General features: G+C 43.4%; 2 protein-coding genes across 2 annotated transcripts; one reads left to right on the top strand and one right to left on the bottom strand.

Annotated features, from left to right (window-relative positions):
- The first annotated feature begins 55,716 nt into the window (after nt 1-55,716).
- PMAIP1 (phorbol-12-myristate-13-acetate-induced protein 1) lies at nt 55,717-59,275 on the top strand. Its single transcript, XM_056513654.1, has 2 exons — nt 55,717-56,131; nt 56,408-59,275. The coding sequence occupies exons 1-2, from the start codon at nt 56,080-56,082 to the stop codon at nt 56,614-56,616; spliced, it is 261 nt and encodes an 86-aa protein (XP_056369629.1). The 5' UTR covers nt 55,717-56,079; the 3' UTR covers nt 56,617-59,275.
- A 5,405-nt stretch (nt 59,276-64,680) lies between these two features.
- PDZD2 (PDZ domain containing 2) lies at nt 64,681-259,356 on the bottom strand. Its single transcript, XM_056513789.1, has 27 exons — nt 259,180-259,356; nt 259,001-259,092; nt 250,926-250,999; nt 201,681-202,488; nt 132,945-133,347; nt 119,506-119,648; nt 118,787-118,919; nt 116,530-116,694; nt 104,011-104,122; nt 101,939-102,087; nt 101,174-101,293; nt 98,589-98,703; nt 96,782-96,855; nt 96,406-96,628; nt 94,810-94,927; nt 92,280-92,412; nt 89,563-89,644; nt 88,510-88,613; nt 87,587-87,755; nt 85,641-86,431; nt 84,333-84,477; nt 78,703-82,285; nt 77,983-78,100; nt 74,851-74,952; nt 72,335-72,602; nt 70,288-70,422; nt 64,681-68,881 (listed from the first exon to the last, which is right to left on the bottom strand). Exons 4-27 carry the CDS (start codon nt 202,157-202,159, stop codon nt 68,715-68,717), a joined length of 8,031 nt encoding a protein of 2,676 aa, XP_056369764.1. The 5' UTR covers nt 202,160-202,488; nt 250,926-250,999; nt 259,001-259,092; nt 259,180-259,356; the 3' UTR covers nt 64,681-68,714.
- Between the last annotated feature and the right edge of the window lie 6,790 nt (nt 259,357-266,146).

Raw genomic sequence — 266,146 nt, 5'->3', positions numbered from 1 at the left:
CAGCGGCTCTCGGTGCACCACCACTGATGCTTTCCAGATTCGGCTTTATCTCAAATCTCTTCCCCAAAGGAGCGTAGCAGTTCAAAGCATCTCTGCTGCGTCGGCTGTTTATCCTTGTGTACAGCTGCCATTTCCCCACCATTCATAAAGACGGAGATTAATGACAGCAGACTCTGATAAAGCAGCGCATCAGGTCTGGCCCGTTGTACCATATCCTGTGTTCACGATTAAACTGCTTGGGACCAGGGGAGAGAACCTGCAGAACGACCGTGCCTCTGCAGAGCGTTGGGCAGATGCTTTGGCTTTGATCACCACATAACTTCCTACAAGTACCAAAAGCTTATGGAGCACAATGTGGAAACGGAGGGGGGGGCTAATCAGCCTTTCCAGCACTTTCACCTGCAGTATAAAACCCCATTTTGCAGTCAGAAAAATCAGGGAAATGTGAGCAACAGATTGTACTCCTATATCATTACAGCTAGAAAAGTCAGGGTTATGCAAAGAACTCCAATTCCTCTGTTAAACCAGGACAGGAATGATAGAGAGATGTAAGATTTGAGCAACACACTTCTACTTTTTCCTGCCACAAGCAACATTTTAACAAGTAATTTCACCGTTCTGTGCCTCATTTTCTGTGCCCGTGTTTCTAAGAGGAAGTTCCTGATAAAAAAATAAATAAATAAACAAGATCCACATATATGAATCAGCTATGATTAAGATGTTAATCCCTTTGGTATGTTGTCCAGTACCCAGGAAAAAAGATAGATAAACTGGGAAATTGTGGGATTTTTCAGAAGTTTTTCCTGAATTGTACACCATCCACTGTCACCATGGTCTGTGAACTGCCAGCTTCAAGGTATTTCTCTCCACTGCACATTGTCTCTACTTCTGTGCTCAGTTAAGCAAAGGAGTGCTGCATAGCAGATTTTTTTCCCCCATTGTTTTGGCTTTTGCTCTCAAGAGAATGTTTTAGATGTTTATTCTGCCATAATTACTCCTTTTTCCTTTATAGAAGTAATAAGTAAGCAAAGACAGGACTTGTTGTCTTGAAGCCAGAGAAGGCTGTGGGTCTCTCTCACAGGGCTAAGCCCTCACCTCTCCCAGGTAGCCTCTCCTGATGTGAAGATAACAGGAACAAAGGCAGGACCTGGGTGCTTGGACCCCAGAGCTCAGGAGACACCTGTCCCCACATCGTGTTCCTGACCCTCCCGCTCCAAGCAGAGAGTATCCAGTGACAAGGTCTGTAATGAGGAGAGGTTTGCACTGCTGTAACCCCTGTGATGTCTGTATATAGATTACAAAGGATTTAATTTAACACATTCCAGAAGTGGTCACTGACCCTCCCAAAACGCTCCTTTTTTTTTAAATTGAATTGATTCCCAGAGCACAGAGCTGAAATCCTCTGGATGATTTTCAGCCCAGACCCAAGTGTCATGAATGCAGAAGGACTTTGATTTTAAAAGGCCTGTATATAGGCCTGAAATAACTATGCTTCCAAAAAGGTGAGGTTTTTTCCCCAGAATTTTGCCTCTCAGTGCAGATCTGATTCACTACCGGAGCTACCTCGCTTGTCTCCCTGCCTTTTCTTTAATCCTTGCCACCCACATAGCACTGTATCAACACACTGCTATCTCTTTAATTAAAAAATGTTATATTAACTTACATATGTATTCATTTAACCCATGCTAACAGACTTTCTAATTTAAAAATGATAACCTGCAGGTGAAGCTATTCTGGCGCTTAACTCTTTGCCAAAGCAATGTCCTAAATTTAATATTCAAAAGAATTTCAGTGTGATCAATAATTGACAGAAAAGAGAGGTTAAACAGCACCATTCTTTGCAGTTGGCAACTATACTGCAGATGAATACATTAAAGCTGAAGGTTTGGTAATTTTGCTTCATCAGTTCCGTCTCAGCTTTAATAACCACGCAGCCAGGGTCATCCTGAGAACAAGACTTTCGTCCTGAAAAGTGTTGAAGGGTGGCGGTGGTTAAGGAAACATGGAAAAGTTCCTGTTGCCTCAGGGAAGGAATGGTTGGGGCTGTTTTCATATGTAGTAAATAAGCAGAATGGGATTTCTCGTGTGAGGGACGCTTTTCCTCGTGCGGGGTCATGTTAGTTTTGACTTGCCCAACTCAAGCACGTATGAAGTTGATTAAGCTGCACACTAAACTTTGGAACGCTCTCAAAGAAAAGAATGAGGAATTCAATGCAGTAAAGTGCTTATCAGAAGTTTTATTTACACTGTTTACATAGGAAGAAGATGCATTGTTTCCTGCAGTTCATTCATAATGATGTTGTTGAATTAATAATTCAAATTCAAGTTTCTTTTCTGGATATTGCTGGTAACTGGAATAGCCTAGAAGCAAACCTCGATCACTGCCTCCAAAGAGGCTTTTCTTAGTGGAAAGGCACAGCCTGTGAACATGAGGAGAAGGGTGTTTAGAGTGCCTTTGACTCCTTAGAAGTAGAGAGGTTGTTTGCATGCATGAAGATCTTGAGCAGTTATTAATCATCTACTACTCACTGATCTCCACCAGGACAGTTGCATTAGGTTCAGTACAAATGCATACAAGAGATTCAAAACCTTGATATTGACCCTAAAAATAGATTATTTTTACCCCCTTTCTATTCCCACCTTTAAAAGAGCTATGACCATGATGTTTGGGGAGGAAGTGTGGGGGTAGGGGGAGGACAGGGTTTTTTTGGTGGGTTGGTTGGGTTTTTTTAGATGTTTCATTGCAGTCTTCAGAAGTATGCACTGTGATTACTCTTGATCCGTTTACAAACTACATTTTCATTGGTGTATTTTCCATCTGCTTCAAACATAAAGCAAGTAACCACTTATTGTAAATAGTCTTAATCCCACTACAGCATTGTGTTTGCATCGAGTGCCAGGTCTCCAGCTGTCACTACTGACATGTTCAGGGACATCAGAGCAAGGCTGAAGGTGTAAACAGACAGAAAACAGAGATTTTCAACCACATCTTGGGTGGACACTTTGGTACTTTGGTCTCACGTTGCTCATTCATGGATTAGGCTCCCTTCCAGGTGAAAGCCCAAACTGAACCTGGAAGTCCAGATCCAGACTTCTACTTTCAAGGAATATTGCACAATCCAAGCTCAGCTGCTACGCACCCACCCAGGCTTGGGCAGCGTAGAGATTTCCCACGCCATTGGAACTCCAGGAGGCACCTAGAGCAGTGTTACATCTCAGAAAAAAAGCCAGAAGCAGATAACAGGGAAGGATTATATCTCTCTCTCCCTCTAGATGGAGGTGAAATTTCTTCCTAACATCTACATGATCAACAGAGTTACCCAGTCTGTAAAACGCTGTGTGAAGCAAAGAAATAACAGGCTGAGCAAAGGCTAGGAGTGAATGCAAAAGCTCTCAGAAATGATCCCCCAGAAGCAGGTCTGGGACAGGAGAGAGAAAGTGCAGAAAAAAAGAGAGAAGGAAGAAGTAGAGGAAAACCAGGGAAGAAAAAGGCTGAAGAAATGTCAGGGAACCATAAGGTCTGCCCAGGGTAAACAGGCATCACATCCTGAAAGACAATGGTAGAACACCCAGTAAAGCATCTGTCAGAACAGGGAAGAGGTAGAAAGATGTGAGGAAATAGTTACAGAGCCACAGCAGCTCCAAGTTATGTTTGGGTGGCAAAGAACAGAGGACAAGGTGAAGAAGGGCTAGAAACTCAAGAAAGGCTGTTATTCTTCTTACCTCTTTGTTCCAGCCTTCCTTTTTCCACTTGAAAAGGTGTAAAAGTGTGAAAGTTAGAATATTTTATTTATTTTGCCCAGTAAGTTCAAGGGGCTGTCATACTCTAGGCTACAGCCCAACATGTAAAAAACCCAACAAAACTTGCATTAAATAAAAATATTGAGGCAGAGAAAGATACTACTCATCACAAACACTAGAATGGCACTTAATCCATCTAGGAGACAAAAAGTCTTTGCTTTTTGTTGGAGGCATTTTTGGTAAAACATGTTGATGAAGAACAAAGGCAGTTGAAATGTGATGCAACTGTTTTGAAAATAGCCATGGAAAAAGGCACGTCAGAAAACATGAAATGGTGATCATCAGGCATTGTGTCCAGAGAGCATCACAGCTACAGAAAGGAATTGCTTCTATTTCACAGATAATTACAGGGCTCATCTTAGATTAGCAGCAAAAATAAACACCTTTTGAAAGTATCAGCTAAAACAATAACACTGCTGACCAAGAAGAAAACACGTAAATGAGAGCACTAATCCACCAAAAACAAATCCTGATGGATACATGGGACATAGCATCACACTAACCAGACCTGACTTATTTTTTCAGGGGTTAGGTTGAATTCCATTTTGTTATAAGAGATTAGAGCTGAAGAATGTGAAATCTTCCATGGCATCCCAGCTATCAAGCACCATCGACCTCTGCAGCTTCTATGTGCTCCTTTTTGGTCTGGGCTCCTTTGAAAGACCTGGGACACTGCTCCAAGTGCACAGACAGCAAGATAAACACACCCTTTCTATCCAGTCTTTGTAAGAGTCAGAATGAAGGCACTATGCTTCTGAAGTTTACAAGGTTATCCACCTAAATTGTTCCTTTGATGAGCATCCCATGGCAGTGTTGTGTTCTAGGAGCCCTGGAGGTTGAGGAGGAAGGTCACTGACCCAGAAATAACTTTTTAACAACAGGCAGTTCCCACATGTATGTAGAAGAATCTGAATTGATGGGGAATGAAATATGATGATACAAATTGAACCTAAAATTTGAGCACTTGTTCTTTTACTTGTAGAATAGAAATATATTCCTATGTTCTGCACATTGTGTTGGCAGCACAGAGGAAGATGGTCCTGGGAAGTACTCCTTCTTTTCTGCAAGCCAAAGGTGTCCTTTGACTAAAAAAAGCTGTGGGAGCCCTGTCTAGCAATGAAGCTGTTGGCAAAGGAAGTGCAACCCTCAAGACTGCTGTGTGTGCTGTAAATGGCCAGACTGACACCACCAACCCATTTAAGATTATGATGGATTCCCAGCAAGGTGTTGGGATTTGTTTTGCAAATTCTGTGTCAAATAGTGCAAAGACTAGACTCAGAGGCTTGAGCAAGAGAAGACATTAGTGAAAAATCCATGCTAACTCAAAATTTACAAATAAAGGTGAGAGTATTTTGGTTTTCTGTTTTTAATTATATATGGTTAATTGACAAACCTTTACTTTGTAGCATAGAATACTATCCACAGAAGAAAATAACTTCTTGCAATGATTTGCAATGTTATGAAAAATATTGCAGTGACTAAGGCATCAAGCCACCCCTGTGGCTTATGTAGTCTCAAGTATTTATTTGTTCTAATGACAGTATCAAGTGAATAAAATAGACACCTTTAAAAGTGAAAAAAGAAATACTGGATATTTATAGAAATTATGTTTCATACAACATAATATTAGAATATGTAACAATAGTTTCCTACTTGTTCCCAGTGTAGATTTCCTCAAGGAGTGCTGCACACTGTCCTTCCTAGCTGCTAAAACAAAATTTTTCCATTATGAAACCAGGAACAGCAAGTTGCAGACAGCTCAGGTGTCTGCCATGGTCCTGTGGATGGAGCTTCCCACAGATTTGCCATCCCACCTGCAGAGCAGGAAACATTATCTCAGGGACTGTGCAGCTGCTTGGCAGCTATGGCCTGACACAGCTCGGGTGGCTGTGGCTACACCTGTGAGAAAGCTGCTCGTCCATGGCTCCCCACGGCATTCCTGTACCTGGAGCTGTGCAGGGCAGCTGGGGAGGGCAAGCAGAGCAGCCCTCATGCTGCTCTGCTCATGGCAATCCTCGGAGCCTGTGCCAAAGCAAATGCAGCCTGGAGACTCTGCACACGTGTCCCTGCTGTGGCATCTCCCCCCAGATGTGTTTTCTTTGGCTCAAGCTCCTGTGGAGCCGTGGGCACTCTCCAGTGCTGGATGCATTAGCACAGATGCAACTGGATAAAAATCCCAGCGTTTCTGAGTGCTCTTGGGGAGCAGAGATTCCTTGTTCATGTGGCTGTGGATTCATAGTTCTTTTAGCTACGGGCAAAGCCAGGTGCAGGAAGGCTTGAGAGATGATTGGTATGCCACAGATTGAAATCTGTCTCTCCTGGGGTGCTGACTGCACCTGCCCTCCTTGGAAAAGCTGTGTCACACACTCATAGCAGCACAGCCCCTCGACCTTACCTTTTAAATCTACCAGGGAAGGAATGTTTTAACTTGCATGTAATTCATAGGAGGGCAAATGAACTTTTCACAAATGTAACCCCTCCACACTCACAGACTCGGGCAGGTTATTTAAACTAAAAATCAACGTGGCATGAAGTGGAAGCAGCAGTCTTGCAGTGACATTGCAGCTTTCCCTGACGTGGAAATGGTTGTATGTTTCATGCTTTTAATCTCCTGCATGCTGGTTTTGTTGCCTTATTAGTTCTAATACATTTTTTTCCATCTGATTTCCTTCTAAATAAGGCAGCTTCTACCGAGGAGTTTCACTCTGCCCTATGGAGCAACACATGTAACTCATCACAGAAATGGGCTCGATTCAGGCCAGTCACCCATCTCATTGAAGTTAATCTGGCAAAACACAAGCAGAACAAAAAAAAAAAAAAAAAAAAGTAGAAGAATACGACCTTCACTCCACAGCTTGTGACAGCTCACTCACTGCTTATTTATTCTGCACTCCTTGCAAAAACACTCCACACATTCAATCACATCTCAAAGAAAGGGGTCAAAAGGCAAGTGTTTTTAAACTGTCTCGGTTAAAGAGTCCCTTCCCATTAAAGCTGTGCTGGTTGTGTCAGAGATAAAGGACTGTTTTCTATGAGGACTGATCACTCTAACAAATCAACAATAAATTACTCAAAAATAGGCTTTGGCACATTTATTTCAGGAAAATGAATATCCAGGCACCCTCCATGATTAAAAGAGAATACCTCTTAATTCTGTGGATGGCTGTGTGAAATGTACATGAAATGATCTAAATTTTTCAGTGTTTATTTCATGATTAATGGTACTGCTTCTGGCCTGATCCCTTCAGTGAATGGCCAAAGATTAAGAAGTTTAAGGCAGTGGTATGGGACACTTGCAGGGAAGAAAATTAATGATGAAAAAGAATTGTAAAAATCTCTAATTTTGATCTTGTAAAGTGCTGATTTTCTGTTTTCGTTGATGGATGTGAGAGATTTCAGAGTCTGTCAAGAACAGGCAGGAAGCAAACTGAGCACACTGGGGAAGATAATTTTCCTGCCAGAAAAGGGGAAAATCCACATTCAGATGTCCATTTTTCGAGGTGTTAACTGTTAGGATAAATACTGAATTTTGCCTTGAGAAGGACCTTTCTCTCCAAAACAAGCAATTTACATCTGGTTTGACTTCAGGCTAAAAGAGTCCTAATCCTTGTCTTTCACTGGAAGGCTGATTTGCCACAAGGAGAAATTGTGCATGCTTTACACCAATGAATCTGAGATACATTCTTTCCACATTTACCCCTTTGCAGGTCCTTTAATACTACAGGCAGGCTTGATCTTCTATGTCTTGCAAGAAGGTCACTCAAAATGCCTGGCAGTGCCCAGTGATTCATGGTGTGCATGTTCCAGGTGTCCTCAAGGAAATACACAGTGAGGTCTCCGAGGCCCCAGGGCACTGTGATAACAGGGATCCAAGTTCTTGCGAAAGAAAAAATAAATCAATCAGCTCTATTAAAGTGCTTTACAATGTTCAGCATCTCTTGGCAGCGGTCTGGAAGGACCAAAACACTGGAGAATTAAGTTACACTGTTCTTGTAATTCCACAAGGTCTTTTGCAGCCAGAACATTGTATTTCAAAATTGTTTCTCTCTCTTTTTTTTTTTTTTTTTCTTTTTTTTTTTTTTTTTGCTATGTATCAAGCAATAGCTTTTCCAGGTCTATATTTCAGTCCAAAAAACCTCAAAAACCAAACAACAAAACCCAAAACCCAAAAAATGCAGACATACGGAGAAAAAAAGTATCTGCAGAATGATATTTAGTTTATATTTAGTTTGATTTCTTTAAGAGTTTAGGGGGGTTGCAATACTCCAGAAAATGACATTTCTGTATTATACCTCTGCAGCTTTTATTTATCAAAGTTAGGTCATCTATTTTTCTGTCTAAAAAATAATGACCAGAAAAAAAGAGCAAGCAAAGGAGTAATCATGATAGTAACTCACTTCCACTGAACACCAGGGGAAATTAGCAATGCATACCTTGGCACTTAGCTGAACCAAGCTGCTTTTCCTAATTGACTCTTCTTTCAGGCATCCTGTCAAAATATTTCCTTGAAATACGCTCCTAGTGTGTGCAGGAGCTATTTATAATCTACAACACTTATTTTTGGATTAAATACATGTAGGTGGCTAGTTGCCATGAGTGCAAAGGGGGGTTCAATGGATTACAAGAATGTGTATGAAATATTACCCTGGGGATGATGCCTTTCCAAGCTGAGCAGCCCGTGCAAGCAATCAGACTGCCAGACGTGGTGTCAGAGCAGGCACGGCACAGAAACTGGCCGAGGGATGCGTTGGTGTGGCCTCACCCCACTGCTGCTTTCTGCCTCTCTTTCTGAGGCAGCCCTCCAGATCCTGTCCTGGGTTTCAGGCCAGCACTAAGGAGCAGCCAAGGAGCAGCTCAGGAGGGCTCCTGTTTGTCCAGTACCTGCCCTGATTTCAGATTGTGTCCATCGGCTGAGGTCAGCCCCACCGCCAGCCTCAGCGGAGGAGAAGAAATGTTTGAGGAGGTCCTGTCTGAAAACTCCCACGTGTGGCCTGGACAACAACCCTGGCCTCTATGCCATTCATTGCTGGCTTGCTGCCTTCTCCTCCAAGCATTATTCTTCTCTGTCTTTCCACACACCCATCCATCCCAGGATTCCCACTCCCTCCCTGTGATGGCACAGGCGACTCCTTGTCCCCAGCAGCTCTGGTTTGGAGATGGGGTGACAATTCCCCAGAGGTGTCAGGCTCCCACTCCAGGGACTGATGGCATCAGCCACTCCACAGTGGATATGATTAATGTGTAACCCTAGCAGCACCTTCCCCCCTTAGCAGTTCAGTCAGAACAGAAGGGAAAACATCCGTTGGCTAATGGTTAGATACACCAGCTGTGCTACTTGTGCTCTAACGAAGGGTGGGTAATCATTAATAGCACAACACACTGGCAGACTGGTTCATATGTGGTTACTCTTCAGTCACTCCTGATTTACTGCAGCATTTACCAATTTCAGCAAAATAATTTGGTATTCAACCTGTGTCAGGCAATCCTAGCTTGTGCTGAGAGAGCCCCTGGTATATTTGACACTCAGATGCTGCCAAAGCCCTGGTGAGCCCTTCACAACTGAAATGCAGGGCAGCAAGCATACCTTTCCTGCTGTGAAAGAAATGTGACACTGGTGATGAATTATCTATCTATCTATCTATCTATCTATCTATCTATCTATCTATCATCTATCTATCTATCTATCTATCTATCTATCTATCTATCTATCTATCTGTCTATCTATCTATCTATTGCTATCTATTCTCCTGCCCCAGTCACAATCACTACACCAAAAGTTCCAGATTGTCCCATACTGGAGTTTTCATGAGAATTGGGTCTCTCTTTGCTCTACAGTTACCTGCTAGCTGATGTTCAGTAAAAGGTTTGGGCTTACCTTCAGACCAAAAGGTTGTGTGGGTGTCACAGATGTACTTCATATCTCATACAAACAGCCATCAGTAGTGCAGCATGGCAGCAAATATTCCTAAAGATCAAAAAACTAGACTTGATTCAATGCTACTTTTCTCCCTCTGTATTTCTGTCTTCAAAGAAAAGCATTAAGGCTGAATAAGGTCAAAATAAGGCAAAAAGAACCATTAACTGAAAACGCCCAGCTGAATTTCAAGGATTTTGCTGCTTTGAAAAATTAGATCTAAGCTGTAAGTGAGTAGGGGAAGGGAAAAGCACAAGATGATGATTTTCAGTAGTATCAGCTGCCTGCTGGATGCTCTGGGAAGCTGCTTGCTCCCATGGATGTGGCTTGGGGGCACAGGACACCAGTGAGAGCCTAAACCCCTGGCTGGTCACAGCCAAGCCAAGAAGGCTGAAGAGAGGGGTAATATAAATATAAAAAGAAGACTTCCAAGATACCTGTTCAGCTATGCAATAATATGAAGTATAAAAACCTGCCCTGTGTGAGGACAGCTTTGTAAGAACAGCTAGACTGACATTGCAGCAGAGTTTCCTAAGTATTAATTTGCAAGCAAATTTCAAGGACATGTAACCCAAAGCTTTGTTATTCAAAATATTTTGGATCCGTGCAAATGTCTGGGATGCACATATCTGTTTGAGCTGCAGAGAGCAAAACCAGAGCATAGGAGAGAAAGGGAAAAACAAGAAACCTGTGCATGACGAAATTTCTGCAAGAGGATGAAACATGCAGACTTAACTGGGCACAACGGCAGTGGAAAACTGTGACTGTATTCCAATGTTTCTGAGGACAACAAGCCATGTAAATTAAGGGAAATATGTCTTCAAAGTGTCTCCTCTCACCCCAGCAAACAAAAATGGGAATAAGAGACAAAAGCAATAAATTAGGACTGAATACAACAAGGATATTTTCCGCTTCTACAGATCTATAAAAATATCAGTTTAAAAACTGTGAATTCTTAAGCTACATTCTTGCAGCTTTCTGCCCACTTCTGGACATACTGTAAGTATGAAAAGCTCTATTGCAATGCTGCCCCACCTTTTGCCCCTTCAGCCACTGGGAGTTGCCAATGAGCTGCTGGTGGCATCTGGCCTCATGTACAGGTGTAGCCCCAAGGGAAAGGAGCATCTGCAGCCCCATGGTGAAGAAAACACCACATGGAAAACCATCTCCTCTAGAGGATCTCCTCCCCTACTTCAAAGCATTTGCTTGTGACTAGAGAGCAGAGATGGAAATGGCCTCCTATCCCCCCCACTGGTCTCATACCAGTGTATCCCAGTAGCTCAGCTTTCCACCCAAACCCCTTTTCACTCCGCACCCATCCCCATAAACACTTCAATCCTCCAATGCAGTGGTGGGAAGGAGAGCTCAGTGTTCACAGCCCGTCAGCTTCAGACAAAGACCAAAACAGAACCAGAATCTTTGCCAACTTTCTGACCCAGCTTGCTTTCTGGCTGTGAGATGTGGCTGGCTCTGCTTCAGAAAGGCTCCAATAACAAAAACCACAAGGTCTTTCTCACGGGGCCTTTCTTACACCCAGAGGCATCCCAGGTTTTGCAGAGTTCTCCTCATCCTTTCCTCACACTCAATGTTTTTACTGACCTGCCCTATTGGTGCAATACTGAGGAGGACCAGCTGCCAGAAACAAACAGCTGAGAGAAAGACAATGACTTAATTTCATCACATGTGGATTTTAACAGCATTCCAGCCTCTAAATTCAATGGGAAGGGAGAGCATAGAAAAGAAAGATGAAGACCCTATTGCAGGCACTCAAGCCCCAAAGATAAGAGTAGCTGAGATAATGTGAAAAACATGATCAAGGTAAGATCAGCCTAAGAAGATGAACACATTTCTTTCCAAAAGGGACACAGAGGTTAAACTGATGTGAGCTTAGCTTTATCCTAGCTGCCTGAGCAAGGACACCCTCCACATCAAGAATAGCCAAGGGCTGTACTTGGGACACCAACCTAGTAAAACAATTACTAATAATTTGTTAATCAATTCAGGACATCAGTACTGTAAGATTTAGCAAGTGCCCATATCTTTGCTGACACTTCTGCAGTGTGTGGGCGAGAACCAAGCACACAGGATGTGGTAAGAGTCAGCAGCTGTGTATGAATCCAGAAGAGGCTGTTGAGAACTGAGCCTTTTGGGTTGTAAGCAGAAGTTTTGATTACTTTTGCTGAATGGAGATTTTACTGCTGTCTGCAGTGACTCTTACACATTACACATCTGTTGAGTGAGAAAATGAATTTATGCAGATGGCAGCAGTAAGCCTGGTTGTGGGAGAGACTTTAGTGTTGCTCAAGAAAGGCAAAATTGGGCAGGACGAGCAAGGAAAATACACCAAGGGAGTAACAGCATTCACAGATAGGAAAATTTTGAGTTCCCAACTCCATTGCAGTAAATTAGGCTTGGGTTCAAATACATCAATCCAAAGCTGGGTAAAAATGAACTGCTAAACTGTGAAAAGGGGCAAGCAGGTAGGTAACATCACATTTTATTTAGTTGAGATGGAGAATTCCAAAATAATTCCTGTTGCCTTATCTCTGCAATGTATACAGAAAAGCTATTTCTCCTATCTTTCACTGTTCCTTTTTAACTGGAAAAATCCTCTTGCTCTTCCTCCTGAACTGACTGCTATTGTGAGGTACAAGTCCTTTAGGATACACTTTAAAAGCCTAATTACTAAAACAGTTACTGCATTTGAACAGCAACACTGTTCTGCTGGAATCAGCTCAGAGGAAGACCAACCTAAAAGCAATTTAAGATCCTGTCCTAAAGTTCATCTTGGGCCAAATGCATTAAACCCTAACTGATAGCTTCCTTTACAAACAATCAGTTTAAATTGCTTCCTCTGACCTCCTGTTGGCAACTGACATTTCATTCAAAATGATCAAAGTTACGTGAGATTTAACAGAACTTCATCCCTAGTGGAATTTCAGTGCTCAAGTGAAAAATTGAATTTCCCAGTTGTGTGTGCACCATCAACAGAGTGCTCATTTGGGTGTAGGAGGATAAATCACTTCTAAAACAACACTGTGACCATTGGCCTAAGCCAAAGTGACCTTGGGTGCAAATCAATTCGGACCAGGGGTGATCCTTGGCCAGGATTACCCAACGGCAAGCTTGAGGAAGCTGGAAAGAAACATGTATGTGCAATATTGCCAGAAGCCTGCTGCCCTAGGGTTCAGCCTAGGGTTCAGGCAAGTAGGCTGGTAGGAAGAGGTTGAGCCTGAATTGTTCACCCCACTGGAAACCTTGCACACACTGACAAACTCCAGTCTGCACTTTTTGCTCACTGATCCTCTTACTGTAGAGACAAAAATCCTCCCTTTTGACCCATAACCCTTTTCTAATGCTTTGCCCAGGGCAGAGAACAGTTTTCTTTACTATATATAACTTCCCTGTGCATATTTCCAGAGTGACTTTTTACTGCCAGCAGTTATTTCTTTGAAGGCTGTTCCCTGGAGGAGCAAGTCCATAGCACTGATCAGTCCTGAGTCTGCAGCATTAGCAGGGATGCAGTCTATTGAACACTGACAGAATGATCTTCAAATACTTCAAGAGTTTCTCTCAATTCATTGGAATATTTTGCACTCACAGAGGCTATCCTCTGCATTGTTAACTTTCACATAATTTTGTCTGTTTTCTTTAAAGATCAGGATTTGAATAAATATGTGAACTGCTTATGTCAAAGAGTTTGAATGTGAGTTTAACTTTTCAAATCTTGAGGGAATTAAGCAAGTTATCTCATAGCTATTAGACGTGTACCCAGTTGGGCCATTTCAAACATGCCTATTTGTGTAACTATTGCATTTTTATGCAGTCATACCCTTCCCAGACCCCTTTACTTCAGCCTGAGATGTGAACCCTGGTAGGTGAGACACACAGATTTTAAAGACAATCTTCAATTTATGCTTTCTGAATATCAGACATGCACATGGAGCTGCCACTGATTAGATGCAGCAGGAAAGAAAAGTTACTATTCTCTACTTCTCCTGAGGTCATCAAGGGGAAGGCAAGAGGATTAAGAAGCTGCAAACTGTCTGGACAGTAGGACAGGATGCCATGCACTTCGTGCTCCACAGGGCTGCTGAGTGATGCCCCAAGGAGAGAGGTTAGCAAATGATCATCACTTTAAATTGGTCAAGGAGCAGCACAAAAAGTGTGGCCATTTCCTGGGTGCTGCAGAGTCGATGGAAAAGCCCCTATGGGACCATTTCAGCTGCAGGGCTTCCACCAAGGTCTCCCTCTGTGCATGGCCAGCCAGCACAAACAGCCCCTGTGCCCGTGCCTGCTCCTGGGATGGAGGGCACCAAGAGGCATCCAGAGCAGGGCTTGAGCCTGGGACAACAGGGAGAAAGAGTCAGGGGAACTGAGTGCAGGTCTGAAGGGGGAACAGGGTGTGCACGTGCGCTCAGGGCAGCTCCACAGAGTGCTGGATGGTGCAGAAGCCAGAGCTGGGGCTGCAGAGACAAGGGCAGACACTTCTCACTGTTAACTATTTACCATTTCTTTTGATCAGTTTAGGAGGAACAACCATTTTTTTGTAGAAAGCTCAGGCAGAACCATGACTCTGTGGGATTTCCCAGGGAGGATCCTTGAGACTACCTTGAACACCAGCTGTTTGCTGACTCCAGCCAGCAGCTTGTGGCTCTTGAGGTTCAGAATTCAACATGGCTAAATAATTGACAGCAAAAAGAAAACTCTTAGCTCAGTAGGAATATTTGAAGTCTTGCTGGGAGCACGTATTTTTTCTGCAAAGAAGAAATCCTGGCAAAGTGCATCAGGAAGGGTGTTTAGGAGGGGGTTCTCAGCAGAGGAGGTGGGAGATCGTGCTGACAAACTCCTTTTTTTCAGAGTGCCACAGGCTGCATTTATTTATTCTCTTTCACCATTAAGAGAGGTCAAACTACAGCCAAAGGAAGACCTCTTTGAAACTGGAATGCAAAATTGTTGAACTTCTGTTTTAAGAAGCACCATTAAGTTTAATGACACAGACTCAAGAATGTTTCAAGTTCTATGCCAGTAAAATACAAATGTATCCCTTTTTTAACTTACTGACTCCTGTAGCAGACCAGAGCAGGGATATGAAACACTGCAGCATCTCAAATAGTCAAAAATAGCCAAATCCGCACACATTCTCTTCAGCAATGTAATTTAAATACACTTTTCCACATGGTAACTGAAAACCTTTTACCTTCTCTCTGAATGTAATAGGAGCCAAGCTTACTCTTGAATTTCCTTTACTGTCAGCAAAGCCATTAGATGGCAGTACATCCCAAATTATTCTTAGCCATGCCACAGTATTTTGGTGGTGCTACAATACATTTACCATCTGTTGATGGTGTCATTATGAACATCAGAAACATTTAGCATGATTCAGAGAAACCGTTTGTCCAGATAACAGCAAATAGAATGTGAATGTTTAAAAATCGACAAATAAAAACAACCAACAAAACAAACACAGAAAGGAAAGAGCGAAAAGAATTTGATCAGAGAAGCAGGTTTATGATAGGAGCTGTACCCTTCAGTCTGCAAATGGAATGTGGAAAACATCCAAGCTTTAAAAAACCCCAACAAACAAAAAACCCTCAGTCAAGCCAAACTAACACAGGATAGCCCAGTTGTCAGAGATATTTACTAGAGTTGCCACGGAGTCTTTGAGAACCCATCTCATATCAGGACACCTATTGCGTGGAGGAGTTTTCTAGCACAGGATGAGGGGTCCTGCCCCACAGCTAGAGCCAGTGTGTGCAGACAGCATCCCAGCCCTGCTCCCACGGGAACCCCCAGGACCCGCTCACATCTGCACCGCAGGCACATTTCATCACCAGCTACTTCAATGTACATTACAAGAATGTTTATTGCATTGCAGGGAGGAAACATTTGACCAGCAGATTTATACCACAGTGCTATCGTAATTCTGTGGGAGGTCACCACAAGTTAAACAGTCTGCCTTCTTAACCTATCCTTACAAAATGTGCCATGGAGTACATCACATTTTATGTCCATAAAAATCCCCTAAGGAGTTACTAATCATGATAAAATTGTTCTCATCCTGCCAGGCTATGAAGAGTCACTGCTAAATGTAGATTGGGTTTAGGGTACCCAGAATCCAGAAGAAAGAGTCCCTTGGTCTGTTCCTGGTGCCACTGACTCTGGGGTCAATTGCAAAACTATTAATGTCAGAGAGGGAAAGGACATGGGAGAGAGGACAGGGTCTTTCTCTAACTTTCCAACAGGATACACACAGACATTTCCTTGATGAGCCATTTTGCCCCTGAAAACTGTAGTTTGAATTCTTCTGAAATGATTCCTGGGTTTAAGCTGAATTTTACACTTCACAGTTGAGCCAGAAAATTTATCTGTACAGAAAAAAAAAAAGAAAAGAAAGAAAAGAAAGAAAAGAAAGAAAAGAAAGAAAAGAAAGAAAAGAAAGAAAGGAAGAAAGGAAGAAGGAAAGAAGGAGAGAAAGGAAGAAAGGAAGAAGGAAAGAAGGAGAGAAAGGAAGGAAGGAAGGAAGGAAGGAAGGAAGGAAGGAAGGAAGGAAGGAAGGAAGGAAGGAAGGAAAGAAAGAAAGAAAGAAAGAAAGAAAGAAAGAAAGAAAGAAAGAAAGAAAGAAAGAAAGAAAGAAAGAAAGAAAGAAAGAAAGAAAGAAAGAAAGAAAGAAAGAAAGAAAAAGAAATAAAGAAAGAAAGAAAGAAGGCAATATTTTGGGCATCAATATAAAAAAGGCAAGCTACTGAAATTCACTGAGCTAGAGAAAGAATCCCACTTCTCAGTGGGGGATTGGAGTCCTAGTTCTTGAAAACCTCATCCCTGCTTTTATTAAAAATGCCTTCCTTCTCCCATATCCTAGATTCAGTCTGAGCAGCTAGTCACTTTTAAATCCTGTTATAAACTACCTATTGTTTATGATATCTCTACTTATATTAATCTGAAGGGGGACTGAAAAACCTCCTTAAGGCAGCTGACAGAGTGGTGTCTTATCAGCACAACCAGCCACCAGCAACAGGACTTGACCCGAGGTCTTTACTGCTGCTACGTGCAGGCAAAACTTTGGTTCAAGCTGTCCCTTTTGGTTCTTCCCCAGGTGCACAGCAGACAGGTGTGCTTTCACACACAGCACAAAAGAATCAATATTTCATTGATATGCTAAATCACAAGGTCCATGTAGTTTATTATTGCATTACTTGCTGTAAGAATGCAGGGAGTCTTTGCATTTGAGACTGTATCTAAAAATGCATTAGCAAACAATGTTGTATGTATTAGGATCTCTATTGTTGTAAAGGTATCATCCCTATAATATACAGGAGGCATTTAATAATGTACTCCCTTGCTATAATTTTAGTAAGCCTTTGGAAAACCCATCTACTTGGTGCCAAAATTATGGAGCTACATTCATCCATGTAAGTTGGGACTTCATTGCCATATCCTTTTATTTAGCATTTCCTTGAAATTTTAAAATCACAAATCTCTGAGCAAAAGCTGTGTGACCAGCATCTTGAAATGCAATTCAGAGGTCAGGAAAGTCTCCATCTTTAGCTGGCTTCTAGGGGTAGATGCACTGAAAGTCAGATTTCACAGAGACAAGGCAAAGTGTCTGCTTATACTTTGATCATTTCATACTTGGAATTGTGCCTTATTTTAAACTTAACCTCATTAATTAACCTTGGAAAGGGTGAAAACTCTCAGGGGCTAAGCAAGAAGGCAGGGATTTGAGCAGAGACTGTGCCAGAGATGCTGAGCAAGATCTATGCAAGAAACAGAATTTATAAAAAGATAAATAGGTTTTTAAAAAATTTAAAAGGCTGATATTTGGAAAGAGCATCGGATGAAAGGGGGTTTCTGAATCCTGTGAAACCTTTGAAATGCAATGCAGTTTTTGTGACAGTTGCTGCAGTGAGCTGAGAGCTCTCCTTTGAGCGAGGAGAGCTGCAGTGCCTGGTGCCAGACAAGGAGGGGAACAGAGCCCACTGCAAGAGGCCTCCAAAAGCTGCTGACAGCACCCACCCAGCAGTTCCATGCTGAGCTCCATCCTGCAGAAGGATTGGCTCCAAAGGAAGTTGAGGGGAATCATCCCAGCACTTGACCTTATGTTACACACCCAGCATGGCCAGGACAGAGGAGAGTTTTATGTCGTTTGCCCTGGTGCTGCTGAATCACAGGGGTGAAACCCAGTCTCATCTGCTGCCCCACGGGTGCTGTGTGCAGGCAGGATACACAGGACCTGCACAGCACCAGAGCAGCATCTAAAAAATTCAGTAAAGCAAACACTGACAGATCAGACTTATTTTTACATCTTAAGCCATCTCCAAACAAACAGCAATAGCAGGAAGCTGGGGGGATTTACATTTCTCATGCTAGATTCCCTCCTTTCCTTCCAGCACAGTATTTTACATGTGGGGATGACAAACCTTAAACCCTGTGCCAGCCCTGGAAACAAGAGCACACATTTCCATAGCAGTCATGAAAAATCCAAATCAGCTGAAATGTCACTGGCCAGAAAGCTGGAAGGCCCATGCACAGAAACTAAGAACTACCATTTCTTTTTCACCCAAACAGGAAAACATTTAATTCTGAGATTGCCCAGATTGGCAAGGCAGTTTGTCACTCCTCTGCCTGCAGCCCATATAACCTTAAACCATTATTATATCAACAATGAACTCACCCTACCACCACAGTCTCCTTTCAAGATCACTACTAAGAGCCATGCTCATGTCTGGGCTTGTGACAACAGCTGTTCAAAAGGACAAGTAGCAAACCTTCTTGTGGGTGAAATAATCGTTTTTCCTTCACTGGGCACCATAGCAGATAGATTCTTCTTGTCCTGCTCCTGCTTGTTACCCTACACCCCAGTGCACACAGTTTGTAGCTGACAGGAGCTGGCTGCCACTGAGCAGCAGGAGAGCTATGACACATCATGGAAACGTGGTGGGATGGCTCTCGTGGCTGGGGAGCTGCAGTAGGTGGCTACTAGCTCTTCAGAAGGCACAGGGGAGCAAGGACAGGCAGTGGTTGGCTCTGTATTTCAGGGAGTATTTTGGCTGTAAGCACTCGAGGAGCGATGATGGGTGGGAATCAAAGGAAGGGCTGGCAGGGCAGATGTGGCAGTGGGAGTTATGCACAGAGTGAAGAGAAAGATGAACTATTCTGTGAGTGCCTGGCTGGTGTTTCACATCACTGACAGCCCTTCTTCTTGTGGGAGACTTGGACTTGCCAGATATCTGCTGGAAACTTCCAGGGGCTAGGAGGGGTTCTAGGAGATTCCTGGAGTGTGGAAGAGAACTTCCTGACACAGCTGGTAAGCGAGCCTGCCTGGGGTGGTCACCCACTAGTCCTTCAAGCTGGACATCCAGAAGGATTTCTTCACAGGAATTGGCTGCCCAGGGAGGTGGTGGAGTCACCATTCCTGAGGGTGTTTGAGAAACCACCGGATGGGGCACTCAGTGCCATGGTCTACTTGACACAGTGATGTTCAGCCAAAGGTTGGATTCAATCATTTCAGAGGTCTCTTCTAAATGATTCTGTGATTCTGAAAACTGCTCCTTGTCACTCCTGCCCTCCAGGAACTACACATGCCCTGTAAAACCCCAGGATGTTGTTCCCATTTCCCACCTCTGTGCATGAGTTGTAGCCAGTGGCTTGCTTTCTGAGCTCCTGATGGCAGCAGCAGAGAGGAGGGAAGGCAGAGCCAATGCTGCAAAAGCAAGTGCATGTTTCATACACTGCCCAGCCACAGCTTTGCCCCATGGCTCATGTCCAGCCACTCACCAAGGTCCAGCTCTCTTCCAGAGAAAAGGCAGTGCTGAGACCCTCTGCAGAGCCTTCACATCTTGAAAATGTTGGTACAGGGACAGAGGCCAAGGGATGCTTGGATTTGGCACATCCCCTGATCAAGTACTGCCAAGAATGCTTCTAGGTCTTCCTGCTGGCAATTAAAGCTGTTAATTCACACAAAGGAACTACCTTTGGAAATATGGCATAAAGCCCATCTTTTCTTGAAAGCAAATCTCCTGCCCAGCTAGGGTCTCCTTGGCAAAAGCAGATATTGTTGGCATACAGGAAACTAAGCCAGGCTTGGAATTAAGTGCTTTTTATTTCCTTTTTTATAAATACTACTACTACTACTACTACTGCTACTAATGATGATGATGATGATGATGATGATAATAATAATAATAATAATAATAATAATAATAATAATAATAATATATTAAGGGTATGCATTCATTTGGAAAGTTTTAAGCTTAACACACACTGAGACGTCTGTGTCTGGATATTCAGGACTGAGTTAAGCCTTATGTACAGTGTTGACATGGATCCCTGCAATATAATGTACCAGGTGACTGCTTAGACTGCTAAGAAGACACAGGAATGCTTTGCTTTAGTTGCTAGTGAGCTTGTTCCTGGGCTTGCCTAACCTTTTTGAAACAAGATGAATCTTGCAGACCCGCTTGCATTGAAGGCAACAGTGATTATGTGTTCCCTCATTTATTGCCAGGAAGCATCTGAATAACAAACACGTAGAAAGTATGCGTAAAAAAGCAAATACAGCATAAAAAGCTATCAGCTTATTACTTGAGAATGGACAATAGGATATCCAGTCTCAATACCTTCCAATAATAACATAAAGCTGAGGTCAAGATTTTTGGATCTCGGATATATTGGCATTTGTTCCTGCAAAGAAGAAGGGGGAAAAAAATGTTAAGTGAGGTTCCCACAGACCTTAAAAAGCAGAAACATCTGTTGCTGTTATGAGCAGCTCAGATGCTGAGTTCAGCAGGAGAAAGTCCAGCAGCTAGGCCAGGTCTCTGCTTACCACCACATGCCTCTGTGCTCAATGGGGAATGATCAGAGACAGTTTCAAGGGACATATCAATAATTCAAAACAGCCCAAACTAGCATAAACAAATAAGAATTAGTGCTCTCTTCTTTCTTCCCCCAGCAAGACTGGAAGATGTTACTGCTGCCTTAAATGTGCAGTCTCAAGCAGTGTTGTCAGAGCTGTCCCCAGCTGATGAGTTGCTTCACATTGTGCATTTATTTCATTTCTTTAACAAAGAAGTTTGAGCTGAAACACTGAGTAGAAGTTCTGGAGAAGTGCTTCTTGTTCTCAGGAATACAATCTTCTGTGGGGCTGGTGGAAATGGCAAGTTCTCATGGACTCAGTTTTTCTGTTGGATAAATTAACACCCATTTCATTGATCCTTTATTTGTTCCTTCTAAACAGATTCTCATATCTTGGGTTTATTATTTTCAGCTTACATAATAAACATATTTTCTAACTTTAGGTGACGTGCAAATGTCAGAGATTCTGTTTTGATAGTGTACTGATGTAAATTGTGCTTGACGAAAATCCTTAATCAGAGCCTCTTTTCTAAGCAAAACCTTTTGGCAAACTGCTCTCAGCATTTGCCCAGCAAGTAGCATGGGTAAATATTCACAAAGACAACACTGCTTCTACTTGGAAAACATCAAACTGCATCAAGACTGTAGAGACCATGAGTCCAGAAGGAAAATGCTGATGACTTGGCATTTTGTACTGCCTAGTCTCTTAAATATTGCATGTGGAAGCCTCACAGAAGTAAAGTCTTGTCAAAGAAAAGAACTTCTGTATGCCAGATTTCTTTGTAAAAACAGATTCCCAAACACAGTGTGTTATTTTGCTTCACATTCTTATATAAAAAACCTTCCAGTGCTGTGCACAGCTCAAAAGCAAAGGGAAATGAAGTCAAGACCTCTGGACTTGAAGGAGTGAATCTTGGCCCTGCTTTCTTCTCACTCATGTGCTGGCATTGACCTGGAGATCTGCCTCCTTGTAAGTGCCAGCACAAAGAAACCCTTGCCCAATTTCCAGGGAGAAGGGACTTATGAGACAGGAAGAAGGGGGGTTTAAAGGAGTACAGCCTTTGGAGCCCAGATTAATTCCTTAATTTAGTTATTGATGTTATGAAAAAGATACTGGGCTGTAAGCAGACAGATTTTTTGTTTTATTAACACATTGAAGGAATGGACCTTAAGATAAGAATATGATGACCTGCAATTTAGATTTGTGCCATAACATCTGTGGGGACATAGGGTTAAAGACAAATATGCCAAGAAATAGAGCTACCAGACATGTAGTTTGACAATTAGACACATATTTCTTTTGGCAACAATGACATTCTAAGAAAAAACCCTTTTCCCTCCTTCCTTGCCCAATTGTTCCCCACCCCTCCACTTTGTTGTTGTTGTTGTTAAGAGCTCCTTGCATGAACACCAGGTCAAACACATCACTGCATGAAGCACCTGGTGTGGTAAAACACAGTACCAACGTGTCTAAGGACATCAGAGGCCAGAACTGTGGAGGCAACAGAAGGCAAGGGCTGGCTCAGGCATTGCTGTAGAAAATCCAAGATCATAAAAATTGATTTGGGCTTCACTTTTAGGTCTTTTCCAGAAAGTGACTGCCACATTATACTGAGTCTGAGACAATTCAAGGCATGCATGTCCTATGCCTGCCTACAGACCTGACCTGCTGACAGCATTATCTCTTGCAGTACCTTCTATCTTCACCTGGTCCAAGGCTGAAGAAAGAGATTTGTTAATTTTTGCAGAATAGCTGCAAAGAGGGCAACTCCAAGAGAGCAGCCCACCTACACTCCCGTGCTCAGCACTGTATGACAGCTCTGTCTTTGCACAGCTTTGAAAGCAAGTGAAGAATCTCAGGCTCTGCCAAGTGGTCTGGAGGCACTTATGTTCACACAGCTTGGGACTAGCCCTCTCTGGAGCAGATTGACATGTTGATTTCTGAGCAGTTGCTCTCCTTTGGGAAACTTACGATATTCTCCTTGCTCTAAACCAACCGGTTGGGGTAGCTTGGAGTGGGAAGAGGGATAAAAAGGAGAGTCATTTAAGCATCTGAGTTACATCAGGGCTGTGTTATAGCCCACCAGTGTGCTGTTTTTACTGCAAGTTAGGGTAACACATTGCCTAGAAGTACTGAGTCAGCAGAGTCCTGGGAAGGTATCATCAGCCCAAGGAGGGCACAGGGAGGGGATTGTCCTGCTCTGCTCTGCACTGGGACAGCCTCACCTCCAGCGCTGGGGGCAGCTCTGGGTGCCACAGTGTATGAAAGGCATTAAACCATCAGAGTGTCCAAAGGATGGTGAAGGGTCTGGAGAAGAAGCCGTGTGAGGAGCAGCTGAGGTCATTTGGTCTGTTCAGTCTGGAGGAGACTGAGGGGAGACCTCACTGTGGCCTTCAACACCTTCAGAAGTGGAAGCAAAGGGCCAGATACTGATCTCTTCTCTGTAGTGACCAGTGACAGGACCCAAGGGAATGGCCAGAAGTTGTGTCAGGGGAGATTTAAGTTTGATAGCAGCAAAAGGTTTTTCACCCAGGGGGTGGCTGGGCACTGGAATAGCTCCCCAGGGAATTGGTCAAAGCACCAGCCTGACAGAGTTCAAGAAGTGTTTGGACGTTCTCAGGCACATGGTGTGACTCCTGGGGTGCTCTGGGCACAGCCAGGACAGCCCCAAGATAAACAACCTAAACATCCTCTGACACAGCTTCATGTTGTAAATGTGATTTTTCCTTTGCACATGTGTGTCAATCCTGGAACAGAATTGGCTAAGAAATGGGAAGCCACTGCCTAGAGATCTCAGCCCAATATCAACACCAGTTCTCAGGAAACAACTTATTCTAGGAAAAAAACTTCAATCAGAGACCAGAGTGGAAAGCAAAATTCTCCCGCCCTTTCCCCAGCTCCCACTGCATTGCCTTGTCCAAAATTAGCAACACACAGAGTCAGAAGTCCTGGATAAGTTAGGAGTCTTTACTTGATGTGATACAGATACACTACCAGTGGAATGGCCTCTTCTGCAATCTGATTTATACAGTATCTTCTGTCCCTTCCCTTTCCACGGGGAATGGAGACACAAGGAGTAGGGCACTTCCACCTTGTTCTTCATTACACGGACAACAGAGACACTCACCAGCTACTGCAGCCTCCCTACAGATGCAAGTGAAAAGGGAGAATTTTGCCAAATAAGAAGGAAAAAACAACAAAACCCAAACAAATAATAAAACAAAAACACAAAACCCCAAAACCAACCAACCAAATGCCAAACAAACAAACAAACGCAAACCAAAAACCCTAAACAACTAAGAAGAAAGAAACAAAAAAGGACAATAAAAGTGACAGAGTTGATCATACCAGGAATCATTGCAGCCAAACTGTTAAACTGAAGGCTGCAGATTAACCAGCTAAAGATCTGAGATATGAAACTTTAGGAACTTCCCAAGACAGTCTCCCACAGTGCTCCCTGCTTCTTTCTTGGCTTACCAGATTCACTGATTCTCAGAGTCCCACCTCCTGAAGGCAAAGGATTTGAAATGAGAGGAGCAGGATGAAATGCTCTAAGATATTCCATCTGTTTTAATTTCAGAGAGACACAAGATATTGAGATCTGAGCACTACCAGATGGGAACTCTCACCAAAAAAAGTGTTTTTTCCCATTAGGAAATGCTGAATTGTTCATATTTAAACCCATCACAAAACTAACAGTTTTGACATAAGTTCTCTGATCCAGATTAGAATCATTGGTCATCAGATAAAAGGGATTCCAGAAGCAAGTAATTTGGAAAAATTGCTTTGAGGCACGCATCTTTGGGTATGTGTTCACACAACCAGTAAGACCAAGATTCACCAGCATGTCATTTACTTGAGTTCTTCAAAAAAGGCAAAGGAAGAACTCTAGCCTGTTCATCTTTCTGGGCTGGGGCTACTTTTCCATGTTAGGCTTTGGGGAAGTCAGAGGGTAGCACATAATGTTTATTTTTGAGCAGAACCTAACACACTGAGGCTGTGACTGGAACTCAACAGGAGAACAATAAAGTTATTGTGGGTACTTTTGCATAACTAGTTTAACTTTAAAAAACCCTCACTTCTTTCATTTCCCTCCCTGACTTCCTCTAAAGCTCACTCGCTGCCAAAATTTCTTAATTCTGGCAAGTGTCAAAGTGTTTTCCAGGCAAACTTGTTGACATATCAGTTGTATTACATTTTGAATTCCTCTGGTTGTTTCAATATAGATGTCTCCCACTTGATCTAGGCCTTTCTTTAACTAATTTTTGCCCCTATGAAAATGCATATCCTGGTTTTCTCTGTCAGAACAAAGGTCACTCAAAATGAGAGGGAGAAATTATAAAAGAAAAAAAAAACCAGCACTTCACAGAAATTAGTCACCTTCCAAAATTTAGCACCTACAGCCTTGCCAAGCCAGAAAATGAACAAAAATTAGAATATGGATCAGAAGACAAAAAAGGGATAATCCTTCCTCCTTTTGTGCTATATTTTCTAACACAATTATGATTCAGAGGTGTAATATTTGCTGGATTTCAGAATCACTCAGAGCAATAGTCTTGCAAGAATGTGTTGAAAAGTCATTCTTAGAAGTCTTATAATATGCCAGATACAGGGAAGAGACATGTTTCTGTAGTAGAAAGAAGTGTCAAGAACAGACAGTAATTGTTGTTTGTGAGGCAGGTGTTATCTCAGAAGTGGAAGTAGTCATTTTGGTGAAAAAAATTCCCTTTTAAGTCCTGGGTTGTCAAAGAAATTCTCAACCAAAATCAGCACTGCATAGGAACACCACTGGGAGCACACACACTCCAACACTGATGCCATCAGCAGCAGTCAGCATTTTTGTAACTCTGGTGTCCCAACCAGACACACAGACACAGACAACCAGACAACAGGACACAGGAGGTCTGGCATCAATTTAAATGGCACCAGCTCTATTCTCCCATCAAGCATTGATTAAAAAACCTGTATAAAAAGTATGATGCAATGAGCAAGACACAGACTGAAATTTGAAATTTTGGCAAGTAGTCAAAGTGGTATGTACAGTCTGAAAGGATCAGGACAAAAAAAGGTGGTTCTCAGGAGTTCATCACCTCGTAGTGTAGAGTTATGCCTTTTTGGCCAGCTGAAATAAATTTTATAATGCCATAATTTTGTAGAATAACCTCAGAGAATAGAAAGAGTTGGTACAAAAGAATTGGCCAGATATGGCTAGGAATACCTGGCTGTAGAAAGTCTTAGGAATCTTTGTGGAAATGGAAAGAAAAAAACCAAAATTAAAATAGACATGCAGTCATAGTTTTATGAAATCAGTACAGAAAATTCTCTTCTCCCACTGCCCCAAAAACTTTTTAGGTAGTGGCATACAGATCTCCAGAAGATCTTTATTCACTGAACAGACTTGAAGCACACAACACACATATAGCTGCAGCCCCACAGTCATACCAGTCCTTTAAATCCACAGCACCTAGTATAAACCAGGCTACTTAAAAATAAGCCACTGCACCCTCGAGACATGGTCAAAGTCACACAGCTGCCATGGGAGTGCTCTTGCAAGCAAGCAAGGGTGATTTCATTCTCATGAATTTGATTTTTACATGAAAATAGCTTTTGCACATACGCATTCAGAACTCTGAACAGTTTGATATTGATTTCTTGTTTTAAACAAATTTATTCTGTGCTCATAGAGTAGAACAGCTACTGTGCTTTTTCAAGTTATTATAAAATCTTTCAGCATCAGCTATGTTAATCTGTAACATACGCTATGCAGCTTGTCACTGATAAATCAGACATTAGAATCAAACATTTTGCTCACATAAATGTGGCAATTACTGCCATGAAAATGGCAGATATTGTGAAGGAGACAGATGTCACTCATTATACACACTTCCTTTCACAGAACTGCATTATTGTTTTGCATGCTGCAGACAAGTTTGGCGACATTTCCTAGTCAGTGTGGTTTGCCCATGCTCAAAAACTTGGAAAATTTGTTATGGCAGATTATCTCATTATGTAGATCTTTACCATCAGAACAAAAATAACTCCTAGACTAGAACTGCTATTCTGTATGGGAAAGAGTTCTCAATACAAATCCACTACAATTTTCTCTTCTCACTGCCCTGGCTTTGTTCTTATTTGAGGCACTAAGCTTGATCCATACCCAAGCTATGGAGCAGTCTCAAATGATGGAATCAAAACTAACTCTGTCCAACTGAATTTAAGAAATGTGCAGAGACAATTTAAGAAGTTGTACTATGAACAACTACCCTAACCTTGATGTAGCTGGGTCAAATCACTCCAGGAACTCTCCACCTACAATTGGTTGTGCTTGTAATGACCCTCAAATCAGCATCAAAGTGCTCATCAGTGACTGCAAGTCAATCTTTTACTCTTATATCCCAACAGAAATTAATAGCAATGACATGAAAAAGCCCAACAATTTTTGGAGGAGGGAACAGCAAAATCTGGCTTTTGGCAGTGTAGAAGTTAATCACTTCCCTCTTACAGCTGCTTGTATATAGTTTACCACCACAAAAACATGATAAAGAAATGATTTATTGGTATTTCTCTTCAGTGGTGTAAATTAGAAAAAAGGATGAAATGACCCAACCAGTGCCATACAACGACTCTTTGGCAGATCCAGGTATTGAATATCTTTTCAGCCCTTATGCAGGACAATAAAATCATTTCTGAAGAAGAAGCAAGATGGTAAAGACTCGAAACATCTCACTGAGTTTTTGAGAACCTTTTCATACCAGAAAATTTCTTAAGAATCTATATTATTCTATGTAAGAGAGTTGTTTTTTATTTGATACTCCTAAGATCTAAGATACAATTTGTAGAACAGGGGTTCAAGAGCAGAGATATTTGACACAAAGGGAGTTATTTATAGCCAGGGAACAGAAAAAAGTTAGACCTTTTCACAGAAAAGCCACATTGCAGAGGGCTGAAAATGTTATATTGCATAACGAAAAGAAACCTCACTGCCCCATCAGGTTTTGTGGTTTCTTTTCTTTTCCTGTATGCTTTTCAGGGCAATTCAGGCTTAAATCAGACACTAGCCTTTTTGTTTACTTCTTAATTGGAAAACAAAATTATCAGAGTGATATAGTCATGGTTTTTTAATTATAAAGTGGTGAAAGGCCTTTGAAAGACAAAGTGGGAACTTTATGTCTCCAGCAGCTCCTTCTCCCACACAGGGCACTCATATCTTAAGTTCAGATTCCCCACTGTGAGCAAGAGTACAGGACAGGGCATGGTCAAGAAGTACCCACGATATCTTCAAGGCAAAGGTTCACTTTCAGTCACTCCTATCTACAAAAGAGCAAAAATTCATTTGCATGTGTGGTGGTTTGTAAGAACCAAATCCACCACAGTATGTTCTGCCAAATAAGCCATCAGTGTCTGCAGATGTGTGTCTGTGACACACCCCCCTAAGACAACATCCATTAGCCTAACTCAGATGGGTATTTAGAATGTCCATCAGGTGGATGAGAAAACTCCCAGTGTCTGTCTCTTAGTGAGAAGGTTCAAACTGTTGGCAGGGAAAGGCTCCCTGTCTATCTGCAGCCTGGGTGATTTGTCGCCACGTCCTGACACACAGGCAGCAGCTCCCATGACAGCTCCCAAAGCTCTCTTTCACTCTCGAACAGACACATCTGTGAGCTGCTGTTAGCTAAGAGGTCAGTGCCTCTGCACTCCAGATGTGCATTTAGAAGCACAGCCCGACCTGCCAGCCCAGGCTCCCTGAGTATCTGATACAGAGCTTTGGAAGCTGCTCACTGTGGAAGCATGAGAAGACAGTGTGGGAACTACTCAGAAACTCAGATTTATTACAACTTGATATCCCCCAGTCAGAGAGTATCCTCTAGAAAGCACACATGTTTCTCTCTTGCCTTCACCAAGGCCTCACACATGAGCAGAAATTAGAGCAGGGCATCCCAATCTGCTTTCTAATGAAGCCACAATATTTTTGCTTTACCGCAAATGTATCCTGGGATTGAATTCCCTGTTGTGACTTCTTAAAAAGATTATAGTAACAACAATAAAAAAGCATGGGTAATTAAATTCCACACATTTATGCACAAACCACAAGAACATCTCTCTCTCTTTCTGGGACACAAGCTCTGATGTAGGCTAAGACTATCCTCTAGAAATGACATTCTTTTTTGTCCTCACCAGCAACCTTCTACAGAAGCAGAAAAAGGAATATACAAAAATGAAGAACACATGTTAAAAAAAAAACAATAAATAAAAATAAAGAAAAAGAGACCATAACAGTCACTCCTATCATCCATCTACTAGTTCAGTGAATGACCCAAGATCAACCTCCTGAAATAGCCACACTACAGCACACAAAATGTTCCCCCCACAAAAATGTGCTTGAAATGAAAACATGTGGTGGAAGAGTCATTAAACCTGAATAAACTGACCCAGAGTTCAATAAACAAGCTTTAAGACATTGATGATAAGAAATGAAAACATCCAGTACAAACATGAATATCACTGCACAGTAAAACCCCTGAGCTGCATGTACACAGCTCCCCAGCACACAGAAACACAGCAACTGTTCTTCCAAATATTGGCTGTTTATTCCCACTTATCTTGTGTTCAGGTACAACACACCATTATGTCATAGGAATGTCTGACACATACATTTAGTGTTTGGCATACTTCTGATTATACGAAGATTTTGATTACAGATCTACACTGCTGCACTCCAGTCAAGCCTCTCATTAACTCCTCTTGGTATTAATCAGTGCTGAAGATCCTCAAGGAGAGACCAAATACATTTCCAGTTTTTATCTCCTGGGGGATATAAAAGTTTTTTTAGCAACTGCTTTCTAGTAGGCCTAACAGTTGAGATCATAGAGTGTGTCTGGAGTTCAGGTTCTGAGTGAACACAGCCCCAAGAGAGGCACCAGGACACAGGGACACCAAATTAGAGATTAATGACAGAGCTAAGACAATTTCCAGGGAGACCTGGGTGCTGGATGTCCCCATTAAGTCTTCTGGTCCTACATTTTTAACCCCCTTCTGTTTTTCATTTGTCATCCAGTGGTCCTTACAGAGTTGTTTTCCTTTATTTTTGGATGGGAAAGATGTCCTGAAGGATGAGCCACACAAGGCTGCAAGAATAAGGGACCTTTCTGCTCCAAAGCACAAGCATGAGTTGAACACAGTAGCCACTTACACGCGCTGCCACTAATCTGAAATCACAAAAGTTAGGCGTGGGTGGTGTCTTGCACAGCTCAGCCCATTTCCAAGCAGTGTTTCCAATTCATTTACCAAATTGAAGTCATTCAGTAAGGCTAATAGTCACAGGGAGAGAGGAGAAGCAGCAGTTCAGAGTCCCCTTTGAAGGTTTTCACAGTGGGGCTGTGCCTGTGGCCTAAAGCAGCAAGGGGTGGAGGATGCAGAATGCCATGCCCTACACCTCAGATGGTCGCTGCTGCATGTTATGGCAGAGAATAATAGCTGTACAGTTTGGCTGTCTTGATGCTTCCTCAAGTGACTGGATCCCAACAGCCAAGGCTGTACAATTGAACCTCATCCTGCTGTCCAAAGGGAACCCTGAGGGACCCTCCAGGGCTGAATTTGAAATCTCTCGTTTATGTAAATCCCAATCTCCCCACAGCGACTGGGGACAATTTCTGCCCCAAAGGACAGAATCCAGCACATATCAAGTGTCTCTTAGGGTGCACCACAACATGAAGACATTTTGAGAAGTTGGACATGGAGCTCTTCAGTGACATGATGTGATGATTGTCATGGGAAGAAAAGGAGATGTCAGGGACAGCACTTTTTCCTGCAGGACCACGAGCTCCCTATTCCACCTGCACAGCACCTAGATATTATACCTGTGTTAGTCTAATTGAGATTTGTCAGTATTTGACCAGCTCAGTGTCCCATTTGACATACACCTTTGCAGACACCAAGACAGAGGCAGACACCACCTTAGGAGGGTTTCTGTTACATCCATTACACAGCTCCCACACTCAGGCTCTCCACACTCTCCCACTGCTTTTCCCTTTCCTTCTGAGGACCTTTCATGCTTCCATTTTATGCTGAGCTCAAACAGCTGCTGGCAGCTCCTGGCAGGGCACATGCTGGGCTGTGTGCCTGCAGAGCCCAGCCCAGCATCAGCTGCCACCCCTCTCCATCTCGATTTCTGTCTGATGCCTCACAAGGTGAAGTCTTGTGACTTACTTTAGGTTTTTTTTTTCCTTCTCCTCCCTCCAGGTGTATATTTCTGAGTGGTGTTTTTTTGCTTTCCTGGGTTCTACCCACCAGCACCAGTTGTTCTACACACTGAGAAAGCCCAGAAATATTGCATTTCCTGCAAAAAAAACAGGAGAGCCCTTAGCTCTCCCCCTGCTCCCTAGCTGCTCAACAACAGAAGAGATGGGGATGCACTTTTTCCTCCTCTTTCTTGCAGTAACAGCACCACCTTTTGGTTCCTGGCTCAGTGATTTCACTTCAGCAGCTCAGCGATGCCTCTGCAGAACGCTGCCGTATTCCCCCCAAAAAACCCTTGGGCCTTAACTGTGCTCATATTTCACCTGCAGCAACCATTGCCTGGGGAAGAGAGGATCCCACAAACCACTGGAGTGAGGAGCCATCCCCTCATCCAACCACACACTACCTGAGCACTTCTTCTACCTCAGTGGCTTTCAGATAAGATAACTGGCAAGGAACTGCAAGGAATTCCATCTCCACCCAGCTCTGAGCTCAACAAAGCAGGTAGCAGCACGGCTCACAGCACACAGACATTTTCAGCTCTGAATGAGGATAAACAGAGCAATCCTTTGACCCTTCCCTAACTGGCCTCCAAAGATGAAGTAATCAAATGCAAAGGAACAGTGCTTATAAACCCAACTCTTGGAAACAGCCAAGACACAATTGTCTGTCTGGTGATGCACCTTGGGGAAAAAGAAACACTGGGGGGTTTTGGAGGGCAAGGCAGTAAGGATCAGACATGCTAGAAGGGAAAAGTTAACGCACAAAAGGCTCAAATTCAATGTTCAGTTGTGCTTAAAGAAGGGCTGAAACCCTGGTTGTTCCCCTCCTTTATTGGTGGCATCAGTCCTAAAGCTACTACACAAATACTGATATGGTTTGAAGTAACTGCTCAAACAGAGACTTCAGTCACCCTGAATTCCCCTTCCAGCTCTGATAAATCAATCTGTCTTTATTGATTCCCACCAGCTGGGCTCTGATCCTGCTGCTTGCCTTCAGGGCTAGCAACAGCAGCGGAGGTGAGGCTCTCCTGATCAGAGATAAAACAGAACAGATGCGCCTCTTTAATGGTGTAAATTCAAACCACTTCCAGAAAGGAAAGTGTTTTGCTCAGAATTCAGCAGAATCTGCTTTATTTCAGTGATTAACCTTTCCTTTACACTCTCTTGTAAATCCTGTTTGGGAATGCCTGTGGCACCAGAACTAAACCACTTCTTAAAGATCAATAAATAAATGCACCTGCAGATCTCTGAAGATGCAGAGCAGGTTACTACTGCCCCTGAACTCTGAGACCAAAAACAATTATTTGTTGACTCATGTTTCCTTGGACTATGACTGTGTGTCTTGATCTCTGCAGTGGTAGAAAGGGAAGTAGTCAGGCATATTTAAAGATATACTCACAAATACCTACATTCTGATTTATAATGTGTTCCACTATCTTTGAATTACATTTACTATTTTAAATCAAATTAATAATCATTTGCAAGACCTTTCAAAACCAAAGAATAACTATCCAGTTGTTTTCCTTAACTACTTCTCATTTACCTATTAATAATTCTAATATGCATTATTTTGTGTTACTTTTCTCTCATTAAGCTGAGAACCCTGATTCCACAGGAGTAACACTAAAGATAAAACACCAGGGAAGGCAGACACCATCATAAACTTGATATCTCCATGGCCTGGGGTCAGATGCTGTCAGTCTCAATAAAACAGGTATAAAAGTAGATAAAATGTCTTGTACACTTTTATCTTTCCCAATCCAATCCTTTTATGAGCCTGTTCCAATGTATCTCTTAGTGTTTTTTCAGGGTCATAGTTTGCCTAATCAACAGCCATCTCTGGAATGAAAACTTGGCTGAAATGAGCATATTAGCCTTCCTGTGAGTGCATGTAATCTAAATCCAAATGAAAAACAAATATTCAAAGGCTGGAACAAAGTTTGTCTGTTAAAACAATCTAGATGACCACAACGTAGGAAGGAAATAGCCAAGAGTTCAGGTATACACGATAAAGTTGGCACAGCTTTTTTCATGGTCTCTCCCACCAACATAGCTGTACCTGGACAGGAAATTTCTAAATATCCTGCACTGCTCAACAGCAGCTCCCAAATTAAAAAACAGAGCTTTTGCAAATACCATTGCTAATTCTTCTCAAAAGTTTCTTTTTGCTTAACGTACAGCCTGATCCCAAACTCCTTTAGCTTATAGAAAGAGTCCTATTAACTACTTCAAGCTTTCATATGGATGCAAGTCCTAGTTTTCTAATGGGGTTGCTATTAAAAAAAAAAAAAAGGGGGGGGGGCAAATAAATTCGTCCTTTATTTAGGCACTTAATGAAGGATTTATGTCCTGATCATAGAATCACAAAATGGTTGAAAGGGACCTCAAGGATCAACCCCACTGTCATGGAAAAGGATAACTTTCAGCAGACCAGGTTGCTCAGAGGCCCATCCAACTTGGTCCCTGGGATGGGGCATCCACAGCTTCTCTGACAAACATAATCTATGTTGGACTTCAGACCAGCTGCTCTTGTTCTGGGGCAGGGGAAGCTCTTAGTAAGTCTTGATCTTGTTAACAGTACAACCTGAAAGTACCTGGGAGCATATTATGCACACAAACCCAACAGCATCTGAAGATTCTTCTGCTGACAGCTTGTTTTTGCCAGCAGCCAGCAGCCTGACAACCTCTTGTGCTGACTGACCTCCTGGTTGCTCCAGCTCGAGCTGGCAGAGACCTTCCAGTCCCAAAGCATTTAATGCATTTTGTCCTCTTAACTCAGTGAACAGAGGTCACTTAAAGCAGCTCTGAAATACTGATTGTTCTGATTCATCCACAGTAGAACTGAAGCTAGTGAAACAACTCACTTCAAATGCCCTGGAGATACCTTTGATAAGATACCTGCTGGCACACAGTCACCAGCAGCTGTTTGCAGCCTGCAGTGGGAAGTACAATGTGATCATGAGCAGGGAGAGCCATCCCTGAATGAAAACAGAAAACCAGCACGGCTAATGAGGAAACCAGCAAGAAAATGTTAATGTGTAGACTAACTATCCATTAGGAGCAAACAACTCCCCTAGCAATATGAAGTGCAAATTTACATTGCTCTTTAATTTTATATCACACTGCTGTTTAAGTCTCCAATAAGCAAACTGATTTATTATGAATGTTGGCAGTGGTCTTTCTGATCCCTGCCCTGCACCATCAGTGCTGGTGAAACTGCTGGGGGATTGGACTCCACCAGCAGAAATACAGTGAATAAATAAAAGCCTGGCACTTCCTGATACTGGATTTCCTGGTTTGTTTTTTTTTTTTTTTTACTTAGAGTCCCCTTTGATTTCCCTTAAAAGCTCATCAAAATCTTCCTGTCTCAGACCAGCTCACACACACAGCAGAGGGAGCCAAGCCACTAGAAAATATCTCATGGCTGAGAAATGAGATATACCATGGTCCATTCACAGGCCTAAATCTCCAGTTATTCACTATAGAAGCTCCATTGTGGTGAAGTCCTCTCTTCCAACCCAAACACCTCCTGAATACACAGCTGATGCATATGTGGTGCTTCTGACTGAATCTCTCTAATTCTTCCATTTCTTCAGGGATTTTTTTTTTTTTTTAGGATTTTTTAATTTTCAGATTTTCTTTTAAAGGATCTTTTCCTTTCACCAGCATGTTTTGACTATGTGTTGCATATAAATCCCAGTGTATATATATATATATATGTATGGCATTGCAGCAACATTCAAACCTTTTCCTTTCTGTTGCTACTTTAATACAACTCCAGATTCCCTTTATCTGGCAGCAAGCCATGGAACTCTCATGTGGTGCTGACCTTGACCCTATTCTAGCCTTGGTCACATCTCTCAGAGATGGGAATTTCGTATCACTGGTACTCACAAGGCAGGATGATTTGTGGAACAACCTTATTACCACCACACTGTGCTGCAAGAAACTGCTGGATAATCTTGCAGCACTGAGAAGCAATGACATGGCAGATTTAATTAAAAGACAGGCAACTATGAAGGAGTAGACATGGGGTGGGGGGGAGGGGGGTGGTGTAGAATTGCCTCAGGAAAAATTCAGCATCTATCTCATATGGCCAAACCAGCTCCCCAGACAATCATCTTCTCTTTGACCCTACACAGTACTTTCTAGAAAAGCCAAGTTCCCCTAAATGGTGAATATGGCTTCAGTTTCAGCCCAAGAGCCCCATGAGAACTATGAGAACACAGAAGATATAACCCTCTTCTGTCAGCACCCTCTCCAACACCAGCAAACCCACTGCTCTTCAGGAGGTGAGCACAGCCATTCCTGTCTGAGCCTGGCTGAATGTCCCCACCAGGAGCCAGCTGTGAAAACCAAAAAGAGGCCTTAAATTCAACAACTCAACCTGAAGAGCCACGTGCTTTATTGAAGGCAGCGGCATCTTGCACACCCTGCATTGCCCAAGTGGAGTTGGCCCTGAAGCACCTGTATAAGGATCTCCAGCCCAAAGGCCATGTACCCATGTACAGCAGCACCTTTGGGCCTTGTCAGTTTTGGGCCCAGAACCAACATCTGGAAGGATAAAGAATTAATTTATGTACCCTATGTCAGATCAAGTTGGTTTTGTATCAGAATAATTTGGGATGATGAACTTTCACCAGTATAAGAATACACATCCTGCCTTTTCCTCCCCCACCTCTTAAACTTTAATCCACAAAGGATTACAGAATCACAGAATCTTACAAAAGTTTGGATTGAAAGGAAACTTTAAAGGTTATGAGCAGGACCATCTTCAATTCCATGAGGTGGGACAGAGCCCCATCCAGCCTGGCCTGGAGTGTTTCCAGGGGTGGGGCATCTACATCAACTCTCTGAGCAACCATTTAGTGTTTCACTATCCTACATTGTAAAACTTTTCTTCCTTTTAGCAATCTGAATCTACTCTTTTAGTTTAAAACAATTACCCCTATCCTATTACAACAGGTCCTAATAAAAAAAAAAAATTGTTCCTGTCTTTTTTATTAAATATTAATAATTGAAAGGCCACAATAAGTTCTTGCCAGAGCCTTCTCTTTTCCAGGCTGAAAAATCTCAGCTCTCTCAGTCTGTCCTCATAGAAGATGTGCTCCATCCCTCTGATCATCTTTGTGTCTCCTCTGTGCTGGCTCCAGCAGGTCCCTGTCCCTCCAGTGCAGGGACCCCAGCTCTGGCTGCAGTGCTCCAGGTGGGTCTCACAGAGCAGAGCAGAGGGGCAGAATCCCCTCCCTGCCCTGCTGCCCACGGGGCTCTGGATGCAGCCCAGGACACGTTTGGCTCCCTGGGCTGTGAGTGCCATGGCTGGGGCATGTCCAGCCTCTCACCCACAGCACCCCCAAGTCCTTCTGGGCAGGGCTGGGCTGGGGCTGTTCATGCCCAGCCTGTGCTGATACTGGGGTTGTCCTGACCCAGGTGCAGAACCAGCACTTGATCTTGAACTTTATGGTTTTTCCCATGGACGTCTCCTCAAGCTTGTCCAGGTCCCTCTGGATGGCATCCTGTCCATCAGGTGTGTCAAACACACCACTCAGCTCAGTGTCATCTGCAGGCTTGGTGAGGATGCAGTTGATCCCACTGGCTGTGTCATTGGAGAATAGTCCTGGTCCCACTGCAAACCCCTCGAGGGACCCCTCGTCACTGACCCCCATCTGGACATTAATACATTGACCAAAACACTCTGGATGCAATCATCCAGCCAATTTCTTATCCAGCAAATAGTCCATCCATCAAATCCATGTCTCCAATACAAAGACCAGAATGTTGTCAGGCATCATGTCAAAGGCTTTACAGAAATCCAGACAAATGAAATCTGTAGCCCTTCCCTCATCAGCTGATGTGGTCACTCTGTCACAGAAGGCCACTGAGTTAAACTTAAAGTCAAACTTGCCCTTGGTGAAGCCTTGCTGGTTGTCTCAAATCTCCTCTTTGTCCTTCATGTGCCTTAGCAGAGCTTCTAGGAGGATCTGTTCTCTGATATCCCCAGGCACAGAGGGGAGGCTGACAGGTGGTAGTTACCAAGTTGCTCCTTTTTACCCTCTTTAAAATGTTTGCCATAAAGGTGTAATAAGGAGTTTTAAACAATAAGGAGTTTTAATTATTCTTCAGCTCTAAAATACAATCCAAGGATTAAACAATGTGGTCTAGATGCAGCAGGGAAGAAACCACAGGACTTCCACAATTTATGGGCAAGGGAACTGAATCACAGAAACAGTGCAATATTTTCCTGAGAAATGCTAGTCTTGCCCTTAGGTGTCCTGAGTTTGAACTCACTTTGCTATAGTACAACAACAATGTCCCACAATCCTATTACAGAGCAGAAGTACTTAGGCTCTCAAGCCCCCAAAACTGCACAATCACTGCAGTCACTTGCTTTAAAAGACCAGTGTTTTCAGATTTGTACATCATCTGTAGAAGGTACCCAGCTGTGTCCAGTAGGTGTAATTTCTGTCCACCCTTGCTTGCTTTACTAAAGGCTAATGGCACTCAGAGGTATCATTCCTCTTCAGGAGAGGAAACTATGTCATGTGCAGAAATTATGCATTTGACCACCAGGCTGAACAAGAATGCTGAGAATCAGTTTGACAGTCAATTATTTCTGGATTGAACTAAAGACCAGTTCTGCAAGGTATGGCATTCTGAAATCACTATGACTCTGTCCTTTCTATTTCTACACATCCTCAGCCATGGTAAGCCACAGCAAACCCCCTTGGTACCTTCCCCTGTACTGCTGGGATATGAGATACACAGACCATCCATAGGCACTTCTGGTGAAAAATTTCTTACCTCTTTCCCTTGCTACAAAGAAAACCATAAAGCACTGAAAGATAAACTTCTGCACAGGGAAGTTAGGCCGTGGCTGCCAGGATTGGAGTGAAACCAGCCAGAGATGGTTTCCTGTCTGTCAGATTTGCCATTTCTGTATTGCACATCTGGAGCAGGACTACAAGCACCAGTCTCTACCATCACCCAGCACCAGGTCAACAGCCCTGACATGCAAAGTCTGGCATGACTCACTGAAGGCAAACCTAAGACATTTTATTAATTTCATAATTTTTTTGGCAACTTCCATTAATTGTTCTCTTTGTCCCCATACAAGAGGAGTGAGTTAAGGAAACACATGCTTCCCTAAGGACACTTTAGAGCCAAGTCTGCACTGGCTTCCATGGAAACCTTCCAGACTGGGAGTCTCAGCCCTGCCTGGAGAGGCTGGAGCTCCAGCCAGAGGTGAGCCTACCTTTGCTCTTTTGGCTGCACCCTCTGCCAGAGGGACCCAGCAGCTGCTGGTGCTCCCTGATGCCGAGGAGAGCACACACAGACACGGGGAATCAACACCCACGAGCAGCAGAGACCCTGGTGCTCCACGGGGCTGGCAGATGCCCAGACACGAGTCTGAATCAGCAGCAGCAGAGCTGCAGCTGCCTGGGCCAGGGGAGCTGAGCCCATCCAACCTGCTCCTCGTGGGCAGCTGGGGCCAGGCTGGGGCTGGGGACTGTGCCAGGCACAGTGCCAGGCATGTCCCTCCTCCCAGAGCCTGCCCTGCTTGGAGCACCCTGGCTGTGAAACTTCACCCTGTGCTGTGAACTACTCAAGGGAGGGCAAATGACCCCCCCAGAAAGGCCATTTTGAATCTACTGTCTTTTCTGGTGAAGTCAGAAAATTCATCCCTAACTGACTGAGCTGCAAACTACCACCATACATCTGAAATTTCCACTCAGGCACCTTCGTGATGTTGAAGCAGAACTTGCAGCAGCTTTCATGCAAAACAAAACCAGCTGTCTCCAGCTCCCCACAGCTGTCCCCAGCTTCTCTACAAAGATATAGCATCAAAAACAAATATTTCATTTGTTATTCCCCAATAATTGAAATAATTTCTCTTACTAAAGAATATTTGACTAAAATTATTGCCCTCTTCCATGAACCCATAATAGCCATGAGCCATAATTTTAGGCTAGACAACAGGGAAACAGCCAGAAAATGGAGTTCTGATAGACTTAACCAGTTTCTTGGGTCAAGAAGTATCCCTAAACACAACATTCTTCTCTAAAATCAGTTTTTCAAATTCAAACAATTAGAGGCTGCTGTTGCTCCTTTCTTCTCTTGCAGAGATAACATGCAGCTGTTTGCAAACTGCTGACTGGAATTTTTGTTTGCCTGTCTAATAACAGGGTGCTGTGCCTGCCTCTGAAGGAATTTGTGCTACAGTGTGAGTTTCAAAAATATAATATCAAATTATCAACCAGGAAATACTTCTGTGAAGGGGTGAGCTGAATCTGAAGACCTCACACAGTCACACTGGAACTCAGTTTTCCAAGGTGGGATCCAGCCCCTCAGGTCATTCCAAGAAATGTGCTAAGCTGCTGAAGTAACCTGCTGCTTTCTCATAACTGGCTTGGAGCCCCTTTTTTCAGAGCACTTTTTTTTAGTAGCTGCCATTAAGTCAAAGCCTGGGTCCTGAGGCAGGCAAGACTCACCTATCATTGCTTTTTCAACTCTCCAGCAATGCTAAAGCTGATATGATAAAAATAAAAGACTCTTGGAGTGGTCCAGGCAAAGGACAGTGCTTCTTTTCAGCAGCTCATTCAGTCAGATAAACTCCTGGCAGCCAAGGTCTTCCTAATCAGACTACAGTGATCTTTGATTACAGCACACAATAACCATGGAAAGGAACTGCTCAGCCCCCTGTACCCAAAGGGATCTGTTACTGTAGCTGGCCAGAGAAAACAGATAAATCACCAGTCAGACAGGGCTGAACTGCAAGGAGAAGAAAACCTCAGACATCAGCAACCATGTTTAATTAAAAAAGATACCGACTATGGGAAGGCTTCAAGGTGAGGGCTGAGGTTTTTCAGAGTTATAAATAGAAAAGATTAATGTACTGGGCTTTGGGGACCTTTCAATATATGTATTTACAGAAGCATGACAGAACCAGGGTGACCCATTTCACTGTGCTTTAAACAAGAGACTTTTTCAGGATTAAGCCTTTCAACCAGCTAGGAAAGTCTGGAAGGCTCATGGCACAGTCCAAGAATTTCAACATTTATTTTCACCCAGACTTGAAAGAGTGTGCTCTTTTTTTGTTGGTTTTGCATCAGTAACTTAAGGTTTGGTTTGTAAAATGAGGGCAACTGGATACACACAGCTCAAGCAAAGCTGGAAAATGGACATGAATTTTATTGGGCTGAGGGTTGCTCCAGGGGATGACTCACAGCTCTGCTGGGTGACTTCTGGCTAGCAGTGATGTGCCCACTCATGCAGAATAATAAATCAACCCCCCTGCAGAAATGATGCAATACCTGTTTTCTACGTTTTGCAGCCTCCCTCTGAATTATCTCCTGCAAAGCTTCATTTTCACAGGATTTTCTTGTTGCTTGGGTTTTTGTTTCCAGTATTTTTCCCCTCTGGAGGTCTGTGTTTCCACTCCAAGACACAGAACAGCCTTTTCCTAGGAGCTAGCCTGGGAAAACCTCTGGTAACAGCTTCCTGCTGTTGCACTGAGCTCTGTTCATCTCCTTCAGGTTTTGCTTTACCAACTGTAGGAGGGCAAGACACCACTGAGGTTTCCATGTTTCTGTTACTACTTCCATGGGCATTGACCCCAACATGTAAACACTTTTATCCTTTACCTCTTTATCCCACCCTTTTATCCTTTATCATCTCTTGTACTTTTCCTGTCACTCACTGTTTTTTCCTCCTTCATCCCAAAGCAGCTTGGAAGGCTCTGGAAACTTCTGAAATTCCACCACCCTACCCTACCTGCTCCCTTCTTCATGGCATCTTTCACACCTCAGTGCCCAGGAAACCTATGCAGGCATCCTAACACAGGATCCTACATGGCATAATCATTTCTTAGGATTGAACTGAAAAGCATCCTCAGTAAGCACCCATTCTCCATTGCTCTTGAGAGGTGGAAAGGCATTTTGGGGAACTGTGCTCAAGTTAATAGAGACCACTTGTCTCCTTCCATCTGGAAACTATATAAAGGTGTCTAAACAAAGGCTGGGCTTGGAAACTTGTACCAGCATCACTGCATCAGCATTTGTCTATGCAAAGTCTGCTCATGTTCCTCTGAAAATCAATCTGTTTTCTGCCTCTTGTTCATTTCCTTTTTTAAAAATAAATTGTTCTGTGTAAGCATGACTGATCATTATTATGGTCTGGCTAGTACAAGGAAGGAAATTAATTGACAGATTATTAAATGAGTTGTATCATGCAGAGGCAAAACCACAGAATTTTAAAGCCTTTTTCAAAGTGCTCCTTACTCTGGAAGTGCCTTTGCTGCCCTGGTGAATAGGTTGTTCATAGTCATGAGGGAATCTTCCTCAAACATGGGGTCAAATATGGACCATGAGTCATTTCAGGTCCTCTTTGAGTAAACCTGAATATCAGGCTTTTCAGGCCTCCTCAGTGGGTAAATAGATGAAATTTTGCCAAAAGCTATCATCTGCAGCTCCCCCATCCTGGGGCACAGTACAAACAAGTTTTTTGCAGTTACCTGAGTAGTCCTACAATGCAAAATGATGAGGTTTTAAAAGGTAGTATACAAATATGTTGTCTCCCAAGAGAAGGAAAAAAAGAGAAAAGGAAAAAAATAAAGAAAAATGTAAGGAAGGGAGAAAGAAGTAGGAAAAAAAGAAGAACAGAAGAAATCAAAACTGGCTGTGTAGTGAAGTCTATTGGTTGGAAACTCATGAAACTGCAACACAGAGAGTGAGACACCACTGAGATTTCATGTGATTATTTCACTTTCCTGTGGCAGGTGGCAGAAGCCACTGCAGAGGAGAATCCACAAGCAAGAATGTTTATCCCCCCCCACACACACAGAGGTGTGGGACCTCCCAGGGCATCTTCACCCCAATGCCTGCTACCCCAGAAATTCGGGTGGGGATTCCAGGGATCTGCAAGGAGGAGGAGGAGAGGGTGCAGGAGGGCCAAACTCTGTGGTCAGCAGGTGACCCACTGGAGCAGCTCTGTGAGGATACACAGCAGGGTTTTACTGGCAGGGGCCAGTACTGGGGGAAAGGATAGCAATCAGTAGATGCCAGTGTTAAACTGGGTGAGTGGGTTGGTTATACTGAGGCAATAAAGGAGAAGAGGATACTTCCCATCCCCATGCTTGTCACAATGCCATGAGCCTGGCTCAGTTCCCAGCTCTGTGGGCCAGACACAAGAACCTAGGGAAGGGGTACAATTATTTAGCTGATGATTATGTCCTTCCCTGGGGTGGCCTCTCCTTCAATTTTTGTCTTCTGCACCAATGGCTTGAGAAAAAAAATAAACAGCTCCCATATATGTTCTGTAAAACAAATGCCAAAGGAATAAAGGAAAGAGAAAATATTACCTGTTGGGGATTTCCACTGGAAGGCTGTGGTTAGGCTAAAGCTCCATGACACAATGGAGAGCAGAAAGTAACAACATTAACAAAGACTGACCTTCCAGCACACTATCTACAATTTAGCAATGAGCAGAGCTTCTAACCCCACACAAGAGGTGGCTACTCCTCTGGTCTCTGTAGGAGGGAGAGAGGCAAATAAATGATTCCAATAAGGAGTCCTTCAGGCCTTTTCTTCTTTTCCTTTTTCCCCCCTCAGGTTTCACATTTTAAGACTCTCTGAGAATATAATTTAATGGTCTTAATTGAGAGCAGCTTTCCCCACAGTCCTGTTTATGTGTATACTTCATCAATTGTAAATATGTAAAGATTGTCATCCCCTTAAAACTTCTAAATTTTCTTGTTTAAAAGGATCCCTTTTCCCCATCACTAACATTGTCTTCTACACATAGAAGTAAGAATTCCTGATAATTCAGTGCTAAACAATCAGAGAAACACTATAAAAAGGGGTTGTGGAGAGGCCTCTTACCCTTTTCTCTCTGCCAGAGATTACTGAACTGTGGAAATATTAATTAAGGCCAAAGCAAAGAGAAATGAAGATAGATTTTAATTGTGTTGTGTATTGGCTGAAGAGTATTTTAAACATATACTTTAAAGTTGTTCCATTTCCTCTGTTTCAGTAAATATAAGATCTGTATAGTCCATAATTGCATAGACAAGTTTTGATGACTGTTTTCCTCCTTTGAAAAAAAGTTTTTCTCAGTTTTGTTCTTAAAGAGGCCCTCCCATCAGCTGATTTTCCATGCCAATGGACAGAAATTAGACAGACTAAGCAAACATCCTCAGAGTCAGGGCAGGCTTGGCCTAGGTTTATTTTTGTGAACATGTCTCATCATTCCTGGATCTCTGAAAGTTTACTACAGTTACCCAGCTCACGTGTCTTGCAAATTATGCAAATTAGAAATGAGTAATACTGGCAGAGCTAAAGAAAAACAATCAGGTGATAAATCAGAGCTAGGGTAACCAGGTAACTCCTGTGCAGAACTTAGCCAAACAGTAGTGTCCAAGTCAAAAGTGAAAATGGGTTCAGAAGAAAACTTCCCCATGTAGGATTCAATATAATTATATTTATTTAACAGGTAGCTCTTAAATGTATTGTTTGAATGAAGGAGTCCTTATTTTTCTAGATTGCCAGAACTTGGTAGAACAAAAAAAGAGAAATATTCCTTCATGCCCATTTTGTTTTCTGGGGTCCAAACATCCTTCTCAGATGTCACATAGCCACCACTACAGGTCTGTGTTTGAGCTGCCCCTGCCTGGCAATGCTAAATGTGCTGTCCTGATTCTCCATCAAGCCCACAGCATGTGCCTCAACACTTTGGAGCCACAGGAAAATGCACTGACCCAACTACCCCAGAGAACACAGTGGCTTTGACCTTCCATTCCAGTACCAGTATTGTCAAATACTCTTTGAATTACATTGAGAATTTTCTTCTGTCGCATTTTACAGCATCACAGAATGGGTCAGGTTGGAAAGGAGCACAGGGGCCCACGTGGTCCAGCTTCCCTGCTCAAGCAGGGCCATTCTAGAGCACACTGCCAAGGGTTCATCCAGAGGGTTCTTAAGAATCTCCAGTGAGGGAGACTCCACAGCCTCTCTGGGGAATTTGTTCCAATGTGCAGTAACCCCCACAGGGGTTCAGGAGGAGCTTTCTGTGCATCTGTCCCTGCCCATTGTCTCTTGTCCCATTGCTCAGCACCTTGGAGCAGAGTCTGGTCCCTCCTCTGACCCCTCCTGCAGACACTGGCACTGATGGGGTCCCCTCTCAGTCACCTCCTCTGGGGCTGAACAGGATTGATTCTCTCAGCTTTTCTTCAGAACTGAGGTGCTCCCCTCCCTCCATCACCTTTGTCACCCTGGACCCGCTCCAGGAGCTCCATGTTTTTGCTTTCCTGAGGAGCCCAGAACTGGGCACAGAGCTCCAGATGTGCCTCACCAGGGCTGGGCAGAGGGGCAGGATCCCCTCCCTTGACCTGCTGCCAATGCTCTTCCTCTTGCAGCCCAGGACACCGTCGGCCCTCCCGGCCACAGGGGCACTGCTGCTCATGGACAGCTCCTTGTCCAGCAGGACCCCCAGCTCCTTGTCCTTCTGCTTTCCAGCAGGTCAGCCCCAGCCTGTACCAGTGCCAGGGCTTGTTCCTCCCCAGCTGCAGGGCACTGCTCTTGCCTTTGCTGAGCTTCAGACAATCTCTGCCCCTCTCTCCAGCCTGTCCATGTCCCTCTGAAGGGCTGCAGAGCCCTCTGGGTACCAGCCACCCCTCCCAGCTTTGTGTCATTGGTGAGCATCCTGAAGAGGCCTCTGCCCCTTTCTCCAAGTTGCTGAGGGGTAAGGTAAACAATCCTTACTCACTACTGAACCTTGGGTGACAGCACTAGTGACAGACCTACAACTAGATCCTGTGGGATCTGCCACTCAGCAATCCTCTATCTGTCACTGTCCAGTCATCCAGTCCAAGCAGCTGAAGTTTGCCTCTAGGGATGTTGTGAAGGTTCTGTGCTGAAAGCCTTGCCACTGTGTGTGGCCATACACTGGCTGTTGGTGGGGATGGAAGAACAGCCAATGCATCCTGCTGGAATGACCTTAGCTATTAAGAGAAGGGCATGAGAAAGTCTCTCTCTTCATGGCTGAGCCCACAGCACTTCAGCAGCACTGCCTTGGTGCAGAAGTGGCTGCCTTGAGCACTCCCTCCAAAAAACTCTGCTCTGAAACATGCCTCAGCACCAAACCCCTGGGACTGGAGGAGAGCTAGGTAGAGGAAAAGAAAACAGCAGCTAGAAAATACCTTTCTGTACCACAACTGCAGTGCCTAGATGTTCTGCTTTTATGAAACCTGCCCTTTTTCTTGCTCTATAGACAGAGCACCATATTCTGCTCCTGGGAAAAGTCTGCAGCCACCAAGGTCTTGGTGTCATGGGAGGTCACTGAACAGGCTCAATTTTCTGGCTGCTAATGGCTCCATTCCTCAGACTGCATTTTCCCCATGCACTAGGTTTACAACCTGTTGAATTTAGAGGGTCCTATCCTGTTGAGAGGATATTAAAAAAAATGATAATTGAAGTCATAGAATCACAGCATGGTTTGGGTTGGAAGGGACTTTAGAGACAGTCTTATTCCAAAGCCCTGCCATTGGTAGGGATACATTTCATCAGGCTGTTCAGAGTCCCATCCAACCTGGCACTGCCAGGGATGGGGCACCCACAGCTTCTCTGGGCAAGCTCTGCCAGGGCCTCACCAGGCTCACAGAAAGAATAAAATGTCTAAGAAATTAGATATCTACTCTAATCTATTTTCTTACAGTCTAAAGGCATCATCCTTTGTCTTATCACTACTTGCCCTTGTAGAAAGGCCCAGTCCAGCTCTATTGTAGCCTCTCCATGTACTGGAAGGTGCTACAAGATCTCCCCAGAGACTTCCCCAGGGGCATCTTCCTGAACTCCTCCAGACTTGTTCCAACAGGTCCATGTGCTTATTACAGTGAGAGTCCCAAAACTGGATGCAGTACTCCAGTTAGGGTCACATTATAATGAATATAAGAAATCACAGTTAAGGATGTTTGCAGTCTGTCTCTAGTAATGAACCCTGTACTAAGGAAAGAGAAGTAATATTGTTGCTGTGGTTTCAGGGGGGAAGCTGTGCCTTAGAGATTTTCAGCTTGCAGGTCACATTGCTTATGCAACTGTGAAAATTGGGATCTTCCTTTAAGCTCTCACAAGTATCAGGTGACATGTATAATTTTGGTGATTGCTCCACTACATGTATACCTCACATTTCCAACCATTATGTTATAAATTATCTATAAATTAGTAGTGCAATTTTTCACACATTAATGATGATGATAATGATGATGATGATGATGATGATAATAATAATAATAATAACAATAATAATAATAATAATAATAATAATAATAATAATAATAATAATAATAATAATAATAATAATAATTTGGTGTCATTTGGAATCAACAACCCTTAACTTAAATAACTTAAAATAAATATACAACCTAGGATAGCTAGAGCAAAAATAACAACAAAAAAAATTGAATATCAGTATGGTTACTGTTTACCAGATGTGCTTAAATTAATTTTTTCCTTTAATTTTTGGATATGGTTTGTTATTAGGACACCATTCAGAAGGAAGAGACGAACTGCTGTTCAAAAACCAGAACTGCTGCTCAAAACAAATTACAATTTAAAAAAATAGTTAGAAAAAGAAAAGAAAAAACTGAAGGAAGAAAAAAGTGGAGACAGGAAGAAAATCAGAAATAGGCAGTTTTCTTTCTGTGAAGAATGCCATAGAGAGATGCAATGATTATCAGAGATGTCAATACTAGATTCAGTGAATTGCTTATTTTACATGTTTCATCATTTGGGGGATAAATTCACAAAGGGGGGTTCTAGAGATTCTCTGTGCTACCAGACCTGCAATGGGTCATTGACTGATGGCTCTTGTGAGTCTGTTTTCACATGTACAATATAAAAACAGTTTTAACTGAGGCTTTTAAATGCCTGACAAGGTATTTTACTTGTTGTTTTGATGGATGATGTCATTTGCCAACTTTTGACAATCACTGAGATACCACAAAAAATGTGGTTTTCATAGTGATCCAGCCCTGAGCCAAAACTGAAAGTTCAGGTTATATAATTTGCCTGAGCATCCAAACTTCTGTGGGTATTTTTCATCTGAGCCTTCTGGGTTTTCAGATGCCACCATTGCTGGATATTCTGTGATTTCTGTTCATGTGGCCTCTGCTGGGCAGCAGGAATGTGCAATGATTACATTGATAGTCCTGAGGCCAACTGGTCTCACCCCTGGTTTCTCCAGGTGGGTTCAGACAGGTTTCTCCACCTCTCACCCCTTCCCCAAAGTCCTCTGTCTCCTCCTCTGCACAGAATTCCCCCACCTCTCCCTCTCCACCACCATGCTCTGCCATGACCACAGGTACAGCCTGGTCACAGCAGCCTCTCCCCTGCTGGACACCTGAAAACACCTGACAATTAAACTCCCTTATGTTAAGACCAAACAGCACACAGAACAAAGAAACAATAAAAAAAAAAAAAAAAAAAAAAAAAAAAAACCACCAAACAACCAAAAAGAAAAAAAAAACCACCAAGCAAAAAAGAAACAACAAAACAAACCCTTCCTGCAAGACTTCCTGTGTCTTTGCAGATCAAAAGCTCCTTCCAGATTCGCAGGCTGTGTGCTCTTTTCCCCAGCTGCACACCATAGCCCACCACAGGATGATGAAACAGGCAGGGAGGATGGCATCATAACCACAGAACATGATGCAACCCAAGATGCTGTCATGTGAATTCAGCTCCCACACCTGTTCCTGTGGAACACAACCCCCACTCTTGGTCTTTTCTCCTTCTGGGCACCCACCCTCCTCCACTGCAGTCCTGCACACGTGGAACAGGAGGGATGGTGACAGCCCTGCTGAGGGGCACAGGGCACACACAGCACACACCCATGAGGGAGGCATGGAGCAGCTGGCAGGTCTTTCCCACAGCACATGGGGGTCCAGAGAATAGAAACAGGTTGTGAAGTACAGAAAATATTCCGTTGTTAAGTGCAGCTCTCTTTTTTCTGTTTCCCCTATTTACTTCTCCTTTATTCTCTTTGGAGTCAGCCGGTGCATCTGCAGAGAGGTTTCTGGTGAGGAAGAACACGGTGTCCTTACCCTTGAGGGAGACTTGCTATTTCTCACTTTTTTGTTTGCATTCTTAATGCCAAAGGTCACCCCCACAGCCTTCCCTGTCACAGCAGCACCCAGCAGCAGAACCACAGCCAGAAGTGTGCAGGCTGTGGGGAGGTTATGGATGCACAGCTTGGAAAACAAAAATCAGCTCTGTGCTGGTTTTGCATTCCCTGATGTCACCTGGGGGAAAAAAAAAATAAACAAAAAAGAAGCAGAATCTCCAATGTGGGGCTCCCTTAGCAAAAGGGGCATTATGATCTGCAGCTGATGCTACATGGAGCAGCTCCCCATGACAGGGCTCTCCTGAAGCCAAGATGTGGATGGATCCAATGGCTAGGTCAGCATGGTAACACAAACTCAGGGGACTGCACTCCTCTCTGCAGCTGACCAGCCTGTCCAGCAATTTCCAGCATCTCCCTCTCTCCTCTGAGGGCTGCTCTCACTCACAGAGAAAGCACTGGGAGCCCAAAGGGAACTCTTTTTTAACAGGAAGGGACAAGCTTCCTTCCATTTCTGTGCAAGGTCATGGTCACCAACACACTTTTCCTTGCAGCCCTTTCTGCCTAAGGCTCCTGGGACTGGTCAGCAGAGCTTCTACGGGGGACTTCCCATCTCCTGGAAGGTTTTTGTCTCCTGTTCAGAAAAGGCAGCAAAAGTCAGCCTCTTCTTCTCCTCTGTGTGTGTCTGAAAATGAAAAATAAAAAAGGAAATGAGCTCACTTCAGCGCTATCGGTTTTAAAGTGAAACTACTTCACAACATGAGATGTTGTCAGCACTCTCATAACTAAATCTGTTGTCAGACTAGTGATGAGTCAAGTGGTCCCTCTGCCTTCACAGTTGGTTGCCACCCTGACAGCTTTCACCAAGACAGTTTCAGCCTGTGCTGCTTCTCTGCCAGCACAGCCACAAAGGGACCTCTCGTGTAGAGGTTCCACAGGGCCACCATGCAGCATGCAGATCCTGGAATGGAAACGGCCCAGCCTCCCCCAGCAATGCTCTGGTGGCTGGAGGCTGATAGATTTCACCATAACCCACTACAATGGATAATAATGTCTGTGTGTGTGTGTGTGTGTGTGTGTGTGTGTGTGTGTGTGTGCATGTTTGGGGTAGAGGAACAAGCTGCTCCTACAGCTCTGCCAGCTTCTGAGGTCTGGACTGTGATGATCTACTCATAATAAAGTCTCACACTTGCACTTTTTTTTTTCCTAAACAGACTTTTTGAAGTGAAACCTAAATAATATTATCTTTTTTATTTTTCTTTGCTGTAGCAAAGTCAGGGCCCCAGGATCCACCAAACACACCTAATGGCTTGTTCACATAAACCACTGGCAATTAGAATGGTAGAGGAGATCTTGTACTTATTACATTGAACATACCATCTATCTTTTTTCAAATGTATAATTCTAATCTTTAGAGTGAATGAAACACCTTTTAAAGCCCTAATAATTTCAAGGGAGAATGTTTCATAAAAGATACTATATTCCATCTCGCTTCAGTCCCTGCATTAAATCTAATTAAATCTTTTTATCTTTTGCTCTAAGTTCAGAGAATCACAGAATCATAGAAAGGCTTTGGTTGGAAGGGACCTTAATGATCTTGTTCCAAGCCCTCTGCCATGGACAGGAGCACCTCCCACCAGACCTTTGTGACCCCCATTCAACCTGGTCTTGAACACTTCCAGAGATGGGGCATCCACAGCTTCTCTGGGCAGCCTGTTCCAGTGCCTCACCACCCTCAGTAAAGAATTTCCTCCTGATATCTAAACCCACTCTCTTCCACTCTGAAGCCATTCCCCCTCGTCCTGTCACTACATGCCCTTATAAAAAGTCCCTCCCTGTTGTTCTTGTCAGCTCCCTTCTGCTACTGAGAGGTCAAAGTTAGGTCACAGCTAAGCCTTCTCTGCTCTAGACTGCTCTAGACAATCCCACCTCTCTCAGCCTTTCCTCAAGGGAAAGGTTCTCCATTTAAAACCTTTTCCACTTTATGTCTATTTTGTGGGATTTAGGGACACTAAGGAATTCTTTATCCAGACAGAGATTGTTCAAAAGAGGCACTTCCAAAACCCAGCTCAAAGAAATCCTTGCTCACAGTAGTCTGAAAATCCCCTACCCGTGCAAAATAGCACCTGTGCCATCTGGAGAGCACTGGAAAGGTGAAGGGAGGACACTGCAGCACTGAGACACTGGCTCTGTGCTACACTGGGAATCCCAGATCACCATGGTGGTGCCCAGAAAAACTTGCTGGGATGCTCTGACCCTCCTGTTAGACTTCACTGATCCACAGCAAGTCACCAGTAATAAGCCCTGTGGGGGTGACCAGGTTGCTGCCTCAGCTGCAAGGCAGTGGCATGCCAGCAAAGCAGCAACTGTCTCAAATGGGATTTCCCTTTTTTCTTCAGCCTCACGCCTGCTGCATTGACTATACACAAAAATTATGACAAAATGCGGGGGAGGCACAGGAAACAAGGAGACCAGAAAAACAAGGGAGCCAGAACCTGAAAAAGATCTGGCAGAGCAGCAAGCAAAGAAGAATTTCAGAAATGGAGCACATTCACATTCTCAGCAAAGATAGCAAGACGGAAAACAGCCGCAGTGACTGTCCAAGGGAGGACCTCTGCAAAAACCCAGCAGTAATGATGCAGCTGTGCTAACACTATGCCTGGCGTTTGCACAGACACCTACACACATGGAAGAGAGCTCTTCAGCAAATACCAGCCTCATAAACAGTGATCAACGCCAATATTTACTTTACTAACTCCTACCTCTGGATAGCAGTCGCAAAGACTGGCTCTTATGAGGGTGTTGTCAACTTCACAGGTGCTAAAAGCCACTTAACAAAGCACAGAGTGAATCTTCCCATCTCTTACAACCTTTTTAGAAAGCTAGAAACCTTTTTGGTGACTACCAAGGGGTTGAATTGGGAATGACCTTACAAGGAGCCACCTGCAGGGGCTCTGCTTTCTCCTTTCACAGAAAATTCAGCTCACCAGATAATTTGCCCCACCTAATATAAAACTGATCTTAGCTAAGACCAGAACAATTATGTCAACAAAGGTTCCTTACAGATGCTCGTTGATTAAAGAGCATGCAGTCAATAGAAACTCTCTTACATTCCAGATATATGGAGGACTGCCTCTGCTATTCAACCCCATCCTCCCAGCAGGAAAACTGGCTGGCCCATTCTGGCTTGGGTGGGCACCAGATCAGACACACGTGAGTCATCTTCCATTAGCATTTTGCAAGTGATGAATTAGTGCTGCCTGCTTTGCACGGGGGTGGTCACAGAGGAAAAGGTGTGTGTTTATCCCTCTGCCAGTGACAGAGCACTGTAATACATGAGCAACCATGCAGTTCACCTTTTCTAAGGAAATTATGCGTTTAAGCTTTCAAGGGAAGCAGGCAGGAGAAACAGCATAGGAGGAGAGTCTAAGAATTAATTGTAGGGCATTAAGTAACATTTAAACAGCACATGATATCTGTGTGAGTGTGGTTATATCCCAGCAGTGGACGTGCAGTTCTCCTCAGTTTCTTTTCCTGAGTGGTGTGGGATCACATTGTCAAATCAAAGTCAAATTAGTGGGAGTATTTCACTTAACTACCAAAAGCTACATTAATCTTTTCCCTCACCACAGTGGAGGTGACAGCAGCACAGCAGCAGCTGCTGGAGGCCAAAGCTTTTCTGCAGTTGCCACCAGAACAGTATTAACACAGAACAAGGCCATTTCCCTGAAAAGTGAGGTTGAGATTAATGCTTAAGGCTGTAGGATTTAGGAAGCTTTACTTGTAACAGTGAGATAAATCCCTGGAGGGAAGGTGTCTGAGAAGATCAAACCAGAGAATTAAAGTGATTTAAGAAAAAAAACCCCAGTCAAAGAAAAAAAAAAAATCCAACCACAAAAAACCCAAAACAAACCCAAAAAACCAACAACAAAAACACAACAACAACCAACCCAAAATACCACAAAAAAAAGCAAACAAAAACTTATCCATGGCTCTCATCACCCTCTCTCTGCCTGGCTCATGGCCACATGCCACGGCACTTTCCTGAAATGACCTTGGTTTGTACTCCTGACAATAGAGCCAAGTTTCCTGGTCGGGTGCAGAGACACAGAGGGATCAACAGGAACTGTCGACTCTGCAGTCTGCAGAAACAGGAAAAGGGAGACAGAAAAACAAACAGTTTCTCAGTTAACACAAGAGCTGTCAACACCAGTCTTGGGAAGATGAGAAGATAAACTCCAGTGATGAAACAGTACCAGAGATTTATTTAAGATCTTAGAGGGAGGCACAGAAACAGCTTGAAAATGATTCAGCATAAATAACTGAGTTCAGAGAAAAAACACCTAGTTTCCTTTCTCTCCCACTCTTGATTTCGTTTCGGCAACATTCGGTTTCCTTCCAGCAAGCTGCTCACTGTTGTTATGTGTGGTGAGAATATGTCACATGCTGTCTTTTAATGACACATTCCTGATAAAACCACATCACCACACACCAGTGAAGCTTGGGGCACATTATCTAAAGAGGATTTTTCTCTTCTCAGCTGTGTTAATTGTGATAACTTTAAATGGTACTAAGCAGAAATAAACTGGACAGCTGCTCCAGGTGGGCAGTGCTGCTTGGGCTGTCACTTTGCTCCCTCTATGGCTGTGCCCACCTGGGGAACTGTGGTCCTGCTCACAGAAAGAAAAACCTTTTGTGGCTGGTCAGGTAGAGCAGATTCCTAGGGGTCTGTGCTTCCCACAGATACACTTCTTTATTTAGAGGAATTGAAACAAGAAAACGTCAGAGCTCACTGGTGGCTTTGGAAACCACAATCAACTTTTTTTCGCTCAGACCTGTTGCACAATCCTATAATTAGCAGTGGCCCCACCATATGCTGTTCCCGCCAAAATGGGCTGTGATTTACACATCAGTAACTCCCTCACACACCAGTGAAACCCCACGAGGATGTGGGCCAGATCTGGAACTGGAGGCAATTCCCCTGTAAACAGCAGTGCATTACACCGCTGCACTCAGATACATGAGATGAGCACTTCAGGTACTCGGGCTCACAGGCTGGTCTATTAACCCATTTTGCACACTAAAGTGTCCCCCTTTTACCCTTCTGTATTATCTTGTACCTTTTATTGCCTATTACTCCATTTTTATTGCCTTTATCACTGTTTTAAAATAAAGCAAGGAAAAAAAATCAATGCTTTCAATTCGACTATCCCTCTGGTTTGTGCCCAGCTGCCCCTAGAGGAAAGAATCTCTCCCACATTTGCCCAAAGGAAGGGCTGGTCTCTTTGTGTGGCTCCAGAGGTATAGAGACAAGCTGCCCTTTAAACTTATCTGCCTCCAGGGTGAGGAAGTGCTGCTGAGCAGGACAGGATTGAGGTTAATTTGGTTTTGGCCTCACTAGAGGAAGAGCAATTTAAATCATTTGCTCAAGTATTTGATCTGTCTCCAGATTCACAAAGAACAAGCTGCAGGTCATACCTGGCCCTGTCTAAACATGAAAAATAAAAGTGCAAAGTCACACACACATGCATGCCAGCAGCACAAGACACCAGTATGACCTCAGTGCTGAGGTTTGTGGGCACTCTGCCTGCTCTGGGCACTGCCAAGCACTGAGTGGGGCAGGAGGAGCACGTGGGGGTCTCAGAAAGTCCCCAGCCCCTGTGCTGACATTCTGGAGAGGCTTCCATGATCCATGAAGAGCTGCCAGACTGTGCTGTGAGATGCAGCCCCAGGCATCACATGCTGCAGACCACCACGCCTCCTCCACGAGGGGTGAGGACCATCCTCCTGACCTGCTTGCCTGTCTTGCTGCCTCCTAAAACCCAAAACATTGCTTTGAAGAAACAGTTCCTTATGTAACAGGAACAATTTTCAAAGGCCAGCTCTACCTGAACAGGGCTGAGTTACCAGAGGTGTGTTCATTCAGCTGAAGAGACCCTTTGGTTGAATTCAGCTCAAACACATTGGGCCAAGGAAATAAGCCCACGTGCCACAGAGGTTATTTGCCAGCTGAGAGATGAAGGCAATATATCCCCAGTCAGAAACTTTTCTGTGGCTAACCTGAGCTGCTCTGACACAATCTGGCAGGGTGCACTGTGTGGTGCTGACAGTGCTGGTTTGCTCTTTGGGGAAGGGCCTTACAAAAGTCTCATCCAGCTATAACTTTCATTTAGACATCTCACTCTGAGAAATGCCCTGTCCATGAGCTGGCACCACTGCCCCTCCCACGTGCCAGCCTGCAGCCCCTCTGTGCCAGCTGCCTCCTGTGGGGCACCACGGGGGCTGGGCTTTACTACACAGGGAGAGAAATCAGCCATGTTTCAAGCCTGCCACCATTCTGGGAAATAGCAGGAAAAAGGCTATCTGCACCGAGCTGGTGAGTGATTCATCTCCTAATGGAACCTCAAAGTCACCACATTTCTAGACACCTGGCTTCAGAGGCTCCTATGCCATAGAATGGAGCCTCTCACATCCTGTTGAGGGTCTGTATTACACTATGACATCTTAAGTTGTGTTTTGATGGGAGAGGTAGTAATTTGCTGGCTTTCAGCCACAAATCATATCTTTCTTATATCTGACCCATCTGTGCTTTCTTTTCATCAAGCAGTTTTCATTTTCCCCTAAAAGCAAAAGTCCATGCCATGTGTCACAACATGAAATATCAACTCTCTTGGGGACAGGAGGCAGATGAGTGATCTACATATCACTGGCATCTCTCCCAATATTGTGCAACAATCACAAATACACGAGGGTGACTTTGTTCCAGCTCTTGCTTCTTGCAAAAAGCACCATCTAAAATTATGGCAGGCACAGGTAAGTGTGCCCTGGTGTCAGCCAGAGCCACAGGGAAGATCCAGCAGTGGGAGGGTAGTTCCAAGTGTCTGCAAGTGGTACCTGAGTATGGGCTAGATGGTTTGAGGGCAAGGTCACCACCACTTTGAATAGAAAGAAGGTTTAGAGAACTGGGGTTTCTCAGCCTGGTGAAAAGGAGGCTCTGGGGATTCTTTATTGCAGCTTTGCAGTACCTGAAGGAGGCCTATAAGAAAGACTGGGACAGACATTTTAGAAGGGCCTTTTGCTATAGGACAAAGAGTAATGATTTAAACTAGAGCCACAGTGATTAGATTAACTATAAGGAAGAACTTTCCAAGGTCAGGTTGGATGGGGCTTAGAGCAACCTGATCCAGTTGAAGATCTTTCTGTCTCTGTGGCTACAAGAGGCAAAATACAGGGGGGGCTGGTCTAAATAACCTTTAAGAAGTCCCTTCCAAATCAAACTATTCTATGCTTCTGCAACATTAACACACCCTTATCAATTTATTCTGCTTATCCAAGCACTCTCCATCCCTCCACCTCTTCTTCCTCAGCATCATCATTGCAACCCTTTCCACCTTTCCTGGACCACCACGATAAGCACAGCCCACCCTCCATCTCTCTTCGCCGAGAGCAAGCTCACCTCGCCGCTCTGCCTCTTCTTGCCCAGATGACGCAAACCCCCCCGTCCACCCCCACACAAGCCCACCCTACACCTCCATCCCCTTTTCCCCCAGCCCCTCCAGCTCGCCTGCCCCGCGCACAGCCCGTCCTGTCTCTCTCATCCCCGCACACCGCATCCCCGCACACCGCATCCCTGCAGCGCTTTCCGGCCCAGAAGCGCGGGCGGTGTCGCTGTCCGGCCCGCTCTGCCCGGGCACGCCGCCGCCTGCCCGCCGGGCTCGGGGGGCGGGATCCCCGCTCCTTTTCGCTACGTCAGACCCGGGGAAATCCCCGCTGGACTCGCAGCCGCGCTTTTAGCGCCGCGCTCCGCTCCGGTGCCGGCAGAACGCCGCTGCCGCCGACCCGAGAGCATCGTGTGCGCCCCGAACCGAGCCTGGGCTCTCCGTGCCCCGAACGGAGCCTGGGCTCTCCGTGCCCCGCCGAACCCAGCCTGAGCTCTCTGTGTTCCATCGAACCGAGTCTGGGGTCTCTATCTCCCACCGAACCCAGCCCGAGCTCTCTGTGTTCAATCGAACCGAGCCTGGGCTCTCTGTGCCCCGTCGAACCCAGCCTGAGCTCTCCGTGCCCCGCCGATCCGGGGCTCTCTGTGTCTCGTCGAACCGAGCCTGGGCTCTCCGTGTCCCATCGAACCGAGCCCGGACGCCTGCGCCCCTCCGAGCCTCGCCACGATGATGCCCGGCCGGACCCTGCGCAAAGCAGCGCCTCCAGCCGCTCCTGCAGGTACCGGAGGGTGAAGGGAAAGGGGGGCCGGCGGTTCGGTTCGGACGGGACAGGGATGCACGGCTCCGCCCGGCTCCAGCACCGTGCGGGCGGCCAGCGCCCGGCGCGGCTGCGGGCGTGCGCAGGGGGAAGGGATACAGCTGCTGCTCCCGGCGAGCGGGGAAGAAAGGCAGCGGGGTGGGGTGTGCCTCACGATGAGGAAAAAGTTAAAAAAAGGGGCAAAAAGTAGGGTGCTGTGGGGATCTCGTCAGAGCTGTAACCCCGCGCTTTCCGCAGGGCGGGAGGCGGCGGCGGCCGAGTGCGCCCTGGAGCTGACCCGCATCGGCGACAGATGGAACCTGCGGCAGCGCCTCCTCAACCTGCTGGCCAAGCTGTTCCTGCCGAGCCCCGGAGCGCGGGCTGCCCGCGGGCACGGCGAGAGGAGCAGAGGAGCACCTTGGCTTTGCGGGTTTGGCAGAAAAGGCTCCACAGACAGTGGGAGATGAAGAGACCTCAAATCTCGCTGCGTTGTGTTTAGCTGCCCGTAGGCGCTGCAGGATGGCTACCACATGATTTCTCTGAAGAATGTTACGGCAATACTGGCGTATGAATGCCAGGTGCGAAAAAAAGATAAGGATGGGCAGAGCCTCTCAACTGTGCAGTAGTGACTCGGGACAAGCTGGTGACCTGGGGAAGTTTGGGGCAAGACTGAACTTGCCCTTCACCGTGGTCTGAGAACATTTCAGGAACCCGGGCTCCCCAGTTACCCTCTGGTCCTCATGTCCCATAGCCACGTTTCACCGAGGAGTTCAGCTCTCCTCCAGGATGAAGCCAAAAAAAGTGTCATTGTTTTGGAACTTGCGATCACATACCACAAAGGAAACTCCTGGATTTTTGACTGCTGGATTTTCGACTGTTCTTCTTTTCTGAAGTACAGATCCTGCTGGACAGGGATCTGGTGGTGGGAATTAAAATTTGTTAAAGGCAACCACTATCTCTATTGAAAGGTTATTTGTTACAGGATGTTTTTTTGCAGACTAAATGTTGTTATTCTATAAATTAACACAGTGTTCCATAGTTCTAATCTATATTATAAATATATAGTATAGGTTTATATATATAGTATGTATACATAAAATACAAATGTGTGCACGGCTAGTGCATTTCATGAGAATTTAGCAGAATTATTAATCGAAAGCTGTTTGTTTAATCTCAAAACACAGTATGAAAAAATGTTCAAAATATGACAAAATATAAAAAGGTATTATATAAACCAAAAAAGGGCACAATATTTTCTGATGATAAAGGAAATAAATCGTGCTTCAGAGAGGGAATAATACTTTGGCATTATATAAGATATATATATGAATATATATTACACAAACACAGATATTGAGGTAATTGTGGAAGGATTCCTTCAACATTACAAAGAATTTCTTGATAACAGTACAATTCTGCTGTGTCTTTATAAGTAACAAAATAACTTCAATAGAAGTAGATTCTAAAGTTGAATCTCAAGTTTTGCTGAGAATGTTATTTATTCAAAGAAAGCATCTACCTCTCTTTGAAAAAATAATATCAATAGAACTGAGGGTTACAGCGGTACAAGAAAGTAGCCTTAGATTTTTGAATGTTTAATTATACTTATGGGCAAAGGTTGTTCCCTTGTATACTTTATTTCCATTTCATTTCATGGCCTGTTCATTTCAGTTCCAGCACGGTGGAGCTGCTGCAGCATGTCCAGGGGATGGTGATGCACCCTTGCCACTGAGGGTTACAGGGAATAACCCATCTCACTGAGGGGATATTGCCTTTGGCTGGCTTCAGAGGAGCTGATTAAACATGTTGATTGCTGTCAAGGCAAACAGTAAGTTTGCTAGTCAATTCATGTCAGGCTCCATCCTAAACAGTATTTTTCATGGGTCCAAGATAGCAAGAAAAAGGCTGAAGCTGTTTCATAGCTACCTCTAGGGTCATTGGTCAGAGTTCCTTCTCTTAACTAACCTTGTATATAAGTAGACTTCCATTTTATAAGGCTGTGCAGTTACACTTCAGTATCTGTGTCTATTCAAATTATGTCTTCTCCTGTCTTGTAGTGAATTCTTGTTTGTATTTATAATATATTTTTCTGTTTTCTCTTCTTAATCTGCCTTTGCAAAATTGTAATTATATAACTCTGGTTACTCTCACAACCAGGGGCTGACATTGGCTTCTGTCACTGAGCAGAAGCTGACTGACTTTGCCTCCATTCCACATGGAAGACACAACCCATCATCCCTGTGGTGTTACAGGGAGCTTTGCTGTTGTCTTGAGCCCCATGCACCATTCCCTTCCCCTCTAAGCTTGCCAGTACCTTTTCAGGGAGAACATAATGTTCCAAGAATAGTTGTTATTATTTATCTTACTACTGCAAAGCAGTGCATTTTGCTGACATGTGCATAGGTCAGTCTTTCAGGTACTAAAAAGTAAATGCAAAGACTTTCAGACCAGCAGAACACCAGCTCCCAGGTTAGCATCCAGCTGGGCAAATCTTCATCAGAGTCAGCTCCAGCCTCAAAAGAAAGGTTGCTGTTGTATATCCTGCGCTTGGTGGAGTCTTGGAATTTTCATCAAGGACACTGAACAATGACCACGCCTGTCTGGAACTCTCAGAAGAATTCAGCATTAGCATTCACATTAGCAGAAAAGCATGTGAATAAAACTGTTCTGTTCAATGAACGCTGCTTGCAAAGTCAACAGGAAACGAGGCGTGAATTTGCAGAGCCCACCCAGTTCTTCAGGCTGTAGCACATATGAATATTACGAAAAAAAGTAATGAAATGCATTTTCATGGGGATATCCAAGTTCAGTGTTAGCACAGTATTTGCCTAGTTATGCAAAGACTACTTGCTTTTTTTGGGAATATTTTAGGTGTTTCTGTGCATTGTTAGGAATGGTAGTGTTCAACAGGAACTCAGGAAAAAGGCATGGACACAAGAGGTCAGTGCCAATATATGACCAAGTGCTTGCTGATGTCCACCCTAGATTTCTTTTGTTACTTCTGCAAAGGATCTGCTTTATGACTTTATCAACATGAGTTTGTTTTCCTTATGGCCTGTTCTGGATGTGTGCCAGATGTATTGCTGTATGCCTCATGCATGTATGTCTTGAATTCGTGCTAAGATAATAAACACGAAGTGTTTACAAGAAAAATGAGTCACTAAGGTTGCTTTTACTCAGGCTTTCTTTTATGGATTGTGAAAGCATGACTATATTATGCAAATTCCTTCCATGCTTCCATGTCAGCACGGCAAAAGCACCAGGGCAAGAGCAGAGTGGCTTTGGGAGATTAGGCTTTGCCTCCTGCCTTTAAGAGGAACAAAACATAAACATGACCTTGAACTTCAAAATGAGACACCTATTCTAGTATTTTTTATTAACTACTGGCTGCAGAATATTTGGTTGGTATTGGGGGCCCATTACTTCTACCAAGTAGCTGTAACTTTGTAAAGGAGCATTCCTTGTAAAGGATACACATCCAAGTTAAGGGTTTTGTCTAAGATGCAGCAGAAAGGGATACAGTGCTTTGTCAGGCAAAGTTTACTTTCTCCAAAGTTCGAAGCTGGAGTCTGAGAAGAGTGGAAAATGATGCTGCTTATCACAAGGGAATAGCGGAGAGATAGTGCAGAGCACATTCTTCTTCCTTAAAGCTGGGACCCAAAGATGTGTCCATGTAGGGGAGACCCTGAGGTCCCCCCCTGCTATGCCAAGCACAGCAGCAGGCTCCCTGCTCACTCACTGTGCTGCTTTTTCCCAGCTTCACAGGCAAGGAGCGCCATTCCCATAGCTCATATTCCCAGTGCAAGGAGGACTAAGAATTTCTGAGCTAAAGGCTCTTGTTTCTAATAACCAGAAAAAAAACCCCAAAGAGAGGTAACTCCCTGTTCTTTCCCACTTAGTCACCAACAGAAGCCTGGAAGATTTTTACTTTGGAGGGCATCAGTGAAGTGGTCCTGAGAAGGCCCATCAGCCTGGTGAAAAGTGCTACCACAGGTGCTGCACAGGGGTCTGCAAAGCTTCACCAGCAAATCATACTTGTGTGATTGATTCAGACTTGTGAAAACATTCAGACACTCTCACCTGCTTCCCACTGGAGCCTGGTGCCTCTCCAGGCCTCCAGAGCAGTGTCCAGTCACCTACATAGCATGATGCTTGCCCAGCTCCTCCCTGGAAAAAAAAGTCCTGTCACTGGGGCATGGCATTGCAATCTGAATGCACTTGACTCAGCCACAACATCTGATAACAAAAAACCAAAACAAACCCACCTGGTGAAGCAAATTGACAGAGTTGCCACCCTAGAACGCTCTCCATCTACCAAAACAGCTGGCTGCAGTCCTGGGTCGTGTTTGCACCGTGGTCTCCTAGATGAAAACCAGCCTGGCCCCCTTGGCTAGCTCATGCCTTCATATCTGAGACTGGATGCACAAGTGGTATTTCCCAAACAAAGCGACAGACAGGGAGATACTTCCTCTTACCCTCATGGGATGTTTTCATAAATCAGCTGAAAAACAATGTCTCATATGCTGCTCATTATTTTTAGCACATGCTGCTGGATGGGACTAAGTTTTATCACTTTCCTCCCATTAACACAAGAGGGTGTGAGGGCATGGTGTGCATCCATGGAGGCGTAAGGAGGCCGGACAGGAAGGGCTGGGGATGTGATGCGTTGCCTTTCAGTCTGGCAGAATTTCCCCTGAAGCAGGTGACTGTCTGATGGTGGGGCTGCCAGTGAGCAATAGTCCCAAAAGCTGTTGCAGCTGTAAACAAGGGTCCTCACCCAAGTGCGTCAGGACACTGTCTGCCCGCGTAATGAACGGGCCACACCAAGGCTGCCCTGCCTTCTCACGCATGGGCTCTTTGCAATGCGATTCTCCCCAGCCTTCTGAAAGCATGGAGGTGGCTGTCACTCCTTCAGCAACAGGAGATATCCCATGAAATGGCAGTGACCACAAATAAAAGAGTTTCGGCCATTTAATCTTCAGCCATTTCATCTTTGGTGGCTTTGGTGTCATTCCCTCATCCCCATGAAAGGATGGTGGGAGCACCATGAGGTTCAGAGGCTCAGCTCCTCCACGGCATGGTCATCCCATGAAGGGGCAAGGAACCTCTTTGTAGTAGACAGGCCAACTTGCAAATCTCAGAAAAAAAAAATTGCTTGCAGCAGCACCCCTGAATAAGGCCAATAATAGGATGCTGGCTCAGCATAATAGGATTCCTCCCTCAGCTCCTAGGTCCCAGCTGGGATCACAGTCCCCTACTGTGGCATGGCAGAAATTAAGGGCAGCATTTTGCTTCCACCTTCCTCTTTGTGCTCCTGACAAGGATGTGACAAAGCCACAACAAAGGCAGGAGGCCACAGTCATGTTTGCCCTGCTTGGGATTAGGAATTAGGGAGGCAATTTTTCACAAGAGCAGCTAGATACTGGACATTCCCCAGCACCACCACAGCACGTTAAGGAAATGGCTTTAGTATGTAGGGAAAAATCCAAGGAATTTCAGCACCAGGTAACTTGTTTGTTTAGTGCAATGGTATCAGACTGATTCAGTCACACAGAGGGGTGAGGCAAGCACATGTGGAACTATCAGTGGAAAGGAAGGAAATTCTGCATTAATATTGACTAACTTCAGAAAATACCCTGACTGACACAAAATATTCTCATAGTAACAATAGCTCAATAGAGCTTTTACACTCTACGAGATGGAAAGGCAACTCCTTGCTTTAGGGAATAATTTTTACTTGCATCAAATATTCTTTTATATGATAATTAAAATTGAGGGGTTTTTTAATGGCAAACAACTTAATTATTGCTGGGTCAAGTGCTTTAATAAACACAACTACATGAAAGAGGAAGTCATGACTGGTTTTCCCTATAAACAGAGTCCATAATGGGCTTTACTAAAGGCTGACGGTTTCAGCCATGCTCCTGAAAAGAAGAAATACCTCATTTACCAGAAGTAAGGAGGAATCAGTCCTAGATAATGCATATCATTTGTTACCCAGGCATCTATTGGTATGAGGCTGCTGGACACAGGAAGAAGGTGCTGTGAAAGCAGTTATGCAACCCAGTATTGCATAAAAAGGAAAACCCAAATGCTGGACCAAAAATCTCCCAGCACTAGGCAAGAAGGCATGGGCCAGGGACTGGCAGCACAGAGGCAGCAGCATGGACATGCCACCTGTGCAGCCACAGCTGGCTCTGTGGCTGGCCCTGCACTGCCAGGGACATCAGGAAGTGCAGCCCAGGGCCCTGGTCTGGGAAGGTTTTTCTTCCTCTTGTCATTGGGGTGCCGTGCTGCTCTATGACACCACTTCCCTGTGCTCATGGGTGTCCCACCCAGCCACCACCTGCCCTGCTCCTGGCCAGCCACTGACTACAGGGTGGCTTGTGGGAACCTTCTCCCCAAGGGCTCTCCTTCATAGCATCCCTGCCTGGGGACAGTGATTAGCCTCTGGTCAAACGTGGTAAAGTGGCACTTTTGATACATTCCTGGAAATAGACACACCACAATCACAGACCCAATTCAGATAGCATTCCATGATGCCCACAGAGAACAGGAGAGCAGCAAAGCTGAAGAAAAATGAGAAATTAAATGGAACTTTTTAGGTAGAATCATGTTTCAAGTTCCTCATTTGCCCTGCCCTAAGGCTTTCACAACTGAGAGAAGTGAAAATTTTCTAGTACTTCACATGTCTTGGTGGATAAACTAAGTCACATGTACTAATCCATTTACAGGTAAGTTCATTGTGTCTTCAAGCTTTTGTACTCCTCTTTACTTAGGTACTGACTGTGGCAATTAAGATTTCAATTAAAGATATTCAAGACTAGTCTTACAAGAGCCAGGCTGCTTGGAGGTTTGAGCCCTGCCAATGCCAGCTCAGGCCATGTGTTGGAGAAATCAGGACAGACAGGGAGATGGATACGGGGGAGTCAGTGAAAGAGAAGAGAGGAGCCAGGAGAGCAGAAAGGCAAAGGAAATCATGACTGAAAAGATCTTTTTTCCTTTTCCCTGTGCGGCCCTAGGGGAGAAGCCAGGCTCCATTTGGGGACAGATGTGCTGAACCAAGCTTGATGGGACTGCATACACCATCCCACAGCTTCCCATCTGTCTCCTTCCCAATCTGCTGGGTTTATGCCTTGCACAGTCTCACTGCACAACAGCAGAGACTCTGCAGTATCCTGCATCATCATGGCTCTGTGCAAGTGAGAGGGATGGGGAAAAAACCATCCCAGGGCAGATGGAAAACTGGTGCACCACAAAACTCCTCCTCTTCCTCTCCAGCCCAGGAAAGAATCCATGTGCCCAGAGGGCAGGCTGGGAGCCAGCCACACTGGCCTTTCCCACAGGATGAGTCAGCAGAGCTGTGGGCTTATCCCTCCTCACGAGGTACTGAGGTTCTTGCTCACTTGCACCTTGCAGCGTGGCACCCAAAGAAGGAAACCGAAAGCAAACACAGCAGCTTCTGGGACACAAACCTGGGGATGAGGGAAATGCCCTCTGCACCACTGGCACAGGAGAGCAAATGCCTTCCTTCCCCTTGCACAAAACCCCACCAGGCGCTTTTGGGCACAGGAGGAAATAGCAATGCTTGCCAGGCCTGGTACAAGACCCGGGCAGTGCCACGGGCACGCCGAGGAAAGGTCAGCACTGCCCTGCACCGTGTGGGAGTGCTGCTGCAAGTGCCCAGCCCAGCAGCAAACACAGAGCAATGCCCAGGAGCCTGTGCTGTGGATGTAAACATTCAAAACTGGCCAGGCCCTCCCTCCAGCTCAGCCTTCCCCGCAGTGACAGCTGATGTGTCCGTGTGCTGCCAAGCAGCGTAGGACCTTGGGCACCTCTGGCATTCCACACATTAGAGTGGCTGACAAGAGACCTTTCAGGGCTGGCTCATCTTTCCATGGGGAAGGCTTGCTTTGGCCTGCTGTGACTGTGAAGTGACTTGTGTCTAAAAGAGTGGCCCATTTGATGCAAACCTCCCCAGTGGTCCCCATCTCCCACCATGAGCTCCACTTCGGCTCCACTCCATCCACAGAGTCTCCAGCCCAGCCTGTTCCACCAGCTCAGTGTGGCTTTGAAGGGAAAATTTTATCGTCAGAGCAGGTGGGAAACTAGAACACCATTACATAGGTATTTAAACCACATACAGCAGGTTAGGCCTAGCTGTATAAAATCATTCTCTACACAAACAATCCATTCCCTCACAGCCCAGGGTCTGGGCAGGAGGTACAGTTTATGGGCAGCACGTCCAGGGACTGCTGCTTTTATGAAAACTCCACATTCTCCTAGAACAGGGACAGGAAAAAACAAGGTAGCAAAGCAGGTTATATAAAACACCATGCACCACTTCTCAAATGCCTGAGTCCTCTTCACATTGAATGGTAGTTTTCAAGAGGGCACTATTTTAGTTCTAACTTAGATGCACACCTGGACAGGATTTACACAAAGTCTTTGACTGCTTTCCCTGACATCCTTGTCCCTGTGATGCCAGTTCTAACTGTGGAACAGACTCTGGCATGACAGAATTAAATATCTAGAGGAGTACTAAGGATACCATTTATTTTCAAAATCACTAAAAAACCCAAGCAAAACAGTTTATGGCAATACAGATTGACATAGAAGAGACAGAAATCAAAAAAATGTACAATCTATTTCATGTTATTGCACTGACTTTTTTATAATATACAAGGCGTATTAAACAGTTTTCATTAAAAGAAGTTTTATTTATATAAATAAAAGTGTAAATATACAATATCATACAATAAGTGTATCAGACTAACACACAAAATCTACCTAGAGTGGGATCCCCATTTTTCTCATGAGCTAGTCTACTCTTCATCAATATTTTCACTTGTACATTTACATAACCTAAACATAGAAACAGGTAAACATTCCCATCTGGGAACACTTCCTTCAGAATTTGACAAGAACCACTGCAGAACATTTACCAGGGTTAATTTTAAGTGAGAATCATTAGGAAATATGAATCACTTAACAGTTTCTTAATACTTACCTGTTCATTATTTTTTTATAGTGAGAAAATGATCAAATGTTTTTCCCTCCCTAATCTCAGAGTTTTCAATACAGATGCAGTCCCTACAGAAGCTGGAAAGAACTTCCAGGTACAAAAGGTTGCAGAATATGCAATGGCAGCATCTCACTGCTATCATATCCATGATGTGCACCTTCAGCTGCCCCAGGCCTGGATGCACCAAACCTTCTCCACCTAGGAGCACTCCCCTTGTCTGGAATGCCTTCAGATCCCCAGTGAAGAAGTGCATAATTTGATCTTGATTTTTTTTGGTCTTCTAGGATGCAGCTGCCAAGTCTCTGCTCTCCTAGAATTTGGCCAACACTCCAGCAGGGTGAAGAATCACCATGGGGATTGATATGCAACAGCAAGGCCAAAAATAGTTGTGATCCCACTGAATACTGATGAACTAATGCAACGTCCTCCAACATTTTAGTGTGACCAGGCTCTCAGAAAAATAACATTTACTCTTCCAGGTGTGTAACCAAAAGTTTACTACATCTGCTTGGTCCACCTATCTTGTCTGTAATAAAGCAGACACCCCTACTGCAGATCCTGGAGCTTTTTCAGGGAATGTCACCCCAAGAGAGATGTCTGGAAATACTATTGTAATCATACCAACATCAGTGAAGATGGTGATCTTTCACAAGGAAAAAAAAAGGTATTTTCAGGAACAGAAACAATCAGGGTTAAATACAATTCTTTTGCTTGCTCTAATGCTAGTAGAGAAGTGTTATCTTTCTACCCATAGTAACTATTATCAGATTTAAAACATTAAACCTATCTTTTAAATTATAGCCACTACTGAATCACACACACAAATCCCCATTTCTGTTTGCTGTTACTCAGCCAACACTTATCTACGTGCATGTAAAATAAAATACTGAACAGTATCTGATTACTGAAAAAAAAGCCTTCTAAGTCACTCACAATGAACAGTACCTGCAAATAAGCATCTGAAAATATCCACCACGTATCATCTTAAGACACCTCAAATTAACTTTAATTTACAAAATGAAGACTTTACCTTTGAGCTTACACTGGTTTAGGAGTGAGGGAGACATATGCCCCTCTGCGATGGAACCTCCAGAATTCTAGACTGTGGACTGAAAAAAATGCCATTTCCTAAAACACAACTGTGATTTACCACATTAAAGTAGCAAAAAGTCAGTACTGCACTTGCACGTATTATACGTATACAGGTATGCATTCACTACGCTGCATTAAATTCCACATGCATTTTATGTATCTATTATACACTCTATTACAGTCGGATTTTGGTCATTCCTGAACAAGGCCTCACCATTCAGCTGTCACCGCCGAATTACCTCCTCCCTGTTTTCAGCAAATATACAGGGGTAACCTCTTCTATCCCATCACAGGCCTGGAATCTGTATGGTCCTCCAGCCCTAAGAGCTGCATCCTCCTGAAGCCTCTCCCACCACAGAGGTGACCGGAGGCACGGACCAGTCCCGACAGAGTGGCTGAGCTTTGGGTTCACAGGGGACCCAACTCCACAGTCATCTCACAGCACTGAACCTGAATTAGTTTCAGCAGAAATCCTGCAGGCAAAGGAGCTGTAGGACTGCGTACAGTATTGCCTTTCCTGTAACAAAAAGCTGCATCTCTCCCTGGATTCACGTGCTAATACGTCACTGAAAAAGAATGAAACCTATCTATTCATTTTTAGGCAAACATTGCACAGCTTTTCTATTCATCTGGTCTCAGGTTGCCTTGCAGAACTGAATTTTCTTCTGCTCATCATGAGCTGCAGTCTAATGAAGCTGTCACAGAGATGAACCCAAGCGAGTGCTCCACTAACCTGGAAGCAATTGCTTCAAGCACTGCTAAATGAATGTAAATAAACTGAACTACAGTATGATCTTGGGGAAGGGCCAAGTGACAAGCCCAGACATTTTTGTAACAGCTACGCAGTGTCTTGGCTCACTGAAAACAGAGGCAGCACTTCAGAGTTGGACTGGTTCCAGGCCGAGAGCTCTTCACCCTGGGCATGTTGGCTGCAAGCAGCCTCCAGCCTAATGTGATGAACAACCTGAGCACTGTGGAACAAACAACTTGTTCTCAGCTGATAAGGACACTGGCCCATTTCCTACTGTATGTATTTTATGTTGTTTAGCTATCCCAGATGTAGGAAGAGAAATAACAGAGTCTAATCTCTTGCACCCATACACTCTCCTCCCAGCACAGCAGATTAAGCAGCATGGCCCACCACTGATACCTCTTCTGTGAGTAGAGGTGAGAAATCCAAACTAAGCTCCTGTGGCATTGCAACCCTTTCTCTTTTGCTGTACCTAACACCATGATTTTTCCCATCTACACGAACAGCTTTCAGTTTCACCACCCAGACCCCTCAGTATCAGCCCAATCCTGCTGCAGTTGGGTGTACTTGCATTATCCACACACACCTTCAACCCACTCTCACACAAGCAAAAAATAAATACTGGACAGGAGAAAACAAAGAAGACCAGTTAAAAGCCACCACAAATATGGCCAGCTCAGATTTAATCTGTTAAAATCCCCATTTTTAGATCACCACTTTTCAGCTTGAGTCTTTTCAAGTTGGGCAGCCTTAAACCTCTTGAAGACAAATAAAAGCAGCCCAACTTGCAGATGTTCTTAGCGGTCACTGAAGTCTGTGGGATCTGTAAGTGCTCAGCACTTGAAATTATCCCCCTTTTAAAAATATATATTTTTTAAAGGTGCCTAACATTAGAAGCCTAAATTTGAAAATTCAGACCCCAATTTTTTATCGCCCCCATTTTAATCATAATTAACAACTCAGTATACACCTTGGTGGACAATCACCTATTATTTGGACATGATTTTCTTACAGATTTCTACTGCATTAACATCAAGTGCTTTCACATACAAGTTGCACCTCGAAGTAGATTCAATTGTAGTGGATGCTGAGTTAGTTCATTAGTTTTAAGAGGATTTTTCAGCTTTGCAATAAAATGCTTGTATTTTACGCATACAAGTTGTGCAAAATTATACTCTTTTGTCATGCACTTTTAGCAAAACTGGTTTTAGAAGAATAAAGTGAGATTGTTCCAGACATTCTCTTATTACAACAAAAAAAGGAACAGACCCTAAGGAAGTGTCCTTAAGTCTTATAACAGCTAAGTGATATAGTACAATCTAAAACCCACCCTTGTCAACAGGATGGCAACCAACAACTTCTACTACCAACACTCTGCAGATACTAAAAATATGAGGGACAGGCACAGTGTTATTTATCTCAGTCAAAATACTTTAAATCAAACCCAGGAGAGGTCTTGAAGTTCCAATAGAACTGCCACATAATACAAAAATTGTCTCTAACTTTTGGCTTCCTTCATCCCCAATCATTAGGTGAGATTTTTGAAGCTCATCATACGCTTGCTCAGTGGTTCTCCAAGGCTCTTAGCACCTCTCTGTAAAGCATTAAGACACTTCTGTGTGGCTATATAAACAAAGACAGCTTTTAGACAGTTTCAAATGGTTTGTCTTAGCAAGTGTGATTAGACGTAGCTTCCATCATACTGCAGTTCTGTGTTTTCTGATTAGCAATTGAACAGGCCCCTCTGGCACAGATTTAATGATGTTCCAGGCATCATAATGCATGAGCCCAATTAATGACTTCCCACTAACAGCAAGAATTTCATCTCCAGTTTCTATGTTTCCAGATTGCTCCGCAGCACCACCTAGAAGCAAAAAGGGGGAAAATCAGCATTAAAAGAAATAAAAAAGTGAGCCCACAGAAGTCTGCTTCCCACTGAGATGAAATAAACCATTTTTTCCAACTGTAACAATTTCAATACAAGTCACTTATGTTCACCTCAGCTCTAGCAAGCTACTCTATGCTGCATCTCACAGAAAAGAATATTTTTGATGAAGATAAAGCCTTTTTTCTCAGAAAGGAAGTCTGGCTTTGAAGGAAACAACATAACTGTATGGAATATGCTGAATGTTATCTCTGTAGCTGTAAGAAAACCTGGTTGATAAAATAACCATGAAGCTTGTATGTTGCATGGATTTACTTTCTCAGTTTTAATAGGGTAATAAGAAGATAATGCAGTAGACTGTAAAACCTGGTATGAACAAATTAAACACTGATAGCAAACCTTGGACCAACACCATTCACAGAAAGCTTCTAGAGAGAGGCATACCCTTCACTGCTGATGAAGGTATGTTTTCTGTAATGATAGTTAAACTGACACAAGCTATCACAGGGAGGGGAAAAGGACTGTATGTAAGGATGTAAATGAATGAGCTCAAAAATTAAGCATGCCCTTTATTCTAAAAAGCATTTTCTAAAGAGGGGAAACACACATACACACACACACACATACACACACATACACATATACACACACACACAAACTGATAAGCAATTCAGTAAATACCTGTTTGATTTTTTTTATCTTGATGAGAGAATAAATCACTGAAAAGTAATTCTGTAGAAGTGCTGTGCACATGTAATTTCATCAAGAGCCTCAGCTGCCTTCAGAAAGGGCCTTATTTTTCACTAAACTGACTTATGAAAGTCACAGCATAGTTCTGGGACTTGTTTTCTTTCTATGTATGGTTCATATAAGTTTAACTACCAGCTGACAAACAAAGCACCCACGACTGGCAATTTTTGAATACAAATATCCCACATTCTTAGCAAAAGCTATTATTAACATTTAAAAACAAAACAAAAGACAAAAATATTGCAAAATTCGTAACTGGGCATAATGCAGGGTGGTGCTTCAGTACCACACTGATTATATGCACTATGCATTTCTTAGAAAAGAGAACTGGATGAGGCATGAATGTCTCAGACCACTATATAGATGATTGCTGCTGTAGTCTAATGTCTAGACTAGTGGACAGACCCACACTTAGTAAAGCAGATTACTCCACATTTACTAGCAGATGCAGTCCCTAGCCATTCCCAGGAGCATTTTTTCTTTTAATGACCACTTTGGCCTAGTAAGTGGTAATAAATGAGAGCCACAAAACCCACCCTTGCTCCAAAAAACCGCTGAGTACAGTAACTGAAATGTCTGTAAAATGCACAGACAAAAGGAAAACTGGGATAACACCCACTGCATGCATGTAGTACCTTTAAATATCCTTTTTACAAGCAAGGGCTTATCTCCAGCAATTGAAGCTTTTCCACCATCGAGACTGAATCCCAAACCAGCAGAGGTTTTCAATAATTCAACGCAGATTACATCATTCATGTCCAGGTTTGGATCTGCGATTGAACATACACAGCATCTTGTTATACACATAAAAGTAAACTGCAAGTTGTGTTTGGTTGGTTTTTGCTTTTGCTGCAGTGATAGGACAATTCAGAGTTCAGTTACTCAGACTAGGACATGCCACCAAGTTTGTCAGAAGTGAATGTATTCTATTGCAGCTGTAAATGGGAGACAGTACAAAATACACTTATGCACAGGGACATTTTCATTTCACATGTTCAACAAAAACCTTTTTTTGGGCAAAATTATAGCTATTTAGCAAATACTCTAAATATCAACAAAAATTTTTTTGTAATAAAAATTATAAAAATATCGAGTGGAGAGAATTTCTTTCTCTTTCATTTGCTCCCTTTGCTTATACAGTGACCCATATCTTTTTAAGTAACAGGAATGAATGAAATGTTTCATTAAGCAAACATGTTCTATTCACTTAAGCAAAAATCTGTAATCACTTACTAGGTGAAAAATAGTGTCTGGTCTCCTATCTATGTATTTAACTATAATTAACTGTAGTTGTACCATGCCTCCTACATAGCAGATATTTCTGAAGTATAATATTTCTGTAGCTGGCTTAAAACATGATTTTGCTTAGGAGAAAATAAATCTGCAGTTTTGCAAAACAGGATCCTCTTTGCCTTGTGTGAATGTAATAATTATGCCGTCTGTATTATCACAAATTACTGCTACTGTTATCTTAGGCAATTTTAAACATAATCTACAACATCTGGAGATGTCCTTTGCCTGGAAGGGTGGAAAGATGTTTGGAAAAACCCAACATTATTTTGTTTATGAGATAATATTGCCCCCTAGTGCCTGGACTCAGCAGATATTCTGCATTTGTCAGGGTGCAGGATGTAGGGAGTTTAGGGCAAAGAGGGATTCTGAAGTAATTACACAGATTATATCCATGGGAGCAATTCCTGAAGGGCTGATCCATTAATTAACAGAGTGCCTTTTTTTTTTTTTTTTTTTTTAAGAGCTGTGCTACAAAGTCATATCATAAAACCCAGTGTAAACATAAAACAAAAGAAATTGCTACAGAAAAAAAATCTCTGTAAGAACAGTAATGATTACAGCCAAAAGATTAAAAATAACTGAGTGGCAGCTCCATGTCCTGGTTTCAGAGTGGACAGAGCTGAGTGCCTGGTGCTGCCCTGGAGGGCAGGGGAAACCTCTGGTCATCCCCTGCTCCCAAGCAACACCATCTAGATAGATGCTGAAGGGTTTTGGGTCTTAAACCTGCAAAAAAAACTTTTGAGGTCTCTTCCTAACACCCCAGGTGCAGTCCTTACACAAAAATGCTGTCTTGCTCCTGAACAGAAACCTAATATTCCACTAATACATTTCCACTTAAACCATTTGTCCCTACTTTCCTATGGGATGGCCGACTTCAATAGGCTTACTTCCATTTACTGCAATATAAATATGATTTTTTCTATGTTTCTAGTAGAAACTGTATGAAATCTGCTTTTAAAAAGAATAAGATCAGTCTCTATGCTTAAAAAGTTGCAGGGCATGGGGTTTTGCTCGAGCTTTTAAAATTTTTTAAAAATTATTTCTGTTTGTTTTCTTTCTTGCATTGACTACTGTTATTACTTAAAAGCAGTTTATTCTGGATTGGAAGAATATGAGGAACCACTCACCTAAGTAGAAATTTGACTTGGCCCTAAATTAGGTCTTCTAAGTTTGCACCTAGTTACAATAATTAAAAAAAACAAAACAAACAACCAAACCCCAAACTGTATTTAGGTTCCAAAGAGAACAAATAAAATTTAAAGGTAATTTCATTTTCTCCCCTCAGTCACATAAGGCACAGACACTTTTAATCTAAAGCACATGGACATTTTTCCCTTCAGTCTGCTCTGCAAAGGAATCCTTCCAACTGTTCTTGGACAAAGATCATACCTGCTATTTCCATGGAAACATCCTTTCCAGACCCCACACATTTTCTGCCAGTAGCTGGTATCTCGAGTCTGGAGGAATTGTTTGTTTTGTCTTTTTCCTTCTGGATGACAATGACTGCATATTTGTACAGCCTTGCATGATGAAGAGTATTCAGGACATCCCCATGGACTGAGCTTGCCAGAGATTTGCCATTGATTGACAGAACAAGATCTCCTCGCTGGATAGTCCCTTCTTGAGATGCCACTCCCTTTGAAAACACTCTGTGGACCTGCAAGAACGGTTTTAACAAGGATGTTTTAACCTCATGACCACACACAGCATTCTACAGGCTAAGCTGAACAGAGACATTCTACCAAAATTTGCAGCCAGTGTCCACTGCCTGGATATTAAGCACACAGCATTTGCTCCAGTGAGCACACAGAGCTCCATTTGGGGATGGGGGAATTCAGAGGAAAAGATGCTGTTATTGCACCGTCATTTCTAAGCCAAAGATAACCAAGACCATCTAGGGAATGTAATATCACAAATCACCTATGTGTTCACTTGACTCCTCAAAGGCTTTCAATTAATGCATTTCAAGTGACACAAAGGTCAAATCCATATCCGTGCCACAGCAACCACCAAGAACTTTGTTGTGCAGCATCCACTCCCCTCAGTTCCCACTGACTGGGACATGCATCATGTGCTGTTTTCAAATGCACATTTCTAAACATCTGTGCACAGAAAGGCTCTGACTTACTGCAGCTGTATAAGTATTTAATTGTTTGCCTCAATCTGGCTGATCAAATATCATGCAAATAGATGGAAAAGGATGATTTAGCAGCTTGAAATGCATTTTTCTAGAGAAAAAATACTCTATTCAGGGTGGATTAAACTTCCAGAAAACTTCCAGCAAGTTTAGATGTGTGTCATGTACAAAAAGGAACTGACTACAAGACTCAAGGCCCAGTATTTAAGGACTTGCCTATTAGGCACTCTAATTTTAGCAGGCAGAATATGGTTTCCCATGGAGACAGTACTAGGTCTGCCAAGCAAATGTTCAAGGCAGCAGATCTGTGGACACAATTCTGCATGGCATTATCTTTAGGAATTTACCCAGACCAGCAAGGTATCAGAAGCCTTTTGGCTCCTGTGCCATCTCATTGTAGAAACATGCTGAGATGGGCACCTGCTACAACCCCAGAGATCCAAGGAGATAAATTTCCAGCCAGTCTAAGCAGGCATTCGAAGCTGGATAACAGATGCAGACATGCAAATGCAAGTGGAATACAGGGGTTATGTCTAAAAAATCTGCTGCCTTCCATCAGTTGCTCACCTCCTCAGTACCTTGAAGACCACTAGACATTTCCATTTCTGCACCCAAGTGTGGAAATAACAGCCCATCTAAGCAGTTCAGCACCCAGTAGCAACCCTAAATCTAGCTGGGACCCAGAATTCCAGTAGGTCAAGAACATAAATGAGATCCCTTTACACACTCTGAATAAAAAGCATCAGGGAAGAGCAGGAACTGACACTCTTTTGGTCTCATGGCTAACAGAATTCAGGAAAAGGATGTCATAAGTTCCTCAGTCTGAGAGGGCTCAAGATCTTATTTTTTAGGTAGAATCACAGTCTCTAGGTAAAGAGCTCTCTGAGGTGGGACACTGTTGAGCCTTCCTCTTGCTCAGAGTAGCCACTGTTTGGGCCAGAGACAGCGAACCACTTCTATTGTGAGAGAAGTAGAGACCATATTCTAATTTAATGACAGTTTAATATAAAATACATTTATTTATATTGGTCTTGTCTAAATGCAAAACCCAGAAGATTCCTGCAAGGGCTTCTGCAGGCCCCAAAACTGAGGGCATACCTTTTTTCTAACCTCAGCATTTAACAGATCTTTCTCTTTCAGGGCAGAATTTAAATGAGTATTTTGTGTTAATGAAACCATCACAAAGAACATCAGTTTTCTTGGATTCTTCTGTTCCACTGCTCTGTTTTTGAAAAGTCACTTTTTGCACACCACAATCTTAATAGGACACTATCTTTGATTCAGAATGCTGCTTAAGACTTTAAAAAACCCTAACCAGACAACAACCATCATTTACTGACCACCCACTAACTCAAAACAAACTTGTAATGTGAAATCCATAACGTCTGCTGAGGTCTGCAACATCAGTCTCAGGATTTGAAAAATCTTTCAAAAACTTTATTGCACGGAGTTTCCTTTCAAGGGCTGGAAATGAAAGTCTCCCCTAAAAGGCTGTGTGCACTGCAGCTGCATGCAGAATTTTATACATAGGATTCAGATCTAGCCCATCCCTTCCAGTAACAGATTTTTAAAGCCTGAAAGCATAATTGTTATCCATCTTCAATAATAAAAATTACACTTCCCAGACACTCTGATTTCAGTAGCAGATGGTAAGCTGCTGTTTCTGAGAGACACTGTGAATGACTTGCAGTGAGTCTTGATAAATGAGCACTTGATCTAATCACCAGCCTACTTTAAAGTAGAAAAATGACTTGCAGCCATCACTTACTGTGACTGATTTCTGTTCCAAGTCTATTCCTCCAGCAACACTAAATCCCAGGCCAGCTCCTTCTTCTTTGTGCAAGACTACAAAGTATGTGTCTTCTTTGCTCTAGCAGAAAAATGGAGGTGCACAGAAAGGGAAAGAAGAAACACAAAACCAAAAATCAGGACCAAGTATTTACATGAATGACAAATCTCCAGTACCCACAGATTATGGCAGGTGAAAAGAGGCAACTCAGAGAATTAAAACTGAGATATTAAATGCATTTCACTTCATGTTACAGAATGAAGCAGCCATCTAGGAGAACTCAGGTGACAAGAAAGGTTTATTCAGTCAGTTCAAGACTAGCAAACAAAGTCAAAATTTGGGTAGTGAAATTGCATTAAACCTTGGGCAGCCTAATTTTTACATGCTGTGGTCAGTTTTGCATTGTTCAACATTCTGCAGTCAAAATTCAATATTCCCATACACCTTTCTGGACCATGCACTGTACTCTTCAGGGACTTGCTAAAACTTTTGTAATTCAGTTTCTTTTTCCTTGGAAGAGTAACATAGATGCAATGCAAGGTAGTGGCATCAACCTCTTCTCAGCAGGGCTGGACAATCCTGCAAGGGGCAGTGGCTACATTAGTGAAGCTTGGAAAGGTCAGATGGGACAGCAGAAAAACTGTTTCACTTCGGACATAAAAGTAAGGAGTCTGTTAGTGACCTAAACAGGACTAAGCTGTGCTGTTGTAGAAATGGGAGCATCCTGCACAAGAAAAGGATTGGTGCAGGTTTGCATCCAGCAAGTCTGACACTGTCACAGAGACCACATTTTGTGGTGTAAGTGGACCTGTAGAAAGGAATTTGGTGGAGCAGACACATAGTACCTATCTATGGAGCAGAGCATCAGATGTGGGGAGTAGAAAGAAGGTTTCTCAGCTTTTCCCCAGGATCCCATCTAACACCAGTTATTTCCAGAAACTGCCAGTACTAAAAGTAACAGCAAATCATTAGGAACCAATCTCTAAATCTATTTAGCATTAAATGATATATTTAGTTCACTAAACTCAGCATATTAACTCAGCATTTGCCTTTTGTTTCAGACAAATGGGACCAAGCAAATCACTAGATTTTGTGGTGAAACAACAGTCAAATTTTTGGTCTCACTGCATGTTTCTCTGCCAAATAGTGTCTATGGAAGTTTTCCTACACTAGAGACATTGCTGCAATATACAGAGGCAATGTCAGAAACTGGTGTCACCCTGCTCCACATCACTGATCCCTCAGCACTCAAGGAGGGAGAAGCAGTGAGGGCAGAACATCTTAGTCCACAGTCTTTTGTAAATGCTAAGACCTGGCTCACCTGTGCTCAAGTGAGAACAGCTTTATGTCTGGCTAGAAATAATAAAATCAGTTAAGTAACTAGACAAGCCCCTTTCCAAGCAATGGAAACATACACATATCATTGACTGTGAGAGATGAGGCTCTCTCCAATCTTTGATATCTCAACTTAATTTGTGTGCACTGGTGAAGGAAGGAAGGAAAATAAGTCAGAAGTTCAGATGTTAGGAGCTACCCAAAGATCACATGTGTTGGGCCAGTCAACAAGACAGTCTGGATAATGGCTTCCCATTCCCAAGGTGCATTCCCTCCCTCCTCAGCCCTTGAAGCTGCGCCTTGCCAGCACACAAAATATTGGGCAGAGACCCAGCTGTGGATGCTTACTGCTTTACTTGGACACACAAAGGACACACCAGGTCTCCAGTTAGAGAGAGAGTCTAACAGACTGCTAGCCAAAGATACCAGTCATAGAGACGTAAATAATATGCCCATTTTAAAATTAATATTAGTAGCATTTATTAAATGCTAGCAGTAAATTCAGCACTGTTTAGAGCAAAGGATGGTGACAAACTCTTTCCAGAGAAGGTCTCAGTCCAAATCAGGCAGTCCGGCTCATTTTTCAGCCACTGGATAATTATGAAGAACTGTTCTATTGTACTTTCAAAATCCACCATTTGAATAGCATAAAATTTTCCAGAGTATGTGCCACACTGGGCTTAAATATGGATAAGAAACTACGCAGACAAGGAATGCATTCCAAAAAGCATTCAGCTTTATAAATATTTGAGCTTTCAGGCTTTGAAAAGTGTCATAAATAAATAATCTATCCAAGACCACATGCAAAATACTTTAGAGAACACTTAATTACCTCTGTCCAGTTGTGCAATCCCTAATTTTACCAATAAACCAAGCTAGCCCTCTTGGCTCACCAAGCTTTTGAGACTTCCATGCTTTAGCTATGCTGTCCCCTGGAAGGAGATAAAGCTGGATATTTTGGGGAGGTCCTTTTCCCCCCAGCCTGTTCTGTGTTTGAAATTGCAATCTTTGTGAACAAAACTCAAGAACACTCTAGATGCAGCTCAGCCAGAAGTTATGCAGACCAGATGGCAGTTTCCCTTCCAGCACTGTCATTATTTTATCAACTTCTGTTCTGATTTAAAAAGGATGTGGATGTATCCCACAAACAGAAACACCGAAAGCAGGGAAGTAATGTTCTGGCAGGCATTTCACTTTGGAAGCCTTCTTCAAACACCTAGATAATGAAGCAGGTTATCTTGATGCAAAAACCAGCTTCCACAGAAGAGAACAAAAAGGTCACAAGAGTCTCTTAGAAACCTTTCAGCAGCTGCTTTCTGGTGTTCAAGTTTCAGTATTGAACAAAATAAATTCAATTTCTGTGATTGCAGCTTCCAGCAAAAGGCACCAGGCACAAAATGGAGCAGAGCTTCCCTTGCACAATGGGGAAACTGAGTCTGACCCAGATGGCAAGTGAAAAGCTAAGTTTTGATGTGCAGTTACTGGGGAGACCGGATGGAGGAATACTTTTCCACTTAAAATAGATCTACTTATTGTGACTCTCAACTGCTTTTGAACTTCCTATACAAAAAGTAATTCAAAATTATCACAGGTTTATAGCAGGCATTTAAAAACCAGCATTAGTAAAATTAACATCAATTGCAGTTGATAGTTATAGCCTGTCATGGGATTACTACTACTGAAGGAGTCCTGAAACAGTTTGGGAAAGATTTTATCTACCCTTAAGAAAACTCTCAAAAATCCACCAAAAACCCAGTTTTATCTTGTGGTTTTTACCTTTACTTGTGCTTTGACTTCCTGGAGCATATCAGCAACATCACATTTTGGTACTGCCACTGACAAAACAGATTGCAGTTTTTGCTGGTCCAGGCTTGAGACGAGCAGCTGATCCAAGCTAAAATAAACACAAAAAGACAGAAGACCTCTATATTTCCCAACTTTTTAGAGGTACAGTTCACATATACAGTATAGGCTGGTATTATGACAAAGAAGGAATCTTGAAAACTGGTAAGAAATGATGCGTGCTGGGAGAATAGGAAGGGACAGAGAAGGTTATTTACGAATAACTCTGAAAACCAGTCCCTGATTTGTTCCCCTCATCCTTCCCTAATGGTTTTAGCAACAGACATTAACAGGAGACAGCTACTTCTGAAGACTGCTTCTGGCAGGACAACAAGCTCGTTTGTCACCACAGGCTGTGCTGGCAGCCTGTGCTGTGCAGCCTCCTCTCCACCACTACTGCTGTGCTGTAACACGGCCAAAAACTGACCAAAACCAGCTAGAGGGGCCACAGAAAAGGAGTCCAGCCATTCCACTGAAGCCAAGACACAGCAGCATGGCAGCTCCAAGGCATCAAGGTCATGAATGGCACCCCCAGACTGTGAGGGGACAGCGGGTTGGGGCCACAGCTGAAACATGCTTTGGGGCAGACCTGCGGCACAGTGGAAGATTTTCCTTTGGTAGAGATGAAACAGTAATAGCAAAGCTGACACCAACCTGATAGACCAGCTGTTTCCCCCATTCAGAGAGCTGCCATGGGGCATGTCATCGTCCGAGGCAGAGCCCGGCGTCCCTGAGCCGCTGTCCCGGGGGCTGCAGGCCATCGCACCCAGCTCCGCGGGGCTGCAGCGGGCTGCCGGGGCCACCCCGCTCTGGGCAGGCGTGCCGAGGCCTCTGCGGGGCGTGATTTCCAGCTCTGTCTTGAAGCAGACGGGCTGCGGGGGCTCAGAGAAGCCGTCCCCACACAGCTTGTCCAGGTCGGGCATGCTGAGGGCCCTCAGCTCCCGTAGCCTGGAGCGGGACAGCGGCGGCCGCCCCAGGCCGCGGCTGCGGCGCGCCTGCGAGGCCGAGCTGGGAAAGGTGGCCACGTCTGCCCCAGTGCCATCCTCCTCGCTCCTCTGGGGCTTTCCATGCCCTTTGCCACCCTCGGTCACACACACGGGCTCTGTGCCAAGGGGACATTTGGCCATGGCATTGGCTGGGCTGGGGCTGCCACCATAGGAGCTCAAGCTGCGCCGCAGTGCCCACGGTGCCTCAGCGGAGCTGGATGTGGTGGCCAACCCACCACACGACCTCCTGGCAAGGGGCAACCTTGCAGCCGAGCATATATCGATGGCCTTCACAATGGGCCGGTCAAAATTTGCCAGGTTTTCAAAGGATTTGATCCTCTGTTTGACAGAGAAGGATGAAATCGGCTCATGTGGCCAGTTCAGCTCATAGTAATAGTAATTCCGCCTGAAGCTTCTCAGTTTATCAGCAGTGGGGTAGCTGATGTCACTGGCTGATGGGGACGTGTCATGGACCTTCTGGGCACTTTTGGAGGAGTATGCCTGCTCCTTTCCACTCTGGCTGTTAGGCAGGTTCAGGTGAGCCATCTTTAACATCCCTGTTGCTGCCTGCGGGTACTTCTCCTCTGCAGTTTGGCCCTGGGGGACTTGCACAGGGTGCACCTCTGTAAAACGGCAGTCCTCCCTCAAGTGACCTGACAATTGGGATGGCATTGAGTAGGTCCTCATCACAGGTTTTGACAAGCCACAGAGATGTCTGTCTCCAGCAGTATCTCCTCTTGAGAAATACTGCATGGTCCCCATCTCCTCAGTCAGCCGAGGCACTTCTGTGTTCACTTCTTCTGTTTTCTCCAGCAATGGCAGCCGCAAAAATGATGCTGGTGAGGACGAGGCAGAGGAGGAGGAGGAAGGGGATGATGAGGAGGAAAGTTTCACCTCAATGAATGTGCGTTGGATCTCTCTCCCTTCCAGCTGCTCCTGCTGAACTGAGGGGGACCCCAATGAAGAAGAGCAGGCTCCAGCAGACATTCCTACATTTTGCAAATCTAATTGCCCAAGGTCATCTGCACTACAGATGCTTTTGATTGTGTTCAGGTCTCTTCCACGGTTATCAGTTCTCCCTTTCACATATTCAGCTTTTGGTATCCCCTGAGGAGGTGAAGTGACTATGGACTCACTCTCTCTGGCTCTGAAGTCATCCACCTTAGCACCCTTACCCTGACACACCATACCTTGCATGGAAACTTGCTTCTCTTTTGGCTTTCCCCATGACAGCTCCCCACAGCCACATTTAATTTCACCACTAGCGGTTGGACTGCTGCTGCCATTCAGGAGAGGCAGAAGTGAATCTTCAGAAATTACCAGAGATGGTTTATTTTCTAGCTCTGATTTCAGAGTCTTTGAGGCTGCTGAAATGCTCTTTCCAGGATCTGAGTTTGTAGGTGAATTACGGGGCAATAGTGTTTTCTTTCCCAGGAGTTTGGGAGACAGTTGTGGAGAAAGAGAAGCCCTTTTCTGATCAGCCCCATTGACTTTGGTAGGAGCAATGCCAGAAGAATCTGAATTTGTCTTTGCTTTGCTTTTGATGGTGAACCCTTTTAGCTTTGGTCCTGTTTTAGATTTCTGATTATTTAAAAGGGTGTCCATTATACTTTTTTGTGCCATTGCCTTAGACTCCTGACAGGATTTTTTCTGTGAGGATGGGCTGTGCGGTACTGCAGCTCCTTTGCAGTGATTTGTGCCTGAGCTTTGGACTTTTCCATTTGAAGTCCTTCCTGAAGTCACAGAGTTAATTTTCTCATTTTTTCCTGGCAATTCATGAGTTGAATTAGCCTTTGGATCTTTAGACCTAGTGGGAAAGGGTGACCTGAGTGATATTCCTCTTGCTGACGATGCATTCACATTATTGCTGTCTGTCTTAGACAAGGTGGACAAACTGTTGGCTTCTTTCTTAACCAAGCAATAATTAACAGCATGATTACAGTCATCAACTGCCATTTCACTTTCAGATTTGCATCTCTGCTCATCATGACATCCTTCTTTCTCAAACAAGCTGTTCTTCTCCAAGACATTGACATTTCTAGCAGAGCAAAAGCCTGTCTTTTTGCAGTGCAGAGACCCTTTTTCTTCAATGGATTCACAGCATTTCTTGTGTTCATTACAGTTCCCCAAATCCATCTGTTGTTCTGTACGTAAGGCACCATTGTTACTGAAAGAGTAAACTTCAGGGATACTGGCTGAATTCTCTAGGATGTCATCTTCTGGCAGGAGAACTGAGGAAGGAGAACACAAGGATGCAGAGGAAACATCTGGGCACTGTGAAGAACATTGAGTGGGACCACTATGATCTTCCAAACCAAGTTTGTTGATGCTTGTCTCCAGTGACCCACACATTGCACAGCCCTCATTCTGCAAAACTTTGCCACTGTAAGGGTGCAGCGGGGACAGTGAGGATGAGCTTATTCCAGAGGTGAGATGCTGCTCCTGTGCAGGTTTCTGCAGCTCATCGTTCATGCAACAAATCTCAATCTGCTCCTCATCAGACTCTGTTACAGTAGAACCGGCAGGGGCATTAGCAGAAGCACATTGCCCAAGCAACACGTCACTAGCACTGTCAAAGGCTTCTGTGACAGACTCTGCGTCTGAGTGAGAATCCTCTGCAGCCCCATACATTGACTTTGGAAACGGGTCACTTCTCTTACCTTCCAGAGAGTTTGCTGCAGGCAACTCATCCTCATTTAAGCTGCTAAAATTCCTAGAATAGTTATTTAAAGAGTTTTTATTCACAGTAAAAAGTTTGCCTGTGTTAATGGAGTCCAACACAGACAGCCCCAAAACCCCTTGTGCATTAGCTCCACAATTCACAGTTTTTTCCAGCAGCTCCTCCTTGGGTGCCCGTGGCTCAGACCCGGGGCAGCCTTCGTCGGTGCCACAGCAGCACATGGTGGTGTACTCGTCTCGGAGGGGACTTTCAGCGCGCGAGGGGGTGCGCGAGGCCCTGCTCTCGGGGGCTCCCATCTGGCTGAGCAGGTCATCGATGTCGGTGACAGGGATGGCCGTGCAGTCCTCCTCACGGCTGCCCTTCGGGGTACCCCTGTGCACATCCCTGCTCGTGGCATCAGGCGGCAGTGTTGCTCTCTGCGCCGCGCAGCTGCCGACAGCCGCCTGCAGACCTGCTCTGTCTTGCTTCCCAGAACTCTGTTCTTCCTCCGTTGTGAGGATGCTGTTGACATTGGCCTGATTTTGAGTGTCTACCCCCGGAGACAGGATGAGGTTTGTAAATCTGCTGACAGCTGCATCATGATTGGAAAAAAAAAAAAAAAAAGCAAAATCCTGTCAAATACAAGAAGCGATATAGAAAACACCAGGTTTTATTACAGAAATAGACACCCACATAGACTACATGTTTTCATTTTGATCTGCACTCCTCCTCTTCTGTAATGATGTTTACAACAACTCAAATTAATCATAACCATGTGTATTTGAGTAGTGCACAGAAGGGAGCAATCCACTTATCCAAGGTGAGTAGTCATGATCTGTTTAACTCTCATCTTTGAAATTGCAGCAGTCAAGCAGCCAACTACCAAAGTGTCAGCATGCAGTAAGTCACGCTGAGCAGCACTGCTTCTCACCACTTGTTTGATCTCTGAAGCCTCCAATAGAGACTCCAGGGAGCACAGAAAGCCCTGACATAGCAAAGGTGCCCAGAAAACAGAGCGACAGTCTGTGCATAAATAACTTGGCTCTGACCCCTCAGCACTTCTGCAGGTGTTCAATGTGACACGCATGGGTGACGTTCTGCACACATTAAGCACATGGGCTTTACTGCATTTCTGGCACAGATCTCTCCTTGCTTCCAGTACATGTTTAACCCACTCCTGGGCAGCATACCAAGCTCCCTGTGACTGCTGCATTCTGACACATTCCTGCTCACCCATTTCTCCACATCTTCAGTTTCCAGCACTTCATCCCATGCACCAGATTCCACCTCTCTACACTGCTTCTGAGACATGCATCCCCACTCAAGCTGCCTTCCAGAGGCCACTTACTATGACATGGGGCCCAGAAAGAATATAGAGAAGGAGAAATTATTGTCAGTGTCAGAACCCTTTCCTGCTAATTTAAAGATGCCTGTGCATCTCTGTACTTCTTACGCAAACCTGCAGGATTATCCATATCACTTAACTTAGGTATCCATGTTAAGAAGTGCTGATTCCTCCGGGAGTCAACAAGGGAAAAACACCTCAGGAGGGCAATCTGAAGCAGACAGGTTCAAATTTGAAGTATTCCCCTGCTTCAACAGGGGACCACATGCTAAAGAGACCACCTTTTCTTGCCAGTGGGATAGGACAAGGGGAAAGGTGAAGTGCCTTACAAAGTACTGCCAATGTGTCCTTATCCCAGTGCTATTGGTTTGAAAAGCCACAGCAATCTAAGGAAACAAGAACAAGATCCTGCCAAGCCTGGAAGTCCTTAAAGAACAACTGGAAGTCTAGCATCTGGAAGCACTTTAGGTTCCCAGGTATTAATAGGTACACAAAGAAGATCATAAGCTAGAACAAAGCAAAATATTATGTTCTTCCTGAATTTGAAAATCATGTTTTTCTTTTTCAAACACTAATTTCCACACCACATAATTTGTACAGTCTGTGGGGATTCATATATTGCTGTAGTAGCATAAGTCAGCCCTGAGCAGAAAGCAAGAAGGTATCAAGTATTTAAAATCACACTAGAAAACTTTTTGTAATGAAACATGCAAATAAAGATTATAAGATTTTAGTTTTCTGTTTAATTTTCCTGCACTTTAGAGAATTCTGACCCATAAAAGGGAGAGAGGGAGGGAGACAGAGAGAAAGGGAGACAGAAAGAGAGAGAGAGAGAGAGAGAAAGAGAGACTTTTAGTGACTTATTGTCCATTCATAAAAACATTACTAGAACTTCAGATTTAAGAGAGATAGAGATTTGATTTTTAGGGGCCAATATATTTAATGAACAGGCACAGCAATAAAATGAGTTGTCAGGACAAGAGTCACTGCCATTTTAGCTCCAGGACTGCATCAAATGACTCAGACCTCTGCAAACACTGGCAGGAGAGAACTACTCTGTGTGGGAGCTTTGAATACCTCACGCAGGAGTAGGTTTTCTCCCCTTACCCTGAAGGTTGGTTTGGTGATGAACTGCTTTGCTTGGCTCACCAGTGCAGACACAATGTCCCCGTGTCCTCTTCTCTGAATCCATGTGAAAAGCTAGGACAGCAGAAGGTCAGGCCCAGCTGAACCAAGGACATTTTGTTCAGTGGTACTCAGAACAAATTATACAAAAGCAAAACAACTTTCTCACCTGATGCTGCCTTCTGGATCTCCAGGGTTACAGATGTGGGAAGACACTGCATAAGCAAGCAGATTTCCTCATACATCATCTTGCTGACGGGGATGCTGTTGATGGTGGTAATCTCATCCCCTACAGCCATTTTGCCCATTGATCCCTGATACAAAGAGAGATTCAAGGAAATTATAAATACACATCAGAAGCCCTGCCACAGGGGCAAAGATTGCAGGGAAGCAATTAATAGCTTATGAGCAACATCCCCTATTTCATGTCACTGCAAAGCACAGGTACCATTGCTGTCAGTTTGCCAGTACATAAATAAAGAACAGACTGTGTTTCTGCCAGGAGGAGAATTAAAAATCAATCTAAAACAGGAAGGTCAAAAGATCTGCTGGTTTCTCTGGGAGATGAGTATCAGGATGGAGGACATAGCCCTCTTAGTTAAATGAAATGGGATGGATCATTCCTAGCTTCTTCAGGACTGGAACACGGTGTGTCATTTTTTAATTAAATGCATGAACTACTTCTCAGGTGGAACTCTCTTAAACCAGTGAACAGACATGAACTGAGCTTGTAAGGTAAAGGTTTGTTTCTAAATACTGCAAAATAAGTCTGAGAAAAAGGCAGCAACAAAACCCAAATCCCCAGATGTTACAGTCCTATTCAAACTGCTATGCCATATCCCCTCTTACTCTAATGGCTGCTAATGAGATTAAAAATGTTACAGCCAGGTTTGTACACCAGAGTATTATTCTTCTTTCTGCACTTCTGCACCTAGCAATTCCACAACCAGCATGAAGCACGTATTAACACTGGTATGGGCATGTATGAGATGCAGAAGAGCAATGTATCAATGGTACTGCTGTAGCTCTTGGCAAATCTGGCCAGCACATAAAGCCTCTTGGTTCCAGATCCCTGTAATATGGGGACATCCATACATAAAATAGTTAAGCATAATATACATTTGTTACCACCATCCTCTGCCACCAGGATTTACTTATTTTGTCTTTGCCTCTAGTTAGAATACAAAAATTGTGCTCCCACAAAATTGCAATTGCAAGAGGGGATGAGATCATCTCAGTGGATCTGCATCCTGCCTCTCTTAGTTTTGAATTAGCCTGGGTGCACTTCTGAATCAGAAACATTTTATTTAGCAGCAGCTCCAGAACAACATGGGGTGAGACATTTAGCCCAGCAAGGACAAACACCTCAGCTGCGTTTATCTCAACAGACCACTTGTTTAATAATAAATAAAAAAGTAATAATCATCCCTGCAATGGAAAAGCACATCTCTACAAGGCAACTCAAATGACAAATTACCATTTCTGCTGGTCCACCTGGGCGCATGCCTGTGACAACAACCTTTAAGGGCATGGCTTGGATTTCCAAATCCAGGCCGAATGACTCGTGCTCATTGCGAACCAGAGTGACGACTTCAACCTGGCCTTGCCCGAGTGCATCAGGTGCTTCACACTTCTTGCTGTGAGGGAGCATCCTGGCAACAGGCTTGTTGTAAGAGCCATGCTCCTCCGTCCTGTGTCTCTGAAGGCTTCGGCACTCAGTGCTCATCATGCTTTTCACTCTGGTGACTGCTCTGTGCTCAAGTTTTGGCGATCTCTTGGATTCAAGTTGTGCTTCCCGGAGCTCTCTCAAACTCAGGCTGCCAAGACGAACTTCAGGCACACTTGAGTAATCAAATGCTATGATGGGGAAAAAAGGAGATTCAATTTGCTCCAGCGTGCTGTCTGTAGACTCCACAGAGTTGCTGAAGACAGGGGAAGATGTCTCCATGCCACTGTATCTCGATGACTCACTGTCCTGGCTCTCATCATCGAGTTCTACAGATGAGGTTGTAATGACAATGCCAGCATCCTCTTGGCTCTTGGCCCTCTGGCTTCTGTGCAAGTGGGAACTTTCATCATCATCACTGGCGTCACCATCATAGAAAACAACCCTCCTCTGTCGGTGAAAGGGGCTGCGGGCAGATTTGGGGCTGTCGCTGAGGATGCCGGGTCGGACAGACTCCACGTGCTTGCTGTGATGGCCAGAAGACCTCCCACTAGCTGGAGAAGGCAAACCATTTGCTTTTGTCACTCCTGCATCTCTTGCAGCTAGAGAAAAATAAAGTTATACTTTAATTGTACTTATGGATGGTTTTTAACACCATCTCACAGCAGGATACATGTGACTCTGCTTGCAGAGGAAACATTTTTCTTCACAAAACAAAAAGCAGGCTTTTCATGTCCCCCTCTACCTACAATAAACATCAAGAGGACTGCAGATAGCACTACAATTTATGGGTAATTCCCAAAGTCAGTTCATTGGCACGTCTAGTTCTATTTTCAGTTTATTTCTAAATTATGACTATGACTCAAAGAAGAAAGGGATGCAAATTCAAATGTGTATTTTAGTTTAAACAATAGATTTTCCTTTAAATTTTCCTTAAACCTAAGCTCAGGACTCTTGCATTAGCTCATAGAGAGTAAAAATTGTTTTCTTGAACAAAGACTGAAGTATACAACAATCAGTTTCAAACTAGTAAGTAACAAACCCAAGAATCCTTTCCATGTTCTCCAGAAAGAACTGCATCTTACTCCATGGGAAGTTATTTTGTTTTGGTTTTTTTGGTGGCTAGTTAGAATGTAAAAATGCTTTCAAACAGTAAATAATTTCCACAGAAAATAAGCTGCAGACAAATTACTTGAGAAACACAGGAAAGGGAGAACAAATATATCATTTGAATTTGGGGTCAGGTGCCCATCAGTAAGGACACACAGGGTTCTTTCAGTCAGTTACTATGGAGAGAAAGACACACATGCAAAATATCTGATGTAAAATTGCACATTTGTTTTTACATAGATTGATCGTCTCAAAGTTCCTGAGATAATGAGATAGCTATGAACACTTTCTGTAAATGTAAAAAATAAGATGATAAGTCATTTGGAAAAAAACAAAACTCTGCAATGCTGTAAGTCTAGTTTCATCCAAACCAGTCAAAATAATTTTCACATTATCAGAACAGAGTTTAAAAAAAAAAAAAAAAAAAAAAAAAAAAAAAAAAAAAAAAAAATGGAAACAGGCATTCTGTGGATTGTTGTAAATTCCTTTAATTTTCCAGAACTTCATGTGATCAACACTGGCTTGCAGAACCCTGCCTGGCATTTCTTACCAGCACAGGGACCAGCACAGCTTTCCTGTACAGGAACCCAGCACTTAGTGACTCTCCCCACCCTAGCCCAGTGACCAGACACATCTGCATCACTTACTCAGGCTGCCAGGGAGAAGAGAGCCATCGTCTACCCAACTGTTCCTGTTCTTCTGACGGACATGCTCTTCATCACACGAGCCAGGAACAGCATCAGAGAAGGGGAGATGGCTTGTACCATCGTGGGAGAAGTACTGGGAAAGCTCTGCCTCAGAGCTGACAGATCCCTGCTGAAGAGAAGTGACCCTGGTGACCAGCTGTCCTCGGTGCATAAAGCCCCTGCCTGCCTGTGAGCACCACACAGACCACTCGTCTTGCTGTGTCAATAAAGGAAGTTTAAAGCCAGTTTTTAAAATAGAGGACTTGTCAGCATATTGGGAGATAAACTGTTGAAATTGGACGCCTGAAATACCTCATGTCAACATGTTTTTAAGCAATACAATAAATAAAAAGGGATTCCACATCCCACTGCTTTATAGGTGTGGTTCAATGCAGAAACAAGGGATGAAACTATTCACTTTTGCAGTTTTTATACATGTTCTACACTGAGAGAAAGGAAGGCTTTGTATATCCAGACACTGTCTACAGATTCCTTGGCTTTACCAGGAAAACCAGATTTTTCCACTGCAATGGCTATACAGAGGGACTTAATCTCAGCCTTCTGCCCACAGGCTCAGGTCTCTCTTACTAACTTCATCTATGTCACACAGAGCAGGGGTACTTTGGAGGTGGCAGGAGGCGGGACCCCACAGCCTTCTCTGCCATGCTCTGCACATCACTCACAAAGGCTACAGTCACACAGACAAACAGGAGCTTGCTGCTATCACAACTTAAATGTGTGACACAAGAAACAAACCCTTTTATGGAGCCCATGTGACAGGGAAGGAGCATTCAGGTTTGCTTTTGAACCCCTTGACCAAGTAAGAGCTTCAGTAAAAGCTGAATTTAAGCAGGCACTATTTTTATTGCATCTAATCCTTTTACCCGGCTTGCTGGCTCCAAGAAGCGTTTCATTGTCCAGCTGAGGGGAGATGAGGTCTCTCCTTGTTTGGCCTTCACACTAGGAGATGGACTTTTTTGCACAGCTCCTGTTAAACACAGATTAGTTAGACACCAAAAATTAAAGCTGTGATCCATATAACCAAGCAGGTTTCTCATTCATCTTCTGAGCCTGGTGGCTGCTTTAATCCCACTTTTTCATTATCTGAATTTCTTTCCTTAAGTAAGATTTATTCAGCATTTCAAGAGCTCTCCCTCAGATCAGATGGAATGTTACCACCAAGACACGTTAAACCAGCCAGGCCCAGGGCAGTGCTGTGAACAAGAGATGAGCAGGAGATGGTCTTCCCCAGTTGTTGGAGCATGCTGCTGACTAGGGGCAACCTCAGAAGACAAATTAGCAGCCACTGGCAAGGTCAACCTCAAAACATATCTTAGCTGACACACATAAAAAGGGGATCATAACAAATCTAACATTTTTGTCTGAACATCACCTTACTGGTCACTCTGCCATTGCCAAAAGTTTGCTTTCATCTGCCAGACTTTAAGAACTGCTGGAGTTCAAGCACATCACAGAGATGTCAGAGTACATACTCTGACAAGACTTTAAAGATCAAAATGGTGTTAAAGCATATAGTACAGTTAAATGCTCACAATACTTTGTGGGGTTTTTTGCCATTAAGGACAAACATATATAGATGGAGTATATCTTTCCTGTTTTTTCCCCACTGGAAGTCTGTGCTTCCCCTCATCTTGAAAAAAGTTCAGAACAACTACCTCTTGATAACCCTACTTTCAGGTCATGGCAGCCTAGTGAAAGAAAGCAAGTTACATAAGCTGCAGAGCTGATCCATCTGAACTGGATGTTTGTGCTAAAATTGTCCACTGTCTGCAGTGGACAGAGTAATTATACTTCCTACACTGTTCTATTGCCTTGAGGGCTCTCAAAACATTAATGCTGGGCAATTTCAAAGCACGCCCTTAAATGTTCCTGTATCTGTGAGAGAACACACACTAGAGAAGAGAACATGTTGCTACCTGTGACGTGAGAGGAGCTGGCATCCTTGCTCTCTCGGTGGGTAGTACGTGCAATTGCTTCATCCATCTCCTGCTCTGAAACCTGAAGTAGGTGGAAGACAAAGCTCAGACAGGGTACAAGAAATTACAAGAGTCCTACTACTTATCACAAGTACATGATTCATTTCACGTAAGCCACTATTTTTAAAGATGCAATAAAGAAGACCTAGTTGAGGGCTCCTAAGTCCTTGTCCCCTGACTCAGACTCTCTCGATGCCATTTTCATGCAAAAACCAGGAAGCAGAAGCCTGCCAGCTGCATGAAGACTGCATCCAAGTGACAAACAACATAAACAAATAAAACATCCCCAGACTTAAAGAAATCAAATGAAGCTATTACAGCCTAGTTTTAACTCAATTAAAAGCTGCATATTGATTTGTTGAGAAACTATGACTTTAAAATAGACAAAGACTGCTTTGTGCAAGCATACATCAGAAACTTAAGCTATTCTACACAATCTACCGGAAGAATACCAGACTTCCCATAATATTAACTGTCTTTTTAATTTTCATTCCTCTTTGCTTTTAAAAAGAAAACTTAAATCAGTAATTGATGATTAATGTTTCTCTGGTTTAAGAATAAATACTGGTTTACCATATTTGCTAATTTAGCCCTTAATTACTGCCATACGTTTAATTCTTATTACTGGAAAACGTATGATTTTATACAGGAACAACTAGCCTGCAGGAATATCTGTTTAAGAACAGAAAGCAAATGAATTCTGTCAAAAATACCTTCTATGCACACTGCTTTACATGAATTAAAATTCAGCATAAATAGAGACTACAAACTTGAGTCTTCCTGAACCATGAAGATTTGAGAGATTCTGAAGCAAACTCAGCAGTTTAAATACAGTATAAATGCCATATTCACTCAGAATAACAAGCAGACAGAAAATTTTGTGGTATTTCTTTTGGAAGTACATGAAAACGCCAAAGCAAACATATTCAACAGCAAAATGTACTGTGGATCTTTTGTGCTATAAAATAAAAAATTAAATATAAAAATGTTCAAAACAACATAAAACCTTTGTAAAAAGACATCTCTGTTTCCAGCCTGTGTCATGACCTTACAGAAAACCAAAAGTCCCTGGGCTCCTGGGGCACACGGACATAGACAGATCCTTAGACTATGACCCATGGCCTTAAAACAAACCTTTAGGTAAAACATATCCCTAGAGGTAAAACGGGTCTCAGGCACACTTATATATTGATGCCCCAGTGCTTTCAGAAAATGGGTGGCAGTAACATAACAATAATTATGGGTTCCCATATGGACACTCCTCCAGATATCCAGCTATGAGCGATTATGGATTCAACACTGCCAGGATTATGGATTCAGTACTGGAAAAATGCTTTAGGGTCTCTCTAGCTCAACTTTTAGCTTTTCATACATTTCTTGGCAAACGATTTGTTGTCATCTTAAATATCACTTATGGAAAACTGTAATAGGAGCCACTTAATAGTTTCCCTCTGTTACTGAGTAATACCAAGCAATTAGTTTAACTCAGTTCATCCTTTCAGCAGACACCAGGTTAGGTCACTCATCAGCTTTCAAGACTCCACCACAGCAAGAAGAGGGACAGATGAGAAGGGCAGACTCCACAGCACAGTATTTTTATTTCACGCTTCTTACAGACGCTCCGAATGTTTATATGTCTTAATAATGCAGTCACATTGAACCATTGTTTTGGTTCAGCACAGCACACAGACTCACCAGAAATACTGTTATCTTAGGCTATAAGCCCAATTCTTACCCTTGCTGTGCTTACCTTTAATAGAACCACAGCCTCTTTCTTTCTAGCAGCACAAGGCCTTCCAGCAAAGATAATAAACTCTGGCAAGTAGGCCCCTATTTGTTGACTGTATATTTGATTTAGCAGAAAATACACTATTAATTACAAAATAAGAAACCTGAGTTCTCCTAGATATGGCTTTATTAAGGCCTCCATTTGTAGTTATGAGTTCAAAAGTCAGAGCTTTCTTGACCCACTAATGCAAATATTTTTACAGCTTCATTCCTGTTTAAACAGGAAGGTTTCATACACTCATGAAATTCTTTGATACTGAAATAAAAGAAGCTGTTATTCCCTATAGCTTGGCTAATATGCTTTCATCTGCTATCATCAATTTTTAAAAAATGCTTGAGAACACTTACTTTGTAAATACAGCCTTATTTCCAAATTGACCTTGCACGGATTCAGTAGCAGTGCACTCCATATTCTCACGTTTTAAATCCTGAAGGAAAACTTTGATCTTTGGATAGATTTTACTTTATTACAGTTGATCAATTCAAGCTGTTGATACATATATTCCTGTCCCTAAATTATATTCTATGCAAAGACAAAGTAACTGCACAATAACTTTTAAGAAGAGGTCTTGTGCTGTATTTGGATTTCTACTTCATCCAAGTACCAAGAAAGATGGGAACACTTCATTCAAGCAGTTCCAGGAAAATGCAATTGATCAGTGGGTGACTAAGTGAAAAACACCAGCGACAGCCCAGCATTGCTGTGACTTACAGAATTGGGAAGCATCATTTCAATCCTGACGTCTTGCACAATACATGCCATAGCGAGAAAAAGCCGTTTTCTTCGTTTTCTGCTTTTCCGATAGCAAGACTCAAATTACACTGCCAGACGAAAACAACCCAGAAACACTCACTCATTTTCTCCTCACCTTTGGGTTAGGATGACGACTAATGATTAGGCTGACCGGGCCTGGTCCACACTCACTCAGGATTGCGTAGGCTTCACTTAATGCTGCGTGACGCAGGCTCACAGAATCCGCCTCCAGAATCTGGTCACCCCGACTGCACAGAGACACAAAGTCACCTAATCACAATCACCTTCCATGCAAAAAAATATTGTGCTTTCAACTGATGGCCAAGATTTTTCAAAGATACAAGTGTTCTGGAAAAGAAGCTGCTGCTCCCAGTGATGTGAATGGTTCAAGCCCTCTTGAACTCAGAGATCCCTTCTGCACTTTCTGTCAGTGCAAAAATATCTATTAAATCAACCAAGAAAACTGTCTGCATTCAGACCAAGGTGAAAGCAAGCTTCAGTTCCAGTTCTGCATTCAGATATTTATTGAGCACAGAAGAGGAAAAATGAAATTCAGATGGGCTGTCTCTTCACACCATATTGAATTACTTAGCAGCAACACTGATAAGAAATTCATGATTTAGGTATGAGTTTATGAAACAACTTCAGAAAAAAATTGAGCTTGGTAAGCCTGTATTTGCTAAAGATTAACTTACAGAATCCATTAAAAAGAGAAAAGAAAAAACAAAACAAAACCGTCCTGAAAGGAAAACACACTGTGTTATTTAAAAGGGCATGCACCAATACAACAAGGGAGTATGGCTTTAAACTGAAAGAGTGCAGGATTAGGTCAGGAAGAAATTTTTTACTGTCAGGGTGGTGAGGCACTGGAACAGGCTGCCCAGAGAAACTCTGGACGTGTTTGAGACCACGATGGATGGAGCTTTGTGTAATCTGATCTAGCAGAAGGTTCTCTGCCCATGGCAGGGGGTTTGAAACAAGTTGATCTTTAACATCCCTTCCAACCCAAACCATTCCATAATTCTATGACTGTTTAGTTCTGTTTTCTCAGTTTTTCATCTCTTGCTTATGGTGCTCAGACATCTGGAACTATTCAAAACAAAATATCATCAACTAGGGATATCATTAAAGCATCCTCCACAATTCCTGAAACATTTGCTTTGAATAGACACTCTCAAAGAATCTACTACTGCTGGCTTATGTTGGGCTACTTGCGACAATCAAGTACTGTGTTTACACTATGAGTACAGAAACCAAAGGCAAAATACCAATTGCAATTCAGTAACCTGCACTTCTGGTATAGGGTCAGGAGAGTAAAGGGTGACTACCAGTTGTGCAATCATCCCACTGCACTGCCCATCCTTTAGACTTGCACAAATGGAGTCACTTACATAGCCACATGACTGAGAGAGAGAGCTTAGATATAGAGGAGCTGGATTCAAACCTCCCCTGGCATTGCAAAGCCAACATTTGATTAACAATGTTTTCCACAAATCAAAACCATCCTGTAAGTCTTGGCCTATGAAGCCATAAATTGCTGATGGGACAACAGAAGCAATGTCTCCAAGAAGCAAGCTAAAAATCTGGGAAGTGTGCCTGGATATAATCAATCACGTAAACCTAACAAACAATACAGATGTAACACACACGTAACCAGCACTACAGTGTTTTCCAAAGGGGCCTGCAAGAAAACAAGTTACCATTAAATGCTGTCTCCTGTAGACATTTCTATATGATAGGAAATTTCAAGGGCTTTGGCAGCAGTGACACCATAAAATTATCTTCTTCCCTTATTCCAAGAAATCAAATTTATATGGCAGTTTTCCTGGTGAGCCAGGAAACAGAAGGCACTCTCTAGCCATGTGAAAGCAAAGCTTTTGCTCAGCCTCTCTGCACCACATGCTCAAAGTGAACCACACAGTCCCAGCACCTCTTCAGCAGTCTCCCTTCTGGAGCCACGTTCCCAGCACCCACCAGCATTTATGGAATGCAGGAAGTAGCAAGTTTTCTCCAATGTTTTTCAAAAATGAAGCCTCCATGAGAGGAAAAGCAAGATTTCTGTCCCTTAATCCAATATAAGGCAAAAGGGAACTCTGGGAATGATTGCTTCCTAATGACATCCCAACTCCATGACAGAGTGAGTCAGGCTGGTCAGCCTGCAGCAATCCTGCCAGACTGAGAGTAAGGGCAGAAAAAGACCACTGCAGGAATAGGCAGCTGCAGGAACATCGACCCCAGCTCTTTCTAGGAGAGTTTCAGGTGACTGAGCTTTTAGCAGAGCTCTGCAAATTTCCTCCCAGTCTGGGGTCTCTGGCTGCAGCTCTCACAAAAAAGCATGATGCTGCACTTCTTGCTGCTCCTCTTTTTCAAAGGGTGCTATTAGGCTCAGCTTTCTGTATAGAGAATTTAAAAAAAAAAACCAAATTAAACAACTCAGACCTTAATGATCATGCTGTTTCCAGAACACAGAATAATGTTTTCTGGGTATTTAATATTATTTTGGATTGTCTTTACTTAAATGTTTTTTTTTTTAGGTGAACTCTTAAGTATAAATTTCTTCACTGCTACATCGACCATTTGGTAAAAACAAAGTGTCAATTGATTTTATTGTAAAACCACTCTAGAATGTTTCTGCTTTAACCAACCTTAATCTGCCATCCATTTTAGCCACTGATCCTGGGGCCAGGCTGTGAATGTATATCCCGGGAGAACTGTTTTCCAGTGTGAGACAACAAGCACCAATGCCGAGCCCAACCCCTGGCTCTGTGAAAAACAAGTACAAAGAAAAGTGGCAGATCGTAATCACACAGGACACACAAGTGTTTGTGTTCCCACATCCCATCTGAGTTCAGAACTAATGTCATTGTTTCAGGGCTGGCCTTAGGTGCAGTCACTCAGGAAGCTAAGACCAACAAGTGGAAATCAGGATTGAAAATAGCTGATCCTGACTGGTTTTTGAGATTCATCAATCTCAGAAAATACTCTGTGTGCCGTGGGAACCTCCTGGAAATGTCACAAAAGGTCTGATCTGGTCCAAGGCACAAAGGAATAGGGGCAGCAATCCAATCAAGATGTCACTTAAAATTACTGCAGAAAACACGAGCACAGAAAATGCTGACAATTGTATTGCTCTCTTTTGTTAAACATCTGTATAGCATTGCTCAGCAAAGAAGCACAAAGGAAGGTGAGACATTATCTCTGGTTCAATGGTCACCTCCATCCACTTTCACCTTTGCTTTCCTTCAGGTAACAACATCCCTGTTGTAAGGATTACTGGACATCTTACATTGTCTCTCAAAATTCTGAATCCAATCTTTAAAATCACTATATTAGAAGTCTGAAAAATAGGCATATTTGTCTAGCACATATAACATATGTTTTAAGTTTATAACAAGCAATTATTAATAATGAGAGCAACCCTCATGGAGGAGTTTGAGCAGATCATCTGGGAACCCTTCAATACTGCAGCTTTGCCTTCCCTGGAGATCCCTTTAGGAGAAGGACACAGCCTCTTGGGCTGCCATGAGGCTGATTTACATTAAGCCTCGTATCTCACAGCCTCCCTCTTTCACTGACGGCTACCCGTAAGAGGTTTCTGATTCTGGCGCAGGAAAATGAAGAAAGGGGAGCTCTTCACAAGTTTTTGCATTAGAGTGTAGCTGCCAGATCTAGGATAGTTCTAGCTTCAAGCTGCTACGGGGTTCGGATAGCTCCAGGGGCCCCCGAGGCAGAGGGTCAGCTACTCAGCTAGCCAGGAATGAGATCTTGGGAGTTGTCATAGAGGTTCCGAAGGTAGGTTTATTTCTTCAAAGGATTCTACCAGCAAAATCCAGTTACATAGCACAGCAAGGTGTTTTTGTATGTTCTGGTAGATTGAGATTCTAACCAATAAAACTGCAAGTTGAGAACTATCCAATTACTTTAAGATTCTAGGCGATAAAAGACCAATCATCTAGTAAAGTTAAAGACCAACAGAAATCCTAAATGAGAACAGGAGTTTCAGTAGGGGGGGAACATTTCTCAAGAAAAAGTTCCATTGTCTCAGGGTATGAGATCCCAGGGGCCCTTCTCATGGATAGTTGTATCATCCACATCAGAGGGTACTTTTCCCCCTCATCCTGCGGTTCAAGGTCAAATGGGCACATGTGGGTGCACCAGACGTAAGAGTCTCAAACCTATTCCCAAAAACTCCCCGGAGAAGCGGAGATTTGCTCTCCCAGACCATTTCAACGGAGCCTCACCTTTGTTGAGTGTCACATCCATGACGATCCTGTCCTTAGGGCCAGGTCCTTTGCGGCTGGAGGGGGAGGAGCCGTCGGGCTCCTCGAGGCCGGGCACAGGCAGGCTGGCGCTGGCGCTGGGCGAGCTGGAGCGGCTCAGCAGGGTGGGGGTCACGCAGGGCGTGAGGCTGGGGCTGCGCAGCCGTGTGCGCACCGTCAGCGTCACCACGCCCTTCTTGAGTTGCTGCAGGGACAGCACAGAACCACGGGGTGACCAACGTTTGTCACCACACCTGCACGCTGTAACTCCTGGCAGTGCAAGAGTATCAAGCTGAGGGTAGGAGGTGGAAATGGGTGAAGAGGAGTGTGAATCTCTTCACTGCTATGTCCACATTACCTTAAACCTCTGAATGGCCTCCTGATGGGTTAGTCCTTGTAGAGACTCTCCATTAACTTCCAGAATCTCATCCCCTGGTAAATAGATACAAAAAATCAGGTTAGCAGTATAGAGCCTATAAAGATTTAAAACATCTTTCCTGAACATGAGGTGATCCACTACTACAAAGATTTCAGTTAACTATTCTATAAAAAGCCTTTTATGGTTCTCAATTTATTTTCACTTATACTAATGTCTCTGCAAGGTACTAGTGATGAATTACCAAAATAAAAACTTTTCTTCAGCAGAGATCCTTAACTTGGCATTCTTATTCCCACACACAAGCTGAAAATGCTATGGATTTTACCTGAAGTCTGAAAATTATTAGGACATGAAGTCCAAAGTTACTATAAAACTGTCTTTCTTTTGTAAGCATTAACAGGATAAACAGGGAACTAAGTGAAACACTATAGCACATCACTTCAAAGCCTATTCAGAGAAAACAAACCTTGCATCCACGTGCAGAAAACAAATGTGTTCCCTTACTAAATGCCTGCAGACAGAGAAACATGTAGTAGCCCACATGCTGTGACAACAAATGTCTTTTTCACCTCAAGGAAAATGTCCTGTCAGATTTCTACCAGCTTCCAGGCTCTGGGTCTTACTACTTACACCCAGCTGTGCTACCTTCATTTTATTAAAAGGAGGGTCAGCATGATCCAGATCTACTTACTAGAATTTTACTTGTGCAAAATTACATAAGGCAATATCACCAGCTAAGTCTACTCCTCCTCTCCTTTCCTAGCTTCAGTAAAGTAAAAAAAAAAAAAAAAAAAAAAAAAAAGAAAAAAAAAAAAAAAAAGAAGAAGAGTTTGCAAGCTATAAATAGCCTGCAAATGATTGCTGGGTTTATGGGACAGCTGCTACTTATTGGCTTCCCATGGCAAGAGCACAACCTATGATGCAGGGATGCAAGCTTCCCTCTGGCAGCAAGTGTGAGAGTTGGCACCAAAAGCAACCTCAAATACAACAAGTGTGATAAGACAGAAAGAGGGGAATGATGATATGAGGAGAGAAGTAACACAGGAGCAGCTTGAAAGAAGTAACATAGCAGCAGCTTTCCGTGGAAGCAAAGTAACACACCCCCTGCAGAAGGATTGTAAGCCACCACTCTAAACTCATGGTCACTTTGTATTTTCAATACTAAGAGCCTGTCTGTCTGACATAACACTCAGACCATGGTGCAGCACTCATACAGCAGGCTATGCATTCAGCTCAGACACCAAGACTGGAAAAGCAGTAACAAAATCTGGCTATATCTCCTTCTCTAACCAGGGTGATCTTACTGCTGATCCCATTCTTTTTTTTTCTTTTCTGGTTATGATTCTCATCCTGTCAAAATCATACCAGGAGGCTTAGAGACTCAAGGGCTCAAAACAGCCTCTCCGAGACATGTCCCTATATATAATGCCTTCTGAGACCAGCAGCTTTAAGACAGATGTTATTAGCTATCTATATTTTCCTGCTGTCACTGACCCTCTCCAACTGAAGAATTGCAGCTTGCTGTTTGGGCAAGGTTCATAAAAGAGAAAGGGAGAAACAAAGTGGCCACCACTATTCTGTAGTTCCCACTTCTCAATATGAAATACTGTCAAGTTAATTGCTATGAATGAACTTCCACAGGATAAACAAACAGGGCATTTACATTTTCCATAATCTCTTGCTGCTGGCCAGGTGCCTAAACATAGCTGTACTTGAATTTTCCTCTTGGACTGAAATAATATCCCGCTGTGGTCCTTTATGTAAAGCTGGATTCTCTCTACCATACCTTCTTTAAGCCTTCCATCAGCAGCCGCTGCTCCATTTGGGAATATAGTCTTCACAAAAATCCCCATGCGCCCACGAGCAGAATCCTGACCTCCCACAATGCTGAATCCAAGACCCTACAGAGAAAAGAGGAGAAGACACACAGCTGGCACCTTACTCTATTATCATCTGTGTGAGAAAGACTGCCAGTAATGTACAAGACAAGGGAAAGATGAAAACCTAAACCTTCCAATGAATTGCACTGCCAACTTACTCTCTCCTTCCATTTCCTCATTTACTTTCATTCTATTATCAACACGCTCATCAGCCCTAAAACAGCAGCTGGCACTCTAAGATGTTAGAGAAAAAATTCCGAGATTATTTTGGGTTTTTTCAAAACACTGGGTCCATAGCTGCCCCATTTTAAAAACAGTAACACATTCGTTTTGAGTTAACAGACAGTCAATTCCTACCCCTGAGATCTATATCCAGGATTAACTGTAGGTTTCTCTTATGTCACAGATCCTACATTTCCTCAGGAAGAAGAAAAGCTTCAGAACATGACATAAGGTCAGTGCTGCAATGTCAGGAATGCAGCTGAAAGGAGAATGGCATGTGGGAGCTACCATTCAAATGTACATTTTTAATTATTCTGGAGACATATATCACGTTGTATTTAAATAAATCTAGATCAATAGATTCCCCAGGGCTCCATCCATTAGCTCTTACCCCTGCAGCACCCCAGCAGGCTATGGGACCATCTTGCAAAGCTGACCTGAGAACTGATGAACACAGAATGAACCTCTCCCCCTTCTGCTGAGTTATTTCCCAGAACAATCACTTCCTTGATCCACAACCCTTTCCCATATTTCCCCTCTTGTCACTGCTGTTCATATATTTTACAGAACAAAGAGGAAAGTCTCCAACCAGGTGGACAAGGGATGTGGAGAACTGTTGTGCTTTAGTGATCTGAAGCCATGGACATTATTATTGCCTTGGGCAGTGCTCTCCAGCTGAGGGATGCTGCCTGGGAAAGCACTGAGTTTACAGTCCAATACCACAATCAGATCTTTTGTTTCACTGCATGAATACAGAGAGCAGGCCATCACAGTTATAAGCTTCTAGTAATTTGATAAGACGTTACTGATTTCTGGAAAGGAAGTAACTTAGTTCCCTTGTGCACAACAAAATAACTCCACTAACTCTTCAACCCTATGCAAATGCCAACTGCAAATTAACCTACAGAAAGCAGGAGGCTCCTGGCACTCCCTTGCCTGGAGACATGAGGTCTCCCCACAGATCCATGGGTGGGTTGGGAGAAATATGACTGTAAAGTACAGCAGTTCCTAGGCTAGCCCACCTTCCCAGACAAGCACTGTGACTCCACAGCAGGAAACCACCCCTTCCAGACCTACCAATGGATGAAAATCTAAAGTCAAGCACTTGGCTCCCTGCCACCAACACCACAACTCTGTGGAGAAATGTTTCAAGTTCCAGGTGATAATAAAGTGAGCACTATTGCACAAATTGTACAAGGTGCAATCCTGAACAGAGGAGATCACCCGAGAGATGGGTAGAAGACACAAAATGGCAGCTGCTTCAGGTGGTTCATGATCACTAGGGTCTGCATTCTCCTAGCTGCTTCCTAAAACCTTGGAGCTGAGTGCAGAAAGGCAGGAAGGCATGGCTTATCCCAGGGGGAGAAATAATCTAATTTCATCAGAAAAAGAGTAAAAAAATAAGTACTTGAAAAATGAAGAAATATTTACTCATCATGAAAGACTCACAGCTCCTAAACCAAGGAAAGTTAAAGCAACTGCGAGTCAGTCTACCCACAGAAGTAACTATTTCTAATTCTTCACATAACATAAAGGACAACAAGGAATTAGTTGTGCATTTGAGCTTGAAAGTCAAAACAAGTCTTCTTAGTCCAAAACAAATTCATCTGATCACTTTAAAGACTATTTCACAAAAGGACATGTTTATTTTTAGCATATTTAAATGACAGCTCCAATACTATTGTGGATTTGATTAGGGAGAACAATATAAACCTAGGTTAATGCTTATCTATTTTTTCTTAGCATTCAGCCAGCTGGTATCTAGCAAGTGTGTAAACACATTATTGAGGGAGAGAGAAGAGGACTTTTTGACCCACAGCATTCAGTGCTCTCTGAGAAGCAATCAGCCAGTAATCTGTCTTCAGGTTTAATGCTTAATTTGCAGTAATTTTTTTTAAATGCATCCAGATTCACAGAGCAAAAATATGCTTGTCCCATGTGTATATAAATATACATGTGAACAGGTACTGTTCTGTAGCTGCACTGACTTTGCATAAACATACATATTTAGAGATTAATTATAAATATTTGATATCTCAGGAATAGTGAGATGCACCAAACCAAAATGAAAGCACTCCTGTGTCAAGTGGACAACACAAACATCACATCCCCTGTATTCTGCAGATGTAACTTTGGCATTTACGTTTGGAAATGGGATTTGTTTATCACTAGCACTACTATCAGCTACCCTGAGAGCAGCTGTAAGTACAGGAGATGCCTCTTAAATGCCAGCTCTTGCTACAAGTGAGAAACAGGCAGATATCCTCACCTTGCCTTGCCCTTTCATCAGGACGATGTTGGAAATGATGGACGGCTGGGTAAGTCTCCATGGAGATTCCACTTGGGCAGCGCTGAAGGAACGGGTAGATTTCTTCACGATATGGTAGTCCTAACATCAACAAACAAGGATAATTGCTCTGATTGCTTGGCACAGATACTGGGGATGTCATACTGGGAAAATTGCATGTGTTGGGGAAGAGGGATGCAGTATCTTAGAGATATATTCAGAGGGATGAAACTCCAGCTCACTACAATCAAAGTGAATCTTGCCACAGTAATTTTCCCACATCCTGCACAGTAGAATCATTTTGAAATGTATCAGTCACAATTTAAATTAAAAGGATTAAATATAATCTCATTATATACTCAAGTCTTTACTTGTTAAAAAAGAAAAAAAAAAAGGAGGAATGAAAAAAGGAAAAGGTCTACATTTTAAAATAATTAAAATAAAGATAATTAGGAGGGTTTTTTTGTCTGTTTTTTTTTTTTTGTTTTTTTGTTAAAGTCCTCTGATCTCTAGAACTGCAACACCCGAGATGAACCTTAGGATCTTGTGGCCACAAGCAAGTAGTACTCTTCTTTATATCACTCAAAGGAGTACACAGGTGGCCAACACATCCCATTTTGGTGTCCAGGCCTGGATTCAGTCCAATGATGTACCTATGTGATCCTGTTTCATGACCACTTCTAGGAGCAGATGCCATAGGACCAAGCACAGCGAGGTGCTCACAGCCAGCTCTGCCTTCCCACTCACCTGTCTGGCTCCTGCTGACTCCAGCTGCTGGGGCAGAGAGTGCTTTCTTCCACCCCGGGAATATTTCACCGCTATTTCGTAATTTGATTCACCATTTTCCACTGTCAGCTCATCGTCTTCTCCCACAGACTCCAAGCGGGATCCAGCACCTAAGAAAAATCACAGAAACACATCCTGCAAACATCTGAGAGTTGCTTTAGCCTCTCTCACCAGGAGGCAATAACTACTTCCTGCAAATCCCAAATTAAAGCCCCTTAAAACAAAGCTACGCAGCTCCCAGGCAGGCAGTTAGGAACCAGTTTTGATCACACTCAACCAAGAACTTTTCCTGCTTTTGTAGGTTTTCTGCAATCTTTCAGTGATACTGAACTCATGGTATTAAGGAAAAGCAGAAGATAATTGAGTCAGTAGCTCAGGGACAGGAAAGAAATTCATCTGTTCACACCCAATGGCACTTGCCAGTGCACTAAGCTCTCAAGCTTCATGTATTTAAAATTAAAAGACCTGACACTGCAGCAGTATTCATTTCTGGAGGTGTCATGTCACTTTGAGGGAATTTTTTTCTGGAATGGAGAAAGTAAAAATGTGCCCAAAAAAATGCTATTTTCTTTCAGTTTGGCAACAATTCTAGTTGTCTTAAACAGAGGAGTGCAGAGTTCATGTAAGAAACAGAATTATTTGTCTTGAAGGACATCCTGTAATTAGCCACAGAGTATCCTACTCCTCGCACCAGGGCTCCTCCAATTCTCATTTTCTCCAAGGTCCCTGCAGAATCCCCAGTCACAGCAGTTCCCGCACATTTATCCTTGTCATTTCCACACTGCACAGGGAAGGACCATTAACCCCTATTTTACAGATGAAAACCCAAGACACACACCAAATTTACACAAGCTGGATTTCATGACGAGGATTTAAGATTACTTTAAACCAGCATTACGTTGGAGCTGCCACAGAGAGCAACAGCTCTGATTTTCTTTCATCTTCACAGTCTGTACCCCAGGAACAGGGAGTCATGGGCTGAGGTAGATGCACTGAAAATCTGCCCCCAGGAGAGCCCCAAACACATTTTCTGCCACCTTCTCCCTGCCTGGAGGCTGTGTGAGAATTGCTGCCAGTGCCAGGGAGGGACTGAGCACAGAGCTGGGGCAGCTGATTTTTTTCACTCAGCATGTAAGCAATTCTGCTGAAGCATCCAGAGCCAGAATTTTTACCCACTGCCCAGAGTGCAATTTAAACCTGCTCCCTGCTTCAGAATCTGAAATTAGGATCTCTGCTCTTCAACTTCCCTTCCCCCAGCACACAGGCTGCTGCACACAGACAGGATAGCAATCTTGGCAGGACCAGCATCCTGGCATTCTTTGATTCCCTGGCACCAACAACTAACCCTTTCCCATCACTTCTCCCTCTTTTCAGGAGAACAGTTGTAATTCTGTGTTTTCTGCGCATCTCCAAATGCATTTTCCTTTCTCATGCTGCAGTCCAGGCTGGCAGATGCTCCAGGCTCACTCACCCACAGCCCAAGGGTATCAGCACTCAGGGTGTGGATCCCCAGTGAGCCACCAACTCACAGCCACAGGGGCTACAGGCAGAGGAGCCCCACGGAGTATGCTAAAAATACCTTAGCAATTGGAAATCAGGGTGAATACAGGAGACAGGGAGCTTCAGAAAGCGTTAGGGTTAAGAACATGATCAAGTTCTGCACACAGGTTACTGTTAAGACTTAGGGACACAGCAACAGAAAATCTGGGGATTAGTCACTATAATGGGCATTTTGATCAGAGCACACTGAAATATACAGACAACGCAAATAATCAAAAAAAGAAAAAAAAAAAAAAAGAAGAAGAGAAAGAAACAAACAAAAAAGAAAGACAATTCTAAAGTTTTGCATAATGTCTCTGTTCCTATAATAGTTCAGCTCAGGAGGTTGAACGCAGCTATCTTATAGATGGGATTTTCCTTCCAAAATAAACTAGTATGATTTCAAAGAAATCTTATTTCACTTCTAGAGAGTTAAAATAAACACACTACATTAAAAAATCTACAATTGCTATCTTCTATCAGTCCAGCGTTACCTTGAGATCGACTTCTGTATTTCAGTATGCCACTTGCCAGAGTTGAACTCTGATTGTTTCCTTTGGACACTTCTGCACAAGCTGGATCTTGAGACTTCTCAGTTTCCATCACCTAAAAGAAATAAAAAAAAATAAAAAAATCTTGTAATCTAGATATGTTGATGACATTTTTCTCACTGCCATTATGGGACAAAAAATTCCACTGCATACCATCTTTGTTTCCAAAACATGTCATTGTATTAAGTCAGCATACATTTTCTCTAAGTATTTTCTAGCAATGCCTTGGGATATTATGGTCAGGCATTCTCTGCAAGACACCAAACTAATGCCCCCAGAACGCTTCCAGAACTCTGTGGCACCTCATTCAGGTGCTTCTGCATGTATTTGAACAAAATTGTACCTTTTATTCCCATTTGTGCTGCTCTGCAGGCTTCCAGATACATCACATCTTTATAGAGAAAACCACAATTAAAAAGTGTTATTTTACTGTTAGTCTCTGCTGAGCACCAATGCAAATCTTGATGATGAAAAGCTTATTTAACAGAAAGTTATTGACAGCTAAGCACTTAAAAAGCCTGGAAAAGTGCAATTAAAGTTTTCAGGTGGAATCACAACCCCATCACCCTGAGTAAATGCACCAGGACAGGAGGAGTCTGTTTACCGACTGTGTTTGCCCGGATGCCAAGTAACAAGGTGAGCAGCACGGCCACATGTCCTCTGCCTCCTGCTCTCCTGTGCTCAGGGACGAGCAGAGCTGCCCCTGGGCAGGCTCTGCCCAGCCCCTGCATTTTGGAAGGTGCTGGTGAACTGCTGGAAGTCAGTTTTAAAAAAAACCCCACCCAAGTAACCAAACACTTTCCTGTAAAAATAATTTCTGCTTCTGCTATTCAATCTTAAAAACGTCAGTCTTTCCCACAACCTGCCTCCCATCCCCCAGTCCCTCCTATACCCAAGCCAACAAAGCCAAAGTTTATCTTTTGTGCAAAGTCTAGACTTTGTGATTTTAGTTTGAACAGTAGAAACTTCAGGAAAACATAAAACTGGCTGAAACAGGAAGCTGGAATGGAAACTGCTTTTTATTTCTTCCCCTTAATTTACACACAGTTTGTAGTAGTTGTTGATTTTTCAAGCATTGCAGCAACTACTTTAGAGTCCACTTTCAGCATCAAATGCTTTGAAGCTCACTTAGAACCATCTGATTCATTCATCAGTCTGAAAAAAAACCAGCACTTGTGATTTGTTTATCCTGATAAGGGCCTCATTCCAGAAAATACATAAGACATCAGATTTAAAACCCCACCTAAGAAACCCAAAGCATCAGCAATTAGGCCACAGCCAAAGTATCACAAGCTCTCCTTCCAAGAGATTTCTGGGATACCCAGAAGACAAGAGAAGCACATGGAAATGAGACAGGACCTCATGGATCTTACAAAGATATGCTGCAATTTATCATAAAAGTGGGAACTTTCTTCATGAAGTGAGGGTGCCTCCCCCATAGAAAGATAGAAATCATTTGCACACACACAGAAATCACATGGTAGTCTCACAGGTGTACAAACCATTTGGTGCACAGGGCCAGTGCTAACTCTGGAGGGAAAACATGTAAAACACAGAGATGAAGAAAAACAAGACAAACGTCTCCCTAAAGCAGCCGTTTAACTATCCGAGCAGACAGGGATGGGTCCAATCTGACTTCTCCAGAGCTGAGCACAACACAGATCAAGTCTGGAGCTGTAGAGCTGATTGATTTCTGCAGTCTGCATGGATGTGGGCAGTCGGACCTGATAAGACCACACAGCTCCCAGCCCGAAGCTGACCATTTCCTCCAGCTCAGAGGAGGGAGAAAAAATTACTTTGTAGCACTGTACAGAGAGATGCTGAAATAATCTCTGTCAGCGCCAATTTCCACCCTGAGCCCAGGCTCAAGGGTGACCTATTCAGTGCATCTTATGCCTCTGCTATATGGGGTTTAAGTTTGGTTTGTTGGAGTTTCTGCTGATGTTTATTTTGATTGTGCCACAGGAGAAAAGCACCAATGCACTCTGCAATCACAAACATTTTCATATAGTGGAGTGGGAAGAAAAACAGGACACAATTGCCACTTGTATTAAAACTGCACCCCAAGCTACCTTCCCCTCATGGCAATAGTGGTGCCTGTGAGCCTACAGATACCAAACCCCCAAACCCCATGAATGATCCACAGAAGGTCACATGTGTGCAAACACCAATGCTAGGGAAAGCCTCAAGATATTCTCAACAGCTTCCTGAAATTATAGTTTATCCAACTCAGCTTCAGACTACAATTAGGAAGTAAAAACATGTAAATTTTCTGTGTCATTAAAAACATTTAAATTACCTATGGGATTTTTTGTTTTGCTGCTTTTTTTTTTTCTTTTTAGGGTGGGTGGTTTGATTTTGTTTGGTTTTTTTTTATTTTAGCAAAAGTATGTTTCTGATACTGATTATAAACACATAAGGGAAGACACACTAGCAGTTGCAAGGAAGTGGATATTCTTTAAGTTGTTCAGCTTGCCTAATAAACTACCAGGAGTTTTATCCTATTCAGAAAACACTTAGAAATCTGATCTACAAAGCTTGCAAGAACTCCCCAAAGGCGTGCTGTGTGTAATCTTTGGCTCTCTCATAACCTAGACAAGAAGAAAAACCCAGCTCCACCTTATTCTCCTGGCCATGAACGTATCGCTTTACTGTCTCGAGGTGGCTGCCCAGATTTAACCATGCCATTTTAATTTTCCTCACTTTCAAGGAAATGAAGCTTATTATTTCAGTCCTGTAGGTCTCTTATTAAACTAAACCAGTAAATCCCTCCCAATGCCGTCCCAGCGTTAAGGACAAGGGGAGCTTTAACACGCACAGCAGTTTGAAGGGAGATCTAAAAATAGAGCCCATTTTGCCAGCTCATTAAGTAGCTCTGGGATCAAGTGACGGTGACATCTCAATTGATTTCAAAGGAAATGGCACTATCAGGGACACGCGGCCCTGGCACTGCACCAGAACGAACAACTGCCCTCGGAGTCCTCGCCTCGGCAAAGCTCCAGCGTGACCAGGCTCTTAATTAGCCGAGATGAGGAGCAGGATCATGACAGTCTGCACTGTTTAACCACAAACAGCTTGGCAATCCCTTGCCGATCTACAGAAACAAGACAGCGCACAGAGGTTGATACAATTTAATAAGCAAACTGCTTTTCTGCTGCCCTCGCAGAGCTCCTCAGCTGCTGCCTTCCCATCGGTGAGCCCACTCGGCTCCCCACGGCACAGCCGGCTCTGCTGAGGAGTGCTAGCAGCACACAGACCAGTTTATCCTGGAGCTCTGGGAATGAAGCAGCAAGAAGCAGGCTGAGGAGTCTGCAGCATAAAAATAAAAAATAATAAATTCTGTCCTACCTGCACTGGCAAAGCAAGTCCCACAGCAAGACTACTGCTCTCCTTCAGAACAGCCATGTGAAAGAGGAATGGCTCTGCACCAGCACAACCTCCATGGGAAAATTCCGCATCTTCTCTGGTCCCATTCACACTCTGTCCTGGTCTCCAGCCATTTTTCCTTAAGCAGCACTATCCCAAACGTTCTACCATGAATTGTCCCACTCTGCTGCCTGTGGGGCAGTCATCAGGAGGAACCCAACAGGCCTCCACGAGGAGCCAGCACAGACTCTTCAAAGCAATGTCCCAAACACCCAACGCAAACCTTCACCTATTCCCTTGAGACAAGCTGAAGCCTTAAAGCCTTTAACCTTTAAAAAAACTTTCAAGATTTCCACAAACTGGTGTAATTCTAGCTGTTTCAGTTATTTGTGCAATTACTTATTGCTTTATGGGGCACAGCATGCTTTAAGCCTTAAATGTATCTGCTAGGCAGGGAACTCCACATGCCCCTTTGCCTTGCACAGAAAGTAAAATACCTTCACTTTTAAATGAGCTCTTTTTCACTTTAATTGAATCCATCTCAGATAAATTACAAACTGCAGCACTATAATTTACGAGAATTAACATTGCACATGATGCAGAGGACATGGATTTTCTAATCTTGGACAGCACTGAGTTTTCCATGCTTTACTGCTCTGTTTTAGGGTATGTACAAAGCTGCACAGATCCTAGAAGGAGGCTGATGATGGGAGACACACTGTATCAGGAGCTGCAGCACCCAGGGGCATTTTTCCAAAACAGAACATCCCAAAGCCCAGGGAGGTCCCTAAAATGAACCATGGGGCCCACAAGAAGCCCAAATTAAATCCAAACTTAGCAATTTTTGGTGGAAGCTAGAGGACTCCCCTCTTCCAAACGGCACGTGCATTGCTGCTCTTCTCTTTAATGACATAAAAGCAGAGAAACCACTTGGAGCTAGGGATGGAGGAAAAGAGAAGGAACATCACCTCCACATGAGCACTAATTCACTGTCTTGAACTGGCACCTCTATATAAAGCAGTGCCCTGGTTGCTCACCTGGTGCAAAGCTGACAGGGCAGAGAACAGTTCTGCACATCCACTTGGGAGGGCTCAAATTTGAGCCCTCAGCAGCACTGGTGAAATGAAGCCTCCATCACCTTCCCCAGAAGCTCACCTGGGAACTACATGTGCTGCTACCACCAGGTGCAGCCCATACTTCCTCCTGCCCAGCCAAAGGGAATGGGAACCCAAGCTCTCTTTCACTTAAAGTGTTGGAAAATTCTTGGTTCGCGTCCAGCAAGAGATCAGGAAATCTGATAAACTGTCAAGAACTGGAGCTGCCCAGCTTTCTGAATAGGTGGAAATGCCAAATAAACAAAACAAAAGCTTTAAAAGTGGTGTCTAGTCTGCCACTTTACCAAATGGCTGCACTCGAAAGCAACCCTAAGCCTTCAGTATAATGCAGTAGTTGCTAGACAGGGAATTACTATTCATTTCAGGAGGCACAAACCCCCAACAGTTATTTTTGTGTCTCTTTTCAAAATCTACAGAGTAGTCACAGACAAACCTGCACAAGAAACAGAACCTGGCATTCACCAGCACAGAGACAGCAGCACTATCTGTCCATGCCCACTCTGTAAACAGATTGAAAAACGCACTATGGCAGAGCTGGTCTACTCTCATCTTTGGTAATGTTTTATTTATTTTTTACAAGACTCTCCAAAACCTTATTGAATGTGTTTGACACAAGGAGCCAGCATGTGTTGACCACTGTTCAGAGGATGTTGGCAGGTTCTTGAAGAAGCAGGGTCCCAGCTGTGCTGCCTCCAGTGACTCACTGGTCAGAGCTGCAGCTAAGAAAGTATACTCCATTTTAATATATCCAAAGAGTCACTAAAATTATTAATAATGTTTTGAAGAGAAAAAACTTTTTAAAAATATCCTTTTTAATAGGAAGAAATGCAGGAAATGGCTAACGCAGCTGAGTTTTCCAAGAAACACATATCGCAGACAACACATGCCTTGGAAACAGTAAGATGCTCCCAGCTAAACAGTTCCCAATCCTTTTTGGACCAGATTACTCTTCTCCTGCAGTACATTATGATTTTCACTAGAAACAGCTTTTGAGCTAAAGAAAATCAAATGCATACAAACAGATCCCTGCTGTTCTCTTTTTTATGCTTTATGCTTTTTCCTCTCCAAACATGAAAATAGCAGGACACATGCTTTCCATGCAGTTTAGTCACTGCCCACGAGATGTCTCTATGTGCTGCAGAGAGATCCCAGAAGACCAGTCTTAGTAAACAGCAGAGACCTAAGGGATTCCATGAATGTATGACAAACATGGAACTCAAGCAGTGTGAAAGCTGGTTCAGCTACTCCATTATTTTGTTTAATACATGCTCAGTTCATGGCTTAGCACAAATCTGGAGCCTTTACATCAGAACAAACAATAAATTGCTAATCTTTTTTTGTTTTGTTTTTTGTTAATGACAATCTCTTAATTCCCAGTGAGGGACAAAATATGCAATAATCACTCCTCAAAATAAACAGTTCTCCTGAGAATGAAACAAGACCTTCTTGATACCAACATCAACCAACAGCTGCAGAGAGCATTCCCATGACACCACTGGTGGGAGCTTTGGATTTCAGCTCCAAACTGGCATTTTATACCATCCTAAGTATACATGAAGATATGGAATACGTAAGAATTAAGTGTCTTTCACACCTGCATGGAGTGTACTTCATACCTGCATCTTCAAGGATCTGAAGCCTCATATATTATTGATGCTGCACAGCACATCTCAGATGAGTTTTACCTGTTCCCAACCAAGATTGGACAGGGTACAAGGTAAAAAATTTGCAGATGTGGTACTGAGACATTCACACTAACTCAAAAATTCTAGAGCCTGTATCATCCTTCTGCTAATGTATGTGAACCGCCTGGCTGTGACAGCATTTCTCTTGTTCCAGTGCCATGAGGGTGTTATTTTTAGCTTGTTAAAGGCAGTTCATCTCCTTCAAAACTGGGCAGTTATCCAAACAGCCAAAGGAGAGACAGGCTGTACTGTATCTGATGCTTTATGGGAAAAGCCCTCATTCACAAAAACAAAGACCATGCAGAACCTGTACCATAGATAAACTCGTGCTTCTATTACTCTGCTGACTCGGCTTTCAAATATATCACATGGGAAGAAAAAAAATTGTAACTCTGGGCATTGTCTACACTGTTATTTATGGTCAAGTAAGAAAGGTTATCTTCCACCAGCCCAAGCAACAGGAAGTATTTCATGACTTGTAGACTGCATCACATCTACAGACAACCCTTCAAGTCCTGGCCCCTGGTGAAACAGTTTTATCTGGTCTTGCCTTTAAGATGGAGGCAGTAGGAAAAGGCACAGAAGGGCTGGAAGGCAGGCACAGGGAATGATGAGAGTCCTCTGAGGAGCTCCCTCCTGACACGAAGAAGGCACTCATGTTAATGTCTCCTTGGCAGGTGAATTTTACAATGTGTGAAAAACAGTAATTCAGTGACACTGCACCCCTGGAGGCCTTTCAGCACTCTTCCTCCTCCCCCAGCTCATGTGATGTGTGCCAACACCTTCCTCCAGCCCTGACCAGTGTCACACCACCACAACCAGCCCACTGCTGAGCAACCCCCCCTCAACCAGTCCAACTGCAACTGCTTATTTTAATGTGACAGGGCTTCTAGAAACAACACACACTGGTTGAACAAGATTTGGTCTCCAAGTATTTTGTCATTTTCGCTTGCCCAAATTCCTAACTATATTTACTTGGAAAACCTGCTTCTGGAGTCACTATAGGACCCAGTGTGTCTCATCAGCCACAGCACGAGTGAAGGGCACTGCATGGGCACAGACCCATCAATATGCTGGACAAGACTGTACCTCAGAAAGGTACAATACAGCCAGACTTTCAGCAAATTCAGCATTTACAGCTGAGCAGCAGCTCTGAGCCATGCCAAGGTGCAGCTGGACCCTGCCCTTGCCTGCCCCTTCCAAGGGTGATGTGGCACAGGGCAGGATCTGCAAACACTGCCAGCTGTCACCACCAAGAGGAAAAGAGTTGTTGAACCCTTCCCAGTACATCAACAAGCCCCACAACAGGCTCTTCAATTTCTTCCCCTTCCCCCCACCCTAAGTAAAGCCTTTCATTGCTAAGCAAATTTCTGCCAGGAAAATCTTTTTCTGGCTTTTCTCACAGCCGTGCAGCGCTGTTTGAGGAGTGAGCCATGTTTCTGCAGCCTGTCTTGAGGCTGCAGTGCCCTAATGGGAACAAACACACCAGTACTCCGAGTAACGAGGGCCCCTCTCCACGCCCTGCACACATTTAATTGTTGAGTTATGCTTCCTGTTCCTTCTCAATGCTAATGCTTTCTCTGAAATTCTCTCTCAGTGTTTCCAGAAGAACTTTTGACCCCAAGACTGTTTTTAAAGTTTTGGCATTGTTATCCTGTTCTTCATTATGCTTGCACGGCTACAGGTAATTATGTGTGGATTCCCTGGTAAGACAGAAAAGCTCATGGCAGAAAACAACTACAGCACAGACAAAAAAAATAAATGGAGAGGGAGTGGAGTTAAACAAATGCAATTCTTCACATTCACCGAACAGGTTTATTTATCCCCTTTCAGCTACATGTCTTGCATGAAAACCACAAGTGGGATTTGGCAGGGATCAGGTAACCTGGATCACGCAAGGAACCTTTAAAAGGAGACATCCTGTTTCTGTTGCTGGTAGGAGGGCAAAGACCTTGCAGGGTCATGGTCTCCACATGCAATGGGCCCAGCACTGACGCAAAGGCACACATCACACACTTCAGGTCATCTCAAAATTATCAAATATGATTAGAAAGGTGTTGATACCCCATAGTACAGGGTCATGCAGCTGGGGGTGCTGCCAGAGGCCGTGTCCCCAGGGCTTGCCTGCATGGAGAGCTTGGGCAAAGGGAGGCAAATTCCCTTCCCAGGAAACACCCTTCCCTCAAAAGGGAAGTACAGTTCTATTCTGCATGGAACAGACTCAGCTCAGGGTCCTTCCTCCAGCATCAGGAATGGCAGATGCCCAGGGGAGGACACAAGATTTATGTACAGAGGAGCAGTCCCCAGCCTTCCATCCCTCCAGCAACTACAGATACAAACCTCCTGAGGTAGACATCCTCTTACTGTATTTATTAACCTGTGGGAATTTCAAATCATTAATATGAAACTGCTCACTGAAGCAGAACATTTAAAAAATACTCAGACCATCAGATATTAAACCACACAAAGGCAAGTAACTTTTGAAGCAACTAAGAATGGCACATGCTTCTGTCTAGGGACCAAAATTCCCCCAAATTCATTGGACACTTGGCAAATTCTTGGTAGATGAACCTTCTCTTTAGATTTCACCTCCCAGGTTGCTTCACCAGCCAGCAACGCAGTGACAGATTCAATTTCAAGCAACAGAAATACCAGTAAAAGTGAATTAGAATTAAAAATTAATCATACAAGGCAAATAGTGTATTATCCTATTTTTCACTTGTACATAAATAGTGACATTTTAGAATAGCAGTGTCAATTGCACATGGCAAAATATGGATTGGGGTGGAGGAGTTTAAAATCCTCAAAATATCTCAGGATTGTTTAGGACAACACAACTCTCTAACCCAGTGTTTCTTGTCTGAAGTTAAGGAATGCATTGGGCAAACTACTCCTAAAAGAAATGCACTTTAGAGATATGAATGCAAACCTTTTTCTGCCTGGCAGCACAACTCTTAATAAAGTTAAAACTTTCAGGTATGTTTCATGTTAAACAAGGCTTTATGTAAGAACACTGTAAAAGCAGAACTACATTTAAATTGTGTGATGTGATTTTTATTAATGAAACTTCACAAGTGGAATTTCAAGTAAGACTTAAAGTGATACTTCTCTTAAATTACAGTTTTCAACTGTAATTTGTGACTCTCACTAAATTCTTCTGCTGTGTCCTGCAGGAGCTGAGTAGCTCAGACTCTATTTCCCTGTCCGAAAATGCTGGAGCAGAACTTAAGAGCTGAAAAAAACAACTGCTCATGTGGAAATTTTTTAACCGCTAGCATCTAGAAATGGTAATTTTCATTTTTGCTATTTTTTTCACAGGTTTTTACAATAAGCAGGTTGGAAGGGACTTCGAGGGGAGTGTCCCATTTCAAAACAGTGACAACTTAAATCAGTTTCCTCAAGAGCCTGGTCCAGCTGAGTTCTAAGTAGCTACAAGGATGAAGACTTGAATACATACCTTCATTCCAAGTGATTGTTTTTTCTGCCTGGTTCAACCTTCAGGCAACCTTCTGAATAATCAGCAATGAATTATATTGACAGAGAAGTTAACGACAGAATACCTTCGACAAACCTAGAAGCTCATGCAAGTTTTTCAGTATCTTCTAGACTTGTTTAATTATTACATAGACATTGTTCTGGGTTAGAAAAAGTGAAGCCTCAGCTGACAATAAAACACTCCGAATTACTCATTATGACATAACGACCCAGCACCTGACAGCAGCCCTTTAAGTCCCTCCAAAGCCCCACAGAGTAAACAAGAAAATCCATTAGCCTCTTGTCAGAGGTAAGAAAGGTAACTCCTCAACAGAGCTGGGTTAACAGTCAGCTTCAAATCTAAGACGTCCAACTTTAGACTGAGATCACAGTCTCAGTCACCTGGTCCAGACCTTGAGTACCACCCATCCTGAAAGTCTAATACAATTACATTTGCACTGACTAAAAATAGTCCAGCTTAGCTCCTGCTTTAATCCTCAGTCACACTGTCATCCCTTATCTACAGTACAGATACAATGGAGTATATGTGAGAGAACATATATATCATCAAAAGCATGAAAGCAGCAAAGAGCAGTGATTTCCAAAGCAATTTTGCAATAATCTATTGGACTATACATTTATATGTATTTAAAAATAAAATCTTGTGATGCTTTGATTTCATACTGGCCTTGAAATCAGCTTCTAAGCTTTGCCAGTTTTGCCAGGTGGAAAAAAGCCACATGAATTTTATGTTTTCCCTACATTTACCTTCCTCTGTCCTGCCTGGTTATATGCAGTATTTTTGCAGCCCAGCTGGACTCAGGCTGACCAGATCTGAGTGGGAGGGATGAGGATGAAGGTAAAGCTCAGAGGTTTACACAGTAAAGACTGCCCACCCCAGGCTGCAGAGAGCCCTGTCTGCACTCTGAGGCTGACACGGCAATTACAAGGGGAACACAAACACATTCTCTGCTTTGGATCAGAAAAGCAGTGATTTCATCTGCAGATCAAGCAAAAACAGAAGAGGTCCTGAAAGTCACCAGTAACTTATTACATTTCTTTAAATGACATCCTTTCAACAAAATAAATTAATGGAAGCAGAAAAGACAATGAAAAAATCCTGCTGCTACTCTTCTCAAGTGTTTATCGAGCCCAGATTTCTGTGATTTCCCCTCAACCTTCCAGTGATGCATTCTGAAAGCAAAGAGCTATTGCCATCAGGGGTGGGAGCGCCTGACAGGCAGGCAGATCCAGTTGGCTCTGAGTTAGTGGCCACCACCACTGCCAGCTGCAGTGGCACTAGGATGGACATCAGGGCAGGCTCTAAACTCAAGCCCAAGCTGAAGGGCTCTGGAGGCTCATGCAGCTGTGTCCTCATGGTCACGTGCACGTCCAACCATCTTGAGCTTCCCTGAGCACCATGTCAATCTGGAAACACTTGATAAAAAAGCCATCACTGGCAACCAGGCAGAGCCTTGTTGGAATAGACATGAGCAAACCAAGTGACAAATACCTCCCAGCATGTGCTGTAAGTCACTGGAATTCCAGAGAGCTTAATTCTGAAGCCACACATAATTAAATTTTGTCAAAATTGATTTTTATATTTAAGTGCTGCTGAGTCATAGCCTTATTAAAAATTACCAGAATGGGAAGCATGATATGTAGAAGAATTCAAAGTATTTTGATAGTCAAAAGAATGCTTAGATGCTCACTCAAGTTTGCACACAAACACTACACCAACATCAGCATGCTAAGCATCCCACATTTACTTGGTTTTCCCTTCATCCCCTGAAAAAGGCATCCTGGCACATAGACGAGAAGACAGTGAAGAAATAACAAAATTTGTCAGAGTACTGAGATGTGTTAAGAGTGAGGACTGTTATAAACATTGACTCAAAGTAAGTCAGAGATGACAGGCAGGTAGGAAGTGAACACCAGCATCATGAGACTCATCCTGGGGAGCAGCCTTTTTGCTCAGGTGTAAGTGTAAGAATATAAAATCAAAACAAATCACCAAACCAGCATGATACCTGAGCCAGCCAAAGGTTTAATTGATTTATTTTAACTGTCACAGAAAGGAGTGGGAGGGGAAGACAAGAAGGGAAAATAAACAGATAAAAGCTTCAAGTGAATCCACCTGTCTCCCCTCGCTGGAACACCAGTCCACGAGCTCTTTAGATTAAAAACATAATTTTATTTTTTGTCTGTACCATACAAGAGAGGCCCAGAAGACCTATGAAGTTTCATAGAGCTGCAGCATTACAAATAAATAACAATAACCCACTTAATCTCTTCTTAATGCAGCCCTGAAGGGAATGCAAGTGAGATTATCATCCGGCAGCATTTATTCAGCAGAACTTCAACTATGGTTCCCAGCCAGAAATTACTACCCCTCCTCCAAAGTGTCTGTTGGCTTCAACAGAGCAAATACAAATGTCAAGACTTGGATCATAAACTGTTAAAGAAGCTTTGTTACAGACAGGAGGGGAAAGAAGAGCATGTTACTGCGTAAGCACGGCAAGAGACTTTGCATCAGATCCAACAAAAGCAGTGGAAGAGGGTGGAAAACAATCGAAGAGAAAAACAAAACCATGATTGCAACATAGGCTGGAGGCCTTGAGAGCTCCTGCTCCCTGTGCTGCTGCCTTGCTGCAGTTCAGAGATGGCAGGGGCTGTGGTAAATGCCATCCCCTTCCCAGCTTCTCTCTCACATCCTGTGCAGAGAAGGGCTGGTGCTCTCTGTCAGGCTGTAGAAGAATGTTACAGATGCAAAGGAGCTTTGAGAGAGAGAGCAAAAATGTTCACACCAAAACTACACTTACAGCAACCAGTTTTTCAGGAGACACATTCACTCCTTTCACATCTTCTTCCGGCTGTTCATTTTCCTTATTGTCAGTGCAAGAGACAGAGTCTTGGACTGAGCAAGTGCTAAGCAAGTCTGGCAAACTGGTAGATGGATACTTCAGAAGATCCCCTTCAGAAGATTCCTACTCGAGAGACAACACAATATATTACATCACATGCAGAAAAACACCAGTGTCACAGAAAAACTGCTCCATCTCACTCACCCACCCAGTGTGAGCTCCCTGGTAATCCTCCCTGTGTTACACACTTCCATGTGCTCAAACTTTTAATGGTCTGGTTATAAAAAGTAGGCTTGGTTTTAAAGTGTATATATAGTAAACATAGGCCAATACACATTTAAAACATTTGGATTTCATAAAGAAGAATTTAAAATAAATACTTCTTCAGCAGCCTGCTCCTCCCAGCTTTGAGTTTAGTAAACATCATTGAGAGTGAAATGAGAGCTGACAGACCTCATTACTCATTCCATTGAATCCCAAATCACACCCTGTGCTTCTGTTCCCTCCCTATGGATGCTCCCTTCACATGTTTATCTACCTACATGCGTAAGAATAATACACTGACAACCCTACTTAGGACAATACAATGAAAACTGACCCACCAATCCTCTACCAACTCAGTCCTGATGCTCAAGCATCTGCTTCTGCTCTTTGCCATGTTTTCTGGCAGGCAAACATGTGCCTCAGCCAAAAGCGGTGGCCAGACAGATTCACTACTTTCAGAACAAATTCTGTGTTACTGATCACTCACCAGACCAAAAGGCAAATAACAAATAATGCCCAGAGGGAGCTGCTAGGGAACACTTCACATACCTACACCTTTTCTTGGGCTGCCAGAAATACAGCACTGCCTATATTCCCTCCTGCTTGCCTTTTCAAGTCCCCCTTCCAGGGAATGAAAACTGTCCCAGTGCACAGAGCACAGGACAAGCAGATTCACAGCCTGATCAGAAAAGTGGAGTTTTATGCCCTAAGCTTATGCATGATGATTATTTTTATGAGCTCACCATAGGAACAAACACTTAATTTTAAGGAGAAATAAATGCACTCTACTGCCTCGTGCTTTGGCAGACTCCAGCTGTCTAAAGGAAACACAAAATGTAACTACTTCAGGTCAAATTGTGGTGTTTCCAGAATAAACACCTGTGGGGTTAACACCAGACTGTGATCCTGAAGGTCTGCAATGAACTTCAATGTCTAACAGAAATGTTAGAGAAGTCACAGGCTCTTCACTTTGAATATGGTGGAATAGAGCCCCTTGAAAGACATGTGCCTGCAGAATCCTGGGAAGCCTTAAGAGCATCCAGATATTAAAGCCACAGAAACCTGCATTGGGATGGCTGGGGAAATCTGAAGGTGAGGCTAAGAAAAGAATTTAAAATATAGTGACACAATGGCTTGCTGACTCCCTGGAAATAAAGGTATATGAGCATTCTGTTTGGGCTGAGATGCTCCTGTCACCATCTCAAAGAACCTGGTGACCCCCACCATGCAGGCAGTTCCTAATTTGAGGTCCCTGGGTTCTTTTGGGATTCAACTGGCCACCCACCAAACACCTGCAGCAACCCAGGTCCACAGGTAGCAGGAAATGATCCATGGAGAAGAGCAAATAGAGGTGAGCAGGTTTTCCTTAAACAAGGAAGAAAAATGTTATGCAATATTTCCTCAACCTCTTCTGTGATCAAGGCAGAACAAGAATAGAGAGTCCAACTGATAAATGAGTTCCACTCTCATTTCCCTGAAATTTCATGTTTCTTTATCTATAAGAGCTCTACTCCATGCTATTAACAAGGACAAAATAAGGAACTCAAGGCAAGAGATCATTTTCAAGAAATCTCAGGCACACAGAACAGAGATGAGAGGTACATAGGCTGTGCAGGCAAGAAGCAGAAGAGGCTCAGAACAGCCTGCTTTACTTAGGATATAATTTTAAGAAAATGGTTTTGGCCGAAACTTAGGTAACGTCTGCATGAATAAATACTCATCTGCACACTGAGTGACAGTGACAGTACAAGCAAATCATTGATTTGGTCTATACTGTGCTGATTTGCCACAGATTTATGGCAGCCACTGATATATTTCCCCTTGCTGTGCATTAAATTTAGAGCAGCAAACACGCACACGTGATTCCCTATGGAAAATCCACCCTTTTCAAGCAGCACTGGCACAAATTTGTGGATGTACTTTTGTGAGACCACCCAGGAGATGTCTGTACCTTGCTAGAGACCACCAGCTGCACCAGGCCAGCGGCCGAGCGGAGGAGGGCCACGGCGTCCTGGTGGGAGAGCCCCACCAGCGACTGCCCGTTGATCATGAGGAGCTCATCACCAGCCATCAGCCTGCCATCCCTGCAGAAACAGAGGGGAAACATGGAGCTGCAGGGGGGTTCTGCACAGCGCCAGGCTCCTGTGGAGCATGGGCAATGTATGATCTCACTCAGCTAAGCTCACACTGATAGCACAGTGTTACCTTCTAGAAAAAGGGGCTCAGACAGGTGCCCACAAGAAATCATTGTTATAACAAGGGGCATTTCACCCTCTTTGCAGGGCTGAGACTCCACAAGTCTTCTCTAACTCACCGGATTGGGTCAGGAAACAGCAGCAAGCCCCATCTCCACCCCATCAGGAACAGGGCTGTTAGTGAGCATGGGGGGGCTGTGCAACCAATCCCATGGGAAAGACATATCTTCCAAAAAGAGACTTGGGAGAAAAGCCCTACAAGCCATCATGATCCTTGGTTTTCCCTCCACCACCAAGGATGTATTTGATCTACAGTTTGGACAAAACCTTCTGGAAGAAGCTTCAGTGATTAAACACAAAAATAATTTTTTAGTCTGACAATGCCACATTCTCACCCTCACACCAGGAGAGGGAAAAATCCCTAATATGATATTCCATCACATCCACCACCCTGAAGGCACCAGAGCTGCCTCACCTGTGTGCAGAGCCGCCTTCCTCCACATGGGTGACGATGATGCTGTGAGGGGAGCGCTTTGACCCTCTGCCTCCTGTTATCTGGATTCCCAGCCCGTCCGTGCCCTTCAGGATGTGCATCTTCCATATGCGGCAACCTTCTCGCTGAGAGAAAACGTGCAGAAAGTCCTTCAATTTGGATTTGGAACACCAAGAGAGGGCTGGGAGGGTATTGGGAGGGAGCTATTTAGCACCTTGCAGCCCGTCACCACACACCTGTATAGCCCAAGCTATACTGGTGTTATTGCTGAGCTTTGCTATGTTAGCTGTGGTCCAAGCGAAGGAGGCAGAAAGGAGGAGGCAGCACAGAGCAGGGTCAGCACGTAGAATTTTCCTTGCAGGGGTGTTTGCAGCTTTTCTGAGCCACGCAGAGGCGCTGCTTTCAATTCTCTGATCCTTCCTGGAGCAACCAGCAGCCTCAAACCCCTTCGCCAAAACTCAAGGATGAGCCGTGCCAGGCTGCAGAGGAGCAAGATGTAGTTCAAGGGGGACCTTGAACATCAGGTGGTGCAGCTGCTGTTGCAGCAGGGACCAGACTTGCATCACACAGCAGTGCTTCCCTCTCCAGAGGGGTTTGCAGGATTGGAGACATAGGAAAAAGAACCACCAACTTCAAATTATCAGCTGCAAATCAAGTATTTCTTACTGGGCAGCTGTCGCACAGATTGTAAATAATAAATTTACCCACTGTGGAGAATAATTTTCAGTATGAGCAAAGTAATAAGCAATGTTCAGGACACCTTTATTGGTTTTGGTTATTTTTAATTGTTATAAAGATTTAGCCAAAAAGCAGTTTACAAACTCCAGAGCAATATGAAATGCAAAACGGAAGCTAGCTCCCACAAATGCTAATGGCAGGACTGGGCACAAGGAAACACAAGTGTGACAGTATCAGCAGAGCAAAAAAGGAAAGATAAACAAGCAAGCAAGACAAGTAAGGCAGTTGCCAGGATGCTGTCAGAGAGGGGAAGAACTAGGACTACAGAATTATGAAAAACTCTTGGAAGTTTTCAAGCTTCTAAGACAGCAAAATGCACAATTCAGAGGCAATTTTTAAGCCATGTGTTGTAGCCACCAGGCACCAGGTCAGCTATTTCTGACAGGGTGTGTTATGCACACAAGTAACATTCTCACAGTACCCAAACGCCCAAGTAGCAAAGATGATTAAAATTTCATAGCGAACTGTGAAGAGCAGGCACAAATCGCTGCTTGTTTCTGAGAAGGAGAACTGCTAAATATATTGGCAAACTCAAGGGTTGTGACAGCAACCTGCAGATTTTAGGCCTCTGTTGTTTATCAGAGTATGAAGTGAAGAAAATGTGGGGTTTTTTTGAACCCTGCAACTTTTAAAATACAACTTTTTCAGATAAAGGAACAAAGAGGTCAGTATCTACATTAATATCTTAAGAACAAAGTGAAAAATAACAAGAATAATTAATAATTATCAATACTAACATTACTAATGTTAACATGAATATTAATAATAAAAACTATGATATTAATGAATCCCAGCCCTTAGTCCACAGGCAGAAAAAACGGAAAAACCAAACCAGGTTCTATAAGAGGTGACCCAAAAGTTTGAGCCAGAAAACATACATCTGTGGGTAATTTGTTAACTTGAAAGCCTTGCAGATGGGCAATATCCCAGCAGGTTAACTGGGATCTTCAATGCCTTCATAAAAGCCCAGTCTCCTGCTGAATAACAGGACATGTCAGGACAGAGAATGTTTTAAAATAAATTAGAGTGACACATGAGACACTGTGTTAAATGTAGGGGCAAGAGTCAACTATATTTATCCGCTTAAAAAACAGAACTGAACTCTAGCATGAAAATGCTCCAGAGAAGTTTTATTGCTATGAAGTACCTTGCACACACAATGAAGAGAGTACAACAGAGAAATACAATCTCTCTGCCCCCCACAACCCAGCCCAAGCTGAAAGGATGACCATCCATTCTCTTCATAAGATGCCACTTTGAATGTCTAGTTGTTAAACACAGTTTGGAAGCAGACTTTCCAATAAAGTTTAACAATGCAGTCATAAAATTGCCTTTAATGACTTGAAAAATCTTTTTGAAATGTAAGTCACACCAAGGCCCATAATGAGCTGGCTTGCACTCCTTAGCACTCTTCTTCTATCACCTATTTTATTACAAAAATTCCCAAATTTATTCTTAACTGACCAATTCTCAAATATCCATATACAGAGCACTTAACAAGAGCAAATGGCAAGACTGCTGCTCTTGATGCAAGCACCGATCTTACTCCCTTTGAATGCCCACTAAAATCAAAAGCCCTCTCAAAGTAAACAAAAGCACTTGCAAAGTAAAGCACTACTCAGTCCAAACATGGGCAGAAAAACACCACAACAGAGACAACAAAAACATCTGGCATATGCCCAAACATGTATTTCTATCACTCATTTTTCAAATGCCACTGTCACCAACTCCTGTGTAAGAAAAGGCCCTTCAGTCCTTGGTCAGCTACAGGCATTTCATTGGGAATAAACAACTCAGCGTTGTCAGCTGGAAATCAGAACCCCTCACTGTTCTTCCCTTTTCTTCATAAAACATTCATAGCTCTTCACTTAACCATGCACTGAAAGCAAACACCCCCCACCAACACACACATACCTCTGAGGGATGTCACTCCCAGACTTTGAAAGCTTTGTATAAAAGAGCACACTGCCAGCCTTTCCTCAAGGCCTCTGGAGAAAGGGGTGTCCAGCAGAAACCCCTTTCCCTCCCCATGAAGCTGCTCTGTCTTTTGTACACAGCAGCATGGGATACTTCACAGCTGGCCTAAAATGGTGCTGCTTCGAACATGCATTTTATGTGAGTCCATCACAGAAAAGCCTTAATAGTAAAGCTCTCTGCCAATTCCAAGGATTTGTAAATCATTTAAATATTACTTAGAGCTGTTTTTCTGAGTTACTGGGGACTCACAGGTTAAACTATACAAAGCTTAAATGCTTTAAAAAATAAGAAAGAAAAAGTAGTAACGAATGTGTTTGTTTTCAGAAAATTTTTGTAGTATCCTATTTTCAAGCTTTTCTTCATGAACAAAACCACTACAATCTCACTTAGTCTTTAAATGAAAGCTAGGATTCTGGTGCGTTCACTCCACTCCAGAGACTTGCAATATCCAAAGGAAACTCCAAGAGTGGTTAGATTTGGCATTTTGCAGGTATGATGTCACTGCCCTTGGAGCCTGCTTAATCCCTGCCCAGAGGACGAGTTTAAATGCTGACCACTCTTCTTTGATCAGCTGCACGATTCCAGTTGCTGCTCGGCTGCTGTCAGTTCCAAATTTTTATTAACATCTGAATTTTCCCATCCTCTCAGAATAATTCTCACAGCTTCACTTATAAATAACTCAGAATAACCTCCCCCCAGCTTTGTTCACCAGTGACACAAGAAATCTGTACACGTGCACTCAGCACTTGGTGCAAAAGCACTTCAAGCACAAAGCACAGATGTGCTGATGCCAGCTCAGTCTCAAACTCCAAAAATCCTCATCAAGGACAGAGAGTGAGGCACTACCAGCCCCTAACGCAGCCAGGGACAAGGCGATATCCAGCCTTGGTTACTCCTGAGGAGACTAAACTGTATCCTTTAGCCAAAGGCTAAAGGCACAAGCACTGGGTGCAGCACTTGAGAACAGGCTCACAACATAACATGATGTTACAACCTGCCATGCAACAGTTGGCTTTCATTACTAGGTATATGCTTTTGCAAATTATTATAAATTGTAACCACTTCTGTAGACATAGTGCAAATTGTAATGGCTCTTGTGGACAGTGTAACTAAAATTGTGCATAAGGCAAGGCTATCACAAGATACGACCACTCTGCAAAATGTACAACCAAGACAGCACAGGCAGGGAACAAAAGACCATAAAAGGAGAATATCAAGTCTGAAGTGGCACCAGAAGACCACCTCGGACTGTCTCCCTGATGGAGCCTTGGAGACTGAAGCTGTGGGCTTCTTCAATGCTGTGGCAACCTAAGGTGGAGTTGTGGAAAACGGGTTCCAAGAATGTGCAGTGACTTGAGGAAGTAATGCAACTGCAACAGTATAAAGGACTGCTTGCTAAAGAATTGGACACACCTCTGGCTATTGCCACGCACTCAGCGCTGTTACTTTTCCTTTATTGATCTGTCCCTTATTATCCCTAATTAAACTCTTAAAATTTTGAGTGGGCTTTGTTTCTCACAATGAGATAAATACTTGCATATGATAATCCAAAAATTACCATGCAATTCACCTTAGACTTGGCCAAGATGGACGCTCAGAAAGACATGCTTGCCTTGAGAGTTTCAAAGCAATAAGAACCAAAAATTCATTACTAAGGACTTGAACAAACCTTACCTCTGCCCAGATCCACCCCACAGACTTTGCTTGTCATCCCAGGCAGCAGCAGCCCTGCCTACATGGATTCCTCCCAACAAAGGATTTCATGGACATGATGAACCAACATTTATCAAAGTCAGTCTCAGAGGAGGAGATGAGATTGTGTCATCTCTTGAAATCCCTTCCAGGCTTGCATTTTTCGACTTCCCTCACACAGCAAGCAGAAATACAAATGGTCAAGCCAGGCTGCAGCTGGACTAATGGGTAATTTCTGTTCTCTGCAGTTACATCACTCTTAGTGACTCAACTTTCCTCCCAGCTTGGCTCTTTCAAGGAGGGAGCCCTTAGGACCAGATTTTTCCACTTGAATCTGATCAACCTCAAAACGCCTAGGTTACAAATAATTTAAATGTTTTAAAAGACAGTACGACTATTCTACTTGGATTAATTGCAAAGTGGGGGGCCCACGGGGTAAGGGTCATCTTATGTAACAGACCGCAAGTGAGAAAAGAGAATACAACTGGCAGCTTCCAGTGGGTCCCCACAGGCCATTTTTTCTCCACCGTGAGGCCACTGTACATCAGGCAGCCTCCTCTGAGAGTGAGCCTACATCTGGAATAAACTAGGAGTGCTGCAGATCAGAAAGGGAGCGCACTGCCAGCACAACGTGGGGAAGCTCGCCTTCCGCCTGCTCCGAGTGCACACCATCAAACGCTCCATTTCATAAGCACATCATTAATAAAACAAAAAGGAACATTTTTCCTCCAAGTGTTGAGGGAAATAAATAAATAAATGAGCAAAAGACATTGGAGCCATTCTTTCCCCCGCTTCCCCTTCACTAGCTAATTGCAGGGGATTTTAAAGGAGTTTGACTTATTTTGACTGTGTCGTGTTCAAGAAGCTGCAAATCTGTATATACAAAAGCAAAAAAATTGCTTTGAAATCTTTAATAAAAGACAAGCTTGGCAGTAGCAACATGTAAACAAATGGAAAACAGAAACACCGTAAGTAGTTAAAAAGCGAGACAGTAAAATGGAAAATGTAAAATAGTTTTCTACGAAAAAGCACTTTCTGTCACAGTAGCAATTCAGACAAAGCTGATGTAAATATGTAACAATTTTAAAACAAAAACAGAGATAAGCCCTGATAAGAATATCAATAACCACGCAAAGTCTGTGTGCACACAGTGACTGACTGACTGCCATGGACCTGAATGCAGCCCAAGGGATATCTCCCTCCATGCACAATTCAACATGGATTTTCACTGCCTGTCTGCAGGGACCAGTTCCCACTTACAGACTTCACAGGGTTTCCCATGAGGAGCAGCAGAAGCAAGCAGTGAAATCTTCTTCACCAGCCACAAAGCTGCTCTGGAAATGCACCTTAAGAGAAAGTCCCAAGTTCCATGCATTATAAAAATTTACTTCAATAAGATTCACAGCAGCTGGCAACCAGCATGCTGATCACATAGAGCTGAAAACTAGCACAAAATGCCCCAAACTGAAATGCATGACATTCAGACTTGTAGTGCAGCAACCTTCTCTGCGTGAACAGGAAGAACACTGGGATGGCGATATCAGCACACACCACTGCCCAGAATTCTCCACTGATATGGGATAAATTAAAAGCACTACTCCCAGCTCCCTGCTCCACCTTGGATCACATCATGCCTCCTCCCATTATTCCCCATTCTACAGCAGGCAGGTGGGAAGACAGATCAGTAGCTGGGGAATTGCACCATCACATACCAGGTGAGCAGCTTGAACACATCAGTCTTAAGATACAGTCAAAAGCCATCACTCTTCACATCACAGATATTCATGTGAATGACTCAGTACCAGAAAATCATGCCAAAATGTGATTTTTGCAGATTCATAACAAAGCAATTATTTCATTAGTGGATAATGAGCATATTTTTATCTGATCTTAGCCAGGTTATATTTAAGGCTGATCAGAAAGCAGGACTCCTGCTTTTCATCTACTACCCTGGGTTTTGTTTTCATTGTTGCACAAGCAATCTAAACAACTCCAAGATAAATCAAAAGCAGGGGAGGAAAATAATCTTAAATTTCTTTATCAATAAACTATTCCAAGACAGGAGTTGTTTGTCCATCCCTGCTGCCTATGAAAGTTTCTTAATGCTGAACCACTGAAGCCTTTGGCTTCTACCTCTGGTTGATGAAAGCCATACAGTGTGTCTCCTACACTACTTCAAAGGAACCCAAACCCAACAGGAATCACACAGTATTGATGACATAAATTCTGAATGTCCTCAAAGCAGGAGCCAGGAGTACAGACACAACTGCAATTGCATTTAAGTATCAGCTCCTGATCTCATAAGTCCTCTTGTTTGGACAAACAGTCACCAGACACTTGGCATCTTTTCCCTAAAATGTGAGTACTTTCCCCATGAAAAGAGAAGTGTCCTAGGGGATGAAGCCTGGGGAACAGTAAAAAGCAAAAACATACCCTCCCCCAAACACAAACACATAATTAAAATACACAAAACAGGCAGCACAGCAGTGTGGATGAAAATTCCACGACTTTAAGCAAGACTGTCGCCCAGGGATCCATCTCCTGAGACAGACTGCTTGTTGACATCATTTCCTTGGCAAGCACTTTAAACATTTTATCAGCCAGTGCAAGCACCTGAACTATACCATCACCCCTTACAAAAATCTGCTGGAATAATTTGTCATCCTGAACCATCACCATCTGGATTGCTCAGTTCTGAGCCGTTCCACTCTTGCCATCAGCTGAATCATTATTGCGAGATCAGACAAAGATTTTCTCCTCTGACCCTGGCGGGTTTCTGCCTGGAAATTGCCCCTGAGGAGATCAGGCTTTTAAGGGCTACAAGTATTTGCACTCCACTGGGTACCTGATCCAGACTCATGCTCTTGGTGGGGTTTTGGGAGCAGCTGGGTGGTTAGACTAAACCTTCTCAAAAAACACCTTTGCAGCCTGCAGCAGATTAAAGCCCAGCCTAGAGGTGGTCACCACACACTGTTAGCTAAAGAGGAGTGTCTCATGGGGACTGGTACTACATCTGTCCACAGCAGGAATCTTTTGGGTTTTCTCAGTGCTTTCAGCACTCTGCCTCAAAATATTAAGTGTATGTAGCTTTATAATTTCAACAAATGCCTGAAACATCACAGCACCTAAGCAGACAACATACTCTATTTTTGGGCATGTCCACTTGGCTTCAACTATTCACACTTAATGATTAAAACAAAAAATGGTGTGAACTTGAATTTCAGCTAAAGCTAGTCATTTGCATTTCAGTTGTGGGTTTGCTGTATCTTTAATATAGCACAAAAAAATATTAAAAAAAGAGGCCCAAACACCCAGTTTCTGTGTAGGTGGGAGATTATTTCATAGGGGTACTTTTACCTATGGCTTACAATAGCTGAGTATGTCTGAGACCTCCTGCAACCTTGAACATTCCTGTGCTGCCTTTGGGGATAGCTCATTTCCAAGAGTGAAGACCCCATTTCAAGGTGACACGGTAAAACCAACACATTGTAACTTATCCATTATCAGACTATCTCTACATCTAAGCACCCTTGGAAAGTTCAGTACTAAACAAGATAAAAGGACAGCTTGCTACTCAAAATTAAAGTCTACAGCACCACAGCTGCAGCTATCACTTAAATCACAGCAAAGGGAGGCAGAATCTTAAGTCAGGTGAAAAAATTTGGCAGCAAGCAACTTAACCCCAGAAAACTGTGATGATTGTTGTTTCATGGCAAGGTGGAACATAACTGGCAGCAAAAGATATTAACTGTAATTTCACTGCTAGTTACATCAAAGCACTTTCTAAAACCCCAAGCAAAAACAAGGCCAAGTTTTGTCAGTGCTGTACAGCTACAATTAAAAGACAGCCCTTGTCCCTAAGAGAGTTTACAACCCAAAACAGGCAACAAAGAGGGAAGACATGCTTATCAAAGTGCACATTAAAACTTCAAGACAGTAGATAGCCCCAGGATCCATGTTAATGAAAGTTGGAAGAAAACACAACAGATAAAAAGACATTAAGAACTGAATCAGATTCTGAGGAAGGCCTTTACATGACTAAAAGTATCTACATTAACACCTAAAAAACAGTGTTATTTATGTCTAAACCATGCATCATAAGAAACCCATAAATGCCTTGATGAAACAGTAATTACTGCTTAGGTTGCCAAAAAAATTGATGTACTGCAACTTAGCTTCAGTAGCTTCACTGGACTACCTTGCTCACAGCAAGTTTTACATTTTGGTACAGCAAAAGGGTGAGAATTTTTTTTTTTCCCCATCAAGTTTAACAAAATACTATAATGCTTAAAGCCATTACATTATCTCAAGCCTCGTGTTTAGATTCCTGTAATGTGCTATTAGCATTCCTCTTCTGCTTGGCAAGATAAGGAACATTTTCCACTAACCAAAAGTCAAGGTAATGCTGGCAATTACCAGCACTAATTGGCAAGCACTGCTGTAGAAAGGCTGTCAGCCTTTCCTAACTGCAAAGTAAAATGCAATTCAAAAGCACTCATCCCCACCCAAGATGAGCCATGTCAGTAAGAAAGCAATAATGGGCCTGAGGAATGAAGAGAGGTGCTGATAAAATGTACCGTGCAGCACAAAAGCAAGTCCTGGCTGGTTCTCTGCATACAGACATGTCTGTGTGCACCTGTGCACAGGCTCATACATCTGGAGAGGGTTGTGGTCCATGCAAGCTGAGCTCAGTTGGGCTGTAAGAGCAAACCTGGCTAGACAGGCACACTACTCTGGGGACTGAGATCAGAGCAATGGGGTTAACAGCAAGGAGCCAAGATCCTGAAGCACTGCTGTAATCCAGATCTGCCCAAAAAACCTCCAGGAGGCAAGGCATTAACATTCCATTGCCTTCCCCTTTCTCTCCTTTTGTTAATGGATCGTACACTGACTTCAGAAAAGCTTCACATACAATTTGCAGAACCACCAGATGCTGATCTGTTTCCATCCTGGAAAGGCATCCCATCACAACCCCACCCCACAGCACCACCACCACCCAGTGCACCCTGAACTCCTCCTGTGCCATGTGCTTTGCCACTGCAGAAATACTGAAATGCATAGCCCCAGCCTGCCTCCTTAACTATTAAAGCATTTCCACTCTGCCTAAGGTCCTTTACACAGTTTCCACCAGTTACTGATAAATTTGGATCTGGATTTCAAGACCCTAATAATTTGGATGCTTATAAAGAAGTAAGAGAATTCAAGGGCATTCTAGGGGTGTCTTATTTTTGCTTTTAACAGCAGGGTTTTTAAGGGCTTTCAAAGCATCCTGCTGGGGCCAGAGGAAGCCAAGGTCTCTAGTCTGTTCTGGTACCACTCATCTTTGTCCAAGCTTCCTCTGGCTTCATCAGTGAAATCCAAACCTGGCCAAACCTGAAAGCCAGACTTCTCATCATGTCTGCCAAACCTGGATCAGTTTAAGTCCCCTTTGACAGCCAGACTCCAATCCCTCACGCTCCTAATCTGGTTTTTGCAAACCTCAGTCCTGCTTCTGATCCTGCCCATGCCAGCTGTATCTGGCCATCTCTGGGCACTCCTTAGGGACTGAACTACAAGAGCAGTCCACAGATCTTCCAAAAAGACCAGGACAGAGAAGCTGAGAACAAAACTGAGGGATTCTGTCCTACCAATCAACACAGTGAAATCACAGGACTGGTATATTGTGAGCAAAGCTCACAGTTTCCTTTTCTTTATCATTTTTAGTGGACTCCAGCAGCGCCTTCCCACACTCCTCTTCCATCTGTGCCTGTATAATTACCCTGCAAAACTACACCCTGTCTCAGGCCACTGAATAAAAGAATCAAACTTTGATATCTGTGTTTAAGTTCCCCAGTCTTCACAGGATGTGAAGGGTCATTACTCCAGCTCAGAGACTGCCTAATCTTAAATCACTGCCCTTGACTCCCACTGCTGCCAGCCTGGTCTGCTTTCCAGATCTTTGAGATCTTTCTGTCAGGCAGATACACAGCTTTGCTGCTTTGAATCCCCACATTTTTAAAAGTCACATAGGCTCATCCTAAAAATATTGCAGCATAACTTAACCACCTGTAAACATTAAATGCTGCCTGCTAATTGACAGGTACAATATTTACTGAGGGTTACATACCAGCAGACAGCCTAGCAGATTTGTTTACACACAGTGATAGCAATGCCAAATGCAAGGAGAGACAGATCAAGATCTGAGAGATGAAAGCCAGCCTAAAGAAGGGGACTGGCACATGCACACAAACCAGTAACACAAGAATCTCCTGGCAGGTTCACTCCACAAACAGCATTCATCTTGCCTGTTGTTTCACGATCCAGCATTGCTGTTATGAGCAGCATGCACAGAGAAAACGGGAGAGAAAATGGCAGAACAACTATGTGGTTGCCTGTGGGAGAAGCACCTTGAAAGCAAAAGGCACTGAAATGGCATGTAGATGCCTCAAAAGCTCTCCCAGTGCAACATCCTTTAGACACTGGCCATGAGCTGGCCATTGGGATCAGCACAGCAGTGGCTGAAGACATGCAGATCAATTCAACCTCTTCTCCCCTATTTTGGTTACAAAAACTTCAAATTAACTTCCTACAGAGAGGAAAAAAAAAGGAATTTCCTGGACTTCGCATTTCAATTTCAGTAAAGCTCCAGTGTGCCTCCTGGGTTGGGAAAAGAACAGTGGAAAGGACCAGCAAGGTCCCCCCACATCCATGCTGGTCCCTGAGCAGCTTCTTAAAGCCTTTCCCCCCACCTGCAGCCAACCTCTAGTCTGCCACAGGCTGGGTCTCCCCCCAGAAGCAAATACAGAGCTCCCCAAGGGCACAGGGCTGACAGCTCTGGATGTTCAACTAGTCAGCATGTGGAGGAGATGGTGAGCATGGGGCAGGCAGCGGGGATGGAGCTGCTTTCCCCATGCAGAGGGTGCCCTGCCAATGCACCCTGTCCCTGCAAGGGAGGAGATAACTCCTCCCACGGGAGGTTGGGCTCACGCTTTGAAACCTGGAAGGAGGCTGCAACTTCTGACAGGACATCTTGGACGCTGTTTTCAAAAAGGCTCCTGACTCAACTGAATCTCACATGCCTCAGTACCAGGTCAAGCTTTGAAAATGGAGCTGGAAGTGAGATCTGAGGCTCCCAAGTGTATTTATTCCTTGCCTTTTCTTCTTTTTTTTTAAAAGGAAAAAAATAAATTTGAAGATTTTATTCACTGTCCCTATTCAATACTTATTAAGAAAATGAATTAAGCCACACTGATAGTTTTTTTTTTAGTCTGTTAGCAGCTACCCAGAGATGCTGTAAGTGATGGGCCTCTATAAGGCCCTCTGCTCTTCAAAAAGCGAAGGATGAGCTAGGCATGCTATTCAGGCTGCAGTTATTCACATTTCTTCTCATTCAAATGTCAGGAAAATGTAATTAGTTATGACACAGAGAGAGGTCAAGATACTGGGTGGTGGGGGGGGTGGAGGAATTAAAAAAAAAAATAGAGAAGCAATTTTAATAGATGACACTATACCACAACTGAACAAATTACAGCTCTTAAGTTTTTCCAGTGCCTCAGCTATGCTTCCATCTTTTACAAAACCATGCTAGATATGCTTTGCATTGAAAATGTATTTATTGCTCGCATTAATACATATATGTTCTGAATTTAAGAATTTACTTCTCAGAACAAAATTATTCAAAACATCAAGGTAGCACTAGCACGAGATGGATCTGGATCAAGAGTTTCTTTTTTTTTTTTTTTTCATATATATATTTTTGGCTTTCCACTTCAAAAAAGTCTGATAAACTTCATTTATAACACATGTTTAATTAGACATCTTCAGAACAGATTCAAGAAGCCTTTATATGGACCAGAACTTTGAAAATACCAAACGATTCATTTATTTATTTTTAATCTTTTAATGTTTTTTTTCAGGATGACTACAGTTATGAGGCTTGCAAGACACAAACACCCTACCCTTTCTGTTGCACCATAAAATCCAATATGTCTGATGCAAAGAGCAAGTTTTTGCAATTACCCTTCTTTAAAAACCAGAGGGGTTTTTTAAATTGCTTTTAGCTCCTACAAAGTACTTTAAATTAAATTACTGTAACTTTACAACCACAATCACCACTACCCTGGAGTAGTGCCGAGGAGCACTAATTCAGATGGTGCATTTAATCCTCTGCTTTTCTCAATAGAATTTAGTGATGAGATGTCCACTCACAGTGCTTTGTTACCAGCTTTGAAGTCTTAAAACCAAAACCAGCTGCTGCAACCAGCCCCAAGCCCAGCAAAGCAGCCTTCATCTGTTTATACTATCAGTGCCTCTGGAAAGATTGGCAGACAGTGCTTCTGGTGATAGATGCATACGGAAACCTGATCAAGGCTTGGGTTATTTTCCTCCACCCAGCAAGGCTGCAATTCTAGACAGACAACAAACCCCAAGATCTCCATTAGGACGAAGAGAGAAGCAATGAAAGCACCAACCCCACTGTCGTCCCAAACATTAACAAATTGTCCATCTCATCAACTCTGAGCAAAATACACAATTACTTCCATGTGGCTCCCAGACACTAGCAAAACAAGTTTTGTAACACAAATACATACAACGTGGTTCTGGTGCATCAAAAAGGGAAGCTTCAATCCAATATTAACATGAACTGTAAGGTGACATCAATTCCAGGCAGAGATAAACATGAAGCTCCAAAGGACAAAATTGCCATCTTCTACTGACACCTCCTGCTCCAGTGTTGTAGGGTCATCAGTTGTCTCAACAAAAAATCCTGAAAGGTCAGGAGATAGAAGAACCTACCCTCCAACAGAGATGGAGTGTGACAGAGGTTTCCAACAACTATCATTTAACTTTCCAACCCTCCTTCCCCTTTTTTTTTTGACCCCATCCCACAGCCAGGTGCCCTGACAGGCTTGTCTCATCACCTACAGGCTCAGCCCAAGGTCAGAGCATTGAAACCAGAGAACTGCTTGAGAAGCCAACCTAATTTTCTTGCACACTTGTTGCTTTCTTCTCTAGAAGAACCAAAGCAAACATACCTGGGCAGCCTGGTCCCCGATGTCTGGCATGCCAGCATCTGACAGCCGGCCCCGGCAGGGTGCTCCCGAGCCCTGGTGCTGCTCTTCCCCGTTGCTCTCTGCTTCAGAGGTCTCTGGCTGAGCAGCCTCCACCTCCATCGGAGTGCAGTGCCCGTTCCCGTGCTCCGAGCCCAGCTTCTCCTTGCTGTCCTTGCTGCCCGGTGTCCTGGTGATGACCCCGAACTTCCTGGTCCTTTTCCCATTCTGAGCAGCTCTGTCTCCGGGCTCGGGGCTGGGCTTGGCTTTGGGGTCGCAGCTGTTGCTGTTGTTGCCGTTGGAGGGAGGCAGCGGCGCTTTGCGCTTGATGCGGCGCAACATGATCAGGTAGACAAAGCCGCCATTCCAGCACTGCTCGGCCAGGTAACTGCAAGGAAAGGGATAAGTGAGGATCACCAACCACTCACCCTACAGTGCCCACATCCCAGCCCAGCACCCCAACTCGCTGCGCCCCATCACGTTCATGCGCTGCCTCAGCCAGCTGATACCTGGTGTATGGACACGTTAGGATAACTCGAGGCATTGGCAAATGCTCTCTTTCCTCAGTATGAGAGAAAAATACCAGGAATGGGATCAGCCACCCAGGCTGATCCCACCACAGCATAACAGCTGGAAAATGCCACCAGTTTACACGCCCTGACCTCCATATCTGCAGCATGTAAAGGTGGAGTAAGGAAAGCAGAGCAGAGAATGTTCCCAGTAGAATATTAAAATAAAGAAATACTTTCTAAAAAAACTCTGAGAATCAGGCAGGTTTTATTTGTGCAGAGCCACATCTGCATCTGAAATGAGATCCCTTCAGTGAAACTAATCTTCTTCAGCATATATACATGCTTTGAAGGCCACTGGGAAAACAAAAAATCAGCCACTAGGGTAAGCGGGCACAGCCCCAGTACAGCAAAGCATGGAACTACAAGGCATCTCAACTATTTTCCAGGGACATGGAAATCAGGTGGGTTTTCTTCACAGCAAGCATATTCCAATCAAAACGGGGGCCAAGTCATCTCAGTTGTGCAAGTAGCAGCCCCCAGGTTCTCCTACCAGAGCAAAGCATCACCTCTCCTCCCGAAGTCTCTGAACATGCCTTGAAGGAATTAACATTTCTGCTCCAAACAAACCCTCTGTGACCTTACAGAAACTGCACCCACTGATGCAAAAGGGGAATCTAACTTCATGCTTCTTTTAGGAAAGGATATACCTCAACCCAGATTCTTGAAATATTTGGGTTCTGAGCCAAGGGTGTAACCAACTGAGAGTACAAACAAGCTGGAATTTGTACGTAGCAGGTTTGTATGTGCCCTTTCACACTAATTTAGGCCCCAAAATTATATTGCATTTCTCCCTAGTGCTCCCAAGAGCATCAAATAAGCCTCTGCTGCAGCTGCAACAAAATGAACTCTTCACTAATACAGAGCAGTTGCTGAACCTACAGCTTTTAGAGATGAGAAACTAGGTGTGGGGTTGAACTACAGATCATAAGAGAAAATAGCACAGCATTTGTGCTTGAGAAAGGAAGAACCACTCAGGAGTCTGCCACCAAGTTTTTTTCCTCCCTGCTGCTTGTAGGCGAATTTTCCGTTTCCCTTTCTTAAAAGTTGTTTAGCTGTGAAATAAATCCTTCAAACTTAATCCTGCACAGAGGTGACTTAATGGCAAAACAGGAAAAGCAGCTATGATAACCCCTGAAGCAAAGGAGTGAGGAAAGCACACTCAACTACTCCAAGTAAGCCAGACCAGCCTGGCAGTGACTGGAAGTAACATGATGGGTGTGTTTTTCTGTTCAGGGACAAGAGCTGGTATTTTCACTCCACTTCTTTGCAAAGCTTCGATGTCCCCCACAGACAACATCGGCATTCAAACCACTTATATTTAATTAGGAAGACTGATATTCAAATGAATACCACAACTAAATAACCTTAAAAGCAGCCCTGGAGCCACAGACAGGAAGGACAAGTAGGCTTGCTGTGCCAAAGTTCCCAGTGAATATAAATTGAACTCCAACTCCCTGGACAGTCCTTTCAGTTTTCACCAGGCAATTCTTTTTTTCCTCTCCTTCCCCAGACGTAAAGAATATTTAAATAAAGCCCTAAGCCCATCTTTTTCCAAATGGCTGAAAGCAGACAGCCAACAAGCCCCTCCAGTTGGGAAGCCTCTGCAGCAAAGGTCAACTGTCTGGGTGGCCACAAGGTGACATTTGGCTCTGGGAGACACATGAAGCTGGAAGGACCTGAAGGGTTAGCATAGGGAAAAAAAAATCCTGAGCTAACATGGAAGTATTTTTGATTATCAAGTTAAAAGAAGAATTCTTTTAATCAACTGAAAAGGGGCAGTTCTGTTCCAGAAACAATATGGGCTGCCTGTTTTTCACATTTATCTTTCAACTCAACTTTCAAGGCAGCCAGTAAAGTTGATTAAAATTCATGACTTTTGCTTGCAGCAATATCACTGCACTCTGATCCATCACACATAAGCCTGATAGCACTGCTTCTCCTGGCACATGGACACAGGAAAGCAGCTCCTCTTCCCATAGTTGTGTGGCTTACGTGGATGCTGCCCACTCTGTCTTTACACAGTGTCAACTCTGCCTGACTTGTTTCTATGCAGGTGCATGCATATGGGGCTTTTTGAAACACCAATCTCTGAACTAATTATTGATGTATGTTTTAGTGCCAGCAACCAAGTACAGGCAAAAAGAGGGAACTTAGCATATGTCTAAATAAAGTAATTCCAGAGAGGAAAAAATAATTTACTATTTCACCTCCACTCATGGCCCATTTATTCTGCTCATAAAGTGTAAAGCTGTAAGAAAAAAGGGAGTTTTTTTTCCCTATCCACTCTTCATATACAATTATCCTTCCAGTCTGGAACAGGGTTATAGCAAGTGGTTATAGATGCAGCTGCACTGAAGTCAGCAGAGCTGTGCTGATTTACTCCATATGTTGAGATGGTCTGCATGTTCCAGGCATGCAGCCTGTAGTAACTCACAGGCTTAGGTCTTCTTGAGTACTTCCCAGAAGTTCAAAGAGCACAGTATGTCTCCACAAAAAAAAAAAAAAAAAAAAAAAAAAGTATTCTCTGGGTCAGTGAGCAGTTACCTTTGCATGGCAGCAGCAAGTCACTGCATAGACTGGAGCTTGTCAGGTATTTCCAGACAGGCCAAGTCCTGCTGGGACCAGTGATGCAGTAAATGGCATCATTATCTCAAGGGTTTGTTTCAAACCAAAGACCGGGAAAACTAGCACTGATAGAACACTGAGCTCATACCACAAGATAGGAGACAAGTTGAAATTAATATACTAAGAACTTGTGGTCACTTTATTGTATTGCCATTCGAAGATAGGGATGATAGCCAAGGGGCCTGAGCCACCTGCAATATCTGCTAAGGACATGCCAGCCACTTAGCTGGCTTCCTATTCCTTTGCCTTTCATTCTTATTTAAGTAAAAAGCAAAAAATCCCCACCAGGGAAGCATAGCAAGCTCTCAAACACCATACAAAGAACAGGTAAGGTTGTATCAAAAGAGTGAGAACCTTCAGATTTTAAATTCAGGAGCATCCCATGCCAGAAGGGAGTAGTGGGATAGACTCAATAAAATGTAATTATACAGTCTCTGGATAGCAGAAAACTGCAGAAAGATAGACAGAACCTCAAATCCCCCTTCTCAAGGGTTTTAATGTGTGCAATGCAGAAAAGCCTCTTTTTCTTTTTTTTTTTTCAATTTTTGGTCCCTGTAGAGCATTCCCAGAGATTTTAGCAATCAATACACCAACAGTGTCTCAGGCAGGGCAGGATCAGAGCTGATGAGCATATGCAGCAGCTCTCAGCACAGAGAATCAGCTGCAACCTCCCAATTGTCACTCAGTTTGAACACAAATCTCAGTTTGGATGGAGAAGGTGTGTGGAGAAAAAACGTCCCTAATTCAGCTTTGATTGATCTAAATTTATTGAAAAATGAGACTCTCTGTTTGTCACTTTGTTTTGCAGGGGATGGAATAGGTTTTGGTGAAAGCCTTGGATCTCCAAAACCAGCTAGGAATCCTCGAGCAGATACTCCAGCTGCCACTGAATCACAACACATAACAAATGCTATTATTACTGATATTAAGAATGCTAGAGATTTTACTACCTGATCATACATCTGTTAGTATCAGTTACCAAATCAAAACATTTTACCAGAAGAACACCCACCCACACTTTCTGTATTTTCCAGTCTTCGCACAGTAGTGTCAAATCACCCTGGCACAGCTCGGAGTCCCCTCAGACACTGCAGCATCATCTCCACAAACATGATCCAAAAAAAAAAAAAAAAATCACTGAAATACTGGCTTGGAAATATCTTCCACTGGCAGAAGGAAAGACCACCCAGCTGTCTCTCCTGCTTTGATCTCACCCTGGCACCAGTGCTGGTAAAACCCCAAGCCATAAGCAGTGGGGAAGACTTGCTCTTCTCTGCAGTAGAGGAACTATGAAAATGTTAATATTCCTTAAAACCAGAGGAAAATTGTTTTACACTTGAAACAGAGCTGGAAAGTTATCTCTCGCAAAGCTCAACCACAGGCTGGAAAATACAACCTGTAGCTGGTATCAAGGGATGTTTAATACCCTTTTTGTATCAGAGCTATAAAGACAGAGACACACGTTCACTTCCTTGGGAGACTATTTGGAGTTATTCAGCCAAAGCCCATTTCTTCCCTACACAGCTGAACTGACTGCTGTGATCATAAAAACTGATAAACTCACTGAGTTTATTCCAACTTCCTTGGCACACATGTGAAGTGTCAGACTCGGAAATAGAGTCTTAGACTAAGACAGTAATTTTGGTTTTTTTCACATATATATATAATTTTTTTTTTTTGAGTGTGTGCATGTATAAATATAAAGGTTTACTGACTTGACAAGAGCATGCTGTGACAAGCTCTCTGTCACATCCTATCTCACTTGAACAAATACAGACAGCCACACTGAGCCATGGAAAAATCAAAGCAGATCCAGCAGCCATAAGAAAGCATCTGGATCCACTTTAGGGTCAGAAATATTGAAGTATGTTTATTTTACACTAATAATACTATTTAGCATTTCTCCAGAAATCTTCATCCTGACAGATCAGAAAGTGCTTTGGAAATGATACACACAGAGCATCACTGACATCTCGTCAGCCAGCTGCTCACCAAGCAGAAACCTCAGTCGAGACGACCACTTGCAGAGCCCCTGCCTAGCCCTCCTGGGACCTATAATGTCCTTTGCAGGACAGACAGACTGCTAATTTTTATGCTCTTCTCTGAAGGACTTTGGCATGGTAAAATGTCTTGAAACTCAATCTTCTTCAGGCTGGAAAGACAAAGGGCAGTGCAGATCCTCACAGAACTGAAACCTCCAGCCCCAAGGGGGATTTTAAAAGCTAAACTTAACATTTCTTCATGACACCTGCAAATGAACTAACTTGCTTTTCAGGTAAGGCAAGTTAATGACTAACAGATAGTGAAGGATGGATCCGGATGAAACCCTCAGCTCACTGCCGTCACTGTGCAAGAACATCCATCCCACTAAGGACTGATTTTGGCAAGCGCCAATGGCAATTTTCCACAGATTGCCACGTCTTCAGGCAGGAGTCAGGCCAGCCTTAATGTCTGCAGGCAAAAGGGAACATTGACCTACAAAGACCTGGGCAAACCTTGCTGCATCCAAGCATGCAAGAGGTTCCACTTCCTGAGATCTGCAAGGACACCTGATGACCAGCCCTCTCATCCACCTCCTTGGAGGATTAAGCTCTCCAGTTATAATTTATCTTAGCAGAAAGCAATGGTGTCGGTAAACCTGGCTGTTACTTCAACATAGTCTTGGGCACAGAGCTGAGGCACACCAGGAATGAGCATCAATCCAAAACCTCAACACCAACAAGCCCTTTCCTGTCCCAGGCACTGCAGGCCATGGCACACACAAGGGACACAATGTTCTCTGCCTCCCTTAATAAACATGAGGGAAGGCAGTAAAGGCAAAGGAGAAGTCAGTCATGGAACTCAGCTACTAATCACACCCAGGGAGAGCATTCAAAAAGGGAACACAGAAGGTGCTCCCATCTCCCTTTTCAGGATGAGCAAACCTCAGCCCTCAGCTTGTGGGCAAGGTTAAGAAACAACATCCCTAAGTCTCACAGAGGCACAGCTCTCTGTGGCACACTGCATTCTTCTCAGGACAGTCAAATTGGCAGCTTTCTGAAAAACAAAACTGAATCCAGTGTTTTTTTCTATGGCATGTTTTTTACAATTAAATTTATAGCAAAGAACGCAACTAGATTTAGCAAAAATTTGAAGAAAGAAAAACAACTTTGGAAGTTACATTTCAAGGTATATTTGGTATGGCTGGCAGGAGGCCTTGGGCAAGACCTCCTGTTACCCTGTGAAATCCTGAACTCCCAGGAGTGGTGAAAGGGACTGGAGGGAGGATTGCTGCTATACTTTCATGGACTTCATGCCTGCCTACAGCTTTTTCTGGAAGAAGAAGCTGTGACACAGGACCAAGACAAAGCTTGGTGAGACACCTCACTCCACCTGGGATCAATGCAATGATGTGGCTTTGAAATTGGGAAGACTGAATTCCTTTCCTCTTCCTGTGCTCCACATCCCTGACAGCACCCTAGGCAAGTCTTTCCATGGAAAGACAGCATCCCACAGAGTTGCTGTAAGGTCTGAGGTGGTGAAGCCACTGGATTTAAATACTGCAGTTTCACAATCACCTTATATCTGGGATCAACCTACACCAAACTGCACCACAGCTTTCTTCCTACCCAATATCCTGCTCAGGTGCTGGCATAATCATATGGGCAACAGTACAAATGAACCCAAGGAGGGAACAGATCCAGCTTGAAAATAACCCAGCCACAGGAATTTTTTTTTTAATTCTTCCTCAAGATGAGGATTTTTAAACACAGACACCCTCACCTGGTCCCAGGGGAGCAGAGGCAGGGGACAGGAGAAGAATGGCAGTGCATGGGACCACACTTCAACTCCCACCTCTCACCTAAACAGGGCTGAGAGATGCATGCAGCCACAGCCCAATGCAAGGGAGTTGCACACCAAGCAGGCAGGAGCAGTGTCTGGCTTTGGCTGCATGGCATTCACAGCTTCCAGCTCTGAAACCCACAGGACAGCCACCCTCTCCACACACAAGGAAGCTCAGCTGAATCACGTCCCCACCACAGGTGTGGAGAGAAGACAGGCTGGATGATTTCAATCATGCTGGCACAACACAAAACACATACTTCTGCCCTGCACATTGTTGACATGCTTCCAAAGCATCCAGGGCTTTGGGAGAGCAGCATGCAGAGCACTTGGGGGATCTCCAAATTACACTGCACGTGGACAAAGGATATAAATGTGAATTCTCCACACCTGAGGATCTCCCAAAACCCTGGTGGACATCCCAAACCTAGCAGATTCTGCAGCTGCAGACACCATAAAATCCTTTGGGATTTGCTGACGTATGGCTGTACTGGCAGGGCAGAGCAGTGATGCTGCATTCAGACTGCAGAGATTTTGGACTCAAGCTTTACAGAGGTCCTGATCTTACTGAACATACAACTCCCACATCTGCATTTACAAGTCATAATAGACATAAACACATGGTGGTTTTTGGGTTTGGGTCCTAGAGACAGACTAATTGGGCGTTAAGGAGCCAAATTTTCTTTGTTCCTTGGTTAATGGCAGAGTATGCAAACAGAAATGGGCTAATCTAAAAACCATCCTGGCTCAAATTTGTTAGCTCATAGCTCTGCTGCAAACAGACATTTAGCTGGATACACAGCCACATTCACAAATATAACTTCCAGTTATAATATAGTAAACAATTTAAAGTGGCTAGTTACCAGTTCAAAAATTACAAAAACTTGGGGTGTAACAGGCCAAAATGTTACCAAGTTTCACATGGGCATTATCACCTGTGTTTACTGAGTGACCCATGCTGTGTTACTGTGTTCAGACACAGTCTCTCCCACTGCAATAACTTCCTTCAGAATACAAGATTGTGGAAGCTCCAAAATTGTCCTGTGCAACTGTTCCCAGTTTCTAATGGCCCCCTGTACAACTGATGTTACACTGAGCACTTAAGAGGCAGGTTGAGTTTTACACCTTTTCTGTGCTTTTACCAACGGAGGTATCAATTTCTCTTCCTCTGGAAGCCCAGAGGTGGACAAGCTCTTTCCTGCATTACATATTGTTCCTACCAATGTATAAGACTCACTCCATACTGGAAAGCTCAAACAAGTTCTCATTTGCAAAAACATGGAGCAGAATCACAGAACACTCTGAGCTGGAAGTTCCCAACTTTCTGAGTTGGAAAGGATTCAACAGTAATCCTTGAGTAAAACTTCTGCTCCTGCACAGGACACAAACCCAAGAATCACACCATGTGCCTGAGAGCAGTGTCCAAAACAAACCACCCAGCTGGAAAGCACATTTGTCTCTCATGAAAGAAGGAAGAAGAGGGTCAAAAGCCATCCATGCATGACCCATGTACAAAGCACCTCCAGTGTGTGATGCTGCTGCCATTTCACCCTGAATTCCCAAATCTTGTCACTGTGTTTACACCTCGCCACCCTATTTCCAGGGCTTCCTGCCTTTCCTCCACGCTATTTTAGGATCACCTCTCTAAAGCAACCTCTTTCTAAGCATCCAGCTCACATCCTTCCCTCTTCCTCCCTGCAAATCTTTTATCTAATTCTGCCCCCGGTTTCAAATCACACCAGGAAGCAGTGACAGCCAGGAATAGATTTAACCGGAGAGAAATGGTTGGTACCCAAAATTGAATGAGAAGTTCAGCACAGACGATATTCTTTACCATAATCCAGGATTTTTGCACAGACAGAGCTGCCAGGAAGGATGCCACAAAAATTTCCATGTGTGACTTTGACAACTCCCTGGTGCCAAGCTTACTGGTGGGAGGGCTGTAAGACCATGGGGTCCGAATCTGCCCCCAGCCAGTGCTGCTACAGCAGCACAGGGAAGTGCTAGTGGCAGATGCAGGCTGTTTCTGGGAAGCGAGATCACCCCTTTGGAATAAAACTGCCTATTTTTCCCCATGCAGAAATTATCACAAATTCCCAAAAGGTAAGAGAACAAACACATCTCACTGAAATACCTTTTATTCCAGCAGAAACGTTTCACAATGGTATTTTAAATAGGGGGAGAAATAAAAAAATATGAAACAAAACAAAATAACAATCTCTGCAACATTGTTTTGGCAAATCACATTATTTAGGTTTTAACATTAGTTCTAATTCCCAACGTACCTCTTTCCACTGAGAAGTGAAGGTTTGGATGTCTGCAAGCAATGAAAATGAGAGCCAGAAAATTTAATCAAGTCTTTTTTACAGCAGGAAGCAGTGTGCTGGGTTAGAAGAGACTTATTTCCAATGCTATTGCAGGCTCACTTGAGCTCCTGAGAGGAGCCCTATTAACAGAGAGAGGCCAGGCTTCAAATAACCCTGCAACTGCTGGGGGGCAGATAGGGAAGGAACAAATTCACAGCTCTCAGATTTACTTGAAGGGGCCAATTCCAGCAGCAAGGGCTACTCGCCTTCAGAAGATCGCTTGGCTTTGAGCATTTTCCAGGACTCTTCCTAATACTGAAAATGTTAGCTACTTAAATCAACTGCTTCCTCCTTTCTGGGGGGGAGCAATATCTGTTATTCAGCATCCCCAGATCTTGCAACTCAACCACGAAGCCAGAAACATGCATTTGAGATGAGAAAATTAACTCTTCACTAACAGCAAAATGGAAAACCGAACTCTTGTTCAGAGAAGGGGGAAAGTTGGGAAGCATGATCAGAGAACACTGCAAGAAACCTTAATTCATACGAATGTACCCCTACACACATTACTTTTTGTGTATGCCTAGCACAGCTTGGCCCAAGGAAGAAGGGGAAAGGAGTGAATTTTCCAGAAGTGGTGAGACACTCAACATGCCCGGTGATGCTGCCACCCACCACCACGACACTTACAGGTTGCCCAGACTTGGTGTTCCCTACCAGCCCATCAGCATCTCCTTTCATTTGCACCCACTCTTGCAAAGAATAATTTTGCCTTTTGAAGGCCATTGCCCGCAGGGACAGGAGGTTTATTTAGCTATTTAACATCACTGTTTTGCTCTCTGTGGTGGGGTCCGGCTGCGCACACAGTAAATCCTGGGGATGAACTGCTTTGGGCTTTGACTATGGGCTTGCTGAACCGTGCTTCCCCTGCGTGCTGCGACAGGTTTCCAACCATAATAACCCTGCACAAAGCACCATCTCTTGCTCAACAGTTTCCGTCAGTCACACCAAATCCCTTCTCTCTCCCACTGCCTAAACACATCTTTGATATTTCTGCCGTTTGGCCAGAACAAAGGACTCGCCCTCTCTAAAACAAGCAAACCGTGCTGACACTCATTCAATTTTACAATTCCCCGTGAGAACAAACATTTCCCAGCCAGCTGCCCAGTGAATGGGCAAAGGTTACTTCTGCCTAGGCAAGTGCACTGCTTTGAATTCAGGCACTTCACCAACGGATGCTCAGGATCTCCAGCTGGAAGCAGATCACCAGCAAAAGAGCAGCATCTACCAAGTTGCTGAGGCTGTCACTGACCCAGGTATCACACCTGCTCAGGTGCTAACTGCCCCCAGGATGACACCTCCACTGACATTGCACATCCCTAAAATCAAATGCTCAAGTAAACTTAGGAACTACAGCAGGTCTCTGCAACAAAACAGCCTGCAAGGCAGGAATTGAACTATGCCAGATATACATGTGCCTATCTGCTCATAGGGAGTTTGCTTCTTTCCATGGATCCTCACATAAACCAGCTTCTAATTACATCCTCACTTTCTGTTTTTACCACAGTGAGTTTGAATGAAGCCAAAAGGGAGAAGAATTAAGGAACACACATGGCAGTAGCCATAAACATTTCCCAACTTTCACTTGATTTTGCAACACAAACAAGACAGACATGCCCTCCTCGGAGGACCCATGGATTAGAGCTTGCAGATGACTTCAACTTCTCAACAAATGCTTTGCACACAGTGGAGTTTCTGGATTTAATAGAGATTTTGCTGGCTGTTGTAACCATGCTTCCAGCTACAAAACACACGAGTATCCCTCTGGCAGGACACGATGGGGACTAAAATCATAGAAACTGCCTTGCAACACTCCTCACTAACACCCCTGGAAGTGAAGATTATTTCAACAGTCAGAAGGGTGGATAGTACTCTGCTTTCTGCAGCTATTCACATAACTGTGGCTTTTCCCAGCATCAAATCAATCTTCTCCAGCTGCTTCTGCAGCCAAAACCCATCAGGATTTGCCCCAAGTTGTAGCTTCATTAGATGCTGCCAAATACAACACAGGTGCAATGCAACTTGGAACATGACAGTGGAGTTAAATGTCTTTTTTTTTTTTTTTTTAATTAAAACAAATGGAGATCACATACTTCATTCCACATCAGAATACCACCCCACAGCTTTTCTGCCTCACACTTCTATTAAATCATGACAACAGGGAGAGTTGTCCACTCATTTGTGTTCTTCATGGACTCAGGAGGAGCTGCCTGCAACCCAGACCTGGGCTCTGAGCAGGGGCTGATTCAAAAGGTGTCTGCAGATGCACCAGCCCAGTGACTAAGGACCAAGTCTATGACCATAGAAGCAGGTAAGGGCAGGCATCACTGTTCACCACCCTAGCTGAGTGAAATCCCTGGCACAAGCACTGGGGGACAGTCCCATGGGAGAGGCATTACCCAGAACTGCAGACCCCATTGGGGTTGCTGCCCAGCAGCTCTTGGCTTGCTGGAAATGTTTGGTGCTGTGGTACCAGAGGCATTACAGGTGGAAATACTCCTGGGAGCCCAGCCAAGAGCTCTGCCAGATGGTGAAGAGGTGCAGCATCAGCCCTGCTCACCTTGCACAGTGCAGAAGGGAAGATGGCCAGGGGCATCCTTTCCCTGCCAGCTGCCAGACCCTGGGGCTATGAAGGGTCTGTTTTGCTGTCGGCGCATTGCCAGCCCATGGAAAAGCCAGAGTCAAGGGAATTAAGCATACAGCACTCTGCACTGTGTCTGTATTTCCCAATGCATCACACCATCAACTTGATCATCCAAAGTGACACAAAACAGGAATGACTGCCCTCCTTTTTTAAATTTCCCTTTTTTTTTTTTTTTTCTCCTCTTTTTAGATTTTACGATCCACCCAGAAATCTGCAGCTCTGGCATGAGACAGACCAGCACCACGTCACAAGAAATCCCCTGTAAGCCTTTTGATGACTTTCATCATTATTCACTTACCGCAAATCCTTGCCATTAACAAACTGCACTAAGGGAATCCGAACTTTCAAAGCCACAAATCTCCTAATAACTATGGCCGCTTTATACATGCCTTAGGATTAGCCATGTCATCTGGTTAGAAACTCAAAGCTGCTCTTCATTATTGGATCCAACCTGCCTGCAAACAGGGAACAGACTGGTAATACTGCCCCCGATTTCAATGATGCAGAGGCAGTCATTACATGAATCCTCCTCCTGGGTACACCCACTCCAGTGGCACACATTTACACTGTGCTGCTGTGCCTGAGACCCAGAAACCTCCCTCGAGCACACTGACACCAGCTCTGGCAGACGGCACAGGAGTAAGCTTGACTCCAAGCTTACACTCAGGCTTCACATTGGCTCCTAGTATGCAAACCAAAGGCAGTTTTACAACTATCTGCTCTGTAAATTAAGAATGCCTTTAGTTGCTTTGAAAAATAAGAGCTTATTTAGTCAATACATCGGCTTCTTCAAAGAGCCTTAAAACTAATTAGCCATACTGAGTTACTATGAAAATACAGAGCTTACACTCAATACTCTTGATGATAACAGAGCTGGTGCTTTGGTACTGAAGCTATAGAATTAGCACAAACTTCATCAGATACATTTTCCTATAGGCTCCAAATTATATTTCAAACTGAATATTTTCCTTTCCTGCAGTAGATGTGGGAATTCACTTAATTCATTTGTAAGTTCAAAGCAATAATGATTTTTAGCCCATGTGCAGATCAAGAGTTTGAATATTCAACAGTGACAGCACAAGGGGATGGAAGACAGACACACAAGAAAAGAAGATGCAGAAAACAAAAGCAAAAGCAGCAGTAAAAAAAGTAAAGAGGCTAAAAAAATAGTTGCTGTACTATAGATGAGCTGTACAGCTGTTCCAGTTCAACTTTCACAGGACAGAGAAGTGGGGATTGCTTAATTTAATGCAAAGGGCACACTAGCCAGAGGCAAACCCTCCCTCACAGATGCAGATAGGCTGTCAAGCAAAACAAAGTTTACGAACCCTCACAAGATATGCAAAGGGCAGAGAAGCAGACTGCAAGGCTCACAAATTTTAATTCCAAGAGTTCCTGCCCATCCCTGCTTCTTAAAGAGGGGGTTTACTTGGCAGATAAGCTTTTGGTTCTTAAAAAAAAAAAATCAAAAAAGTAAAGAAAGTCAAAGGCAATAGCAGCATAAGAAAACAAATCTCCCTTTTTTCTGATTTCCATTTATCTGCTTTATATGCAGGTTTACTTACAGCAGAGACCAGCAGGGATGCATCCAAGGGCTCAGCACCACTGGCACTCCCTACAACCCCAGTCCCCCTTCCTCTCCTGCTCCTCCTCTGCTCGCTGCCCCACCCAAAGCATCCAGCTCTTCCAGCTCACTTCCCCTCCCCAAGGGAATCAACACTGCTTGCTCCAAAGGTGTGACAAATCATAATTCTGAATTTCAGGGCAGAACCTGGCAGCAACTAAGGGGAGGGGAAAAAAAAAAAAAAACAAGTTCTGACAGAGGGTAAGGGGAACTAAAAATTGCCATTACAAATCATCACAACAACTTCGTTACTAGTTTATAACATGTCATATAGCTGATTTCCTTCCTCTCCTCTTCCTACACTTTCACTGATTGTATTGATTGGACTTGTCAGCATGTTCTCACATAAGACTGAATTCAATTAAATGAAATGCAACCAACAAGCCAGCAGGTATTCGATGTTTGCCTAAAAAAAAAATCAAGGTGCAACACGTGCAGACAGCCAGTGTCACCTGGAAGGAGGATGCTCTGTATTTAGTAACTGCTATCTGCACAGAAAAAGCCAGAAGCAGACTTTAACCAGCAATTCTCTGCAAGTGTCAGGACAGAAGCAGAGCACGACAACTACTGAATCTTATTTCACACACTGGATCAGAGTTTAATCTGAGCAGCAGCTACATAAATCCAGAGGGGCTCTATTAAAAACCAGTGCAATGACTCATTCCAGAAAGAAAAGCATAAATTCAAACTCTGGGCATCTATATATTTCCTAAGAAAGCCTTTTGTTTAGCAACAAGAATTTCTTTGTTGGACAAGCAGGGGGCTGGATCACATCCTTGTTGCAGGACATTTCTGCTCCTTTAGCAACACAGAAGGGCATTAAGATAGCCCACATGCAAAGCTGAGACTGTACATGTCTATGCCAAGTAGCTCTGCCATGGGCACATCAACACAGTGCTATTTTCAATCCTCCCTGGCCACTGCAACTCTACCGCAGCCCTAAGGCTGCTCTCTGTCCTCATCCACCCCCAACTCTAGAAGTAACCCTGACAAACCCTCACCCTCTCCCCCAAAGTCAGTGGCTTTTTGCCACCTGTCCTCTAAGACCAGGATTTCCTTCCTGGAGCATAGTAGTGGCTCAGAGTCACTGCTGCTCCTTCACAGCCCTTCGAAAAGCTTTGCCTAGGAGAGCATAGTGTCTTTCTTTAGAGACACATCCATCATTCACCAGGAGGCACAAGACTCTCTTTCCTAGCAGCCAGCACAGGACCTCTCAGCCCTGACACCCAGCACTGCAATAACTGCCCCAGGGACTTCCAGCTTCCACTTTCTTCTCACTTAACACCAACCTTCTGCAGCAAGGAGGTTTTGGGTCCACGCCCTCCCTACCAGCCAAAATTAAAGCAACTCAGCATAATACCAACTTATCTGAAGACAGAAATTTCCAACACCACCACCACTTCCCCAAGGCTTTTGTGCTCAATGATAAAGTCAACTTGTGGGTCCTATTTGCTGGTGTTTACTCAGATGAGAAGCACCAAAACACATGGTCTCCACTGGCTGTGCTTGTGGAAGTTACACACATCAGGTAATCTCAGCAAATTCCCATTGACCACAAGAAGAGACACTTCAGCCATCACAGGCACCCCAGAAACAAAAGACATCCATTTTAATCGCCATTGTGCCCCATTTCCATAACAACAATGGCACCACCCCCATTATGCATTAGGAATGAGATATTAAAAACAAAAAATGAAAAATATCAAAACCAAAGATGGGCACCTGTTGATTATCTCCTTTTCCTTTGGTATTATCTTGATGCCAAGATGCTATTAACAGCATCATGTGTTATAGGCAAAATCTTAAAATTAGGCTGCTTCAGCCTTTACTCTGGAATATTGTGGCAGTTGCTATCCCAGACAAAGAAAAATTATTAATGGGAGATGTGCTCTCACATTGATCAAATACAGAAACACCTACCCATAAAAAATTCTGCAGTATGCTGGGCAATTGATTTGGTTACCAGTAGTTCAGGTGTGCCAGCTCAAAGTCTGGGGTCTGGATGATTAACACAACACATGTTGTATGTAAAATACTACAGGACGTAAAGCTTGGCATTAAATGCACAATGATATAGATATTAATGAAAGTTATAGGAAATTTTAAAATCTAACAAAATTGTTATCCTAACAATTACATTTATCAAAATTATTATCAAACTCCAAAAGTTTGATTAAATCTGATGCATTCTACTGGATTTTCCACTTTTCTTGTACATACATAAACCACACATACTCCATGCAGATACACAGAAAGCTCTTTACTATTTTGAAAGCACTGAGCCAGTACTAGCTCTGTCTTCTCATCATGCTGTTTGCAAACTTCTGTTTTATTTGACCAAGCAGAATAGCCCTGCTACAGCTGCTTCTGCATTTTTCATCTAAGACACTACATGTTCCCAAAACCAGAGCTGGCCTAAGCTGCCTGTGATATAGAAAGCAAGAAGGGACAAGGGGCAGCACTGTACTCACAAAGCCTTTCTTGTAGTGGCTATGACTAAAGTCCCTCACTTTGGGGAAGTTTTTGGCAAGGACCCTATGGAAATGTGCTGGCTAACAGAAGAAAGATGCTGTCAGCTCTTCACATGTCCCTGGCCCTTGAAACACCCAGCCTATCTCCCAGTTTAGAGGCTAGCCCTCTTCTCCACATGTTTTTCTCCTCAGTTCCCCCAATATTTTCACTTTTTCTGCAAGGGAATAGAGGCACAAGTTCTTCTCTCCCTCCCTAGTTCTAAGCACATTAGCAGATGTCAGGATTTCAAGGCAGCCCCTTGCTCAAGCAAGGAGAACGCAAAGCCAAAGCATGAGGCCGACTATTTGATCAATAGTCTTTGATTTAATTAGCTCTGGACCATGCTTGAAGTTGATGCCTTAGAGGAGTTGCCACAGGCAAAATTCAGTTTGCAAAAGGGATTGCTTTCACCATCGGAGAAATAAAAAAAAGTATCTAAAACTTGGAGGGACTGAGGACAATTTACCACCTAGAGAGACTTGCCTTCAGCAAAGCAACAGTCATCTGACTTACCTAATAATTGAATTCCTATAAAGAAAAGAGCTATCACACCAAAGTTTTTAATATATTTTTGTGCCATTTCACTTTCATTTTTCAACTTATTTAATACATTCTACTTACCTTCCTAAGTCAGTTCTTTGGACAGGAGGCCAGTATTGCCCAGCAGCTGCCAGCACAAAACTTCCAGCTCTCTCCAAAACGGGTCACAAAAGCCATTTGCTGCACATAAAAATTTGTCACCTCTTCCAGTTTATTCATTTTTATCTAAAAATCAAGACCTTGGTGCATATATTTGAAACAGAGCTGTGAACAGAGCACACCAATATCTACCATATTTTAAGGTCTATTTACTTGTGCCAATATACATATATTAATCCTAATATACTGGATCTGGTCCAGAAGCTAAAAGCCAAGACATAAGGCTTGAAGTAGCAGTCTGGATACAAGTCCAAACTTGGCAGCTAAAACTCATATATAATCATCATTACTCAAATTCAATGAAGGGAGGGCAGACCTTAAATACCTATTAGATTTACTGACTTATTGATTTACTCAGTTTATTAATTTCTTTTGTACCTTTACAGATCCTGTCACAAAGAATTCAAAACTGAGGTTCTCAATCTAAGGAAATGATGGCTGCAGTTGAACATTTGCTTTGTACCATTAATGACACCTCCAGGATGGGTCAAGCACCCCTGCAGACTCAAGTGCCAGACCCTGCATTTCATCCCCAGACGAGCAGTGAAGCCTGCTGAGGAAACTGAGTGGAAGTCAGGAGCTGGCAAGTGTCTCCCCACTCATCCCATTGTACCCTTTTACACACTGCTTAGTGTCTGCTAACACATCCTTGGCACCCACATCACAGTTTGCTCACTGCTGGTCAAAAATATGCATGACAGAGAGCAGTTAATGAGTTCAATGTGAAATAAATTAAATCAAATCACGACCTCACAGCACTGGAAGTGCATTAATCTCTTACACCAAAGCTGTGCAAGGACATAGCTGCAAGACCAGAGCTCTACAGGCACTTGCTGTGAATCTCTCCCCCTGCAGACACTGAGGGCAAGCCCAGCTCTTGAACGTGCTCCACTCTGCAGCAGTCAGGACCACACACAACCTCTATCCGTGCAACTCAGCTCCATCTTTTGTCTTTGACACCACGACAGGAGCACCAGAAGCAGATCTGCAGCTCCCAGAACCCAGGGCTGACCTTTAGTCTTCTCACAGGAGGGCAGGCAAGGTGTCAGTGCAGCTTGGGTACTCAAAGATGTGCAGAGATGCACAGATGCAAAGATGTGACAGAAAAAACACAGGGACATCTGCTGTTCTGCCAAGGTCCTGACTACCAGCCTGCCTTCCAAGTGATCAAGGGGAAAACTCCCAGATCCCACATGCCACGTGAAGTGTTGTAACTGCAGTAGCTGCCAGTTTTAGTCCGACCAAAGTCTTCAGTGTTTGGAAAATGAGAAGCTCTTAAGCACCTCCAGGTGCTCATCTGACCAGGGCTAAGGTAGGCAGGCTGTGGATCAACTGGGCTCTGCCCTCACCAAATCCAGCAGCAGGAGAGCTCTGCCAGGCAGCCAACAAGGACTGCAGGCAGGAGACCCACCATGGCCCCTGCTGCCTAAATGTGCAAGAGCAGACTAGGAAAGAATGATTCACCTTCCATTTTCAGGGTCACATATCATCTTTACTGCCAAGCAGGTGGTAAGGTCAAACTACAACTAGGGAAAAGGCAATTAAAGAAAAGAAAAAAAAAGGAGATAGAACCTCCCCAGAAACTAAATGAAGGTAATAAAAACAGTAACTTATCCACAAAGTGAGAAATGGGACCACTGGAGGAGAAGTGGGGGTCCAGAAATCACAGCCAACCTCTGGAGTCCAGAGAACGTGGGAAAACCTGACTATTTCAAACTTGCCTAGCACATAAGAACTGCTTTTGTCTGCATTAAAAGCTGCACTGCTTTCCCCACCAACGTGACCAGCAGTTACAAAAGGAGAAATCTCAACAACAAAATGCTGAACTATGCCATGCCAAAAGGCTGCTGTCCCACGCCAGCAATGTTCAGAGCTGGACTGTGTTGCCTGCTCACTGCCACTGTCCGCAGGACACAAAAGCTGTGTCACTACCCTCTATGCACAAAAAGAGACAATAGCTCCCATAAAAAGCCATGCAAAGCTTTTTAGTGAGATTTCTGGTCTGGGATCTGATCCACCCCTTAAAGCTTTAATCAGCTGTGCAGTCAGTTGGCATACCACCACTTTAACATTAACCCTTTCAGTTATCCATCTGAGCATTTCTTCCCTAACCCAAAGAAGAAGGGCACCAACCCCACACTCTGTCCCGTATCTGTACAACACATGAAAACATTTTGGTACAAGGTATCATGTCTATATGGGAAATCAGCAGAAACCGCCCTCATCTCATGTCTTTGGGCTTTTCTGTATGCCTATTTTTACTCCACAGATCTCTTCAGAGCCTTGCTAGTGGCCAAGAAAGCTGCTTGACCACAGCAGCTGGGCAGGATGAGTCAGGGCACATTAATTCTTTTAACCCCTCTGCACCTGTGCACTGAGGGTATTGGCTGCTCAGCTGAACACAGCTGGGATTAGTTCTCTCCCATGGAGAAAAACTCATGCATTCCCAGCAAGGTCGGTTCTTCCTAATTCTCAACACCCTTCAGCAAGGTTTAGGGGAAAAAAATTTTAAAAAGACAAGCCCCAAACACAAGGTAGACTTTCCAAATGACTGACAAAAAAATGCAGACATCAGAGCACAAAACATGTTGTGATAACATGGCACATAATACAATATAAATCGAACACACAACAGAGCCTCAGCCGGCTTTATGCTTTGCAGAGCCCACAACTTTTGAATTCAATAAAATAAGTACCCTGACCTTAATGTAGTCATCAACACTAAATAAAGCCAAGTACAGTTGTGCTCCTTTGATCAGTCTTTTCATAAAAGCAGTATAAATAGTGTTGCTGGTTTTCCATATCCTAAGAGGCTTTTACATTTGGAAAGTGTTACATGAGCACACCAGGAAAACAAGTAGTGTTTTGTTTCTTTTTCCTTTTGGCCTTTTTTTTTGTTGTTGTCCTTACTTTTCAAACTGTAGAGAGAAAAGTTAAACAATCAACTCCCAGTGATCCAAACAATGTGTTTACATAAGGGTTTACAAAATGAAAAAGCAAGTTGCTCCACATTCAGATATTCTGTGGTCCTGCCAAGTGTCTCTACAGACTAATGTCCTCTGAGACATAGACTTGTGCTACAATGTTTCTGGCAAAAGCATCTGAATTTTAGAAGCCAAATACAAAGACAGAGAACCACAGCCAGCTGTACAGCAGTGATCCCTGGTGTGAAGCAAACTGCAGGGTTTGGTTTGCTTGGGTCAGTGTTTCTGCTTCCTCGCCATCATTAGGAAGGCACAGACGGACCTGACCTTTCCTGCAGCCTCATGGATTTTAGCAGCCTTCTCCATTACCTGGCCCACATTAGCTCAAAGAGCACCCTGCATGTCCCTGTGGCTGTCAGCCAGGCAGGATTCCCATGCTAACCTGGTCCCTTAGCCATGTTCAGTACAGTGTCTGCAAACTTTTGGCAACTCCACCTGCTCCTGAAATACCAACCCCCAGTGATGCCAGTCAGCTTAGGTCCTTGAGCCAAGCTGCTTTCTTTCCACGTAGTCTTTCCACAGGTTTTCACAATGCCCCAGTAATTCAATTAGCATTATCAAAAAATTAGAAAGGCATTCAACTTCTAGTTTTGCATCTTAAAACCAAATGTGGAGTGTGTTGTTTTAGCCAGGGGTTATAGCCTGGCCTCACACATGCTGTGCAGTAATGTGACCCAGCTTTATCTTCTAACTGATTTCTGCTAATAAGTGAAAAAATATTTCTTTCTGTAACAATTAATATTACAGCTATTACCCTTCCAGTTGATGCATACATGCTCCAGAAAGAAGCTGTTATTATGAAGGTGGTATTTTAAAATACTACCATGTACAGAAAAGAAATTCAATGATGAAATGGAGATGTCTCACACTTGCCATGACTAAATACATTGGCCCTTACCAGGGAGAACTGAAGCCTGTGACACTGTTCTATGTTTTGATCCAAGTCAAACATAGGCTACTCAGAGACCCAAAGGAGCACAACAGCGAAAAATCTTCAGATGCTGCAATACCACTGATCTTTAGAAAGTTGGGTAAATAATACAAATAATCCTCTGTAAATCACACAAAAAGAGCATGAAAACAAATCTGGGTTTACACATCTCAGGTACCTGAGTGGCCTGTCTACTTGGGATAACTTGACAGCATATCAAGGGTCTGAAATGAACATTTGAACCCTTTACTGACCCATTGGCTTAAGGCAGCATCAAGGGAACATGGAAAGAAGGAAGGTCCATCTTATTTTCTCACTTCTCCACCCTAGCCATGAGTGCCCTGTGCCCAGCAACCTCCCAGAGGCAATCTGACCTCTCCTCTATCTGCAAAAAGTACCTTCAAGCCTCAACAAGGATAGAAGAAGAGACCTTTTAACATGAAGTGTGAGGGTCCAAAATGCAGTGGCAGAAAAGATAACCCACAAAATATTTGAAGTCCCCAGCCACAGAGTCAGATTAGAGGGGCTACATTGCTGAGAACAGCCCTGTACAACAACTCAGCGACCAGTTTAGATGAGAAAAATTCTCTCAGGAGCAGAATTTCAGAGATGCACAGCCCTGAGAGCTGCCTGTCATGCCTTTTGGGAGCTCACTTCACCCTCTACTTCTGGGGAATCATCCTTTCAAAATGTAAGTCCCAAGAGTATGTTTTTTCCTAAGAGCGATTTTCCCATTGTCAGTCCTTTAACAATGCTATTTTTTTGCTATTTTTATTTTTTTACAAAAGCTTTATAATCCTCTTCTTTTTCATCTGAGTGGAAACCACTATATGACAGCTTTAAACTTTTCTTTTTCTAAACCCAGCAGTCCCTCCTCAGCTATAATCCTCCTATTGGAAAGATCGGTTTGCAAGTCCTTGCCTCCAGGCAGCCACATCACAGCAACGATTACAGACCCAAAAATCCAATCAAAACCCCTCATCTTTTTGCTCAATGGCCATGACTTTAATTGCATGACAATAACAACAAGAAAATTAAGTGACAATTTGAAGTTATAAACTGTTCCCAACCCACGACATTCATTTTGGCTCCAGGGTCCTTGAACTCCGAGGATGGCACATCTGAAAGCACCAAAACGGCTTTGACATCAGTGTCCCATTTTTAAACTCTCCCAGGCACACTGGCTTCTGAGACCTTTTGGACTTTTGATCACCCTCTGGCTCAGCCTGGCTTTTCCTCCTCCCTCCAATTTTATCCACAATGGCAAACGTTTAATAATAACAGAGGCACACTCAAGTTCTTGCATTTTCTTTATAGCATGATATGAACAGTGCCTGTATAACTAAAATGGTAGAATTTTAGCTCTAAAATTAGAACTAAATTTTACTTCTGTGAAATCAGAACTGAAGAATTTTTTTGTGGGGAATAAAAAGATATCAAGTTGGCAGTGCCTGAACTAAAGCTGGATTGGCTTTCTCCTCAACAAAAATCAGTGGCATAGATTATTTATACTTCAGGGACAATGCAGTCAACACAATTTTGCAACGGATGAAAAACACAAACCTCTCCTTTTTTAAAAACTGCAGTGAAGTCAGAGGAATTGCCACCATCCAGAACAAATCAATGACACACCCTGAAATCAGCCAGATCCAAGAGCAGAGCTTCGGCCAGTCTGCCGCGGTCACAGGGGAAAGCTGCAAAGTTCAGCTCAGGATCCCATTAGTCGCAGCTATGCTTCAGGTCTGCTTTTTTCTTGTAGAAAATACAGGACAGAAAAAAGCCCCTGTGGAGTTCTCTGTCTACTCCCTCCTTCACGGTGCATTCCAACCCCAGAAATTTTCACTTCTATAGACCAATTAATCCCCCATCAGTGCAGTGTCATTTCTAGAGGCACCTGAAAGAAGCACAACTGCAGTAGCAGACACACAGACAAGGCTCTCCCAGGTGTGCTCTTCCCTGCACCCTTGAATAACCAGGTATCAGGCTTTCCCCTGACTGGAGGACCATGGCAGCCCCAAGCTGTACACCCAGCCTGCAAAAGCCCTGAAATCACTTTAGGTGGGAGGTAAAAGTTAATGCCCACCACTCAAACCCTTAAATTTAGAGTTTTTCAAAGGTTTATTTTTTAAAAATTGAGCTACTGATTCGCACTGAGGTTTTTCCTCACAGAAAACAGTTAATAAGCAAAGAGAAGAAAGAAAACATTCCTTTGAAAAAAAAGTAAAATTCTGGAAAGGAAGAGCATGAGATACCAAGGCAGTTGTTTGAAAGCTCTTTCCCAATACACATAAAACAGTAGCCAACTCTTACTTTCACAGTACTGTGCATTTGGAACAACACCGCAAAAAATGGGCGATTCTTTAGTTTTCTTATTTTTACTTCTCTCCTTGTTCTAAACTCTCTTTTTTTTTTTTTCCTTTCCTAGACAAGAAGTCTCACTTTGCACCACTGACCCAACCTCATTCTATCTATATGGCTGACAGCTGTATGCCTTGCTGGATGTCTTCCAGACATCACAACAGACAGCACCAGCACCACTCCCTAAACACACCCCCTCCCCAGCAATTTGTTTTACTAATTATTAATCTGTCTTCAGTAGAGACAGTAATCAATGAGATGTAATAAACATACACAAACCCTGTACATCACAGCCTTTTGTCTAAACAGCACCCCGATGACACAAACAGGAGCTGGGAGCATTATGATAAGAGATTTTGGATGTACTTGTGTGCAGGCTGAAGTGTCCAAGCTGGCTTTGTACACTCCAACCACAAGCGTATGGACTTGCCCACAGCATCACTTATTCTGCTGCCTCAGGCCACAGCTTAGAAAGAAAGTAAATCTAGTCCTTAGTCCCTTAAAAGAAGCATAAAATTGTGCCAGGCACACAATGCAAAGGGCCAAGTTACTGCAGCTACAGAACACAAGTCTTCACTTTCAAGTGTCATAAAGCAATCCAAATATTGCACTGGGTTTTCTTGCACATCTCCATTTAAGTAGTCTCTTGCGTACATCTTCATGTCTTTTACACAGTAAATTCAAGTTTAATTGAAAATGAAACTAGTAAACAACTATTAGAGTCTAGTTCCAAAAGCAGTTTCCATGAGAAGGCACAGAGAAAGGAAACAGTTCAGAAGTCCTGAAAAAGGACAGCATCCAAGTGGGAAGAGATGTCTGCATTTCTTTGTCCATGAAGTGAAGCATTATTTGTAGTGCCTTCAAATTTTGTTTGTTACATCAAAGTTATCAAGAATCAGTATAAAGCCCCACAAGACTTCAAGTTCTTCAACTCAGCTCCTTGTCACATCATCATCCCCTACACTTACACTTAGCAACTGCAAAGCACCCTTCAGGTAAGATGCAATGGCTGATTTAAAAGCTTTCACCATCAAACAAAGGACATGCAATGAATACAGAAGTGAGGAAGCAATTAGTATTGCTGAAGACATGTTGTTGAAACCTCCAGCTTTTTATCTGATTGTCAAATGGGGTCTAGGCAGCTTTATTCAAAACATCCTTGTGTTTGTACTCTAAATATCAAGTACATGTAACTAAATCTAACACCTAAAAAAACCCTCCCTATACTTTTAGCTAAAAGTATAATCACAGTGCATCTGGCATTTAAATAAAATAACCATTAGCACAGGAAACACACAGCATAAAAGCACCAGGTCAAGAAAAGACAGACAAATAGAGAGAAGCAGCATGAGATTGGATTTAATGCCATGTTTACTAGGGATCTGCTGTGTTGAGAAATGTAGAGGACTTCCTCTGGCAGGCTGAGCTACAGGATTAAAAATGCTGGCTATGACTAAAAAAGGGAGATTTAATTATCTGGCTTAATTGGGGAAGGAAGAAAACCAGCTCCAACTTCAAGAAAGCAGCTAACTAAGCAACTAGGACACCTACAGAGCTCTCAAGGCTTGAAGGGTTTTTTGTATTTCCCATTAAAAGATGCAGGTATCTATTTGTTAACTAAAGCAATAGAAAGGAGCACTAGGATTTAAAAGGAGAAACATGCTACTCGAGATGAATTGGATTAAACCATACCAAGACTACAGATTAGGATGAATTAACCTCTACTGTCAGCAAGTCCTGGCAACACTCCGACCCACCATCAGCAAACAAGTCCATAAAATTTCAAGTCACATTCACAATTATTAATCAAATCACATACAGAACTGGCATCAACAGACACAAACCAATCATAGGAAAACTATCCTCCTCAAAGCAGACATCGTGCCCAACCCCACTGACTCATGAAATGCCCCGCAGCAGGTCGTTTGAAGGTTTTGTGCCTCAATAAAGTAAGAACAATATTTTTGTGCCTTCATACTAATTGCCACTTTAGATCTATAGATGAGAACTACTATGGATGTGATCACTAATAAATCATAACATGATATTCACAGCCCAAAATTCACTTTGCTCATCACTCAGCAGTGAATAAGAGCACTTTCCTCTTAAGAGTAATCCAATTTGTTGTGTCTATTTTCACAGCAGCCACACTTACTTTCACAGTCAGGTAGGGTTTTCCATTATGTCCTTCTCATCATTGCACACCATTCAAAAAATCCTGTGCCCTGGGTCCCCTATAGGGACAGCCCAGGCTGTTTCAGCTTTCATCAATCCCCGCACTGGAATGCAAAGTAAATATACATCCCACACAGGTGTGGGCTCCCCTACGTCCCCAGAGCCATGAGGAGATAAGAAACAAACAAGTATTTCACCAACAAACTGGGCTCAGCTCTCAGCCCTTATTAGTCCACATGCTAAACTGGATTACCTAAAGCTGGATGCATCCCTCTGATCCACACAGGTCACTAGCATTAACCCTGTTGTGGAGAAACCTGTGACGGGATTACAGTGACTGCCCAAGGCCGCTCTGCAAACCCAGGGCAGAGCTGAGGGCAGAAGCAAGATTAAGACAAGCAGTATAAATGCCACCATGGTGCTGCACCTGTGTGCTTCTGCACTCCCATCCATGTGCCACGGCCATGCAGCTGCTCCATCAGCCAACCAGGGAGGGATATGACACAATTTAAAGAAGCAGTCTCCCAGGGATCTGGGAGAGTCCATATTGTTGGAGGTTTTCAAGATGTGAGCATGCAGGGTGCTAAATAGATAAGCTCATCCAGTCTCCTATTCCCATTAAACATGGGACCAGATGATGTCTCAAGTTCACTTCCACTCTGGGCTACTGTATGAAATACCAGCCTGGGAGCGTAGCACAAATGGCACTGGTCCATTTGATCAGTCAATGACCTGTTTGACCATCCACCCATGCCAACAGTGGCATCAGCACAAGGGCACGGTGAGAAAGCACAGCCACAGCCAAGGGAAAGGGAGGAAAAACACGATATTCCAGTTTCCCTCTGAAAGGCTTCTCAAGAGGCTCCAGGAAGAACACCATGTGCTAATCCGTCCCCAAGTTTCTACAGGAAAATAGTAAGTGTGCTAAGAGGCCTAAACATTGCTTTCACCAAACAACTGCTCTCCCACTTGTTGTGCTGCTTGAAGAGATGAATCACTGCCTCCTGAAAGCTGTAATTTACTGGGACATCAGCTGGCTCTTCGTGGTAGGCAGGTGAAACTGATGCCTCCCCACTTAATTGCCTGTTTTTCTTCAAACTTAAACCTGGTTGACTAGTAGCATTTCACAAAGATTTCCAAACCCAAGAGACAGATTTAGTAACACCTTGCCTTGCTAAAACACTGCCCAGTTAAAAACAAGGCACTGCTGGAGGAATTCCTTAAATTCAAAAGCTTCCTTTTGCTTCCTTTCCTAACTGATCCCAATGATCTGATTCCCAAGAAATAAGATCTTGTCTTTACCAAAGGTCTCATATGTGGGCTGAGGAAGCATGAGTCAGATCAGATGAATGAAACATCCACAGCTAATTAATAGGATGCATCTAGCTTTCCTCTCATGTACAAAAAAAAAAAAAAAAAAAAAAAAAGCCAACAAAAAAGCAAAATCTACACCATGAAAGAGAAAACATTAAGGCTTTAACAAGGTTCTAACATTGTCCATGAGCCCCAATCCCAACAAAGCCAGGTGTGACCTCCTCTAACCACTGTTTAATTATTTTTTATAATTAAAGAGGAGCCACAAGAGCTCACATGCACACTGTTCCTGTTGTGCATTCGTACATGACTGGCTGGCACACCCAGAGATCACCTCACTGATCAGACCTGCGGGGAATTAGGTCTAAGAACACGCAGTTCATAAGTCAGTGCAGCATGTCCAGGCATGAGATCAGCACTGAGCTTCCTGACCCAGCCACGAGGGCAGTGGCATCGAGCACGTGCTGCTGCAAAGCAGCTGAGATGCCCTGGAAAACACAGCCTGAATCCAGGCCATATGGGTGAGTCACAGTGTGGAGAACACCCGGTGCCAGGGCAGGACAGAGCTCTGTGCTGGCTGAGCACACAAGCCCCTCTTGGTGCTTATACACGTTTTAATGTGACTCTTGCTCAAACTAAGCAGTTCCCAGGGGAAAGGGAGCAAGGGACACTGTGCCTTATTTCCTAGATTATAAAGGGGATCAAAAGCACCTCCTTGGTTTAATTTCTGCATCTCATTAATCCACCATGAATAATCGGGTGCTGCAACGCTGAGAGGCACACAGATGGATATCTGAGCTGCTTATGGAATTGGAACTGAGAGCAAAATCCCATCCCAAAGCTCGGACTAAGTGATTATATGTTTCAAACATCACTCAAGTAGGTCTACAGCTACTTTTTATACACAAGGTCAGACTAAATGGAAACAACTGCCCTTCAGACCTGACAATCTCTCTTTTTGCATACCCTGTAATTTCTATCCCCTTTCCCTTACAATTTTCCTGTGTTTCCACTATTGGTTCAGACAGTAGAAATAATCAGGATATTTAGGACAATTCAGCTTAGATCAGCTAATTCATTGTATCCTCCAGGCTAGAGAAATCACTAAAGACTAGAAAATTCAGAGATGTCATTTATCAAAGGCACTTCGAGTGAATTTATTGTATAGATACAATGAGCTTATCGGGTGTTTCCCAATGAAGAGGCTATGAGTGGAGATCCATTCTCCCATTACAATACAATGTCATTTAATGTAAATATATAAAGTGTCTGTGTCACATCATCACACATTTAGCAAAGGAAATTAAAGACACAAAAGAGAGAGGAGGCATGAATCCTCCAAATGCAGTGCTGTCCAGACAGTAGGAAACACTGAAAATACTGTCTCGTGCATTTGGAGCTCAGCCTTTCTGAATAAATTAGCATTCAGCCAGTGAGGACACATGGAAGGAAACTTTGTAAAGTGCCAAAAACGACTTGTCTGAAAAGAATTCAGTAAATAGATTCCAGTGTCTGACAAGTGTAAGCTGCACTGAGTATTATCAGAGAGCAGTACCTCTTAACCACATGGACTGATTTGCTAAATGGCAGCTCTTACCAGCTGAAGTCCAAGAAAGATAATCTGAAGGGTCCCAACAAGGCGAGACAGGAATGATCACAATGACAGATGCTGCCCAAGCAGAGTACTCAGAAGTCATTGCATGAACCATATCAATGTGTTATTTATTTTCACAGACTCGTTCCAGATTGTATTTCTGGCACAAGGGGTAAGATCAAGAGCATTTCGCTCAAGAAACTAAGCTAATGAGGATAATTAACGCAACTCCTAAATATATAAACTGTGCAGATAACGAGTCTTATTTGAATTTTGCTTTTCTAGCAAAAAAGCAGATGGATTGATCTGACCTGTTTCATGAGACTTTTGCCTTGCCAAAAAAAGACACTCTCCCTTTATCTAAACAGCCATAACCGGGCCAAAAGTCCTCTCCAGCGCTTTGAGGACATTTCAGGCTCCACTTTAGCTTACTCCTTGACTTCTGCTTCTTCTGCCAAGCAGCTGGGAGCTGGGGGAGAAGGGGTCCCCCCCACCTCGCTTCTGCTGGCAGCAGCATCCACACTGTGTGCCCATCCTTGGTCCCACAGGTTTCATCCTTTGAACAAAGAGGCAACATAATGGGACTTTGATTCAAAATTCTGGATTAAGGCCAAGTTAGCACTTCAGCTGTGAGGTCTTCAGAGTGCAGGACTTCAAAAGATCAGCAGATACTAGACAACCATGTAATGCAGAGAAAAAAATGAATAATGCAGTATTTAATTTCTCTGCATGGATGAGAAAAAGATCCAGGAATATAATGTAGTACTTATGATCAATAATGCTTCAATTTTAACCAATTTTGCTATAGGCCAGGAACCAAATAAATGCTACTTGAACAGGGCTTCTCTCATGGGGCCAATAAAGAATAATGGAATCAATTAGGTTGAAAAAGCCCTCCGAGTCCAACCATTAACCCAGGACTGCCAAGCCCACCACTCAATCATATCCCTGAGTGCCACATCTGCATGTCTTTCAAACACCTCCAGGATGGTGACTCCAACGCTACCCTGGGGAGCCGTTGCTTGACAATTCTTTTGGTGAAGAACTTTTTCCTAATATCCAATCTTAACCTCCTCTGGAACAACTTGAAGCTGCTTCCTCTTGTCTTGACACTTGTTACTTGAGATAAGAGACTGAACCCCACCTGGCTACACCCTCCTCTCAGGTAGTTATAGAGAGGGGTCATGTTCCTGAGGCCTCCCTTTCTCCAGGTAAACAACCCCAGCTCCCTCAGCCACTCTTTATCAGACTTGTGTTCCAGAGCCTTCACCAGCCCCACTGCCCTTGTTCAGAAGTTCTGCAGCAAAAGAGGAGAGGAGCAGCCAAATTATCACAGCACAGATCAAATCTTTTTGATGGCAATGACTCACCTCAACTGGCAACTGTTAAGCATATCTCAGAGTCCACTCTCAGGAGATATCTACCCAAATCTTGCCTGTCTACATACACTTTTGGACTCCTTTCTCATATGTATTTGTTAAGTGGCCCAGCATCTTCACTATTGTGATGTCTGACAATTTTGTTCTGGCCATCACCCACCAAGCTCTCCCCAACCTCCTGTGATGGCCACCAAGCTCACACACACCAAAGGTTGGCCATCCTTGCAAGTCACCCACAGCACGCAGGTCTTCCAACACCCAGAGGCAAAAGCGATGAGGGGGAGACATGCCTGTGTTACTGCTCATCTCTTCCAGTCAGAGCAATTCATCTCACTGCAAATAAAAAGGATTTACAGCACCCACAGGAATATCACATCCTGTGCTGAAGCTGGTCTGAACCCCCTGACCGCCAAGAAAATATCCAAAAGCCTCATCTGCTAACAAATTTTGGCATCTGATGGGAGGCAGCACATGGCATGCTCCCAAAGTCTCCTCTCTCTGTTCTCAGTGCTTTTTAAATAGGCATCCATACAGTCAAATTAATATGGATTATATTTAAATGGTTTTTAAAATGCTTTCAGAGCACACAGAAAAAAGAATCCATCATGCGGAATCCCCACTATTTAAAAGATATACTAAACAGAACAATATAGACTGCAACTGTCTTTATAATACAAACAGTAATTCTGCCCAGTGGTCCTAGCAAGCCAAGTGATCCCTGTCAAGTTCACACCTGGCATGCACATGGGCCTGATCTTTGCACACAAACCTGTGACTGTATTTACAAAGCAGGTACAAAGCCATGCATACCTGGAGCAGCACATGCTGGCAAGAAACAGAAGCCACATTAAATGCACTGCTTGTACTTAACAGCTGTTATAACAGATCTTTAAAGACTTAGAAGAGGTCACATCTTTCCCTCCATTTAGTATTAAAATGGATTATGATGTAACTGCTTCAAAGAGGGATTCCTTGAGTTGGTTGCCACAGCCCAGGTTTGGGGCCACAATCACAGATGTTCAGGCCCAAAGCAGGTAAAAATTCAATCCCTCACCCACTTCTATCACCAGGGCACACTGTCACCACTTTCATCTTTTCCCCTTGCTAACAGGTAAGAGGACTGTTGTACCTGCCTAGTCTGAACTCAGTCCTGCCTGCAGAATTTGGGTTGAATGAAGCTCAGTATCATCACCAGCCTGGGTACCAGACACCACAGGGTGACAGACACTTTATGGTGCAAAAAGCTCTCACTCAGCAGCCCTGCCTTGAAAGCACAGAGGTCCAAGCAGACTTTGTTCATTTTTCTCCCATCTACAACTGGCCCATCCTTGTGGGCTTTTTCCATTCCCCTCTTCTCTCAAAGTAGAAAATGCTTTCCGTCATTTTTCCTCCTATGCATTATTTGACCCATTTCAAAGCCTCCTCTCTGCTCATTTCTTACATGATGCCCTGAAGTTATAAATCTACAGTGCTTTTTCACAGATGACACTTTCACAAACAATGACATCCAGTCATTTCCTCTCTGGAGTTCTCTGGCACATCCTGTTTATTCTATATCTCTCTTGTTTGCATTGCAAACTCTTCAGAATAAGGACTTTCCATATTTTGTGTCCCATACTGCTGGAAAAATGACTGGAGCTACTCAATTCAAGGCTCTGAAGGCCAGAAAAGACCACTGCAATTATCAAGACTGGCTTTGGCCTACCACACAACAAATTTCATCAAGTGACTTCTGCATTAAGCCCCTGATACTCCTCATAGAGGTATGCTACTAATGGATGCTGATCACTACACCATTTTTTATTTTACATTTTCCCCAATTTTGTTTCATAGTCTCTTCTTCATACTCAGTCTTTCCAATACTTTCAGCAATTAGCCCGTGGTGAAACATGTTCCCCATGTTTCTAGGAAACATTCTGAAATACACATGTATGTCTTATATTATGCTTACACTGTCCATTGTCATTAATTACTTATTATACTTTCCACTTTCCCATTTTATATTTAATGTGCTTTTGCCAAGATAAGATATATAAAGAAAACCAAACTTTCTTATAAATTATAGACTTACAATCCTCCTTATAAGAAGGTACATCTGTAAAAGACTAAAGAACTGAAATGATCTGAGAACAAGCTAAAAGGAGAGAATAAGCTGAGGGCATTGCTGGCATGCAAAGTATTTTTGTGTTAAAAATGTATGTACAAAAAACCTTTCATACACTCTGAATACCTGTATTAACTTTAATGTTCAACATGCTATAAAATGATCATCTTCTGAAGGAAAAAAATATTAAATTCCTTTGAGCCAAGTATTAAAAGCATTTTTAAAGCAAACAGACACAAGAAGAATGCTTACAAAAAAATCTGTTTTTCATCTGTCTAAAATACGTACTGGCTTCAGCTAAAAGCCAATCAATCAATATGCAAAAAAATTTTTTTAAAAAGTTCTAGCCACTTATAAATATGTTTTTAACTACAATCATCTGGCAGTGGAGCACTGCTGACCTAACTTCATGAGCATCTGTCAGCTGGTGATGGCCATGGGGCTGTCAGGAGAAGAAAACAGAGACATTTTGCTCATTTAACTGAGCAGACTAGAAGTGACCCACCACAAATCACAGCAAGTGGCACAGTCAGGGGGATGAAAAATACCCAAAATAAATGCTCAAGGAAACCAAAGAAAACCTGCCCTTCTCAGTGCATGCAGAGCTCTGGGAGGCTGCAAGGCACCAAAAGGAGAGAAGTACGACGTGCAGCAACTCCATCACCACTAGGTGGTTACCCATCAGATTCTGATTTCATTATCCTTAAAAAATTATATTAGCCTACTCAGAGCTAAAGTTTCTACGAACATGGCACCATGCAAAGCATTATAGAAGAACGACAGAAGTGCTTCCCCAGTTTTCCTGTAATTGCCATGGCAACTCTGTTTATTTGGATTTAAGCATCATCCCAGGATGTTTATAATGCCAACAGCACAACACAGTGAGGCAGAATGGGAAAGGGAGACTCAGTGAGACACTCACGTGGCTAACTCTTGTCCAAAGTAAGTAATTCAAAACCCCACAGGCAACAGCTGTAGTGAAAAATACAGAGGGTTTAAGAATCAAACAGACACAAGAATTTCTCACCATTTGCATGTTTTCGTAGGGGTGACAGTCCTCTTTCAACTCTAGCAGCTTGGAAAACAGCGAGCTCTACCAACCTGCCCATGTGCCCTTCTGCATTTTCACCTGCCTGCAGAAAACGGGGTTTTAAGTTGCAGCACCATACAATCTACTCTGCACATGGGCTTTTAGGCTAATAGAAGGCACACCAGTTAACTGAAGATCCACTGCACCCACCTTGACAATTTCTACTTGGACTTTCTAATGGGCTAATAAACATGAATGATTTAACAGCATTACCTACAGCACGCTTAAACACCATTTCCCCACAAGATTAGGCCAAAATGATGTACGCAACACTCAAGACCACAGTGAAAACTCATGTGGCACCACTTGACTGATACTGCCTGAACTGACTTGAGCTCAGGATGCTCTATTTGTGGGTTATGCTGAATAGCCAGGGAGTCCACAGAAGTACCACCATGTAACTTCACAAGATATCTATAAGTACATGCAAATCCTAAGTTAAAGAGCACAAAGAATCACAAAGAATATTTCAGCTTGGAAGGGTCCCACACCGATCACCAAGTCCTGCTCCTCAAAGAACTGCCTTAGTTTTAACTAAACCCAGTGGCTCCTTGGAGACATGGTGCTGTGACCATTTCAAGAGATCAACCATGGGAGAGGCAGAATTATCAACTTCCACCGGATCTCTGATTCAACAATGCAGGGGAAAAAAGTGGGGGTGGGAAAAAAGCGGGGGGGAAAAAAGGGGGGTGGGAAAAAAAGGGGGGGTGGGAAAAAGGGGGGTGGGAAAAAAGGGGGGGGGAAAAAGGGGGAAAATAATAATTAACCGCCCAAAAGACCCCCAACAAACTAACAAACAAATAAAAACCTAATAAAAAGAAAAGAAACAAGCAACCTAATTTATAGTCTTGACATGGTTAAAATGAAGAACCGAGCAATTGTTTTCAGACACAATAGGCAATTGCTGAAAGAAATCAAGAGAAGATCCTGCAATCCATCTCGGAGACTGTCCAACAGCTTGGAAAATGGACTGTCACTTCATCCACCAGGAATTTCTACCACCCAACTAGCTAAAATGTGACCCTGGCTGGCAGGGAGCAGGACTGACGTCTCTAGGATTCTGGGAATTGAATAGTTTTACCCTTCTAAACACATACCAATTTACCTTCACATTTTCCAAAATTACCAGTACAAGGAGACTGGTTTCAGTCAAATATTCTACAAGCAAAGAAAGTTTGTCCAAAGTAGTGTAGAGAACTGCAAAGATTAGCTGATTGCACCAATCATAATTTTTTTTCTCATGCACTGAGGGCAGGCTACCCTACCTTCAACCTCTCCAAGCTTTTGATGAAGGAAGGATGTTTGTTCCACCCACACTGATGACTTTTATTACCTTGGAAGAGCTGAAGAAATGGTTTGTATGCACCAGTGATCTCACAGACCAGATGGGGAGTTAGAGGTAGAGGTATGGTGAGGTCCAGCTTGCAGTGAGCACACTCTCAAACAGCCTCTGCACTAGGATTCAGACATCCAGAGTTTAGACGTCTCTGTATAAACCACACAGGTGCTATCCCCACCCACATACAAAAATAAGAAGAGTTTAAGTGACCCTTACTTCCTCAGCGCAGCAGAAAGGAGGCTGGATAGACCCCAAGCACAGCAACAAACATGGGAAGTACTGAACCTGCAATTACAGCAGCCCGTGGGGACAACAGAATCACCATTACTACAAGAAGATCCGAAACCACAGAGGAGTTCCAGCTCAGCCTGCCAGTGTACCCAGGGGTGCAAAATCCATTGTCACAACTGCAATGTCTTGCTTGCTTAACAACTCACAGAGAACCAGTTCTGTTAGGACTTCATGGAGAGACGAGTCATACAGGCCAAACACAAATGTCTAAAAACAGCAGCAGGGTGGGGATTATTTCTTTAATTATTTTGGAACTTAAGTGCTGCAGCAGCCTCTCTGACACACAAACAAAAAAAGTTTTCCTCAGCAAGCAATATTGTTAAAGGAGTCTGCAGAAGTAACATAACACATATAGGTACATTTAAAAAAATACCATTGCTTCCAAAGTGACTTTTTTTTCACTGGTCAGGCTTGGACTTAGCAGTAAATTGCAGTAGTCATTTCTAAAGAAGAAATCACCTCTGACTGCATCTGTGAAACAAACGTACAGAGATTAGAACTGCATGGAAAACTGCTTCTCTGACGAGCTATCCCAAATATTTTGAACAGAGTATTTCATTTTACTCCCATCTCTGCAGAATATGGTTAGTTAATCTCACATTTAACCCTCTGCACCATTTCCACAGTTTCTGTTGCCGTGCTGGAATCTGCACATAATGTGATCTGGCTCAGCGCTCACGGTGCTCCGGGGATCAATTACCATTTTATACATCAGTGTTTCATTACCGAGCTGTGAATGTCCTCCAGCCAATCCGACCCTCAGTTCCGCACTCCAACACTCTAATCTTTGAAAATTAGGTATTTGGCAAGATAAATTGCAAGAAAGAAAAATTGCTGGACTCATGCTGTTTTGAATACATCCAGCCTCCATTCACAAATGCTGCCATTGCAGTGGCCACTAGATGTTTTCAGTGGTGTGAATAAAAAGGAAGCAATGATAATTGTGGAGTGGAAATGCACTCTCATCTGTCACTTCTCTTGGAAAATAATGAGCTCTCTTCCTTGTTATGTTCACTGCAACATATCTTTGGAAAAGTCTTATAGAGATTAATGCTCAATTGCTCTAAATGAGCTTAGCTTTATTTATTCTAGGAGAGGATCTGGTCCCAAAGTCCCAATAAGCAATTACTTCACTATCCTCATTAAAGGAAAATCCTATGTGGTAGCTAAGACAGGACTTTGGCCCCATGTCTCCCCTGTAAATTCAGTGAAGGAAATTTGGCATGCTTTATATCAACAAGCCATGCCTAAGTGCTTACTTTAAATAAGGCTAGGATACATGACAGCAAACACTATAAATCTTCATACAATAAGGGGAACTTGGCATTTCTGCTGCTCATCTTCAGCTTTGCTGCCTCCTCCCCACATGCTGCCACAGGACCACGAACCTCACTGAGCTGGCAACACAGAAAACTCATCTGCAGTTAACGTGAAGTGAACTATTAACTTGAAATAGTTACTTCTTGAGCAGCAGCTCTGTAGCAGAGACTTTGGGGAGCAGAAGCACTGCATGCCCAGACTGCCCAAGCCCCGGCTGGACTGGAGATACCAAGAAGGGAACTTTGCCACCAGGAGGAAAACTCTGGGAAAAAAGCAAGCGTGCTCTTAAAAACCACTGCAATTCCAGTCATGTGTTTTGAAACTGCAAGTGCTGTAAAGTGACAACACACAAGCCACAACCACATGTTGGAGAGTTTGTTTTAAATCATGAGGTGAAAATAAGATCCATTATAACTCTTCTTAACATTCCCAGGCTGGTATGCAGCTATGCAGCCCACGCAATGCTACAGCTGTGGTAGTGAGGTCTCAAAAATCTGTTCCAATAGGAGAAAGCACGAGAATCAAAAATTAGGACAGTGCCAAAAGTCTCAGACAGCTGCACTCATCCTCATGCAGCTTTTCCTCTTCCATCACTTCTAACACACCAGGTGAATCCAGGCAGTAGGACAAAATGGCTCATGTTTGGAAAATATTTCTTGCACAAGTTTCACAGTTCAGCAAAGCCTATTACACTGGCCACCCAAAGTACAAACATTCCGTTAAATAACTCCTGTAGAGAATTGGGACTTTCCACACCTTGTGGAAAGCAATTGGACTTCAAGCAGAAAATTTTTTAACTAAGTGGTAAAAACTCTCTGTCATGCAGCTTAAAGGGATCAGTCCCCATAAGGGCTTCAAGAGACATTAAAAAAAAACAAAAACAAAAACCAAAAGAAAGGAAAGGAAAACATACGCTGCACAACTGATACACAACTGACTAAATACTAACAACCAATCATATGACATTTCCATTACTTTAACAGAGATTCTGTGAACCCAGTGCTGGCATTCTGATGAGCAAGTATGTGCAGAACAGCAGCAGGGAACATATGTCAGGCACTGAAAAAAATAAAAATTTTAAAATCCTACCTTTAAATGATTCTTTAAGAGAAAAAGGTCTGTTCGTGATCTGCCTTCCTCCAGATACTAATACAAGGACAAAATGCCAAATTGTCTCTTCAAATACACACACACAGAGCAACTTTTCACATATGGATTTTTGTGGCTGGACAGCAAATGCTGTTCATTTTCAAACCAGAGTAGGCCAGACTCTCACTGCCTCAGCTGAACATTTCACAGATACCACCAAGTTCCTAATCCCCCTCCGGGCCCAGGAATGGGCTCCTTTTATGTGCCAGCATTCTCCAGGTGTGCTTTAAAGCCACTGAACAAAGGAAACATAGCAGTTAAGGGGGGTTTGTAGTACTTCACCTTCCTCAAACACTGATTTTAGTGAATATCATGCAAGTACAGACTTCTCTCTCTGACACACATATTTACAAAATGCATAAAGCTAATGCCCTAGATCTGTTGTGTCCTCCATTAATAATTTAGCTTATTGGCCATTTTAGGCATTTACAACATATCCTCCAAAATACAGTTCTTTCTTTTCTTTTTCCATTCTATAATGACCCACTTGGTGTATTTGATGTTTTTAGAAATGGCTGTGCTGCTTTCTCAAAGCTCTGGGAGACCACAGTAATCCTCTCCCAACTGGAATCGGGCTTCTGTGAGGCTCACAGAGATGATCTATTCTGGTCTTTTGGCACTAACCATAAAGGAAGACATAGATTAAGGTTTTCAAGATCATTTCTGCCAGAGACAAACTCAAATAAGCAAGTGAGACAGTGACAATTCTATTTCAGTAATGCCTTCAATGCTTAGAGATGACGCAATTGATATTTTCAGCTCTGGTCATTCCTACAGCTAATAAGAGCATAAATTAAAAATGCCATTCCCACTTCATATTCAAATGATCAGTTTAATATATCTGTTATTTTTCAGAGTTTTTTGGGTTTTTTTTAAGATGAAAATAAACCTTCTCCAGGAACTGCTAAGTGTTGATAATAACAGACTAGAACACAAAGCCATTTTTCTCCGTCCAAGAGGAAATACTTAGCATCACGGCCCTGACACATGTACTCTTGTTGCTAACACCTCGCACACACAGCGCCTGTCTGCGTGTGGATCACCCACCAACCCAGCTCCACAATCCATCCTGTTTACTATTTAGGACCAGGGTTAAAGCCAAACCAAGCTCCACCTCCCAAAAGGCAGAAGGGCAGTTTGTGCAGATGTTGAAATTCTGGTGAGAAAGACAAACTATAAACAGATTTCCTAAAAGATCTGCCTTGGGACAGTCTTATCTAGCAATTCCACTAATTCCCTTGATAGGGAGAGTAGGGGACTGTGAATGAAATCTGCAGACAACGAATAGCTGAGAAAGTCTGTCAATTCCGAGGATGGGCAGAAGTGTATTCAGAACATTTGAGGACTAAGACAACTGACAGGAGGTACAGCTTGTAATAAAGCCAAGTGCAGTCATGCACTTTAGGATTAAAGAAATATGTTCTGCAGCTTGAAAGCTCAACAGTTGGAAGTGATATAGAAAGAGAAAGATTTGGACGGTTTAGTGGCTCATGGCAAGAGTGTAAAAAAGACAGATGTTGTTCAAGGTCTCAGTGAGGAATGGGAAAATATGCAAGACACTAGTAAGGTCTCAGCTGGAACAGTGTTGCAATTTCAGGTTACAGAGTTCAAGAAAGGTTTTGTGACACTGGAATAGTGCAAGGGAAGGTCAGCAGGATGACCTCTCCCATGAGAAAAAAGGCGATGGCTTTGCTACTGGAGCAAAACAGGCTCTCTGTGTAGGGGGGAAAGGAAAGATACGGCAGTACCAACCACTAAGTACAAACCACCTAAGAGGCTTCGGCCAGAACTTGACAGGCTTGCCAAAAAAAAAAAAAAAAAAAAAATTAAGTAGGAGATTGACTGTTCAGTACCTGAAACTCTACAGGACAGTTGTTGAAGACAGCCAAAAATATGGCCGACCATGCAGGAGATGTAAAGTTGGTCCTGACAATATAAATCCTCACCATCTACAGCCCAGTGAGCCCACCAAAGTTCAGGAGCGTCTTTGCTAGCACAGAACCTCCCAGACCTTCCCCTACCTGCCACCAGGTCTTGTGCTGTCACCACAGAGACATGGTGTTTACGTGTGTGGAGAGCCCATACTCATGACACAGACACAGTAGAACCTACTTTGGCCTCCCAAATCTCTACACAGTTGAAACTGGGATGACTTCTCCCCAGACAACGTGAGGCTATGCCCAAATTAAGTCAAAAGAAGACAATAAAGGGAGACTGGTGAAAAGCACCGCAGGTCACTCAAAATTAGTTAGAAGAGACAAACTTCTAAAGGAAAATAAGTGGTTGGTGGCTGAAGGCTTTAGAAGCCATCACTGTGATGGCAAATGATTCACCCTCATGACTGAACTCCTTCACTATTTCTCAACATTGCCCAACAAAATTAAGAGTACAGGCAGGTTCAAACAAGGGCAGTTGACTATCTTGCTAGTCCAAATTAATCTCTGTTTCAAAGCAAAAACATGAAGTTAAAAAGGGGACAAGGGTGAGAGAAGGAAAACATACAGGCTAATTAATGTCAATCAGTATGAAGACCCATGACTGATGCTTTTGACATTACCCTTCCAGACAGTGTTCCAACAGACACCCGAGTGAGCGTGAGGCGAGTGCGAGAGTATTGCAGCAGAAGTGGGATTAGGCAGGAGGTGCCTGGAAAATCTACACAACACAAACACATCTTTCTCAAATATTTATATACAAACACCTTTTCCATATGTAGAGAGACCTGTGGATGTTTATGTCTTCTGTAGCATCTCAACAGCAAAGGCTTAAAATACCTCTGTAGCAGGATAGAAATTAGACTCCACATTACTTCCATTAACTACTGACTCTGCCACAGGAGAAGTGCAAGGAAAGAGAACTACTCCTACAAGCTTTACTTCTGTGAATTTACCATCCCACTGTCACCTTAGATTTAGAAAAGACACAAACAGAATAACTAGCTCATTTTAGACTTTTTTCCTACAACCTTTCCTACAACTTTGCCCACAGAGGGGCTTCATGCTTACATATTCTTACAGTTTCTTTATTCTACTCAAGCTTCAAACTTTACAACAAAACATAGGGTATTTTTAGGTCAAGGTTCCCTATCTATAAGAAGAAAATGAGTCATTAGTCAATTACACAGTTTATACAAACAGAAATTACCAATTTTCCTCTATTCTTTGGATTACAATCTGGTGCTTTCACTGGGCTGCATTTTTGGGACTAGCAGATCCAACATTCCCTTCATTAGGCAGAATTCTGAAAGTCACCATTGGCAACACCAAAGACAACAATTTACTACTCTTAACCAAGTACTGGCAGGAGGTTTTGCTAAACAATGGGAACACAGAGTGGAAACTATTTGTATAACATAGCTCTTGAGTTCCAAATTAAATTATTATCAGTTCTTTGAAGTGTCCTCAAAAACATCAGTGTGTGTTCCCACATCCCCTGAGCACCCTCTTGCAATTCACCTGAAACACAAATAACTGTCTTTGGACAATTCTGCACTGTTTTTACAGGGCAGCTGAGCTCATGCAAGATAATATAAAATTATTTTTCCCTGATCCTCCAGAAGTGCCCTGTCTGCTCAAGCCAGCTGCTGCACTTCGCAGGCAGCTGCACTCTCTTAAATTTTAGTTTTAATGGCGAAACTAATTTTTCAGCCATGAAAAGTTCAGCTTCCTTCATAGCCAGCAGCTGTTTCTGGAAGGCCACTCAAGTATCGTGGCTGAGTGGCAGTTTCTTTAGAATTTCTTTGCTGAAGGATAACCTTAGAGACCATCTTGGCTAGTCTAAACTTCTGCTTCATGTAAGGCGCATCATGGTTTTTAAGTGAAAGCAACACTTTAAAAGGACTGCAGCAGCTGGATGTGAGATGAGACACTATCTATCCTTACCCAAAGTTTAAAACAGAGCCTACAGCTAAGACAGAGCAGACACATTCTTACAGATTGGTGTAAATCACAAATAATTTAAGTCCAGCTGAAGACTGAATACCCTGAAAAGAGGTTTCCTTTGAAGCCACATAACTTCTGAGCTCCCTTAGAAGACCCCAGCAATATCTCAAGCAGAAAATGCTGCTGCATGGACACACACCTGTTCTGTCTACAAGACATATCCTACCTGTCTCAGTTTACTTCCACTGCTAGTAGGCACTTTTCAGAGCTTTTCCTTTGCTTTCTCACACAGATGTGTCCACCACCCTAGAGGAATGTCCCATTCCCAAGCCCTTTTTCACTCCCTATTCTGCTATTCAGACACCAGTACTGGGAATTCAGCAAAGTAGTAGTACTTCTAGGTAGATCTAGTAGTTCTAGGTCTTGCATCACTGTTGGGTCTTGTTAAGCAGGTGGTGCCTACCAAAAGCATTTTACTTTTTTCACCTATATTCCATGAACAACATGAAAAGGCTGAGGTGAATTCATGCACAAAGCATTTCTACATCCTTCACAGACTTCTTCCCAGGAGAAATATAGGAAATTACTTCTGTTTGCTGAAAAAAGCAACTTTCCCCATTTCTTACCAGTTGGCTCATCACCAACCAAGCAGTGGAGAATTTACACTGGAGATGCCACTCAGTCAATAAACAAACTTGTTTCGTACTCAACCCCAAAAAGCCTGAGTAACAGCATGTCACACCTCTCCCTAGGTCACTGGTCAAGACCCAGAGAATCAAGACATCAATTTCAATAAATATTTTCACATTAAAGAATCTGGGAAAAAGCCAGGAACTTCAGCCAATCAGATGAATATACAGTACAAGCCAAGCAGTCCCCTATGGTTATCCTGTCTCTGGAAACTGGCCTCTTAGCAAGTCATTTACATCTCACGCTCATTCATATTTTAAAAAGGTCTTTTAAAAGCTGTTTCCTACATGTCAGTGTGTTTAAGGATCTCACTAACATTTTGCTTTCATTGCTGCATCCCTCCCTTTCAGCTTTGACCTAAAAGGGCACCAAAGCTATAACTGGATCAACGCACATCACAAAATATCCTGCCCCAAAAGAGGAAGGTCAGTGTTCAAAGACAAAAGACAAAGGTCTTTTGCCCGGTATCATTAGTTGACTGCAAGATAATCTGTGAACAAACAGCACATAAGTCTGACCCCACCAAATAATTCTTGACCATCCTTACAGACAAGAACTTGAATATAAGCTTCCTTCCTGTTCAGTAGGACAAGATTCCTGTTCCTCTCTACAACTCCTGTGTCAGCAACATCAACACTGCCCTTACTGCTTTCCCAGTTCACCAGCAGCTGCAGGGATTTGCAGACACATTCCCTGTCTATTTTGTATATAATCACAGTAGTACTTGGAAGCCACAACACAGTTTCCTGAGACAAAAGGTCAGATTCTGCTAATTACTGTAAATTTCATCTCTGGCAGAATTTATCTGCAGCCAAAAGCTTCTTCATGTCCTTCGGACATGTGGGACAAACCAAGATGTTGCAGGACAAGTGAACTACACTACTGTGGATGTAAATTTTCAGAATGCAACACTGGCAGCCATGCCAACAGCCTTTCCCTTGAAGGAAGCAAACAGCCTTCCTTGAGCCAACAGCTCAACTTAAGTTTCGGATTTACATAACATTAGTTTTAGTCAATCACTTACTGTCAGGAGGAGAGTTGTATATGAAAAAACAAAACATGACATGGGTATGACATGTCCCAAAACTGTCCCAAAAGCTGGGCCAGCTCATTCCAGCACAGGGATAAGCAAACACAGTCACACTGCATCCCATGCAGGTCTAGGGGTAGCAGAGCCACCTTCTCCTAAGGCTTTAGGGATCTACTTGACCTCAGCTGAGACAACACAGAGTGCTGTCATCACCTTCTCACAACCACTAGTCCTGCAAATAGCCTCTGAGACATGAGATGGACTGAGATCATGTCCTCAAGTCAGAGAGTTTCTACACACCTCAGTTCTCTACAACTCTGACAAACAGACCAGGGCCTGTGCCAGGTTTTGGCTCATGTGACTTCAACCACTGCTGACTATCAACATTCACAAAGCACCCCACAGAAAAGACAACATTTTCCCTGAATCCCGGACTAAGCTCTTAGTCATTTACTACATTTTGGCCTACAATAATAGAATTCCACTGTGTATTTTAACTGAATATATTATTCCTCATTAGCAGTCTCAGGCTGTTACAAGTCTTTAGCCCAACAAAACACTGAGTGCAACTACTCCATGAGTGATAACATTCCCATGATGTGCAAAATGTTTCTTGCTCATCAGGTAGAGCGGAGGTACCAAATCCTGCCCCACAAGTTGAGAATCATCTCACAGGCAGTGCAGGCTCTGCTGCAAACCCAGCCTCTCCACTAGACTGACATCTACCACAGGACAAAGTTGGGGGAGGAGAAAGAGGAAGAGGGTAAGAAGAAAAATTACCAGACTGAAGAAATGTGTCTCAGCCTACACTGAATGAAAGTGCATGTGTCTGAGTCTGTGTGTGAAGTCAGGCCATATTCAAGTAACTCAAATCTAACTAGGATACTCGCAGCCAGCATTTTCACCCAGTATTCATCAGTGGCTGTGCTTTTCTGCAGTCCCATGCAAACATGCAGGACCCACAGCAACATCATTTTCTACCCACACATCTCAAACTGGCTACCACCTCAAGTTCCCTGCAATCACAGTTCTACCAAAGCTGTGGACCTAAAATTACCCTACAGAACGAGTTAGAGAGAAGGAAAACTTGACTGTTGTATCCCAAGGCTAGAAGGAGAGTGGAGAAAAAACCTAACACCCAAACCAGCCAACGACTCTTCACGCCAAGCGAGCAATTTTATAAGGGAAATAACATCTGAACAAGGCATGCTGCACACACATGCGTTCTGCAGCTGGAATCTCTTGAGCTGATGCATCTCTTCATGATACATAAGTCAGAAAATAGCTCAGCCTTGGAGGGCTGGTGTTAGCAGTCTGTGATCCTATCAAGCAAAAGCTTGGTAAAAAGCTAAGCACAGACATTAAAAGATATAGAGAGCTAATCTGCTAAGAATCATCTCCTCCTCCTCCAACCCCCCCCCCCCCCACCCAGTGCACTCTGTAGACAAAAGAATTATTTCAGAGAGTCACAAATGTTCAGCCTCAAGGGAAGGGTTCTGTTTGACCAGAGAGAAGCTGTGGGCCACCACAGCTCACAGGAGCCATTTATCCCCTTCCCTGAGTCCCCCTGCTGCCAGACTGCATGTGTTAGAAGGAATGTCTCTGCATGCAAAGAGGGGACTCTGCAACAGGGCAGAGAGAACTGCTGTCCACTGGTAGGGTCAGAAACATCTCCACTGAGAGTGCCCCACAAACAAAAAATTGTAGGCAGCACCCAGACCACACCATGCTGTCTTTAAGCCCACATGATTTATCATACTTTAGGCAATTACAACAAAGCACTATATGGCACTGACACACTGTTTGGCATTTGCTGGAATACAGAGGTTACCTATACAGAAACAAAAGAGATGTTCCCAATTCATATAGCTGACCAGCTCTATACCTTATGGCTTTGCTACCCCCACGAGCACCTCAAACACTAAGCATCAGGGACAGAACACAGCCCAACACCTTCCCATTTCAGTTTGGGGCACAGTGGGTAGATACAGAAATCTGGCCATCACAAGTAGGACAAGCACCCTGGTCCTACAGTCTGGCTAAGGCTTTCTCCCTCCTGTCTTCAGCATTTGAAATAAGTTCTCCACCAAAGAGAGGGCATACAAAAGATGCTTCACAAAGGAAGGTTCCTACCGTCTCACTGCACATGCAGAATAGGACTCCTTCTCCTCATACACAAAGTCAATCATAGTAATACATCTGCTAAATCACAGCAAGATCCTTCCATAGCACCACAGGTTTTCTATTTCAAGTGGATTAATAATTTGCAGGCAAGACACTTTTCTGACCATGCAGAAAAATCATGACAGAAAGGATATATCATTAAAACATTTCCACTAAAAGATCACACACAGAGATGTATCAGGCAAGATGACTAACCCTTCTGTTGAGAGCAGATCCATGAGAGGAATGAAATTATAAATTATAATTTTCTAAATACCATGATAATATTTAGTCACTAAGTAAAAAATCTTTCCAAGACATATGAAGTAGCATAAGAGACATGATCTCTTTTTAGGAAATAAAAGTGAGAACCTAATTTCCACCTTCAAACAGGGTGGAGGGACCTTGGTGTAACAGATCCCAATACCACACAGCTCAAGATGAAGAAAAACCCTTCTCACCCACTTTTTACCAGTATCACCCGGAGGCTTCCCATCTCTCCACACCTTCTCAATGAAGGGGGATCCTCTTTTTGAGCCAGGAGATGGAGCCAAAGGGACACTCCCTACTGTGAAGAAAGGGTGCGATGCAGGGATAAAGAAATTTGGATAGAGGACCTCAATTTCTATTGTTGAGGGTGTTACTATCAGTCTGTTGCTATCAGTGAGTATGAAACAGCAATTCACAGGTGCTGTACAAGGGACAGCTGCATAACTCACAAAACAGCTCTAAAGAAGTTGACACACTACCCACCTGAGCTAGCAAGCACCAGTTACTTCTCTTAATCCACAATTTAAGAATATTTCAGAATTAGAAAATTAGGACATATACAAATTTCTAAGAAACATGTTGACCAGAGACGTTAGGCATCAAAAGTACTGTCAGGAGAGAGATGAACTAAGCATTAAGATCAGAACTGCTGCTGTTTCAGACACTAATACACGATATTTCTGAGCAGCACAGGGTCCAGTTCAGACTGTGGATGCATTCACAAACCCCAGTTCTGTGAGCCGAAGGCACACACAGCGCACTGTTGTGCAACACAATACTTAAGGGGTTTCCCATCTGCACTCCATTTCAAAGCATATTTTATTTGTTAGCTTCATTTAGAATGTCCCCTAGTTCCGCTGCAAGAGAGGACCCTGCCAAAACTCAGCTGAGCAGAAGCACAGGATTCGTATCACCATAAAGTAACTATGAAATAAGAATGAAGTACAGCTTTGACCTACATGCACACATGTACAAACACACTAAACACCAACACACTTTTGTTTGCTCAGGGATTAGGAGATATTTAAGGAACATGATGGCTCTGTCACTTGAACGCCACCAAAAGCTCTCCTAATTGAAAGCCAGGAATCATGATAGATTTAGGAAGTAATAAATCGGCTCTATTTTTGCATCCAGTTGAAAGACTATATTTTCCTTATTAAAGCCTTCAGTACACAGGCTTGCCAAGAGAAGCTCGTCTGCAAGGCTTTCAGCAGCGCTTTCATTTTAAAAAATCTAGTGGTCGTGCGTCCTACAGGAAAGCATTTTGTGCCTGGAGTTGCAAAGATTTTCTCCAAAAGAACTGTTTAGTGGTTTTGAATCGAGTCCTGTCCCCACGGGAATGCGTACCCTCCTGCCAGATCCCAAATGAAGTTTCTGCCCAGCCCCGAGCCCCAGGCCCCCGGCACGGGCTGGGGAGAGTCCCGCGGTCCGCGGTCACCGCGGTCCCGCCGCCCGCACGGACCCTCCGGACCCGGGCAGCAGCAGCCGGGTCCCCCGGGCCGCCGCGCACCCGCCCCGCTCCGGCCGCCGGCACAACTTGCGGCTCCACGCTGCCGTCCGCCTCGCCTCCCGCCCTTCCGCCGGGCTCAGCCTCCCCGCCACCGCCGGTGACACGGCCGGTGCCCGCAGCCCGCCCCCCCAGCGCGCTCATCGCTCCATCACCTGCCGGCGCCGAGCCGCCGAGCCGGTGCGCGCCGGCGGCTGCGCTGCTGCCTGTGCCCGTGCCGGTGCCGGTGCCCGTGCCGGTGCCGGTGCCCGTGCCGGTGCCGGTGCCCGTGCTGCTGCCCGTGCCGGTGCCGGTGCCCGTGCTGCTGCCCGTGCCGGTGGTGCCGCTGCTGGCGGTGCGGCCGCCGCTCCCGCTGCCGCTGCTGCCGGCGGGGAGGCACCTTCGGCGGCGCCGCCGCCTCCCGGGCGCGGGGCGCGGCTGCAGGCGGCCACGCACGGCCCCGGCCGCCGCCCCGCCCCGCCCCGCCCGCCGCGCAGGTGGGAGCGCTGACCCCGGGGCACGGGCAGCCCCCCGCCCGCCGCCTGGGGACACAGCCGGGCCCTCGCCCCCGGCGCCCACCCCTTCCGTAGCTCCAGCCGCCCCCGCTGCGGGATGTGCCGAGCAGCCTTGCGCTGCCTTCGGGGGCCTTCACAGGTCGCTTTCCTGCGGGACCTGCTGTAGACACAGGTCTACACGTAGACACGGTGCTTTTCACACTTGCTCCACCCAAAGCAGGCTCCTGTTGAGAGGTGTCCTGCGTATGCGCCTCCCCTCGCTGAAAATATTTCTCACTCGCGGCATCCAAATTAAAATCCCCACTGCTGCCTCCACAAACTGCCAGGAGCTTCCACAGAGCCTGGCCTGTTGTGCCAAAGCCAAGTGTCTTTATCACAGGCTGTCATTTAACATCTCACGGCCATTTTCCAGGTGTGTGGCAGCCGATTCCCGGCAGACCTAACAGCAGCCAATAATGCATTTTCTACTTCTGCCATCTAAACTGTACAGCTGTGGTCACAGCCATCTCCTGATGACAGAAGTCTTGGCCATATACAGGTAGAAAACCCATTGCTAGAACTGGGAAGGGAAAAAAAAATAAAAAAAAAAAGGTATAACTATATTTGCCCAAGGAGCAAGAAGATCACAACTGTAATCAAGATGGACAGGGATTAAATTCTTCCACTGAGTCCCATGCTGTACTCAAGCCATCTTTTAACAGCTTAGCTTTGCTCACAGCAGTTCTGGCTCCCAGAAGCACTACCCTGCACAGAAATAAGCGTCCCTCCTGTTTTTCAGGATTTTCAGCATGATTTTCAGCCTTCCATGACTTTAGAGGGAGACTGGAGTTCAGAAGCAGATAGAAGAGCCTCTGAACTGTGTTCCTTGGAGCAAAATGCATGGCCTGATGTCAGTGCCTCAGCTCCCAGGGAGCACAGGCATTAATTAGGTGCCAAAATGAAACACACCAATAGTTAACATACCTAGAGCTAACCCGAAGGGAAGCTTTCAATCCTTGGGATGTGCTTCTTTCTGGGGCTCAACACTGCTAACCAGGAAATGCCTCCCTTCCCAACCATGATTCATGGCCTGACATCTCCTGAGAAAAAAAACCCAAAACTTATAAGCCCCTTCATTTAAAAAGCAGAGATCAGATTTTGAGCACAGTGAGATGGCTGCATCTGAGCAGCAGAGGGGCTGGGAAGTTCATCCAGGATATGGACAGCAAATTCCATAGCCTCTGCTCAAGAGGAGAGAAATGCTCACCAGCATTATTTTCCTAGGAAAATAAGTAGCTCCCAAATGACTCCTGCCCAAGGCCTCCCCATCACCTCTTCTTTAAATGTATTCCTCTGTGCAAAACAGAATCCAAAGTTCACAATATTAATGTAGGAGGAGAGGTTGTTCTGAGTCCCCACCCAAAAACTGTTTTTGTTTTGCCCACGACCTGGTTATTATAATAATACAAGAGAGTTTTGGAGCAAGAATCACACCCTGGGATGTCTCCCTTGGTGTCACTAACTATTTATGCTATACTTATAAACAGAAAAGAGACCACAGCAGTTATTCTGCACAATCTACTATCATACTTGGAAGTCCAGAAGGATCCAGCAAATGTTTGTCCTATGGGCCACAAAATATGACCCAATTTCCTACTCAAATGCAAAGTAAAATGCAAAGTCCTGCCTGATAAAACCTTGGCAGAGGCAGCCTAGGGAGTCAGAAGGTGGTTTCTCTTCCTGACTGGCCTGAGGAGGCACAGTGGAGAGGGAAATGGCATGCAGGGTCCCCATGGCACAAGGAGACAGATGAACTGCTCAGGTAAGACTGAAGTGCCCTGGAAGAGACCACAGAAACTGCCTCTCGGGCATCAGGAAAGTCTGGAACTATTAGGCATCTCCCAGCGTGGTGACAGCTGTGCAGGGCTTTTCTAGGTCTGTTTAAGAGCCAACACCCCTCTGAAATTTGGGGGATTGGGCCCTAAATCTTCTTAGCTTTTATTTTAAAGAATATTGATAGCATTTACATATTTTACGCATATACACGCAGCTGTGCATTTCAAAGTAATCTGTTGTGCTATAAGCCAAAACAGGATTTGAGTCATGCAGTTCTATAAAGATAAAGCATTGATTTATCTAAAGAAATCTGTCTAAAGAAAATGGGCTTCATACATATGCAAGAAGAACTACTTAGCACAGATCATTCTCTTCTGCCCCACAGAGCTGGGCATCAAATTAATTTCTAGCTTGAATTTCAGAAGTACAAAAATGAAAAAATAAGAAAATTAAGGATAGTGGACTGATGAAACCATTTACCAAGGCAGTCAAAAGAAAGCTACAGAAAAAGTGCTTAGCTAACAAAGGTGCAGTTGGATTGCATATCACAGCACAGGGGCAATGCTGCATGGTATTTTTGGGATTGCAGTTATTTTTGGCTCTTTCCTTATGATTGTCTTTGTACAAATAAATTTTTGATTCACATTCAGAAAACCAACAAATAATACAAATCACAACAGGGCCACATTTGTACAAACTAAATGTCACTAAAATCAATTTCAATAATGTCTGAGTATGATGAGTTAACATTTGGAAGAAACAACTGAGTAAAGGTAAGTATCAGCTCTGTTCCTAAGTACCTTAAATTGAACCATTTTTAAGTCTTGACTTATCTCAAGCATTACCTGCAGAAGTTGGAAGCACCAGAAACATTTGGTATTTACAATAGTCACAGACATTTGCTGTGTCCTGGGCTCAACATTGCTGTGTTCTGGACACCAGATGTCTGCTATCCCTGACACACAACACACAGAAATAAAATTAATTATATGGTACACCTTCCCAGGATCCAAGACCTTTGTGGATCTAATGGGCATCAAAAATGAGTGTGCAGAAATTCCTTTAAAAACACAATAAGCATCCAGGACCACATATAAGCCAGGACAACTATGTGATGTTCCATTTTTCCCTAAAACAGAACAACAAATTTCAGGACTCAGTTAGAAACTTCAAAAATGACACAAAAGACAGTTAGTACTGCATGGGCATCCAACATGCCAGGGCAGAGTCAAAGACTGCAAAAAACACACTCTGCTCCCAGCTGTGACAGTGTAAATACAAAAATCCCTTCCCTGACCTCTGTGTGGCTCTCCTCACAGTTCATTCAGCCAATCTGTAGCTTCAGGCCAGTGAGTTTCCCTGAGCCTCTGAAACCACCACCTCCAGAAAAGCATTTCTGCACCACATGCTCTAGTACTATGAGAGGACTGCTGCACAGAAAACCTTTCCCTCTCCATTTCTTCTGCACAGAAGCACAACAAAAGTAGTTTGGGTAGGTTTGTCTTATTTTTAAAAATGCAGGTTAATAGCTCCAACACATAATTACTACAAACAGCCCTCCACAGCCCACAGCCAGCCTGCCCCTACAGCCACCCAGAGCTCAGCTGGGAATTACACCCTCGTTTTTTTGTGCTGGCTGCAAGTTCATGGGGTGTGCAAAACAATTCCAATGACCAAAAAAATTCCAGGTTTGTCTGAAAACAACCCAGTCCTTAATATTTACTAGGGTTTTATGTGCAATTGCAGGCAGGCAGGCCTTTACAAGACCTAAACTAGAATTATTTGTAAACACTCACTTATTTTTGCTGCCATACAAATAGTAGGAACTTAGATGCTTTTTCACTGATTTTTGGGACATGGTCTGATGCCCTATCTCTGTGTGTCAGTTTTGCATCTGTGCTCCTTATTCACATGGGCTACAGTCAGAGATGTTTTCTACAACAGATGGCATAGATTTTTAGGTAAAATATGGAAAGCAATCCATGGGAAACTGTATTGAGAGCTGTCAAGAAACTGAACCTCTCAAATTTATTTTTCTGTTCACTTGTCCATAATTATTATTTTATAGCATTCAAAATACAGTCAGTAATTTGTAATAAAAACACAGACATAGGGTCTTTGTCCCAGAGGACTGACATTGTGACTAGCTATGTTAAGGCTAACTGTTATTTAAAATGTTATTTAAGATCACTAGTCTCCAGTAGACTCCTTTTCTTTTCTTTTTTTTGCTTGGCAGTTTCCTTGCAGTGGGGTAAGGTAAGACTGACTGTATTGATAATCCCCTCCCACTGCTCCCCACAAGCCCCTTTCTGGAATATGATCTTCAAAACATGCTCCATTAGCCAGAGGTTGAGCTCTGAGGGCAGAGTTGTTTGTGAAATGTTTATATTTAGTAAGCAATCATATTAGAGCTGATTTTATGCACTTGCAGTTTATTTATAAGCTGGTATTTTAAAAAATCAATTATATACATTTAAAAAATACTCACTTCTAGAGAACATTCTATGAAACTCCAAACCATGATGCAATGTATTGATATTATATAGCTCTGACCTCACTTTTTAATTATTTTCCTTATGTGCTTGTAGAATTTATTTAGAGGCTATTATAAATTGGGATAAAACCTTACCCAGCAGTTCTCTAATTCAGGTAACTTTGTAGTGCCAGAACAATACGACACATCCAATAGTTTACAACTGTGGTGATTTAAATGGCATTAAGTATACTATATTTAATTTCAAACTACAAAGCAATAGCTCAGATTGGAGAGCAGAAAACAGATATAAGGAAATGTACTGGTATTGCTGAAGTAAAACAGAGAGCAATAAGCCAGAAATCACACGGCCTTTAAGCAATTTACCTTATTTAACTCAAGCTACAGTTATTAGAATAAAAAAAATCATCAAGCTATCTGTCACATTGGAATCCCCATATACTGGATGCATTTTTCTCAGTTATGTCCTGTGCTTTAATGTAAATTTCTGTTCACTTAATACATTCACTTCTTTATAGTGCATGGCCCAGTTCTGAGACTCTACACAGGAACATGCATTTGCTCAAAACAATCTGTTGTCACTAAGAGTGTTTTTTTACCAGGGTGGAAATATGTATCTAAGCTTGTTTTTAGAAGTTATAACTTGCGGGCCAAATTTAGAATTACATTACCCTCTAAAATCAAATAAAAAGTGAAAAGCCAGACTTTACCCTGCCTTGAATTCTAAGACTCCCAGCAAGACCTTCATCCACTACACATAGTCAGACGTTTTCTCCCAGATAAACTTTCAAGCACTGAAGGAAAAAATACCTAACAAAGATACAGTATCTTACATTACATTCTCACCCTTAGATCTCCATTGAAATTCCATTCTTTCCCTCCCAAGGTGATGGCACTTTTCTCTGCTCTTAGACTTCCTCCCATACTGTGCAATTAAGACAAACTTTTTTTTCAGCATTAAAGACTGTGTTCTGATTTTTCCTTACCCTTATGTCCAAAGGTCACCACTTTACAAAATATCCTAAGGACACTTTTACTATCAAGAAATATTTTGACAACAAGAACTATTTTTAACTGCAATAAGCTCTGCTGAGTGTAAAATGTTGCACAGGGTGCTCAGCAGCCTAGGGGAATTCAACTATCACAGAGGTTTGTTTCCTTTGCACAAGAACAGCGTTCTGAATATTGTCTGTACACAGAGAACATAATGCACATCTCATTATAATCCCAAAAGATCAACAGAGAGGGGAAAAATGTAAGTAAGATCCATCAACCCCAATCTGGAGGTAGCAAGGCGCTGCTGCAGGTTGGAAGGGTTCTGCACACCTGTGACTGTTCAGGTCTCATATTGGGATTTCCAAAACTACTAGAGGAACTTGATTTGGGCAAGAGAGCAACTAGCCCATCGAGGTGCTGCTGGCAACCTGCTCCAGGATGGTGCCTCCAGGTGCTCACCTGCTTTCCCTCACTTGCAGTGCTGGAAGTGATTTAGCCATGACATAAGATAGAACATGACCATACCTCCCAGAAAAAGCACAAGGGAGATTAAGCATAAAATAAAGACAAGAGAGGGAAGGGCCATGGAGAGGAGGGCTGGTGCCAGTTCCCAGCTCCTGTCACTACCTCAACTGCAGGATAATGCTGGGCAGGGGGTAGCAAAGCCAGCCCCTCTGCTAAAGAAGGCTGCCAGGAGTGCACTGACCCTCAAACACGTCTCAAGGTGAGTAACACAAGTCTTGGCATTGTGTGTTTTCAGAGCATACCAGGAAACAGAGTGTTTTACCCCCTTGCTAACACCCAGCAGGATGCTTAGGGTCTACTTGCACTGCCAGTACCCCAGCTAGCAGGACTGGTGTAGCAGGTAGGGCTACACAAGCTCTCAGTTCAGGGATTAACTTTCCCAAGCTCCCAATTCATTGCCCATATGTGCTTCCTCACTAGGATTTCCTATCAAAGCAACACTTTTCCCTTCTTTTTAACTACAAAAATATTGTAGGTTAGAACAGAGGCTGCCCCCTCCAGCAACCTGTGGTCCACCCTGGAGTCATTTTATATTACTCTCCCCAGTGTCCTAGACCAGGGCTGCATAGATTGTGGCTTTCATTTTATGCTAGAATAGACTCCATTAATGCAATGTGCTGTGATCCTTATGATATTCCAAGTGGAAACCCAGATCTTGTTTGCTTTTTAAACATCTCAAACCATCCTGCATTTCATCTGTATGTACTTCCCAGCACATATCAGAATGTGCCATCCACTCCCCACTTACTAATGCTTCAAGAGTCTTCCTTAAAATACACATGAAATTTACGGGGATTTTATTCCAGGAGTCTTCTGACCATTCTGTGCAATCAGAGAGAGTAGCTTTATTTCACAGACTGGATTTAATATACAGAAACATACTGCATCTGTTTCCAAATATTTTCTTTCTAAAACCATTATGAAAACTGGTGCCAAAATGTGCTCATTCCTCTTTAAGGAGGAAACCTAATTTGGGTTTCTTGATCCAGATCATCTTAACACCCAGGCTCAATTTTGCTTGCTAAAGCAATCTACAGGCTCCAGCTAACACAAATTTAATCTTCAAGGCTTCCTGCTTGGGCTGAATGGGTCCAGCAATTCTTTGTTGCAAGATCCACACCATGTATCAGCAGCATCTGGTACTGATTGCAGATCTCAGACACTGTGCCTATGGGCTCCATGGGCAGGATCCTTCTTGGATTTCTGATCTTTTTGGATTTTTCCCTAGACTATATCTTAGTCTTGTTGGATTTAAGATGTATGACTGGTCCTTAGCTTTTTTTTTTTTTCCCTTTTTTTTGAGGTGTGATGTTTTCTTTTGGACCAATCTGTGGTAGCTGACCATATTTGAGAATATGTCCTGCAGGTTCCATGGTTGTAAACCAAGAGTGACCTCTTTAGTTAATCAATCTGTCTTGCCATAATGCTTACACATATGAAAATCAGGATGTTCCTATATCTCCTAAAACTTGTATTCACCTCCTTCCCCCTCAATGAATATGTAGCAATTTTAAGAGGGATGAAAAATAGTTTGTCTTTTGATTGTACTAAGAAAGAAGGGGTATTCCAAACAACAAATGTTCTTCCTTGGCTTCAGGTTTTCATTTGGTAAGATTCCAAGCCTTCCTTCTAAGTCAGGAGCAGATTTTGCCATCAATTGAAGGAAAAAAAAAAATCAGGCTTTAGTAATCATACGGGAACATTTTGATCAATTGGCCCAATCTGAAGGTTAAAAGTTCCAATATGCAGGCAACCTGGGGAAAAATAAGAGCAATGCTAAGTTTAAAACTTATCTATACAATCAAGCTATTTCTCCAGGACAGATATCCAGGCTACTTTGATGAAAGCTCTTGAAAGACCACATGGCAAAACATGACCAAAAATCAAACTCTCAGCCCAACCTCACGTTCACTTTTTTGTCCCATTCCATGCACCAAGTTAGTCCTCCAAGTTAGAAAAGGAGCCTGGGGAACTCCAGAAACAGTATTCCATGGACTAGATACAAACCTCCTCCCTGTGTCTGCACCTGAATCTCCCACATAACTCCTGCACATATTCCATAGGCTCCCTGACAGGCAAACTGGGGACCACAAAGCAAGGGGAATGTGTGAAGTGATCCTGAGAGAGGGCAAAGTTTGGGAGCTGGGGTAGGGAAATGGTCCCTGCATTACCAGGCTGCTCCCAGTACAGGTTTGCCATGCAATGAATTAATATGGTTATATTTAATCCTGTTTTTTTCTTTCTCACACTTACCTTTGATACTGATTCCTCCTCAGCTTCACAATAAGTCTGTTCATACTTGCAAGGAAGTTCTCACAAAGTAAGAGTTGTGTTAAACAGGAAACTATTTAATCACATTTTCCCCAATAAAGCCATAAAGTGGCCCCTTTTTCCTTAATAAACCCCCATCCAAAGTCTTTAGCCTTTAGGGAGTCTTTTTCACTGCTTTGGCTCTAAAAGATAACACAGTAGGTATAATATGCAAAGTTTTATAAACCAGAGCAAGAACTCCAACCAGAAAACTGGCAGCTCCAGCAGACTTGGCTTTGGACCTTCTCAGTTCACCACAAATCTCAAATACTGTATCTGGAAATCAGACTTCAACTGTGTGTTGGCTAGATCACCACGACAAAAACAAGGCTGAGGGGATTTTTTTTGTTTTTTGTTTTCCCACAAAGCAAGCACTAGGCACAGGAAAGGACAGGATTTTGGCTTCAAGGCCTCGGAAAAACAGAATTCAGTTTTTCCATTCTGTCATTATTCTAGGAAACTCTACAGGTAAATAAGTCTCTCTCTAGTACACTGACACCTCTTGGAGACTCTTGGGAAGAGGATAACAGCTAAATTCATAACCTAAGTTAAAAGTCAGGCAGGTATCTCCTAAGCCAGAGCTTATTTGTATTGGTGAAATGTACTTCTGCAAAAACAGGTGTTTCAAAGAATTTTAGCCCTTGTGAAGGTAGTCTGACTTTGTAACCCTGCACCAGACAAGTAAGTACCTGGAAAGAAACACTCTACCATATAACCCAGCCTTTAATAAAGTGCTCCTCCTCCCAAGAGCTCAAGCACCTGCAGAAAGTGAGCTGCTGTCATCACCTCCCTGTCACCGGGGCCATGATCTGTTCACAGCATAGGGAAACAGCTTGACCAGAACCCAACACTTCTTAGGTCCACACATGCTATCCATTAGGCTGTAAGACCCTGACAGGAGGTAGATACATAGCTCTAAGTCATATATAGTTTATGAAAACAAGTCAATGATTTAAAATAGAAGCACATAAAAGAGAAATGGAAGGTAAAGGTGGAACCAGCTTACTATAGAGAGCAGCATGAGCTACAAGCAAATAGCAAATGCCATTAAAATGTGAAGAAGCCAAAACTTTACTTGGAATTTAAACTAATTCTTTACATTGGGTTCATGCTGGATTCTTATACCAGTTTATTACTCCATATATAGCACTATATATGACATTTTTTTAATCTAGAGGAGATCTTGACTTGGCTTCACAAAGTCATGCATGATTCCCTGATGTAGGACATGGACAGTGGGTCCCAGGTGTGCTGCTCTGCATGTTGAACATTATATAAAAAGGGAGACTATTACTTTTTCTATTCTTTAATGCTATTATTGATACTATCATTAAATGAGAGAATATCCCTGAGGCTGGGAAAACCTCAGAGAGTGTTAGAGCTAACACCTGGCCTCAGGATTGGTTTCCTTGGTTATTAGAGCTGGCTGAATGTTTTTAACAGATAATGATATCTAATTTAATTACATACTAGACAAAACACTTCTGATTATTATTCATCCAGCCAGGGTTGATGAATTTCTAAGTCCTTCTTCTTGCCTAAATTTTTTCTACCCTCTAGTCATTTACCTCTTTCATTTTGAAGCTCATCTGTAATCTACCTGTCTGAAGAGGGATGTTTACTTCTCTAACTTGCATGATTTTTTTCTTAATGATGATGCTCCCTAAATTAATTTCCACAGTTTATAACTCATTTCTCAGGTCATCAGAGAAAAGCATTTAAGCCACAAAATCATTCCTATAAAGCACTGATATTCCACCTTTCTCATCCGCTATTACATACATATACAGAGTCCTTTTAAAGGCAGAGCCCTGTAGAAAACCCTGTTTTATTTAGGATTTCATACACCAGCCATTAACTTCCAATCTATTTGGCATCTGTACACCTTTTTAAACTATTACTTCTTTCACCACAGCATAATTGGTGATCTATTGAAATACGATGTATTTTAACCACGTGGTTCCTCCTGATGAAATTGGATTACTAAATAATTTTTTGCTCTGCTGTACTTACTGTACCACTTACTTTTCAAATGCAGGCCATAACAGCGAATCAGAGCAGGGAGTAGACTACTTAGTGTATTGCTGGGACAGATATGCAGTGGCAGGAGGAAATATGGAAGGCAAATTGGAGTGGGAAGGCATTCCAGTGAAGCTCAGTGTTATGGAATTGTCAGAGATGTCAGGCATAGCAGCAAGAGCTGCACTACAGAACACTCACCAGCAAGGAGGGCAGAGGGCACGAGGGGAAGACGAAGCTGTGAGCTTTGGTGGTTCCTTCAGACCTGCAGCCATGCAGGCGTGACATTCCCTGGGCTACCCACGAACAGAGATCCCAGCCCAGGGTGAACCAACCTCCCCACACACCTACGGGCCCAAACACAGCTCCTTCCAGCCAGGCAAGGAATAATCCCCCTGTGATTAAGCATTAAGCTGACAGCTAATTTAGAGAGAGTGACATCTAAACATAAGCCCTAAAAGAAGGTGGTGATGAATATAAGGTTCAAACATGAAGCTTCTCGTGCTGTAGGAGAAATGAAACTAAGAATATTTAGTTTCCTCTAAGGTCTCTAAAAATTTTTCCCAGGAACTTCACATTTGCAAACTCTCATCATACTTCTGTTAAGGCAAAGTTTAAGAAAAAGTCCTGCCTGTCCAGCAGCAATAATTAAAAAGCAATTCTTACCTATTCAAGCTTTTAAAACCTACAGAAGACCTCAGATTTTTCTTAGAGTTGCTATTACTCAGAAGTAGATGGCAAATCTTACTTTGCTACTTAATGCCTGCTTGCTTTGAAGCAAATGCAAATACTGCTTTTTTATTCACAGACCATTGTTTTCAAAACAAAGCACTTTGGGGGATAAGTGTTTTACTTCAATTAATTGTGTTTCCTGTTTGGGGAGAAACAAACTAATAGGTTTATTCATCTAGAGAACCTGACAACTGCTACCATTTTGGAAAAAATATTTCATCAAGAATGTTAACCCACAAGTTCTGTAAATGTATGGGATTTGCAAGATAGTCCAATAAGGCCATTATGGTGAATCTCCAAAGGACTAGTGGCCATCAGGAGAGGAAAAGAGATAAATTTGTAAAAGGATTTCCCTTAAGCCATTTTCATGTTGCAATGTCTAGACAAATTTTTCCTTTTACTAATGCTAGTTTGGGAGACGGAAGGAAGATAATGATACCAGTGACAAAAATGAAATTCATGCCCATGGAAGTCCTACACCTGAGCTTTAAGGAAAACAAAAGTGCCTTTATCTATAGTTACCATTTTTATACTACAGTGATTAAAAATATCCCTTAAATTAAACTACTAAGGTCCAGAGTGACCACCTTTGATTCATATTAATTTTAGCTGCTGTTTATGTGTACCAATAATTCAAAAATTATGCTATTACTAACATCCATCAAACAAGCCATACATTTAGTGAACCCAGAAATATATGCATAAATTCTTAAGAAAATAAATAATAACACAATACCTTTCTGTTTCCTAGGTCTTATGAATCACTTAGACTTGGTATTTAGATTCGTCCTCTGCTCTTAAGTTTCAGCTATTGACATAAACTACAACTAGTAACTTCATTCTTAGAGGACTGGATAATAATCTTTTTCACAATTGTCACGTAAGGGGCATCTCCTAGAAGTCCTTGAAGCTGCACAAATAGACAGAAGAGTTGGATCTTCATCAGCAGTTCCCCCTTTGCATTCCAGAATAGCCAGATCTACCCAAAATGCACAACATATTTCTTGCTTCTTAAAGGGATTAGCTACTGCACTCTATGAGCTCAAAAATCAGATTATATTATGTATACATACATCTTAAAAGCATGTAAAGAAACAATTTTCACTGCTGTCTTGCAAATTCCTAGATAAGACAGGCTAAAATTCCCCGTTGACAGAACCCAGAAATTGCTTAAAATATTTATATGACATTGCCCTCTAGAGGAAACCGAGAAAAATCTGTTTTAGTAGAACTCTTCCACAGATGAAAACATTAAATGTTGTTTTCAGCAGAACAATTAGCGTTTGTTAGAAACCATTTTCAGTGAAAACATCACACACTGGTTTGGCTCTATTTGTCATCCATGAGTTTTCAAGAGAGAATTCCCCAACCTCTAGCCTAGGGCTCTGTACTCAGATAGATGGTACCACAAAGTTTACTGGTTACCACATGCCTGTGTTTTTCTCTTTGCTACCAGAATAAAAATAGCCCAGGCTATGAGAAATTAGCAAGCACTTAGTAATTCTTTAGTTATGATGGCAAAAAGAGACACTGGTCAAAGTGTTGGAGGATGGGAAGAAAGACTTCTCTGACTTTTGTTTCATTGGATTGTTACTCTGCTAGCCTGAACCCATTCCAGTGATCAAGTAATGGCATAAGAAACACAAGTCAAAGTTATTACTATATTAATCAATTATTTATCTTCCTGGTTGTTTGTTTTGGGTTTTTTTGAGGTTTTTTTGTTTTTCTTTTTAAGATCATGTGGTTACCTATAGTACCAACTATAGAGAAGGGTTAAAACCAGACCTTGTCACCTTTTTAAAGAGTAGAAATTAGTTTTATGCATCAGCTGAAACTGTAATCTCAGTCATGTTTCAACAATTCTGTTTTATTTTGGAAAAGGCTGAATCCAGTTTCCATCTACCTCTAGTTTCTCACATTATTGTTAGAGAGGCTTCAGTTGGATGGGATTCCTGAGTCCTGTGAAGTTTGCTGCTAATAATCACCATTTGCCTTATTCTTGTCCTGTTTTGGAAGGTACAAGTATTCTTGAACTGCCCCAAATCTTGTGGCAGTCCCTGCCAATTTATCTTTTCCCTGTTACTGGTCTGTTAAACATGTTTTCCTTTGAAGGCTCAGGTGATCTTGCTGAAAATCATACATTTTACCCAGAGAAAGAAGCAAGTACAATGAGTGATACTGCAGCATCTGCACTTGACACATATGCCTTTCCCCTCTTAGCCCCCATCTGATGAAAAGGAGACAGAAAAATAAGTTTCAAGGAGCATGTGATACTGCTTGGAGCTGGAGACAAGTGTCACATCAGCTAAAAAAAAGCAATGAGTTTTCCATGTTAAAAAAAAAATCTCATCCCAAAAGCCATCCACTGCAACAGCTGTCTCTGTGATTACATATCTGTCTCTTTGCTGATCTCACCTATGTTTACTGTATGTATCCTCTCACTTATGTCCATAGATGGCAGGTTCATGCTGACAAACCATCTCTCTGAGGCTAATGTTGAGCCTCTGAGTGAGGAAATGTCTCCTGTTCATCATTTTTCAACCCTCCCTGCTCCTGGTCCTTTCCAGTCCAGGGCAGATTCCCAGTGACAGGAGATAAGTGGGTTTTAAGATGACATTACTGTTAATGCTTTTAGCTCTGGGGAGGTCACAGTTCAGCTCTAGTCCATTTTCAAGGACAGCAACCATCACACCCACAGGCTGGCAAGAAGGTATCACACACAGAATTACCAGGCTGGAAGAGACCTCCAAGATCATCGAGCCCAACCAGCCCAACACCTCAACTAGACCACGGCACCAAGTGCCACATTCAGTCTTTTTTTAAACACATCCAACGATGGTGACTCTACCACCTTCCTGGGAAGAGAATTCCAGCATTTAATCACTCATCATTTAAAAAACTTTCTCCTAATATCTAACCTATATTTCCTTTGGTGCAGCTTAAGACCATATCCTTGGTTCCATCAGTTGTTGCCTGGAGAAAGAGACCAACCCCCACTTGACTACAACCACCTTTCAGGGAGCTGTAGAGAGTGATATGGTCTCCCCTAAGCCTTCTTTTTTCCAGGATAAACAATCCCAGCTCCCTCCGTTGTTCTTCATAGGACCTGTGTTCCAAGCCCCTCACTAGCCTTGTTGCTCTCCTCTGGACGCACTCAAGCATCTCAACGTCCTTCCTAAACTTCTGCTCTCTGACACCCTCTACCAACCCAGGTAGACAATTGTCCTGAGCACAAGCTGCCTTCCCACTAAAGACTGAGGGCAAAGAAGGTGTTAAGCACTTCTGCCTTCTCCTCATCTGCAGTTACTAAGTTCTCTCCCCTATGATCACGGCCTGCTTGCAGAGCAGCCACAAAACACATCTAAGAATGAGAATGCTGCTCACTTAGCCCAGTGCTGTAAGAAAAAACATTTGAATAAGGACTGGAGAAGTTATGCCTTTCCAGGGCTCATGGCACATCAGTCAGTACAGGTGGAAAAGGACAACCTCCCAGGATTCTCAATGCCACTCAGTAACCTGCTCCGGTCACCTCTTCTTGCAGCAGCTCAGAGCTTCTGTCTCAAGAAAATCAGTCTTTAGCCCACAGCCTGCTTTGTGCAAAATTCCAGACTCCCAGAATATGAAGAGATTTTACATTTACAATTTAGAAGATGCTGGGAATGACTGCAAGTGGCAAACGGGTGTGTAAGGGCACAAGCATTATAGAAAGAGTACGAATAATGGGCACAGAATGTTCCTTGCTTGTGTCTTTGAACATCTGTATTTTTAATTATTGATGGCTCTAACACTGTTCTGTGCTAGCAAATGCACTGCTGGAGAGGCTGTGAGAATAACTGATGCTGTGGCTGAAGGCCTCACCTGCTACTTGTCTGAGCAGCGGAAAAAAAACAACTCTTCTTCTGTAGATTCCAGCAGTTTACCAATTAGCTAAGTTCTGCTGCACCCTGACTGTACTTCTAGATGACCTGACAGCATGGGATGCTTGCTGCGTTTCAGGCTGAAAATCCCACTCAGGATGTAAAAGGGATCCTGCTGGCACTTTGGTATCAGGGTAAATGACAAGGCACAAGGCTGATTCACCAAAACAGGTTGTTCCCAAAGTGGATCAGCAGGGAGGGAAGTGTAGGGAGGGCAAAGCTCCCTCCAAAACACTGGGCTTGTTCTCTTGTAATTACAGCGTGGTCAGAACAGCAAATTAAATGGAAAGGCACAGCCATACATTGGGCAGCAAGGTACAGATTTCTAATCAGAATTTTCACAGCTCATTGAAACAAAAACAAAGCACAGGAAAAACCCTTTCTATAGTCTCTGAAGTTTTTCCACCTCCTAAGGCAGCACCACCAACCTCTGTCCAAGTTTTTTCAAGCCTGATGCAATGCCTCTGAAAAGCAAGCATGCAGAGGCAGGGCTGGGAGCAATTTTGGCAGATGACCATGAGGATTTTGCCTAGTTATACATGTATGCTCCTGGGAAATCACAATTTCTAGAGGGAGCCCAGCTCTGTTGTTCAGTGCTGACACTATGCAGAAGGCAATGACAGGCATATTGATCCCCAAATTTTTGGAAAAACATGCAAACACATAGATGTGAGCTATTTAAATCAGTGGAAGTCTTTCCATCATTTTTATGGGGTTTAGATAAAAACTCTTCTGAGCAAGAAGATAAATAAGATGCAAATTTGAGGGGGATGGGGGGGTTCAGAAAGTCTATTGAGGAGGCAGTTGTAGTGATGGGATGTTGATAATGGCCATTGCTACAAGAGAATGAGTTGTGCCTCCACAGAGGCTTGGCATGGGGACATTGAGAGGAACAGCAAGAACTGGAGGGTGAGGAGGGGAAACCAAGTGAACACACGCTCAGATTAATAAAGCAAAGAGGACAAACCAACTAAATGATCTCTGCTGAGTCTGGGGATTAGTGACCTTCTGTTTAAGACTTTGGCTCTTAAGAGAGGATTTGGAATAAACCTCATTTCTCCAGAGCAATTTATTTCTCAACACGTGTGGCTAAGTCTCCTCATACCTTTCAGGAAACATAAAAGAAGGGAAGCAAAACATCTCTTTCTTAGTTTCTTAGTCCTGCTATATTTTAGGGGAGGGGAGAGGGAAGAATTTATATCCACTATCACGTAGAGGATTTATATCCAGTGTCAATGTAAAACACAGCAGCCATGCTTCAGAGGGAACTGCATATTCCAGACTTCAGGAGCACAGTGAGACTTAGACTATGCCTTGCAAATGTTAGATATCCATAGGCTTTCTCTCATTTTACACAGGTTTTTACTGTATTCCAGCAGCTCAACTGGATGAGAAAACACTCTCCAAAATCCCTATGTGCTGCTTATTTTCCATCCTCAGGACTCTTACACCAGGCAGCTTGGAGGGTACGTCAGCACAGGCTTCTCATTCCTGCCCATAGTAACAAGCCCCAGGTCTCAATCTCTGCGCCCTGATCCATCACTTAGCAGCATGAAGATCGGTAATATGATAAAAAAAAAGGAAACTAATGCAATTCCACAACAGGTTGGGGGTATTTTTTAGGTCAGCTATGAGAATTCTCTTCCCTAAGACTGCATTTGGAGGCTGCAGTCTCCAGGACCACTGTATTTGTTTTTCGCTGTGTAGTCAGTGCTGTTAATATTTTAACAAGGAGCTCCCACAGAAATGTTTGCCCCTTGGCCAAGGGCAAAAGGACAGGATAAATTTCCATTATTTTTCCTATTAAAGCAAAAATATTTTCTTGTGGACATAACCAAAAGAATGCCCTACTAACACCAGGCAAAGCAGCTGCTTATACTGAGCAGCACTTTGTGTTGGCAGCACTTTTGCTTTAGGAAGGCGGTGAGGAAACAAAGTAAAACAGAGCAATCGATCCATGCAACCTGACATGCCTGGGAGGTGGGGGTGTTGTGAGACAAAGCTTTCTGTGAAGACCAGTGATGGTTTTCTTGGGGTGATTTTTCTGTAATAGAAAAGATGTATAAAGGAGATTGCACTGCCAGGAAGATAAATCCCCAAAAACTTCAATAAAACACAATCCCATCATAGGCAGAGAGACCTGAACCACGCCCTTCCACCACAGCACAGGCATTCATACACCCCAACACCCAACCCTACTAAGGAATGGATTTGCAACCCAAAACGTGGTCTGAAGTGCTGAGGCAGTGCAGCCCTTGATCCTGGCTCCCACAGTATCCCATCCCCACACATCAGTAGGGGCACATGGATGCATTTTGAACACACTGCTGAGTAACACAGTGCAACAAAATCTTGCAGGTGCTCCAGAGACAACTGCAGCTGCCAGGATAGGGACAAAGCAGTAATGGCAGGACAGCCAGCCTCCTGAGGTGGTGACAGTGCCCGAGCATGGCAAATGAAAATGAAAAACTGGAGCACCTGAATATCAGAGTGACCACATTTGGAGGGGAAGGATGTTTCTCCCAGCAAGAAAATATTTCTATTGCAGGAGCAAAGCAGTTTATTTTAAAAAAACAATCCCATTCAAACTTCTGAGGAAAGGGGACCTCAATAAATAGGTGCCTTGAAAGGTTTGCTCTTCAGAAAAAACAGTTCTTAAATCACACTCAGATTTTTGAGCAGCTCTTCTCAGAGACAGCAAAGATTTCACTGCTCCCAGCCCCACGGCACATGCACTGCTCTGCAGGTACAGATCTGCTCCTTGTCTGCAGGGCTCACAATAAGGAAACAGAGAAGATTGCCCTCATGAAGACCCCTCTTCAGGGCAGAATCTGTCTCTAATTACAGCCAGGAACTGCATGATTTGTTTGCAGCACCAGCAAGAACTCTTTTTTTGATGAAGAACATCAAGATTTCACCCAGCAGAGCCCAGGACTGTTAATGACTGCCACACCAGGCAGCACGAAGTGCTATGCACATTTTGAGACCTGTAATTCTGTTGGACATTTTGAATTGTCCTCTGCTAGCACTAGACTTCAGCTGCTAGCACTTACAGAGAGGCAGGACTGTGCTTAGAATGCCCATGTTATCACACACCTACTAATGGCATTGATGTGTGAGGAGGAGCAGGACTTTACTCTCATAGTTCCAGCTATCCTGGAGGCATGGACATAGGATGTGCAGTAGCAGCAAGCATCCAGGAAAGACCTTGGCTCTACTGAAAACCCTCAGCTTCAGGTAAAGTAAAAGCTTTGCCTTCAGTAGTGGCACTTGAAGCTCCCTCTCCATTGCAGACCTGATTCCTGAAGGTCTTTCTCAGCATCTTAGAAAACAAACTGATTTCCCTGAAATTTGGTATGCCATATCTGAGGAGGAATCTTAGCAACTCCCTCCAGGACACTGACTGAAAAGGAGAGACTAAGAAAGCACTGTGCAAAGGTATGGCTGTCAAAACATTTCTCTTGTCATTTTTTTGGAAGCAACTCCAGTTTGTGGGTTAAAAAGAAGCCAGCCACTTCTCTGACTGTATTCCCACATATGGCAATGTTTGGTAGTTTTTGGCAATGAGAAAGATGATATTTTGAAGGAGTGGTTGGGTTTTCTCAATGACAAAATTATAATAGTATCTCATGTTTTTACCACACTGTCATCACTGGTAAGGTATCTTACTCTGCTTTTTTCAAGAATGAATTTGGAAATCTACTTAGCACTGATTTTAAAGATTAAATGTATATGGCAGCTGTGTCCAAGTACTGCAGCTATGCCTGATGAAATTCATAATCAAATATTTCAAACTGAATTATATTCATGACAAAATAATTTTTTTGCAATGTTTCCAGGACTTGCTCAATGAAGCACCATTCAGTTATGTTCAAGAAATGAAAGCTTCATCTGTCACCTGTAGAAATATTAACAGCCTCCCTCCAGTAAGTGAGTAATAGCCCAAAATGAGTAGAGTAGATCCAAGCTACATAGGAAGTTGTCTGGGGAACCATAACCCACGTATTTTGGAGACACAGAAGATAAATAAACAGGCAGAGTTTTGACTAACCTTTGTTCAGTATTCCAATACTAATTTCCCTGCAATTGTGTTTGATAGACACACACAATTTGCTAACTCTAAAGAGAGCAATAATTTTCCCTCAATCGCTAACATCACCGAAAATGACACCACCTACGTTATTTATCTCTAATGTAATAATACCCTGTTAAGCAAAGAGCTTTGATGATTTTATTACTGCATAATGTTTCTCTAAATGAAAAGAAAGAAAAAAAATAAAAGAAACAAGTTCAGCAATAATCAACCTGTCTCTGCTGTTTACATGGAAATTAGGTGGAATTTAAATAAATGACTTTTCTTTAAAGAAGTCATATTCAGCTTTCCTAGCAAGGAGAGACAGATGAGTGGTACTCACAGCTGGCTCCTCCAGTAAATGTTGTGCTGTTCTTACTGTGTCTGACCCCATCACCACCCCGAGACATGAGGACCTGTAGGCACACTAGGGAGGTCCCTGTCTGTCCAGGGCTGCCATATCTGTCCCAGCTGCAGTCATCTGCCCCTGCATCCTCCAGAGGCTGATCACACCCATAGGACAGCCAGCAGAAGGGACTCTGTGCCCTCACCTCTTCTTTCTTGTTTTCCTTTGGAACAGGGAGGCTTTGGATGGCAGGTTGGAACTAGAGCTGAGGTTACATGAAGCCCAGGGTATGTGAGAGCACTTCTGCATATCCTGCTGCAGAGGTGGGAAATGGCAGAGCTTGCCAAATCCTCCACTGTTAAGGGAATAAATCAGAAGATTTCCTATAGCATCAGTTTGAAAAACTCCCTCATCAGGCGAGATGGGGATGCCCTGAAACATTTGGCAGGTGTGGAATAAACACATAAGCAGTGATTTTGCTTGCCTAATCCAGCCAGGTGCTGCAGGAGCTAAGGCAGTATTTTACTTTCACTGACAGTGTGCAGGCTCCACTAAGTAAATCACATCACAAATCAGAGCACCCATAGCCCCTTGTATCAACCTGGAAGTGTTTCTCACTCAGCCAGAGAATAATTGAGTCAGAACTACTATTTAATGTGCTGTCCTGCCCTAACAACACCTTGAAAAGCTAAGGGTAAAAGGGCTCTGCTACTTCCACCATAGCAGCAATATGGAATTACTCCAGCAAAACTTCCTCCTAGAACCAGTCTTCCCAGAAGGCAAGATGCTGTTGACTTTCAGCCTATTATAAATTACAATTGCATCTCTTCTGAGGACCCCAAAGGAGAAAGCTACTGTAAGACTCTCATAGTATCCTCAAGCACTCCAGATGAACACTGTAGGAACATGGGGTTGGAGCTGCCAGCCAGCTCCCTGATAGGCGAAATCCAGCTCTCCAAACCGGGAACATCCTCAAGGTCCCAAACTGTCATCCATCAATATCACCCTTGTCAAACAGCAGTCATCAGTAGGTTAGGCGAGGATGCTTTGGATGCTGAAAATAAAAGAGGTTTTGACTAAGAAATGTCCTAAATTTTGGCCTAAATTGGATGTAGAATATTCTAAAACAGGATTTTAAGAACAACACTGGCCCCACGCTACCAAAACTCTTGTCTTCGTAATGGCCAAAAAAAAAGTAAGAAAAATGGAGCACTTGGTTCCCATTAGCTGCAGTCACAGCTTGCTGGTTTAATAACAGAGCTTTCCAAAAGAAACAAGCCCTAAATTAAGCCTTCAGGGACAGGCCAAGAAGGACAGATATCCAAATATTTTCAACTTCATTTGCTATTATCTCTCATTTTGCATTATTAGTAAGATAACTGCCCACTGCAAGCAGTCCCCTTGAATTCAGAAACAATGACACCTGACTGTTAGCAAACTAAATGCCTTTTGCCATAAACACTCTTAAATTTGGAGGTGCCACTGATTGATACTGCTACACTGCCAATATTTATACATTCATTGAATCACAAGCTAGGAATTACAGAGGGTTTTTTTCATACGTGTAAAACCATAGAAGGTTGAGCAGCCCAGAATCCACAGATTGAGGAGTCACTGCTTTTATTCTGCCATGTGTCAGAACTGAGAGTGATGGTTAAAACTCCTGCCACATTCACTGCTGGTTGGTATCACTTCACTAGGACTTGGTTTCCAGAAGTGTCCACCCCGAAAATAAATTCCGTTTTGGAAAGTGGGGGAGGATTTCATGCCCTCAGGTACATTGTAACCTCAGGTATGAATGAACATTTACATCTTCATCTACAGCCGGGAAAGGTTTTTGCCTTTGCAAAGGGTAATGTGAGAAAGTTTACCAGCCCACAAAGTGCAAAACTGGAACAATAACTCATTTTACAGCATGGAATAGCTGAATTTAAAAAAAAAAAAAAACAAAAACAAAACACCACAAGAATTATCTATCATTGCGAGGATCTTAATTTTTTATTTGAACTCCTAAAGATTTCATTTTCTGGGTCAGGAGACATCAGAAGAGAGCAAATGCCTTAAAATCAAAGGGAAATTATTAAAATGAAGTTGTTCCAAACTGGAAAACACAATAATGTCTTGCTTTTAGAAAGTCTCAGACAACATCTAGCTGTCAAACACACTTCCCTGAACTGAAATAATTCAACAAAAATAAGAAGCACCTGTAAAAATATCTTCCAGTGCTGCTGCATCTGTGTTCATTTTTGCTTAAGGAAACAGTTTTATACAAACCCAGGAAGGCTCCTGTTTTAGTGGAGCCTCTCTGGTGATTATGATGTATAATTTTTTGACCCAGTGACCCCTGAAAATTTTCCAGCGGAAGTGTGAGTAGCACATGCAGGCTAATTATCAACTCACTTTTGTTACTTATTTTCTGAAAGACCTTAAGAACGAACTCAGGGCTCTCTCAGGGGCTGGAAAGCAAAGGTCAGAACCTCTGCTTCTGGACTTCCATCAGTATCAGCTGTGACTTGCAGCATGTGGCACCAGAGGCAGCTGCTGCTGCTGGCAGCTCTTCCCTTACCTCGCTCCGGTGACATCCACACCGACCATCAGCTGTCCGTTCAGAGAAAGGATCTCATCTTTCAGGCGCACTCTCCCGCACTTCCCAGCCGGGCTGTTCTTCTTCAAGTCTGTCACCCAGATGCACCCAACGTCAAGCACAGGCCCCTTATGGGCCTTCCTCTTCTTTCCTCCCCGACGCTTCTCCCCATAGTCCCCCAGAGCAGGGATATTCCCAAAGCTCAAGCCCAGGACCTCATTTTTCCTCATCTCTTGGGCCAGGTACATGGTGCAGATCTCCGTATCCAAAGTCCCACAGCTCCCTGGCTGCAGATTGCTCTCATCCACTGAGAAGTTGAGCTGGATGTACTCGCTCAGCTTCTGGACGGCCGAGCGGCAGAGCTGCTGCTCGGCTCCCTCGGCGCCCTCCCGCCGGCTGTTCTGCAGCCACTGGCACAGGAGGGGCAGGAAGACCCCCGCGTTGTCCTGTGTGATGGGCATCGCTGTCCCTGGGCATCCCCTCACGCCATCAGCCCCGGCCCCAGTCGCCTCCCTGGGCACCCGTCGTGGTTCCCCACAGCCCCTGGGGACATGCTGGAGTGCAGCTGCAGGTCCAAAGCAAGCTCCATCTAGTCTCACGGAGATTTTTGGGGTGTTCCAGCTGACCAAGAGCAGTCAAGGAAGGACGTTTGGTGCCCAGGCGCTACAGCCAGCCCTACGAACAGCTGGTTTCTGAGGGTCTGTGACTGTCCAGGCCTGCCTGCTGCCAGTGTTCTTGCTCCGTCGGGAACAAAGCGTCCTTCCCACCGCGATCACCACAGCGTCTCGTCCTGCAAGGGTGATAAAACAGCGTCGTCAGAAGAGCCCGAGAACTGCTGCAGGCCCGGCCCGAGGCCCAGTGCAGCCCGCACGGCCTGGCCGCTCTCCTTCAGCGATTTACCACTTGAGGGCACCAGCTGCTCTCCTCAGCTGGGAATAAAGGTCACCAGCTCCTGACCTCCGCGGGGAAACGCGGCATGCCCAGCCCGGGGGATGCTGCTGCCGCGGCTCCGGGGCTCGCACCGAGGCGGAGAGGACATTCCTGCCAAACCCGCTCCAAACAAGGAGCTGGAGCGGCACCGGCCTCACCAGCGACTGAAGGGACAGCTCTGCCGTCGGTGATTTTGGGCTGGGATAGGCTTAAACCAGACCCTTCCCAGACTTATCTCCCTCCCCACTAAGCTGCACAAGGGATGGGCAGCAGCAAACACGAAGGATGAGGACACCAATGGGGTCCCTCCCTTCGTGGCAGCAATAACCACAGACACCTTGTGGGTAAGACATCTAAGGGAAGTAACTATCCAGTTTCCTGGGAAAAGAGTAGGGCAGGTGAATTCCCCAATTTCCTGCAGTTTGGAGAAGGAGGCACGCAGGCAGCCAGGAGTCAGTGGAGCTGAGGGTTAGCACACAACAGGGTGAGACAGGGTATTTTGCCAGGATCATTAGAATCTATGAAACAACAAAAAACACTGGCACGAGTCAAGTCTGGTTGACTGCTTTCTTTCAGGGCTTTATTTTCTAGCAGTGGATGCTGCTCAGTGAGGTGTGCACCAAAGAAAGCATCAGCTTTAAGCTTGCAGCCTGCAGGTCTGGTCTTGCAGATGTGTATGAAAGGCTTGTGTTAGATAGAAAAGCTGTAGAAAGAGCTTGTAGCCCCAAATGAATGAGTGTAGAGGAAGGCTCTTGCAAAATGCTGCTACGGAAGCTATATCCAAAGTTGTGCCATCTCCTTGGCTGTGGGGCACTACCTAAATGGACAGGAGTGACCCAACACAGCTCAGGCAGGGACAACAATAGATCAGGGGCACCTGTGGTGCCCATGCAGGAGGACACCAGAACCTTCACCAAGACAGTGATGTTGCACAAGGGCTCAACAGGGATAGACATCAGCTTGGGAAAGGAGGGACTGGCCCCCTGCTTAGTGAGAGGGACTTATGAGTTAGGCTCAGGGTAGGAAAAACAGGGAAGGAAGAGGGAAGAATAGAGACAGAAACTGCCCAGGTACACGTCTAAAACAAGAGGTGATAATACAGACACAGATTGACCAGGACATAAGGTTAAATCCTCTGGACATTTTAGACACCTAATGCAACACTGGTGAATGTGTGGGGTTTTTAAACATAGAACTTAAGTCTTATTTAAGATCTCATATTTAAGACAAAAGCATTTATTTGATTGACATAACTGGAACTTGCTGTAGTAAGACCTAGATCTGAAATACTGATCTGAAAATGCATAGCTTATATGTGGACCAACAAAGAAAAAGTAGAGGCAGAATCTCTTGGCATACTGAGGATGATGTGTATATTTGTTCTGAGGTCCAGAATACAGGGGGAGGAAGAATTGCCCAATATCTGGTTGATAATAAAGGTGGAAAGCACAAAACAAAACAAACATAAGGGAGGGCACTGTAAACCCTAAACCAAGGACTTGATAACAGCTGACTCAATGGTAGTGGGAAAGTAGAAGCATGAAATCTGTCCTAGGAAAAGAAAGCAGAAGGAGATGGAAAGTCCTGGTGCCTTCAGAGCAACATTCTCACATAATGGATAGGGTCAAGTAATCAGCAGTGAAGTGCCTCCAAAGAGAGATGTGTGGAGGAAAGTGGAAAGAAACTCATGTAAGAATGCCTGTAAAATCAAGGGATTGGGAACAGCAAAACAGAAATGCCTGGCTTCTGTACATTAAAAAAAAACCTGCTAGGAGAGAATTCATGGGGAAGAGTTTAAAGGAAAAAGAAATCAAGGTGAGCTGTAGTTTCTCGAAGAAACAATATTTTGTGCTTAAAAGGCAGGGGCACAATAGCATCTCAATGAAGAAGGATCAGAAGACTTAACAGCATCACGGGCTTTTTATTTTCCTCAAAGACAAGAAGAAAGAACATTAAAAGGTTACTGAGCACAAGTTTTAAAAAATAGTGTGAACACATAGGCAAAAATAATAGAAACATGAGGATATAAAAATGAAATGAAACTTGCAGAGGATAAAAAAATGTTACCCTTTATATGCATATTAATACAAGAAGGCAATCCGGAAAAATGTCGCTCAGAAAGAAAGTTATTGAAAAATGACACCAAAAGAGTCAATGCTGGTTTGAATTTTGCTTTAGTCCTTGTTAAAATTGCTAACTATGTACAGGGGATTAGTACACAGTGTGATACAGTATCACTACAGAGGCATACTATCCTCTTCTCTGCCTGTTACAGGTATTTCCTGTACATCCTACAAACTCCAAATCAAACAGAGAAATAGTTTGCATGTATGTGGAAGAGAACAAAAATATAAGCAGTAGCAGACACAGGAGAGACAAGAATAAAACAATGTGAAATGATTTTTCTTTTCATAATGGAGAATTTGTTGGATGTCATTTATCTAGGCTTTATTATAGCTTTTGTCACTGTCTCAACTTTCTCATAAATATACTAGGGAAATATGATTAAATGAGACTACTATAAATCCATACCCACGGAGTAGTTATTAATGACATCCTGTGAAAAAAGAAGGACACTACAAGTGGAGCTCTGCTGGATCTATATAGTCTAGTTCTGCTCAGCACATTCATTAGTGACCTGGACAATGAAAGCGAGTACGCGTATTTAATCTGCAGATTACACAAAGCTGGGCGTGTCTGCAGACACACTGAAGAACAGGATTAGCATCTAAAATATCTTGGCAAAAATCAGAAAAACATGCTCTAAAAATTAGGGTAAAGTTCATCAAGGACAAATGCAGAATACTACAAAAGGAATATCTCACTTAGAAAGGGTTGGCTATGTGGCAAATCTTTGTCAAGAGGTGCAGCACTTTCACAGAATCACGGAATCACAGAATGGATTGGGTTAGGAAGGAATGTGGTCCCAAACCCCCTGCCATGGGTAGGGGGACACCTTCCACCCAACCAGCTTGGGCTTTGAGCATTTTTCAGGGTTTATAGGGAATAATTCCTGCCAATCTCCTGCTGTTGGAGAAAAAAAAAAGGGGGTCATTGTCCCGGAATGCATCAGTGGGGACAAAGTCAACAAGGCATATGAAGTATTTCTGTAGCCTCATACGGGGTTGGGAAGGTCTCAGCAGCAAAAATACCCTGGTGGAGCAGAGCTCTGATATGACTTGCCAGTCCTGGAAGTGTGACTTACTAGGAAATGCTCAAAGAATTAGGGCCTATTAAAAAGGAGAAAGTATTGCAGGGTGTGAGATAAAGGTCGTCATGTACTTTAAAATGCTCCACAGTGACCATGAGGAGAAAAGCAGTTTGTTCCTCCTGTCCATGATGGAATAATGTATGTGAATCACATCCATGTAGATTTAGGATAGAGGTTAGGTAACACTCAGAAGGATGAAGAATATCAAGGCACTGGGGAACACCATCTCAGCTGGAGTCTCCATCACTTATGGTCTCTGCAGAAGGTCAGACATCTGCCATGAACAATGATTAGAGCCAATATCTCTTGGGTTGTGGGAGAAAGTAGATCTCACCATTTCAATCCCTCTTACTTTTGCTTCCTTCAATATAATTTTCTGCCCTAGTGAGGTAAGAGGTCATTTAATGGATAACATCCTGTGAGTTATGAGAATGACACCCTTGTGACAATGACACCCTTTGCTTTAACAGCAAACTTTGCCACAGCTCTCAGTGACCGTACAGGGTTCAGAACCATTAAAGCTCTAGAGAAAATTGGACCAGATCATTCTTTGAGGCCCTTTTAAACTAATAATTTAAGGAGTTTTGCTCTCAGCTGTTTATCAGTTTTGACATTGAGTAGACATATTATGGACTGTCTTTTGCCAGCTATCCCCAGATCAAAAGCACTGCCAGGGTCTCCAGCCTGGAGATCTTGGGACTCCTTGAAAGCAGCTCAGAGTTTTAGCTCAAGTCTCCAAATCCCCTCTGCATTGGCAAAGGGCACTGATGTTGACTTCAGCTTCAATCCTGCAGTTAGCCGAACTGGAGCGTTCAAAGGCATCTGCATTCCACGCAAAACTCATCCATCATTCATTTAGCAACATTGCTGGAGGGCTCTCCCCCTCCATGCACACAAATCCCTCCAGAGATAGAGGATGACGGCCCCCTCCATGCCGCCGGAGGCTGGCAGCCTTCAAAACCCCATTCCTTCTCCCCACAGGAAAAGCTGCGGGCGTCGATACGCTGCGGGTTGCCTGTCTACGCCCCTGAGCTCACTGCAGAGCCATGGCAGACACTTAAATTAATCATGTAGATAATTATACAGTACTTTCAAGGGATTTGATATTCTCAAACAAAACCTTCTGGCTTTGGAAAAATTACTCCAGACAAGCATAAATGGGAAATACTCCTTCCAGATGTAACAGACAGCACTGAGCTGAATGCCTTCATGCTGGTGAGAAGAGCAGCTTAGGTGTCCATTGCCAATGGAAGCAAAAAATGGAAAGGTGGTAAGCTGTTCATCAGGGGAAATAACAGACCTGCCTGATAAAAATGGAAAGCTCAATGCTAAGAAGAAATTTGTTTTTACTCTTGACTTCCACAAAATAAACTCAAGACCCATGTGACAAAATTTAATGGAGTCACCACCACCTTGCTTACTTTCTGAGGGTGACAGATCTGCCAGACCACCCCAATTGCCTCACATGAAGTACAGACCTATGTACAAAATACTCTGATTTTATGCCCACCCTGGAATTGCCTAGACTTGTCTGGAGTAAAACAAGCCAGAACTGGGAGTGGGCCCAAAGTCCCTTGTCCTACAAAAACGAGTCCCTGTTCATGGGGACAAATTTCCACCAAAGAGATTTTGTCCTGGTTGCTCTGAATCCCTCTGAGGCTACTGATTCACACTCTCTGGTAATTAAATCTCCCATCTTACCTAGATCTCAGTAGTATGGTCTGTTGAGATTTTTCATTAGCAGTTTCAAGGATAAAGCAAATTAAGATTTTACAATTAGGATGTTTGCAAGCACAGAACATCTCAGCTGAGAAAGTACTGGGGTGGAAAAAGGGAAAGTACTGTGTTGATATGGAAACAATACCAGTCCTGTTAAACAGAAGGATCATGATGGTGCAGAGACAGCATGACCACTAAGTTTGAGGAGGACCCACAAAAGGGATCAGCCTTTCATAGAATTTCATCTTAAAAATACTCTCACCATGCTAAGTACTGGTTTTAGTGCTCAGGCTTACACTCCACTGATACGGCAGCCCATGGACTGAACCCAGAGCCAACCCACAGCACATGACAGACACCCTCCTTTGCAAGAAGAGAAGCTTTTGGGGCAGATGCTTTCAGAGGATCAGAAAGTTGCTGCATAAACCTGTATAGAACCATGGTCCTCTCTCACCCAGCAATGCCAACAGCCAAACCCCACTCCTTTCCATCCAACCACAAAACAATCAGCCACTCTGCATGGCTGCAGCCTGGGTGCATGCCTCTTTCCAAAGGTGTGCCACCAGCACTTGGTGAGCAGAGCTGCCTAATCCCCTTCCTTGTGCCACCAGCCACAAAGATCCTCCTGGGCATCATCAAACCCAGACCCCAGCTATCACAGCAACTTTTTCATGCTCTAATCAATAAAACTCATTGAATTTCAAATATAAGTAAAGAACACTTACATCTCTGATATTTTGCTGGAAAGCTGCCCCAACACTTCGCTTAGTTGAAAATGGTCTGTGTTTCTGCCTTAAATGTATTCATAATCAGTTTATATCCACAGACATGCAGCTTCTACAGCTCTCTGCTCTTCTTAGTGTTTATCAGCTCTTCTCACCTTCATCCCTGGAGTATTTACAGCCAGAAAAATCAGCTTTTACCTGCCCTTGTTCCACCCAGCACGCCCACATAAGATGTGCACTCAAAGGCTGAAATACCACCCAAGTAAATAAATTGGCTATCTTCTTCTCCATTCCTCAGTAAAAGTTTTTACTTATGGCTCGGGAAGTCACACACTCTCTTCCTTCATGTCCAGCCTTTCAATGCAAAATACCAAGTTAAAAATACGTGATGTAGGTGAAGAGAGGCTGCTTTTTTGAGGCTTTCTTAAGGCAGAAAAAAAGCTGTCTTAAATGGCTGCTTGTGGAAAAATAAGAATATTTTCTTTAAGTAAGTTGAGGCTGGAACTGTCAAAAAGCATATGTGGATATTCAGTGCATAAACAATAAGCTTTTTTTTTTTCTGACAAATTGAACTTTTTCTTCCTATGTTGTCCTCAAAGGAATGATGTAAAGAGCTCCAATAATCACTTCCTTGTAGGGGGAAACAGAAATGTAGAGGGTCATTAAAGTGTCCCATTACTGATTTTCAAAAGGTGATTTGTGCAAATGGCCAAGACCCAATCCTCCAGGATAACCCCTTTGGCATTTCCAGCCTGGCCTAAACTTCCAGAAAAACATACATACAGTTATTCCAAAAATTGTTTTCATCCTCTGAGTGAGATTACTTTATAATTGCTTTAAAGGTTATGTTTGACATATACCGTAAATCTTTTTATATATAGATGAAGACATTGTACTTGTTTTCCTAAAGTCATCTGGGCATTTCAGTGTCAGAGAAATAAATCCATGACCAGCAAAAGACATTCATGTACTAATTTCTATTCAAGTGTAGCTTCTACTTATTAGTTAGAAACTAATAGCAAAAAGAAAGTAATAGGAAAAAAATACCAAATTGAGACCAAATTGAAATTTTTCACTTAAAGACACACTATAGTTGAAAGATGAGTTTGCTGCAATGGTATGAAGTCTGAAATCCTTCAGGACAGCAGCAAATCTGTTTCATTCTGAATTACCCAGTGGTACAAATCAGATCCGGGCACACGGTTATGTTTCTGCTGAATTAGCCAGAGTGCACATTTACAGGTCAGCTTTATGCCAGCCATAGAAAGACTTCTGATATTTGACCTGGCAATAAAAATTTAAATCTTACTCTGGGAGGCTTTGACAGATTTTGAACAAATTTGAATTGACAGCAAGTTTTATAGCAGTCAGCATTTTATATTTCATGGCCTCAATGCTTTTAGTACAGCTGTAGGAGCCCTAAAGCTGGATTTTCTGCACAGTCAAACCACAGCCTCAGGTTTGACCTCCACACAAGTAACCAACAGGAATAGAGGAATATTAAAACTGGGATTTTTATTCTTTAACATCAGCTGAATCCTCATCTGAGCTTTTCACCACGAGCTCCATTTCTGTCCAAAGGAGAGGAACAGGCACTCTTAGGAGGAAATAGTTCTCTGGCCTCTTGTAGGTTTTTATTTTCAGGCTAGATGTGTGACATCATTCAAATGCACCTTATGCTCCATTGCCTAAAAAATGTGTGGCCAAGTAAAACAGAGGTATCTGAATATAATCAGATGAAACCTGCTTTGAACCAGTTACCCAGGCAAACTGGGCACAGAAAAAAGTCTAATATAGCATAGCTAAATAAAGGCAGTGATGAAACTGTATCAGTTCTTGCAGACAGGTTCCCTGCAATGCTTTCTTGGCTGCTTTGATTTTCAAGTATTTATGTCCACTGTATTAAAGATCAAAAGACCTGTGCAAACATCTAGACTTACTAAATCAAACCTAGTAATTGCCAAGACGTTTACAGTATCAGCCCAAGAAAGCCCTGAGAACAAAGAACAGTTCACCAAGAGGACACTGGAACGGCCAAGCATGGAAACGCAGAATCCTTGTAGGATTTATTACACTCTGAAGGGGGGCACAACAGTTATGTAAAAACCTAACCATGTACTTGGATTTGTTTTTAAAACCTTGCCACCAAGTAGCTCTCTATAGGAGTTATTTATTTCCAGGTGCTCTCACAGTATCCAAAACACTGGCAATCAGTAAAATCTTCCCTTATAGAAATGAGATTGTGCCCATTTTTATAAAGAGGGAATAGAGCTACAAAAAAATAGGCATCCCATACAGCCTCATCTGAAGCTTTCCTGTAGGCACAGGGACACTGGAAAATTTCATAAGGACCATAAGTGCCCCCACTAGACACCACATGGAGCACCATGTCCCACCAGAGGATGGGAAGAGAGCAAGGCTCTCCTCACTCTTTCTACCCTTGTTCCAGATTGTCTGAGCACACTGCAGGACAGGATCACTCTCAGTCCAGGGGCAGTGTCAAGTCTACAGCCGCTTCCACCACCAGTATTACCTCAAAGGCCATAGGGTATTTCCTTGTCAGCAGCACTGCTCAGGAGGAGCTGCCTCAGTTCTCACAAAACCAACCAGTGCCTCTTGGTAGAAGCTGCTTATTCCTTCTGGAGCTCTGAAGCCATCCACTTCCTCCTTCCTCCTATCTCTGTATAACATAAGCAAGCTCATAAAAAGAGATACATGTCCAAAACATTTTGAGTGAAATTATACCAGAAATCAGGGATCATGATATCCCAGAAAGTATTTCCCACTAGACCAGGAACATGGTGGGACTTAATGATATTACTAAAAATAACATGAATAGGTGAAAGCTGAAAAACACATTTGCTGTATATCAGAAATTAAGAGTAGAACTCTGAACTGTCAGGCAGCACAAGCCCTTCCCTCACTGCATGTCCCTGCAGTCTTGTCTGTGTTTAAGAGGCTGGTGTCCTCTGGGGACAGCAAATATGATGTATTTTGGGATGGTGAGCAATCATACAGGCAGCCCTGCTCTGAAAGCAGGGAAAACCAAAGCCAGTTGTGTTGCAGATGGCAGTAAAATGCTGAGCCAGGGCTGTGATGATGCAGCTTCACAGTTTTAGGTCTTTTGTTATTAAATAACTAGGTTGTTTGGTAAGGAAACCTCCCGAGTGCACTTTTCAACATACCAAAATGCTGTGTTGCAAGAGGAGACAGACACAGTGCACTTTTAAACTGGAAAGACAGCCAGGCTCAAACCGCTGGGCTGCATTTTCCACCATCATTCAGATGAATTAAAAAGAGACAGCAGAGGAGGAAGCATCCATCTGGTTATCCATTATTAATGAGAGGATCAAATCTAAAACTCTTTCTGATACTGATACAGAAGCCCTTTAGTATGATCAAAGTATTCTCTTTCGTCCTCACCCTCTTTATGCACAAACTGTCTCCAGCAGCCTCTTCTCCAAGTCCGGGTCAGATGGGAAAATGAAGCAGCTTTGCAATTTCTAAGTGACATTCTAAATCTTTCCGATATTCTTATTCTCAACATACTTTTGTGTATTGAAGAAATATTGGCTTGCCTTTTTGCATTCATTTAAACCAGAATGAAACAACTTACTGCAGACAAGACTAAAAATCACCTAATTCTCACATGATCTAGTGTCCCAGACTCTATCAAAGCAAACTTCCTTAGCTGTCAGATCATTAAAGCTACTTATCTACCTATAAGCCCTTAAAGACTATTCAATTTGATAGCAGAAAAAACCCAAAAACTTGTGTAAGGAACCAAGTTATTGGAAGCTTGTTTAACAATGAAAGAACTGTATTTAAAGAGCTTCTTGAAGAATGGTAGCCATCCAGTTCTGCAATTATTCAGCCTCCTCTGTACACCAACAAGCCTAATCATCCTTTGGATCTCTTCCACTTGCTGAACAGCTCAGAGCTGATGCTGGGAAGCATCATTATGAATTTTCAAAGTACTCAGAATTCATTTCTGACATAATTTATAGAAGTAAAAATCGGGAGTAACATAATTAGTCAGTGATGCTTTTCTGGATTTACTCTACAATTATGTAATCACAGAGGAAATACAATTTTAAGTATGCAGATTCCAAGAAACATCTCTGTTCCAAGTCTGAAAATAGCACAGCTCTATCTCACATACACACACACACACACACACACACTTTTTCACACAGAAAACTAGTCACACCTACAGGCATATAACACAGGTTGACTTCAAATTTACATTTTGGCACCTAAACAAGTGACCCAGTTTTTAAAGGCCGTCACTAATGTCACCTACTCCTGTATGACTTTGATACAAGCCCCTATTTACCTATACCTTGAGAGCCAAAACCCCAGATTTCCCAATTGCAAGGCTTCCTCAGGGACTGGGCATCCATGTAATGTTCTGAACACTCCTATAGAAATTTATTGTACACTCCAGTTCTTTCTGAAAACAACACTTACATTAAAATAGGGACAAAAGTAGATCTGTAATTATTTTTAAATGCTTCCACTCTTCTCAAGATCTTCCTGTGGGAAAGATCTCTGCAATAATTATTCATAAAACAAGAGAATGTAAATAACATGTTAAATTTGGACTGCATTGTCTGCAAGAGTCATGCATCTAGTATTACAAACAAACCACAAACATCTCATGTTCCAATACTGTGATTCTATATTAGACAAACAAATGTCCCCAACAAACTGTTTAAATTAAATGTTGATAAGCACCAAGAAAGCAAACAGCTTACAACACTGCAAAATGAATACACTTGGAAGGCGGGCTGGTGGGATTTCACCGTGTTACTGGAAAGGTTAAAATTTTAAATAAATAAAGAAATAGCTTTCTATTTTCCCATAAATCTGAATTAAGACAAACAAATGTAGTAGTAGTAGTAGTAGTAGTAGTAGTAGTAGTAGTAGTAGTAGAAGTAGTAGAAGTAGTAGTAGTAGTAGTAGTAGTAGTAGTAGTAATAGTAGTAGTAGTAGTAGTAGTAGTAATAATAGTAGTAGTAGTAGTAGTAGTAGTAGTAGTAGTAGTAGAATCAGATATAACAATACATATTTCCACATCACTATTCCTAAAATCCATTAATCATCTCTAATCTGACCTGAGCACTGGAAATAATTAACAGCCTTCTGTGAGTGCTCCCAAACAAGTGTGCCATGTAGAGCTTAGGAAGGACTTTCAGAGAAGATCCTCTCCATCTTGGCTTTGGCAGTGTCCTGGGGTGACTTCATGGTGCTGAATTGTATCCCCATTTTTCTGTTTTGCCCAGAAATAAGTTCTGCACCTTTGGGGCAGGTTCTGAGAGTGAAAGGGGAGAAGTTGTTCTGCACAGTTTGTCTGCAGAAGCTGCACTTGCTCCCCTGCATTCCTTCTCACTGGGCTGTCTGCAGCATGGATAGACAGCAGGAGAGAGTCTCCTTGGCTTTTTGTTAGGTTTTAGCTAGCTGAGGCACAGAAGTTCCCTGGACTGTGGTTCTCCTTTTCTTGGCACTGATCAGCCCAGCTCTGGACTGAAAACCCAGAGAAAACCAGGAGCTCACACCTGTGGCCCTCCAGGAGCTGAGACATGGCATTTTCCAGCAGGAGGGACTGAGAGAGACTGAGAGAGCAAAGCTACAGCCCATGAAAAAGACTCTTTCTGAATTTGCCATCTCTTCAGAACAGACATAGGTTTTATTGTTTAATATTATTAATTTTTTCATGTTTGTGAGTACTTTGCTTGTAAATAAACAGTTTTTTCCACTTTTCTCAAAGAAGGGCAGCTTGAATTTGCTTTCTAGAGACCACTTCAAAAGTTTCCTCCCAGAATTTACCCTAAGCAATGACAGGTAGATCCTATAATGCTGCTCACTTCCTCCTCATGACCAGTGTTCTCTTCTTTCACTTCCCAGTCAGAGGGGAGGTGGAAAACCAAAGGACTTTTGGATAACAGTTTACATCTCTACCACCAATATCGACCTGGAGACAGTACCTGCATTTCCCTTCAACACTGCATAGTTACACTTCACTCCTTCTCCATGAAGGGTTGGTCCAGATGTCTGAAGCACTTTGGCACATCAACAGAGCTCAGCTTTCCTCCATATAGCCCTGGTATGAAGCTGATGTTCATCACCTCCTTAGGGAATGCATCTCCAAAACCAGGACATAGCTTCAACCACAGGCAACAGCAGGATTTCCACAGATGAAGGGTCAGTTTCTGTAGTTTTAATTTAGCTCTCATTCCTCCTCTCAGATCAATGTGGAGGTTTTTGAGGCACGAAGAGTTCATCTGTGACCTCTGAAGGACACAGACCACTAAACCATAACCCTGTCATTGCTGCCTCTGTCCTCTTAACCTCCAGCTGAACTACAGCAGCCTCCCAAAGCATGCACGCCAGACTGGATTTCTCTTTCCCAAACTGAAGGTTAGTCCTGCTGGTAGAAATTCACTGGAAGCAATGAGCTGTCATCTCTCAGAGAATAGATGCTGCTGATGCTGACCACAGCATCCATTTCTTCCATAGAATCATGAATCATTTAGGTTGGAAAAGACCTCCAAGGTCATTGAGTCCAACTTCAGCACCTCAGTGTCTCTCCTGCAATGAAGGGCTCAAAACTGACCCGGATTTGAGGTGCAGTCCCAACAGTGCCCAGCACAGAGGGGCAGTCATTGCCCTGGCCCTGCTGGCCACACCATTGCTGATACATTTAGGATGTCCTTGGCCTTCTTGGTCACCTGGGCACACCCTGGCTCATGTTCTGCCACTTTTGGCCAGCATCCCCAGGGCCTCTCCCACTGGTGGCTTTCCAGCCACCCTGACCAGCCTGGAGCTGCAGGAGGTTGTTGCGATCCAGGGACAGGACCCAGCACTTGGCCTGCTTGATCCTCACAAAATTGGCCTCAGCCCATGGATCCAGCCTGTGCAGATCCCTCTGCAGAGCCTTCCTGTCCCCAGCAGATCAGCACTCCCACCCAGCTTGGTCCTATCTGCAAACTGGCTGAGGGTGCTCTTGATTCCCCTTGTCCAGATCATCAGTTAAGATATCACATAGGACTTGACCACAGCAGTAATGTCTTTCTGCAGCCTGACTTCTTGGAGCATGGATCTGGAAGCTTCCCAAGCCTCTTCTGACCTTTCTTAGGCAATATATGATCATGCTTTTGGAGGAAGCTGAATTTTATGGCTGTTTCTGAAGCTCCTCACAAGCAAGCTCAGGATGGTTCTCTGGTTCCAGAAATAACTAGACAGGGTAATCACTGTAGTCTTTGGTCTAGTTCCTTCCAAACAGAATTTTTAGCCTGACTGAAAATTATCTGTCAAGAAAAAGGAGGGAAGAGTGCAGCTAGAGATAGAGCAAGCTCAGCTTCTTAGCATGGAAGGGGGATTTTACCTTGCTTTGGCAACTGTGAAGCATTTGCTGCCATAACTGTAGGACCTACACCCAGGTAGCCAGGAGAGCCTGTACTCTCAGGGGAAATTCAGAAGTTGCTTTCCTTCCTGGAAGTCTGCACACAAAGTTCATCAGAGTTCAGATACTGCAACCCAGATACACAGAGACTTCATCGACTTCACTCTTCAGGAATATTGTCACCACCATGTATTAGTCAGGAGAATAATTCTCTACACATTTACACCACAAACCATCTCACTAAATCTGCACAAAGGCAGGGGCAAAGGTTTCACGCACAGAAGTTGCTGTCATGGTGGTTCTTGTTTCTGTCTTTAGTGCTTCAGAAGACTTCAGTACTGAATTGAGCCCTAATTAAAAATATATAAATAAATGTTATTCACTATAAATAATGATTCAATGCTTCATCTAATCATGTGCTTTTATGCAGTCATCATCCCTGCAAAGACAAGGAGCAAAGCCTGGAGAGAAAAGTCTTGCCTTCAGGCATTTTAAATATTCAAGTTTCTGAGTCAATGCTCTTACTGGGCTGAAGGGACAAAAGAGGGAGTCCATTCAGAGCAAACATACACAATAATCTTTACTGTCCCAAACAGTATTGGTGTATTAACCACATACTAGACTTAAAGACACATCATATGCACTTTCACTTATTATGTTGTTCAGATGTGTGCAACTGCAGATGGTATCTGAAAAAAGTTAGGCAGGCTTTCAGAGACATGCCAAAGATTAAGAGCATGCAACAAGCCAACTCCCCCACATAAGCTCTCATCATAATCATTCTCTGTAACAGGATATAACCACTAAAAGAAAAAGACACAAAACAGAACCACCACCACCCCCCGTTTCCCCCCCAAATCTACCATTAATTTAGAGCTTCAAAGTGAGCCTTATTTAAACCAAACAGACTTTTTAAAACTAAATATAGCACTACTACAATATTGGACTCAAATACTATAAATTAAATACACATTTGGGGTTTTTTTTAAAGAAAAAAGCAAGTGCAGGATATCCAAAATCCATTTATCAAAAACTAAAGTATTAATCCTTCAAACACTTAAGGAATTATGTAATATTGCTCATATCAATAGACTTACAACATATCTGTTTTATCATGTGCTTAGAAACATGTTTGGGATCAGGAGCTGAAATATGTATATGTTGTCACCTGAACATTCCCAAAGATGATATTACATTTATCAATATTCAGCATATATTTCAGCATTAGAAAATTCAACCCAACTCTTAGTATTTGAAAGTTATTTTCTTGAACACTTTAAACTTCAAAGTAATCACAGCATCCCAAGAAACATACTATGTGCTGCAAAAGAGAGGTATTTGATGGCCACATCTCTGCACTATTCATGTATGGAAAAAAAAATCAGTTTTACTGATGACTAATGACTTACTATGAGCAATTGGCAGGCAAGAAAGACTTAGAGCCAACAAGAAAAACAACAGAGAAAAGGAAATACTCTGAAATTGCAGAAAGAACCACTCTTCCCAAGCAGGAAAGCTCATGAAGAGTTGCCAGCAAGTATTGACAACCCAGCAGCCAGGAAAGCTAGAGCATGACAAAGTGTTATTCTTTCCATCCAGTGCCAGAGAAAACAGGTACAACCTTCACTGCTTTGCTAGTCCCACATTCTCCTGTTCTGGCAACCAGCAAGCATGGACCTGATTAAATAGCATCTCTTCTGCAATAGCTGCTAGTGTGGTCCAGTTTGGGCAGGGTGGATAAAGAGAGGAGGAGCAGGGTGTCACACACAGCTTTTAAAAGACCCCATAAAACCTGAGCAATCCCCTCCATCAAAATGAAAAAGGAGAGGTGACAAACCCAGAAATCACCTTCACACTGATGGTAATGAATGGCAGATTTGTTCCACTGAACCTGATCTGCCCTTAGAGGTGCCAGTGGAAGGTGTAGCAGCCTCTGTCCCACACTGTATTATTCAGTCATCTTCAAAGATCTTCCTTAGCTGGCTCAAAGCCCAGGGGACACTGCAATGTGTGGAGGCATTTCCCCAAGGGGAGAGGCGAGAGCACAGTGGAGACCCTGCACTGCCCCTGCTCCCCCAGGAGCCCTGGGCAAACCTGCAGCCTCTGGAGGTCAGACTGGCCCAGAGCTCCACCCAGGTGCTAAGCCAGGACTGGAACACCTCAAACTCGAATGCAAACTAATCACGTGGAAGTGCAGAGAATGTGTGGCACCATCAGCTTTAGCAGCAGCCTCAAAATGAGCTGGGCTGACCCCGCCAACCCCATCCTCAGGAGGGCAAGGTCCCCCTCTGTCTGTCTTCATCTACGTTTTCCATTATTCTACTAAAGCATGCAAGACTCCCTTCAGATTATGGCATTTCTTCATATTTTGCCTGACAGTTTAGATGATACCCAGGGCAGGAGCCATCCAGCAGCTGTGCTACGTGGAGAGAGGCAGAGGCACATCACAATCCAAACTTCACCCCTGAAATTATTTCAGAGGAAAACGTGCTGAATGAGACTATGAGAGACAAATCAGAACTTATAATTACAAATTACAATTATAACAGTGATCATATTTCCCAGAAAAGGGTATTCTTTAATTCTCTTTTTGATTTTACCAGAGCCACCAGATCCCTTGTATGAACTCCTGTTGTTACAAAACATAAAAACTCATTCAATTATCTTCACATTATCTGGAAAATAACAACATGACATCTCTGGGCTTTGTCAGGTAAATCAATTTGATATCATAGCATTTATTTAACATATTATAATACAATAGTTTGTAACTTTGGTTTCACTTTCTTTGTTCTGTCCCATGATGAAACACTGGGTAAGTACGTATATGTCAGCACGACACTTTGTTCTAAAAGCTGATTAAAAATGCATTCTTTAAAAAGGAAATATATAGAAGTGACTTTGGAGGCCTAGATTTTAAGCTTCTTTCAATTTTTTTTGACATCTGTTTGCTGAGTGCATGTAATTTCTCCCCTGAATTATTTAAATGTCCCAGTGCTTTTTTCATAAAAGGAAAACTGAACCCAGATGCCCAGCCTCAAGATGGAAAACCTTAAAAATACAATAAAGTAGAGTAAGTAAAAAATCAGAATTCTCATCCACTGGGAAAACCCAGTATTTTAAAGAGACATATTATATTTAAATTCCTGTGAAAGTTCCAGAGAACTACACTAAGAAATCCCAAAATATTTTCTTTTCTTTTTCCCTACCCTCAGCCTTAAAAATCTGAAGAGTTTGGGTGTCTGATACAGCTGATGATCACCCATTCTGCCAGTCCTTGCCCCGATGTAAAAAGCCCAATGTGCATTGCAGGAGCCAAGCCTGAAAAAGAGATGTTGCCCCTTGAGTGGAGCAATGTCCCACAGGAATTGCCACTGCAGGCTTTCCCACAAGGAATCGCTAATTTATGGACTCTCTATTCCCCACGAACAAAGCAAACAGATGGAAATTTTGCCCTGCTTCTACAGTAAGACTAAAAGTGAAAACCATAACAGGAATCCGTTAACGAGAGAAGCAAATTAAATAGGATTTATTAAAACCATAATCTGCCAAGAGATATTTTGGATAATTTTGAATAGACTTGACATACACCAGGTAATAGTATTTTTTCAAAGAAAAAATTAAGCCCTTGTTTAACCCATCTTAGCTATTCATTCCTGGGGTTTCCAGCTTTGCAGCTCTCCTGGGGATAGGCAGGTTGCTCACAACTTTTCTTCTTGCATTGGAACACTGTTTTTTACATTTGCATTTTGAAAGTGCTAATCTTTAGTTGGAAATTAATTGTACTTAAGAAAAAATAAAAAGAGGATGCATGAAAGCTTTCTGGACTGTCATATGAGAGAGACAAATATAAAGTAGAGCAGTTTCCAAAGCAGAAGTACAACACTTGGAGAGGAATAGGGAAGAAAATGCTGAAAATAAGGTTGATCAGATAAATGATGTTGCACTTCATAATTTTAAGATGGACAGAGATGTGTGAGATTTAGTTTCTGCCTCACTATCCATGTGGCCACAGCTCATCAGGGCACCAGTTCACCCCACAGGTCTTAACCAGCCCCTCGGGGCAGCAGGGTCTTGCAGGACTGGAAACTCCTTCCCTCAGACCTCAGCTTGGGAGTGCAGGACAACAAACAAGGGGCTTCAGCTTGGTCACAACCCAGAGCAGCTCCAGTACACTCAGGCAAAATCTCTGAAATGCACCCTAATGAAGATCAAGAGAGCGGTCACCGGCCTGCCTCTGCTTCAGACACCCCCAGAGGGTGAGCTGTGGTGCTAATCTTTACATTTAAGGCAGTAAAGGCTTTGATGAGCTGAGATTTTTTAAGAGAGCAGACAGAAATCCAGCCAGACTGCCCTTTTCAACTGGCATGCAGTAATCAAGAGCAGGACGTGCCCTCAGAGAGGGGTTTTGTTTCTTCCTCCAGTGAAGAAGACCCAGTCTCTTTCTCCCTCTCTCTCCCTCTCACACACACAGACAAACCAGACACTGTCTTTCCACACATCTCCCTCCTCTGCCCTCTTCCACCTTCTCCTCCTATCATCATTACTTTGGGATGCTGCTATCAATACCTATCCTGCTCCACTTTCCATGACTGAATAGCCTCACCAATCTGAATCACAGCGGTGGTTTGGGAGGCTGAAAGCAGGATTTTCAAGACCTCCAAAGAGCATTTAAAAACCAAACTCCTCATGCTAAAAGCAATGGTTTCTAAAAACCATAAGCAGCCCTCAGCAAACTTCAGACTTACTTTGAGAGTCACTAGAGTAGAAGCAAACCTCATCTGGCACCAAGAAGCAATTTTTTGTATCTGGAAGCTACACAAAACATTTATTGTCATGAGAGTGGTGAAAAAGTAGAAATTCAAAATCTGACAATCCATCTAGAGAAAAAGTTCAGAGCCCAAGCCAGTCATCACAGCTAAGCAAGCTCCTTGCTGTGTGTTAGGGAATGCATGATGTCCTCATATGCTCTCTCATCTCAAGGATGCAGAGGGTAGCAGTTCTGGGGCAGGACCACTTCCACTGCCCCAGGGAATCAGCCAGGCTGGAGACACTGCTACAGAGACATTAGTGCTTGTGAAAGGGAAGGTGTAGGACGATGCCCTGGCAGTGAGCAGGGCAGGAGACCCACAATAGTCTGGTTTTGACCTCTTGTTGACTGTCAGAGGCAGTGCCCCAGGCACCACAGGTCTCCTGATCTGTATGAATTGTTACCCAGTGCAAACTCCACTGTGTGCCTGAGCCTGAATTTCCCTCCAAACACAATATAATGGCTCACTGTCAAGTCACCTCTAACTCTTATTGCCTGCTATGAACTAGGTTTCATGCAATGCTGTGAACTGTCTCTTGGGGATATTAGGTTTCAAGGTCTCATTAATCAGCTTCCCATTGAATAATGAGTTTAAAAAAAAATCTTTAGCTTTACTTACGTATATACCACTTGTTGAACAAGAGTGACTCAACAATGCAAGGAAATATCTCATTTACAGTTCTGTGCCAATATGTGCAACTAGGTGCTGAAGAATATGAGACCTCAAAAGTAATCTCAGTCTAGGAGATAAGAAATATCTTGGGCAGTAATAAATAAAAAAATCTTCCTGAAGTGTTAAATAGAGAGTTTTTGTTCACAGTCTAGTGAACTATAAAGTCTTACAAAGCCAAAGAATAAATACTATTTTAACATCACAGAAAACAGTTACTTTTTGAAGCTTATGACCTGCTTAGGGTCAGGGCATTCCAGTGCAGCTGTAAATGTGTTATCACGATTACTACATGTCTTCTTGGACTTACATTCAGCAGAAAAGTATAAAATTAATCTCAAGACCTGCCAGCTTTAGACTACCCGTTCTCTGAAGAGCCCTTAGGCAGAGAACTTGCTGCTAAGAAACCCAAAGGTCTGGAAAAAAATCAAAGCGACTTTTTGCAGCCATGGGGATCTGGATCTTATTCTGCTCTGGTTGTACATAATTTTTTAATGTCAAATATTCTTTGCATTAACACGCTTTTCTGTCTTGGGCAAGGACAAAGGAAGGTAAGAAGGTTCTGCTTTCTTGATTTTAACCTGGTATAACCATCTTCAAAGGCTGACTGCCCTTTTTCTGTCACAAAAAGCACACTAACCTAGTTTGGAAAGTACCTCAATAAGTATCTGCTCAACCTCCCTGCTCAAAATAGTGTTGGACAGAGATGGCACATCCCTGCAGATTCCTTCACAACAATCTCCACTGTGGATTCCCCAGCCTCTCTGGCTAAGTGACCCCCACCCTCAGAATCTTCTTCTCTGATGTCTGAATCATCCCTCTTTTGCTGCAAGCTTATGTCCATGGGCCATTTTCCATCCGGTGTTAGAAGGGGAGGGAGCATGAAAGCTTGTGTCTTTCTCATCTTTAAAATTCTTGGAAAATCACAGCACAGAGCAAAGGAGGAGAGAGAGAACCAAACGATACAGACTGAGCAGAATTTCTGTGTTAGTTTTATTCTCACATTAGACAAATTTGTCATTTTTATTTTATTCTAAATGCTAATGTGTGGCAACACCAGCTGCCAATTTAGAGACAATCTTGGCATGCCAAGATTTATGTCAAAAAGCTTCGCATCCCTTACTTAATTCTCCTGATAGTCACCAACCCTTCCAGAAAGACAGATTTACTTGGCACTCTAAAAAACACTTACTTGATGAATGATGCTACCTCAAATCATGAGACTCCCAAACTCAAAGCTCTTTGTCTAATGAAAACTATTACTGCTTTTTAATAAGTTCTTCAGCATTTAAAAATAGCACTCCTAATTTCCTGCTCCACCGAGCACCACCTTGACTTCAAGTCAAATTATTCACAACCTCTTCTCCACCAGCCCTGGGGGATACAAGTCTTGCATTTTGGGGCTAAGTACTTCTCTCAACAGCTGTGAGAAGCTCTCTGAAGCAGGAAAGAGCAACTCACTCCTAACAGTATCAGACATCAAAGCTAAGCCGCCCTTTTCCCCTGCTATTTTAACCCAAATGTTGTAGAGTAACAAGCAGCAACACCAGCAGGATTTCTTTGATGCAACTTATACTCAACTAAATTATATTGTGGGAGAGCAATAGCCCATGAAAGAGATAACATTACCAAGCAAGCAGGCTTTAGCAGTTTTAGCTTGCTCTAGTTCTCACCAGGCACATTTCTCTCACAAAAACACCAGGGGCATAATACTCACAACACAAACCCAAACAGAAGTGTGTTACTGTGCCACAGTGTCACAAACCTCAGAACTGATATTTAAATCAGCTCTTTCATCCACAAAACCGGTACGTGGGCGCTGCACAGAGCCCTCCAGAGAACAACAGATGTCCTTGCACAGGTGTCATCCCAAGATCCAGGCATGCAAGGCTCCAGAAACTCACAGAGCCTTCACATGGGTGGAAACTTCCACCCATAACTTCCACCCCAGCACAAGCAGCACCAGGACCAAGGGCACGCAGAGAGCACAAACATCACCGAAACTAATGATCTTTATATTCCATTGTCTTGCCCTTCTTCAGAAATTGTCACCAAATACTTCTTCCACTGCTTCTTGAATTTTGTCAGACCTCCACTAAACTTCTTTACATGTTTTTGTAAATCGCTTTTTGGGTTACTTTGTTTTTTCTTGTTGACAGTACATGAATTTCAGATATTCTTACAGGCAAATGAGCCTCTTAAAATCTGGTCCTTTCCCAAACTGCTTGACTTCCTGAAAAACTGACATTCCTCAAATATTTTTACAAATCTCCCTGTTAATTGCTTTATTAGAACACCCTTCTGTGATTATATTTTTGTCCGTAAGACACGAAAAGAAACAGTGCACCCTAGTGTGACCCACTTTTCTATAAAACTAGAAAAAAAAAAGTTTTTAATGAACATGGGAGGTAAATTCTGCACAATATCTGCCTTTTTAAGTTCAAACAGAATTTTTCTAATGACTTGAAGGAAAACACTGTTTTTCTGAAAAAATGCTGTAGCTGAGTGTTTGGTCAAAGGATCAATGAAAGATTCTCAGCTTTCTCCTAATGGTCAGCTTATATTATTTTGATTCTGCAGCCTATGCAATAGGAGGAAAAACACTCAAATACAAGCTGTCTGCATTTTCTCAGTCAGTTATCCTGACTCAGAAAAGAGTCAGGATAAGTCAGGATAAGACTTTGTGCCCTGATGCTGTGGATCTGTGAAAAAAATACCAGCAAGTACTTTCTCCACAAAACTTTATTTGAACTGTTGACTCATTAAGTTCATTCAAACAGCTTTTTCCTGAGCATGCAAGTTGCTCCTTTTGAGGGGGAAAAAAAATAAATCCAAAGCCACCTCCTGGATTTCCATGTGGATAAAATTCTAGCTGGCTCCAGGAGAACTACTGTAAAGGTTGTAATGCAAAGCAAAAAACATCTGGAATACTCTGCTAGAAGAGGGTACATGAACACAGTGAGGACACAGCCTCATAAAACACAAAAATATTCATTTGCAATATATAATGCTTGACCTTCAAAATACATTAAAAAGTCCATTAAAAGCTTTTAATCAAAAAGTTTAAAAAAATATATTCTGTTACATTGAACTGCAGTGTTTGTCCAAATCTCCCAGCAAACTCAATTGCAGCTTCTCTTTAATTTTTCCCTTTGCAAACAGAGACAACCTTTATTCCACATGTTCATGTGACTTTCCTGTGCTAAGAGTGCAAGTTTTATAGAAACTCATTTCAAGCATGACATGAGTATCTCTAAAAGAAGCAGGGCACAAGGATGTCATGCCTAACACATGGCAGCTCTTGCCTTCAGTCTCTGTGTTACAAATCTTCCTGGAGGACTACTTACACTATAAACAGTCTTGCTGGACACAGATGGCTGGAAAAACCAAAATAAAAACCTGTTGATATTTTCCTTCAGATTTTTTTACACTGTGTTTAAGTATATATGTGCTTTTACATATACACAGAGAAACCAGACACAGGACAACCTATTCTCCTATATGAAAACTATTAAAAGAGTTAACAATTCCAAAATAAGGCTAAAACTGTGAGTGTAGGTCAATTTTTTTTTTTTTTTTTCCACTACGCCTTCTTGGGAAATTACTTGTGATAATAACAACAGGTATATTAGTTCTTCAGTAAACATCATGCTCTCTATCTTTTTGTGCTAACACTGCCTTAGCCTTATTATATATGCAGCAGGATCTGGACTTTGGCCATAGAGCATTTTTGTACTGCCTTTAACCAGAACTTTCTGAAATCAATAGCATCCATACGCTCCAGTGCACCCAGCTTGTTTCTCCAGGGACAGGAAAGAGGCCCAGTTTAATACACACTTAATTCAATTAAGAGCTGCACAGTGATAGCCTTTAATAAATTTTAACCTCCTCTCCACGCATCGTTTACTAACCCACCATTAATTAAGCCCAGTTATTAAACTAGCATGTTTATAATTACTGCACTTTCAGTGAATGAACAAAAGCTGTTTATGGGGCCCAAGCAAACGGCGCCTGTTCCTTCGCGGCGCGGGACCGAGCGCGGGTGCCCGGAGCCAGCTGGCATTTCCACAGCACAAACAGCACTCCACACACACACAGAGGCAGGTCGGCACAAATACCTTCTGCCCAGAAGGAAACACGGCACTGGAATGATTTAAATTCCTGCTTTGAACACTTACTGCTGAAAAACACACCACTGCCAGGGGCCTGCCTACCCAGAGGACCCACCAACCCCAGCTCACCAGCACAGCCCTTCTGCAGATCCAACAGGTTGTGATCCACTGTCTCTACGAGTGCCTTCGAAACAGCTTGGCACAAAGTGCCATTAGATACTAGGAAATATCAAGTACCAGTGTTACCACCACCTTCAAACATGTGTCTCTTATCGAACAAACCTCTGAACAGAATCTACTCTGGCTGGAAAGGTGTGCTCATGGATGGCTGACTGACAGCTCCGCTGTGCAGCCAGTGCCCTAATGCCATGGAACACACAAGCCTGCAGAAGTGGACAGGGATACAGGATGTGCAGCCCACACCTTCCCACCAAATCACATTTAGCACCCTCAGGTAAAAAGATTAAGATTCTTCAGATGAGGCAGCGTAGGATTGACACTGCATGGGGTCTAAGGCAGCTGCAACGCCCAGATCACCCACAGGACTTTCATCAAATTCAAACAAACTAGCCGAGTGACAGCAAAGGTAGAGGAACAAAGGATTTCTAACTTACATCACTAACCCAGAAATTTGTAACAAACACATGAAAACTCAAGGACAGATTTAAATTTTTAAAAAGGGAATAAAAAAGGAATTTTGCATGTCTTTACAAAAATAAAATGCTAAATGCTTGTGCATGTGGCTTTTCATTCAAGTGTAAATAAGTGTATGACCCAGCCCTCCTACATTATTCTGTCTGGGAATGTTTTCAGCATTAGTGGAGCAACGGGAAACTTAGTTTAGATTTAGCTCACAAAATCAGCAAGAAAATTGACAGTCTTTCTCTTAGAAATATAGTGAATAAGGTATCTCAGGAGGCAATATGACACATTTGTTACACTGGTTTCAAATTGCTCACAGGGAGGGGATTATACCCTGGCCAGCTGCCTTTTGGATAGTTTCTATTAATATTTGCTATTTCATATCAGATATCTGTGATGTTTGGCACAGATGACTCTAAAAGGCAGGTGAGGGCAAGACCTGGGCTGCAGCTCCCTGCGGCACTGAACACTGAGGCACAGTGCAGAAGAGAACCTTCAACACTGAAAGAACCACCACAATTCTGTTGTCTTGGGTGATGGTGTCCTCAAAGTGGGCAAGTACTAAGATCTTTCAGAATTTTACGACCTTATTAACATATTTTGCAGTCTGAACACATTAACCATTTCTTTTCTTCTGTATGTGCCTAGTTAATATGGTACAGGCAGCTTGTCCTGGCCATGGCACTCACAGCCCAGGGAGCCAAACGTGTCCTGGGCTGCATCCAGAGCCCCGTGGGCAGCAGGGCAGGGAGGGGATTCTGCCCCTCTGCTCTGCTCTGTGAGACCCACCTGGAGCACTGCAGCCAGAGCTGGGGTCCCTGCACAGGAGGGACAGGGACCTGCTGGAGTGAGCACAGAGGAGGGCACTGAAAATGACCAGAGGGATGGAGCATCTCTGCTGTGAGGACAGGCTGAAGGAGATGGGACTGTTCAGCCTGGAGAAGACTCCAGGGAGACCTTATTGTGGCTTTTTAGTAAAGGGGACCTGTAAAAAGATGGGGACAGACTTTTTAGTAGGGCCTTCTGTGACAGGACAAGTGGTAGAGATTTTAAACTAAACGAGTGTAGATTAAGACCAGATGGAAGAAATAATTTTTTGTATGATGACAGTGGCACAGGTTGCTCAGAGAAGTGGTAGATGTCGCATCCCTGGAAACATTCAAAGTCAGACTGGGGCTGTGAGCAACCTGCTGTAAGGAAAGGTGACCCTGCCCATGGCAGATGGGCTGGAACTAAATTCCCTTCAGAGAACCCTATCCTACAATTATATGATTTGCCAAAAACCAGCAGAGGCTACATATAACAGGACCATGATGTCTGTAGACCTCATCCATCGGTCTCTGATTGAATGAATGTGCATGGCTCAGAAGATAGGTTAGATAAGCAACACAAAAACTTCTCTCTTAATCCTTATTTTAAAATGATTATGAAATCCTTCTCTTATTTTACCTTATGGTCAGAAAGAAGCAGCATTCTGCTTTGCCAGCAGCATTAGGATGCTTTCACACCTGTTCCCAACAGCGTTGCTCCACCCCTGTTCACTGAACACATTTGCAACTCAGGAGCAATTACTCCTGGAGCATATTGCAGTTTAGCCTGCTCATTTGTCTTCTAACAATTATTCTGCTTTTCAGAGAACAAACTCCTCCCCTCACATGAGCAGATGGGGAAATGTCATCTCTCGTTCTTAGAGAAGCTTTGACCAATATTCTGACTTGGGCATTAAATAGAGCAGAAGTCTGCAGAGCTACCTATGCTTTATGGCATAAATTTTTTTATGCATGAGCTCTGCTGTCAACAATGTCAGCAGGAATATGCATGATGTTACATGCAGTGTTTGTCAGCTGGTCGCTTACTATGCAGCAAGGGCCCGGGAGCAGCAGAGAGTGGAAAATCAGAGCCCTTTTCATTTGAATTTATAATCTGCAAAATCAGGACAATGAAGGAAAATACCAGAAACGAGCCCAAGCACTAAGATTTAGACCAAGATTCAAGATGCTGAAGGTGCAGGAGCGCTCAGGAGCAGTGGTGATGACTCAGCCTGTGAAAAAATGCGAGACAGAGAAGCACACAGCTGCAACAGCTGGAGGGACACACACAACACTGACAGCCAAGAGGCTCTGACCAGCAAAGGACAAAAGCAGCTGAGTGACAAGGAGCACAGGGAAAGGGGCAGCCTGGGCCACAAGAATACAAGTGGCAGTGGTGGGGACTTGTTCCTGGGGACAGCTAAGAGTGGTGTCCCCCACTCCGAGGCAGGGTGAGAGGGATGCACTTGGCACCATTCATTACAGTGACAAGGAGGGGACACACAGCACTCTATTGTGGCCAACAGCTGGCAATGGCCACTACACTCAGAGGCTGCAAATCAGGTTGCATTGTAATCTCCTGGGTTTGCATGCTCAAATCATATCATATTTGGTTTCCAGAAAAAGATCTGACATGTACTTTAATTTTTTGATGATGTTGTTGAGGAGAAGGAGGAAAAATTAGTTCTCATTAAAAACTGCTGACTTTTGCACAGTAAAGATGAGTGGGAAAAGTATGGTTACCAAAATAAAGAAGAAATGTAACGGCATGTCACTGAACAGATTTCCCTTGAAATCTAGTATAGGCATTATTCTCCTCAGGGATGCAAGTCAGTGGCAATGGGGAAGGAAGAGGCAAGCAGCTATGGAGAGGTGAGCCGCACATAGCACAAAAAAATCTCCAAAGCAATTTGTAACAGTGAAAACAAGCATAAGATTTCTCTGTGCTCACCATCAGGATGTACCCAACACTTCCAGTATTAAGCTGCTCTTACAAATAAGCTACCAACACTGCTTAAGAACATGTCTAACAGTAGCTGGAAAGAGAGTGGAGCAGCCACATTTAGCTCCAACCAACTGCTTATCTGCAGTTTTTCCTCTTCCTATCTATTTGCTAAAGACATGTTATATGTTGTATGTTATAAACTCCATACATCAGAAAGCAAACTGTGGCATGCAGGCCACTGCTGTTACCTATGAACTTTGCCATCCCATTTACAGGCTGGAGTGGTTTATTTGATTTTTACATCAAGCATCAAGCAGCAAGGGTAAAACAAACAGCACAAAGCAGTTAGTCAGCCAAGTTCAGAGCCTCTGGTGGGACCCAAGTAGACATCTCAGTGATGTGCTTTGGCTCTCAAACCAGACTACTGGGAGCATCACAGAATTGATAAAACAGTGAGTAATTATGCATAACAATGGCTGAAGGATGCAGTTGCAGATGCAGCTGCTAACACATCTTTAAACTGTTGTCTTGTTGGCAGAATGAGTGCTTAGAAAAAGTAAAAATTACTGCAAGTACCAGGAAAATTGTTCTGCACACCCTTTCTTGTCTCCAGAGCCTTAGACAAAGCCTTAAGTGTTGCTACGGTTGAAGATCGTTCTTGGGTACATTTTATTCCTCTTTTGAGTTGTTCTTACAGCATAATTGGTCTCCTTTGCATACCCTAAGAGTCAACGGGAGGTTATGCTCCACCTTTCTTGAAGGGCTATCAGAATGCTGGTTGGAAACTTGCCCTCTCTTTGAGCTGTTCTTAACTGAGTGTTTACATATGCAGCTATTTGTTTCCAGACTTTCATTCAGGGATCTGCTAGAGTCTTCTCCTCTTAACCGTACATTTCAAAAGAGCATTTATGTCCCCAGTTATGCCTGTACCAGACCTGGATATCTGAAATCTTGTCTTTTCTTCCAAAGCCAGGAAAGCTTTTTGGCTGTTTCCAGTAGCATACTGAGTGTCTCTCCTGGTGCAAAGGAGGGGACAGATCTGTGCAGCCTGGGGAGCACTGTGTGCTGCTGGGCTGGGCTGCACCTGAAATGCCAACAGGATCCAGGGCATGCCACCAAAAGCTCTTGTAGCAGACAGAACAAGAGTCTGTTCAGGGAGATTGCAACCACTCTCACCGCCAAAGAATCTGAATCACAGAAGGTATTCCCCTATCAGACAAGAATAGGAGGCTCTGTGGGGAGGTTAGTGAGACAGACACAGACTTAATTCAAGAAGTTAAGCCATTTTATTCATGGAACTGCTCTGCAGCACTTGCAGTATTGACATGAGCAGAATGTAATTGCCAGGATTGTTTTCTGCTGAGTTCTCACTTTCCAAAAAGTCATTACCCAATCAGTATGGAAAGTCATTAGCTAATCCCCTTAGGATAAGACTGTTAACAGAATTTGGTGGGCTGCCTGGACACTAGCCGAAAATATTATATATCAACACACAAACGAAGGAAACATCTTAAAGATTACTCAGCTGCAGTGGGCAAAGCCTCTGCTCAAAGACTGGGTGCTTTTCTATGCCAATTTAAATCCAGCCAATTTCCCAACTCAGCTCTGGGAGAATTTCTGACCTGTCCTAAATTGTGCCAGTCTATACTCCCCATAGTCACTGCTGCACTTCCAACAGCATTTTCCTTGTGCCAACAAGAAGAGCTGCAGAGGTGGCTCTGCACTGGTGGAGAAGGTGACCATCAGTGGGCAACCCACAATGTTGCAAGATAAACCAGCCATGTGCAAAACCTAGATTAACTAATGCAAAACCACAGGCTAAAGAAAAAACAACCTAAGGATTAAAGATTAGCATGTAGGGAATTGGCTGAGGCACAGGGAAGATATAACAGGCAAGGGATATCAATGATACCTGGATTTAGCAAAATCAGGGAAACTGGGGAAAGACAAAATTGCAATTGGAGATGAGGATTTGCAAGGATTACTTCTTAAGAAAACAAATTCCAGGCAGAGTTCTGTGGTTTGGTGGTAGACTATTGCTGGCCAGAGTGAAGGCAGCTGGGTGCCAGCTTGACTAAACTCTTCTAGAAATAATGATTTAGTTAAGGCACATCTTGTCTCTAAATGCACTGCAGCTCTGCTTTTTTTTACCAGTTTCTCCATTAAAAATATGTCTTCTGATGAGAGACAGCCATTCGTGCTGAGCAAAAACTGGTGGTTACCATGGGAGAGAAAATAAAATTCAATTCCCAGTAGGTCTGCAAGTTCCAAGTACTTCCCTAAATGAGCTGCACGCATGCAAAACATCCCCTTTGGGATCCTGACACAGAGGAAGGTGCACTGCTGCACAGGAAGGAATATGATGTTGGTTTGATGACCATCTGCACCTGGTAGCATCCATAATATGATGGAAACAGGTAAAGGTAGAAGAAAAGGAAAAAAAACACCCTGATTTATAAAGTAGAATTTCACATTTCCAAAGAGATGGCAATTCAAAGCTAAGCAGAAGCACCAAGTGCCCCTTTGGTAAATATTGTGGGGTTTTTGGTTTTAGTATTCAGAGTTCAGCCCTTACAGATAACAGAAACCTTCACCCAAAACTGTGAGCACCCCAGCTGTTATGAAGCTTTCTCTGAGCATCTGTGGGCAGCAGAAATCCCAGAATACAAAGCACTTTGTCTGGGATGCAGATATCTTATTCCCTGCATATAAGTCATTATGCCAAAGCTGTTGCTCTCACAGGCACTTGTGTCAAGCCCAGGCAGTGCTTATCAACCTTCTTCAACAACATACTTATTGTCTGCCACAAAGCACTTAAAATGTTTTGCAGAACACTGGTTGAAAAAGGAAAAAGAAATTCCCCTGCCTTCTGCAGATGCACTTCCTTAGGTCAGGGTTTGCTTTGTTATGTCTGAAACACTAAAACCTATCTGAGCTGGAGAAGCAGATCCAGCCTGCACACTTTTGTGATGGCCAGACACAGAAACTTGCTCTTCCTTGCACGGCTGCTGGGTGTTTCCAGCTGTTGACACAGGCACCCCTGGGGGCCTGGCACATCCTTCCACGCCAGTGCCCAGCTCTCTCCACGGGGAGCAGCAGCCCAGCCAGGCAGATGCTCACTCTGTATTTTTCAAACTTTGGAGTGTGTAGCATGGGAAACTGACCAAAGGCCAGGCCAGGCAGCCTGGCATCACACTGGCAATTAACTTTGGCTCTCTATAATCTGAGGAGAGGACACGCCACGCCACATCACTTGGCACAAAAATCCCTCCAAGTGATACCAACTGTGCTTTTTATAAACTAAGTACCAGTTTCTGCTGCAACTCTTCTCCCAAGAAACGAAAGCAGAGTGCACAATAATGATTGGAACACACTGATTTTTTACATATGGAGAATCAGGACAGCTACATCACAATATTTTGCTGAAGTGAAATATTAATTGCAGGTCTGTGGCACTACCTCCTTTCTTTGTGGGAAATAATAGTGATATAATCTGTATCCACGGTGTGGAAACTGTGATCTGTTGAATAAATTTGGAACTATAATTTACTTAGTGTTTTCTGCCCCCCTGTTTTTTCATTGCTTTAAGGAGAAAACCCTCCCACACAGTCAAATATTCAGCTGCAAGAAAATAGTTTGAAGTCATTCAAATCCACAAAGCAACTCCAGCTCTGGTTGCCCCCACATTTATGAAATTGCCCTGTGGTATTCAGGAAGATGCACAATTTTTGCAGCACTATTTTGAGGTAAGAAGGAAGAAAAAATGCTCAAGATTCCCTAAATCCTTCCATCCTATATTTTGAAAGGAAGAAAGAAGCATTAAATTGCTGCTGTATAAAAAAGGGACTTCAATAATATTTTGTGTTTAAAAAAATTTTTTTTTTTGCTTACATGTACTCATATCTGGTAAAGTCATCTTTATAAAGAGGTTCAAAAAGAAACTTCTTAGAAATAAAGATAGCCATGACAGATTATTACCAGCATTTTTCCATGAATCATCTCCACTGCACACAGTAAGAAAGATTCCCAGACAGCCTAGTAGGTGACCAAGAGAAATATTCCAGATTTTGGATATTTTACTGCAGTGGTGGGTGTCCCTCTGTGGAAAGACTCAAAAAAAAGAATGTATGTATACTCAGAAATAGAGGTCTGTACATAGTAAGTCTTCAAAGCTGTGTAAGGCTGCAAAAAGGACAGCAATAAATTGTACTAATTGAGAGTAAACCAAACATTAATCAGCTTAATCACCAACAAAGAATATCCAGGCTACACACTAGAAAAAAACTGCAAGGACAGGGCAGTGGAACAAGCCAGTAGAAGATGATTTTGCCTTAGCTTTTTAAAAGAATAGGCTAAATAAGCTAGGACCAATCCATCAGGGATGGCCTAAGCATATTGTTCTGCTCGAGGATGGACAACTGGATTCCACAACTCCCAGTATCTCTCTGGACCTACATTTTGTTGACTTTCTAGTCCACACATCTACTCAGAACAAAAATAGACAAACGTCAGAAGACAGACACAAATCCCTACAGTGGCTGAGAGCACTCCCACAGAACACTAAGAAAACTGTTTTTTTCTATACCCCCAAAGCACAGCACAGGAAAACTGATATTCACGGAGTTGCAGTCAATACTCATCTAACAGCAGCTAGGCATGGGTAAAACAAACATCAGTGGAAGAAAAGTTTCAGCTCTGATTTCAAGAGCACCACAGACACTTTCAATCACCAAGCAAAACAGGGATCGTGCCATTCAGCCATAGACAACCATTCCCAAAGTACCATCAGAAAGAAAATCCATGAGTGAAACAGGACAGCCAGCTCCACCAGTGACAGCGAGTGTCATTACCTTGGTTACAGACTCACAGGAAATTCAAATAAATTGCAGTAGCAGCGCACTGGAGATGATGAGTCAGAGATGTGTCTGGTCACGGAGCTTCAAATCAAGACAGAAGATCCCCTGGCTTCCTACTGAGCTCCAGATGTACAAAAGCACCAGTTCAGTGTCCACAGCAGCACGAATGTTTGGGATCTCTCTGAGCTTCTGCAGTTTGTACAGCAGCAGATCTCACCAGAAGGGTGAGTATTTTCAAAGATATTCCCCTGAGGCAGAGGAAAACATCTGGCACCCCCCTACAAAGTGTTCCCTGCCACCCACACATGGGCTGGACACCACATTGTGCTGTCAAAAACCTCAATCTGTTTTTAACAACTAAGGAAAAACATTTCCGGCAAAACGAAACTTAAACTAAATGCTCTCTTGCCAAGTGATGCCGCCTCCTTTCTGATTACATCCATGCATTCATGGGGGGTGGAAATTCACTAGTTAGAAAAACAAGTTAGTAAATCAGTGTCCACTCTGCACCACCCAGAAAAAAAAGAAAAAAAAAAAAGAGTTCTCAAATGAATCTAAGTTCTACCTTGTCTTGTTTTCTAGCTGATCTGAAATGTACAAGCCTCCCATGTGAAAATGCAGCAAGGAAGGGGACACTGACTGCCTCCCACCCCTGGGATACACACAGGCACAAGGAGGCAGCAGCAGAGGATTTTCAGCCAAACCCCAGGGAAACCAGCTGTGAGCAGCTCTTCCCCAGAGAGCCACAGAGCAGAAGCCAACAACTCCCAGTCACAGACAGATTTCAATTTTCAGGGCTGAGCTCTCAGCAAGCCAGTGTTTAAAAAAGAGACTTACTCTTTTCTTGCATCTAATTCACCTAGAGGAAAGAAAAGGCAAAGTGCCTTTGAGGAGGTGGTGGCTCTGGTGTGCTGGCAGCTGGTGAGGTTTGTCAGGGCTCAGCAGTTCTTGCTCCCTGCAGTGTTTTATTGCATCTCCATCCTATGGTGTCTAAATTCTGCATCTAACACCATATACCCAAATGCACACCGCTATGTATTCCCAGGGTATAGATGGGGTTATTTATTGCTTGCTGCAGCTCCTTTGTGTGCCCTCCCCAGCAGCATATTTCTGGTATTAGAGGATGTGGAGCTGAACCATTCCACCCATCAAGTCCTACCCCCAACACCACCTTTGGTCCCAGTGTCTCTCCATTAAGCCTCTTCTTTCAGTTTCACAATTGGCACACACTCCCCACTAATATCCAAGAAAAATTATGATAAACAACATGCAATTTATCCCTGATATTTGCCAAAACAAAGATGCAGGATTCTAGCATTCAAAATCATGCAGGCCTCTTAATCCCAGTCCAGGGTTTCCAGGACCTACCCTGGTCATGGGAGTTCAGACTGGTTTGGAGAGTTACTTGACATCCTGCCTTCCTGTCCTATTTTTACCAGCTACCCAAAAAGAGTTTAATTAAGCCCTTCTAAAGGACATAAGAAGCACTTACTTACATAAGAAGCTTACAAATGAACAATCAAATTATTGGAGTTTTGGGCTTTATACTTAGATGACAATTGAAGATACATGGACAAGCATGAAAGGGAAGGGCAGTGCACAAGCCTGCTGCTCATACAGATGCATGGTAACACCAGGCACATGGTACCCCTGAGAGTTAACCACCCCACCAAACAACAGGATGAAAGCATATTGTGACATCAACAGCAGACAGTATTGTCATTCCCTCTAAATTTGTGATTTCATGTACCTTAGACAGGGATCTTTGCATATCTGACACATAGAGACAACCTCATATTGCATATCTTCCTTGCATTAATTCCCTTTTATTGAAAGGATCTGATGTTATTAATTCTTACATCCATTCAATTTCATATGCTTTTTTCCTGACAAATATTTATACGGCAAAATAATTTTAAAATCACTGCAATTAAGCCCTTTATGACAGCTTCCATTTAAAAAAATAATAGCCAAAGCCATGAAAGAGAGGCAGACATTAATTAATAATTGCATTCACAAAGTAAACTCTAACCCTCTGACAAGACTTTGTCAGAAATACTCAATAGCCATAAGTTTGTGCTGAAAGCCCCCCTAAGTCAGGTGTTAAAACAATTCCAGCTTTTCCTCTGTAACTCAAAAAAGTCTTAGGTACTTCCAGAAATTACAGAATTTGAAGAAGGGGAAGGGCAGCCAGGCCACAAGGCAGAGGAGTCTCACAACAGATTTCCTGGGAGCTGTTGTGGTGTCTATCATCATTTAGCTTAAAAGCTCTACACAACATAGGCCAGCTCAACAATAATCATCATCACCACCAGTCCTTTTGCAGGAAAGGTGCTTGTCAAAGCAAAAGTAAATGGACAGTGGCTTGCTCATGGCTAGAAACAAGCCTTTTAAAGTCTAACAAGGGTCAACCCAGGACCACTCTTTAAGCTGAGGTTTTCCTCTCAGTTCTTTTGTTCAGCCTGATCAGCTTGTGGTGTCTCCTCCAGATGAGTATTTTGTTTAGGTAAATTGCACATCACACTCCAGGACACAACATTTCAGCCATCAAGGCCCCACACAGGGGCTGCACAGTGGAGCAGAGGCTGGAGCAGAGCCTGAGCAGGCAGAAACAGGACAAGGTCTCCTAATGCCCCAAAACCCCACAGTGACACCTTCCAGTGCTAGCAAACACTGACCAGGCACACAGAGACTTCAGAGACAGAAGGGAGTATTTCATAGCAAATATTTTTAAGTTAGGCAGAAAATTCAAACAAGCTTCTCTTTTACTTATGTTACACATAAATATTCAGCTCCCCTCCATCTGACTTTCCCTTTCTGTGTTAACAACATTTCTGCAGATGCTGTCTCTGGTTAAAAACAACATACCTAATTGTCCTGTTGCATGCTCAGCTTTTAAAGCCAACAGTTCAGGCAAAAATACAGTTCTATAACCAGAGTTAAATAAATTACTTAAGAAATCATCCAGCTGAAATAGGTTTTCCACGATTACAATAAATTATAGATGTGATTTGTTGCCATATTAGTTACAGATGCATGTGTACCAGTCTGCTGGCCAAAACATTCCAAGATCAAAGGAGAAGCTGAAAGTGGACAATATTATTTATTATCTTGATGAATACCATGCTCAAGAAGTCATCATCACAGCCATGGGCTGTACAAGTACAGAACAAATAGATACTCTCCTTAAAAACTGAGTGCTGAAGCAGAGATCATGAAACAGATCCAGAGACAAGTCAAGGATGAATTAATGCATCAACACTTCGCTTTTTAATTTCACTATATTAAAAAAAGTATACTTAAATCTCTCTCACTTCATCATGTTGCCTCTGTCATCATGCAACTATTATGTAAGGAAGTATAATTAAAAATAAAATTTTCACTCCCCAGCAGCAGTTATGCAATAACTTCTAATTAACTAAGATCATGTTCAAGAGAACATTTAAGGAGTTTAAGTTATAACTCAATGCCCTTCTTCATAGCTTCACATTCAAATCCTCTAACAGAAACTATGTGCATTTTTCTTCACATCTCTCCAGTACAAAGATGGTTTGTCAGGTTTCATTTCATTTTATCTGCTTGCAAGATGCTGTCTCAGGGTCCTAAAAATGCTGGGACATATTTTGTGCAATCTGTCAGCAACTGTGTTCAGATGCAAGGCTAGAGGGACTTGATGAGCTCTTTTCTTATCAGAATGAGTCACAAAAAAGGATTATCCGCTCTTAATCCTCTCTACACTGGTGAATTTCTTTATTTGTTTTGTACAATAAAAATAAAATAAAAGTTTAAATTGCCCTGATGAAAACATGTAAGAACAGTCTTCTCTTTGAATGCTCTGGCAGAAGAGAACATCACTGCCATTTTAGAGAGCCACAGACCTCCCAGCACCCATTCCATTCCACTCTTCTCCAAAAGCAAGCATCCCCCTTCCAGGACCCATTCTGGCACTAGGGATGGTTTCCCCCATGACTCTGGGTTTTTGCCATATCCTGCTTCCCCACATGATGTCTGTAGTTTTTGGGGTTCTTTAAGGCTTTTTTGAAAAGCTACCTTCTCTCCACAAACTTAACAAATGATAAATCATTTAACCTGCTTCCTTCACGAAACCATAAAAGTTCTTTTCACCATAAAAGTCTTACTAATCTGCATTCGCTTGAAATGCAAATATTTTTCTCAAGATTGTTCTGCTAATTTTCATGAAAGCCAGCACCTTAAAGGATCACAACCTCCTCACTGAAACTCTCTTTCACTTAAATCTCAAAAGAACAAAACCTGAGCTTGGGTAACCTTCCTTCCATTTTGAATGGGGATTTAGGAAGAGAAGCGTGAGTTTTGCTGCTGTTTGCTAATCCCAACAGAGAGAAAAAGGAATCCAAACTGCCTGAAAGCTCATCCCTGAAAATAATGTGATTTTCCTATAGGATTTTTCAAAATGCATCTCTTCACAGATTTGAGCTTAAAGAGGAAAAAAGTAGGGAAAAAAGAGGTCTTCATACGTCTAACATATGATCCATGGCCAACTTTTAGTGCAAAGCTGCCCCATCAGGCAGCGAGCTGATGGACAGAATGGAAACCAGGGCTTCTTCTTTATGGTTATTTCCTTGCTTATTGGATTTGGGTTTTCTTTCACAGCTTCCCTGTGAAATGCTGCCATGCTACACTGAGTACACAGTAGCTGGCATCACTTTAAAGGCCCTAGCAGATCTCAGTCAGCAAACCAGATTAGTTACACCAGGCAGGAAGGAGGGCTTCTGTGTTTTGGGGAGCGAGGGGGAAGCAGGAAGACATCCCGTTGTGGTGGTGAAAGGGGCACTGGTGGAGGGAGAGGAGGGGAGGGAGACCCACTGTGAAATTTGACTTTCATCTCAGACATCGTGCCCCAGTTACCTGCAAAAGCCATTACACACAGACAGGACTGTCCTGGGAGACCCTGGCAGGCTGCACTGCTCGTGAACAGCCTGCCTGCCAGAGCAGAAGCTGGTGTCCTGCCATGCCACATCCAATCCAGGTTAGAGAGCTGTCAGGGCTGGGCAGCAGCGGGAGCCACAGCGAGGGCAGCGCTGGGCCAGCACCTGGGCAGCTCAGAGGGCAGCAGAGCAACTGCCCTGTGCTCCAGAAAACATCCTGCCACGCAGGGCTTCGCCTTCCACAGGAAGGAGCCTTCACCCACTTCCACGTGCCTGAGCCAGGCTAATTTGCCAGTGGCTTCGAAGTGGGTTCGGGGCCAAGTGCTTCCTGCAAATTACTCCTGTCTCTGCAAAACCCATTAATGGAATTAATTAAATGGATTATCTGCTTGGGCCACGGAGTATGTGACATGCAGAATTAGATTTTATCTCAGTCCACTACAGAAAGTTTCAAAATAGAGACAAATTTTCAGTCATCGGTTGATAAAAGTTACTATAAAAAATACAATGCAAAGTGTGAAAGGGTTTTTCCTTCTACAAGCCATTTTGAAATACATGGTTTATTCAAAGCATGTACATCATTAAAGAATAATAAATGACAGCTACAGAGGAACTGGATAAGGAGAAAACTTTAATTATTTTAAAATTTTCTTTTCCAATTCTTCAGATAGAAGAAAAATCATTAAAGCAGAATCATAAAGATTACTTCTCTGCAAGGAGAAAAGAGTCCCTCACATGCTACCTAAGACATCATCAAAGTTAAACATATCTGACAATCTTCTATTCATTAAAATATATATTTGGCTAATCCCTTTAGGCTTGAGAATTTCCAAAATTTAGCCTAGTGTGTCCTGGGCTGCATCCAGAGCCCCGTGGGCAGCAGGGCAGGGAGGGATTCTGCCCCTCTGCTCTGCTGAAACCCACCTGGAGCACTGCAGCCAGAGCTGGGGTCCCTGCACAGGAGGGACAGGGACCTGCTGGAGCCAGCACAGAGGAGGCACCAAGATGATCAGAGGGATGGAGGATCTCTGCTGTGAGGAAAGGCTGAGAGAGTGGGGGTTGTTCAGCCTGGACAGGAGAAGGTTTCAGGGTGACCTAATTGTGGCCTTCCAGTACCTGAAGGGAGCCAGCAAGAAAGATGGAGAGAGACTATTTACAACAGCCTGGAATGACAGGACAAGTGGAAATGGGTTCAAACTAAAAGAGAAGATTTAGTTTAAATTAGGTTTTAAGAAAAAATAGTACAGTGAGAGTGGTGAGGCACCCAGCACAGGTTGCCCACAGAAATTGTGGGTGCCCCATCCCTGGAAGTGTCCAAGGCCAGGCTGGAAGAGGCCTTGGGTAACCTGCTCTAGGGAAAGGTGCCCCTGCCTATGGCAGAGGGGTTGGAATGAGATGATTTTTAAAGTCCCTTTCAACCCAAGCCAGTGTATGACTCTATGATCTCTAACCTAAAGTTAAGGTATCATTTTTTCCCCTCGATCCTGTCACTTCTTTTATTTTTTTTTTTAATTTCACCACTTTTTGCACTAACTAAGAAGAGGAAGTTACTTTATTATTTTGGACCTATCCCTTGGAAACACTGTTTCTTCAGCAGTCAGATTTTGCTTAGGGCATGACTCCCTTTCATCAAAGGATTGTACCCTGCACAGGAGGAGATAAATGAATAGCAAAACAATTGCATGAAATATTATATATATATCTGGGAATTGCACCTCCTTATCAATACAAAAAAAGCATGCAAAAGGATAAAAACATATTAGGTCATGGTCTGGTCACAAATCACCTTTCACTGTGATCCTCCTATCTTTGCCTGCACCACCTCTGACAAAGCTCTGACCACCACTCAAGGGATGTGTGATATTTGCTGCATGCCTGTCACTCTGGCTTACACCTTGCCTCCCCTGGAAGAGACATATGCAGTGCATAAAGATGGTCTTTCAGAAAGATAAGATTATTTTAACATGACATGCACACAGAGTGCCATCTTGGGGCAACCTGCTACTAAGTTTTCCAGACATTTTGTCAGTGTAGGAGCTACAGCCTGGATTAATTTCAGCTCAGTTCTGCTGCCTGTGTTATATATCTGAGCTGCTCAAAAAGAAGGGTGGCATTTTGAAGGAATAACTGATGGGATTTTTTTAGACATCAGTGTGAAGGTTGAACTGCCCAAAGCACTGCCAGTTTTTATGCCCTGAATGCAGGAGCAAAAGCTCTGATAGCATTTATTTTTGGTCGGATGACTGCACATGTACACACACCTGTATACTGATTAAATTAATAAAACCACAGAAAACACAGTCAAGAAACAACACAGCAAGAAATCAAGCCTCTGCTTTTAAGAAGTCATCTATTTGCACAGGGGTGAGAAAAATATAAACAGCTGATTCTTGGAGAAATTACTAAAAATTAAAGCACTGGCATTGGCATTGGCAGAAGAGCTCAGATGCTCCCAATATTCTATTCTGCTGTGGAGGCAGTGCAAAGCCCCTGGCCTCAGGGCTTGGCTCTACTCAAGTCCATCCAGGATCAGTCTAGAAGCAATGTCAGTCTTTATACTGATGTTCAGCCTTAGCCCCACACAGCTCTCAAAGCTAGACCACAGGAGAGCAATGGTCCAAAAATGACCTTACAACATCAGTGTCACACAGAGTTGTTAGAGACAGGGAATAAATGCTCTGAGAGGACAAAGAACTGCGTTCTAGTAACACTTCTATCCTTCTTACAATAATTTAATACCAACAGGAAAAAAACACCAGTCCTTCCTATAAATATACTCAAAGTATTACTACCATGTGTGTGGAGAAGGGTTTTTTGCACTTTCTTTCATTGCAGAGCTTAAATCCTGGCAGGATCTCAAGTGAAAGATGAAGCCAGGGGCCTGCTGCAGAGCCTGTGTGTGTACCACAAACCACCAGGCGCCCTGGCACAGCCCAGCCCTGCCAGCAGCTCTGCTCCTCAGGGCCAGGACCAAAATAACCCCGTGGGAAAACTTCCAGAGCCATCACCTACCCACTCCAACAAACACAACTCACACTGAATTTCAGAATTTCCCTGTTTCATTCACTGAATAACAAATATGCATGAGGAAACCAGCAATGGAATTTAGAAGAAAGCAGCCCAGTGTTTAAAATTGTACATCTCCCGTGAAGATGTACAAGGAGACAAGGGACAGGCAAAAAGAGAGGTTGCAAAAATAAGAATATATCATCTGTAGAACAGATACAAAAGCACTTTCTGCTTTAATACACAGGGATGGCATCTACACAGCAGAACCTGTACACAAACTGTCCATACAGAGAGACTGAACAGCAAAGCACCCATATGGGAAATGCCCTGGATTGGAACAAGCTGGTTTCTACCTGCCAACCATCAGGCAGACCCAGAAGTGCATCTTTCTGTGCCCTTTCCTACAGGGTTGAATGTCTGGACCTAAAGAAGCATTTAGGAGAAGGAGGGATGGGCTATGAACAGTCTCTGCAGTGTGACTACAAATCCAACAGCAGTGTGCAAAAGGCTGAGACCATGAGTGCCATCAGAAGGGCTGCTACAAGGAGTCCCCATCTGGGTGACTCCTGCCCACATGATTGAACCTACCAGCCATGGGAAAGTCATAAATATGGCAAAGGAAACACAAGGTGGTGTCACCTGTGCTGAAGGGTTAGCAAGGGTCAGCCAAAGGCTGCCACAGCACCAGACCAGGTTTATAATTAAGACCCTTTGATACCCCAAAGCATGTTTACACTAGTAGATTCACCCAGGTTAAAGTAAAGTTGGATGCAAGCCAAAATTACACTTCTTGGTTAATGGGACATGGGACAAAATAAAGTCAATTTTTAATAAAAGTTCCAAACTGACAGGGAATTCATCACGAAGAGCATCTCTGGAGGTCAGGTCCTTAGTTTCCTCCTACACCACCTGAGATCCTTCAGCCAGGCAGGAAACCACCAAATACCAACAAAACCATGAAAAAAAATGGCTTCATGCTTTTTCTGTAGGCCTTTGCAGTAACAAGTGGGGCTTGTGCCAAGCAGAGAGAATGGATACTGGCAGCTGTGTGGAAATCACTCCTGACCTGGACAGCAGCTTTTTGGAGAGAAGTTTCTGCAGCCTGCAAAGAGAAAGTCAGGCCCCAGGCTTGCGTCATCCCACCCCTGAGTCATCCCACCACGCAGATCCTCTCCCCTGCCATTGCTCCTGGCCTGGCTCAGTAATTATCGCTGCAGAGCTGCAATCATCCCTGTGCAGTCGGAGCAGAGCCACCGTCCCCACACACACACAGAGAAAAGAGCCACACTCATCCCAAAATCAGCACCTCAACACGAAACTGAGACCCCAGGATAAACAGGGAGGGCTCCTCAGGGATTCAGCTGCCTGAGATACAGGATGCCCTACATAAAGGGGACAGGAGAGGGGACAGAGCAGCAGTGGGGGATGGATAATCCTGCCTGGCTCGTGCCCGTGACCAGGTTATGTCAGGTGCTATTAAGGCACGAAGTGTGAGCACGCGTGTCTGAAACCCCACTGCAGACTGCTCCAGCAGCCTTGAAATGAAACCTCCTTTAAAATGAAAAAAAAAAAAAAAAGGATTTAAAAAAAAAGGGAAAAACCCAAGGAACCAAACAGAAAACAACAGCACACCCTATGCAGCAGTTAAGAGAGAAAAACATGCACCCAAATGTGCCCAGGGGAGCCAGCCAAGGACACCTCCACCCCCAAAAGCAGCCTCCTCCCCTGGGCTGAGTGTGTTGTGCTGTGCTGGGCTCCACCGCCCGTCTCGTCCCCCGCAGGCAGAGCTGCAGCCGCCGGGGAGCTCTGCCGCGCCTTCAAAGAGCCTAAACTGGGTCAGCAGAACGGAGAGAAAAACCTGATTAAAGCATGAAGAAAGCTAGCAGACCTGCTGGCTGAGAGACAGCAGAAGGCAGGGAAAGGCACTCACGGGCTCTGCATCTCCTTGGAGGCACAGAAGGACAAGGGCTGCTGGTCCCCCATTCCACAACTGCAGGGAGGGAAATGTGTTTCTCAAATCTGTGATGGGATGCAGGCAACAGAAACACATTTGGGGATGGGGGAGTATAAGTAGATAAGTGTGTCCCTCTGTCCTCCATGCAGCATTCTGCCTAGGGCCACCCTCACCCGCATTTCCAGTCGATTTATTCTGACTTAAACCAAGTGAAACAATTTAAATCCATGCAAATCTAAAACCCTTCATGAGCCTTATGGCTACGATTTGCAGCATCCTTTCTTGTGCCTGAATAAACCCAGAGATTTGGAGGAAGTGCCCCAGCAGCTGCCAAGCTCAAGCAGCATCTTTTGGATGCAATTAAAAATGCTAAACAAGATAAACAGGAGGCCATGAGGAGGAAGATTTGTTTCTCTGACAGAGATTGCTGACCTTAAAATAAAGCCAAAACCACCTCTGCATTTGTAGGTGAAATGCTGCAAAAGGGCTTGGGGGCTGCCAGGTTCCAGGAGTGAGGTGGATCCTTAAGAAGCATCTGACTGCTGGAACTATAACTGGGGTGATATTTGAAAAGAAAGAGTTTTGCAAGCCATGGAACTCGGAGCAGCTGAGAGCTCTTGCATGACCAAGGCTTTGCTGATGTCCAAACCAGGTGATGGTGGATAATAGAGATGTTGATGTCCCCTGGTATCACCAAAACCTCCAGAACCATACACCTCATCCCCCTGAAATCTAGCATAAATCTAATCTTGCTCTGGAAAACACCTTCTCCAAGCCACATGGCTGAAAAGACAAACAGGTTTTTCTCCACAGATCCTGGGAAACCAGCTCCAGATGCCTCTGTGGAGCTGCACACCCACCACTGTGGTCTGTGAGCCCACACAAAGCCATTGCACCCTCGTCCTGACCGCTGGCTCCAGGGTGGGCTCTGCGTTTGCTAAAAGTCGTCCAATAAAAATATCAGCCTAAGAAATCACAGCAGCACGGGATGGGTGGGGAGAACATTCCCTGCTAGAAAGAATCCTAGCTCTGCAATTGCACATATCATATCTAGATATTGTTGTAAAAACCTCTGTCCACAGAAGGAATAGAAGATTTGATCTAGTACGCAAATAAAAATCAGACATCTCTCCTGTCAGGCAAGGAAAAAGATATCAATAATTCATTTTAACAAAAAAGGAGATCAAAGAAAAATGCTGTATTAGTTTGACATTTTGATATGTTGGTTCAGGATTCTTCTTTAATGTAATATGTAACAAACAGCACAGTTCATCTATAAATGCCAGACACGCTTGCAAATTGTTGAATATAGCAGATCCTATTAATATTCACTTAGACTTTTCAAATTAATTCATTTTTCACTGCTTTTACATCACTTTTACTGCCTCTACCCAGCAGCTCTAGGTCAAGTGGAGCTCTCAGAAATGCTACACAGAGTTTCCAAAGATAAAATTTCAAATTTGTAACCACATTTCCATCTATTTCTTCATGTTACCCACCACATAGCTTAATGTCCAACCCAACTTGTTTGACTATTACGTACTTGCTGTGAATTGCTTCTGAAAATTGTATAGTCAGGAGCCAGAATGAGGTGCTTGTGTCCTAAATCAACCGTCTGTGCAAGTTCACTCTCATATATTGTGGTTTGATTTCACTTACAATTTCCTTATGGGCATTTGGTGGAGTGGATGAAGTATATTATACTCCAGAAAGCACAGGCTTGCAATCCACAGATTTCAGTGTTATGTTGCAAGAGGTACTTATTGCAGTGGGGAACTGCTGGCAAATTTAACATATATTGCTCAAGTTCAGTCTGTATTCCCTTTGCTGTGCAGAAGACCCAAGGGGACTCACATCCTCTAAATTTAAGTAGGGTAGGGCAAATCTCTCACAAGACAAAATCCCCTCTAAAATGCCGAAAATGGTTAACTCTCTGTGACTTATCTGTTCCAGGGTCAAGTAGAAAAGTAAATACTGCCGTTGTTACATCACTTTGATTAAGGATTCTCTTTAAAGTACATTTTTAGGCAATATTCAGGCAGTTCTTTTAAAAACTATTGCCTGAAGCCCTTGGTGGTGACAACCTTTGTTAGAGGCTGACACAGTATTGTGCTGTCTTTGGAGGGAAAGCAGGGGTCACTCAGGTCCTGAGCATGGCTGGACAATACAGATTCTTGGATACAGACTTGTAGGTCCATGACTTTTCTAGGTATTGTAGCTTTTAAATTATTATTTAAATTGGCTGCTCTATCTAGAAGAGACCTGTATTTTGTTGGAGGGAGCAACAGCTACCGAATGTGATGAGACTCGGGATGGTAAAGCTGTTACCTGATCCAGAAGATGAAGTTGTACCATCCATGTTATATCCAGTCCATTGTGGACAAGAAGAGCCAAAATAATGAATTTTTTTCCCCACCAAGTGCCTGTAGAGTGCCATGCTGACAGTTGCATCCACTGGAATCCTATGGCACTGCAGAAACAGCACTCACAAGACTGAGCTGCTTTTACCCATGAGGGAATCAGAGAGGTCAACCTCCTGCCAGGGATTAAACTGCCAGAGGAAAGCCTTTTCCTCACACACTTCAACCCAAGAATTCCCACCCCTGTGACCTCTCATCCCCCACAAATCCAATCCCCAAAACTCCCAGCCCCACTTACAGAGTTTTTTTGGCTCAGTGCTATTTACAAGAAAGCAGCTCCAAGGACAAGATTCTAAAGCCAGGGCCACCCACATCTCTGTGTCTGCCTGGCTGTCTCCTGAGCATCTCTCAGGCCATGCAGATGTTGCACCATATTGAGGAAAGCAAGTCCTGGCCGTGCCTGCAGATGATACACCTGCAGGTGAGGCCAGCTGGTCCCAAAGGTGGCCTTGGGTCTTTCCTTAATCATATGTGGAATGTGCACAGGGAGTAGAAGAAAAATGTTCTAGCTAAAGACGGCTCTCTAATCTTCCTTTGTCTTGTTTTGCACACGCCAATAAATTTGTTAAATCACTTGGATGCTTTTGAAAATTTTAGTCACTGATGGAATAATCCCCCCCAAAAATTCCAAAAGAATCTCCAAAAAGACACTGCCACTCACTCAAAGGGCTGTAGTGGGAACAACAGGACTCTGAAACCTGTTTTAAAAAGCCACTCTGGAGCAGGAGACAAGGAATGGCCACAGCCAGCCAGTGACAGACTGACATGCAGCAGGGTCCCATCTGGCAGCATGAATTTTATTTCTGATTACAAAACACAGCCCAGAGGTGCAGCAGCTGGATGAGGATCTGGCAGCTCAGACTGTGACCCCTCATGAGCATGACACAGCTCCAGTTCCTGGGACATGGGTCTGAAGCAGGTACCCTGCCCTGGTCCCAGCCACCACAAAATGGAGAAGAGAGCAGTGAGCTGAGTTTATGAAGGACTGAAGCACAAAACTCAATTTTACATGAGTCTGATCACTCACAGATCTTCACTTGTATCATATGATCAGTAGGGGCAGGGGGGGACCCTTCCCTGACATGCAGTACGAGCACAAACAAGTTATTATTTGAAAGGCTGTACAAAGGTTAAGTCTTTAATCCCCTTAATCCAGACGACAAACAAACAAAACCCCAAGAATGGGATCCTGGAGCACAGCTGAGCTCTGCCAGGTCTCTCGTGAGGGCTCTCTATTCACATTGCTGCAGCCAGTTACGAGCCTCCAGCTAAAAAGTTGCTGCGAAGAAAATAGATGCAGGCATGGTTTTATTCCCAGTTCTTTAAAGCTTATCACAGGCAGTTTGGCAGCCTGGGCTCATGTTTCAGTGAGCAGGGTTTAATCCTCAGGTCAGTGGTACCAGGGTTACTGGATTTCCAGGTCTGGCTGCCATTGCCTTCCTACTGACTCTTGAATGCAGGGACTTCTCCTGCTTGTTGCTCGTGCACAGGGAAAATGCAGATTCTGCTGGACAAAATCAAAAGTGGTCAAGGCAGGGGAGGAACCAGACAGTGACACAGGGCAGCATCAGAAGATGAGCTGCAGAGTGTTTGGGGTGAGGACAGCTCCTCTTTTGGTGCACATTGGAGGAAAAAATTTGGGTCAATGCAATGCATGCCAGCATTTGTACCACTCCCAAACCACAATATTGTGGTAAGCAGACACCAGTGCATGCACTCAAAGGGTTAAACGGATTTAGGACCTGGCCTGGGTTTATAGAATACTGGGAAATTCTTCCATTTATTTCAGCAGGAATTGGGTCAGCTGCAACCATGCATCCTAAATGAACTGCAGGAAGAGTGTCACTAATTTCAGTAGTAGTATTCATGCCATTCAAAGTAGATGTGTGGTTATTTACCTTGCTGAATCAAGTCTACAGGAAAGGTCTGAGCCAGTGAAATAAGCAGCACATTTAAAATGGCATTATCCTTTCTGCCATACAGCCCATCACAAACTGCTGAGCTACCAAAGATGAGATGCAAGAGATTGTAATTAAAAACCACATTTCCTCTCAAAGTTTTTCTCATCTTTTCTGTATCTGTCTTTTCTGTATCTGTGAAGTATAAGGCATTTAGTGCAGAATCTGTCAATTTAAAGAGGAGAATTGGTGGATGTGATCTAAAAAGTCACAACTTCAGCAGTACTTAGATAAGCCATCAGAAGAGTTAATAGCACTGGTACGGCCCAACCCTCGACAAGAATTTCTAACAGGCCTTTTGGAAATGAAAAGTCCCCTTTCTCCTCATTTTGGAGACTCTCTGAGTTGCTGCAACAACTCCCTAGGCCTCTCCTGCTAGAAGTTGACTTGGACCCAATCTCTCACTCTGAGCAGAGGTCAGACCAGTCTCACTGGCAGAGCAGAGAGCACGTGAAGGCTGGAGAGCTGCGAGATGCTCTCTGGTTGTTGAGCAGTAGCTCTGGTGAGTATCAGGCACTCCAGATCCACATCATCCCTGCAGCCCTGCTCACTGTGTTCCCACTGCAGCCAGAGCTGCAGATCACACATGGAAAACTCAAAAGGCTGTTGTGTGATGCAGATACAAATTATGTGATCCAGTCTCCAAATCTCAGCACACAGGGATAGAAAAGGAACATAAAGGCTCCTACCTGAGCTGATGAGACCACCACTAACCAAATTCAAAGGGATGTGCAACAGCCCAGGCAGCTCCTGCTCCGCACAGGTCTCTGTCGCTGGTCTCTGGTCTCAGCAAATCCTACTAAAGCATGTTATCCATTTGAGATTATATGTGCAGTGAGAGGAAAAACTAGGTGGGAGGAGGTAAAGAAGAAGACACTCAGTGCAGATCCTGATTTGTAACTGTTAGAACAAGGCTCCCTCTGCCATGAGGATGGCAAGTGTCTGATCTCATTTTGTAAAGCTGCAAAGGTCACTGCAAAATTACAGCTCCGTTCTGGTTTCATTTGGAAAGAAAAAAATTCCATGGTTCATTTAGATCATTTGGGAGCAGTCAGCCTTCTCCCATCTCCCAGCCCAGAAGTCCCACCTGCCCAGACATTCACCCACTTTTGCAGAGCTCAGCAGTTGTGTTTCAAAACGCATTGTAAAATCAAAAGAAAAAGGGCAATGACTGTATAGCCTAGAAACAGTGAAAAGGACTATGAAGGGCAATAAAACCTCTTATTTACATGGAGACTGCTCATGCCATGCACTATCAGGCTGCCAGGCCCCCTGCCTGGCTGAGTGCTGACAGCCTTTCCATCCCTGACAGTTCACAAGGCCGTGGTCCCTGCTGACATTTCATTCCACTTACCAGCCCGGTTTTCCTTAGCCCCACCAATTCCAGGTCTGATCTCACAGCCAGTACCTCAAGAGTACAACAATTAAAGATTAATGCTATAAGTGCATGGGAAGTCAAAAAATCCAGATCTTTTAATGTCATGCCAGACCTATTCACTTTTAAACCTTACCCTTGTGCTTTAAGACACCAGGCCAGGAGTGTCACTTTTCCCCAGCAGACTGCAAATGCTTTCTTCCTCTCAGCTGCCAACAAGTTTTGTGGGCTAATATATTTTTCTTTATTTAATTATTCACTGCAACACATGAAACATTAAGCAGCTTCTTTCCATGAAGAAATGAGTGCTGTTTCCCAACGACAACATGTTAAGTATCCTTAATAACAGGAATAAGGAAATGAGTTTACTAGAACAAAGGGGGAAAGGGCAGGGAAAATGAGAGAAGCTCAGAGCAACTAGAATTTACTAACACAAAAAAACACTGAGACTTCATTTCTAAGAAAATGGTCACAATTGGATGATCAGGGAAATAAAAGCAAAAAGAAACAGACTTTTAAAGTGCAAAAATGTTTTCTGGTACGACTTCTGGGCTACAGTTCTTTTCTTTCTCGCCTGTGGCGGCAATGGGTCAGTGAGAAAGAAGCCACAGATGCAAGTTACAATATGTAACAGTTGTGTTTTCTTAATGGTGCTAAACCCCTGATAGCTGTGAGAAATGTGCGTCCTTCCAAAGAACAGAAAGTTAAAGGCTGAAGTCATTAACAAAAGCCTATCCAAGCCACAATTTTTCCTGTGAAAGCAGGAGTGCAAACACAACTTCCAGTGTGTGCTCTACTCATTTAATGCCTTTTGCAGCAGCAGCAGCAGCAAGAGTTGTTCTCATCAGGTTACAGAGCATCGTGACCTCCTGAGAGCACCCCCACCACCGCTCTGCCAGCTCACCATCGATCCAGGATGGGACAAACCTGGTGACCTTGACACCCTGCTGGCTCCCATGAAACTCTCTGCCCTGCCCTTGGGAGCCTGGGCAGCACTGCGTGGGCAAAGGATTTCTCCTCATTCTGGTGTTTATTTGTTGGGTCACAGAGGTAAAATTATCTCTGTTTGATTACTTAAAGCTGTTGGCTGTGGAGATAATCTGTGCATTAGCAGCTGTACAGTGGGTGGTTTGCTGCTCTAAATCTGTAGCTGGAAGCAAAGAAGTCATTTTGCACAGCACTTTAAAACCATGCAGGACAAAAAGCCCTCCACGGCCCCATGCAGAAGTTGCTTTCTGCAAGGAGAAATCCTCTCATTTTCTGTCAATGAGGAGGGTGAGTGTCCAGCCGTGTCCTCCTGAACTCCCCCACCTCCCATGGCAGAAAGAACTCCTCGAGCAAACACACAGTGGAGCCTTAACTCCTGCAATTGCAACATCTGTCTCTTTATGCTTTCACAAAAGGAGACTGATCACCAGGAGCACAGCTTAAAACAGCAGGTCTCAGCAACTTTGTTTAAGAGCCACAAACTTGCTATCACGAATCTAAATCCCATTACCCTTGGGAGGAGCGGGGGCTCAAACCTCCTACCTGGGCACAACTTCTCTGGGAAACGTGGAACAATGCTCCTGTGCACTGTGGATAAATATTTAGAATGCAAACACTGCTGGAAACAATGATCTAAACTCTCCATCTGCTAATCCACCAAGCAGCTACTCCTTGCCCACTTGTGTCTGTAGCAGAACCATAGCAAGCTGCCCCTTCCCAAGGTAGCATAACTTAGGGTTTGCACATTTTTCTCTGAGGATTTGTGATTTTTTTTCCTCTTACCTTCACTTTGTCAGCAGCTGCTGAGCTTTAGTCCTGCCAAGGAGGAGTGGGGGCTGTTCTGGGCAGATTTCAGGCTAGAAGATTTATAAAGAACAGACATCAAAACCAAAGAGCAGAAAACTGATAGAAGATAGCAAGGGACATGAAACTTCCCAGGGATGGGAATGACAAGAAGCAGAGATGCATTCTTATTTTATTAAAAATCTGCATATGAAAGCAGAGGGGAGCATCCTCACACACAACAGACCTGCTCCTTTGGCATGGCCTGAGACAAAGCAGAGACACACAGCTCATGTTAAAGTTTAAAGTATCACCTATAGGAGGTTTTTGGTTGTTTGGTATGGGAGTGGGTAGCAGTTTTGCCAGCACTCTATATGCAAGTGCCTTGCTGTGGTGCACAGACATGGGCAACCTTCACACAGCCACAACTGCACCGAAGATCTGAAGGCACAATTGATAATATCTGGAACACATTAAAAAATCAGAATGTATAGTTCCCTCAGCAGCTGTACTACTTTTCTCACAGTCTTTACTAATTAGCATACATTGAGGAGCTGAACAATCACAGGCCCAAGGTCGTGTTTAACTTCCTTTCTAAACAAGGCACAGAAAAATACCTTCAGCATTGGCAATGCTGCAGTCTCTCATGTCACAGAACTAAAACTTCAAAGAGTCTCTTTGCCATAAGCCCCTGATTTTTTTTTTTTTTAATTCTAAATCACATAAATTTATCAAATGTGGCATATTTGCAGTTTGGTCCACCACCTCTCTTTTTCCAACCTCACCCATTAAAATCCTGCCTGACTTTGGGAGCAAAACTGGAGTAAATTCATCCCTGTGTACTTTATAATGCAAATTATCACACTGAAAAATGCACATCAAGGAAGGCAGCCAACAAACAGCTCATTTTTGTGAAAGGGGTAGGAATTGAGGACAGGGAAGCAGACAGGGCAAGAAACTGTTCTGGTTTGCAGGCCCCAAAAGCAAGCATTAAAACCCATTTTGAGGCACTCCCAACATTTCCACTGCCTTCCTTCCTGCACTTTAAAAGCTACCTTCACTGTGACATAAATTTTTATATCTTTTAGCAAATCATTTAAGATAGTTCTTTCTCCTCAATACCATAAAGAGTTAAAAATGACATGGTCTGTATTGTCTTAGGACGAGAAAAGGGACAGACAAGGCAAATGTTTTATTTACGCTTTAAAACTGGATGTGGAAAGATTTATAAATGGATTAATTTTAATTAGTGTCCTCATTTATTTAAAAAAAAAAAAAGTGTGCCTTAAAATTAATGCATTGCTATCCTGAGTATTAACAAATATGTCAACTCTTTGCTACTTTTAAAGCTCCTTTGCTGCCTAGAGTTTTTTTTATTATATATCAAAAAGCAGCCTCTGATAAGGTTAATTTTTAAAAATCATGATGGAATGCAGCATGGCACAAACATTTTTCTTGATATTTAGCAAGGTAGGCCAAATAAACAGTATTCTCTGGGGTGAATGTTTGCACTGTGGCCTTTGTGTCCCATCTCACAGCATGGTGGAGGCATCCCCCAAAACTCATCTCAAAGAAACTCTTTGCTGTTTGAGAAGTTAAAAAAGTTAAGGGATGTTAAAACTAGGTAGTCACCCCCATTTGAGCAATGTCTTTAACATTTGTGTCTCCTTGAGCTGTGTCTCTAGTGGCTGCAGAAACTGGATTCCTTGCAGATAAAGCACAGATGTGGTACCTGGGAAGATTTTTAGTACACTGAGTGAGATGCATTGGCATTTGTGCTGTATTTCATTAAAGCACCAAGCAAAATGGAGTCACTGCAACACCAAAACTAAAGATTTCATTTTTCTGGGGTTCAATAATCCAAACCCTGCCTACCTGAGTTTCTTCTGCAGATGCCAGGACCACAGACAGCACAGATGCCAAGCACCAGCCTTCATCCCCACCTTCTCCACTCTTACTGACAAGCACAGAGAGATGTCTGCCCTAGGGGGTTCATTTACAGCACAAACCAGGTAAGGAAGTCTCAAGCCACTTCCCATCTCCAGGACACCAAGGCTCAACCACCTTATACACAATATTGGCTTCTTGCAATATTGGCTTCTACTAATTTTGACATTTTAGGACCCTCTCTGAAGGCATCCCCTCTCCCAAACCCAGAGTCCCACGAAAAAGCTCTCTTATCTGAGCTGCTTCTTCCTGCATAAGCCCCACAGGATCCAGCCTTCCCCCCACCCCTCACCAGCACCCACCACTGAAGCTCCCTCCAACTCCCTCTCAGTCACTGCAGCCTCTTCCCCCCACACAGTTAATCTGACTTTCCTCCTCTAGTGCCAGCATCACAACTGAATTAATTTTTAAAATTAACACCACCCTATTCCTACTTTTTTTTTTGTTTTGTTTTGTTTTATTTTGTTTTCTTTTGTTTTTTTTTTACTTCTTCAGCTCCTTGCTGTGAGTATCTTCCAGTGCTGAGCTTGGAAGCTCATGTGGAAGACATGTGGTTTGACTCTGCACAGGCAGTCACATTTTTCACTCAAGCCACTGGCATTACTCCCTGTGCTGGAAGGAGCTGGAGAGAAGCTCCCATCAAACATTCCTACAGCTCCAATGCCTCCATGGCCCCCATGTGCTGCTGATTCTGGCAGTCCAGGAAGGCATGAAATGGAACCCCTGGCTGTCCTGGAGGGCATGTTGCTGTTGCAGCAGCCCAAACACAACGCCTGAGCACTTCAGGGTGTCACAGCTGTGAGTGACTGGCTTGTGAAGGATGAAGTCTGGCACTTTCCTGTGCTCCAGCCAAACAGCAGCGAGGAGGAAGAGAGAGATGAAAGCAGAATCTGATGGAGGCAGGATGGGGGGAGCGGGGAGGAAACAGTCTGGGCACTAAGCCCCTTATTAATTAATGCATGTTTTGAAAAAAGAAATGCAACAGTGCACTCATTTCGGCTGGTTTCTAGGAGCTTTTGTGACCTTAATAATTCATGTTTATGCAAGCTGCTTATAATGTTAAGCAGTTGGGTTTTGTAGGTTTCGTCCATTGCATTTAACTGAGATGAATACATCTAGCTGTGAAATGAGGTTGGCCATAATACTCACAGGGAAGCTTTAAAAAAATTAGAGTGTTTTTGGAAGGGATAACAAAATTCACAGCTTTGTCTGAAATAATTTTCCATCTATTAATAATAAACACAATATAAGAAACAGAAAATAATTTTTTTCCCCAGATTCATTATTTCCCTTCTTTTTTCATGCTTTGGCAGCATTTCCAACACCATTTAATTGCTTCTCAAGCAGATAATCAGGGTCTCCTGCCTGTTTTGCTTTTTTCATAGCAACATGAACATAAAGGGGGGATTACCAATACCAGAGTAGTCAGGAAAACTAAGAGGCAGGTGGAACTTGTATTTTGGATATCAGTTTGGGCTCCTGCAAGGCAGAGCAGTAAGTGACAAGAGCACTGCCAGCACAGGGAGGGGGCTTATTTACTATTCCAGTCTTGTCACCTGTGGACACATAGCTCCCCTGGGACACTACTTCAGGCAGTGGCCTGGGCTGAGCAGCAGCTTAAACCTGACCCACCAGGCAGCCAGAAGGAAGCATGGCAGCATCCAGAACAGGCAGCTGCTTATTGTCCTGAATATATTTATAAGTCTTTCCCAACATACCAGACACAACTATACCTACACACTCTTCACTGAAAGAAACAGGTTTCTGAAAAAATCAGAAATCTTGTGTTTTATCAACACAAGATAGGCCCCTTTTCTCACTATCCCTTCAAAATCTGGCAATATTTAAGGGAAACTCAGAACCTGCTCTTTCCTGAGTGCCCTCAACAAGGAGACAGGGATGCTGCTGTAAAGGGTCACCTCTGAAATGCTGGCAAGCTTGTGCACATCCCTGCCAGGCCCTGTTTAAACTGGAAGCTCCTCCATAAAGACTCTTAGCTGGTTTTTAACCTGACTTTATTTAAACAAGTTCTTATTTAAGAGAAGCAGTGTTCATTTAAACTGAAATCACAGTTTGCTTCTCAATGCAAACTGCCAAGGGCACCTCCCAGCAAACAGAAAGTTTCTGAGTGAAGTTGAGGAAGAGCAAACTGTCCTTGCAGTGCCAACTGCATCACAAAATAAATGGAAGTGGGAGCTGAAAGAAAAACATAACTGTGAAAGACATGGGATTTTGCTCTGTCTTTAGCAGAAATGGGCTCCAATGGATCTTTTTCCCCCACAGATAAAGGGCATTAGTTTTTCCACTCTTAACAAAACCTACACACACATGACACTCAGAGCCCACGCCATGGCCCTGAATTCCCAGCCATTTTCAGCAGACAGTGCAGCCAGGTGAACTCCAGGCAAATTACAGACCAAAATGAAACCAGATGATTTTAAGGCAAATATTAGGTCTTCCAAACGTCAAGTTCCGTTTTAGCAGCCTAACAGTCTGTTAAAAATTAAAAAATAATAATGTAATCAGTTTACAGCTTACAGTAGTTCCTGGAATGGGCACCTCCCTCCCATCCACGACAAAAAACAATGGATCCAGAGATCCCTGTGAGCATGAGCCCATGGCAGCTTCATTGCTAGTAGATAAGGTAATGTCCACTGTCTTGACTATCTAACAGTACACAAAGTTCAAAATATATTTCCTTGTGTACTGAGGTGACTCAGACTAATAGTTTTACTTGTTATAGATTAGATACCTAAATCAGTTGGCACTTACCCAAGCTCCATCAAATTTGAGGCCATCCCTTACCCCAAGGTAGGATTATCCCCAGTGAACAGTGAAGGGAGACACTAAAGATATCATGTCATACCTTCCTGCCTCCCATCAGAGAGATTACTCCTATCATCCCATCTATAGGAGGTATTAAAGGGCCACAGATGAAATCATTAATCTCAAAGCAGGCTGTCTCCAGTCAAGGCCTCCTACCCACAGGCTCCATTTTTCCAATGTCTGTATTTACTGAAAAGCAATTCCATTAGAGGATCACTCCAAACAAGAAACAGCAATTATAAACAGTTCCCCCATGTTTCTCAAGCTGAGCTACCATTTTTGATGCTTGTCCAAATCCACAAAAGTCACATAGGACACGCTGGTCTTTAAACTGACAAACCTGAAAAAGTAGTTCACTTAGGAAACCTGTGATGCCTTTACTTTTCCCTTCCTCCCAATCCTAGATCACGTGAAAAGAGGGCAGCTGCCCCCTCTTTGCCTGTGTACAACCAGTGATTTCACATCTATCAGACTGGAGGACTCAGGCTGCCTCCAATGCTGGGAGCACCACAGGCAGCCAAAAGACTCTGGCAGTGAAGGTTCTTTTATGCAGCTGTAAATACAGGCCATTACCTTTCACATAGAACACATTTAAAAGTAAATAAATGCACAAAGAACTACATGATTTAGTGGAATGTTCTGCAGACAAACAATACTATCAACCCCCAAGAATCAAAATTAATTGCAGGAGGAGCAATCTTTTAATTGATACAACTCTATATTGTAAAATGGCACTTGAGTGACAGGCAATTACACTTCAAGCAATTTCTATGATATAGTGTCTAACAGAACAGATACAGCAGGAAGGGGAAAAAAACAAGCCTAAATACCACAAGAAATAAAATTTGTGTGCACTCTCTGTGTGATCAATGCAAACATAACCACAAACATTTGCATTACAATAGTGCAGTAAATAACAACCTCACAGCTAAGGCATTTACAGGCACATTAGTAAATACACTTTCACATCTCACAGAGAGGACAGCAATTTATTCAACCACCCAAATAAGACATCTTACAACCACAAGTCATGCTTTAATTAGGAAAGTAAAGCACAGGTGACCCAGCAGGTCCTTTCCACCTGACACGTCCAGGAGCTGTTATTCACCACTCTGCACTCTCCTCACTGCACAGAGGTTTAAATCCTTTGATGAGCATGTGGATGTGGCCTGAAAGACAAGGCTGCAGGCAAAGCTGAGCCCATCACACCCCTCTCCCCAGAGCCCCATACCTCTCACTGCACCAACCTGAGTAACTGCATTTGGAATGGTGCCACCCATTTGTTTGCTGCATTTATTTATTTCCCATACAGAAATGCTCGTAGCTTTACTCAGAAGATGAAGAGGAGGATGTTTTCTACTCCATGAGAGGAGGCAGATGGATTCCTGCTGGAATAGGATGAGTCACATGTCATCCTGCAGCCCAAGCCCCACCATGGCAATGAAGACATTTCTCTGCTCAGCTCCTCACCCCAAGGAGTCAAGGATTGAAATACAACTCACATGGAGGAAGGTTCCTCTGTGGCACAGAAGAATAAAGGGTGGGGAAGGTGATTAAGAGAAGGGGAATATAATCTATGCTGCTGAGAGCCTGGGAGGAAAACTGAAATCTGGCCAGAATTCAGCGTATCTGTATTCCCAGATAAACATGGTTTCCAGCAGAAACACCTGTGAGGAGAGCTCAAAAACTGGAAACTGGCACTGCAGATCTGAGATGACCATGAGATAGGTAGTCATCACTTGCAAAAGTCCTTCAAACCCAGGCACACTGGGAAAACAGGTAAGATCATAAGAATAGGATTAATATTTCAAAGATGAAGAGCTGGTTAAAGTTTAATACCTGTCCCACTTGTCATCAAGGAAACAGAGCTCAGATGAGACAGGCACTTTAGTCTTTAACACGAGGTCAGCTGCCATGGAAGCTCCTGCCAGCCTTGATTAAAGCTGATGGGCTGGCAGCCAGCCCTACAATGAGCAGAGGTGGCTGCCAAGGGTCCCATCCACCTCCTGCCCAGCACAGGGACACAAAGGAGCTGCACCGTGCTCATCAGAGCGTTGGGGTGGCATTAAGTAAGCAGAGCCTTTGGAGTTTGTGTTTTGCAGACACTGGACAGAAGATTTCTCAAAACTCATGGATCCTAAGTCTCCTTTTGATCTTTGTATTGAGATCTTGGTCATCAGTTTTCATTGGCAACATATCTTCCCACATCCCTCGAGTGGATGGACAGCAGGATGGAGACTGTGGGGGACCAAAGTCCCTCCTACTGTAAGTAGAGATCAGGTCTATGACCACCTCAATATATAATGTAAATAATGTACAACCGGGTATGTAAGCCCATAAAACCCAGTGAGGTGCATCCCAGAGTCCTGAGGGAATTGCCTGATGTAGCTTGCAAGACACTCTCCACATTTGAAAAGTCATGGCAGTCAGGTGAAATCCCAGGTGCCCACCTTTAAAAAGGGAACAAAAGAGGACTCTGGGAATCACCTGCCATCCTACCTCTTTGCCTGGGAAGATCATGGAATAGACTCTCCTAGAGACTGTGCTGAGGCACTTGGAGGACAAGGAGAAGATTTGGGACAACCAGCACAGCTTCACCAAGGGTGAGTCCAGCCTCACCAACCCAGTGACCTTCTGTGATGGAATGACCACATCAGCAGACAAGGGAAGGACTATAAAAATCATCTGTCTGGAATTTTGTGAAGTCTTTGACATGATCCCCCACAACATCCTTCTCTCTAAATTGGAGAGAGATGGATTTGATTAATGGACTCTTAGATGGATAAGAAACTGGTTAGAAGGTTGCACCCAGAGAGTAGTGGTCAGTGGCTCAGAGTCCTGACAGACATCAGTGACAAGTGGAGTCTCTCAGGGTTCTGTACTAGGACCACTGTGATTTATTATCTTTATTTATGACATAACAAAGGGATCAAGTGCACTCTCACCAAGCCTGCAGATGACACCAAGCTGAGGTGTCACTTTAAGGACAGGATGACATCCAGGGGGACCTGGACAAGCTGGAGAAGAGGCCCAGGGAAATCTGATGAGGTTTAACAAGGCCAAGTGCTGGTGCTGCACCTGGGTCAGATCAACCCCAGTATCAGCACAGGCTGGGCATGAACAGCCCCAGCCCAGCCCTGCCCAGAAGGACTTGGGGGTGCTGTGGGTGAGAGGCTGGACATGCCCCAGCCATGGCACTCACAGCCCAGAGAGCCAAACGTGTCCTGGGCTGCATCCAGAGCCCCGTGGGCAGCAGGGCAGGGAGGGGATTCTGCCCCTCTGCTCTGCTCTGTGAGACCCACCTGGAGCACTGCAGCCAGAGCTGGGGTCCCTGCACAGGAGGGACAGGAGCCCAGAGGAGGAACCAAGTTGATTAGAGAGCTTCAGTACCCCCCTACAAGGAAAGACAGAGAGAGTTGGAATTGTTCAGCCTGGGAAAGAAAAGGCTTTGGGGTGAGGCCTAATTGTGGCCTTCCAGTACCTGAAGGGCATCTGCAAGAAAGATGGAGAGAGACTTTGTAGTCCTGTAGTGACACGACAAGGGGGAATTGCTTCAAACTGAAAGAGAGCAGGTTTAGATTAAGTATTAGGAAAAAATTCTTTGCTGTGAGGTTGGCAAGTCACTAGAACAGTTTGCCCAGAGAAGCTGTGTTCAAGACCAGATTGGATGGAGCTGGGAGCAACCTGATCTAGTGAAATGACCTTTAAGGTTCCTTCCAATCCCGTCCATTCTATGCTACTAAGACCAGCACATCCAATAAAATACATGGCTCAGTATTAAAGCCAGGCTTTCCCCACACCACTGGGCAGCTGCTTTTGCCCTGTAAGCAAAGAGAAGCAGACCACAGTTACTGATTTACACAAGTGCTGTATTTGCATACAGCTGGAGAAGTGGAAAAGCCCTGCTCCAGCAGGAAACAAGCTGTCTTTTACCCATCTGGGAAGAGGAGAGCATTGCTAAACTCACAGACAACATGCAACAGGATGGTGGCACGGGTAAGAGGATACCTAGTGAAGTCCAAAGCATTTACAGAAGACCAAGCAGCTGGGCTGCTCTCATGCAGATCTGTAATACCAGAAGGAAAAAGCAGGATGTTTTCCCTGGAAGGCAGTAGTGAATACAGTGGGTTTGGCATCTGCTTCAGGAGGTCTTACCTCTGTCAAAATTCTGGACAAAGCCTATTTGTCTGAGACTTTTCAAAGAGTGGAGCAAGCATCAAAGCTCTCCTTCGTTTTGTAGGTCAGGAAGGCTTTGGGTTTGGCAGAGTGTCAGCTCACATGCATTCTGTAAAGTGCACTTTAATTTTTCATTGTAGCAGCACCTACAGACTTTGATTGAAATAAATAATGAACCAATTTGTATCATGAATCTGGGAATCACTCTCTTCTGGTCTCCATCATGGAGAGGATTTTCTTCCCAGTTACAAGTGTTAATGCATTTATGCCCTAGTTTCCCACAGTGGGTGTCACTATTGAAGTGTCAGGAAGGAAGGTTAGAGCTGCTTTTTCAGACTGTTCCTGTCAGCCTCAGCAGTCCGTTTTGGATGAAAACATGCCAGCAGAACACAGCCTGAAAGAAAGCTGGATTTTAAACAGCACAGCAAAAGTCTTTGTGTTGTATATGATTAAAATGTAACACTGAATAGGTCTTTTTCCCAGTCTGAGTCAGGGAGGACAGCTCCACTGTGTAAAAATTACAGGGTTTTTTTGCAGAATGACAGAAGTTTCACAAGACTTTAATGTAGTTAAGAGACCATTTTCCATGGTTTTCTCATTTTTCAATGCTGTTCTTTCTGACAAATCCTGGCAGGTACTGTCCCATCACAAATCCTGGCAGGTACTGTTCCACTTGTGAGAGGTGACAGGGGGCAATTCACCATGGTGAGACCCCAAAGTGGTGCCTACCTCCACTTCTCACACAGCAGAAATGGCCACAACCAAAACCCAGTGGGATCCAGATCCTCTGTTTGATTTGAACCCTTCTGTGTGAGTCATGATAATTTTAATAAACACAGTTAGCTGGGGGGAGGAGGGAAGTCAATTATCAAATGGACCCTAATGATAATTTCAAAGTTTTACCAAGTTACTTTAATAAAATTCCATTTACAGAGAAATTTAGATTAAATGCACACAGTAAATGCTGTAACCCACCCAGCTACTAACTCCCTTTGCAAACTACCTAACACTGCAGAGAAAGTGAATAAAATGCTGGCCAAATCGAACAATAATGAAATTAAAGCTCAACAGCATGGCTTACAGCAGTGTTCTAGCAGCATCCTTGGGAGGCTGCACTGAAGAGGAGGTGCCATTAGACAGGTATAACAGGAGAAGTATTAGATTGCAGCATTACAGCTGCTCCCACCTCCCTTGCAGAGCTTTACAATGTCACAGCAAGGCTGCACTATCAGCGTGCTGATACTAGATTAGGAGCCCTTTCTAGACAGAAAAGGATAACTATTTTCTCCTAGAGAGAACCCATAAATTAATTTTATTCACCCAGACCACCTCTGTCATTGCTGGAAGCTGCTGCTGCTGAAGGACCACAGACTCTGCCCTAGATGACACCACATTGCATGCAAATATCCAGCTCAGAGCAGTAGTAACTGCACAAGATATAATGTCTTGTGACATGGTGAAGGTCATATTAGACTATTTGACCTTCAGGCTAAATTTATCAATTCAGTGAAATATATTAATAACACAGTTTTTAATTAAGACAGCATCATAGAAAGAGCAATACTGCTTGGTCCATTGCAGATCTGTATTAAAGCACAATATTCATTTAATCACTTTTGTACATGATCTAGTTAAAATTAGCCGGGAGAGCTGTTTCTGTAGCACGTGGGTAATAGAAGCAGAAAGCTGAGGCTCACCAAAGTGAAGTCACTGCACTTCATTACAGCCACAGCAGCCTCAGCAGGGCCAGACACGCCGGCGGGGAGCGGCAAGGAGGGAGCGCTCAAGGATCATAATGCTACAGCTCAGACCTTAAGGAACAAAATGCAGTTCATTACCCTGCCATTGTTTTGACAGAAACAGACCCCAGATTACTCATTTGCTGCTGCTATTTTCACTCCATCAGCAGTCGGGTATGCCCGAGTCGGCGCTGGACGCGCTGCCCGGAGTGGTGAAAGGCAGTGCCAGGCTTGCCCAGGCTCTGTGCAAGACCCAGCTGTCACAGGGACAAGGGGGGCAAACCCAGAAAAACACTCTTTTCTGCTCCTTCTCTGCATACATTAATCTACGTGCTTATTCCTGTTTACATTATGAGGTGTATGTCATAAAAGAGCTTACAGGATGTATACTGCAGCCAAGTTAATATTGCTGTTGGAGCCTCAGCCTCTGTATTTCCTGGCTTAACATTCACCAGTTAAAACTACTTTTTTATTTTTTTCTTTTCTCTTTTTTATTTTTTTCTTCTTTTTTTTTTTTTTTTTTAATTCTGCATTTGTCTAATGGGTTTAATGAGTGGTTTGAACTTATTTCAGGTAAGAATGCTACATAGAACTCCCACAAACACCTGCAGGAAACCCAGCAGGAGAACAAGTTCTATACTGGAGACAATAATAACATTGAGAAATATTAGCTAGTATAGAAATGTGTACAAATATAGTACAGAAGCTACTTTTAGCAACAACATTCAGAACAGTTTAGGAATGTGCTTGCATTGTAAGACCTTTTCAAATATTACTCTAGTGAAACCTGGACCTTTTAATTTAGGGCAACTCAGCTGTCCTTTCTGGAGACAAAGTGTGCTGTGTACAAGAACCATAATTTTCAAAAAAGGGGGTTTTTCCACAGATGTCCTGACTTGCATTTTAAAGGCAGGGAGTGTTTCCCAATGCTTGTGCAGATGAACTAAGGCAGAGGGACCTTCTATTAAAGCCTTTCCTACCTCCCAACACAAGCATTCACTCTTGCACCCTGCCAAAATCCTGCCCAGAGATGTTCCCTATTTCGCAAAGCTACTGAACAGCTAGTAAAACACCCGTGGCAATACCATGAAGATATGAAACAGCTTTCAAATTTGACCCTTACAACATCAAGATTTGATGTCACCAGTATTGCCAAATAACCCCTGGAGTAGATACCTGCCACTTGAGATAGCTGCAGCTCTCTGCATTCCTAGGAAATCCTTTGCAATACCACTTGGACTCTGACCTTCTCTCCCTACTCATTTGAGACAATCAGTGTCTTGACTTCTGCCCTGGTAATCAGGGGCATCCCTGGCTGGACCAGCTCTGCTGAGCTGCTAGCAGAGCTGCTGGCAGCTGCATTTGCCAGATCAGGAGCTGGTAAGCCAGACTAAGCATCTACTCACACATCAAGAGTTTTACACTAGCATTCCCCTGTCAACATTTCAAAGGGAACATAGAAAAGACCTCATGTGGGAAGGAAAAAAAAAAAAAAAAAAAAAAAAAAAAAAAGAGGAGAAAAATAAATCCTTCCCGCTTCCCTAAAATGTTCGTGAGTTTTATAAAAGTTTAAAAAAAATAGGTTTCCTCCAGGCTAGGCACTGAATAACTTTAAAGAAAAAATACTTCAAAGACACGTTTTCCATTCTATTTGTGTTCAGGCATTTTGTTTTTCAGAAAATTATTAACTCAGTAATATTGCAGGCTGTTCTTCCATGTGCCATGAGCTTTGGCTACCCAGATAATTCATCGAGTGCAAAGACCCATGCAAGAGAGGGAGCAGGCACTCTACAAATGTTTGTGAGTCACCCCAAGGGATTAGCATGGTATTTGCAAGGACATGCATCCTGCACACGAAAGTGAGAGCTGCAGAGGGTGAACGGGGCATCGCAGTTTGCCTCCAAACGAAGGCAGAGGAGCCTACACCGAGGCGGCTGAGCCCTGGTAACACCTGCCCACAGCCACTCCGGCTGCCCCTCTAAAACGAAGCCCAAGCCCTGATGTCTCCACTGAAAACACGAGGCTGATGCAGGGACGGTGCTCGAACCCATCAGCCCACCAGCATCTCGTGTCAATCCCCCGCAAACTCCCGCAGCCCCCAGGGATGAGGGAGCAAAGGCAGCTCTGGGACCATTCCTTTGCCAAAGGCTTCACAGCGCTCTTCCCCAGCCAGAAGCAGAGATTTGACAGCCCGTTGAGAGAAATTCACCAGCGTGGCCGTTCATTAAAAGGATACCGAGGGAAAGCACTGAGGTTAACGGGATGGGCTATATTAATCCCATTTACAGCTTTATGGCATCTTCAAAGGGGCATCAGAGCTTTTTTACTGCCACGTAGAATGGTCAGATAGTTACAAATTGAGACAGGTTTAAGAGAGTACCCCAGGCCACCCGAAGGAGAGGCAGCACAGTTAACTTCAGAGTTCGAGGTCAGCTCTTACATATCTCACCCACAACTGCTCCCCGCAGTATAACACCGCATATATCACATCCTGCTTTGTGCGAACAGGAGTATTTAATGGCACGGAGAGCTATCTTCTGATGATTAGGGAGGGGAAAATCGGCCACATGCTTCATGCTGTCTGATTTTATTAAACTGCTCCGTACATGGAAGTGGGGGTGGTTGCTGTTTTTTCTGCACCGGCAACCCTGCTCCTCACATCCCCGGTCCTGCTGCACTGCAAGACAGTAACAGGCACTGTCACAACATGACCTAATCCACGCCGGGAGACAGGACGGAGTGTCACAGCCGGCGACTGAGCCGCCCCTCGCCCCCCAGGCAGACTCGCCGGGATTAGCAGAGGGAGGACTGCTCAGAGACCCTACAAACACCCCCGGATCAGGGGATATGGCCCACTGACCCCCAGAGGAATGAACCCCCACCAACCCCGGCAGGACTGACCCTATCAACACCTGCCCCATTGACCTACAGAGCGACGGACCCCACCGGCTCCTGGGCAAGGACTCCTGCAACTCACCAGCCTCCTGGGGATGAGCCCCCAACACGATGGGGTACGCATCCTCCTGAGCCCCCCAGAGGAGATGCGACCCTCAGTCCCCCTGGGAACGGAGCCTCAGGGATCACGGGGGAGGCACCCCCTTCTACATGGAGGAGGGGCTGCTACCCCGCACAAACAGCTCCGGGTAGAACGAAGAGCCCCGGGGTGGGGAGGTGCATCCTGTCCTCCCGCAGGACACGGAGCCCCCGGGCAATGGGGGAGGCACTCACGACCCGGCGGCAGCGGCGAGGGGGCTGCACCTCACCTTCCGCCGAGGCACGGAGCCCGCGGTGCCGGTGGCGGGGCGGGATGAGCCCAGCGAGCACCGGGCTGCGCAGCCCCGCGTCCCGCTGCGGAGCGGGATGAGCCCAGCGAGCACCGGGCTGCGCAGCCCCGCGTCCCGCTGCGGAACGGGATGAGCCCAGCGAGCACCGGGCTGCGCAGCCCCGCGTCCCGCTGCGGAGCGGGATGAGCCCAGCGAGCACCGGGCTGCGCAGCCCCGCGTCCCGCTGCGGCAGCGGGATGAGCCCAGCCCAGCCCAGCCCGGCCCGGCCCGGCCGGCCCGGCCCCAAGGGACCGAAGCCCCGGCGGGGCAGCCCCTCCGCCCCCGCTCCGCTCCGCACTCACCTCGGCCCAGCCCCGCTGCCGACACCTGCCCGGAGCGCGGGCAGCGCTCCCGCCCGGCGCCGCTGCCGCCCCGCTGGCGCGCCCGGCCCGGCCCGCGGAGCGGCGGGGGCGGCCCGGGGGGGCGGGGGCCGGGGATGCTCGAGGGGCGGCCCGACGGGCGGGCGGGGCTCCCCCGGTGCCCCGGAGCCTCGGCGGGACACCCGGGGCCGGGCACCGCACTGCGGGAGCTGCCGGGATCTGCGGTGCTCTCTGCCGGGGTTTTGCTGGTTTCGGGCACGTCGGGATTTTTTCAGGTCCTTTAAACGTTTTCCTTGTATCGCTTTTATCTTCGGTTCTCTCTCAGCGGGCAGTGCTAGCTCCAAGGATGATTCAAATGAATAGTGAATTTCTTTTCTTTTTTTTTTTTTTTTTTTTTTTTTTCAGTCATAACTGATCTTTTCTAATATTTTAAAAAAGTTCTTTTTTTTTTTTTTTTTTTTCCCTTTAATAGAAACCTAAAGATTATCAAAATGAAGATGCGTTCTAAAGTGTTTCGTTGCTTTTTCAGGTTTGCTTTCCTTAAGAACTGCAAAAGAGAATGGTCAGTGTCTCTGTTTTCTTTCAAGCTAGAATCCTTTCCTAACTCATACCCCTGTACAAGGCTCAGGGAGTGTGTTTCCAGCAGTGCTGTTCTAAAATTAAACAAAAAAAAAAAAAAAAAAGATAGAATTCAGATCAACCAAAGTGTCTCTAAAGTATTGTCTTTATTAAAGACTCTGTCAGGTAATCACGTTACAATTTGGCCCAGATGCTCTGCCTATCACTTCTTTGAAGATGATTGCCCGTGATGGCAATGTCTGGGCTGATAACTAAATCAAGCTCAGCGTTTCGAGCAGAGGGCTGTCTGCAGGCACTTGTTGCAGTGACAG

This window comes from Oenanthe melanoleuca, chromosome Z (genome assembly GCF_029582105.1).
Source record: "Oenanthe melanoleuca isolate GR-GAL-2019-014 chromosome Z, OMel1.0, whole genome shotgun sequence".
Lineage (NCBI taxonomy): Eukaryota > Metazoa > Chordata > Aves > Passeriformes > Muscicapidae > Oenanthe > Oenanthe melanoleuca.
This window is presented reverse-complemented; position numbering and strand designations above follow the sequence as displayed.

Coding starts and splice junctions, on each gene's coding strand:
- PMAIP1 (XM_056513654.1), top strand. CDS start 56,080: ATGATGCCCGGCCGGACCCTGCGCAAAGCAGCGCCTCCAGCCGCTCCT. Junction 56,132..56,407: donor GCCTCCAGCCGCTCCTGCAG/GTACCGGAGGGT, acceptor CGCTTTCCGCAG/GGCGGGAGGCGGCGGCGGCC.
- PDZD2 (XM_056513789.1), bottom strand. CDS start 202,159: ATGCCCATCACACAGGACAACGCGGGGGTCTTCCTGCCCCTCCTGTGC. Junction 72,603..74,850: donor TGGAACAGAAATCAGTCACA/GTAAGTGATGGC, acceptor CCGTTCTTGCAG/GTCCACAGAGTGTTTTCAAA. Junction 68,882..70,287: donor TGTAAAAAGGATATTTAAAG/GTACTACATGCA, acceptor TTTTGCTTCTAG/GTGGTGCTGCGGAGCAATCT.